The following is a 288358-nucleotide window of genomic DNA, read 5'->3' on the forward strand; positions in this document are numbered from 1 at the left end:
GTCTGTGTGTAAAAGAATGATGAATTTAGCGCTACAACTCAGAGCCGTAAAGCTATTTGAAAAAAAAATATACACCTGATTAGTTTCTTTATTTAGCAACATGGCAAGGGTTTTCTTTGTCTGTTCAGACGATGCATACTTTTATATAAAAAAAACTTTATCAGTAGTCGGTTTTACAAAAACAATGCAAATTTTAAATCGTTGCTTTTATTATTTATGATTATTGTGCTTGAAACTGTTTATTTATACTTATTTGTTTAGAGTTTTTTTCAACAGTATGGATACAAATGTATTTAATTTTTATTAGTGTCAGTAAGTTATTTCTGTATTTCTGAATGTAATGTTACAATGGATTTAGGAGTTAAGTATAAAACTCTGTACTTAATAGTTTATGTATGAATTTGGATTATTCAATTTATAGCTGTTATGAATTTACAATAATGAAGTCTTGTTATTCGTATACTTACACAAGATAATTATATTATTTATACTTTACAACATTTCCTTGATATTCTGCAGGTAGAATGATCGTGTGAATTATTCATATTATTCAGGTAAGATAGTATTTTCTTAGCTATGTCGATCTCTTTATTACCACTTTTATCGCATTCAATTATTTCAATGAGTAGTTTTTTTTATACTGATAAGCCTGTATTGTATAAATGTGGCAGTTAGGTATGAAGGTCAATTGAGGATACATCATTTACGACACAAGACAATTTCAAGTAAGTTGTAGATTGTTAGATCACTTACAAAATAAAAAAAAAAAATAGTTTTACACCTTCTTGACTTTTCTTCATTATGCTGCAAAGTATATATCTGTAACCATTAATGAGTACTCGACTTTAGAGGAATTAGGATGTAAACCTCAAATTTGTAAAGTGAACTTTAAACTGTAGTGATTAGGGTCCACTTTACTTTGAAGAAAATTGAGGTTTAAATCTTAATCCATGAGTATGAGAATTCATATTTAAAATTTTAATATTGAATAAAATACAGGCTTTTATATATTTTAATGCTCTGAACATGTACATTGTACATCCAGAGTATCTGACAAACAAAATGAAACCAAAGTTAATGGTTTATATTGTTTAGTTTTCACATTCCCATATTTTCCTCTAAATGTGTACGTAAACGATGGTCCTCTAGGAAGGTGTGATAGTTGTATAAATAGAGTAACTGGTGCTGTTGTATTAGTATTATAGTGGTTGTTTAGGCAAGGTGTTAGAAGAATAACTTCTATTGATGTACCATGGTCTAATTCGGCTTAGTTTTCGAAGAAAAATCTGCTTTAAGCACGTGTGAACGGGCGTTGCGTGCTGCCATCTACAGGCGTAGTGAAACAATGTTTGTTATTTTAAACCACCAGTAGATGGCGTTCTTAGAGAACTTTGAAACAATCCTTTTAACGCTTTAACCTGTTGCGATGCATTTATGTCTGAGGCTCATAGATGGCGCTTTGTTTTTTATTTTTGAAAGAAGTTTTACTTCCTTCTTGTGGTCTACAGCATACTGGGCTTTTTCAAAAGTCCCAAATAAGAGAATGTGAGCTTATTGATTTTAAATTGTATTGTAAGTAGCGAGCTTATAATTATGGATTTCTTAATTGTGATAGATACTGTTACACTACCAATGCATTGATTCATAATAAGAGAGAATTTGTGAAGTATTAGATGAGGCCAAAGCTAAAGTGTCCTTTCACCGAGTTGAAATATTCAAAATCAAAAATAATATAAATATGAAATATTGTTCATTTGCCTCATAATGTATGTATTCTGTAGTCTCCCTTGAACTAAAAAATCGACTGGACATAAACATTTTTTTTCAATTTGTTGGTACTACAAATAGGTGGTTTAGGGAAAACCGAAAAATATCGAACAAATCCAAGTTATATTTTTTTATATTGTATGAGACTTGTCAAATCGACGAGTTCAGATGATTCGGAATCCATCAGGCTGACTAAATATAAGTTAATAGTGAAATTAGTTTGTATAACTCAACATATACCACTATATATGGCACAACGCGCTTTTTGTAATAAATTAAGCTCAGTTAGTGCCTACAAGTTCTGAACATCCCTACGCTGGACTATTGGCCTAACACCTCTCATTCTGAGGGGACTGTAGCTCAGCTGTGAGCCGAATGTGGGTTGATAATGATGAAAATTGTTTACTAAATGTTTTTCCTTTAACAATTGAAAATCATGTTGTTTTGGACTCTTGGTAATTTTTCTTGTCCCTTCAAGTATGTCAATTCAGACAGTAGATGAAAACGACCATACTATAATGAGGAGGTGGCATTGAAGGTGGAATAACTTCAATAGTCGAGACCCCAAGAAGGAGTCAGATCAATTAGTGTAACAAAAGTTTAAATCATTGACAATGTATATAGTACATGCTTTCCATATACATTTTAAGACTGCTGTAAATAAAGTTAAGCGGTATAAAAAATATTGTTAGAATTTCAGAGACTTGAACAATAATTACTTTTTATTTGATGAAATGCGTAAGTTAAGTTTTGACAATTAGGTAATTTTATTAAGATAAACTCAAAAGTTAAGTACTTAACCACGATAATATCTGATGCTAGATTTCATTTAATTATTTAAAACATTGACCTAAATAAGTGTTTAATATATTAATGATAGAATTTATATTATTTATGTGCAATATACATTACATATGGACCCAGTTTTACTCGGTTTATCAATTTGATCATGGCGGTAAACAATGTTCGGATAACCTCATTAATGAAAGAACAACATGTCAATTCAGGTTATCAATAATTGAAAGCAGAATTCCACAACATTTTGTGGAAAAGTAATTTTTTTTTTGCATTTATATTTTAGCTGACTCAATTTAGGAAAGTTGCTCTTTATCTATGAAAGTTATATCTCTTCTATATTAAAAAAAATATGTGTGCTTTATTATGAGAATTTTATTTACCGTCCTTAGAAATATTTACTTTACCTTATTAACACTGTGTATTCTATTTAACTGCTTAAATAAAATGATGAATGGTGAAAAATGCCATTTTCATACATAACTGAATCGGCGGTATTCGCACACCTGTTAATGAATGAAGAGTACGCCTGCCGCCCGTCTCCCTCGCTCCCCTCTGACGTCACACCCCGCTTCCCTGTACCGAAGGGTCGAGGACTTTGTGTAATTTTATTATGTCTATTGATCAATAAAAACTTCATTTCTTTCCTTCTTTTCTTAGACGGTAAGATTATTAAATCTTTTAATTTTTAATATAGGTACCTATTTTAATCCTTTTTTTGCCTGCGCTCAGGCTTAAGTTATGGACATGTGAGGCCTTAATTACAAGAATTTTAGCTAATAATATATAGGAAAAATTATAGATGAATATGCATTCCTTACATCTCTGATAATGAAGGCGTCTAGAGCATCGAAAGTGCTGTGAGAGACATCCTTATTACTGAATCCTTAAGTCATACTACATTAGAAACGAGAGATGAAGATATTATTGAGATAAAGTGTTTTTCAGGTAGCATGGATAAGGTGACAGTTGCCTTATGACGTTCTTAATACGTACTATTATTGAGAATCGCGGCAAACTTTGTCGCCGTACCAATGCTTTCTGAAAAACACTAAGTTTAGTAAATAAATTATTTTCTGTTCGCGACCTAATCTCTCTCCATAAAATTGACAAGCAGAATTTAATTTTAGATTCGTATGATGAATTAATAAGTACTAACTGTGTAATTAATTATTTATTCATTTTAACTGTTGGTTTTTGCTTACTATATTTATAATATTTATATACATTCCACATATATGAGTACATTTTATAATAGCATATTTTCAGTACATAAATATTTACTTTTTAAGTTACTATGAGGCAAATGTTAAATTTTATTCATACAATAAAATATAATGGGTAACGTTTAATGTTAATATTATAGATTATATGAATTTATAGCAATGCCTAGTCAATGATTGTTACAAATTATTTTATTTTATAGGTAATAAGTTATATAATAAAATCTAGGTTAGTTTTGATATACTTACGTAGTTATAACAATTGTTTTTTTTTTTTAAATAAATAAGTTAAGGATAAATGTATTTCATTGTATTATTATTTATATAGTGGGTTGTAAAATTACAGATGTATCAGTATGTAGGTACGTTAGTAGTTTTTGTGTGGGTTAAGTAAGTGGAGATGAAATGAAAGAGATATGTCCACCGGCCCATATAACGTCGGCCCAGGTAACCCAGGTATACCCCCTTTATAAAAGTATATGAAGATGATAATGTATAAATAAGGATCTGATTAAATAATTGATGACAGAATGCTAATTTTTTTTTTACTCTTTTACTAGTTAGCCCTTGATTACAATCTAACCTGATGGTAAGTGATGATGCAATCTAAAATGGAAGCTAACTTGTTAGGAGGAGGATAAAGAAGTAACTAGCCACGGTCGAAACCTACCACTAAACCAGACCTGAGCCAATTTTGAAAATATAAAATCCTAAACTAGCCCGTGCGGGAAATCGAACCCAGGACCACTCTGTGAAAGTGAAAAAATGAAAATATCTTTATAAGGGAATTAATGCGAGGGTTATAAAGTTGCAAAATTATACCAGAAATAACAATAAATATTATCTGACGATTTCCGTAATAAAAATTGTGTAAAGTTGTTATATAAAATCTGTAAATTTTTTCCCCTATTGCTGAAAGTGAAAATACTAGGTACTTAAGCATTTATTCTTCGTATCATCTAATTTATCAAATGTAATAGTTCCCTGCGTTGCTGGAGTAAATACATGTTTAGCATCATGGGCTCCCCAGCTAGAATAAAGTTAGTAGTGATAACTGCATTACCTATGACCAATTCTCAGAAGTAATGATGAAAAAATGGTTAATTACAACCCACTGTGCTCCCGATTTTAAAATACTTAAGAAATTTTTTTAATTTAAGTATCTACCTACTTGATAATTTCTATTTTATAATTTTGTAACATTGGGACGATGAGACTCTAGTGTGTATAAAATATTTGTGATTTTAGTAATAAAGAATGAGAAATAAAAACAAATTGGTTTTTCATATTTCAATCCTAAAAAAATCATAAATAAATAAAATAAATAAATATACTTAAACAATACACATCTAGCCCCAAAGTAAGCATACAGAGCAGCTTTTATTATGGGTACTAAGATAGTTGATATTATAATATTCATATACATTTATATACTACATATAAATACTTATATACTGTATAAATACATACAGACACTGGAAAAAACCCATGTTCATCACATAAATATTCTCCAGTTGTGGGAATCGAACCCACGGCCGTGGATGCAGAAAGCAGGGTCACTACCCACTGCGCCACATGGCCGTCAAATGTCATATATCTGTTTAAAAATATATGTATCTAAATGTTATTTTACATTTATGACTATGAACACATGAGACTCGGTCGCCTATGGGCTAACTATGGGCCTCATAAGAAGGCTCAGAGTCACACAGCGGGCGATGGAACGAGCTATGTTAGGAGTATCTCTGCGTGATCGAATCAGAAATTAGGAGATCCGCAGAAGAACCAAAGTCACCGACGTAGCTCAACAAGTCGCGAAGCTGAAGTGGCAATGGGCGGGGCACATAGTTCGAAGATCCGATGTACGTTAGGGTCTCAAAGTGTTGGAATGGCGACCCCGCACTAGAAAGCGCAGTGTTGGTCGACCCCCCACCAGGTGGACTGACGACATCAAGTCGCAGGGATTCGCTGGATGGATGGTGGTTTAGTATTGTGTTGGAAGTCCCTACCCTACTAAAGGCCTATGTCCTGCAGTGGACGTCCATCGGCTGATATTATGATGATGATGATGAACACTTTTTTTTAAAGAATATTTGCCACATATTTTAAATATAACCAATATTCCCATTCCCCAACTAGTCGGGAAATACTGTATTACGAGTGGGTACAACAATAGAAAAACGGGGCGGGGATCAAACCACCACCCCTCGGTGATGAGTCCAATCGCTCTTACCGTTGAGCTAAAGAGCGGTATTTATCTGACAGGAACACTGTTTTCCATCTGCACGTTCACCTACTCCTAATTTGGAGCTCAAACCCACCAGGCTATGTGGTTTGGTTTACTTCGGTAATGTTTGACTACTATCAGTATCATAATAGTGGCTGGGGACTATATAAAATGTGATCTTTGGAATACAGCAGTGTAACCAATAGTCAATTTGGTTTACTATAACTAGTTTTTATCTAAATAGCTATGAAATAGAAATAAAATATCAATATAATTTTGTAAAATATTTATTTAAAAAAAATTGAGGCAACATTCACATTCAATTAAATTGTATAATCACAGCATGTAATGTTAACCTGTTAAGGACTTTTCTCAATCAAATCGAAAAGTAATAAAAATCGAACTTTTTGGACGTCCTGTCTAGATAAACATATTATAATTGTTTAAAATCACTTAGTATAGTATAAGGCTAGAGTAACAACAATGAATTTTATTCTTAACAACAAATATTTCAAAAACAATTAAGGCAGGTAACGAATTGGTGGGTTTGTAGACTAAATAATTAGTAACTTAACGTTTGTAATAATCAGCATAATTTTATACTTTGTTTTTTCATTTAATAATCTCGTCTTGGCACTATGGCACGTTCATTTTCAGCTTATAAAGGAGTACTGAAAAACTTGCCTGCTTAAAAAAATCTTATAGGTTTAACTAATTACTACTTAATTATACACTAATTTTAATCGTCAAACAAATTATAAAAAAAATGCGATAGTATGATAAAAGGTGAGCAAAAACAATCAATTTATAACTTTGCTTGTCTATCAACTTCCGACTCGTATCATGAGATTTTTATAGGTAAATTTTAAATTTTAAGCATATATTAGAAAATATACCCTCAATTGTGAAAATGAACCAAAGATTTTTTACTTCTAATGCAATGTGGGTCATGACGCAGGTTCGCGTTTACAGATTACGCAAAATAGAATCCTTCTATATTGAGATATCTTTAAGCATATTTAACATCAGATCTCCTCGCAGGTAGTAGTACTTTCTTTGTACTAATTCTTTACCAATAAAGGGTTACAATATTAAACAAAGTCTCATTTAAAAGCTCTCCAGAACCCACCTCGAAACAGTGCTCAGAAGTGGGATCTGGAAGGCTTGTAAATCAGATTTTGTTGCCAGATTTGTTAAAGTTCCGGGACACTTGGTGAGCGCGCTGTGATCTCCCGGAAAAAACCCCGCCAGTCCGGTCACTTATACCGTACGACACGGTTAAATATTTTTTACCTGGCAACACACATTATTGCGCTTATACAATGTCTATGAACGCAATACCATTTTCTCTTCAGTGACGTCATGTCTTTCGCTACATTAAAGACTGTTTACGTGACACGAGCTAATAACCTCAAATACTCAAAGCGGACAACATTTTGCGTAATTCCACAGCACTGTTCATCCTGAGTATGTCTCTAAAGGCGCGCACACACGTCGCCTCCTTCTCCAAGTTCCGGGACACTTGGTGAGCCCTCGCGGTGATCTCCCGGGGGATCCCCGCCAGTCTGGCCGCGTTGAAGCCGTACGACTTGGGACAAGCCCCAGGGGACAGTTTGTAGAGGAACGTGATTGTCTCCTCGGGTATGTTTTCTTCGTCGTCCGGCGTTGTTTCGTCCGTTTCCACCATGCACGCCTGTTGTGGACGAAACTATTGTAAGTATCACCGAAAATATTCGCGTCCAAAGACAAAGTTCATTTATTTTATTTAGGCTTAGTTTACAAGCACTTTCGAAACGTCAGGTATTATCGAAGTTAAAGTTATGAGGGTTCCAAACGTTCAGAAAAGAAAAGAGCCCACAAAAAAATCCAGTATCAGTGATTTCACCCGCGTAACTCTCGTTCCCGTAGGAATTCGGGGATAAAACACTTGGGGGGGGGGTAAGGGTAGCAGCTTCCCTCATTGAAAGAATTTTTCAAATCGGTTCAGTATTATGGCGCGATCCTGGAAATAAAGGGATCATGGAAGGACAGGAACCGAAGCCATATAGGCTAACTAACTGGCTAAAGGCTGGTCAACGACCAGGTAGTGTACCAGCGAGTGGTAGCCTCTCTCCGCCAGCTCGACGCGACCGCCATCTTACCATATGCCCCAACTGCACGCCAGGATGCGCGGCCAGGTGGTGCACCAGCGAGTGGTAGTGGGTAGAGAACACCACCCGGCAGCCTCTCTCCGCCAGCTCGACGCACACGCCCGACGCGATCGCCGTGCCGTCGTACGTCGATGTGCCTCGACCTGCAAATCATAAACATGTCCAAATTATTTCTACATAATATGAAACATGAGATAGAAGCGGTCCTGGGTCTACCAGACCGAGGCGGTGCACTCACCCAACTCATCGAGCAACACCAGCGAGTGCACGGAGGCGTGTCTGACGATGGCGGCGGTCTCGTTCATCTCTACGAGGAAGGTCGACTGCCCGGAGAGGATGTCGTCCGACGCGCCCAGGCGGGTGAAGATGCGGTCCACCAGACTGAGGCGGCACTCTTGAGCTGGCACGTAGCTGCCCTGGGGATTCCCAACATTCCCAACAAGCTTAAAAATAACTTCATGATGAACGGATCAGGTCAAACAGATGTGTCAAAATCAAAATGTGGATGTCACTCCTAAGAAACGACTTTTCTAACCTTAGGACTTTGCATGCTTGTTCAGTTCTCTGAACTTTTAACTTTCACCAGAAAGTCACAGTACATAAAAACGATAGATGTCATCTGAGTCAGAACTGTCTCCTCATGAGGGTTAGCCGGCAGACAGAAAGCGTTCAAGCATTCAGAGTTTTGAATTCTGCGCAACATTTTGTAACTTTACTATACACTATCGTGAAGATTGCAACTTTGAAAACGCCCATTATTTGACGAAAACTATACTTAGTCGTTTATGCAATAAAAGATTATGGCACACGGTGTAACTATTTCTGGTGGGTAGTAGGTACATTAAGTGTTGCCTGACAGTATCGACTTGCATTTTTGGCTTCAGTATTAGAAACCCAAGAACCTACAATCCTTAAAACAGTTTTGGACCTGGCATGAGTTACTGCCTTGTTGGTCCATTTATGTCCTGGGAACCTTTGCAACTTCAGATGACGAAAGTTCAACTACTGGGTCGGGCTATGAAATGCTGCACTTTCCTTTATACCTTAAATATTCTCCGCCTAGAGTTGGGAAGTTGGGAGTGTTTCTCAGGTTTCTTAAAAATCTAAGCTGAAAGATGATCCTCAAAACAGTTTTACACCTGGATTGACTTTTGCGGAACTTTGACTTGGTGGAATGGTCTTATTCTAAGAAATTGCTAAATATCATTATCATCATATCAATTTATCAGCCGATGGTCATCCACTGCAGGTGGATAGTGTAGAGATAGTGACTTCCAAACACCACCATCCTGAGCAGGCCTGCATAAATCATATTGCTATATATATATATATATATATATATATATATAAATGAATGCTGTTCGTTAGTCTTGCTAAAACTCGAGAACGGCTTAACGGATTTATTTTATCTTGGTCTTGAAATGTTCGTGGAGGTATAGGGAAGGTTTAAAAGGTGGGAAAAATAAGAATAATTGCCGGGAAAACCATAAAAGCTTTTCTATTTCCTATAGAAACGTTTAAGAGTCAAGGGGTAGGGTAAACATAGAGTAGAGTATATAGGGGGACTTGACCGTGTCAGCCAGTATTTAATAAATTAAAAAGATCTTACCAAATGCGCCAGTACAGTGAGGAGTGCCACTTGTCGCATCAGAGTGGACTTGCCGCCCATGTTGGGGCCAGTGAGCAGCAGCAGGCGAGCGTTGCCCATTCCCAGCTGGGTGTCGTTCGGTATGAAGTCGTTGGCAATGGGAATGCACGGGTGTCTGCCTTCAACTATATCGATATAAGGCTGAAAAATTATGGGAATTTTGAACTACCGACAAAACGAGGGCCTTTTTTTTTGGGATAGGATAGGATTGACAAAATCATGACAAGAAAGCAGTGATGCCGTCTTCGATTAGTGACGCGATTTTCTAGAAAATGCATATTCACTCTTTTCGACGTGTTTAAATTGTAGGTCGCAAGAAACAGATGCCAGGAGAGCATTTTATACTACAGTTGCTCACTACCACCGGTCTGTATTATTACCAACTGTACTGATCGATAAAGCGCCTATTATAAATATATAGTAGGGATGATGAGTAGGTTTGATTTTTATGATACATTCGGGTAAATAGGGTCATTGTTAACTAATTTATATATAAAAAGCAAAGATTGTCTGGATATTTGCAAATAAATGAGATTATAAAATTTCAAATTCTATTAAAAATCTTTTATCGTAATTAGATGAAAATTCATACAGTTTTAGCTTCCTTACATTAAATGTGACATTTTTTAATATTTGAACTATAAACATAAACGCACAAATAACAAAGATATTAGTTATTTTGTTTGGACGCACATACAAATCTAACGATCATTACATTGCCTACGACGTCATTAGTTCGTGCCATTTTGTATGGGGCGTTTTTCAGGGATCCGCGGCAGCGCCGCAAATTTGACCGTTTAAATCCCAGTAGCTCCGAAAGTAATGATCGCAGATACCCTGTTACTTTTACAAAATTGCTTTTCTATTAGCATACTCCTAATTTATATACAATTTAAAAAACTGTCATCATCCATGTTGATCAACATGGACGTTCCCTTTAATACGAAAGTACAAAATGTGTCAACTGTAACATCTACACCTTTTTAGGGTTTCATACCTTAAAACGAAAAGACTGACTGTCTGTCAGGACCCTTTATCTCGAGAACGCGTGAAGGTATCAACTTACCTTTTGCCCTTTTTCATACGTGACATCTGGCAAACAAACGTCACCGCTTTGTTGTCGCGCGAACTCCGCAAACGAGAGCAAAATGTCCAGCATCGCTATACATTTTATAGCGCTCTCCCACTGGTTGTGATCCGCCGAGAACTTCTCGAATATTCGACGACTCAAGTCCTTCAACACGTTGGTTTTTTGCTCCTCTGCAGCGATCATTCTAGCGAGGAGATCCTGGTGAAAATAATCATAATTACATCTAAAACGATACAACGATATCTATACTTAAACTGTCAAAGGTTCAATACTGTACATTCAAGATATATTAAACATTTTTGTTGAAGGGCATCATATAATCGATACTGAAGCCATAAATATATATGTATTTTAATTTTTTGTCTGTCTGTGTTTTTTTTTATATCGATGAAATCATAAAGGTTACCTTTGTCTCGGAGGTGGAGAACTTCTTAAACCCTTTCCGTGCGCCTTCCAAGTGATACTCTGATCCAGCTTTGGGCGCCGCGCTCTGGGGAACTTCAATCTGATACCGCTTCTTATCAGTACCCACGTAATGAAGCTGAATACATGAAAGTGAATAAAATAGTAGATTGTTATACAACGGGCTAAATAGACCCCATTATATACGAGGTATTTTTAGGGCCCGAGACGTAAGGCGAAAGACTATTGGACTGGATGATTCTCTGGTAAAAAAAAAGTTTTGTACTTCAAGATTTATCATTATTATTTAGATATTATCGTTATCAAAATAGATTAAGTAAAAATCAATATTTACTTATGAAAAGTGACTCCATCTGCTTTCTTTTTATTTTGTAAACTGTTTTTACAATTTTTAAAAACACAAGACGGCATTTTAAGTATTCAATCGCCGAAATTACCGTGACGTTATCGCTTCGGGCTTTCGAGTGGTACTGATTTGCGTCCGTATCCTTTTTTGAATTTCGTATCCTTAAAGGGTACGACACCGTCATGTTCCGTACGCTACATCTGTATATTATTGATTAATCTCATATTACCTATTCACACCCGCGTAATTTGTATAATGAAAATTGTAAAAAAAAAAATTGTATTATCAAATATTATGTGATGAGAAGCCAGGTAATTATCTATTATATAATAATTATCTTTACATACCCTACATCTGAAGTATTTCTCTTGTTCCTCGAGGTACTCTTTCAAGTCGTCTTCGATTTCCTTGATAGTTCGAAGCGTGCTGTCATACTCATGGTCGACGCCTTCACCAGGCAGTATACGACCTTCTTTTTCGGCTTCTTTCTGATTGAAGGCTTCCTATTAAAGTAACAGCCTCTTATAAAACTTCAGACATATTAGATAAGGACCTGCCTCACTAACCTTTAATTTTCTGTCAAAGTATATGATCAACGATCTAATGCGATTATAAACATTGTCTCTTTAGAATCAATGATTTATAGCTGTAATCATGTTCGTTAGTCGGTTAAAGAGCAAAATACATTTTTGTGTAGTTGAATAGTGTAAAGACGGGCAAAAACTTCCAGTTCACTTAATATATACCAAATCAAAGTTCTTTTCCTCAGAAAATGACAGACAATTTCGTTCGTGAATTTTGGTGCTATTCCTTATGTAAATTAGTCTGAGTATAAAATACCATAGGTTCAATGTTCAATAGGGGTCTCGAGAGGTATTGAGCCAAGAATTGTTGTTGTGGCGCCGTAACGCGTTACTTTACGAAACGGTTTACCCTTTTTTATGCAATATAGGCTTGCACTTGACTACAATTAAGCCTGATGGAAAGCATTAATGCGGTCTAAGTTGGAACGCGCTTACCTAGAATATGCCTATTCACTCTTGCTTTGAAAGTGTATAAATTACCCTCCCATAAGGTGTTAGCATTAAAAAAAAATACAATTTGACCATCTTTCTGGGTCCATCAAATTATATGCCACGTGTCTCAAATTGTATAGTTACGCAACTGATTTAAATACAATGCAATAAGTTTAATTTTAGAAAGTACTTGTCCATGATGTATCAAGACTCCCAAAAATGTTGTCCCCCATAAATAATGTCTGTGTGTGCATTTGGGTGATTCTCTAGTTATAGCAGACTCAGAAGTGGATTACCAAAATAAAGAAAACCAATGTCGAACAAAGGTTATGATTCACAATACTTGTCAGGACAACTTAATTAACAAATCAAACTGTAACCAAAATAAGACCCTAGAATGGAAGAGTGTCCTTGAGTGGAGTCACGAACTTGTGATCGTTGTATGTAGGGTTAAGGGATCCCATGACAGTTAACTAACACTCCCCTTTTCCGTTTAAGCCACTATCCCTGCCTATCCCAAGTAACCCATAAAGAATCACACAACAACAAATGTGGACGGCTCGAACGCCACAAGCATACTGAAGCCGACCGTACGACGAGCGCCTTATATCGCAAATAGTTCCCGCCAACCGGTTGCTACCCCTCTCTAACTCCCTACTCTTTACGGAAACTTTCCTCACCTTAAAGAATTTCAAGGTGCTTCTATAGTCAGGAAATCTTCCATCGGGGCTGCACTGGGTTATTGTCTTCAACATATCAGATTCCGTACAACTAAACAACTCCGCAAGTTTCAGCGCCGCACCGAAACCGTTGAGTACTGATATAAAGTCGAGGACTTTCCGTTTGGAGTAGATTTTCTCCTCGTAGAATATAGCTCGCGAATCCGGATGGTTTCTGGATTTTTTGAAATTTCCTAGGGCGTGTATTCTGAAAACATGTTTTTTCTATATAACAAGACAGTCGCTGGACAATAAATGGTTCATCATTCATCATCATCATTAACAAATTATATTCGGCACACTGTGGAGCACACAAGTCTCCTCTCAGATTAAGAGGGTTTAGGCTAATAGTCCAGCACGCTGGTATAAAGAGAATTAAGAAGACTCTCTGACGTATACACTATACAGGGTCTTTTTAAGACTTGTGATTAAATTTCTTAAAATAAAATCTGGAAAGTTATAGAAGCATGCCCTGGACCAGATTCGAATCTAAAGAATCCGAATCGAAGACAGAGGTCATATCCACTGGGCTAACTTTCTAGAAAGTTTTTTATAGCAGGGTCAGGGTAATAGTAGAGTCGTTACAAATAGACAATACCCTTCAAAATAAAGTATAACAATATAAAACAACTAACTTGGCCAATAGTCTGTCCAAGTCCGGCAAAGTGGTCAGTATATTCTTAGCATCCTGGCAAAGCTCTTGGTTCTCGAGCAGCTCTTTGATGGCATCCTGCCTCTCTTTGATCACTGACAGGTTACAACTTGGAGAACACACCCACTGGTAAAGCATTCTGTGGACAAAAAGCTTTTTTTAACAATTTTCTGTTTTCCTGCCAATTAAGCGAAATACCTGTGCTAAGAGCTGTGACAGGTATCTTGAGTCCCTTCTACTGTCGAGGTTTTAATGAAAATTACTCAATTTTTTGCTTATAACTTTAACGTACCCCAGGCGTTGTATAAGTAACATTATTTTTTTCATTACGGCTTTGCATGAGTCATCAAGTCATTCATTCAAATGAAATTTTTTGATAGAGTTGTGGGAGAAATTAATCACTTTAAACATTCTTGATTAACCTCCACTTCATATATGCTCATTTGCAGAACTATCAATACTAATATTATAAAGAGGTAAAGTTTGTGGTAATTTAGGGTTCTGGATCTACTAAACCGATTTTAAAAATTATTTTACCGATTTTGAAAATTCTTTCACCAGAAAGCTACGTATTTTGTAAGTGTTTACTCACAAAATACGTAGCTATGTTGAATTACGCGGGTGAAACTACGAGACGTCGGCTAGTATTGAATAAAATGGATTCTACATTATGCAATAAAACTCTGAAATGCAGCAAATCAATGAAAACTAAATAGAGAGCTGAAGAACATGTAATAGATTTCCTACGAATTAATTAATATAATTCCAAAAATACTAAAAAGGTAGTTAAAGGCAAAATTCAGACTACTTTTTAAAAATGTCAAACTAAAAAATTACCAACTACCACTACTAGATATTACCAACTGATTTTCCTACGAAATTCCAAAAATACTAAAAAGATTGTCAAAGGCAAAATTTAGACTACTTTTTAAAAATGTCAAACTAAAAGATTATTAACTACCGCTACTAGATATTACCAACCTTTTCCCCATAGGCGTTGAACAAAAATTCAACCTCTCATACAAGCACCCTTCGTCTTGAACGATTCTCAAATTCCTCAAGGTTATAGCATCAAGTACCATAGTATTACCACCGGTCCACTGATTTTCGTCCTTGTCTTCTGGTGTTAAGGTTGTATTTAGAACGTCTGGGGGTGAATACTCTTCGAATTGTGCCATGCCTAGTATTTGTATGTCTAGAAGACAGTCATTGAGGTATGATACACATCCTCCGAGAGCTTTGACTGCTAGGTAACAATTAGCGGCAGGTGTCAGACCTAATGCATCCGCTGTAATATAAGGTTAGTTTAGGTAAACAAGTTAGCGACAATCCATATATTTATAATTAATATTGACATATTTCTGACCCTTTTTCACGTATATACGAAATCAATATTGTTTATATTCAATTTGATATGAGTCAACTACCCTATTGTGTTTCTCTCGTCTTGAGACATTATGTCGTGGTGGGTATTTTAGGCGTACTACGTCTGAATTCATATGCTCATACTATTGCTTATTTACTTATGTTCATATGAATCATATTTGCTGTTTTAGGCATTGTACTAATAATTTAGAAATTAAAAAGATGTTATTTTACCCGGAATCTTAATCAAGACAGACAGTAGACAGGTCCTGAGAATAGGCTAGATGACACTCTTTTAAATGGTCTTAAATTGTTCATTATCGTTCTACTTGATTGAAAAAAAAATATCATATTTTTTTGGAACGTGATTGCATGAAAATTTTGATTGTTAAATATGTTTTTGAGAATACGAGCCAAAACGCCTGTCAGTAATGATGGTCTTTATTTCAACTGTTTCATGACGTCACGTTATTGTTAGCGTGACATCATAAAATCCCTTTCAAACGGAGCGTTCGACAAAAATATTAGTTAACAATTAGTTCGACGTTTATAGGGCGACGGGGGGAGGACTGCGCGGGCAATCGGGAGTGTTACGAACGAATTTGCCAAGCTATAGTACATCTAGTAACATTGTGACGTCACAAAATGAACGACAACGTTTTTGACGTTTGGAAAATACAATACATGATTTTTAAATTGAGTTTTATAAGAAATCCTTAAATTTTATTAATTATTATCGATATATTTCGGACCCTTATTCTATGTATTCATGTTTATATTAAATTAGATAATTCAAACTACCCTATTACCCTATTACCAAGTCAATGAGGTTTTTTAGAAATTACCATCATGTAGAAAGTGTCGCAATCCTTCAGGCCACTCCCCATCAGCGTCGGTGCAGTAATATTTCTCTGCTAACAATTTGAGGGTCTTCTCCGGTGGCCACATGTTGGTAGGCTCTCTCCTAGCGTTGTGGCAATGCGTGCTTAACAGTTTACTTGTGCGAGGACTCGTGTGTTTGCGGTCAAAGATTATCTGGATTAGAAATAAAACGTGTAGCATTCCTTGGATTCACCGTGCGGGTGCCAGGTCCATAGCGTGGTAAAGAGAAAAACTCCGAGCAGAGTCCCGGACTTGTGACTACAGGATGTAGGGTTAAAGAATTCTCGATTTCTATCGGAATTACTTTCTTCGTCCTTTTTAGATTCTTTTTTATGTCGGTCGGTTATAGATTTTAATGTCTATATTTTATATAAGGTGTTTTTAATGAGCCACTAAAGGTATTAAAAAAACACGCTAGGGGTAGCACCGAGGGGGGGACAAATGTGTTGAATTTTCTATTGAAATCACCATCAATGCCAATGTTTGCAATTTATTTTGCAATTTCTTGAGCTTCGCGACTCGCTGAGCTATGTCAATCACCTTGATTCTTCTGCGGATATGCGGGTCTAACAGTGGAACTCATAGACGTTGCAGGAACACCCCCTAGGGGATCATTCACCCGCTGAGGGTTAAATTCGACACTCATACTTGTGGCTGAATGATCCCCTGGGACTGCCCCTATAACGTCTATGAATTTCATTGTGTGTGATTGAAAAAAAGGATAACAACCAGTCATACCAGTGCAGGCGGATAGTGAGCGAGTGTAGTCAGTAGCCTGGACGAGTGTTTGTCGTCTGTGAACTGGCCCATGTGGAACTGCCCTATCGTGGTGTCTATGAAGCAAACGCCGTATGTGCTGCGACCATTACTTTCCTGGAAAATGTACAAATGTACAAAGATATGCCAAGTATATACTACTAAAAGGTACCTCCCTACCATATCAGCTGATAGACGTCCTCTGCTGGACATAGGCCTCTTGCATGGACCTCCAAGCACAACGATCCCAAACCGCCAGCATCCAGCGGCTCCCTGCAACTCGCTTGATATCCTCGGTCCACCTAGTGGGGGGTCGACCAACACTGCGTTTTCCGGTGCGGGGTCGCCATTCCAGCACCTTGGAACCCAACGTCCATCGGCTCTTCGAACTATGTGGCCTGCCCATTGCCATTTCAGCTTCGCGACTCGCTGAGCTATGTCAGTGAATTTGGTTCGTCTGCGGATCTCCTCATTCCTGATTTGATGACGCAGAGAAACTCCAAGCATAGCTCGCTCCATCGCGCACGGAGTGACTTTGAACCTTCTAATGAGGCCCATAGTCAGCGACCAAGGTAACTCATCATCATCATCATCTCCTTACCCTTATCCCACTTAAGTGGGGTCGGAAAAATATGTCAATCTTTTCCATTCGTCTCTATTACTCGTCAACTCATCATCCACTCCTTTTACACACATGTCCTCTTTCACACAATCCAACCATCTCTTCTTTGGCCTTCCTCTCCTCTTATGACCACTTGCACATTCAACATTTTTCTAGTAATATGACTTTCCTCTCTACACATTACATGTCCATACCAAGCTAACCTTCTACTCCTCAGCGACCAAGGTAACTATGTTCAAAATTAAATAGCATTCAATAAAAGATAACTCCATTATAGTCATTCTCACTACTTAATGAATAATAGGTACCTATTAAGGCTATTGCCGTATCTTGATCATCTTTACTCTGTGACTAGAGGTAATAACTAGAGATGCACCGACTATGACTTTTGCCGATTAGCCGACTAGCCGATTAGTCGGTTGCAAAGATGCCGACTAGTCGGCCGATTAGTCGGCAAGGCCGATCACGGGTCGGAGATTTCCGTAAAGCAATGTTTAGATACAGCTGATTTAAGCGCAATTCGCTTGCGAGTGTGACGATGTGTTTTTCTTAATTGCTTGCTGATATAGCTGAGCAAAAGTAATTTTTCCAAGCAAGTGACATGATAAATATTTTTTTTTGTACAAATAATATTATTTTTGTTAATGAAATTTAAAGAGTTTTTTTAAAATAATAATAATAATAATTTATTTATTCATCAGAAAGCAGGTTTACAAAGATTACTTAAATATAATAAAACCCTGATACTTTCTACCATAATAATTTGGTGTATGAAAAATTTAAATAGACTATGTATAATCCTAATTTAAAAGCAAACAAATAAAAAAGACAAATATAATCATGACAAAAAGAAAATCTTTAGTAAAGATGTTTTTTTCTTCCTCAATACATAATATTATTAAGAAATACATACAAAATAATAAGCCGATTAGTCGGCGCTTTTTGCCGACTAATCGGCTTTACCGACTAGTCGGCGACTTTGCCCATTAGTCGGCTTTACCGACTAGGCGGCAACTAGTCGGCGCATCACTAGTAATAACCTCAGCAGACGAGGCTGAGCCTACGTATACTTACCTCTTCTGCGATCGCCAGCATGTGTTCCGAGGCGGCCTGCGCAGGCCCGCTGTCCTGCAGCCCTAGGGCTTGCGCGCCGCGGAGGCTCACTTGGCAGATCTCACGCCGCACTACCTTGTCGTATTTACTCGTCAAGCCGTCTAAATTAACATAAATTAATTAGATATTACCACTATTTGACTGACTGACATTGGTTTAACAGTTAGGTTATTCCATATTACAAAGAGTAAGGATCTAGAGTTGAGTCATGCTAAAATAAATTTGGGTCTTCTGAGATATTATCAGAAACCTAGTGTTAGGATATTTCAGGACAAGACCATGGTGGGGCATGGTCAATAGGGATGATGACAGATTTTAAATTGTATATAAATTGTCAAGTTTAATGTAAGGAAGCTAAAACTGTATGAATTTTCATCGAATTACGATAAAAGATTTAACTTTATAATGTTATTTATTTTGCAAACATCCAGATAGATCCAGATTTTGCTTTATACGTATAAATTACTTAACATCCTTCTTTACTCGAATTTTTCATAAAAATCAATTTATTCACACCTAGTCATCATCCCCATTATTTTCGGTAATATACATAATTATGTTTTTTGTAATTCAATGAAAAGTTAGCCTTTGACTGCAATTTCCCCAGAAATTTTAACATTGGGCCAGTGCAAAGAAATATAGACAAAATTTCGTCCAATGACGTCAGAGTTGTCCCAGTCTCATCTCCAGTGGCGTGCGTGGTTTTTAACTAGGGTATGCACTATGATTAAAAATTGGAAAGTCCAACTATGTAATCTGTGTTACATCGGTTTGTATTGAGTCCTTAGGATAGGCAAGAGCTTTTTTGCATCTATGAAGTGAGTGAGTGAGAAATGGCGGTAATTTCGTCCTTATCCATGAGATAACTTACTCTTTCTGCACCTCTCCTGCATCATATCGGGTGTCTCCGTCTGTTCCACTCTCGCCACTTTGTATCCCTTGGACACCAAAGTGGACACCATACGCGCGTACGCGCTCTCGGGGAAACCAGAGTGAGCGAATTCACCCTAAAAACCAAGTCAAGATCAAAATTCATTCATTACAAGTGAAAGAAAGAAGGAAAGAAAATATGTTTACTCATTTTTAGTGTGTAAAAAAACTTAATATTATTAGCGTATTCAAATAAAATGCTAATTACATAAAGATAAATGCCAACACACAATAATGCTGTTGATATCGACGACATATTGCAACTGGCACTTCGCAATTCACTAGTAAGCTACTTAATGATATTTATCAATGAATAAGTTTGGCTAGGTCATAATATAAGGATGCGATATAAGGGTCACAATTTAAGATCTATTTATAAAAAAAAATTTTTTACTCCGAAAATATTCATTTTAGAACACATGTTGCTTAGACATTTTCAATAAATTTTCCTTAAAGAATTACCCTAGAGTTATGGGAATTAATTGAAATTTGGCAGGGAGGTAGTTTATAATTGGTAGGTGTCCACTAAGAACAGATTTTCCGACACGGCCGGATTAAAAAGATGTATAAGGGAGAACCCACAAGCCAAGGGAGGAGCGGTGCATATAAATATGAATGATATGCCACACGGTGCGATTTTCTTACCTTCATGTAAGAAAAGCCGAGTTCATTGACCCCAACCGCAGCATCCATATGGTAGAGCTCGTAAAACTTGCCGACTTTGAAGAACAGCACACAGTCGTAATGCGACGTTTTCATCTCCCACCATTGTTTATGTGCCTACAACAAATGGAATAAAAGAATCAGTGGCGTGGACAACGTCTTTGACGAGGGTATGCATTTAAAATGGTACAACTTCCTTTTCCAATACAATATCATAACTTATGATAAACTTGTTCATTATTGACAGAAAATCAATGCTAATATTGTAAATGCGAAAGTAAGTCTGTCTGTTTTGACCTCTTAAACGCTAAACCAATTTTGATGAATTTTGGTTTAGATATAAATAGGAAGTTGAAGCAGAACATAGGCTTTTTTATCCTACATCCATGATTTCTGACAAATTGAGAACCCTCTTGTTTTATGAAATCAGTTTAAAAAATAGAATTTCACAAGTCACAGGCATACACTAGTTTGATCCCAGACTGGGCCGATTGAGGTTTTCTTAATTAGTTCAGTTCTGGCTTTGGCAGTGGCGAGTTACCACCCTACCGGCAAAGACATACCACCAAACGATTTAGCGTACCGCTACGATGTCATATAGAAACCGAGAGAGGTGTGGATTTTCATCCTCCTCCTAACAAGTAACTCCTCTTCCATTTTAGATTACATCATCACAACCATCAGGTGAGATTGTAGACAAGGGCTAACTTGTAAAGATTAAAAAAAAATTACATACTGGAGTCTGTGACTTGAGAAACTCAGGAGGCACATATAATGTAGAGGGGTCATAGTCTGGGTGGTCTGCCTTGCGTTTGTGTGCATCTCGTATCTTGTCAGGCTTCAGCCAATCCAGTTTGCAGTGCACCCAGTTGCCTTCGTCTGCTGACACTGGGGTGTCTTGAGGTTCAGTTTTTATTTGAGTACTGTAAAACAACAATAACATAAAATAAAATTAAAATCATCATGTTTTTTAAGAACAAGCTTTTAGAGTGATAATATTCTACTATTTGATTTCGTCTTAGCTAATCCTTGTGATTTCATACCCCTGGAAGTTAGGTGCGAAGGGGCAACAAACTTTTTTTTGAATTAATAAATATTAATAACAAATATTTTAAGTTTAATAAAAGATTGAATAAACAAAACACACAAGTTAAAAATAAAAGTTTGAAATAACAAATCAAAGGTAAAAAAAAAAACAGAAATATAAATAAGTCAAATAAAAGCTGGAAGAAGTGAAAATAAAATAGTTACAAAATGTCATAACATATATTATATTTCTGGTTCTACTGTACTGATTTTAAAAATGTACCATTAGAAAAACAAAACCTTTTACAAAGATGTACCATCAAGCAATTTAGAGTTCCAGTATGAAGTTACCACCCTACCTGCAAAGATTTACTGCCAAGCGATACGAATAAGCGTTCTGGTATGATGTTGTGCGTAGAAACAGAAAGGGGTGTGGATTTTTACCCTTCTCCTAACAAGTAGCCCGCTTCTATCTTAGATTGCATCATTACTAACCATCAGATGAGATGGTAGTCAAGGGCTAACTTGTAAAGAATAAAAAAAAAGTTTCTGCTAGTTCTGTCCCAATGAGTCTAAGATGTCCCTCACATAGCAAGAGGTTTGCCGCTCTAGTAGGCCTTAATAAATAGATAACTCACTCATTAGGTATAACTCTGTTGGTTTTATTCCCCTTTGGTGAATCTCCTGGTTCATATTTGAAACTTTCTTGTAATTTCTTCTCAAGGGACACTTTCTCTTTGGGTGCCTCAATTTTGTTATCTACTGAAATATGAATGCATAATATGTATTATGTTAAAAAAGATGTCTCTAATAATAATACAGCTAATGAAATGAAAATTTATTATTTTATCAAGTTTATACTGATTGGGCCGGGGCTTTGTATTAAGTAGAAGACCTGTATTAGAAGAGACCTGTGTTAGAAGCTATCTAATACACAAAAGATTATAGATGCTGCATATTACCACATATGACATACTGGAGAATTCCTGGGTTTTTAGAACTACTCATAAGTACCAGAATTGAGAACATCATCTCACCTTTATTTTCAACATCTGAATCGTCAGAGTCCACAGGATTAAGTCTAATTCGTTTCCTCTTCTTGACAGATATGGGTGCTTCATCCTCACTGTCGTTCTTTGTCAAATCTGGAGATTTGGTAGGCTGCCTTTCGCGTTTTTTACCTATAAATGTATTTATATCACAAAAGACCTAACCAGCAATGTTTAGCACCATCATATAGAGTTTTGAAAGTAAAATTCCTGTAATAATATTGAAGGGCATATTTGTTTTATATACATCATCATAATCAGCCCATGGAAGTCTACAGCTGGCCCTGACTTCATGTAAGAACTTCAAAAATAAGTCCATTACAAAGACATCATAATTCTGATTCTCAAGTTATAGTTAACAATATCTTAGATGATGTTTATCTAATGTTAGCTATAAGTTTTACAAGACTCACTTTCATTTCTCTTCTCCTTAATGCTCACGGGGGAGTTAGTCTTGGCGGAAGTTTCTGCATCACCATTCAGTTTTACTTTTTTGTTACTGGGTGGTGTTTTGGTGAAATAATTAAACAACGTATTCGAAGCTGGGTTACTATTACGCTTAGACATATTTATTGAATTTAATAATCACATAAAATTGTACAATTTGATTCACAAAATACTGCTAAAAAGTAAACAATTGAAAAATTTAATTTTGATTTGTTGACCGCCCGGCTTTTGCTTTTGGCGCAAATCAAAACGTCATGTGATTGTGAATGTGAATTTTACTGTCAGTGTCAAAATGACAAAATCATAACCATAGATCATTTTTTTTTTATTTTGTCTATATGTGATCGTCTTAAAATATTCATAACTAGTGGATGCCCGTGACTTCGTTCGCGCGAAATTACCTACCTTCAGTGCAATTTAGTCCTACCATGAGCTAAAAAGTTACCTAAATTAATTGATTGTTTTATTGATTGATTTAAACTTTGTAATTATTTTTGAATTGTTGTTTTATGAAACTAGTTTTATACAAATACAAAGTGCGTTTTTACTTTGTTTGTATAACGATTATTTTTTGTAATTTGTTGTTTTAAGTCATGTATGTAATTACTGTCCAGCTTCTCACGGGTGCTATGTAGACAGTACTACTAGATACTAATATTATGATTAGTCTTACTACAGAATATCGTATAGCACACCCCACGCCCTCAGACTGCTGCCGACATGGACAAAACGTACGGTTCGGCAGCCGCTGCGCCTTCGCTTTTAAATCTCTGTATATATTTTTTATACTATAATATTTATGTACTTTATATATAAACCTTCCTCTTGAACCACTCTATCTATTGTTGGAAACGGCATTAAAATCCGTTGAATAGTTTATAAGATCTAAGCGAATATATGAAAACTGACCTTGCTTATTTTACCTGTGAAAACAGCATTATAATCTGTTGAGCCAATTAGCGCGAAAAGACAGACAGAAAGCAATCTTAAAAATAATTTTCTGTACTTTTTCTGTGTGATTAATCAAATGTACTGTTACTAGATTTCTACTTCTAAAATGGTATAAATAAAAAATAAAATGTACTTAACTTTTTTATTACTATTACAGTTTGTTTATATAGCTTAAGTACTATAAAATTATAAGATTATTGTAAAATGGCAGCAAGAATGTTATACCATGTTAAGTTTCACTTATTTATTCATCATATAAACATGTATGGAATCTTTCACAACTTGTTAAACATAAAAATCAGCATCAAAACAGGAATTTTTGAAAGAATTTCACAGGAATATAAATAAAACTATGTCAAAAGAAATTAAGTATTACATAAATAATTACCTTAGTGTGTATACAATAAATCTCCTATAATATAATTAATGTGATATTAGATAATAAATCAAAGTAATATTACACAAAAAAAATATTTTCTAATTTAATAGTAATATTTCAGTAGTCAAAATTAAAAATCTATAAAACAAAAATAAATTATATTCTCACCTGGGAGTAAATTGAAAACGATAATATAAATACGAGTATTAACTCTATTAAAAAAAATTAAAACAAAATTGTGCAGAGTTTTAAACTCAATTTTTGAAATTATGTGTTTTATTAAGACCAATTAAAATTTATTAAATTTAATCAAACTACCATAACTTTTGGTGTGTGTGTTTGTATCTTTATGCCACCAAAGCATATTAAATAAATATAAAAGACAAAAATGTTACTGTCTATCTGTTTGTTCCCTTTTTTAAATAAAGATTTATTCATTGCAATTTTAACTGTTTGTAATTTTAAAACATGAAAGTATTAATTAAAAAAACATTTTTAATAAACGAAATATATTCTATATAAAATAGTTAAAGCTCTTTGCAAAGTCAACAAGGATAGCAAGTATGTGGAGAATATAGGTTTACTTCATTTATTAGTAGCAAACTATATTTTTTTTAATCTCATGTATGAATACGATCAATCTCCTATTAAAAAGTGGATGCACAATCAGCAAGCAAAAAACGTCCCCACTCACTAAGTGCCAAACACAACATCTTGGCACTCGATTCAAGTAGTCACATTTGCAAATTCAACCTTAAACTCAATACTTAAGGTTGAATTTGCTCTGAATTTGGGATTTTATTGAATATTGGACTATATTTAAAGGCCTTTAGGTATAATTTTCTTTACCAATAATTATAAAACTGTCAAAGCAAAATTGGCCAGTTTTTTTATTTAAATTTTCTACACGATTGTGGGTACCTTTTATTATAAGAGGTCAATGATGGATACACATAAAATTAAATGAAAATAATTAAGAAACTTAAGTATTAATGTACAGAATATGTAATACCATCCCAACCACGTCTTAAATCTTGTAAAAATGCAAAGATCTTAGTACAAAATTTTAAAAAAGGAACGCAAATCTGTATAAACTATTTTCACTACCTATTATAGTTTGACTATTGAAAGCAGAGGCTGAAATCGCCCAGGAAATAAAAAAAAATCTACATTTTTTTACAAATACGGGTTGTATTTGTAAAAACATTGCTACTTGAATAAAAAAAAATTAAATTGCAAGTATCAAACTAATTTATTCCAATATCTGCACTATAATTTTAATGCTTTTTACTTTTTTTTTAATTTACCAGGAATTTCAGTCTGTACTTTCATTAGCCAAAGTCTACACATTTAAATAATTATTAGTCTGTGACTTTACATTATGATCTGTGGTTCGGGCACAGACAAGGCAATGGACTTATGCGGGAGGACTTGCCCCCCGTTGATATAGAGTTCGTCCTTCACTATGACATCTTCACCTAGCACTGTACAGTTCTCCATTCTCACCCAGCGGCCTACAACGGACCGCCAGCCGACGATGCAACTGTCAAGCCACGCGTGTTGCCTTACGCACGCACCTCGCAGAATTGTACTTCGTTTAATACACGCACCTGAAAATGACATGACAACAATCATCACACTATCACCACAGATTAATCAATAATAGGCAGATGGAGCGCACGGAACACAGGTGTCACAAATACAAAATTCAAAAACTAATACATTCTCGAGTCAGTACGACACGAAGCGTCGCATCAGTAACTTTCAATATTATTCAAGAAAAAATATTTAAACATTTTAAAACTGTTAACAAAAACTAAAAAAAATAAGATTTTTTATTGGTAATTATTGATTAACAGAGGGCGTAGGTTCAAATCCGGTCCGGGGACACTCCAACTTTTCAGTTTATGTGCATTTTAAGAAATTAAATATCACGCGTCACAAACGATGAAGGAAAAACATTGTGAGGAAACCTGCATACCTGAGAAATTTCTTAATTTTATATGTGTGTGAAGTTTACCAATCCACATTGGGCCAACGTTGTGGAGTAAGGCCTAACCCCTCTCATTCTGAGAGGAGACTCGTGCTCAACAATGAGCCGAATATGAGTTGTTGATGATGAGTAATGATGATATAATATAAAACATGGCAAATGTAGAACAGATATAGCAAATTTGGTTAATCTATACCAGCCTGGTTTTCCATAGCCATAAAAAATAAATGGTTACAAATTCTCTAAACTTCTTCAATTTTCTTTAAGTCTGATCTTAATCTATCTCAGAAAACTGTATGAAAATCTGTTTAGTAGAATAACAAAATAATGCAAACAAATACACAGACAGAGTAGCTCAGCGAATCGCGAAATTGAAGTGGCAATGGGCAGGCCACATAGTTCGAAGAGCCGATAGACGTTGGGGTCACAATGTGCTGTAATAGCGACCTCGCACCCGAAGACTTCCAAACATCACGATCCAGAGCCTCCAGTGAAACCCTGCGACTCTCTTGAAGTCATCAGTCCACCTGGTGGCAGGTCGACCAACACTGCACTTTCTCGTGCGGGGTCGCCATTCCAGCACCTTGGGACCCCGACACATTAACAAAAAATATTTCAAGTAATTAATACACGTTTCTCTTACCATCTTCTACAACTACATTGGGTCCTATGGTGACATTGGGGCCTATCCGGCAACCCTTGCCGATGGTGGCAGTGGGGTCAATCACGACGTTGCCAACCACTCCATCTCCTTCATGCAACATGTCTGAGTTCTTCTGACGTAGACTGGTTAGATAAAGACACATTCCTGAAAAGTAACGGCTATTACTAGCGTACGGTCGCGACTTCGTTCATGTGAAAGTCGATGTAAATACTTAAGGCTAACTCTCAGTCAAGGTTAGGCTAGGCTAACTCCAAAGCTAACTTGTAAAGAATAAAAAAAACCTTTGAAGCCCTACTTCCCCCTCTTCTATTAATATTTTCGCATGTTTAATATATAATAAATAACAAATTCAAAACATGAATGATTTATATTAAAAAAAACTTCGACCCCTTTTTAACGCTTTAGGAGTAGAATTAAAAATAATCTGAATAACAAAATGTCAGATTTTCAATTTCAGAAATATTTAACCCTTAGGGTTGAAATTTATGCCTAGTGCATTTCACATTCTATCGATATATGAAATGCACTAGGGATAAAATCTAGATCTGTCAAAGTATCCATCAACGTGAACATAATTTAAACAATGACAGACTTTCATAAAAAATCGGTTGTCTGTAAAGGTTTACTGACAATAGTTGAACAACGTCATAAGAAAATACTGATATCGTTGCTATAAACAATTGACACCATATTCACTTTTCACTACACTTTATACTTGACGAAAACATGTAAATGTATGTATAGCAGCTGTCCACGCGGACGCATCGCTCACTCAAGAAGGAGAGAGACATAATATGTCGAACGCTGCCGAACGCAGTTGTGCCTCTTTGTCGCTCGTTCCGCGCTCTCGCTTGCACTTCAAGCTTGAAATGGAACGCCTCAGAGCGAGGTAACGCCGCATGAGTCATGTTTAGGCGGCTTCACCGAATTTTATGACGTTGTCATGTCAAAAAACGGGGTAGGGGTGAAATTTTAGAAATTCCTTTTTACATGTTATTAGCTGCACTGCACTTGTAACTATGTATGTAAGAAAGACTTGAAATGTTAATTTAACCCACTTCCCGGTCTTCGATTAGGATGAAATTTTGCACACGCTCTGAGTTCTGATGACAATCATGACTAGCTAAGAAACGAAAAACAATTGTCACGTGACTTAAACAATATTTGTAATTTTTAGTGTGTGCTAAAAGCGTGTTTTTTAGTTTTTAAACTATTTAAAGTTATTTATGTTAAGTTTATAAACCATTTTTTACAAACATCACTTGAAAATGGTAATATAAGATTCATAGCAACACATTTTGGTTTAGTTTTAGTACCATAAACACTAAAAATAATGTAAAAATTAAAAGATTACCTGTTAAGAAATCTTTAGGTTGGCCAACATCCATCCAGAACCCTTGCAACTCCATGGCATACAGCTGTTCATCTTTGGCCATAAATGGAAACACCTCTTTTTCTATTGATGTTGGTTGCAATTTTATTCTATCTAGGACTGAAGGATTCAATATGTACATTCCTGAAATTAAGTTTTTTATTGAATTAGTTAGATGACCAGGCAAACTTTATTCTGCCATTTTTTCTTTCACACTAAAATACTGAAATTGGGATTAAAATATGGGGTTGTGGATAATAGTTGTTGTAACCATCAAATTCACTCTACCATATGTACAAAAAAAACATTACAATAGGTTAAGTAGTTTCAAAGGATTTTTTTAGGAATATCAGAATAAAAAGTAGATTAGTGATAAGGAGTACATATAACATCTGCTGTATGTCAGTGAAAGTGTGTTAAAATCTGTCCAGCAAATTTTAAAAATAGCTTTTTAAATACTTTTTTATAGGTAACAAGGACTACTTCTGTAAATATTTATTAAAAGCTGTTAATTTAAAATTAAAAAAAGACACTCTAATATTTAACAATACCGCTTGCAGTTCGCATTGCAAGAACCAGCTCATGACTAAGGGCCCGGTATGGGTTCGTAAATAGTCGGGCATACTCTGACGTTGTATTTAATATTATTTATTTGTATTTTACTTGCCTGCATTGATTTTGTTAGAAATAAACTCCTGTGGTTTTTCAACAAATTGTTCTATTTCACCATTTTCCTTGTATACCACTACTCCATATTTGGATGGTTCCTCCACCTTTGTTACTACTATAGTCCCTTCCTAGAAAATAAAGTGATCCCGTAAAGTAAAGTATTAATAAGAAAAATTTATTCATGTATGAAATTAAATTTCGTTTATATCAATAAAAATGAATAATATAAAAGAACAATATAATTTTTCTGTATGCATGAAATCTGTAATTTTAGTTTATTAGGAACACTTCTGTCTAGCATAATTTTGTAATTCAACCTGGATTTTTAATTAGCATATCATCATAATTTCCCTGGATTGGAACTATTCATTAAAAATATCAACACTATGTCTTGGTATGTTGTGATCAGTTTGTTTCACTCTTGAAAGTTTGCTGTGATTCACGAGAATATTATAGATGTCATATAGTTGACTGTCACCATACCCATGCTAACTGAAACACTTTAGTTTCAGCCTGTGGGCCAATATTCAACAAACGCTTATGACATGCTGATGCCAAAGAGTTGTTAACACCAGGTAAGATCAGTCTAGAATCATAATTTGTTGTTAAAGTAAACAAATTAAGAAAATATTATAATATGTTTTACCTTTCCATGGCTTCTATGGAATTTAGCAAGATCTTTGAATGGAAATTCACAAATAACATCAGAGTTTAGTACAAAAAATGGTTCAGGGCTTGCACTGAGCAATTCTCGGGCTAGAGCCAAAGGTCCAGCTGTGCCAAGAGGTTCGGTTTCATGTGAGAATGTAAGCGTCACACCAAGTTTTGACACCTGCTCTGTTAGCTCCTTTTCCATATCCTCCGCTCTGTAAGACACTGCTAGGATAACCTGAAGAAATATTGTACATTGTGAGTATTTCATTTTACACAGACTAGTACACAGTACACATTGAAGCCCCAATAGAACAACTGTTAAAGGACCATACTCATCACAGAGAAGTAGTGGTTCGATCTTCCTCCACTGTACAATTATTGTCATCATAATCAACATCATATCAGCCAATACAATTCAGTCAGGAGCATATTATAAGTACGGATGACACAAGGCATGAAGAGAAATTCATATAATAAGTTCTTTTAGCTGTAATTTGTAAATATCACTGAATGGTGACACATCAGTTGTATTAACTAATTAGAAAATTGGGTTACAATATTGTACATTTACCTAGTTGTAATATAGATGTACATAATGTACTATGTCTGATAAAATATCAAGATATAGTATTCATGTTGCACTTAAACTTACATAAATGAAACAAGATAAGAATAGGAACTGTATTAAGCCTCATAGTAAACTACAATTTAAGGTTTAAACTCCATCACTCATGAGTAACATATATATATATATATATGTATGTAGCTAGAATAATGTAATTATCTTGATGCATAAATGAAAAAGGTTATTCATCACAAAATCTTAAAAACCGCTTGACATACAAAGATGAAATTTGGTAGGAAGGTAGTCTATAGTTAGTAGGTATCCGTAAAGAACGGATTTTACGATATTTTTACATGTAAGCACATGTTTGCCTATGCAATAACATTTTTACTATTTCACTGATTTTTATGAAACTTATCTTATATCTGATACCTTAAGTATACTTGAAAGTATTAGATTCTTGTTCCTCACTTGCACCCCTTATGGTATGGTAAAAAGCCTTAACCCCATATATTATAGGGCAAGTGTTATCTATATTCCTCAAGCTGCAGCTTGGTTTAGAACCAATAGAAACCACAGTACCTCTCATAATGTGCAAAACTGAGGGAGTGCTGCAGCTTGCATGTGTTCTGAAGCATCATTTTGCTTAGTATGGGATTAAACTGCTTTATTGCTCCAGTGGTTGGCCTATATAACTTCAAATCGTGAGAGCTTGTGTTACTCTATTTTTTTTTACAAGTTAGCCCTTGAATACAATCTCACCTAATAGTAAGTTATGATACAATCTAAGATGGAAGAGGGCCAACTTGTTAGGAAGAGGATAAAAATCCACACCCCTATTGGTTACTACACAACATTGTAACAAAACACTAAATCGCTTGGTGGTACGCCTTGGCCAGTAGGGTGGTAACTAGTCACAGCATCATGTTTGCCGTGCTTACCTTTTATCATACACAAGCCGAGCTTTCCCGCTCCCGTACGTATACAGGGATAAAATATAGCCTATCATATTTACAAATTACGTGGCTTTCTAGTGTCAAAACAATTTTAAAAAATCAGTTTAGTAGATCCAGAGATTACTTACTTTAATACAACAAACTTTACCTGTTTATAATATTAGTATAGAAATGTACAGCTTTACAGTTTTCACCGCAAAACAGAACCGGCAAAATGAATTGATAAGAGAAACTATGATTCACTTACTTGCGTTACACCAGCTTCCACTAGAGCCTCAATTTGATGCATCAAAATGGGTTTATTCGCAAATTCCACAAGTGGCTTCGGTCTACTTAGCGTCAAGGGCCTAAGGCGGGTGCCGTAGCCCCCAACTAGAATGAGGGCTCGAATATCACCCAATTTCTTATCAGAACCGCACATATTTAAGTTTTAGTGTTAAAAATTAAATAAATCACTTTAAAATTTACACTGACGATGTAATGTCTTTCATCAGCTCTTACGTGGCGTTACTTTATTAATTATTATCGTAACAATAAAACAAATTACAATGAACAGTTTACGAATTCATGGAATAAACAATTTATCAGTGTATGTATTACGAAATTTATGATTATATTTTGCGATAATCGCTATCGACCTTATTGGTTCAAATTAGCTTTACTCTCGTATTTACTGAATTTCAACCAATAAAAATTAAATATTAGCCAATAGGTGCATTACAACAATCACGAAAAAAAGTAAAAGTTTGTATTTGTAATACATGAAACGTCATTTCATCATATACATTCAAACGTCAAAGTCACGTCAAAGTCACTATTTTTTTTTAAATTCAAAGCTTGTAACTGCATTACGAACTATCAACTGCAACTGGTTTTTAGCATCACACTCTCAGACCAAATATATATGGACTTGTAACGCCCCAAAATTTGCCAACAAAATTGTCCATCAGTTTTTCAGGAGGACAAGGTAAACATAATTTCAACTTCACAAACCGGCATTTATAAGAAGCTCTTTACACGAAGAAAACAATTACAACAATGAAATGTCGATTCCATAAAAACAGTTTCGTTAAACGTCTTAGATTGTTGATTCATGATTTTTGAGAGAGGGGTACCGTCTAGCAAGGAAGGTCGCTATACTACACGTCTGAGATTGCAACACTCACAACTCACGAGCAAGTGAAACTGTAAAAACTGTGGTCGTGAGCGGGATGGTTGTGATCGCTGTGTGGCAAGTACCATTTTATACCATATTTTACTTAGACTTGTTAGTAGACAAATTTTATGGGGACTTATCTCGCTCTGACATAGCTTATGATCAACGACCTAACGGCTGTATAAAAACTGTTTCTATAGAATTTATGTTTCATTGTTGTAATAAAAATAAATAAAATGATCAACATTTACTAAAAAATCAAGATACGTTTCATTTGTAAGTATTTTTAACTTAATTAAATAAAATGTGCAATAAAAACTAAATCGTAAAAGAATAGAGCGGGATTAAATCAGCGGGAATAGCAAAACATCAATCAAGTAAAAGAATGTGTAACGAGTTTAAGTGATGTGTTTGTTAGCCTGTGTAAAAATTACACGTGTGTGTATCAACATAGTTAGTTATAATCAAAATAGTTGCATAAAGACACAATAGTTAATTTAGTGTCCCTGTTATATATATTAATTTATTGTTGTATTACCCCGTCCCCCTCAAAATTGATGATTTAAGTGATGTAATTCCATAGGTATTTGGTCTGAGACCATTTTACGTAGTTGCCAGCTATACTATTAATTAATTGCTAATTAAATTTGCAATGGAAATACCGTTGTCATTTCAAATGTCATTATTTGACAGTTGTCAATTCCCATTTGTCAATTGTCATTGTGACAACTGACATTACGTAATGGCTGATGGCTGAATCCTGGTAGTTTATCTGCCTCAATAATCTTTAAATTTTCCTTAACCTGTTAAACAATGGCTTTGCCGGTTCGGATTTTATCTCGTTGCAAAGGTAAAAGTTTGTTTTTATTTAACCAATCTCAAGTTTCTCACATGTGGTTCAAAATTTACTACAATTTTTATTTACTTTTCTGCGAACAGTATTGGCTACGTTTCGATATTTTTTTCGTAGCCGTGACACTGCGGTAGCAACCTTGTAATGTGATTGATTAATTTTATACAGTACCAGTTTATATAGAACAATTTAATTCATTCATATAGTTAGAATATTTTACATAGCAATATTGTTGCTAAATTTTGTATGTCACCAATGTCATTCTTATTAGGTTTAACCTTCGTCTAAAAATACAATCTAATGATGTATTCGCTTAGATAACTTTTGGTAATATATATGAAGGGAAAATCTAAACATAATCCAATTTCCTGTTACAATGGGATAGGTCTTACAATGCTATGTATTGATTAGTAGATCAATATGTTGACCTTTGGACAAAAACATATGACAGCTTATCTTGCAAGTTTTGTTATATTTTGTGTTATTACTTCTTGATAAACTTTGTTTTCATTGTATTTCTCAAAAGTTTGACCAGTAGTTGTATTTATCTCAATACAAGAAAATGGGTGTGGTTGCAAAATTACAGCTAATTTGTTGAACACAATATGGTGATTTTATAACTTGTGTTTGTACTTGACTATTTTTAATTATATCAAGTAGTTATGTAATGGAAGTCCCATTTTTAATTTATTAGATACAAGAAGAATTGATTAATTCTATTTCTGATAATTGTCTGAGTACAAAAAATGTTAATGTTCTTTAATCACTGTTTAATACTGAGAGGTGCTAAATCTTTGATATTATTCTATTTTGTATTATACTTATGTTATGAATAATTTATACATATCCTCTACTTATGAAAATACAATAATCCTCATGAGAAAATTTGATCAATACCATAGACTTAAGAAAATAATTTTCGACTATAATGTTTTCAATAAATGTTTTTTTAAAAAAAGAACATTTGCTGTATTTTTTAAATATGACCAATATTCCCATTCTGCTCCAAATAGTTGTAAAATACTGTATTAGAACTGAGCAATTGAGGCTTATGATTTAGAGTTTAAACTTTAATGATTATGTCATTCCTAAAATTACCATTATAAATTATCCCTGAATCAATAACTTTTTACAGATGGCTTAAAGCTTGGCAACATTAGATATTCTAGTAACACACCATACACACAGACTCGGAAAAACTTGGCACTAACAAGTGAGACCAAAGTCATTGTGCAGGGTTTCACCGGCAAACAGGGTACTTTCCACAGTCAACAAGCTCTTGACTATGGAACCAAGATTGTGGGAGGTGTTTCACCAAAAAAAGCTGGAACAGAACATCTGGGAAAGCCAGTATTTGGGACTGTAAGGGATGCCAAGGAAAAGACAGGCGCAGAAGCGAGTGTTATCTATGTCCCTCCGCCTGGAGCTGCTGCAGCCATTTTGGAAGCAATCGAAGCTGAAGTACCACTGATAGTGTGCATCACTGAGGGAGTGCCGCAGCATGTGAGTGTTTTGAACTATAATTTTTCCTTAGGATTATCATTAACATATTGGGTTCAATGTTGAGCGCAAGTTTCCTCTCAAAATGAGAGGGGTTAGAATATTAGTCCACCATGCTGCCCCAATGCGAATTGGCAATCTTCACTTACATAGAAAATTAAGAAAATTTCCAAGTATGCAGGTTTCCTGATGATGTTTTTCCCTCTGTTCGTGACATGTGATATTTAATTTCTTAAAATGCACATAACTGAAAAGTTGGAGGTGCATGCCCTAAATCGAATTGATGGGAGAGGTCATATCCACTGGGCTACAACTCTGTAGTTAGCCTAAATGGCTTCAGATCACAAGGTGGACTGCTCTAGTCCTGGGTTGTGCTAGGAATTTTTAGTAGCGTAAGTTGCGAAGTTTGTGTTTTACTAGATAAAGCATCTTAAGCCATCAGTCCCAATCAATATTTTTAACAGAAGGTAGTGAAGGTAGTGTTGTTGATCTGACATTGTATTTGAAAGAGGTAGAGAACGACACCTTAAAATATAAACTAGTAAACCTGTCTGCAACGAAAAGCAATGAATACTCACTCTATAGAGCTGTTAAAACAAGCAAAGCTGCACCCATAACCACAAAACACCCACTAAAACTGGAGAATGATACCTGGGCTAGAAAAGATGGTGAACGTGCAGAAGCCTTTGCCAAATTTCTAGGTGAAGTTTTTACTCCAAATAACGGTAACCCAGACACTGATAGAGAAGTCGACGAGTTTTTGGATTGTGATCTTCAACTAAGCTTACCAATAAAAAGCTGCACTCCTAGAGAAGTCGGTAGAGTAATAAAAGAACTTGAACTTCACAAAGCACCGGGATACTGTTTAATAACGGCTGAAGTACTACTACAACTTCCAAGGAAAGCGATTGTGTTTTTTACTCAACTTTTTAATGGAATCTTGAGAACATCCCACTACCCGTCTATTTGGAAAATTTCCGAAATCATTATGATTCCAAAACCGGGGAAGCCACCGCATCTAGTTACATCCTATAGACCCATAAGCCTACTACCAACATTATCCAAATTATTTGAAAAAATAACTCTGTCCAGGCTTAAAACTATTATGCATGAAAGGGAAATTATTCCTCAGCATCAATTCGGATTCAGAAGCCAACATTCCACTGTGGAACAAGTACACAGAGTAGCAAAAAAAATTCGAGAAGCTTTGGAAAATAAACAATACTGCTCTGCAGTGTTTTTGGATGTGCAACAGGCTTTTGACAAAGTCTGGCATGATGGATTGCTATTTAAAGCCAAGCATTGTCTCCCACACAACTTTTTTACATTATTGGAATCATATGTAAAACAAAGAATATTCAGAGTAAAAATTAATGACGCGTACTCGAACTTTCATGATATCAAAGCAGGTGTTCCTCAGGGTTCCGTTTTGGGACCCACACTCTATCTATTATACACTGCTGATATTCCCGTCTCAAAAAATGTACTTACCGCTACATTCGCTGATGATACAGCGGTATTGTGTAACAACAAAGACGCACACATGGCTTCAAATATCTTGCAAGAACACCTGAATAAGATAAACTCATGGATGATTAAATGGCGTATCAAAGCTAGTTCTACCAAGTCAACACATGTGACCTTTACTTTGCGAGCAGACGAGTGTACTCCCGTAAAATTGGGACTAGATATCATCCCCCATAGCGACACTGCAAAATATCTTGGGATACACTTGGACAAAAAACAAACGTGGAGAACACACATAGTAAAAAAACGCGATGAATTAAATCAAAGCTTTAGAAAACTCAACTGGCTTATGGGAAGACATTCGCATGTCTCGCTCAGTAATAAATTGCTCATTTACAAAACAGTAATAAAACCAGTATGGACCTATGGCATTGAGCTATGGGGCACAGCAAAAAACTCAAACCTGGAAATATTACAAATATTCCAAAATAAAGTTCTAAAAACCATCACAAATGCTCCATGGTTCACCAAGATATCGGAATTGCATGAGTATCTAGACATAAAAACAATCAAGGAAGAGGTTGAACTCAGATCAATGAGCTATAAAAATCGCATCATTATCCATGAAAACAAACTTGCTACCGCCCTCAGTGTCCCAATGGATGTTCGAAGGCTAAAGCGCGCATACATATGGGATTTCCTAAAAAAATAAATATCAAAAAAAATCAATAACAAAGTAAATTAGCCAGCATGACCCTCAATGGAAGGTCAGCTGCACATGCCATAAAGTACTCTCAAGCAATTTGCTTATAGCTGATGCAGCTGATTGCACAATAGAAATTAAATTTTAAAAAAAAAAAAAAAAAAAAAAAAGGTAGTGATTGTTAAATAAACATACATCATGATCAATTGTATTTTAATTTCAATTGCATTCTAATATTCTTATATTTGCATCATAATTCTATACTCTGCTCAGAAGTTAACAAATAGAAATTGTAAGCCAATTGGATCTAGTTGCTAGCCTTAATTGCTTGATTATTGATTTGTGCTATGTTGATTGTTTGTAATCTATTGAGCAGGAATGCTATGTATGGAACTATTGACTACATTTTGTGTTGTATTCAATATAACATGTATTATAAACTTCTCAGTCTTTATTTTCCTACATAACAATTGAAGGGAATTTCATAAACAGGCTCACTGGTGTCTCCCTCAGTTTCAGATTCAGTGTTCCCCTCTCAAACCTTCCTGAAGCCTTCGTGAACCTAACAATATCCCCTATGCATAATATTGGGCATATAGATTTGTCAGGTTTGCTTCATTCAATGTATCCTTAGTAAATCATATCATACCAGCGCGAACATGGGACACTCAGTTATAAAGTGACAGCTCCTGGACATGATGGATCTTCTATGATTTTCATTATCTTCAGTGTCTATTGAGTAGACAATGTCTAGTTGTCATGCCTGCTGCCAGTTCTATATTGGACCTGCTATGTAACAGGAGTTGTTTTGTTTTCTTGTGTGAAAAAAGTTGATACACAATCAGCAACCAAAAAACGTCCCCACTCAATGAGCGCCAAACACAACTTCTTGGCACTCAATTCAAGTAGTCGCATTTGCAAATTCAACCTTAAGCCTTAAGGTTGAATTTGCTCTGAATTTGGGATTTTATTGAATATTGTACTATATGTATTTAAAGGCCTTTAGGTATAATTTTCTTTACCAATAATTCTAAAACTGTCAAAGCCAAATTGGCCAGTTCTTAAGTGCATGACAAAATTGCTTGGAAATGAAATGTATTACATGACAGACTTATATACCTATTGTAAAATAGTGATAAACTAAAAAAGGATAAACCTGACTGAGTTTGTTGTGGACTCTTCTCGGACCAAGGCGCGTTTAGAACCCTCGTAACTTTAATTATAAGTTTTCGAATAATTATTATCACCTTTATCTTAAGTTTAATATTGTTACCTGACGTTTCGAAAGAGCTTGTAAACTAAGCCTATTTGAAATTAATGAATTTTGACTTTGACATGATTGTGCGTCCTTTTATTATGAGAGGTCAATGGTTAGTATAGATATTAATGAGATCGGTTGCAATTCCAGGACATGGTGCGTGTAAAACATGCACTGCTCCGTCAGAACAAGTCCCGGCTGGTGGGGCCCAACTGTCCCGGCATCATCGCGCCGGAGAAGTGCAAGATCGGCATCATGCCGGCGGCGGTGCACAAGAAGGGTTGCATCGGCGTGGTCTCCCGATCTGGAACGCTGACGTACGAAGCTTGCCATCAGACTACTGTTGTAAGTTCAGTAATAATAATACTAATGCCCGTTTTCACCAACGTTTCCTAAATTTTAGGGACTACTTACGCAACTTTCAGTAACACTTACTGACTATTTCGTTTTCACCCACCTTTAGGAAACACCTAACCGCTTAAGACACTCCTTAAGATTAGGAGCCCGAATATTCACTACCTAACGGGATCCTAACAAAGAAATGATTGACAACGAGACGCCATTTCATTTCTTTTGCTAAAATGGAAGGCCACATAAGTGATTTTTTGGACGATATTGATGCTTTTGAAACATTGGCGCTAATTTCTAATCCTAAAATTTTAGCTTTAGAAGAACTTTATTTAGAGTTTGTCTGATTGTCCTTTAGGAGAAAGGCCTCCTCCAAGCTTTTCCACAATGGGGTAGTTGACAATTTTTTTTAAATGGTTTTAAATATTTCATTATCGTTCTACTAGATTAAAATTTTTTTTAATATTTTTTTGAGAGAATTTTAGTTTTTAAATATGTTTTTGCCAATACAAGCCAAAACGCCTGTCGGCCATGATGGTCTATATTTTAACTGTTTCATGACATCACTTTATTAAATCCCTTACAAACAAAGTGTTCAACCAAAATATTAGTTAACGATTAGTTTGATGTTTGGTACATCAATGTTACTTGATATGATGTCACAAAACGGTAATGGACGTCAGCGTTTTTGTACGTTTGTAAAATTAGATAAAAATACATGATATTTAAATCAAGCCTTATAAGAAATCCTTAACTTTTTAACCGACTTCAAAAAGGAGGAGGTTCTCAATTCGGTCGGTATTTTTTTTTTTTTTTTATGTATGTACACCGATTACTCAAAGACGCCTGGACCGATTTCAAAAATTCTTTTTTTGTTTGAAACGGTATAGTCCCCATTTGGTCCCATTGCCATCATGTCAAGATCTGGTGATGGAATCTTGGAGAAATTGAGGGGAACTTTCGAAAATTATATGGTTGTCTAGCGTGTTCGTAAACTTTTCCATTTAGTACTTTTAAGCACTACAATTTCATGAAGGTTTAAACCTTCGATCTGATGATGGAGCCATAAAACATACGAGGGAACTCCTCGGCGATTTACAGCAGTTACCTTGTGTTTGGGCTTGATTAATTTGTATTAATGAGAACTTTCCACATAGATAGGTTGTGACTGTCATTTAGGGGTTTGGTGATGAAGACCAAGGACAATTAAGGGAACTCCTTAACAGTTTACAGTAACTACCTTGTGTTTGGCCTTGATTAATTCATATTGCTGAGAACTTTGTGCCAAGATGGGTTGTGACTGTCATTAGGGGTCTGATGATGTAGACCAAGGTCAATTAAGGGAACCCCTTAACGGTTTACGGTAGCTACCCTGTGCTTGGGCTTGATTATTTTGTATTGCTGAGAATTTTGTACCAAGATGGGTTGTGACTGTCATTAGGGGTCTGATGTGTTCGTTTGAGATGAAATTTTACACTAAAAATGGAAAAATAATAAAAATTTTAATAAAAAAAATACAATCGACTTCAAAACCTAAAAACGTACCCAGTAAACTAAAAAGCGAATAATAACATCATAATATGTTCTACCTGCTGATCAGTATGAAGGCGGTGCTTAGCCGGTGTTGTCTTGATTTAAGCCATTTCTGACAGGACCACATGAAACAACACTGTCTGCAAAATGTAAATGGCTTGAATTAATACATCACCGACTTAGCACCGCCTTCATACTGATCAGCAGGTAGAACATATTATGATGTTATTTTTCGCTTTTTAGTTTACTGGGTACGTTTTTAGGTTTTGAAGTCGGTTGTATTTTTTTTATTAAAATTTTTATTATATTAATTGATATCAATATGTCACAGTTACATTGTAAAATACGTTAGTTTATAAACTTTATAATTTTTATAATAATTTCTTTCATAAGTACTCCAAGAAAGTACTCTATACTACAGCGTTTCTTGCTAAGTACAGTTTATCAACAAACAAGTTAAAAATTAGGGTATAAATCACTAGTCATTTCACACCTAATAATAATTATAATTAACTTGTTCTTAAATTAATGAAAATAAATTTGATTATTAAGCTTAGAACAATTAGATATGGTTAATATATTTTATATAACATTTTATAAACAAATCATACATAGTTTAAAATAAATAAGTTATGAAATTACATGCGTTTTCTAACTTAATTTCTGATTTCTTTGTTGGTAAACAGTACTCATCAAGAAAGACTGTAGTATAGTTAAAAATGAACTGTTGATGATGATACATATGCTTTATTTTTACAGACTGGACTAGGTCAGACCCTCTGTGTGGGTATTGGAGGTGATCCTTTCAACGGCACAGACTTCATCGACTGCCTGGAAGTGTTCCTGAATGACCCGGAGACAAAGGGGATAATACTCATTGGTGAAATTGGAGGCAACGCTGAAGAGCTCGCGTCTGACTACTTGATTCAGAATAATACTGTAAGTTTATCTTGTGTTTTTAAAACTGTAAACACGTTATAGCTTCAATAGCTCAATGGTAAGGTGGTCGGACTCATCACCGAGGGGTGGTGATTCGATCCCCGCCCTGTGGTCTATTGTCGTGCCTACTCCTAATACAGTCTTTACCGACTAGTTAGAGGGGAATGGGAATATTGGTCATACTAAAAAAAAGATATGGCAAATATTCATTTTCAAAAAAAAAATAAAAAAAAAGGAATTAAATGAATCAGAAAACTCGACTGCAAAAAATAACCCTGTACAAATTATAAAACAAATGTCTGTCTATTTTTGATAAACCCAAAGTACTGAACAGATTTTCATGCGAGTTCCATCAACTGATAGTGATTTATGAGGTTTAGGTATATTATTTGTCAAAATTTGTCAATTGGTTGAAAGATTTCATGGAAATCGCTACTTAATTAATCCTTTTGAGATGTAAAAAAAAATCCTAGTAAGATATCTCTTATAGAGTACTACATGGACGAAGTCATGACTCAAGAGCATGTCTGCTAGTTGTAATTATAAAATATATTTATTGTAGAAACCCCTACTTCTAATTTAGCATTGAAACTTAAGTATACACTTAATTAGTTCAAGCAGTTTTTTATTATCTGCTTAAATTAAATTCTGTGGTAAATTAATTAATCTGTATAATTAAAAATTAATCATGAATATATTATCTCTGTGTGCATTCTGTGCATTGCTAAATGATCCCAATAAAAAAAAAAATATTTGTATTACATTGTTTATTAAAATAATTTATTTGATAGTATAAGAATAATGTCATTTAAATGAAAATCATTTTTCATTTTCTCATGCTAATGTTTTCTTTTAACAGAGCAAGGTAATAGAGAGAATAGCTCGGCGCCAAAGGTTTTATCTCACACTTTTTGATTTGGCAAAATCATTCTTATTACGATTGCAATAGAGTAGTCTCATATTATAAGTAGTTTCACACAAGTTTGTTAGGTGTGAATTTGAATATCATGTAACATTTAGTGTGTAAATATTATTATCACTTGGATGTTGTCAGATTGAGTTGTATCAATAATCATATTATATGTACTCTAATATGAGTACATAATATCAGGATCATTCATTTGGTGTATGACATAGTTATTGTTTTTTCTCATTTAATTTTTATATATTCGTAATAGTTACGCCATTGAAAACTAAAATTTTAACTAGAAGATGATGTAAAATTTAAGTAGAAGTAAGAAATTAAAGTAAAGGTCTCATAGCTCTTTAGTTATGAGGACTCAAAATCAAGAAGTCTACAGTTTGATTTCTAACTGTTCTAAACGCAGTGTCTACTTGTCTAAATTGAGTAAAATTATTAAATAATTGCGATGGGGCTGTAACAGAAGAACACAAAAATCGTTTTTTGTTGAAGTTTGTTCACAATAATCTTCTAAAATACAGAGAAATCCAAGCGAAAACGTCAGATATCATTACGTGATGTTATATTAGAAAGATAAAAAAGTTATCGTTTTGGAAACTTGTTTTAACTTAAGAGGTATTCATGTCATGTCGTTCGTAATGACTCTTGTATTAATTTTTAGTGTAATATCAGACACTATTTTTGTTGTATAAAGTCAAAACATCTTCCGAAAATAGTAAACCATAATTTGTCACGATGTACTCATACCTACATGTCATGTTTATGGTTTGATGTGTTGTGTTTTTGACTCGAAAAACTCATGATACTCAATCACATCATAATATGTATAAAAACATTTCGTAAATGTGTTGAAAGTATACTCAGAGACACAATTATGATCTTCTTTAATATCACGCGAGTATATTAAAGTGGGCACTTTAATATACTCGCGTCATATTAAAGAGGACGGATAATTGTGCCTCTGAGTATATTAATATGACATTTTCAAAATACATCAAGGCATGAGTTTTTTTTTTCACGTCTGTATTAGATGACCTACCGTCAAAAACCCGGAGTTGTAGTCTGTAGGTAATGTCTCTCTCGGTTTGTTTGATCAATAAACAGTCATATAGGAAACAAATAACCCTTAACTAAAAATGGCTATATGGTTATGAATTCTAACATATTGCGCATTGTTTTATAACAGGGACAGAAAGCCAAGCCCGTGGTGTCGTTCATCGCCGGGCTCACAGCGCCGCCCGGCCGGCGGATGGGCCACGCGGGCGCCATCATCTCGGGCGGCAAGGGAGGCGCCATGGACAAGATCAAGGCCCTAGAGAAAGCCAACGTCATCGTGACCCGCTCGCCCGCCAAAATGGGCGTCGAACTGTTCAAGGAAATGAAACGATTAGAGATCGTCTAAACAAACTATATACCTACACTCTCTGTCCATTATACTTTGTATAGACTTTTAGTAATTATACACAAATTATTATTTATTGTCTACATGCCGTTGTTTTTCGATGTTTCTCGAATTGTTGTACGATGGGCGATGCAATTAAACTGATTGGTGCGTAATGGGTGTAGCCAATGTTGACTGGGCAAATTCATAAACTTTGTGACCAACAGCCAAAACGCCCTTTATTTCGTGTGCTAAATATCCTAGTCTTTTTACACAAACAGAGAGGCCTGGTAGCGAAATTTTTTGTATAGTCTGACCAGAAATAGTAAAAACTTTGATTGGTGGCGCCACTAGTGTTTTTGAGCAGTCTGTGCTTAGTATGCTAATTAGTTCCTGTTTTTGCCGCAACATGGCGAGGTTTTTTTTTGTTTTTTGGTTGGGCTATATATAATTAACTATACACACAAATATGTTTGTGTAATTTTGTAATGATGCACCTAATAGGGCTGAGCGTTTGAATTAGTGCTCTTTTCAAACATGTTGAAGCCAAGACATTGAGAATTTCCAGTAGCTTGCTTTATTAGAAGCACCATTGAAAACAGTCCTTTACTGATTCCACTTATTCTTATATTATTTTCTCTCATTTATTTAATTGTCCTTTTTTTTTGATTTTAACCAATGTTAATAAATCTTATACTTCCAAAATTAACATCTGTCAATGTAGGAATCAGTGGCAATCGGTGTTTATTGGCAGATGGTAAAATGTTCAACACTTTCATTGGTCAGTTTTCAAGAAAAAACGCACTTGTTAGGGCATTTGCTACGTGGTTACGCCCGTGAACAATATTTTGATAAATTTTGTGATTCATTGTGTTCAAAATCTCTTTTTATAACGCACGGTATAGCTAAAAAGCACTCAATTGTATGATGTTAAATGTAAGTTATAATCTGATAAAATATCCACTCCTAAAGTTAAGTTGCCATACAATGGTGATTGTAGGGGACGCTTGAATTGTTGTATTTTGAAATGTAATGTGTATATTATTAATCAAGCATAAAACTTGTAAAGACCTGTTCCAACTTTATTGATGTGAAATAAATTACAATTATTAGATGTTGTTGTTTTATTGAAGTGAAAGATACAAATATGATGATTGGCAAACATCAATTAATCATATTTTACTTAGTCATTTTTCGTGAATAATGATTTCATGCTAAAGTTACATACTTACATAGTTGAGCTATTACCTAATTTTGTTACTTTACAATATCCCGCTAGATCCCAGAGTTATATTAAAAGATACCAAAATTCATCTGAATCGATACAGCAGTTAAGCTGTCAAGCAGACTTTTGAATTAATCTAATGGTATAAATGGTTTCTTGTTATGTTTATAGATGATCGCGATGCGATACTGAATATATATATTTAGAGAATCATATGCAGTAATAACTACAGCAGCTGTAGCGTTTCCGTATGTGTGTAATGTTGTTCAAAAACTTGCAAAAACAAACCTTAAAAGACTAGTATCCAGAGCAAGAAGAATAAATAAAACAAATCAAAAAGGCTACAACCGAAACCAGAGAAGCCAATTAGAAAAATAATGATTGTCGATGTCTCTTTCCTGTCAAATCCAAGCATGTGTCAAAGAGAATATAAACAGATTTTTGTATGTACTGTTGGTTGGTGGTAGGGTAGGTATTTCTTTCAAAGTACATTGTTCTTTTGATCGAGCGAGTAGATTTTTGAATCGAAAGTGTACTTTAATTAACAAAAATGGAGGTGGATTTGAAACATTAAATAACTTTGATTGTAAGTTAGTGTGTATGTGAAATTGCATTAGTGTATTGTTTGTGATGTCAAGAATTCAGAAAGTGCTTGTAATCAAGTCGACACTAAACGCATACGATCGTTCCAGCACGAAAGATAAATACTTCTTCGGGCTAAGATGAGCAACTGGGCGAGGCGTATGCACCGTCGAGCAGCCACATTAAGCAATGTGGTCACATCGTGTGGTCATCCGAATTCTTTGCCATATCCGCGGAGAATTGAAAAAGTAAAGTTTGGTGTACCTCTTCAGGAAGTTTGTAAGGACGACATACCGGGACCCCTGCTTGTTAGTATATTCAACAACCTTCGCTTAAAACAAAAATAAAATTATTAATGTAATTTTTTATTGACAATTCAAGAGGTTATTTTGCTGACAAATACTATAAAATTATTTTAAATCATAATTAAATAGTTAATAAAAAAATACATAGTAGTTCTGAGGTATATTAATTAAAAATAAAATAAATTCTAGCTAGTACTTAAATTAATTTTCATAAATTGATTATAATTTTATGTGACTTAATGAGCCAATTATAAGAGGGTTATATGGTCTAGGTGCTGATTCTTAAGCTAAATAAAGAGGCACCGCTCCGTCGTGATGTGTTCCGAGCGCCTGGTCATCAAGGTGCTATGAAGAAGTTGATACATTTCTTACAAACTGGACGACTGGTTAATGTTGACAATTATTCTGTTTACACTATTGCTAGTGTTCTCAAAAAGTTCCTGAGGTGAGTTTTATCTATCTTTTCATATTAGCTTATCAAAGCAATGTAATTTATAATAACTGTTAAAGAACATTACAATTTTAGGATTTTATATTATGAAATATTTAATTTATCTACATAATATTACCATCAACATCAGTCAATGGATGTCCACTACAGGATTTGGGTTTTTTATAAGGATTTTTAAACAGTTAAGTCAGACAGACAGATTTTGAATCAAGACCATGACTTACCTCTATCCACAGACTTCCCATGACCTGCCTAATTAAAAGCCATAATTGTACAATATAACAAACAACATCTGTTATTTACAATAGGGTAGTTGGCTCATATCAATTTTAATATAAACAATATTAATCTAGTGTAGTACATAGGTCTGAAATATAAAATTAAATTTTTTATGTATGTCTCAAAAAATATGGTATTATTTTAGATCTAGTACAATAATGAATAATTTAAAAAACTGAAGTAGATACCATTAAAAAAAGTGTCAACTAGCCTATTTACCATATCTCCTATATTTATTAAAACAGTAATCAATCTTCAATAGAATGAATTAGTAATTCATACTTAATCTAATTCTACAAGTACTGTTTTAGTAAAGTCAATAAATTAAGGATTAGGTGTAATTAAAGATTAGATTTGTCGTATGTAATGCGCTTAGCCCTGACAACATAATGACAGATTAGTCAGGACAATTGTAATCTTTGACATTGTAATTATTAGAAACTGAACCTTTTCATCTAATTAGCTTTTTGGCTGGTGGGAGGCTTCGGCCATGGCTAGTTACCACCCTATCAGCAAAGACATACTGCCAAGCAATTTAACTTACCGGTATGATGTTGTGTAGAAACCGAAAGGGGTGTGCATTTTCATCCTCCTAACAAGTTAGCCCACTTCCAGCTTAGATCACTTACCATCAAGTGAGATTGTAGTCAAGGGCTTGTAAAGAATAAAATTAATAAAATAAAAGAAGAAGTTTGGTATAATGATTAATTAAACTTATTTAATTATATATATTTTTATGTTATGTGTATCTGCAACCAGTATACAGACTATAAGCTGATTCTTATATGTGATTTGGCTTTACTGGACAGGAAGATCATTGTTCTCAAGTATGCTACTTGTATCAAGTGATAGGACTTTTTTTAAATGTGTTTTTTAACACCAAGATTTTTCTGTAGGAAAATACCTGGAGGAGTGTTCGGCAGAGATGGTGAGATGGAGTTGTTTGCTGTGGTGGAGCTGCCTGCAGAACAGCAAGTGGATGCTATCAGAAGGTGAGTGTTGAAATTTTATCAGTTGCTACAATGAGAAATGAGAACAAAGTGGATATAGTAATACTAGTGGACGCCCACTACTTCATCCGCGTGAAAATCAATGTAAACTTTAAACCCCTCTTTCACCACTTTAGGGGTTGTATTTTAAAAATTCTTAAATCACATTACATTTAGTTTTTTTTGTTATGATTTATGGCCAAATTTTTAAAACAGTGACTCATAAAATGGATGACTTTCCATACAAACTTTCAATCCCTATTTCAACCTCTTCTATTTTTGATGAAAAGAAGCCTATGTTTAACACATAGGCTTCTTAGGCCAGAGTAAAATTTATTTCCATTCCAAATTTCAGCCAAATTGCTTCAGTAGCTGCTACACAAAGGAGGAACAAACATACACAAAACCCAACATCTCTTGACCAACTCTTGGCTCACCATCAAACACAAAACAATCATTCATATTTCGTTATTTCACAAGTTCAACCGTATGACCACGATAATTAGCGCGACGTCATATGAATTAATTATCATATAATTATCGTTTTATTTCCCTCTAATTACATTGTGTTGATGACTTCAAGTTTATAATCGATGATTATTGTAATTTTAATTTCTTTCCTGAGTTTGAACATGGCCATGGGAAATTTATCGAAACATAAATTTCACTTCATTTATACTAATATTTTAAAGAGGAATTACGTATAGGTGAAACCGCTAGGTCTGCTAGTTGCTAATATTCTTTATTTTGAATAACTTTTAATTTTTGCTAATACACATAATCATCATCATCATTATCAGCCGATGGACGTCCACTGCTGGACATAGGCCTCTTGCATGGACCTCCAAGTACAACGGTCTCGAGCCGCCAGCAATCAGCGGCTCCCTGCAACCCACTTGATGTCTTTGGTCCACCTAATAAGGCCTATAGTTAGTGACCAAGTATCGGATCCGTAGGTCATCATTGGCAACACGCACGCTAATACTCATAATGGGAACTTAATATGCATTCATCAATGGATCTCGGTTCATTGTGCACCACAATGGGAGACGCCGGTGCACGTCATAACCACAGTGTCAAGGCAGAACAATGCGTTCCTTGAATGCGGCACTAACTTGAATTTTGATGTCTCCGCACTTATAGGGCTGTGCCATTCTTCCTAACGTGTAATATGATCGGCTAGTTGACTCATGTCAAAGCCAATATTAATTTCGTATCGTCATTATCAACCCATATTCGGCTCGCTGCTGAGCTCGAGTCCCTCTCAATGTGAGGGGTTAGCCCACCACGCTGGCCCAATGCGGTTTGGCATACTTCACACATGCAGAGAATTGAGAAAATTCTCTGTTATGCAGGTTTCCTCACGATGTTTTTCCTTCACCGTTTGAGACACGTGATATTTAATTTCTTAAAATGCACACAACTGAAAAGTTGGAGGTGCATGCCTCGGACCGGATTTGATTTTCGATTCTAAGCTATCACGGCTCTACTCAAAAAAAATATGCACGTCGAATAGTTAAACTCTGACTTTCGTCGGTTAAAAAATAAATCCTCAAAAGCTCTATGGTAGTGTTTGATGCCTTTGGACTGTTTTCTTTCAAGAATTTGTTATGTTTAAAAGTTACTTATCCAATAACAAATAAACCGTGATTCCAGGTAAAAATTACAATTAGAAAAAAAATTATACGCATCGACTTTTTGGAAATCTAATAAATTGCATCTAAAATCAATTAATCATTTTCCGTTATTATTTGTAAATGTATAGTTTTCAAGACAGATTTATGTAGTTCTAATTTTACATTTTTACTGTGAATTTATTTAATTTGTTGAATGGGCGTTATTCGGACCCGCATCTCTCTGGCCGACGCCCAAATCATTTGTCAAGTTAGTCGCAGCTAGCCGTGGTCATTTAATATTATTTATTAATTTTATTTATCTATTAATTTAAAAATATGACGTATGCGGACTCCCTTTATTAAATTAATCAACGTCGTACGTGAAAATGTATGTTGGATACTAAAAAAGACAAATTAGATAATTGTAAAAAATCCAATTCTCACGATTTCTATTCAAATACAAAGGCAGGTTTTTGCAATTAGTATATACTTCTATACTAATTTTGTTACGGAGAACCTTATTACTAGAGACATAAGAGTATATAATTGCTCGCCCATATCTAGTTGTTTACAATTTGAGTTATTTACGATCTTTTATTATTGTTATTTGTCGAATTTCGTGGAATAAACAACAAGCGTGTGGGTCATATTATAAAGAGGTAGGTGGGGGTAATTTCTGGATCTAGTGAAACGATTTTGAAAATTCTTTTACCACTAGAAAGCAACGTTATTTGAGAGTTTCATAGGTTATATGTTAAGCCCGCTTTCCTACAGGAACGGGAACTACGCTACGTCTGCTAGTTAAAAATATTTGAGTGTGCCAACCCTATTTACGATGCACTAAAGTTACCGATTTGATAAGATCGGCCATTGTTTTCGCTGATATTGTTATGTGTACGTCGATAACGATAGCAATTACGAATCCCCGAGTTGTTCCCCTGTTTACAGATAGTGCTTGTTTCGGTATCAAAATGGATTTAGACTTATAAAGCACCTTTAGAGACTAATTTTATAAACGCGAAACTAATTCAGTCAGTCTGTCTGTTATCTTTACTTTTCACGGCTAACAGCCAGTTTCTTCATGTAAAGCTAAAGTAACAGTAAAAGTAATAAGTAGTAAAGTAGACTTTATTTTTCAGTCAATAAGACGGTCACTTTTGATTTATGACGTTACTTTGACTGTTACTTGCGATGAAGAAACTGTCCGTAAGCCTCTGAACCAATTTTGATGAATTTTAGTACCAACCACTTCATCACTAAACTGAACGTTTCTTATAGATGGGATGAAATAGGGGTTGAAAAACATTCCTACGAACGTATTAGTACAAGAACTATCGGATAAATATGTGATTCAAGAATTTATGAAATTCTACCCCTAAAGGGATCGAAAATTAGTATAAAAATTGTAGTTAAAAAAGATAAATGCAAGAAATTCTCGTGGGTAGGTACACTGCATTTTACGTTATTTATTTTGCTTACAATATCACAGTTTTGCAAAATGCCAAAACACCTTTAACCTTCAAAGATTTATAAAACAAAACTTCAATACAATATTTATAAAAATCCTTAATTACTTTTATCATAATTTTCTTGTGAGAACAATTTTTACTGTTTGTCTTTTGTGTATTTATATTACGAATTCGTGGTATTATGTAGATTTGAGATTATAACTCGTATTATACAATTATGTTTGTCTCCGTCTCCTATAATTTTGTGTGGGACTGATGGCGTCCGGTCAATGCCCTCTTGTTTATGTTTTCTATTATTTTTCCTTATAAAATAGGTCGTAATTTGTAATCGTACTGGCGTCTACTTGGCAAAGATATACTAAAAACGTTTATAGTCAGCGCGTTATCAATTGAGTAGTGAGTCCAAATCTAAATTTTTATTTACTGAAAATCTGTTCAGTCAGTTCAGTATCACGTACAGACAGATACGGCGGAGAAGATTGTTTTTAATATGTATCATCAGCATATCAGCTGATGGACGTCCACTGCAGGACATAGGCCTTTTGTAGGGACTTCCAAACACCAAGATCCTGAGCCGCCTCAATCTAGCGAACCCCTGCGACTCGCTTGATGTCGTCAGTCCACCTGATAAGGGTCGCTCTTTCTAGTGCGGGATCGCTATTCCATTACTTTGGGACCCCAACGTCCATCGGCTTTTCGAATTATGTGCCATTGCCACTTCAGCTTCGTGACTAGTTGTGCTATGTCGGTGACTTTGGTTCTTCTGCGGATATCCTGATTTCTGATTCGATCACGTATAATAGGTACAGAGATACGTTTTTATACATGAAAAAAATATACGGCGAAATATCATATACTTAGTAGAAATAACACCGGCTAAACTTACTTTGCTAGCTAGCCCTGTCATCAGACGACGAGGAAAACCGTGGGGTTTTAGTTGGTTCAAATCCGACATAACCTTCATAACCTCCCCGTGGAGAGAAGGTATCCATGAGGCTTTCCCCGCGTAAAAAAGGCTACTTTGGGGCTATATAGTGATGTGTGTATTGTCATTTTTTTTTAATTATTTGTTTTTGTACGCAGGCTCCTACTGGCGTTGCCAGTGTGTACACAGAAGCTGCTGGTGCTCCTCTTCGGCACATTTCGTGTGATGGCTTCCAACGCTGACAAGGCTGGTGAGTTGCTTTGATCATCTTAGTTGTAGATTTGCATTGTGGCGAAAGTTGGATTGTGTGTTTAGTACGATGCTAACTTTATGACGTTTTGGACCATGGTGCGTCAGTGCGTACAAAATTTTAGGTATCACCGGTATGTATGGGACGCGGCGGAACCCACAGCATACAAGTTCTTCTTAATCGTACACTCTTAGCAGAGTGTTTGCAGCGATGAGCGACGAGCTCCTCAAATTTTGGCGATTAGCTGCATTATGAGTGCACTTCACCATGGAGGATTGTGTAACAGCCTTTTACCTTCGTCTTGGCCCAAAACCGGCAGTACCAAGTCAAAGGCATACAAACTACACGCGGCCATTTTTAGTTAGTTCATTGAATATTCGTTCACTTCCACTTCAATGCTACGAACTACTATATCAATAGTTCTTGCCAATAACCATATCCCTCTTTTGTCAGTCAGGTAAAAAAAAAGAAAATAGATAAGTACATGTCGATAATAATTTTAGTCGCGCTCAATTTCGTTAGCGTGTTACACTTCGGTGACAAAAAACGGTGCATTCCGTTGGTTCATTGAACATGAACATAATGAGACCAAATTGGCCAATTATCCGCGTAGGTGTACACTAGAACGATTTAATGATGCTACCGTACTACAGATTAGTATGTTCACGTCTCACGTTTCAGATATACTACATTAATTTAATACTAGCTGACGTCACGCGGTTTCACCCGCGTGGTTTCCGTTACCGTAGGAGTATGGGGATAATATATAGCATATAGCCTTCCTCGATAAATGGGCTATCTAACACTGAAATAATTTTTCAAATCGGACTAGTAGTTCCTGAGATTAGTGCGTTCAATCAAACAAACAACAAACAAACTCTTCAGCTTTATATATTAGTATATAGATATTGATATAGATTGATTTATTCTTATAAACTAAAATAACAAACATTTAAAAAAAAACATTCGCGTCTAATTGAGAAACTCCTCCTTTTTTTGGTCGGTTAAAAACAGGGTCGAACGTTAAATTATATTACTACATATAAACATATCTGTTGGCTTAGATACATACGAGTAGGTACAGACCTTCCTTTTTAAACGCTTTATATTAGCTTCACTTGTAACTATGTATGTAAGAAAATCTTGGAATCTTAATTTGACCCACTTCCCGGTCTTCGTGTAGGATGAAATTTTGCACACGCTCTGAGTTCTGATGACAATACATGACTAGCTAAGAAACAAATCCAATATGGCGGCCTCCCCAAGATGGCGGACTGGCTGTTTGAAATCCACCCCCATGATATGGATGTCAAATGAAAGGGTTTGCTGTCAGGAATACGAAAAAATAGTCACGTGACCTAAATCCAATATTTGTAATTTTTTGTGTGTGCTAAAAGCGTGTGTATTAGTTTTTTTTAACTATTTAAAGTTTTCATTAAATACTCTGTATTGTGTGTGTGTGTAGTGAATTTGTCGGAAAAATTTGGAAGTGATGTTCTCTAAAGTAGTGTTACAAACAAGCAAACTCACTAGTATAAATAAATAAGCCATTTATTCCATATTTACATTTAAAATGTTGTTAGTAGTTTGTTAGTAAGTTTTCTTAAATTATGTTAGTAATATTAGTTAGTATGTTCTTTTTCAATATGGACTCCTGAAATGAAATGAAAAATTTATTGTTTTATCAAGTTTACATAGCTGATTGGGCTGGGACCTTCTATTAAGTACTAGACCTGTATCAGAAAGCCCCGCTCTTCCTTCCTTCCTTAACTATAGTATTATTATGATTATAAAACAATAACAATAATTTTAACACAAATCAAATAATACATAATTTTCTTACAATTCTAACATGCAAAATAAGTGAGAACAAAGAATAAATAATGAAAGGGTAAAAACCTCCTTCATCTTCTTCCACAACTGTCTTTTCCAGAATTCATCCATTCGCTTCCCGCTATCTGATATCATCCGCCCACAGTTTCGTTGGTTTTCTAACTTAGCAATAAACAGAAACTGCGAAGCGTTTTTGTTTTTTTTTGTTGAACTATTAAGTTATTTTCAAAATTCTTTCTACTTCAAGATTTGTAATAAAAAAATTAGTCATTAATGTTTATACAATACTTATCTACGACTTTATCGAACATTATCGGATAATGACATAATAGTACGAGTAAAATGGTGCAACGTTTTTGTTTCATAAGGGTACCCATATGACGGCCTCCGTGGCGCAGTGGTATGCGCGGTGGATTTACAAGATGGTGGTTCTGGGTTCGATCCGGCGGGGCTAATTGAGGTTTTCTTAATTGGTCCAGGTGTGGCTGGTGGGAGGCTTCGGCCGTTGCTAGTTACCATCCTACCGGCAAAGACGTACCGCCAAGCGATTTAGCGTTCCGCTACTATGTCGTGTACAAACCAAAGTGGATTTTCATCCTACGCCTAACAAGTTAGCTCGTTTTCATCTTAGATTGCATGATCACTTACCATAAGGTGAGATTTTAGTCAAGGGCCAACTTGTAAAGAAAATAGTTAAATGCCTAAAGTAGAAATTGTCAGACATGACATGACATATCAGACAAGGGAGAGAAAGATGCATTAAAAATTTCCAAAAATGCTTTGACCAAACTAATGAGAATTTGGCAAAGCAAAAGGGTTTCCAATAACATTAAGAAGAGACTCGTTAGAACTTTAGTCTTCTCAATTTTCCTCTAAGAATTCTTCGTATACAGTGGAATTATAAACAACGTATCGAAGGAACTGCGGACACGACTATCAGCAATGAAGAATGCGACCAAGAAGAAGGTAGAAAGAAAGTAAAAGTCACTGAGGCATAGGATATATGATCTTTGCCTAGGTTAATCGAAATAGGATTGCTTATTATTGGGTGTGGCACTTGCTTGTTGTTTTTTTTTTTCTTTTTTTTTATTGTCTATAAGTTAAATCTTGACTACAATCTCACCTGATGATGCAGTCTAAGATGGAAACGGGTTAACTTGTTACGAGGAGGATGAAAATCCACACCCCTTTCGGTATCTACACGGCATCGTGCCGGAACGCTAAATCGCTTGGCGGTACGTCTTTGCCGGTAGGGTGGTAACTAGCCACGGCCGAAGCCTCCCACCAGCCAGACCTGGTTGCTCTGTTATACGTGGCCGTTGTCCACTTAACATTAGGTGGGTAATTTACTTAATTTAGGTGAACTGTAAAAAGTAATTTATATTGTTACTCAATGAAAATTTTCAGTGGCGTCACCGGGCTTTGGGCGAGCGCAAAAGCATCGCCTGATGGGGTAATTAAAGGCAAAAGCCGAAGAGATGAGAAGAGTGACTCTCTAAGGACGTCTTTCTAAAAAAGTTTACCGAAAGGTCATCAGAAGTTAAACGAATTGGAAAGTTCAAAAATCAAATCGAATCAAAGATGAAACCGACAAACAAAAACCGGATGTTATTAGGTACATTCGTTATGGGTCAAGTCACTTGCCAATCGAAATATTTTAATTAGCTCATCTATTACGTGGGTAGAACTCAATTGTTTTTACATACCGCTCGTTGCTTGTTTGGTGCACATTTCCATATTAATTAGGTGTTGAGTTTGATGTGCCTGTTTAGTTTCTATTGTCTTTTTGAGTCATTGGTCTGTGCCTAGTTAAGTTATCTAGTCCACATTAATGTAATAAATGCGAAAGTTATGACTAACTGTTTATTTTTGTACTAGCGGACGGCCGCGACTTCGTCCGCCCTTAGACCTCATAAATCCAGTATCGCTGTAAAAACAGAGTAAATTCTCCCTTTTTCCCAATATTACCCTTCACTGCTCTGCTCCTATTGATCGTAACATGATGAAAAGTATACTATAACCTTCCCAGAAGTATAAAGAATAATTGTACCAAGTTTCGTTAAAATCCGTCGAGTAGTTTTTGTTTCTATAACAAACAAACATAGATTTTACTGATTTGTATTTTTGGCATCAGTATCGATCACTAATCACCCCTAATAGTCATTTTGGAAATGTATTTCATGTACAGAATTGACCTCTACAAATTTATTATGAGTATTGATGAGACGGTATGTTACCGCGTGAGATAGTTACCTCAAGAAGCAGATAATCCGATGTAGATCTATAATAGGATTGAAGAAACGACGTCACCGAGTTGTATTCATGTACGTTATGGTTTAGTTGTGGTTAGGTTAGGCTTAATCGAGTATGGTTAACGATGCCCAGAGTTCTATACTACAGCCATACTCGATGTATAGATACTGTTTACCAACAAACAAATATATACTAATACTAGCGGACGCCCGCGACTTCGTCCGCGTAAATTTCGATGTCAACTTTACTACCCCTACCCTACCCTGCCCCTACCCCTACCCTACCCCTATCCTATCCCAAACCTACCCCTACCCTACCCCTACCTTACCTACACCCTACCCCCATCCTACCCCTACCCTCCCCGTACCTTATCCCTTTCCTACCCCTATTTCACCCGTACCCCTATCTCACGCCTATCCTACCCCTACCCTACCACTTCCCTATCCTACCCGTACCTCTACCCTACCACTACCCTACCTCTACCCCTACCCTACCACTACCCTAAACCCGGCCCTAAACCTACCCTACCCCTACACTACCCCTACGCTTCCCTACCCGTACCCTACCCTTCCCTGTGACTTCTCTATCTTACTCCTACCCTTAGCAAAATCGGTCCAGTCCTTCGAGAGTGGTGGTATGACCAAGAGAAATAGAGACTTCTATGCTAATAATATAAGTTCGTGTGGTTGTAGGAGGTAATCTCTGTATCTACTGGACCGATTTGGAAAATTCTTTTACCAATAGAAAGCTACGTTATTTGCGAGTATCATAGGCTATGTTTGATCCCCATATTCACACGGGAACGGGAACTACGTAAATGAAAGCGCCGGGCGTCATATAGCGGAATTTCTGCGTCTTTTAGAAATTTTGTATTATCTCCGAAACTATTTAAGTAATTAACATACTGTAAAAGGCAAATCTTATCTCCATAATATCTTTGTGATTATTAAATAATTTATTTTAATAAGGATTAAAGTTTAATTGTATAAATAATGACGTAAACCTAAGTATATAAAATTAATAATTTTTAAAACACAAAAGGTATTATATCTGTTAATATATAGAAGATAGATATATGGTGTCGCGGACTTTTTTGTAGAACTTTTAAAGATACATAATGTCTCCATACATTAATTTCAGTTTTACACAATAGTTAAGGCAGCGGATGCGAATAAGTCTGTTTAAGAGGAGTTCAGTCCGACCTGTATGACAAAAACTGTGATAACTCGGCTAATATATATAATACCAATATAAAATATAGCCTATAGCACTCCCCGATAATGTAGCATTCTACTGGTGAAAGAATTTTTAAAATCGGACCAGTAGTTCCGAAGATTACCCCATTTAAAAAATGTGACAAACTTACAAACTTACAAACTTTACCTCTTTATAATATTAGTATAGATTATAAAGCTGAAGAAATTGTTTGTTTGCTTGAACGCGCTAATCTCAAGAACTGCAGGTCCGATTTGGAAAATTATTTCAGTGTTAGATAGCCCATTTTTTGAGGAATGGTATAGTATAGATAAATAAGTTATGAAATGGCATGCCAGTACGTTTCTACCTTCATTTCTAACTAGCTGAGGCCGCGCGGTTTCGCCCGCGTGGTTCCCGTTCCTATAAGAGTACGGGGATAATATATTTTGACAGCCTCCGTGGTGCAGTGGTATGCGCGGTGGATTTGCAAAACGGAGGTCCTGGGTTCGATCCCCGGCTGGGCAGATTGAGATTTTCTTAATTGGTCCAGGTCTGGCTGGTGGGAGGCTTTGGCCGTGGCTAGTAACCGCCCTACCGGCAAAGACGTACTGCCAAGCGATTTAGTGTTCCGGTACGATGCCGTGTAGAAACCGAAAGGGGTGTTAGCCCGCTTCCATCTAAGACTAGGTCTAAGTCAAGGGCTAACTTGTAAACAATAAAAAAATATATATATAGCCTACGTCACTCACAAATAACATGGCTTTCTATTGATGAGAGAATTCTCAAAATCGGTTTAGTAGATCCAGAGATTTCAAACTACCACTTTATATAATATTATAAAGTGGTAGTTTGAAATCTCTGGATCTACTATAGGTGTTGTAGTCGTTCATAGTAATAAGCAGTTGTATAGCGGGGTGACCGCAACATCTGGAAATAAACTACATAATTTTTATATCTGTATCCATTCAATGTACAGGATGTTGTTATAGCTAATAGGCGGTTATTATCAATCGACGGTATCACTGGGCGGCTCACTCTCATAGTCTAAGATCCGGCAGTAGAATATATACACTCATCTGTTTTTTATTAGTGATCACACTCATATTAGGCGAATGTTTGTGTATCTTTGTTCCTCCTTTGCGCTGCGGCTATTGAATAAATTTGGCTGATATTTGGAATGGAAATAGATTGTACTCGGGTTAACACATAGGTTTATCTTCATCCCGGAAATCCAGCGGGATATGTGAAAAACTGAATTCTACGCGGACAAAGTCGCGGGCGTCCGCTAGTAAGAATTAAATGATAGACAATATTCACACATTGCAAATAGGTTGCCTATTAAATTGCGGCCAGACATATTTTTTATACAAAATATAGGAAACCATCAACTACGAGTCGATAAAAACTACTACTTAAAACAAATTAAGCATAAAATAAACTTGAATTTGAGATATAAGACGACTAAATAACTGATAAGAGTATAAATAATACTCAATTGTTTATATCTGGCAACCCCACAGCTGCAGACCTTGAAGTTCTTGATTTGGTTGGGTATTTTGTTTTAACTAATGTGCTATTTTTTTTTAACAAACCAATGAGGGAAGTAGATTAATTAAGTTTAATACTATTTGGCTGCAATTTCACAAGGTAAACCATTAGCAATGTGTCAATGTGAATATTGAATATTCTCTATAATTTATTTGTTATCCCAAATAAATAACAGATGAGAGTATATATTTCTTATGCCGGATCTCGTACTATTAGGAAAAACTATTTTCGTTGCGCGTCAAATTTATTATGTCACGGTCAGATGATGATACGAATGATATGAAACAAAATAACAAATCTCTGCGGATACGAATATACGGCCGAAACTCGAAAGTAATGTAGGTGTGCTCCGACATAATGTGTTTGGTTGTTTTATTTTAGCCTCGTTTGTTTAGTGGTTAGCAAATATGCCTTCCGATCACGAGGTACTAGATTCGAGTTTTAGGACTGGCAATGATGTTCTTTCTTCTAAGAAATCCTTAGTTAAAGTAAGTTAGGAAGTTTGAGGAGTTGGAGGTGATACATCTCCGTGCCTCGGTGAACACGTCGAGCTGTCGGTCCCGGTCATAATCATAATCATGATGATTGTGATAGTGATTAAGCAGAATAAATAATAATTGATTAATTTGGCTATTTTCCTGAAAGAAAAACTGACGGATCAAGATGACAACTAAATCCGATAGAAAATCCTCTATGCACGTTTCACTCCGAAAGCTAAGCTGAGATTACTAGAGCGAACATCTCCTAATCATAATAAACTTCCGCAAAGTACTGCTTCTATTCAATATTATCAAAAATCGCTCACCAACTCGCATTGAAGCATCTGAGCTCCATATCCTGAACCTGTAGCCGTTAAAATGGACTTGTAATAATGAAGAAGAAGAAATACTTTATTACACACAAAAATACAATTATAAATTAAAACATTAAAAAGATAAATTAAATGCAAAGGCGGCCTTATTACTATAAGTAATCTCTACCAGGCAACCCCTGACGAGAGAACTTGCGAAGAAAGAGCGATTATGATTTAGAGGCTTTCGCTTAACTGCTGGATCAAGGGTCGGATACAGAATCGCGTATTGTGAGGAGGTTCCTCTCTCTGGAGCCCTGACCACCGGTTGCTTGGGCACTTGGTCCCGCAGCGGGAGAAACTTTTTTTATAAATTTTTAATAGTGTTTTGTATTATATTAAAACATCATCATCCATCATCATCATGTCAGCCGATGGACGTCCACTGCAGGACATAGGGCCTTTTGTGACTTGCAAACATCACGATACTGAGCGGCCTGCTCCAGCGAATACCTGCGATTCGCTTGATGTTGTCATTATATTAACATAAACAAGTACAAATAAATTAATGAGAGAAAAAATAAAGGTGTAAAAATGATACATGTGCAACAATTTTAAATTGCGCACATTGATCGTTTAAACTCAGTTAAGTTCTTATTGAATTAAGCGCGCAGTTTACGTAACCGTAAGTGACATTTCGAACAAAATACCGACCGAGCGAGTTAATAAAAGGGGGATAGAATGACACGGTTAATGGAGCGTGCTACATACACCGCGCGGGTAGCCACTGTGAAAATGCTGTGGGCTTTTATACTATTACATAACTGACTTGATGGTTGGATTGATATGTAGGTAAACGGATAGTAGGTAGGTACGAGTATGGTTTGTTTGGTTTGTTCATTACAATTTTAGTAGTCGTTGCGGACGGCTTTTGACAATTGGTCTTTCCTCTTTGGTAGTTCGTTCTCAACAGAGAGTTGGGTTCGATTCAATTACACAAAGCGCCAGAGGTAATAGAGGGTAGAATAAACTTATACTTCTTTCAAGTATTAGATTCCTTCTTAGACTGCATCGTCACTTAACATCAGGTAGTCGCAGACAAAGGCTAACTTGTCATGAAATAAAAAAGCGGTACGTTTAATTCTGCAGCATTGTGTTCGGTTTAGATGGGTATGACAGCTTTAGGATAGCGCATTGTAAGACGCGTCGCTTGCATGCACTATAAAATGTTGCTCTTGTATGGTTTCCGCTTAACATCGACAGGTCTAAGATGTTCTTCTCGAGATATCTCGTGAAGAAATGAAGATATTATAAACCAATAGCGATTCCGGTTACTCTTTCTTTGCGATGAGACGAAAGAGAGAGTGATAAGAGGGAGTGATGTAATGATTCTGTTCTTTATACTAAACAGCATATCTCTCTTATTTGATAAAGCAAAGCATCAATCCTGTATGCCCAACACGAAAACAACGACATATCTGGTAAAGACAAATAGACAAAATGTCAATGTGCTGAGTGCTCCCAGTCACATCTCTTTCGTCCCAACGCAACGAAATATAAGTAAAGATATAGTATAAGTTAGATGTCGGTAGGATTGCTTTCATATCCATAAACGGATCTAATAAAGTAGGTAGGTACATAGTGAAGTACATAGTGAAAAATGCATTAAAAACTTGCTCCTAGGTACTTGCAACTTTAACAGGAACTATAAAAAAATATTATCAACAATCCGTTGGTCACACGCGAGCCGCGCTCACGCGACAATGTTTATGGATTTCCCTCATACGAAGAATAATAAATCCATTCTTAGTACATGTGGTTGACATATTGGGTAACATGCACTTGCAATTTCACTTGTGTTTTGCGTTATTCGTCAAAACATATGCCATACAATGTCATTTAACATTCGGTCTGTACTAGACAAAAATGTATAATATCATTAACTTGATAGTTTCACTTCTTTTCCTCAAAAAGTCCGTCACAGTAGTGAACCAAAGGGAATCGGATGAATGTTAAGTACCCTAGCAACGTGTGTAAGAAATGAAGATGCAAAATGCTTAGTACGAGATTTAGAAATGTCAATGTCCAATGACATGGGGGTGAAAACCCACCCTGTGTATACCAAATTTCATCCAAAGTGATGGTAAAATGGTAACGGTGGTACGAGCTCAAATAGCTCATGCGCACATTATCTGAATGCTCCTTGGTATTGGAATGAAAACTTTCCCTTGTTGTCAATTTTGACTAATCATTTATATCACATCTAATTCTTAAACTCTATTCACATCTAAATCTTAATTAAATGTACTCAGAGAGCAATGGAAAGAAGCATGTTGAAGATTAGGAAAATTCATAAAGTGAAGAATGTGACCATCAGACAAAAAACTAAAGTGGCCGATGCTCTTAGCCATGCACTCACACTTAAATGGAAATGGGCCGGCCACATCTCAAGATATGTAGACAAAAGATGGACTATTGAAGCAACACGATGGAAAGGTCCATTAGGAAAAAGAAATGTAGGAAGACCAATCCGACGGTGGGCTGATGATATCATTCAGATAGCCGGAAACGAATGGATGAAATCTGGCAAAGACAGGGAGTTGTGGAAGAAGATGGAGGAGGCCTTTACCCTTTCAGGGGTCCATATTTAATAAGAACTTAATAACTAATATTACTAACATAATTTAAGAAAACTTGCTAACAGACTACTAACAACTTTTGAAATGTAATTTAGATATGTAAATTTAGATATGGAATAAACGGCTTATTTATTTATTATTATATCACATCTAAACCAATATTATAATGATTTAAGATTTGATTTTTTGTTTGTAAAAAGAAAACCTCTTTAGTATTATTTCTTATTGGTATTTTACTTTTTTTCATTGTCAAATTTAAAATATTCGACATGTTATTGACTTAACAGCAAAACATTGAAATTTTTATTAAAATATAAAGTATTAAGAATTAATGTAAATAATGGCTTTGAAGGTTTTTTAATATTTTATTTATAGGTAAGATGTAATTAAATTTAATTATTTAATATAAATAATACTGTAAATAAAAATTATATTTTATTTATAGAAACGCAATCAAGCCTTTTACTTCAATCACATTCGTGTGATATTATTATTATCATTATATGTATAATAAACTCCGAAACTACTGGACCGATTTTAAAACTATTCTTTCGCCAATAGAAAGCTGCATTATCAAAGAGTAACATATGCTATATTTTATTCCCGTAATCCCACGGGAATGGGAACCACGTGTGTGAAACCGCGGCACACAATAGTTGGCCCTAGGACCAGAAATATATTCTTTAAGATTCTTTCTTGCGCAATTCAACATTAACTCTCTTTAAACAATTTCTAGGGACCGGCATGACATCAGAGGCCCTAGGCGTGTCGGTAGCGCCGTCGTTCTTCCACTCGTGCGTGTCGGACGGCAAGACCGCTACAATGGAGGACGTGCAGAGATTCAAGGTCAGTTGATTGTTCCGATCCGATCCGTCCTCGCATCTCGCCCGCTGCAACTATTGACTCGCTAAGTGGATAATGCAACGTTCCCGTGCGACTCGACGTATTGCTATTTATGGGCAAGCTGTAAAAGTTACTTAATAATCTTTAATAGCCCACTCAGATAAAGAGTTCATGCTTTACTGAGTTGTGCGCAATTTGTAATCGTATAAGTACTGTCAGATATAGGAGGTGGTCAAACCGCTACTGCTTTAGAACCCTGAACGCACAACGCAAAACTCATACTGGAGTTTCAAGGTCAGTTGATTGTTCCGATCCGATCCGTCCTCAAAACTCGCTCGCTGCAGCTATTGACACTTAGACACAAAGAGTTCATGTGTGCTGAGTTGTGCGTTTTGAGTTTTGCGTTCTACGCAATTTATAACTGTTTAATATCAGAGAAAGAAAGTGGTCAAACCGTGCTACTGCTAAAAAATCCGATCAGTTACGAGATCCGATCGGTCTTCAAATCTCGCACGCTGCAACTATTACAACTAAGTAGATAATGCAACGTTCCCATTAGACTTACTGTATTGCTATTTATGGACAATCCGTCAAAGTTGCTTAGTAATGATCTTTAAGAGTCCACACAGACAGAAATATTTTAGGTGTTCTGAGTTCTGCGTTTTGAGTTTTGCGTTCTACTCAACGTTTGTAAGTTTATACTGTCAAAGAACCCTGAACGCAGGATGCAAAATTCTTTTAGGAGGTTCAAGGTCAGTTGACTGTTATAAGAACCGATCCTTCCTCACATTTCATTATTGACTCTTAAAAGTTACCCTATTTATTATACCTAAATATTTCCTCAAGATCCAACTCAACCGGTCTTTCTAGTGGTTTAATCCACATTTTTCCTGGAACCTCGTAAAATGCGATGATGCTATTTACTATATTTGTGTTGTAAATATTGAAATCATGAACAATTTAAGATCTTTTGAGTGTCAACTAACCTATTGTTTATCCAAAATGCGTCATTGCGCACAGTCGTAGATTCTCATTCGTCTTTATCAGTACAGTAAAGATCTAACGAGTGTGTTATCACTTATCAGACTGAACAATTCAATACAAAATGCGGAGTTAATGGCTAATGCTTGAGGTGATCTGATAACTACAATCTGGTACCGGTTCTATACAACGTTATCGTTTACTGATGTTTTTTTTTAAACAATCGGGGAAGCTACGCATTTGGTTTTGATTCAAATGTCTTTTTAAATTTTTATAGGTGACTACGAATTTTTTAGTATATTCGACGTATTGTTATTAGATTTATAGATATTTTATTCTCTAAAGACGGGTTTGATTTAGTTTTATGTATAAGGTGACAGTACTTATGGTTTGTTAACACTATTTTCGACACTAGGCGATAATTTTTAAATTTTAGAAAGAATATCCTAAATTTTGGAATCGGCGAGGATCAAATCCGTGTCTTTACCTATTCCGGCAAAATTTACAACGACGATACAAGAGAAAATAACAAAATATACCTAAGTATTATGTAAAAATATGTCTATATTGTATTATATGAGTGAGTGTTAAATTCAGATATTACAAATTGTGTGGTTATTTAGATTTTCGTTGTTGCATTTAATTTTGGTAAACCATAAATATCCATAAATATTATTAGAAATAATATATTTACTTATTCTAGTTAAATTCTAGAAAATTACTATCCGACATTAAATGCAATACTAATACATACATTTATATTTTATACCTATGTGTTGGTGTTCCTATATACTACGTTTATATGTAAATAGCTTTACATAGTTATGCTTACTAATCTATTTAAATTACGCTGCCAAAGGCCGAAGTATCTGTAAGTATCACAATACGCACTAAGTAGTACATACGCTTTATTAGGTTAAGTTTTTTAACGAAGGCCACGCCAATGCGTTTGCATGGAATTTGCGTTCGGTGGGTATTTAAAGTTTATTGGTTTAAATGTGGACGGAAAAGTCCTAGTTTCGATACTTATCTGCACTATTGCTGTATTTACACTTAATGCAAAAGTTAAATATGTATAAGTTAAGTAAAAAATCTCTTACATTTTTACTTTATTCATGATGGCAAGATCAATATCATAATAATTCATGTCAATGAAATTTAATTAAAGTAAAAATAACGCATGTTTATTTTAAAAATATTACATTGAAACAAGAGGCCTATCTTTGCCTCATTCCCCGAGGTCCCAAAAGACCCTACGGCAATAAGAAAATGCCTTTATCTTTACGTAGAAAACAAACGAATTGGTGTGGCTTTGATGTAATTATTCTTAAACGTTATTGAACACAACCATTAAGATAGCGTCAATGTCGTTATACTAAAGAAATTCCTTATTAGCGTATCAAATTTCATCACCGTCATGCATATTCGTACTTATATTTATCCATACAGGTGCGTTCAATTATTTTGGATATATAAATGGCGTAACTAACACGACTTTGTTTTTTAAAAATACAAAAGTAAAACTGTCTTTCCTATCTGTCAAGGGTCCCATTTTGAACGAACAGAGATAGATTGACCTTTGGAGAATTATTTTGGCTGTCTTTTGCCTTTGTGTCTATTCACATTAATCTCCGAAACTATATTAGACAGATTTTAATGCTAGTTTCGTAGAAACAAGAAGTAAAACTTATATGTGGATTTAACAACATATAAGTTATATTTCATTAAAAACGTATAAATAGCAAAGCTTAACCAAAAAAAGGAACATAATCTCGTTATAAGTATAAATAGAAAAAATATTTTTAGATTTAGTCACGATTCGGCGTATCTTTTGAAGCATGATTTTTGTCTTGTAACATCTTGTAGAGTGTTGATAAGCGTTTGACTCACAAATTGAATTAGTTACTCATATCCCATCTCATCCTGACTCATCTAGCTTGGCGAATTTAATTTGAGCCACTAGACGGGAGTTTATTTTTAACGAACCATATATTTTTATGGCCAAAAACCAGTCTTTCTGCACTCATATATTTTTATGGTCGAAAAGTAGCCTTTTTGTACCGTAACATTACAAAGTTATGTAAGACGTTTACGATTATGCTTAAGAAAGGAGGTTGCATTTGATAGCCAGGTTTTGCTAATCAATAAACCTACCCACAGAATTTCATTTCATCATCTCCTGTACCTTATCCCACTTATGAGGGCTTGGTAAAATAAGTCAATTCGCTTTTATTATTCGTCAAATTATCATCTACTGTTACACACATGTCTTCTTTCACATACTCCAACTAATCGCCATTACATTATCGCTTAACCCCCAAAATATCATTTGGCAGGATTAAAATTCTTAGTCATTGTGTAAAGTTAAGACAATAGTGTAAACTGTTGGGACAAAAAGCAACCTTGAGAGTTGTCAATTTGCAATTCGTTTGAGAACACCGAATGTCTTCCGCTAAGTGAAATTTCCGCTTCTTTTTTTGTTCTTGCCATTGACCTTGGATGGTTGAGAAAAAGTATTTTAGACTTTGACTATTTAGATAAGATTTGTATATGTTGGCTTAATTATTATTAGTTATTATCTAACTTTTAGCACGTTTTGTTATACTACATACAAATATGCTATATTTCTTTTTATTTTTGGATAAATTAAAAAAAAATATATCCGCGATTTTTCAAATTTCCTTTATCTATCTTTGTGATTAATGTACGAAATTTGATCCAAACTATGTCACCCGGTATTGAGATCACGAAACATCTAAGTAATAGCTGACTCGGAAAACATTATTCTGTCATGTGAATTTATTTCATACAACACTACTAAAATCGCGTTAAAAAAGGAGGGGCTATTGTCATAGCTACCAAATATACAAAATAAATTTGATTAAAACCGGCAGAGCCGTTTCGGAGGGGTGCGACCAAGCGTATTAGAATGTATGACTGTATGTTTATGTTAAGATTCCGCGCGCATGCATAACTGCTACATTATAAGTTAATGAATATTTATTTTGTATGCTTAATACACACATCACTTAGCTGTTACATAAAACGCACTATACCCAAGATGCACTCGTATGTAATCGTAAAATAAACGCATTAAATCATTTGCGCACTTTTAACGTGACGCAACTTCCTTATGGCTCCCCTACACGAGCGTGATAGACTACCACGTAATAAATAATTATTTTTTAATTACTATTTACACTGAAAAACATTCACGTTCATCACATGAATATTTTCTAGTGTTCCAGAAACTTCTGTTAAGTATGACACAATGTCTATGTCGAATTAGCTTATTGGACGCCTAGTTCATTCATTAAACACAAACATTCAACGAAACGTTTAAGGAAGAGAAAGGGGAATATTGGTCACTGTTAAAAGAAAACTCAGAAGCATGTCACTTAAAAAAAATCTTAATACATGGTCACTTTTTCCTTATCCCAAAAGTGCTCAATATGACAAAAGAAGTTCTCACTTCAAATGTAGTCGTTCCTTTAAGGAAACATCTGTAATAGAAATCTGAAAGGTTCCAACTGATATCAGGTGGCGACACGTATAATGCGGCAACTCATCGAGCAGTTCAGCGCGGGCGATCTGTTCGGGAGGAACAACTACGAGTACTACGCGCGCGTCACCGGCCGCATACTGCGGGTGCGCGACGAGTGGATCTGCTCCTTCAGAGACCCGCCTCCCCCGCGACACCACCGCGACCAGGAGGCCTACGCTAGTGAGTCTATAGTTGTTGTGACACTATACCATCGAGCAGGCAGTACGGGAGATCTGTTCGGAGAAACAACTACGAGTACTACGCGCGAGTCACCGGCCGCATACTGCGAGTGCGCGACGAGTGGATCTGCTCCTTCAGAGACCCGCCTCCCCCGCGACACCACCGCGACCAGGAGGCCTACGCTAATGAGTTTATAGTTGTGACACTATACCATCGAGCAGGTAGTACGGGCGATCTGTTCGGGAGGAACAACTACGAGTACTACGCGCGAGTCACCGGCCGCATACTGCGGGTGCGCGACTTGGACGCGATTGGATTTGTAAAGACGTTTCTTAGCTAGTCATGTATTGTCATCAGAACTTAGAGCGTGTGCAAAATTTCAGCCTAATCGAAAACCGGGAAGTGGGTCAAATTGAGATTGAAAGATTTTCTTACATACACAAGCGAAGCTAATATAAAGCGTTTAAAAAAACAGTTTTTTTTTAAATATTAATGAATTTTTAACATTGTGAATACTTACTCAACTTTCACATCAAAACCGTAAAGCGTAAAAGCAAAGTAATTAAGTGCTTATGAAACTCATTTCAATTAGGTACACTGCAAAGCTAAGGAAATCTTTGCGGAAATAAGACCTCTGCTACATTTATGCTATGCATAACCGCTAGAATAATATCCTGTTCTAACTTCCAGCTATTTTACAGCACATGTTTTGCTAGGAAATGAAAACATGTAAGTTCAAATATTCAATATTTTATTATAGAACTTGATTTAGACACTTCGGGTATTCAGGATTTTTTGTCACCTATCCGAGACGTCTCAGATAGGTGGGTTGTTTACTTGGAAAGAATATAGTTTATTCAACTAATTGGGTGCTTTGCGACGTCGTACCGGAACGCTAAATCGCTTGGTTGTGTTATCCGGTTCGGTAGTACATAAAATTTAAAGTTACATAAACATTATATTTCAAATTGAAATGCTCAAATTTATGTAATATGCTGAGTTGGTTACAACTGAGAGATACCTAAATAACTCTGTATAAACTTATAATTGAGTCTTAAGTACTGGCATTTGCTCCGACGCATAAACTTAAATTTAACAAGTTTAACTTAAATGTCACGAAAATTACGAATTTTACACACAATTCCGAAACATATCGCCTTATTATCTTATTAAAACATTCTAGGTCATCAAATTAAATAGTTAATAACCACGACGATTAAATCCTACCGTTGAAATTGCAATGGATCCTCTCCTTAACAACCGCATATACAAACTTTTTTGTTCCTTCACCGTTTAAAACACGTGATATTTAATTTCTTAATTAAAGCAATTTTTAAGGCCCTAGCTGCGTTAAGATTTTTATCTACTAATCTATTTCTTTCGTCCCATTGTAGCCATATTTATGCTATCTCTATAAAATAGCTAATGTAGTCAAAATTTCCCATCCAGCGTATCCCTGCGACTCGCTAGATGTGAAAATCCCCTAATTCCATCTAAATATAGTTTTTGAGATGGTTTATTTTCAAAGAAATTTAAAAACACATGTACTATGTAAGAACAATAATAATAAATAATTAACCCGATTCCTACGGTACCAGTTACAAAGGATTATTTGTGACGGTCGTAAAAGCATTCCCGACCATCACAATTAACGAGTTATTAACTCGTTAATTCTTCGCCTCAAAGATCAAATCTTGTTGTCGCAATTGCTTTGGACTAATTGATACGGACATCTTGTTGCAATTTTCATGTGAAATTGTTAATGCTTCTTGGAGAGTCGGTATACAGTATCTTTACTATATCTGTACTAATATTTGGAGTTTGTTTGTTAGTTTGAACACTAACTAATCTCAGGAATTACTGGTCCGAGATGATTTGATTTTTGTGGTGTTGTAGGGGATATCTCAGGATCTACTGAATCATTCCCCGTATTTTCACAGAAACGGGAACTATGCGGGTGAAACCGCGGGTCGTCGGCTAGTATACTATACATCTAAGTGATCATTTTAACCCATGAATCCAAATCAAGACCTCAAGATCTGTAGCTATATCGACACTAAAAGTATTTTTCATAAGATTTTAATAATTTGGAATATTTTTTTCTATTCTTCGCGAAAAACCGACGATTCGCGCCAATGTCACTCAGTTTTAACAGAAAAACCTCTCCACACCGAAATCGAAGCGTTCTCGCGTAAGAGAAGAAGAAGAAAAACTTTATTGAACACAAAACAAATTATTACAAACAGAAGATAGAAAACAAGAAAAATTGCACACAAAACAAAGGAGTTTCTTTTGGGTCTGAGTGATGTTGACACTTTGATTCGTCGATTTTTAGTCATCGAGAATTCGAGAATGTAATCAATTATTCACTGTTAAAATAATGAAGTTCCCCAAAGTAATGTCTCCTTCCATTCAAGAGCTTATTAATCAATTTCAATGCATTTCACGTTCATTCATTTTCCTCAATTTGCACTATTGGTTTTTAGTAGATTTTCGTCTTATCTAATCATGTCTCGCGCCTTGAGAGTCATAAAGATTTCATTGCGACCTTGATCTTTTTGTTTCCAGATAATTATTCGAGCGTTACAGTTTTTTATTTCACTCATTTTTATTTCGCTTTCGGTCAAGGTTGTCACTCTTTACCAGTATAAGTAATTTGTTTTTTGTGAAACTTATGCATGAAAGCATCCATCCATTAATTCCTGGATTAGGTTCATCTATCTAGTCGAGTAAGTACTAGGTAGTTATATTTTATATTTAAGGTTGTTTTTTCGAGGGAATACTTTGCGTCATAATAGAGGCGTTTTGGGTAAATTTCTCAGCTAGATAAATATTTTTAGCTTTTATATTGCCTGGCTCCGGTCTCGTAGATAGGTCTTAATGACCTATTTGTACCGCCAAGTTCCCAGTTCCGGTATGATGCCGAGAAGAATAAAATTACACTTCGTTATCAACATATGCCGAATATGGTTATATTCGGCTCAATGCTGAGCTTAAGTCTCCTCTCACAATGAGAGGGGTTTGGACAATAGTCCACCACGCTGGCCCATTGCGTTTTGGCAGACTTCACACGTGCAGATAATTAAGAAAATTCTCTGGTATGCAGGTTTACTCACGATGTTTTCAGAATACACTTAGCTCTTTCAAACCATTCACCATCATAAACTATGCTAAGATATAGTTAAAAAAAAATACACGCTTTGATTTTCTGCTTCAACTGCGTTCTTAGATAGTTTAGGCGTGAATTGTCTGTAAAAGTGAAGGATTAAACAAAGCCTTTAAAGCTGATAGACTTGAAAATAGCAGCTGTTGAGTTTCTATTTGGTTTTTTTACTGGACTATAGGGAGTAGAGCTTTTTTTATTTGAAAAAGAGTATTTGGCATATTTTAAACATGACCAATATCCCCTCAAACTAGTCGGAAAAGACTGTTGCAGTTCGTTCCATGTACGATGGTTGATGGATAATAGTACGTAATATGAACGTCATACAGGCGACTGTCACTGTACCCATGCTATCTGAAAAATACTTAAGAAGTGGGTACGAAAATAGTCCAGCGAGCGAGGATCCAAACCACGACCTCTCAGTGATGAGTCCGGCTTTTACCGCTGACCTATTGAGGCTTTAAATAGGCTTGACTTTTAAAAGTGCTTGTAAACCGATGCCGTCAAAAATTGACAAATAACTGTCTTGTTACAGGGCAATTGTCATTAGAAGCGGAGAAAACATGGTTGCAATGCGAATGCGACCGTTGGGGTAACAAGTTCAATTTAGAAGGTAAGGAAACCATACGATACTATATAATAACATAATAGTTGAGTGGGTGCAGTAAGCCGATGTTGTGACACCGTTGGCTTTATAGTACAGGATCCGGGGAGCAGTTTTACAATTGACTATCAAGTTATTTTTCCGTGAGTAGCTTCATCTTGATGAGACTCTCAACTTTTATATTCACGAGAATTCTTGATTCTGGTAGCTAACAGGGTTACTGGGTAATAAAATATTGTGAGCTTAGGAACGAGACGTACCACACAATTTGTAGGACATTGTGGCTGTTATATAACTATTAATTAAGCAACAGTAAAAAACAGCTGGTTAGTAATAACTTTTGATGACCTCGTTACTGATACAAGTTGAGAGTAAGGTAGTTACCTATCTTAGGAAACAGAAGGGAAAATGAATAAAAATAATAAACTAGAATGATTTATTTACGGCAGAGTTTCACTTTACACTGTTGTCACTATACAAAAATCGGTTCGAATGATGTTCGCAGTGACTTTAATTAGACTTGTTGGCCTGTACCGCCATTTTCTTATCCCTTCCATGATGACGTCGTATCGCTACTCTTCTAACACCTGCTTTACCTGAATCTGAACAATTTTCTATATTAATATTATAAAGAGGAAAACTTTGTTTGTCGTACATATAAAAGTTGAGCGTCTCATCAAGATGAAGCTACTCACGGAATATTAACTTGATAGTAATTAATTGTAAAAATGCTCACCGGATCCTGGACTATTACTGATTGTTTATGCTATAGATATACTATAGGATGATTATTGGTATTTTTGAAGTGATAACTTCTTGTGGGAGAGAAAACCCTCTTCGTAACGTAATGCGTTACGGCGTCACTTGGTGTAGCTTCTCTTTCTCACACGCATACGGCAGCAGGTTAAAGTTATCACTTATATCAAGCGTCCTGAGACGTACGCGTTTTTTTATATCTATGGAACTACAGCGTTAGAAGGATTTTCTGAAAACTCGGTGTTAAAATTGCATATTTCCGCAGGTCGTGACAAACCAAACGCACACTAAGTCCAAGTTTAAGTTGTATAAATGCAAGTTTTATTAAGTTTTCGTTTAGTAAGATATTGTTTGGTGAGTCAAGTTTTACGATAATCATACTTAATGTCACATTTTCGATACTTGCATTGGCATTGCATATTATGTAATAGTAATTTGTCACATAGTTTCATTATTAACTGGGCGTGGAATATGGTAGCACTGTTCATCAGATAGTAAACAACGAATAACACCAGTACCTATAATTGTATCTGTATTAAAATAATTTACTAATAATATTCACAAATTAAGCACTATTTTGGAATAATTACACTGTTTAAAATGTAGACATATTTTATATGTATTTTACTATCGCATTTCAAATGTGCAGTTTTCTATATTTGCTTTTTAATGTATTTAAGAATAAAAAATATTGTGTGCGTCGAATTCATGTACAAAACTTAATGAATATACATTACAGACAATCCGAAATGTGGTTCAGTCCTCAATTTAAAAAACAATTTTAGATTCAGCCTAGAGATAACTATCTGATACAATCCTATTACTATTTCGAATTTATGAGACTAAAATGGAGTATTAATAATATTAGAAAAGGTAAAATCTTTCTAATATACATTATTAAATCAAGTACATTCTCGGTACTCAGAATTTGTCTCATAAAAAGCAAAATCAAAAAGGTATTTTATACAGGTTAAATCCCTTGAATTTTTCTCACGACTGACCAAACTCGGAAAGTATTTAATTCATGATGAACTTCCGCAAAGTAGCGCCTGCTTATATCCAAATTCGGGAAGTATCAGTGACATATCAATCCCAATGTTAATTCATATTTAAAAAGTTTTATTGCAATAAAAGGTGCAACTTTTTCAGTAGGTTATCTGCTCATTCGTTCTCATACCAAAGTCATAATTAGGGCTATTTTAAATGGTAAATGTTATTAATCTTTGTCAGGGTTGTCAAAATCAGAGGAGAGTCAGTCAGTGCCAACAACAGTAGTTTCTTTATTTACTTTTCTTTATTACCAAAGAAACAATTATGACAATTTGAAAGCGTAAATGCCATAAATCTTTGACAGGGTTGTCGAAATCGGAAGAGTGTCAGTCAATGCTAACTTGTTCTCATACCAAAGGCAAAATTAGGACTATTTTGAAGGGTAAATGTCATTAATCTTTGTCAGGGTTGTCAAAATCGGAGGAGAGTCAGTCAAGGCCAACAACAGTAGTTTCTCTACTTACTTTTTCTTTATTACCAAAGTAATAATTATGACTATTTTAAAGCGTAAATGCCATGAATCTTTATCAGGGTTGTCAAAATCGGAAGAGTGTCAGTCAATGCCAACGTTGATGGGTGCGGTGGGCGGCACGGGCGCTGGCGCAGGGCTCGGCATCATCCCTGAGCACAGTCTGCTGGACTCCTGCACGCGTCTGTCTATTTCTCTTGAGGAGAGCATTTTCAAGGTAAACTTTATTACTACTACAAGTAGCGGCGTATAAGGCTAACGCTGAACGAAACGCGGAGGAGATAGGATATACGGGTAGAATTGGCTGCTCCTAGACTATTTTGTTCCTGCTCCTCATTCTTGCGTCGTATTCCTCATTACTGAGGGTCGTGACCCCTAACACAAGTTTGCTTCTTGACGATGTTGCACCTTTTGTGACTTGCTGAGCCTCGTCACGCCATCAGTAGCGTTTCCGTTTAGAGAGACCTGATGTCAAATCTCTTCAACAATATTTGACACCCCACTAAATATATATATAAATCCCAAAGCCGATCAAGTGTATAACTGACTCAATTATGCTTTGCCGCACGATACAGGGGTGTGACCATAATATGACTTTTTTAGTATAATTTAGGCTTTATAAACGGCTTTCCAGGTGTCCGTGAGCTCATCATCACAATCGTCTCGCAGCAACTCCAGCCCGCACATGACTCTGGAGGAGCTGCGCGCCATCAACAAGTACGCGGAGAGCACCAAGAGCCTCTCCTACCTGCCGCAGGTAAACGCCGCTGCGAAAATGCTTCTGTGAACTTATGTTGTTCAGTAGAACTTCATCTAATTTGAAACGATCATCGGATGCTACTTATTTTTTTTTTTTGCCAAAATTTAATGGAAGTAAACGCATTTAAACATAAAAATAACTTACAAAATGTGTTAACAATTGATGAAGTTACGAAATAATAAACAACAAAAATCAAGAAGAAATATGTACGCGTCGAATTGAGAACCTTCCAGTTTTTAAAGTGAGCCTCAATAGCTCAACGGTAAGCGCAGTCGGACTCATCACCGAGGGGTGGTGGTTCGATCCTCGCCCCGTTGGTCTATTGTCGTACCCACTCCTAATACAGTCTTTTCCGACTAATGGATGGGAATGGGAATATTGGTCATATTAAAAAAAAAGATGTGGCAAATATTCTTTTTTTTTTTAAAGTCAGAAGATCTTTTAAAGTTTAATTAAGGTGTAAGTTTTTACTTTATCCAAAAAAAAAATCTGAAACCTCAAAACTCTCGAATCTCGTGACTTTGGATCTTCTAAAACTATTTGCAATAAACCACGCGGTGATTTTAATGTGTTGCTATATTTTTTTTCTCATTTTTTGGAAGGTTTTGATTTAATCTGTGGCATCCGATGATTTCGGTAGATAAAACTAAGTGTACTACGTTTTAGAATATTTCCCTTTATTTAGACTACTCTCAGCTCCTGTTGCTAATCTTTTTAAATCGATTCTATGAAATGTGTTTGTATATTTGAAAAATCCCTCTCATCATTAGAAAAATAACTTTTTATTATTGAAGGTTTTGTGTAATTTTATAGTATTCGAGTACTTTAGCAAAAAAGAGATTTTGCAGGAAAAGAAAATATTTTCAAGGGGTTTATTTTATATATAATATGTTTGAATTCTAGCGCACACTAAAGGATTGGTTGTTCTTAAAGAAATGGTGATGAGATTTAACCCTAAAACGCCTGTAGCAAATGAAAAAATGCGATTCCCTGTTTATTTACTTGTTTTCTGTTTCTGGGTATGAACCATTAGTTAAAATTTAGCGGATTACGTTTTTCTAAGCAAGCAATGTGGTTGCCAAGATGTAGTTGGTTAATTTTTAAAAAGAAAAAATTTATATTTTTTTAGATATAAAATGTTTTCTCTCTTGAATCTATAGCGTTCTTCGACAGCGAAAAACGATGTTTTAATTAATCAATGTGAGTCTGGAATTCATATCTATCTCTCTTTGTCTAACACCATACTATAGATAGAGAGAGATAGAGACGCATTGGATATTCATACTGACGAGTTTAAAACACATCGGTACTAAATAGCGCTACTGAAAACATACATTTTGTTAATTTGGTACCTACACCTTTCAACATTCATGTTTTGTTAATTTGATACAATGGTTCATACTCCAGGATGCATGTAAAATATCTGTTTTCTCTTGACATAACTACATAGGGTGATTTTCTGTCTTTTAGTTAGATTCTTGTGTGGATTGGATTAAAAGCAACGCTTGTTAGTTGATATGCAAATTTGATGTGTATATTATTTTCTAAACAAAAATGAAAAAAAAAACAATAACTTAAAAACATATATATATGATTTGTAAATTTTAAAATGTAGCAGAATCCGTGTGATAGTAAACAACTGCCGATGGAAAATCTTATTTACTTTTTCGTTCGACCAGACATATTTCTAGTAATAGAGTACTGACCTTTTGCGTGGCAAATGGTATTAAAACTTGTTAAAACAATAATATTAGTCATGTGTTTTAAGCATGACCCTTTCCCCTCCAACCTGACATTCTCGTAGGAGTGGGTACAACAATAGTCAAAAGGTTTTAGTATAAATATAATCCAAGATTTCTTGATTTCGAGTCAAACCCTTTAGCCTAGAGCTTTTTAACTTTAGGCTTATCAAATTATCACCAGTATCTCTTCGTTTCTGTGATCTTGATCATGTATTTATCAACAAATCTATAAATATCCTAGAAGTAAATTATTGTGGTTTAGTAAAATGATAAATAAAAAAAAGGAATTTATCTAAATCGGCGTTAACAAATTATTCAAAAAAATTTTTGTCAATTTGTGGTTGTGTTTTCATAATATTATATATAAGAATATCAAATAATATTAATCATATAAATATTACTTTTTAACAGTAGTTATTAATACTTATATTGTTGTTGGTAACAGTTACTAACGATTTTGTAGTTGTCTAATATTAATCTATTAACTTTCTAATGTTTCTAACATTTATTTAATTTTAACATATTATGCTATCGATAATATCGTAATAGGTCGGTAGTTTAAAAAATAATTGATCTTACTAAATCTGTATTCTTATCTAGGAAGGAAAATCTTACCTTTTTGATGTTATACAGTATATTAATTACAATGTGTAGCATTAAAATTTAATTATAGGAAGGTTATGAAATTAATAATGATCCTTTAAAACGATATGACGTCACTTTTATTGATACAATGTTTTGTATATAACCACAAGTAAATAAGCACTCAGGTTAACAGTATAATAGCTCGCCCGTATATATAAACAACCTTCAGTATGGTTATAGTAGATACAGCATGCCTGATACACATAATATGTCCGAAACAAAAGCGAATTGGCTATTTGAATAAGAATTTTACTGTCAAAATTTATTCTGCAACGCAGTATAGAAAATTATAATTATAGAACCACACATGTAAGTGTGGTTCTGTAATTACAGGACAATAACACATGCAAGATAGCTTTCACAACCATGCTACGCCACATAAATCCATGCAAATACATTGTATTTGTGTCAATATTCTCAAAAGCTATAGAATCCCTGAAATTTGATGTGCGAACTGTGTAGATTTGTTGTTCTTTGTGCATTCAAAAATGCCTGTTTCTGCGATATATATAACCAGTACGCCTATGCGGCAACTATATATCTTGTAAAGACAAAAAGACATATTGTCGACCAACGCAACGGATAATAGATAATATTATAAAGCTGAAGAGTTTGTTTGTTTGAACGCCCTAATTTCAGGAACTACTGATCTGATTTGAAAAATTCTTTCAGTGTTAGATAGCCCATTTATCGAGGAAGGCTATAGGCTACATATTATCCCCGTATCTACGGGAACGGGAACCCGCAGGTGAAACCACGCGACGTCTGCTAGTAGCTAGATATTTTCGAGTCTACCGCTTTTGGTCGGCATTTGTCTTTCTTTTGTCTCGATAGATGTCGTGGTACGCATGTTAGGTCTACTAATGTTTCAAAGCCTACTATTATAAGAAAAGTTGATATGATAAAGCCAATAGCCATACTGAGGTTGTTTACATATGCGTCGCGAGCGGGTGTCGGTGTAGCGGTAACGGTAGGGCGGTCCCGGGCGCCCGGTGCGTAGGTGCACGAGCGGCAGCGGGCGCGGATGCGGACGCGCTCCGAGTGGTTCCTGCAGCCCGCCGCCTCGCTGGACGCGGCCCGCTCGCGCGCAAGTACGCCACCGCCCCCGCCGCCCTCGCCCCTGGCCCTCCCGCCTCCGCCTCCGCCACCGCCCCCGCGCCCGCCCGCAGCGTGCGCGCAACGCGACGAGAGCACCGCTCTATACGTGCTCGTCGCCTGCCTTGAGTTTTTGTTTTGAAATCGGATGCCTCGTGCCACCGGTACTGAGATCTTGTGTTTTGAGGACTAACGGTGGGGACGCTTCTCTTTCGGACGCTTTATGTTGTTTTGTTTGGATTGGTTTATGTCAGATGCACATTTGTAACACCTCACGCGGCGTGTACATACGATCAGGTTGATCATTGTGTCGATTGAGGTAGTACAAATGTGTTAGTTTATTAATTTGTTACTGGGTTGACAAAAGCTGACAAGACAGTTATATATTTTTTTGATTATTATTTAATCGTAATTAAGTCGTGTTTATTGTAGAAAAAAATACATTTTATGTAAATAAATAGGTATGTATTTATGTATGGGTTAAGTTTTTATTGTTGGTGGTTATGGGCTGAATCGATGAATAAGACACGAGTATATTTATGTACATGTTATTGTAGTATTTTTTATACCTATTTTTTATATTTTTTCAAGTTCTATATTATGATTTCTGTTTATTAGTAGTAGTAGTCTCTTTGACGGAATCTATGCCCTTTGTTCTAGGTTGAGGTAGTTTGTATATATTTATTTTAATATGAATATAACGTTATTATGTATATTTTTATTATTATTTTTGAGCCGAAAGGGAGACGTTTCCTACGCTTCATTAACTCAATAAATGGGCAAAGGTGGTTGCTTTTCCTTTTTCCAGCTTTATGCATGCAGTGTTACAGCTTTCTGTTATGCACGTTTTCTACACGTTTGGTGTTTTTGTTTTGATTGGCATACATTTAATTATAATCTTTGGGTTTTCATAAATCATGCGCGTATCTTTTATTCTCTAATCAACAGTGAAATATTAATGTTTAGATATATTTAAAGATTCTCAGTGATGACGTAAAATTGAAACAAGAATCGCTACAACTCGAACCATAGCCATATTTGTCGACTGTATGTTTAATGCGGTTCGCAGTTACTCAGGACGCATACAAGTTATAACCTTATTCACACTAATAATATAAAAGCTAAAGTCTGTGTTTAGCCGTTAGCTAAAACAGCTGAACCGATTAAGAGGAATTTTAATGCAGTCATAAATAGAACGTAGGAGCTGAACATAGGCTACTTTTTATCACGGAAAATCCAGGTTCCTGTGGGAAACAGTTCCGCTGGTATTTAGTAAAGTTTTATCGCTTTACTAACATTACATAGATTTTGTTGAAATGCAGATATTTACACGTAAAGGAAAAACACATACATTTACATTTAAATATGATTAACACGATAAATTTATTTTGAATCTTCACAAATTAATGTTCATATTGCACTCCTACATGCCTGTTACTGTATGTATAGGTAGGTATTATTTAATTATTTCCAATACAAAAAAAAACTAAATTTTACTATGGCAATATTTTTGAAAAAGTTGACATAAATAAATAATTCCAATTCTTATTGGATCACATATTTTTTACCTAAAAATCTACAATATTGATAGCACCGATTTCTGTGTTCTATCTGCCTTAGTTTTCGTGTTCATTCAAACATTACAATTCAAGTGCTTTTTTTAGAATTTAAACTATCTAATTAGTTTTACCTATATTTCAGTGAATTATAAAACACGGCTAAAATCAATGTGATTATTGTTGGAGTATGCCTGATTAGTTTCAAAACCATACAGCATACATTTTGGCTACTTTGTTGCATTACAAGCTCATGACTAAAGTCCCTGAATAGATTCAAAACTAGTCAGAAAAAGTCTGACAAAAACACGTGAGTTTTAGCAGTGTTTATTTAATTATTAATGAAATTGCTATATATGGCCTTTAGGATCACACCCGGCTATGTTCAGTTGAGCTACTTCATTCATTTACTTATGCATTGTGCTTCGATTGATCGCTCAAAGAGAACTTGCTCGATGTTGTGTTATTTAGGACCGCTTTCACTACCCTCTGATAAGTGATGGATAGTCTAACTGTAAGTTTTGCCATTATCTTACTTTATGTCAAATGCCAAAGACGAAACTTGTGAATAAGCTAGTCCATAGATTCCCGAAGTGCTTCAGGTGGACCCCAGGGGTCTACGAAAGACTCGGCAGGGATCTACGTTGACCTGTCAGAAATGGGGGTTCACGATTCGTAAGCAGAGGTACACGAAAATTTGACTTGTTTCATACCGAATGGGGAGTTTTGTAAATAAAATTATTTATGAATTGATTGTTTCCTTGTCCTGTGAGTAGATATAAAAAATTAAATTTAGCTGATTCAGTAGTTTGAAATAACTTATTCCCTGGACTATTTTACTTTTTGTCATTTAATCTCAAAACAGTCAATTGATTAATAAAGTAATTAATCAATTCTCACTTTTTTTTACTGTTATTTCGTGGTGGCTGTTGATTCAGCTGTGACGAAAATTTCCATAGGTGAATCTAATATTTTTAGAAAAAAAATTTTGGGAACCTCTGAGCTAGTGTAATCGTTAGTTTTGTCACTTTCTTACTTTATGTCAAATGACAAAGACAAAACTTGTAAATAGACTAGACACAGACACTTATCAAAAGGTGGTAAAACGAGCCCTTTAGAGTTGGTATAGCTCTATATATGTTGTGTGTATTGAGTTAAATGTTTGTTACACACACATTAAATTATTGTATGTAGAATCAGAGCAGTTTGTTGTAGCAAAAATATAAAGAGTTTTTTTTAATTAGATCGTCGCGAAAGTTGAATGTATGTACCTATAAGCTATGAACGATTTGTTTTAATATCATTAAAAAATATTGAAAAGTTAACAGCGTGGGGACAACTGCTACTTAAAACCACTATAAAAGCAATTTTGTTGCTCCCTTCAAAATATAAGGATATTCTTGCCAATTTTCAGCATTAAACTACTTCGTTTAGGCAAAGCTTAATACTTTTTGTATTTCGGTACGCTCACTGCTCGAGACTCTATGTACACTACATGCGTGTAAGATCACAAACACAAAAATATAATTTATTCAAGTTACATCATTACATAATTTATTTAAGTTACATGATGAATTTCAGGGTTAACGTACAGAAATACAAATAACTGATTTGTTATATTGTGATCTTACGCTCACTGTTAAGTGTGTAATTGAGCAGTTTCGCCAGAAGTACAGTTTGAGGTGTAAGATATTTATTTGTGTGTAAACTACTTAGAATACGCATTTTATCACTGTGGCAATATTTCGCTTACTGTAGCAGATAACTAGTAAATTAAAACATGCGTTTACGTTGGCTCGTAGACCAGTAATGGTACACGCAAGCGGGCTTAAGAAATAATTTAATAATAATAATAATTTTAATATAGCTATTTCTGCCCCATCACAACGAAATGTATGCTATCTCTTTCATTGCGATGGAACGAAAGAGAGATAGGCATGTAGTCATAATTAACTTATGGTATATTTTGGCCTCAAAGAGAGTAAATTGGCCTTTAAATTTAAGGTAAATAAACCAATCAGTTTACTAAGCAATGACGTATCACGTGACCTTGCGACATTCTAATTGGTTTTTTGCGTTTCTCTGTTTCAGTTAGCCTGTAGCTTGAAACCAATCGTTATAGAATGACTTTGTAAGCCCAAACTGTACATCTGTAGAGACTGGCTGTTGAGGTTGACATTCGAAAAGCGTTGAATTTGGTCCTACTTGGTTATTTTTGGAGATTAATATGATGATGCACTAACATTAGTCTTTTCAAACTATTTATGCAACTTTATGACCAAAAAAGTTTTCAGAGAAAAGGTTTTGAAATTTGGGTGATATATCTAATGGGTTAAGATGTGGAGTTTGTGACGTTGGAAGTTTTCTCAATTAGTTTCCAACCGAAAATAATAACAAGTTTTAGATTTTCCTCTACAAAAATTCAAATAAATTGTTAAAAGCTGTTTCTGTATTTTGGGGGAAAAATAAAAACGCTTTCTTAATGACAAAATTCATGGAAGCAATAGGCTCTGTAAAATTTCAATTACAAATTGTAACTTTAACTGTATGCTATCACCTCTCGGGAGAATCTTTTCGAAGTCACTACTAATAGAGATAATAGACCGTAAATGATTGAACCGTTGATTTAATTTGATAGGAAGTTGCATGAATAAGATTAATATACATTTAGCACAACACTTGAAAATATATCAAAGATCAAAAACTGCAAAGAGTGGACAAATTCGGTGTACATTGAATGTACGGCCTCACATATTGGATTGCATCGTGTTCACCCATCAGAAATCTTAACCACAAAGCAATAGAAATCCAATGTTCACTCCAAACTATCGGACGGTGTTACATGTCACTTGAGTTTTGTAGCTGTAGTTCAGGAATTTACAAAACTTCTATTGCCTAGTTATTCAGATTTCTATGGCTAAAGCTTCATTCACATTGGCGCAGATTTGGCGTATGTTTTACACTATAGTAAGTTGAACTCTATCTCGAATTATCAAGGTATAAACTTGTGCTGAGAAAATTAAAGACACGTCTGCAAACATTGATTTGAATAGGAAAGACACTGCACGTACTTTGAGCGTTAACACATTGGAATAGAGTTCAAAATAATCTAATATTACATAGTCATGACGCTTCGCTGCGAGTATGCGCCAATGTGAATGTTACCATACATTGGATCGCATCGTGTTGACCGCACATGTGTGTGTACAGGCGGGTCGCGTCGTCGCTCTAGGCGCGCGCGCGTGTGCCGCGCCCTCACGCACTCCGACACTGAGGTCCCGCTCGCTCTCCAGCCTCGTCAAGTGACCGCCTGACCCTGACGCCGACCCTGACCCACGCACTGTCGCGTCACAAACACGCCACAGCACTGTGTTTGTACTAACTTGTCTGTTTGTAAGTATTCGCGCGTCTGCAACGAATACGTTCACTCTATGAAATCAAGCGTTTACAGCGATAATGTGAACAAGGCGGAGTATATCGCGTGTCTAATGTTACAGGCAAATTACACCACTGTGTTTGTATTAACTTTCATGTATGTAACGAGTCTCAAGCAAACTTGTACTAACCTGCCTGTTCGCAAGTATTCGCGCGTCTGTAACGAATACGTTCGCGGTATATTGAGCGCAATGCGTTAATGTAAGCAGGCAATCACAGCTATATTGTGAACTAAGCGTAATATGTATATCGCGTGTCTTATGTCACAAGCACGCCACACCACTGTGTTTGTACTAACTCGCCTGCGAGTAGGTTTTCGCGCGTCTGTAACGCATCTGTTCGTGTAAAATTGTGTGTCATCAACGAATACGTTTGCGCTTGTTGAAAACGCAAATTAAAAGGAAGCTAATGCAGACACCAAGTAGGTAAAATAAAGCGAAGAAAGCAAGCTGCAATATTGTGTACAAAGCGTAGTTTATCGCATCGTTAATGTCACAAGTATCATTTAACGCAACTGTTTTTGTGCTAACTTACCTGTTTGTAAGTATTCGGGTTTGGGTCAACCACAGATGTTTGATACATCTGGTCAGTTAGATGTTTCGTTCTATCAAGAAATAAGAGGCTCCATTTTTGTACTTCAGAACCGTAAAATGTTCACAAAACAACCCTTTTCGATATAAAATCTATGCTAGCATTAATATAAGTGCTAAGTATCTAGGCTATATATGTAATAAGCAATAAAATGAGTACTTTTTACTGTATATCTGCAATAAATGCTAGTGAGCGACTTTATGTGTCAACAATGTTGTAAAGGATCGTTTTCTAAACCCCTTTTTCAAAACTAATTTGAAAATACATGACTTATATGCAATACATGCAGGTTCATACATGTGTTATATACATGTTATGTATTTTATATAGTGATGCAGATATCTTTTATGAAATGATCCATTTATTTTCTACCAAATTTACATTCAGAAATTTAAAATTGTAATATTAATATAAGACGTACTGCGATAATCGAGTAATTACATTTCTTAAACGACATATTATAAACAATTCAGCTTTACCTACTTATAAATAATGTGTGTGCCATGTAACATAATGTTATACAGTACGATCAATTTTATAAGTTATATTAATACGAGGACACTTACAAGCAATAAACATAGCGAGTAAAAATGTATGGAGCATTATAGAACGCAGAAATTGGATATAGCGTCTTCCTAACTAATTAGTCCAGTCAAATTAATCCTTAAAATAGAAGTAAGTACAATAATTCCCATAGAGCTAAAAATTGGTATGAATGTTTAAAATACTATTATAAATAAATTGTAAAAAGTTCCCATCAATCCCCCTTGTGCAAAAAAAGTTTGCAAAAATGTGTTTTTCGCGTTTTTCAGCTCAACGGTGAGTTTTGCTATAAAGCAAAGATAGTTTAGACAAAAATTGTAGATCATCCGATTCTCTACAAAAAATGTATCTAAATTTTTTTTCATAAGTATTGCCATATAAAGAAAAGTTTTTGCAAACTTTCACCATTAATAAATTTTTGCACAAGGGGGATTGATGGGGAGTTTTCAGAATTAATTTATAGTAGTATTCTGAATATTCATACCAATTTTAGCTCTATGGGAATTATTGTAACCTTCAAAGTCATAAATGACTGGATTATAATAGTTGTAATTTATCAAGTTGGAAGTAATGTATTAAATGTGAAAAAAGCATTATGTTCCTGAATATATAAGTTAATTTTATAAGAATTTAACTCTGACTATTGATATATAACATTCCTGTATATATTTATCTAGTTAGTTTTTTTATTACTCTATTTGAAAGTATTTTTAGACGATGACGAACGATAAACATACATAAAGTGTGCTAAATTTTAACGAATCGTTTCGTAAATCGTATATGTATACAACGCTGCATTTTAGACTACCTCATGTATTACAATCTAGATATTTCTTATTTTTTCATCTCGACATTCATATATTATAAAATCGAAAGACATGCACATTTAAAAATCTATGGGGGCCCGCACATAAGTAATTGTTCAGATTATTGATATGTAAAGTTGCCCCTAAGGAAATATGACCGTCATATGGCAACTTTAGGCAACCTTGCCCAACATATTATCATAATGGTAATGTTCTCGTCGAAAGTCAAAATAAGATTGTCAATATTGACTGGGTGCCGGCACCCTTTAGACCAGAAACGGATGACAGCTGTCACATGTTAATGATCTATGAAAATCATATAAGACTTTAGTTGAATCAACATTCGAAATGTCGCCTTCAGTGTCGGATTTACCAGTAGGCTAAATAGGCTGGACCCTGGACATGTTTGACCCAAAAATATTTATCTCACATAAATAAAGAACATGGAGTCATGACAATGGAACAATGTTTTTTTTATTATATTGTGTAAATTATAATAGAAGGCTAATATACGTCTATACTATCTAGACTAATATTATATCTAAAATAAATATTTTGTTCCTACTTTACAGTCCTAGTAAAATATTAAATGTTGCAAATTTATTGACACAATTTAAGGTAATTGAATTCCAGAGATCAGTAGGGGCTACAAAAATTTAACAGCCTACTGGCGGCAAATTAGTAAATCCGCCATTGTGATAAAGCTATGAACACATTGCATTGTCTATACTAATGTATGACTCGTGTGATGTATGCGAAAATCACTGACAATCAGTTCATGAACAAAGTTTTGTTGACTTATTCTAGATGCATTTTAATAAAACCCATACTTTGGCTGAATGATCTACGAGGCGCAACTAATTATTAGCCTTAGGAGAGATGATTATAATCCGCGAAAATTGCTACCACTCTGGAAGCTTGTCAAATTGACATTTTTGACGTGACGTTAATTGCAACTAAAAAAGCACAGCTAACAAAAGATTTTAATTCATTATTTTTTCATTTTTAATAAAATAAAATCTTTATAGGTATGTTTTTTTAAATAAAGCCAAATGTTTGAATAATTTTAAAAAGGTATTGTTTTATGTCGCGAGATAGCGTCACAAAAATAGCGACCCCGTATGGCTGACATGCGACCAACGAAATCTTCAAAGAGAAATAGACAAATTTCAACCAATAGCGGCGCAACCGAAAAATACCGCTGCCTTTCATTGCGTTGGGACGAAAAAGACGGGACAGGGACAACTCCGCCGCCATTTTTTGTCTATTTCTCTTGACGAAATACTACATTAGTCGCATGATCAACCTACAGGCACATTAGCAATTTGTCGGCATATCACACTCTTTGTTCTCTCTTGGTATAATTACAAACCTAATAAGGCCTCATTCGCACGAGAGTTAAAAAAGCGATACGTTCAAACCCAGTTTTGGCGCTTTTATAACGTTCTTAATTTAATTCATGGTATATTTACAATGCCCAAAATTGAAAATGCAACACTGCTCGATAAAAAGCGTCGTGTTTTATAAACGCTTTCGCGTGAACAAAGAATACTTGAATGCATTGGTTGTATTTGAACGCTTCATTAACGTCCGTTAAAAAAACTCTCGTGCGAATGAGGCCTAAGGCTAACGAGTTACTTGTCGTATGCATATTTCCATTTCATACATCATTCAAACGTAGTGAACCCTTATAATTAGGCCACATACAAGACTGAAAATATTATATGAAAAAAAAGGTATTCTTTGAATATGTACGGACTTAATTATTTTAAATTAAATGTAATTTGTGATGCCTATTTAAATCCAATTGATAATCGTTTTTATTGTCTATTGAATAGAGTACAAATTTCATTGGTCGTCTCTTAAATCTAAGTAGCTAAATAATTTAAAAAATTAATGCGAGTCTGTGAAATAATTATAGCCATTTACTAGTACAGTAGGTCTAGCATGCGTCAACTATACTCAGAGGTACAATCCGTCCACTTTAATATGACGCGAGTATATTAAAGTGGGCGGATAATTGTGCCTCTGAGTATATATATCTCGGGAAGTCGACCAATAGCGGCGGAGTTAAAATATCGCTCTCTCTTTCGTCCCAAGGCAATAAAAAAGAGAGCTATATTTTCGATTGCGTCGCTATTGGTTACATTTAACTTTCTCACTTCTCGAGATGTATGTCGCGGTACCGACCTACTGGTGACATTTAAAATTCTTTACTTATGAATAAAAATCTTAACTCTTTCTGATATAATTTATAGGTGCTAGGTTGATTGTGAAATCTATTGTAAATAAATAAATAAATAACATGCATAGTTATCACATTAAACATCACTTTAATTTATCTGATGTAAACTATTACTAATGTAATGTTTTATTAATACTGTCTATTGATATGCAATTTAGATTATAAAGTTTTAGAGATAAATTCCTTTTACATAAGTATTTTGACAGAGTTTCGATATATGGGATATTTTGACAGCAATAATGTGATTGTAATGCTTCCGCAGGTCTAGCGTATGTCAAAGATCTCGTGAAGAGAAAAAGACATTGTCGACCACTAGCGGCGGAGTTGAATTATTGTTGCATTGGGGCGAAAGAGACAGATGTTTCAGCTGCGGTCGCTATTGGTCAAAATGTCTTTTTCTCGTCTCTAGAGACGTCGTGGTGCGCATTGACCTACAGATTGGTTGTTTTAGTCAATTATTATCTACAATATAAAACTTTAGCAACAATATAGTAATTCGAACCAATAATAACAGGTCGGTGCTTAAAACACTGTTCATTCGCATTGTATAACAGTGGAATTCATAGCCGTCTCAGGGGCACCCCCAGGGGATCGTTCACCCGCTGAGTATCGAAATCTCAAACGCATACAGTTTAAATTCGAAATTCAGCTAGTGAACGTGCCCCTGGGGGTGCCCCTATAACGTATATGAATCCTTTTGGAAGCAGTGGTAACATAATAACAAGTGTGTTTGTGTGTACAAATTCATTATAGTATGTACGTTCCTTAAGGCCGGCCGCAAACACTCGTTTTCCGTATTCGTTTTTCGTCATTCTGAATGAATATTTTCGCAAAGGCTCGCAATAATTGCTACGTACGCGAATTTGTTCCGTTCAGAAAAAATTTACGTACGCCTCATTTATTGTATTTTATATTGATTTAATGCATTCGGTTTTCAAAACATGAAAAATCGAAATCAATATAAAATACATTAAATGACGCACATGTATGTTTTTTTCCGAACGGAACAAATTCCGTGCGTACGTAACGAATGCGAGCCCTTGCTATAATATACATTCCGAATGAAGAAAACCGTAAAATCTGCGGTAGTTTCGCGGAATTTCATATCGAAATTTAACGCATTAGGAAAACGAATACGGAAAACGAGTGTGTGCGGCCGGCACTATATTATAGTTTGGTAAGTTCGTTGATAACACTCCCATGATATGCGGGTGACGGGCGGTGAGATGCATCAGTCGTGGGTTTTTCATGCATCGCTATATGCCCCCCGCCCCGCGCGTAACATCAGGAGTGTTACGAACGAAGTTGCCATGCTATACATCAATACGTCAATATTATGTCAAATGTCACATTACAACTACATCAAGAAAGACAGATTACTAACCAACTTCTTCCAAAAGTTGACGAACATACATATGCGTAGATTTTTTTATATATAAGGGAATATTTTAATGAAATAAGTGCTATAGCAGGCTAGATATATTTTCTGTAAATACTAATAGCATTTTTCGCAAGCCTCGTTGCACATTTTAATTTTGCATAGTTTAGTTTAGTCATGCGAAAGCTCAATGTATTTATGAATTCCTCGTGGTTGTGGTGTAGCTACGCGTTAGGCTTATGCTAGCCACACACGGTCAAGTATATCGTAATCTGTAGTGCGTTTAAGGATGTGAATGCACCGAGATGCTATTAAAAATGGACACATCATATAGAAAATTACACTTGAAAACTGTCCACATTTGTGGTTCTGGCAGTTGTAGGATAATTAAAGAAAATTAAATCTAAATTAGAAGCTTAAAGTTCAATATAAAAGATTTTTCTAATAATAAGGTTGAATTAGCAATACGACTATTTGAAAAGTCCACGCATGTATTGAAGACGTTTTTGATTGTGAGTCATTTTTTTATAAGAGTATGTCAATGTATGGATGTAAAAATAATATAATGAATCTAAAATGTGAAAATGCATTTTCACATATCTAAGCGAGCTGCAGATTTGACATGACTTGACCGTGTGTGGCTGGCGTTACATTGGCCATTTCTTAGGGTATCTTATCATTCTTGTTAGCGTTTTTTTTGTATTCTAAAGTCGTCGTCGTCATCAACCCATATTCGGCTCACTGCTGAGCTCGAGTCTCCTCTCAGAATTAGAGAGGGAGGGAGGGATTCTAAAGTATTACTACTTAATGGCTACTTAAAGGCAAACCACATACGTCGCAATCCAATGCTAGAAGCGGTGTTTTGTGCCGTATTGTAGTAAATAGTAGTCTGAGACAGATATGACGTCAGGCGGCGGGTTTGTTTTCGTAAAGAGTAGGGAGTTAGAGAGAAGTAGCCATCAGGCGGGAACGACTGGCGATATAAGGCGCTTGCCGTACGGTCTAGCGCATTCTTATCGTGGAGTTCGATCCGTCCACACCTTTTGTTGGATAATCCGTCATGGGTGATTTTGGGATAGGCGGGGAGAGTGACTTGAGTGGAAAAGGGGAGTGTTTGTTAACTGTCAAAGGGGCCTTTTAATCCTACACACAACGCTCACAACTCCACTCAAGGTCATTCTCTGCCATTCTAGGGTCTTATTTTGGTTGAAGTTTGATTTGTTAATTAAGTTGTCCTGACAAATGTGAATAACTTTAACCTTTGTTCGACATTGGTTTTCTTATTTTTGTTATTCACTTCTGAGTCCTCTAAAAGTATGAAAACTACAGAAAATAGGCCTAGGCCTATAATAAAAAGTGCGCCTGCCGCCCGCTCCTCTCGTCATCACTGCTCCACGCAGACGAGGATTCACTTATGCGGTTTGCCTCTAGGTGCATTTTCACAATTGGACATATAATGAGTAATGACGTCATTCATATTTCCTAGTCGAATTCACTATGTGGCTAGGCTCATATTAAATTTTAATGAGCGTAAAGCATTTTATTTAGCTAGCGAATGTTCTCTTGGATTATTGGCATTCAAGATCCTGTGTTCAATTTAACTATAGGATTTGGATAGTTTAATTGTTTAATGTATAGAATAATAGTTAATTTTTACTACAAGTATATAGAAATATTGCTTTATGTATGAATAATTCAATCGATAGGATATATTCGTACTATGCTTACAATGAAAATTTGTTATAAATATTATTAATTTTTCGTTTATATTTAAATGTAACTGAACTAGTAAATTGACAGGTCTAGAAGACTTTTTTTAATGAATTAAATGTCCACTATTATTTTTATGTAAAAACTACATTTTCGTTAGTGATTTTTTTTGTTAGTAAAGAGACATTTTGTACAATGATTTAACAATTTTTGTTTCTCATAAGACTGTTTTCAATTATTATATCTATTATTAACACTCGAATAAGTTAAAGAGCTGTATATTTAGTCATAAATGATTGCGTGATATATATAGACAGCTCTTAAAATCATTCCACCGACTTGAGTATTGAACTAAATCCGGCTGGGTTATTCGCTAACTCGGTGTTTATAGACAATAAAGTCAACTGAGCCTGTTTGACTTTACTATATTTTACATTGAAACTCCATTAACACGTTCGCTGCGGTGCGAGGTCAATTGACCTCGTACGTCTAGGACTATTAGGAGTTACGAGGTCGATGGACCTCGCGCCGCGTCGCATAAAGTTTTGGTACAAGGTCAAAAAACCTCGTACAGTACTACTACAGTACAGAAAAATCAGTGCCGCAGCGAACGTGATAAAATATTTCGCTTGGAAAATTAGTGAACTTTGGACTTATTGGCATAGCGAATAGCCCGGCAAATGCTTTATGTATTTATGTTGTAACATTTGTTCCGATACCAGTTTAACTTGCTTTACGTTTTGACACACTAATAAGAATAGAGTCACGTATAAAGACCATTGCTAGTTTTTGTTTTTTTTTTTTTATTTAAATAGTGTAATCCAACATTGTTTAGTAAAATCAAACTATGGTCATGTTTTATTGTATAGAAACACACTTTAAACAACGAATGCTGGATCCTACTAATATTATAAACGCGAAAGTTTGTACGGATGTTTGTTACTCTTGAACGCCGCAACTACTGAAGCGATTTGGCGAAATTTAAAACGGAAGATATACATATAGTATCCGATATTAACACATAGGACATAGGCTACCTTTTATTCGGAAAAAATCCATGGTTTTTGCGAAAAACTGAATTCCGTGTGAAGGAAAAAAGTCCGCTAGTGATGTTATAAGTGTGATTCGACTTGCTTTACCTCGACGTTTTGTGTCGGGATGTTTATAAATTGTTAAAATTGGTATCGGAACAAATTTTTATTAATCTTGAAGCTTTAACAGTATCAAGACCAACTTTGTAGTTTTTAGTTATTAGAAAACAATTGATTTTGTTGATTACATAAACTGAATTAGAATGGTAGTGTAATTGATTGTATCGTGAATAATAGAAATTATTTTGTTATACTAATTGGTAAGGTATTATGTTGCAGTTTCTGGGAGGATTTTCAAAGAAAGTTGTCAGATAAAATAGTATTAGATGTATGGCACGGGTGCATATTGCATTACGCGTTTTTACCTTAGGGAAGTCACACATGTTATATTAAATAAAATTTTATTATCGCCCTGATATACCTACTGTAACCGTTTTATTGATGGAATATCGATTTATATATGTCAGACTTCGTGGTCTTATATTTTAATTTGATGAAATATTTTTTACTTTTTATAGAACGATGCTTGAAACATGCTATCTTTCGAAGCCACTACGAGCCAAAACTACATTGTTGTCTACCATACTTACCTATAGCAGGTCTGGCACTCAGCAATTACGATTTTTTTAATTGTAGACAACCCTGACGTTGTCAGAAAGTTGTAGTTGAACATTTTATTCGGTAGGCTATTAATTTTGTTCGACCTGATTTGCGCCGTATTGTGTAGTACCGAGAGTCGCTATTTATTTAAATGACAGTGCGGAGTGAATCTTCTGTACTTGTACTTAAGTATTCTCTGTTGGTAGAACTATGAACCGACATGATTGATTTAAGATATTATAATCTGATTTTATGTTTTTACCACATGTGAATCATTTGACATTGCTTGTTTTATAAAGGACGGTGTATTGCCAATGTTGCCCGTGCCATTAATTTATTTTTAAAGTATTGATCTATGGTATTCGCTTTTGTGTATTATGTTTTTTATAGATTGTCACATTATAATTGCACATTTTCTATACAAATTATAAAGAATTACACAAAAATAAAAGATTATGAAAGTATTTCTGGAATTTCATTTTTATTCATATATTATATACTTATTACTTAGTGTCATATAAATCACTCTTGATATAAACTAGCATAGCCTTTTGCACTAATTATTTTGGAATGTTCTGCATAAAAAAGCTGTATAAAATATTTACAAAAACCATATGACATTGACAACCATATACAGGTGTATAAAACAACAATTTTAAAAATAGATTTACAATTATTATCACAATTTAACCTGCAAATTAAAAAAAAAAAAATGTGATTACAAACGTGTAAATTATAAAAAATCGTGTATATTTAAAATTAATATTGTCTTGGTCAAGATATAAAAGATATCACAAAAATGATTATACAATTAGTAAATGACAAAAATCGTCATGGAATGATGATATTCATACATTGGAATGATAATATCAATAATTGTAATAAATTCATGATAAAAAAATGTTTTTTCAACTGGCTTTAAGAGTTCTAGCCCTTTTGAGCCTGGTAAAAAAAAATAATGAACTCTGTAGTGACAGAACCCAAAACTATTTAAGAAAATTAATGTCAAATTTATAATGATAAAAAATAAATCATTTTGTCCAAGACTGTTGTATATTTTTAACTTGCTTTCCATTGACGTAAGCCTGAACGATGTTTCTGTCGTCGCCGCAATAGACAAACTTCTGTACTTTGTCCACGATAGCGTCCGTTCCTGCCGAGGAGGTGGTATAATTGTCTATGGGTCCGTGCGGAACAGCCATGTCTATCAGCAGCGCGTCGAACGATTTGCCGACTTCGAACGTGCCGATTCTGTCTTGGAGGCCCAAAGCTGAAAGTAATTAAACAAAAAGAATTAATTATTTAAACAGATTCCGAGGATTGATAACGTCCTTTTTTTGAAGACGGTCAGATGGAGGAGCATTGTATACCAAAAGATGACTCGCCATGGTGGTCACGATCCTCAGTCATGAGGGACCGACTGGAGAGAGAGAGAAATATAAATGGAACCGACTTCAAAGAAGTATTTCAGTTATTTTGATTTTAACACAAAATTACTGAACCGATTTTCATGAAAATGAAATTAAACCAATCTGGAAGTATAACACTCTCAAACAAAAAAGAATTTTCAAAATTGGTTAATAAATGACGGAATTTATGAGGTAACAAACTGATAGCTAATTGAACCGTTTAGCTATCAACTCTGCATTTTGAAAATATAACGATTTGAGCGTAACATAATGGCATGAGAAGATGCCTTAGTTACAAAATAAAACCCTTATATTTCTGTTCACGAGCGCGGTTAATTTTTATTTGGAAGGAAAATACATAATCTAAAGTAAGTTAGTGATAAAATTTGTCTTTTAAGTCAGTAGTCTTTCTCCACCGCTGAAAGCGAAAAAACGATTTGCCGACAACCATTTATTGTTCCTATAATCTAATCTACCAAATCTAATAGGTCCTCCATGACGTTTTAGTAACTGCAAATATAGCATCCCGGGCTCTACTAATACGTTAAAAAAAGATAATAATCGCACCTTTAGCACCGCCTGCAGTGGCTAGATATAGCGCCTCCTTCCAGCCGATAGCCGGTCCGACCCCCTGCGTCATGCTCAAATGTTCGGACACGTCCATGGCGCGTCTCATCGCGTCCAGTATACTGGCGCTGTCGCCTCCAGACACGTCTACAACGAAGGGTAACATAGTCATTATTAATACCACTATCATTAACAACCCATATTCGTCTCACTGTTGAGCACGGGTCTTCTTTCAGAATGAGAGCAAAGCTAATAGTCCACCACGCTGGCCCACTGCGGACTGCAGATTGGCAGACTTCACACACGTAAATAATAAAGGACATTCTCAGGTATACAGGTTTCCTCACGATCCTTCACCGTTTGACTTGTGATATTATTTTCTTAAAATGTACATTGTACATAACGAAACATGTACAAATAAATAATGATTTGAAAAGCTGGAGATTCAACACCCTGGACCGAATCCGATTCAACCCAATCCGAATCTAAGGCAAAGAGCATATCAAAGCTTTATAATTTTTGGCTGGTGGGAGGCTTTGGTCGTGGCTAGTTACCGACAAAGACGTACCGCTAAGCGATTTAGCGTTCCGGTACGACGCCCTGTAGAAACCGAAAGGGGTGTGGATTTTCATCCTCCTCCTAACAAGCTAGCCCGCTTCCATCTTTAACTGCAACATCACTTACCATCAGGTGAGATTGTAGAAGGGCTAACTTGTAAAGAATAAAAAAATATATTTGTAATCATTACCAACCCATATTCGGCTCACTATTGAACACAAGTCTCCTCTCAAAATCATGTTTAGGCTAATAAGTATAGTCCACAATGTTAGCCCAATGTGGAATGGCAGACTTCACACATGTAAAGAATAATGAAAATTCTCAGCATTTTCCACTGAGCGCATAATTTTGTGTTGAATTCCATAATATATTTATGTATTTACAGTATTTAAAGTTCCTAAACAATAACTCAATATTGTTTAAGTATATTTAGGTATTACTTGTTTAAATAACTTTCGTTGTTTACATAAAGCGATCTAATGAAATGCGGTCAATTAGCCGCTTTTGTTCGCCTCAGTTTTAATGCGCTAGTGACATATTTCTATTATAAAATATTTTTTTCGAAATGCATAAATTAAGGGTGGCGCCACTGTAGCAACAAATAGTTAAATACTTAATGTTGTAAATACTATATTACCGGTCTTTTATAGGAAACAACAAAAAATGTAGGACATCATGATTCAGACATGGCGGATGATTTTTAAACCATATAATCTGCTAATTAAACCACGTAAATTTAACGTTCTACGAGTATATTATGGTGTAATAACACTCTTTTTTAGCAAACAACAAAAAATGTATGACGTCATGACAATTCAAACATGGCGGATGATTTAAATCAGTAGATACAAAATCTTACCTGTCCCGAGCCCGACACTCACGTTGTAGTCTAAGAGTCTCCGGACAGGACACATGCCGGACCTCAGCCTCGTGTTGGAAGCAGGACAATGTGCCACGGATACACCAAGCCGAGCAAACGTCGACATCTCTGTATCACTGAGATATACCGCGTGCGCCATTATACACTGTTCATAAAAATATATCTTGATCTTTGAGTTTCTTTGAGTTGACGGCCTCCGTGGCGCAGTCATTGGCGTATCTAGGATTTTTTCCTAGCCTAGATGTATAAGTCAAGTCGATGTCAAGTATATTATCTACTAGTATCATATTAGAATTCCATATCGATAACCCAGAATCACAATGTGCGCAAAGGTTTATTCTAGGGTTGGCACGGCCCATCCGCTGTATACGCCTATGGGCGCAGTGGTATGCGCAGTGGATTTACAAGACTGAGGTCCTGGGTTCAATCCTCGGCTGGACCGATTGAGGTTTTCTTAATTGGTCCAGGTCTGGCTGGTGGGAGGCTTCGGTGGTTAGTTACCACTCTACCGACAAAGAAGCGTAGCGTTCCGGTACGATGTCGTGTAGAAACCGAAAAGGGGTGTGGATTTTTATCCTCATACCAAGTTAGCCCGCTTTCATCTTATATAGCATCATCACTTACCATCAGGTGAGATTGTAGTCAAATTGTAAAAATAAAAAAAAATACTATCTATGCATTGCATACTAAAGATAGTCCAGCTTATAGATATGTGCTAAAGATAAAGCTGTAACAATGAATATGACTTCTGCCTTAGATTCGCGAATAGAGGAGGCTTTAGTGCAATTTAAACATTACAGTTACGTGCATTTTCAGAAACTCCAATGGTGAAAAAAAACATCATGAGAAAACCTGTAAACACCTGAGAATTTTCGTTCGTTTGTGAAGTCTGCTAACCCGCACATAGCGAGAATGGTGGATTGTTAGCCTAACCCTTCTCATTCTGAGAAAAGACTCGTGCTCAACAGTGAGACGAATATGGATTGTTAATGTTGATGATGATGTTGACAGGGTAAAGAAGATGACACCATTCATTTTGAAACTGTTCTTATCCTTACCCTGTTGTTCAAAATGCCACATCGGTTGTAAATGTCTGTATAATCTGAACAGCTTGAATGTATTTGTAACACATACTCTATTTCCTTTTTATTTTCTGATATATGACTCTGAAATAAAAAAAACGTAGTGTAGGAAATAGTAGTCTGATATGACGGATATGACGTCGCTTGATCTCGTGTTGGCTCCTGCCGACGCTAGGTGGCGTGACTTGTTTCCGTGAAGAGTAGGAAGTTAGAGAGGGTTAGCGATTGGTTGGCGGGAATAAGTTGCGATATAAGGCGCTCGTCGTACGGTCGGCTTCAGTATGCTCGTGGTGTTAGAGCCGTCCACATTTCTTGTTGTGTAATTCTTTATGGGTTACTTAGGATAGGCAAGGAGAGTGACTTGAGTGGAAAAGGGGAGTATTAGTTAACTGTCAAAGACGTCTTTAACCCTACATACAACGTTCACAAGTGTGTCAAGGTCAGTTTGATTTGTTAATTAAGTTGACAAATATTGTGACCTAACATATTATTTAATATTTTTGTAATCCACTTCTGAGTCTGCTAAAAGTAGGTTAATCTCACAACGATATTTAAAAATAAAAACAAATATTGACAGTGGAAGAAGAACAAAACTTATAAGCTTGTGACTTAGGTCTGTTAGTAGACGACCTATTGGTAAAGTGGTTAGTTTATATAGTTTGGTATTAATTATTAAATTATTTATATGCTCCTGGGTTTGAGTGTTTAATAATAATAAATTCTCAGCCCGGAGTAGGCAAGTTGGTGCAGTTACAATCATATCTCAGAGAGTCGTAAGTTGTTGGTCCCGATCATTTTATTATCATCTGTTCATTGTCAATGTTACTAGAGAAAATTATTATCACGCAATGTGACAAATTATCACCATATGTAAGAAAACTAAGATTATTAACGTGATGTATATTGCATCCTCTACAGAGTTGAAATATAGTTTAAGTAAAAAGTAATTTTTTAAAATTAATATCGAGGTAGACATACCTGTATGGCACACTGGTATTTATTAGCTAAGTTGGACAACCCTCTCATAAGCTCACCGTCACAACTCACTGCAAACCTTGGAGTAATTATGGGTTCAACCAGCGAATTCTGTAACCAATAAATAACATTCAATGTGAATGATACAATTTTCTACTTTAAGTAATTACTTGAAACACAAATGCCAAGAAACTAAATTTTGTTCAATTCTATAGAATTTCATTAGTACAATGCATGTTACATGAAAATTAAATGTAGCATTCGGTTCTTAGCGACCGCGACCGGGTCGTACGACCAACTGCTTAGTATGGATTTATATGGAGCACTAAAAAAGGCTGTCGCACGACACGGTCTCGGGATTTGTTTATCGCTCCATATAAATTCATACTAAGCAGTGGGTCATACCAACCCGGTCGCGATCGTGGGTCTTGGTCCCAAGAACCGACTCCTACCCTAAGTAATTTGCAAGATGTACCTTATGTATAATCAATATTTACATTACATTATATAAAGCTAATAGGTAGATAATAATAATACATTATTTTACTACTTCAAAGTATTTCAAAGGTTTACCATATGGGACAAACAGATTATTTTTACTGGCATTCATAACTTTTTACTGAAACAACGTTACACTGATATAATATAATTTTTCATTGGTGAAACTATTTTAAAATATTATCTTAATATATAAATGAGAAAGGTCATTTGTCACGAAATTTAGAAAACCGCCAGATGTACAAAGATGAAATTTAGCAGGGAGGTAGTTTGTAGATGGTAGGTGTATGCTAAGATTGGGTTTTGCGATTGGGCCAGATTAAGGAGGTCTAAGGAGTAGTTAGCTATCACAAAAAGTTTTACTGCTTGTGAATTATCCAATTACAATATATACAGACCTGGTATCCATTCACACTGTTTATAAATAATTCAACATCTCTCAACTCATCAGCAGTATTGTTGTAGTAGCCTGCATTATTCTGTATATTCATGCTCACTTTCCCCACTAGAGCTCTCTGGTTGTGTTGTATCGCACTCTTCACTAGTTCCAAAGTGCCATTCAAATGCAATGATCCAAAATAGCAAGCTGTTGTTGTTCCATTATTTAATAGCCTTTTCTGAAATAATATAACCACAATATAAACAGGTACCGTAGTTTCAGAACTTATACAACAAACAAATAATCAAGTATTTCCTTTTCATAAACAGGCACTTTTGTTGTACAAAGACTCAATTAAATTTTATCTTGTAATGCTAACGCCACACTAACGGGAAAAGCTGTGAATTAAGGAGTTAAACCTTAGTGTTTAACGCGTTAATTTTCACTGGCATTCAGAAGGGCGTTAGTAGAGCAAACAATAGCTTGATTGTCCGTACATCATTAAATAACACACAATATGAGTTAAGTCATTCAAGTGTGGCCACTGCAACATGCCAGTTAGGTATTAAAAATTAATGCACTAATTAACACCTAACGGTCATTAACGTTTTCCCTTAGTGTGGCCCAGCATTAGTCTAAATTAAGGGTTAATTAAAAAACAGTTGATAAGACAATTGTTATAAAACAGTTAAGTCAACTGTTATAATTTTGCAATTTGGGGGCAATTTAAGTATTATGTAAGCACTATAAGAAGGTGGGGGGTCTTTTCTTTCCCTATTTCTGAAGACATGGGGTTTGGTGAGGGGGTTAAATAATTGTAATAATTGTTATGTAATACTTGAACTGGCTCCTTTATTTCAGTCAATGGTCTTATAGTTAAAAACTTTATTGAAGCTCTTGATCCAACGTTAAGAGTCAGATACATAAAGTAGTCAATAACTATCTGAACAGAATGAAAAAAAAAATGGAAATACAATACAAACCACAACTTTTTCGTAAACATTGGCAGCAAACTGTTCATCGCTGTACTTATTTTCTAAAGGAAAAGTGTATTTATCGAGCCACTCCAGCAGGGGGCGGTCTAGACCCAGACCGAGGTTAGGGAACTGGGGTGCATGTGTGTGACAGTCCACAAAGCCAGGCATTACAAACTGTTCAGGTTTGATAACATCTATATGAAGTCCTACATTCTGTTTTATGTCAAAAGCTTCTCTGGTGCCCACTTCTGTTATCTGTAAAAAATTAAATATTTTTTTAAAATACCAGAATGTAACACAGAGAAAAAAATTATCTACTTAACATAATCATTAGCGACCCATATTCAGCTCACTGTTAAGTATGAGTCTCCTCTCAGAATAAGAGGGGTTATGCCTTAGTCCACTATGCTGGCCCAATGTGGATTGGCAGACATCACACACACAGAGAATTAAGAAAATTCTGACTTAAAATGGAGGAGGTTCTATGTTTGGCTGTATGTATGTTTTTTTTTTATTTCTTATATAACACTTATCTGAAAAGTTGGAGGTGTCCCAGACCAGATTTAAATCTACACCCTCTGAATTGAAGGCAGAAGTGATATCCATTGGCTATCAAGTCTCTACGTAATATAAGGATGTTACATATTTTTTTAAACTCACTATCAGATAATAATGATATTAATGATAGTGCCTGACTGGGACTAATGAAGTATCATGCTATTAAAGATACAATATTGTAACACCACAAACAAAAATTGATGGTGTAATAATTTTTTTAACTCTTGACACTAAAAATTTTTTTGTAAAAAGGAAAATCCAAATATTTTATAACTCAAGCCTAGACTCAAACTTATACTCGAGCCATAGTCTATGAGCAACTTAAACAGTGCACATCAGCTATGGCTTTAGTCTTTAGTTATTAAAAGAGTATAGGCACTGTGCAATTGAGGTACCTAATTAGATTAGTTAGCTACACATGTGTCTTCAAATACACTGATTAACCTAAAACAGTATCTGGTGATAGACTAAATTTTAATTACCTTTCCATTCTCAACTTGTATGTATCCACTGTAGCATTGTAACTCATTCAAAGAAGTTGGCGAGACTATGTCGCCTACTATAATAAATTTACTCATTATACAAATAACAAGACTAAAGTATTAAAAGTTTAAGTTTAACTATGTTAACTTTTGCAGCTTGATCGCAAATTACAAATGAAGTTGAATTGAGGTTACAAGTAAACTGGCTCAAATATGAGATAACGAAGAAACAGCGTCACAGTTTACAATTGACGTATTCTATTCTTCACAATTAACATTATCACAATAGCTTTTTTTTATTATTATCACAAAATTCTACTTGTTTGATAACAAACGAACCAAAATACAAGTACCATCAATCAATCAAAATGAAAATTTGACGTTTGTCATCAATTTTATTTTCTTTATTCTTTCCCGTAGGGAAAAGGCAAAGGTATTATACCGTACAGCCATATCTTAGGTGTTTACATTCTTGTCCGATTTAGCAGGAAGGTTGATCAAAATAGTGTAAACAATCACAGACACAATCGCAATTAGTACACACACATACACACAGTAACAAACTCTTTAGCTTTATAATATTAGTATAGATAGCATCAGAGCTATAGCCGAGTGAGTACGTAATTGACTCTTCTAAGTAATATTATTCAAATTTATAGTCGATTAGTAGATATCTTGTATAATAATTCGTGCCAAGATGTTCGTGCTTGTGAGGCGCCAAGGCTCCAATGTGTGAAATTTCCATTTCGTGCGTTTTGTATCCAAGTCCGGAAGTTGGAAGTACTCGTAGCAGCTAAGGTTGATGCTTCTTCTAAGCGGTTGTGGATTCGACGAGATTCTTCTAAGGCCTAGAAAAATCTTAATTTTTTAGGGTATATTCGGTATATATTTTTTAAAAAGTCCAAACTATTGAGGAAGAATACAAATTACAATTAGAAACTTTTATGTCCATGAATTTATTTGGAGAAATTTAATAGTATTGCAACTCCATGGTTCAAGGGTCTCCACGGCAAGGAAGCAATTAATATGTAGTATGTCGGAAAATCATATATATGCGACTTATAGTTTCAGCTTTTTCTGAATTCATTTTATGTACTTACCTATACACGTACATATACATAAATATAAACTACCAATGACGTAAGTATAGGTGTTCCACATGTATGAACATGTAGGTACCTACCTGATTGAAAAGCGACTTTGCTGCGGTTTGACGACCAGAAAGCTTAAATGAATTAGCCTTAAGTAGAATCCATCTGGGGTACACAGCACGTAAATCGCGGGCATCTTTCTCCAATCTTGAAAGTTCACGATCGGCCAAAGAACGCAGCTCCATTAGATCAACTACCTTCGAAAAAATAATAATTTAAACCTATGCTTGTACTTCTAAATTATAATATTTAAGAAGTACTAAGTGTAAGTTACTTTTCGTAAATCATCCATTTTCCTAGCTAAACTCTCTAACATCCCTTCAGCGAGTCTCGTCGCACTTATCATAGTTTTAAGAGTACAGTCTTCCTCGATACGGTTTGACCAAATTAATGCTTCAGTTTCAAATCGCTTCGCTCTACGTTCAGAGTCTGCTCGTAACCAATAAGTCCATAATCCAACAATTAGTCTTCGTCGGCTTTCTCCGGCTGATACTCCTTGGTGAATAGAAAACTCTGCGTACTGGCTAATTTCATTTGGAGATTCTAATTGCATTCCTGCGTCCAGTATCATGTCAATACTAAGCGCGTAGTACCAGGTTTCATTTTCAATAGTAACGCGACCATCAGCCAATTGCTTTAGTAGTTTCACAACATGTACTGCTTCTTCAATACGACATCGCGACAGTAACAAATAAAATAAATCAGGTATTATATCCAATGAAACATTATGCGCATACAGGAAACTACTAACAACCAGCGCACGAAAACCTGATCGAATAGAAGCTGCCAGTTGACCTCGTGCTAGCCGCGTATGGAAAACAGTCATAAACAATTTTCCAAGAGCGAATAATTCATCTGCTTGTATAGGCCGTTGCATGTTCCGGAAAGCATTATACGTAATTTTTTCCAAGTATAAAGTTGATTCGATCGAGCCTCGATCAAGCTCCATCTGAATGCCATTACTAAATGCGTCACATAAATCTATAACATTACATTCAACTTGTTGTACTAGCCGTATAGAACGAAGTGCTGCAACTCTAGAGGTTTGTTCATCTTCTAATGTGGAATATAAAAGTACTGCAACATTTAAGAAAAACACAGAATCTGCCTTCATTTGTAACATATGTATTCGATGTTTTGTACGTTTTAGATTCATGACAGTTAACAAACCACTTATTTGTATGAGGTCTGATATTTTATTTAAATTTATGTGATATATTTTAGCAGCTTTGGCTATATTCGTTTTAGCACAAAATAGTCTACCGTTCATTAAAAAAGCAGCAGCTTTCAATGAATAGATTTTTCCTAAAAATCTCTGTTTATCAAACCAGGAGATTAATACTTGGCAAGCACTTTCAGCTTTTTCAAGTTTGGGTATTGCAGCGTCAAAATTGTTCGCCAAGATATTCAAGTAGCTATATTGTATTAGAAATTCTACCATTTTCGTTTTAAGATCAGCTTCTTTGGAGTGATAAATAAGCTGTTCATTTATAACGACATTAAGTTCTGCGCACGTACATCTGTTAAAGTTTGTTTGGGATACACCTTTCTCAATATGTAAGCAAAATGATTTTGTCTCTTTTTCGATTGACTTGCCACTTAAATTATCTTCGCTGTCAATCACACCCAAATCATGCCATTCACTTATTTTGCTAGCTTCTGTAACAGCTCTTATCATATTGAATATGTTTAAGGTTTTTATTGCCACTGAGCTCTTATTTTTAACTATCACGCTTGACATTGTAACTCTTTTTGAGTTCACTTCTCGTGAATAAATATCTTCGACATCATTTGACTTTATTTTCAAAATTGGTGTAGTTTTGTTAAATATTTCACTTCTTACAGAAGTTGTTTGAGATATATTTGTATTATGCGTCTCAAAAAATTTGTCGGATCTTGATCTTCGTACATCAATTGAGTCTTCTTTTACTGCTGAAGATGTCTGATATTGGATATCACTATTTTTTATTTCAGTCTCACTATCTCTATCTTCTTCTATAAGTTTTTCAATCAAAGTATACTTATTATCATAAGGAAATTGTGAAAGTAAATTTATCGTTGATTGGACTACCATGATTGTACCTCCGCATTCTGGGCATTTTTGCTTATTATTTTCAAAATAATTAACGACACGAGAATGAAATTCTTTTTTCTGATTTAAGGGCAATAATTCATATATAGCTTTTCTAGAATTTTTATTGCGAAATTTCATAACTTTGCAAAATGCATACTTTGGTAGATAATCAGCAGTTTCAGGTTCATATTCAAACGAACATTCACATATTAAATTTGACCTTATAGAGTAATTAGACGTTATAGTTCCTCCCGACGTGGTCCTTTTTATATTTGCACAAGACAATATACGCATTGCAAATAACCTCTTTACTGCTTTTGCTGTAGTTAAAGGATTGTTATCATACATTATATTTTCCAAAAGCTCTCTTGAAAGTACGGTTCCAATAACTGAAGCTATTTTTAAAAGTAACTGCTGATACGGAGTCAGTGAATCTATTTGAATCATGATTAAAGCATCAACATTTTGTACGTTTAAATTAGTTTTAAGTTCATCCTTATTTATTACTAAGCATATTGAAATTTCTTCTGATGATTTTTCTTGTATTAATTTGTTCAAAGTAACTTGGTCGCATTCATTCAATGCTATTGGGCGTAAAAGATCAGGGTCTGGAAACTGTAAATCTTCTTCTATAAAATTATTCACTTCATTTTTACAGATATTTTTTAATTCTAAAGCACCGCTGGAAAATAATTGAACAATGAATCTTTCAACTAGTCCAGGCATCCCATGGCATTTTGTTATAAGGGCTTTACATAAATCATTTGGCACACCTTGTACGTCTAGTATTTGACAAGCCAATGGTGCAATCCATTTAGACTCTAATGAGCCTAAGTTGATTTTGCGGATATTATGTGCCATAAATACAGCGTAAAGCCAACTGTGTACTGCGCTGAACGTACCACGAGTGACCGTTATTACAGTAAACATTTTCACTATATCAAATATTATTTCGAGAAATTCCCACGAATCGGGATCTAAATTCTGTAAATCGTCTAAAAGTATCACATGGGTGTCTGGTATAGATAAGAGTAGTTTTTTAAATATCTGTTTGGCTTTTACTTTGCGAACATTTTCATGTTGGGAATATACATCGTCGTGATAAGCAAAACGAACTTTAATTATGTTATTTAAGTAGCACAAATCTTCACTATAGCGTTTTAAAAGGTGAACAATTTTCTCCTCCTTTTCAAATTCAAGTATGGGCTCCCTAATCTCCATTATTTGTTCCAAAATTTGACTTATTGCTAAATATGGCGTTGCTAAATGTATAGATGTTAAACTCAGGTAGCATACTTTCAAATCTTTATTTCTGGCATATCGTGCCATCCATTCTAATAATCTGGTTTTGCCAATCCGACTTTCACCAATAAGTAGTAATGCATCAAAGTCCCTATATGATAAATTACCATCACTAAGCCAATTATCAAAGTATTCAATTTCATCATAGCGATTTAACAATGGCGGTATAAGGGGGATACTAAACAATTCTTTTATTCTAATTTCTTCAGTATATTCATAAATATTTCCTGGCTGGATGATTCCTTTGAGTTCAGTAGGTGGTTGTAATGTAAACCCGTTGCTGGACAATTTACTTTTAATATAAGTGGCTTCATCGCAAGTAATTTTATTGCGAAAATTGCACATGAATCGTGCGGCCTTATTTACAATAGCACCGATTACTGTAAACTCTCTTCGTAGAGGATGGCCTACTACACCACAATATACTTGGCCGGTCGTAATGCCTATAGATACTTCCAAGACGCCATCTAAAGCTGATACTCTTTTTTTAATACTGTAAGCACATTTCAAAGCAGCTTGGGCTTCTGATTCATGTTTGAAACCACGCAGCCCAAAAATAACCAAAATCATCACATCTTTATCAAATAGAATGATTTTGTTAACACAACCCATAGATTTATATACAATATCGCTTGTTATTTGGTATGAATTATTCACTATCGTTATTAGTTGTGGGAACGAACATTCTTTTGGTTTAAGTGTAATGAATAATATAGAAACTTGTCGCATCTCTGTGAGATATTCTAAAGGCTGATGAGCATCAATTTGCGTTAGAACAGGCCTGATCATGAATTTTCTTATTTCTGAACCAATATCCCTCTCTCCTGCCTTTAATATTGTTTTACGTAAACTTAGAAGTTCAGTTTTCTTTGAAATATCAGTAATATTTATATCTGTAGAATCAAGAAGATCTGGTAGGGCTTCTAAGGATACAAATGGTTTATTTATTTGACGAATCATAGTTCCAAAGCCAAGAAAAGGTTTACTAACATCTTTTTCGCGTGGGTCGTATAGAATTGATTTGATTGTAACATGACCATCTCCACTGACTACGTGATCATAATTTCTTGAATAACAGTGTGCCCATGCTGTAGGAGTCAACTTAACTTCTCCCGAGCCACACAAGCTCTCAGCTAATTTAGCTTCAATCACAGGTAAACCAAAAATTATATAATTCCAGTCTATTCCTGTTCCAATGGGAGAAAATATGAGGTTGCCTGCTGAAATAGCCAATTTCACTTTAAGGTTTACTTTAACATCAGTTTCATATGAACCAAATGTATGCTGTATTATAAGCGCGCACGCGATCGCGGTATGAATGGTGTGGCATAGGAAAGTCCTTTTGTCTGTTTTCCAAAGAGCTAAAAATGCATCCCCAGCAAATTTTATTATGTCTCCACCGTGACTGTATATAACTTCTATGAGGGACCCAAGGTAAGTGTTCAGGGTGGCTGTCAATCGGTATGTGCCGCCTTTTCCTGTGTTATTGTATTTTTCTGACAAAGCCGTATATCCTGATACGTCTGCCATCATCAGTACGCCTACAAAACGTTTTGTCTCAACTGTTTGGAAACTGTAATTAAAAAACAAGTTCATTTAGTTTACCTTAATAAGGCGACAATAATAGTGTAGCACTATGTATATATTACTTATCCATGAGAAGTATTTCATCTGGTACTAATGTCGCTAAAACTAAGGTTTGTTTATTTGTGAGTTTAACTTCAACATCTTGGTCAGATTCTTCGGACATCGTGCTTTTTTGTACAAAAAATTCATCAATCCAATCCTTAAGTTTGCTCTCTCTAGGTGTATCGTCATCGGAGTCTTCAGCTAAGAAATCGGTAGCTCGGTGGGACAATTTTCTTCCATAGTTACGCCACTTCTCTGCCGAAACCATTATATTCATTGAATTTCGGCGCGAGCGAGTCCGGGATCTTCGGAAATTCATTATTTTTTTAATTTCACTATTAATTTTTCTTACAAAACCAAACTGAACAAAACCTAACCTATCGCATGTTAACAAATCTACTTGGTCGCGGTACATTAAAAATATATACAAATATATAAACTTTAAAGTTTGTGTATACTTACTTCACTTTCATCATATTTTTTCTAAATTAGAACGGGTATCTAAAGCTGGTTTATCATAGGATCATATCAAATTGGAATGCCCACAGGCCGACCGACAAAGACGTACCGCCAAGCGATTTAGCGTTCTGGTACGATGTCGTGTAGAAACCGAAAGGGGTATGGATTTTCATACTCCTCCTAACAAGTTAGCCCGCTTCCATCTTAGATTGCATCTTTATCTTAGATTGCATCAGGTAAGATTGTATCTTATGGTAAGTGATGATGATAAGTGGTCAAGGGCTAACTTGTAAAGAATAAAAAAAAAACGGCAATTCTTTTAGGCGGAGGAAAAAGTCAGACCATAAAATTGTAACGTACTAATTGAAGCAAATACCAAACACAACAACGAAGTCAATTAATTCATTCCATTCATGGAGCTTTCCTACTTCAAAACTATTTAATACTGCAGTCACGACCGGTTCTCGGTCCGAACCACACGTTCGAATTTCAAAAGTTTCTTGTTTACTTTACTAACATATTTTACTGTTAAGTTTACTTACTATCACTAAGTTTTAAAGTAAATATTGGACGATGGAGTTGAATGGGCACACGTTTTTGGACAAAGTGTTAGGTATTGTGAAGGAGGAGACGGATCAAGAGACTGCTCTTATCCAGTTTAAGCATCCAAAGGAGTTAGAGGTAAGAAGTTGGGATCAGAATACCATAATACTTCTACGATGACCCGTGGTTTTGCCCGCGTAGTGTCCGTTCCCGTGGGGTTACGTGAATGAAGAATAGCTTATGCTACTGCGCTGTTAACTGAATTTACTGTTGGTGAATTTATTTTTAAAATCGGTCAAGTAGTTTTTGATTTAAAACAACACACGAAAAATCTAATTTTACCTCTCCATAATAAATATTAGTTTACGAGTAGATTAGAATGGGGATGATGACTAGGTTTGAATATATTGATTTTTATGATACATTCGGGTAAATAGGGTCAATGTTAACTAATTTATACATAAAAAGCAAAGATTGACTGGATATTTGCAAAATAAATGAGATTATAAATTTTTAAAATCTATTAAAAATATTTTATCGTAATTAGATGAAAATTCATACAGTTTTAGCTTCCTTACATTAAATGTGACATTTTTTAATATTTGAACTATAAACATAAACGCACAAATAACAATGATATTAGTAATTTTGTTTGAACGCACATAGAAATCTAACGATCATTACATTGCCTACGACGTCATTAGTTCGTGCCATTTTGTATGGGGCGTTTTTCAGGGATAGGCGGCAGCGCCGCAAATCTGACTCTTTAAATCCCTGTACTCCGAAAGTAATGATCGCAGATATTTTGTTCCTTTTACAAAATTGCTTTACTATTAGTATACTCTTAATTTATATACAATTTAAAAAACTGTCATCCCTATTAGCCTCGTAATAAATCTAATCACTCAAATAGACATTAGTATGTAAGTTATTTTAATTTACGGCACTGTACATAATTTACCAACGAGATAATATGGTGTAAAGAAATAGTCAAATGTCTACCAACAGCGGCGAAGTTGTCCCAGTTCCATCTCTTTCCTCGCAAGGCAATGAAAGAGATAGCGGTATTTTGGTTGCACCACTATTGGTAAAAATTGTATGACTGCTTTTTGATTTATATGAGTTTTCTGAGCTGTCTCATGAAAGAAAGAAGAAGGCTCACACAGCCGGCGATGGAACAAGCTACGTGATCGAATTAGAAATGAGGAGATCCGCAGAAGAACCAAAGTCATCGACATACAATACAATGACTCGCGAAGCTTTAGTGGCGATGTGTAGGGCACATAGTTCAGAGAGTCGATGGACGTTGGGGTCCCAAGGTGCTGGAATGGCGACCCCGCACTAGAAAGCGCAGTGTTGGTCGATCCCTCACCAGGTGGACTGACGACATTAAGCGAGTCGCAGGGATTCGCTGGATGCAGGCGGCTCAGGATCGTGATGTTTGGAAGTCCCAACAAAAGGCCTATGTCCTACCGTGAACGTCCATCTGCTGATGATCTGAGTTTTGTATGAGATGGTATCTCGGCAGACCATTCTAGTTGCAGCATCAGGTCGAAATTATCAATTAATTGTCATATTTGATGATTATACTCGCAGGCGTGAGCACAAATTCATACGCCAAAATTACTTACATAATTTTGGAAAAGAGCTGATTCACTAATACTACTGAACCGATAATATCCAACTTAGCTAAAACCACCGCAAGGAAACTGAAAACTTTTAAATGAAAGAAACCGCATCGACATCGCTCCATCCGTTTTCGAGCTACGATGGCACACACAGACATCGAAGACAAACTTATCACCCCTCGGGGATAAGGAGCTCTACTTGGCGGTTTACGTAAACATATATCTAATTAATAATCGGAGGGTGTGGGTTCGAATCCAGTCCGGGGCATGCACCTCCAACTTTTCAGTTGTGTGCATTTTAAGAAATTAAAAATCACGTCTCAAACGGTGAAGGAAACCATCGTGAGGAGACCTTCATACCAGAGAATTTTCTTAATTGTCTGCGTTGTGAAGTCTGCCAATCCGCATTGGGCCAGCGTGGTGGACTATTGGCCTAACCCCTCTCATTCTGAGAGGAGACTTGAGCTCAGCAGTGAGCCGTATATGGGTTGATAATGATGATGATGATAATCTAATTACATTTAATTACTAATATAGGCAACGATCATTTTATACTGATTATATGTAAGTATGTTTAATTACAATCAAATGATTTATATGGTTTTAACTGTGCACTGCCGGGTTGATAAAGGCAATGCAATTATAATATTGTTTACATATTGCAATACAATTATTTACATGTTTACATACTACTTAGGAGTTAATTACAGCTAATAAATCTTTATTTACTACTTTTACAGTTCCTGTTTGTTTTATCGATTAGCTAATTATTATCTATGATTTTTTAATTGAATAATAAAGTAACTTAAGCTAACTTAACCCAATTATCATAATAAGTATATAAATCATGACCACATAAAATATATCTTTATATCTTCCTAAAGAGCCTCAATACGGTAAAACGGTCGGACTGATCACCGAGGGGTGGTGGTTCGATCCCCGCCCCGGTGGTCTATTGTCGTACCCACTCCTAATATAGTCTTTGCCGACTAGTTGGAGGGGCATGGGAATATTGGTAACATTAAAAAAAACAAATATTGTTTAAATAACAATAATAAACCAAAATTCTTTAATACGAGTACAATATTCTTAGAAATCATCTCCGACTACCCCTACGTCGAGGATAGCCGTTCGCCATAGCGTATGCACTTTGACCTTTTTGGATCTTTCGCACTCCCTCCTCTGTCGTCCTCCTTCTATATAATTTCAAATCTTCTTCTTCTTAATCGTTCTCTCTTGGCAGAGCTATCGTGGTTGCGATGAGCGACGCTTTCTGTGCAATGCTCCTTCACTTTTGGCGACTGCATTATGGGAAAACTCCACCATGGATGATTGTGTGGCAGCCTTGACTCAATCTGTCCAGCAGGTTGGAGATCGGCTTCTGGATCTTTTGCATTCGACAAAATTTCAAATACCAAGACACTCATCATCTCCTTTCAACTATCCCACTTAAATGGGGTCGAAAAAAATATGGCAATCTTTTGTTTTGACATATTTTTAATGGTAAGACCATTAAAAATAATAGTGATTTTATGACCGGCCGCCTGCCTGACGTCAACCCCTCTTGGGAATTTTCAGTTAGGTAGGTTTTTCTAACCGCCACCTTTCGGTTCATTGGGCATCTCATCGGTAGTGGGCCCTTGTCGGAACGTGGGTAACACTATTACTATTTAGTCTGTTATATTGTTACCCATCACTTGCGACGTTTTCCCTTAGTCACCTTTTTAAGACATCCACGGGATCCAAATACCAAGACACTATTCATCATAATTATTACAATGACATCTATAATTTATCTTGGAATTTCGATAAAATGCAATTCCCAATTAAAATATGTATCATTTTACTATTAGTATGAAAGAAAGAAAGAAAAATGCGTTTATTTCGAAATTATGCCACACATCACAATATCTCCAGTACACCATGACATCCAGGAAAATATCCTGCGATGTGTGGCATAACCCAGAAACCTCAGCATAATGCTACGTGACCATTTGAATTTGGTATGTAAGTATGTAAGTTATTTTAAGGCACTGTACATAATTTACCTTTCTAATAATTACTTTCATAGAGGATATTTTAAATTTCCCAGGAGATATTACGCGAAGATCTGGACATATCGAAGAAGCTAAATGATCAAGATCTAGAGAAGGCTGTTCGTAAAGTGTTGCAATATAGCGTGAAGACAAACAAACCTACGTTCAGAAATCAACTGTATGGAGGAACTGATCCTTACGGGCTCGCTGGAGCCTGGATTGCAGAAGCTTTTAATACTAGTCAGTAAGTATTGCAGTTTCTGTTTCAGTTACATCATTTCATTTGTTTGTTTGCATTGAATAGGCTCTGAAACTACTGAGCCTATTTGCAAAATTCTTTCACTGTAGGGAAGCTACATTATCCCCGAGTGCTAAAGGCTATATATATATTTTATCCCCGTGTAAAAGGAAACGGGAACCATGCGGGTGAAACCACGCGGCGTCCTATTATAATCAAAAGAAGGCTCAGAGTCACTCAGCGGGTGATATTCGAGTAAATGCGTGATGGAATCGGGATGTGGGATGGAATAAAAAGATTCGTAGAAGACCCAAAGTTTGCCGACATAGATCAACAAATTGCAAAGCTGAAAGGAAGGTGGGGGACGTAGCTGGAAAGAATTGGGAAGTTTGTGATACTACACTGTGTTTTGGAAAGCACCTTAAGCCTTCGTTCCTGGTAATTTTCATTAACATCTAGCAGTGCCTGGGATAAGGTTTTAATTAAATTAAAATTGCCCTAAAAGAGCAGCGTGGAGGGTCCTTAAATCATCCTATCGTATAAGGAGAAGAGATCGTGCACCATTAAAAATAACCCTATGATGACTTAGGTACCTACTTTAGAAGTCGTATTTGATGCACCTTAGATTACTAAAAATGAAGGGTTAAGAATTTGATTTATTTTTATTCCCAGATACACTTTTGAAGTAGCACCAGTTTTTACTCTCATCGAATTGAAAGTTCTTGATCACATCCTGAAGCTGTTTGGTATTCCTGATGGAGACGGCATCTTCAGTCCGGGAGGAAGTATATCGATGCTATACGCGCTGGTCGCGGCGCGGTTTAAGGCATTTCCTGAGGTCAAGAGAAAAGGGATGCGCGGTCTACCTGAGATGGTGATATTCACTTCTGAAGATGTAAGAACAAATAAAACTGACGATGCTGATTTAATTGAAGGGTTTTGTAGTAAATTAGATGTAGATAGAATCCTCTTAAAATTCTTTACATTCACAAGAAAAAAGTTCATATTGAAAACTTGGAGTACCATTGGCTTGCTTCAATTTCACTCATCTACTTGTGGTTAAGCATCCATCTATCTTGTAAGTTACCTCACAAGTACCTACAAGATCGTTGATTTAATTTTGCAGACACATTTACGATTAGTTTGGGTGAAAAAAATGCATTCTTAGCCAATAGAAGTTAGTAGTTCATAGATTTCATGAATTCAAATTTGATGAACAGAATTCAGAAAGTAGACATCAATGGAAATCAGTCTACTGGGTGTGTTGTAAAAATGGGGGTTCCTCAAGTATCTATATTAGGACTTCTTCTTTTTCTCATTTATATTAATGACCTTCCTATGTTGACAAGGATAATCATGAGATAGTTTTGTTTGCAGACACATCACTTATGTTTAAAATAAATAGAGGAGAAACAAATTATGACGTTTTAAACAATTCTCTCATGAAAATGGTACATTGGTTTGAAGCTAATAACTTAGTGCTCAATAAGAAGGCGTAGGTACCTACTATAGAAATATTCCACGGACGGAAAGATAAGGGACTAGTTATTACTATGCCCTGGAAAGCAATTGGCTTGTTTCTTTTTAAAAGTTAAATAAATGTTTTTATTAATCTTGTCATAATTCATTTCAGAGCCATTACTCAATATTGAAAGCCGCACATTGGCTTGGATTTGGTATAGAGAACGTTAAGGTTATAAAAACAAATGATCATGGTCAGATGTCGGCCACAGACCTTGAGAATACTCTTCAGCAAGAATTGGCACTTGGTAGGACACCTCTAATGGTCAACGCAACCGCTGGTACTACTGTGCTCGGAGCTATAGATGACCTGGAAAATGTGGCAGCTATTTGTGAGAAATATGGCGTTTGGATGCATGTCGATGTAAGTAAAGAAAGAAAAGGTTTTTCTTAGTTACAGTATACAAACAAAACGCTCCTCTAGATATTGGGATCTGAAAAATCAATTTTGTGACTGGCCTAATTTGTTCGTTTACTCTATTTGATAAGCCTTATAAGGAGATATCGGACAAGATACCTATGTTCTGTTTGTACCTCTATAAGACAGAAATAAACTGAAGGTTATATATTATAATATGTTTGTGTAGTGGTTTTATGCTTTCTTTGAGAGCAGTGATACAGTACCCAGTGGATATGACCTTTGCCTTCAATTAAGAAGAAGTAGGTTCGATTCCGATCTGGGGCATGCAACTGCTACTTTTCAGTTATGAGCATTTTAAGAAATTAAATATCATGTCATGTCTCAAACGGTGAAGGAAAAACATCGTGGGGAAACTTGCTTAGTTTCTTAATTTCTTAATTTTCTAACTGTGTGATGTCTGCCAATCCACATTGCGCCAGCGTGGTGGACTATTAGCCTAACCCCTCTCATCTGAGAGGAGACTCGTGCTTAACAGCGGGCAGAATATGGGTCGTTAATGATACGCTTTCTTTTAAGGCTTGTTGGGGTGGAAGCTTAATGCTGTCAAAGAAATATCGCAGCAAGCTAAAAGGGATAAACCGGTGAGTAAAATGTTTCCAAATAATTTTCGATATTGCTGAAACGAATTACCTTAACAATAACAACTTTAGCCTAGTAAGCCTACTTAATGATTCCACCGTGAACGGACTGAAGTCAAATTCCTGAGATTTTCAGATAGTGGTAGAGGAAATACTGGCCTGGAATATTTTGTTATACTGGTACATGTTTAAAACACACACCTAATATTCCATATTTTGTCAAATATTGAAACGAGGACGTAGTCTTATTTTATTGAAATTTAAATATTTCAGTGCAAGCTCCATATCATGGAATCCACACAAGATGATGGGAGTGCCTTTGCAGTGTTCAGTAATTCTTCTTCGAGAAAAGGGTTTACTGCATGAGGCGAATGCGGCCGCAGCGCAGTATTTGTTTCAACAGGATAAGTTTTATGACGTCAGTTATGACACTGGTGACAAGAGTATCCAGTGTGGAAGAAAGGTATAATAGAGATACACATATTTTATTTATTTAAAATGAATCCGGTACTAAATAATGATCACTGTGGGGGAGATTCCCCCGGGGAGTGATTTTAGTGGACTGTATTTTACGTAACGAATGTAGGGTGTTGGTGGAAGGAGTTTATTCGAATGTTTCCTTCATTCTAATGGGCAGGCTCCTATCACCGATACGAAGGGTAATTCAAACAAACCACCTACCTTTCGATGATCTGCTGCTGCCCAGCTGCTGGAGTCCAGCTCCCACGCCGACACGTGGGTGATGACGCGCACACGCACTGGGCCACGGCCTTTTACACCGTGTCTTTTTATTACAAGATCGAACGATGTCAAATATTAAATAATACCGAAGATTATATTGTCACCCGAATTGAACGCCCGTTCCGAATAAACGGGCAGCGAATAACGAAGCGAAAAGAATGTCCGACGAATAGGCGAAAGGTCGACAATACAATTGGCGAGCGACTGACGGCAGGGCGCTCACAGCTCCGAGCGCGGTGAGGCAGTCTGTCGAATACCCTCAAAATCGGCGACAAAAGTACCCACCCAAATTGAGGAATTTTCGAACTCCGAATTAATCGAATATTTACGAACACCGCCCACCGTTAAAATGGAATTTTAACCCAGCTTAATAATGAATGAAATTGGAGAAAGAGAAAAAAAATGAAAATGACTATATAAAAATAGAAACTGAGTTATATAAGAAAACGAAATAAGAATGAATAAGAACCTAAAACTATGAAGCTAAATAAAGTAAACTAATGGAATTAATCTGAATCTGATATAGGTAACGGAGACAACCTATGAACTGGTCGTTTCAAGAAACCGTATTCAGTTTTAACAGTGACGGAACGAATGACACCATCTTTAGGATTCACTTTATGAACCCGGCCTAACTTCCATTGAAATGGAGGTACGTTTGGATAGTTTATATGAACTAGTGTACTGATTTGAAGATTTTCGAAGTTCTTAGTCCATTTATTTCGCTGCCGAAACGTATGCAAGTATTGGATGTGCCATTGCTTCCAGTGAATTTGGATTAAATTTTGAATTAACTGCCAACGCGAAAACCTCTGTGGTCCGAACCACCACAGTTTGTAAATTTTAATTTCCGACGCGAAATCCGCTGGGTTCTCAAATAAACGAACGTGTCTCCATTTATCTGGAGAGACTATATTAAGAATCGAAACGACGCGATTTGCTACATATGTAGACCAGTTATGGGGAGCAGCCCGTAACGAACATAAAACAAAACTTGAATCGGTCCAAGCTACCTCCGGAGCGATTGGCACCTTGGACTTTATCGACTTACGAATAAATTTAAACAACGAAGGTAAGAAATTTGCAGCGCATACTTCTAATCTAGGCAAAGATAATCTTTTCAAAGGAGCCACTCGAGATTTACCTGCTAAAATATGAACAGATACATTTTGATCTGGATGTACAACTCTAATATATATAACTGCTGCGTAAGCAGCTTCTGAGCTATCACAAAATCCATGAAGCTCAACACAACAATTAGTCGAGGATGGAACGAGACGAAGAATGTGGATGGTGGATAGTTTTGAAAATTCTGAAACTATACGAAGCCACTTACGTTGAATGTGAATTGGAACCTCTGCATCCCAGTCAACGCCTGCTAACCAAAGTTCTTGTATAAGAATCTTGGCAGCAACTATGACTGGACTTAGAAACCCGACAGGATCAAAAATGCGAGCAATTTCGGACAAAATTACACGTTTTGTTACTTTGTCGTGCAGAGGCTCTACGTGATATACAAACACATCCTTCAGGGGCTGCCACGCTAGGCCTAAAACTTTAATCGAACTGTCTTCATCAAGGGAGACGGTTGAAGACTCCACCTCCTTTACTTCATCAGAAAGACGTTGTAAAAACAAGGGGCTGTTCGAGCACCACTTACGAAGTTCAAATCCACCTCTTTTTAGAAGTTCAAAAAGTTGATTTTGGAGATGAATAGCGGATTCCACCGAATCAGAACCACTTAGAACATCATCCATATAAGTAGAGTGACGAATAACTTCAGCAGCTTCCGGAAGTTCGGATTGATGATCGATAGCTAGTTGCTGAAGAACACGAATCGCTAAAAACGGTGACGACGAGAGCCCGTAAGTCACTGTTTTCAGTCTAAAAACTTGAGGCTCAACGGAAGGGTCTGTACGCCATAATATTAGCTGATAATTTTGATGTTTTTCATCTACGAGAATTTGTCTATACATTTGACGTATATCAGCAGTAAAGGCGACTTTATGAAAACGAAAACCACAAAGCAGTTCTCCAACATCGTTCTGCAACTTCGGACCTATCAGTTGAGTATCATTTAACGATCCTTGGTGAGTCGCAGCCGATGCATCGAAAACAACCCTCAGTTTAGTGGTTGAGCTAGAAGGCCTCACAACTCCATGGTGAGATATGAAGTAGTGGGGCTGTCGAATATCACTTTGAACAAGTTCCATATGACCAGATTTAAGATAATCTGCCATAAAATCGAAATATAAATTACGAAACTGATCATCTCGAGCAAAACGACGCTCCATCGAAAGTAAGCGTTTCATTGCTATCGAACGCGAATCACCAAGTGATGGTTCCCCTTCCCGAAATGGAAGTGATACGATGAACCTACCACATGTCAAGCGCTTGTGAGACTGAACGAATATTTCTTCACATCGCTGATCATCAGGCGATAGGACTACTTGTTCTGGAACAGACTCTATTTCCCAGAATTTACGAATTAAATTATCAAGACTGTTTTCTTGATCTGAGACGACGAAAGACGAAATCATTTTATGCGAATCATGATTACGAACGAATTTAAGGTCAACTTTTCCGATAAGAAGCCAACCAAGCGAACTAGAAATGGCTATTGGTGTACCAATAGGCCCACGAATAATTTCTCCGACGAAAATATCATCATAGACATCTCCTCCGAGCAAGATGTCTACAGATGAAGGCGAATTGAAATTTGGATCCGCTAAATGTAAATGTTTTATATGAGACCACGATTTTGTATCAATAAAGTTTGACGGTTTAGCGGATGTTATATTTTTTAGAATTAATGCGCGAAGAGTAAATTCTAATCCTGAAGCGATGTGTGATTTAACTACGGTCGTTACGAACCCCTTTGAACAAGTAGTCAAATCACCGATTCCTTGAATAGGTGTACCTAACTTACGACGAGTTAAACCAAGACGAGTGACCAGATCTTCAGTAATAAAAGAAGCTTCAGAACCTGGATCAATAAGAGCTCGAGCACGAATAAATTTGCCTGAAGAATCGCGAATTAAAATTAGAGCAGTTGAAATTAAGACCATACTGCGATTCGAAGTAACATCTGTCGAATACAAAGAGACGACATTAGTTGACTCATTTGAGGGTAGTTCTGATTTCGATAGATCTTCAGATGTAGTTTTTGAATTATTTGCGAAATGTAACATGGAACAATGATGAGAAGCATCACACACTGAACAACGAATTTTTGCGCATGTGTCTGTAAGATCATGCATGGGCTTAAGACATTTCAAACAGAGACCATTTTCTTTTGCGAATCTGAAACGGTCGTAGGGTTTTTTTTGCTTGAACGAATTACACGAAAATAAAGAATGCGAACCACGTTTACACAGCACGCATGTCGAATTCGACTGGACCGAATTACCAGATTTTGATTTGAAACTACTTGCAGTACTAGATTCAGGAGAAGTGACAAATGAGGACTTAGCACGAGTCGTATCTTGATTTTTTGAAAAACGCGTTGAATCAAAACGTGATGTTGAACGTAATGTTGACCTTGAACTTTCCCAAGCGATTATTTCGCGATTTAAAAATTCTTGGAGTTCACTAAAGCGAGGCACTTGATTTGTTGCAATAGATTTATCAAAATTAAGTCGCGTATCTTGATCCAACTTTCTATACAACATGTGAAATAACACGAAGTCCCATTCCTCAATAGGGAAACCCATAGAATCTAAGGCACCGATGTTTTCTAAGAACCCACTAAGAATAGTGCGTAGTCCGGAGGCGGACGGTGAATTTAAATTTGGCAGTTTATATAAAGCGTCCATATGCTGCATTGCTATTAATCGTTCATTTTTATAATTATATTCTAAAATGCCCCATGCTTTTCTATAATTACTACTGGTAATCGACATTCCTTTTAACAATTTACTAGCATCGCCACGAACGTACGATAATAAATATTGAAATTTAGCTACATCTGAAAGATCTTTATTGCGATCGATTAATGATAAGAACAAATCACTAAAAGAATTCCACTCTTTGTATTCACCGGAAAAAGGTGGTACCGATAAAGGCGGTAATTTTACTGCAGTATAATTTGAATTTAAATTTTGATTTACTTCCGGTTTTGGTTCGGAAGTAGATTCCTCTAAACCGAATTTAATACTCATAATTTCTCTAATTAAGTCATTAAAAGTCGAACGAATATTGCTATGTTCAGGTTTCAAAACTTTTGTGCTTTCCAGTTCCAAAGTTTCAATAGACGATTGAATTTGTTCAAATTGGTCCTGTATACGGGCGAGTCCCATACAAGAAACCATAAATTTTCGATAAGAATTCACGTCTGAGTTTACCTCCATACCTAACTCAATTATAGTATTCAATTCGCGCTCGATGCAACCTCTGCGATGCATTAAAGCAGCGTGCTCTGTTGATTCCGTCATATTGTAAAATAATTAATAAACTATAAATAAAAATAAAAAAAAAATAATAAAAAAAGTTCAAGAATAAAAATATTTTTTATTTTACCGAACTTGGCGTATTCACTGCCGTGCCCACTACGGAACGGCTTACTACACGAAAACATAAAAACTCAAATATAAAAAAAAAAACAAAATAAAAAAATTAACATAAATTTCTTAACAATGTCGTGAGTCGTAATCGTATCGTATGGTATAAATGCTACATGAATCCGATCGAACTTACTTCACTCAACGTAATCTCAAAATTAAAACGAACTAAAATGGACTAATTCAATACACCTCGAGTAGGTATATAGAACAATTACAAGCAATTACGATATATTTAAGATAAAATAATACGAACGAAACGAATAATAACTGGCGAAACTAACGAAAATTAGTAAGGTAGGTAGGTACCTCACTTCGTAATAAAAATTATCACTTTTACGAAAACTTAGATAATTACTTACGAATGAATTATTATTTATGATTTATGGGTTACGAAACTTACGCGGCACTAATTATTATTATTATATTATGCAGTTTTTAACGAAATAAATGGATCATCTAGAACTTGACCTATATAATTTAACTTTGAATGCGAAGAACGAACAAAGAATGAAACAATAGGTATGGCGTCATTCGAATTCCGATTGCAATGATTTTAGGTTATAAAATATAAGAAAATACGTGTATGGCGGGGTGATTCGAATAAATAGAATAAAGAAAACTTAATATCTGGCTACGAAGGCCAATAAATGTGGGGGAGATTCCCCCGGGGAGTGATTTTAGTGGACTGTATTTTACGTAACGAATGTAGGGTGTTGGTGGAAGGAGTTTATTCGAATGTTTCCTTCATTCTAATGGGCAGGCTCCTATCACCGATACGAAGGGTAATTCAAACAAACCACCTACCTTTCGATGATCTGCTGCTGCCCAGCTGCTGGAGTCCAGCTCCCACGCCGACACGTGGGTGATGACGCGCACACGCACTGGGCCACGGCCTTTTACACCGTGTCTTTTTATTACAAGATCGAACGATGTCAAATATTAAATAATACCGAAGATTATATTGTCACCCGAATTGAACGCCCGTTCCGAATAAACGGGCAGCGAATAACGAAGCGAAAAGAATGTCCGACGAATAGGCGAAAGGTCGACAATACAATTGGCGAGCGACTGACGGCAGGGCGCTCACAGCTCCGAGCGCGGTGAGGCAGTCTGTCGAATACCCTCAAAATCGGCGACAAAAGTACCCACCCAAATTGAGGAATTTTCGAACTCCGAATTAATCGAATATTTACGAACAATCACATAGGTACCTACATCACGCGCACTTATAATGGAGTTGATGATTGAGACAAAGAGACTTTTTTTTTGATTCGCAAAGTAAAGAGTAGGTATATCATTATATCTGCATGACATACCATACGAGAATTGTGGACCGGTAATCCTAAATAGTATTATAATTAGCACATTTAAAAGGTTTTTGTTATATTATTTACAGATTGACGCGTTCAAACTGTGGATGATTTGGAAAGCTCGTGGGGACATTGGCCTCAATCACCTCACAGACCACGTAATGGAAATAGCAGAGTTTTGTATACAGACTGTTGCTCAGAGAAGTAACTTTAGACTGGTGACAATGCATATGCAATGCCCTAATGTATGTTTCTGGTACATTCCAACGTTTATGAAGAACAAAATGGAGAATGAGGAATGGTGGAACACTATGCATAAGGTAATTTGTTTTTAAAGCTTGAGTAGCTACAGAAACAGCCTTGACAAACACTATGAGTGATGATTGTTTAACATGAAAGCTGTGAGTAGGAGTAAAGAATATGAGAGCTAGAAGTAAACATTAGAGTTAATGACTATTATCATGTTATCACTGTGCATTAGGTTATTCATAAAGCATTTGTTTTCAAAACGTTGAAAATTTTTGTTATTCCCATTTACGGCAACGATTGACAAACTTTAAGATATAACCACGATAACTAGGAGTACTTAGGAGTAGGTTTTGCTTTTAGTGAAAACATAAGTTTGTGCAGGAAAGAATGGTAATTACAGTGGTTATTGGTTTCTCGTATTTAGAATAGTGACTGATTTGGTACTAACTACACTTTTATTTACTTAAGAGTTTTTGTTTGTGAAATCATTATTTAATTGGGAAAATTTAATAAGTAGAATTCGCAGATAACTTAAGTTTTAATTAGATTACAAATTCAATGAGTGTTTTCTATAATATTACCCAAGCGTAGTTTTCTATATCATATTGTGATGACTTCTGTTGTTCATTTCTTGGTAGTAGTTGATATAACAAATTTAGCCATTTTCCTTCTCACCAGGTTTATTTTTTACAGATTACCCCAAAAATCAAGGAACAGTTGACACTGCGATCTCAAGCAATGGTAGCGTATTCTCCGCTTCGAGAACGCAAGAACTTCTTTCGTTTAGCGTTCACTTTCCATCCTGTTCTTGAAAAGAGCCATGTGCTGGACATACTGCAAGCTATAGAAGAGTGTGGAGAAGGAATTACCATGCCTGTGTTGTGATTTATATAAAGAATAATTAGGGAAATTCCAGGTCTTGTAAAAATTATTAACATAAATTTTAGAAATGTAATTAATAACCAAAAACAAGCTTTAGATATTTTATTATTCTTTTGATAGATATTCTTTTTTAGTAGCAACTAGAAGAGAATAGGCTAGTCTAGAGAGTAGGTAATACTGTAGGCTTGCATCTTTGCTTACCATCAGGTTCAGGCCTGATTGCAGTCAAGCAATATAAAGCTCAATGAATAAGAATAGAAACATATGTCATTGTGAAAATTGTACTGGTAACTAAATGCAAGAACACAAATGTTTTAAATTTTAAACAGGATAGTCTAATTGAGTGTTTGGCGTGTAACTAATTATGTGCATATGTAACCCGATCATTATTACCTAACATTAAAACTATGCAGTTTTATAAGGTTATACTAATTTGTACGAGACAAATTCATTACTAAAACTCATGCTTCATTTCTTGTCATCGTCATTTTAGTTAAAACAATGCTGGACTCATGACTCTCGCATCAATGAACACAACTGCAACGTTGAAGGTGCATGCCCCGGACCGGATTTGAACCCACACCCTCCGGAATCGGAGGCAGAGGTCATATCCACTGAGCCATCATGGCTCTCTCATGTTACGTCCTTATATGTAATTTATACAATTTTATTTCCATTACGTAATGAAGTTTTTTTACATTTTTTTTTTTTTTTTTTTTATTCTTTACAAGTTAGCCCTTGACTACAATCTCACCTGATGGTAAGTGACGATGCAGTCTAAGATGGAAGCGGGCTAACTTGTTAGGAGGAGGATGAAAATCCACACCCCTTTCGGTTTCTACACGGCATCGTACCGGAACGCTAAAAATGGTAACTACGGCCACGGGCGAAGCCTCCCACCTCTCAAAATCTCAATTTGCCCAGCCGGGGATCGAACCCAGGACCTCCGTTTTGTAAATCCACCGCGCATACCACTGCGCCACGGAGGCCGCCAATTGAGAAAGAATTCAATAAGGAACTTATGCTAACTTATCCTAATGGTGGCTATGGCACAGAAAACATATGTACAAGGCTATGGAATGTAGAAATAAATAAATAAATAAATTGATTGATTGATTGATTGAGAATATGGCTGCATTTCCTCGCTGGACAGCCAGGCTGATCCTTTGCGCACAAAATGAGCCAGCCCTTCTGGCACCAGTTAAGGCAACTATAGCCGCGGTGAAATGATTCGGTGCAATTTTTTTTCACTGCGACTCCAGGGTCCAAGGGTATCCACGGCAAAAGGAACAAATATGTAACTCTCAGTCAGAGAGGCATATCTTTACACCTTTTTCTACTGCGACTGCCGGTCTTGATTCTGTCTCCCTGATATGATACGCTTAATCAATGAATATAATTACATGCACTTATTAATAATAATTATTACATAAAGTTCAATATTAGGACGGTGGGTAAGTGGGTTCACATCCAGTCCTATGTTTTTTTTTAAAACATAGGACTGGATGTATAGTCACAATCAAATAAATTGAAATAATTTCGTTTCATATCATTGTATTTATTGAAATTAAATCTTAAAACAAGACACTTTTTTTTAAAGAGTTATAGAGTCCACCTAACGTGACCATTTTTTTAATAAAGCAAGGACACTCCGCCAAATATCATGTAAAAAAACTGTTTTTGGTATTTTACAAATATTTTTAACGAAGATAGGAAGTGCAAAAATTACATAATTATTTTAACTAAATAAAATAACCAAAAATGCTTCTTAAATTGTCTTTTGCGAAAGCGGAACATTTAGCTCTAGGATTGTCCGCCTATAGCGAGACGTATGGTCACATAGTCAGAAATCTGATGATGTTAGAATATAGCGTTCTTCAGAATCCACTCAAGGTATCTGTCCACGCGTGCATACAGGCCAGGGTGGTTGGGTTCACCGCAGCGAATGCCCCAGGACACGACCCCTACCACCGCCCAGCGACCACTCGACATCTGGTACATCAGTGGACCACCACTGTCACCCTGGAACAAAAAGGTGACCCAATAGCCTTAATACACGTACATCCATCCAAAAAAAAAAAAATAACGAGTATCCAAATCTGCTTTAATAGGATCTTACCAAAATTGGCTAGGCAGGGAGAACAACGAGCAGAGAACGGGGAGTGTTGATCGATCGTCAAGAAATTCCTTAACCCTACATCCTGTAGTCACAAGTTCAGGACTCTGCTCGGAGTTTTTCTCTCTACCACCCGGCACCCGCACGGTGAATCCATGGAATGCTAAGATATTCGTCTTTCGTCTTTCCCTCCTAAACTACGAAGTCGATTCGAAAAATTCTTTCACTAAAAGAAAGCTAGATTATCAGAGAGTACCTAAATTGGCTGTATTTTGTCCTTTGTATTCCTACGGGAATGGGAACTACGTGGGTGAAACCGCAGGATGTAGGCTAGTATAAAATAAAGTAGGTTTAACTTCACACTATTAGACTATAGATTTGAAAGGAAATTGACATAGATGTAGCAAGCAAATTTTTATCTTGATTTTCCAAAGGAAAGGTAGATATAAATTATAAGGAAGCAGTAATTAGAATAATTTTAACTCTAGCCATATGTTTTCTGTGCTCTAGCCAGCATTTTCACCCACCATGGTCGACGATCTACTGTAGAATGATGTTGATTTAAGGCGGGTAAAGATTTTCATTTTAGACATTGCTAGAATTTCATATTGTGCCACATGAAATTCAACTAGCAATTCCACAAAGATATCATCTTGCTGTAATTTTTGTTTTGACGCGAAGGTACGAGTATATTCATGCGGATGGCATCTCGTTTTTTAAATAAATTTTGCAATTCTGGAAATTAGTAATTCCCTCCCTTGAAAAATTGGTAGGTATGTTGTAGTTTCCGCAGTCAGTAACCGAATAGAGTAACCTCAGATTTTAGATTTCTTGACGAGTGTTTACAATTTGCTGAAAGGAGATTGACCATTTTGGGGCCAACGACTTTTCAGAAAAAAAAATCTATTATTTTACATCAAATATAAGTCACCAAAAAATATTTTTTGTTGAAATTGTGTATTTTAGCAGATTCAGAAGTGGATTACAAAAATAAGGAAACCAATGTCGAACAAAGGTTCACAACATTTGTCAGGGCAACTTAATTAACAAATAACAAATCAAACTGTAACCAAAATAAGACCCTTGAATAGCAGAGAATGACCTTGAGTGGAGTCACGCACTTGTGAATGTTGTGTGTTGGGTTAAAGACGCCTTTGACAGTTAACTAACACTCCCCTTTTCCACCCAAGTCACTCTCCCCAGTCTCCACCTATCCCAAGTAACCCATAAAGAATTACACAACAAGAAATGTGGACGGCTCGAACGCCACGAGCATAGCATACTAAAGCCGAAACTACGACGAGCGCGTTATATCGCAAACGATCGATATCCCTCTCTAACTCCCCACCTTTTACGAAAACATCCGTCATATCCGTCTCAGACTACTATTTCCCACAGTATTTTATAATGTAGGTAAGTAACTACTTTCCCATATATCAATAATTCAATAATTATCTATCAAACTGAAATTATATCAGTCTAAAACTGGTATTGTTATTCAATAAATGACAATAATTTGAACATTGTAACGTTTCATGCAACAAATATGGTCTCAGCAATGTATAAAAAATGGAAGCTCTATTTTATAAACATATCTTTTATAATCGTACCTACCTGACAAGCATCTTTTCCTCCTTCTTTTCCACCGGCGCATATAGTTTCATTAAAAACTGAATCAGTGAAGGACTTGATACAGGTATCTCTATTCCATATCGGCACAGCTACCTCCATTAACACTTGGCTGTGTGGACCACCGTACCATTGTGTACCCCAACCTTAAAACGAAATATTGGCAAAGTTTGAATATTGCTCGCTGCTTTTTATAATCATCATCATTATATCGATGGTCGTCCACTGCAGGACATAGACCTTTTGTAGGGACTTCCAAACAAAACGATCTCGAGCCGCCTGCATCCAGCGAATCTCTTAGCGTTTAGCGTTCGCTAGAATTATAAAGATGTTCGTAGCAATATTTGGCTCTATGCTTGGTTCAGCTCGTTGTTCAGTTCGACAAATATAAAAACAGCGAATGCTCGTTGTTCTGTTACAAAAGAATGCTCAAGTCTATCGGCACCTTTATGAAATTTATTTCTCTGACATGCCAAAAATAAAATGTTGCCATGGACATGAGCTATGTAGTAGTGTGCCGTTAGAACTGGCTGATAATGATTAGGTATATATATAAAAGGTATAAAGATAATTTTATCCGTAAGTTTGTTTTAATAATAGTTTAAATCTGTTTACCAATAACGGTAGCCACTTCTTCATCCATGGGCAGTCCACGTGGTGGCAAGCATATTGGCCACACGTATGTATTGAACACGACTGGTCTGTGGAGTTTCAATATGGCGATGTCGTGGTGGTAGGTGGATTTGTCAAACATCTCGTGGCGGCGAATTTCAACGACCCTGAAGTTGTAGGAGCGGGAGTCGTTGCTGCGTCTGAAGTCGTATTCTCCGAGGCGTACGAATAGTTCGTCTGCCTTCCATCTGGTAAAATTTAAAGAGATTAATGAAGAATGGTTTCATCATCGATCCTGAGGTCTATGCGATTCGTCACATAGACCTCATGATCGGCTCTTCAGGGTTAAAATCCTCTAAATAGTGAATGACCTGAGCCCTCATCAAATGTTATTTAGCGATCTTATCAGATAATGTGGTAGTAGAAGTATAGGTCTTCCTAACGGAGGTCGTCTGGGATTTATCGCAAAATTTTTGTTTATTTTATTTCTGCCGCCAAGCAAAAGCTGTCTATCTTAGTGTTATAATTTTAGGCATCTACTTTTACTTGAGAAGTCGAATAATGTAAGGTCAAAATTTTGTTATCATTTTCTTATAGGTATAGTGTCTAGTCATCTTAAGTTTGCTTTATACGATTCAGAAGATAATATTCACCTAATAAGACAGTGAGCAGCGGTGAGCACATGTCTATCTGTGATGAGAGCCCCTCCGCAGTACTGCTCGAAGCCCTCAGGGGTGATGGACGCCATCCAGGGCCACTCTCGAGGATTGGCTGGCTGCGCGCCGGTTATCCTGCCTTGAGCCCGAGTGCTTAAACCACAACCTGCAATTCAAGAGATCTTTTTACGTGAATACGTCGAAACAGAAATCAGGAGATCCGCAGAAGAATATAAGTCACTGACATTGTTCAGTGAGTCGCGAAGCTGAAGCAATGGGCACGGCACATAATTCGACGAGCCGATGGATGTTGGGGTCCCAAGGTCTTGAAATGGCGACACCGCACCGAAAAGCGCAGTGTTTGACCGAGGATATCAAGCTGGTTGCAAGGAGCCGCTGGATTCTGGCCGCAGGCAGGAGGCCTATGTCAAGCAGTAGACGTCCATCGGCTGTTAATGATGGTGATGATGATGTCTTATGAATTGCTTCTATAGTGGAAGGCATTTTGAAAAGACCGTAAGTTAGCCTGGATAACTAAAAGATGAAAGAATTCCTTATTTTTCATCTATACTAATATTATACAGGTAAAGTTTGTGGTGTTGTTGGCGTAATCTCTTGATCTATTAAACCGATTTTGAAATTTCTTCTAGTCATAGACAGCCATGTAATTCAAGAGTGTCTTACGCTAAATTATATCTCCGTATTCGGGAACTGGAACTACTTGGGTGAAACTGCGATGCATCGGCTAGCTAATCTATAAGTAACGCTGAACTGCGAATATACCTGATGTTAAGAATTAGATAAAACAAAGCTGAAGTTTTACCGCCTTATTTTTATAGCGATTCAGAGGATTGCCACGTAGGATTAGTGACTTTAGAAAACTTGTTAAAGATAGAAACTCTTGCATGTCACCGCGGTTCCATGTTTACCCAACTTCGTCAAAATGAGGTTCTTTATTATTAGCATCAGGGAGAGTTCTAGAATGTTGAATTAATTTTCTCAAATATCTACTAAGTCTTTCTGTTTAAACACTTTTTATTGAATCTACCATAAGCAAGTAAGATTAAGGAATTATGGTTTTTGGTCTATCGATATTTTTAATAGGTGTCCTAAAGTTCTTCTGGCGATAGATTTCTGTTAATATTACCTACTAGTAATATTTTACTTTTAAGGTTAACTGAGTGTGTGTAATTGTAAAATTTGAAAGCAAAAAGCATTACAGACATTTTGCTTACTGAACAGCTGACTTCTATTTTTTAATTTTGTAGTACCGTCATTCTTTGGGTTTTTACAAGGTGTTGAAATAAAACAACTGTTCAAAATGAAAAGGATTTAATGGAAATATTTACAGACCTCTGTTCTCAGCGCGATCTATCTTTAGCGAAAGGTCGTTCTCTTCTCTGGGTGCGGTGGCAGGCAGGTCCCCGGCCACAGCGTCAGGGTTTCCTCCACCCATGCCGTCCGGACAGCACACTCCAATAGCTCTATTATTTATTATTTTTATTTATTTATTATTCAACAAAAAACACATTTTAATTAACCATAACCATAGTGCAACACAAACCACAGTTGGTTTTACCGTGCACAGGTATTATTATATAATACAATATTTAGGAACAAAAGTAATTAACAAACAGAAGAGGATAAATACCAAAAATAATCATTATAGGGTAGTTAAATAAAAGTGTGAGTGAACCGGTGCTGCGACGCTACACAGGCTGTCCCAAAAAATAATTCTTAAGTTTCCGCTTATGTACGTTCGTGAGTATATTAGAATCTTTTAGAAGATTCTTTACCGTATCCGGTAAATCGTTAAAGATTGTTGGAACAATATATTCCAGCCTTCTCTTACCATACCCATTTATGAAGTTCGGTACATACAATTTAGATTTTTTTGAACTTCTTAGTTGTTTATTGTATGTTATTTCCTTCAGTTTAGTTTATTAAATAAATTTATTTCATTAATTTCTGCTCTATTATATACATTTATTTCATTAACTGTAGCATCATTATCAGCCTATTTATAGCTCGCTTCCTCCTCTAGGAGCAGGGATATAGCGGGTTAGTTGGCAGCGGATTTGTTTGGGGTAATGTTCAATTTTGTAACAATTGCTGACCTTACGTGGCTAGTTACCACCCTACCGGCAAATAGGTACCGCCAAGCGATTTAGCGCTCCGTTACGATGTCATGTAGATACCAAAGGGGGTGTGGATTTTCATCTTACTCCTATCAAGGTAGCATGCTTTTATCTTATATTGCATCATCACTTACCATCAGGTGAGATTTTAGTCAAGGGCTAACTTGTAATGAATAAAAAAAACTTAAGATTGATTAATCTATAATATAAAAATTAATCCCAAAATGCGTTGGTAAGCGTATAACTCAACAACGCCTGGACCAATTTGGCCAATTCTTTTTTTAAAATGTTCGTTGAAGTTCTAGGATGGTTTTTACGGCGAGAAAAATTAAAAAGACTAAAAAAAAATTATACTCCCATACAAACGATTCGTAATAATTTGAATTTTAATATGTATAGGGTTAGGGGTAGGGTAGGTGTAGGGTAGGAGTAAGGTAGGAGTAGGGTAGGGGTATGGTGGGGATAGGGTAGATAAGGGTATGGAAGAAGTGCACAAAAGTCAAAGTGAAGCTTGACAGGGTCCGCCAGTTGGCAATAATAATGACCGGAACTGACAGTCTGTTATCCCAATCAAAGGTAAAAGTAACACTACCGATTTCCGTTTTGACAATTTTTGAAACTTAAGCTATTGCAAGAAAGCATTGGACTGACGAATCAGCAGCAAATATGCTATAGAGCGAAGATTGCATATTATGTACGTTAAAAGACGTATGCAGAGATGAAAGTTAATATGTGGATAAACGTTAGTGTTACCTTCGTATTCTACGATCTAAGTTATTATATTCAATGGCGTGCATAAGGTTGTTAACGAGGGTAAACACTACACGTAAATACAAAATGAACCAAAATTTCGAAATGAACAATAATGAAAATTCCAAACTTCCTGCTCTAATACAGCTTTGTAATATGTCCTCAAGGTAAACATTGGTTATATTTATATGTATTGTATGGCAGAATTAGGGCAGTTCTTTTCACTGAATTGTGGGTACACTTACGAATGATTGATGATACAGAGATAATCCATGAACTTCATGAAGTCCTTCTTGAAGTCTTCCTGGATGCAGTAGTGGAGATGACGGCAGTGACCACTCGCGCCATTGGGAAGGAGACAAGCCTGGTAAGGAATATTTGGCTGAAAAGAAACAATCATATAAAACACATTGTCAGTTGTACAATTACTAATGTAGGTAGGTACCTACGCGTAACAGTATTGTATTTACAATTTTGAAATAATGGGGATGATGACTAGGTTTGAATATATTGATTTTTATGATGCATTTGGATAAATAAGGTCAATATTAACTAATTTATACATAAAAAGCAAAGATTATCTGGATATTTGCAAAATAAATGAGATTATAAAATTTCAAAATCTATAAAAATCTTTTATCGCAATTAGATGAAAATTCACACAGTTTTGGCTCCTTTACATTAAATGTAACATTTTTTAATATATGAACTATAAACATAAACGCATAAATAACAAAGATATTAGTAATTTTGTTTGAACGCACATACAAATCTAACGATCATTACATTGCCTACGACGTCATTAGTTCGTGCCATTTTGTATGGGGCGTTTTTCGGGGGTCCGCAGCGCCGCAAATCGGACTCTTTAAATCCCTGTAGCTCCGAAAGTAATGATCGCAGATACCCTGTTCATTTTACAAAATTGCTTTACTATTAGCACACTCTTAATTTTATATACAGTTTAAAAAACTGTCATCATACCTATTTAAAGTCAAATGAATGCAATTTCTAAAAACTGTAATCGTTATTTAACTGTAATACTTTGAACTATTAATAAACAACTAATTTCACTGCTTATGTTATTTTGTATACCTACTTTTAAAAAATAAGAAACGGGCCAAATTCGAAACATTGAGGGAAGCAGAAATACTTACATAATAGTCGAATCTAAACATAGGAATATAATATAAGTGACGATATTTTAGCAAACAAAAGTTGTCGTATTTTTTAGGGTTCCGTGCTTAAAAGATGCAATCCAGCAGATGCAAATTAAAAATTTAAATGAATATTAAATATCTACTGACGCCTCTAATTTTTTGATGTTGTGATAAGTCAAAGCATTCCGAAGATACAAATAAGCTTAAGTGGTTTTTCACATTCGCAAGAGAATTAAAGCAATCTTAGCATCTTAAAACTCAAGAAGCAGTGTCAAATGAAACAAGTAAAAGAACTTGTAGCTCAAATCAAGAACAGAACACAACTTCAAACCGTATTCCGTTATGAAGAATTCTAAAAAAAAACTTGTTAGCTATTTATTAGGTGTAAGTGATTTAAACTATAAACTTTTACTCATTTCAAACTATACGGAGCCCTCGGTATACAAATCTGACTCACTTTTTAAGCCTGGCTTTGTTCTTTGTTTTTAAAACTGCGAGATAGATATAATCAATGTAGTTAATTAATAATAAAAACTACGGTTACTATTATGTCTATTCTTGTATTATTATCATAGAACAAAGAAAACGTTAAAGCTGTCGCTTTAGTATATTAATTCCTTAAATCTTATCGTCCGTATAAGTTATTAATTCCGTAAAGTTGGAGGTAGTTACGTTTAATATACTATATTAAAAGTGAAATATTAATTTATAAAACGTTTGATGCTTAAGTCCGACTCACACTTCACCGGTTTTATAGATCTGTCCTTGTTCTATATTATAGTCGTAAAGGGAAGTAGGTATCAAGTAGGTATCGAGTATAAACGTGGGCGCGACTCGGAGGCGCCGCTCTGCGCTCGTCGCTAAATTCGAATGGCCACATAATTGAATTTGTAAACTCTCTCCCATTTGTATGCGACAATCATTCAAATTTCAAAAGTGTTTCGCACAACGATTTAAGTGTGATGAAGCTACAGGCAACACATAACCAACGTTTACGAGCAATAGAGCTTTTACTGCTGTATTTATAAAATCAAAATCAAAATCAAAAATCATTTATTTCAAGTAGGCTCAGTTTACAAGCACTTTTGACACGTCAGTTGACTATTTGTAAAGATTCTACCACCGGTTCGGAAGGCAGGTTCTGCTGAGAAGATACCGGCAAGAAACTCAACAGTTGCTCTTTTGAAAAAGTCATAGTTATATAGTTATTATAGCCCAAGAGCCCATGACAGCCAGACCTTCGTTATTTTATAAAAGTTGAAAGTTTCTCTGTAGATGTCTCCTATACAGGTAAGAACGACCAACGACTATAAAGTTTGGGTTGTGGTTACCTGGGCAGGTAACAGGTAGTAAAGGTGTATAAAATAGTACTTGAAATTCGTTAAAGTATAAAGCTCAATTTTTTAATATGTCCTTCGGGATAACTTTAAAAATCTCGTCATCCATTGCCGGACACTTATGACAGTTGCTACTCCCTGCCAGACACCCCTAAACTTTAATAAATTATAATTATACTTTCGTTATAGTATAAAAGCTAAATTTTATATATGTTACTTGGGGACTTATAAAAAGATGTTACCCCAATAGCCGGACAGTTTTCGTGGTTTTTACATCTTGCCAGACACATCGAAAGTCCACTATAGGTGCGAGTGCGGGGTAACAACTGTTCAAGTAGGTGCGAGTGAGATAGAGCGCATAATACATTGTAATCTTTGGCGCTTAGTCGAGTGCGTTCTTTTACTGTGCACCATCCATAGATGATACATTATATATTGAGATAGATACGCAACTCTCATTTCAGTTAAAAAAGTTATATACCGTGATCACTAGATGGCGCATTCTAATTAGATTTATTGGCTACCCATAGATGGCGTTCTCTCTACGGGTACAATCTATATTTTAGTTGTATGACTATTGCTGTTTGTTTTCCTTAATTCTTATATATTATCAATGAAAAAAATTTAACATAAACATAATATTTACAAAATCACCTATTTCACTAAAAATAGTAATCGACTAAGCATTCGCGCTCGCACCTATAGTGGATTTTCGATGTGTCTGGCAAGATGTAAAAACCACGAAAACTGTCCGGCTATTGAGGTAACATCTTTTTATAAGTCCCCAAGTAACATATATAAAATTTAGCTTTTATACTATAACGAAAGTATAATTATAATTTATTAAAGTTTAGGGGTGTCTGGCAGGGAGTAGCAACTGTCATAAGTGTCCGGCAATGGATGACGAGATTTTTAAAGTTATCCCGAAGGACATATTAAAAAATTGAGCTTTATACTTTAACGAATTTCAAGTACTATTTTATACACCTTTACTACCTGTTACCTGCCCAGGTAACCACAACCCAAACTTTATAGTCGCTGGTCGTTCTTACCTGTATAGGAGACATCTACAGAGAAACTTTCAACTTTTATAAAATAACGAAGGTCTGGCTGTCGTAGGCTCTTGCTCTATTATATAGTTTAGTCATAGTTATATATATAGTTTGGGAAACGTTTCTGTCTTCGGTGTTAATGGCTGTGAAGATTCCTTTATGTTTTTGTAATAAACTGTTTGTTCCCTTCGACGCTATAATTGCCACTCAAAATAAATTAGACTTCAGGTGCCCATATTTTATGTTGCCGTTCTTGTAACTCGTCATCAACCCATATTCGGCTCACTGCTGAGCTCGAGTCTCCTCTCAGAATGAGAGGGGTTAGGCCAATAGTCCACCACGCTGGCCCAATGCGGATTGGCAGACTTCACACACGCAGAGAATTAAGATAATTCTCTGGTATGCAGGTTTCCTCACGATGTTTTCCTTCACCGATAATCTTGTAACTTATTGCTTAATACTTTTACAAGGTGCGCCTGAGTTTACTATTAATCAAATAATTAACTTATGCAATCTCATTAGGCGTGGGATTTTACCAAATGCAAACCGTTTTGTTATCATTATGTATACCTATAATGTTTGTTATGATATCGTCCATTGACAAAAGAAAGTAAGTATTCTTCTTTATCAACCCATATTCGGCTCACTGCTGAGCTCAAGTCTCCTCTCAGAATGAGAGGCGTTAGGCCAACAGTCCACCACGCTGGCCCAATGCGAATTGGCAGACTTTACACACGCAGAGAATTAAGAAAATTCTCTGGTATGCAAGTTTTCTCACGATGTTTCTCCTTCGCCGTTTGAGACACGTGATATTTAATTTCTTAAAATGCACACAACTGAAAAGTTGAAGGTGCATGACCCGGACCGGATTCGAACCCACACCCTCCGGATTCGGTGGCAGAGGTCCAATCCACTGGGCTATCACGGCTCTCATGTAAGTGATTAGTATATAATAATAGCTGTACTTTTTTGCGATTAATAGTCAAGATATACCTAATGAGGAGATCCGCAGAAGAATCAAAGTCACCGACATAGCTCAGCGAGTCACGAAGCTGAAGTAGCAATGGGCGGTACACCTAATTTGAAGAAATGGTGGACGTTGAGACACCAAGGTATTGGAATTGTAACAACCCGTCGGAAGCCGCAGTGTTGGTCGACCCCCCAATTGGACTGACGACATCAAGCGCTAAGTCACACGGAGACGATGGATCCTAGCGGCTCAGGACCGTGGTGTTTGGAAGTCCCTACTAAAAGCCTATGTCGTGCAGTAGACGTCCATCGGCTGATATGATGATGATGATGATTATATTCAAGACTATGTGACGACACTGATTGATTGAAAAAGCAGACAAACAGAAATATACGATGAGATAGAAGACATTCATGTTACTGACCTGGTTTTCATTAAGCTCAACGAATCTTTTAGTCCGCCCGTGACCGATGTGCATTCCTCCAGCTGACACCACTTCTCTCCATTCTGGATCGGTTAATTCCGCTGCGAACAATAATATTTTACTTATTACAACGATGCATACAAGTATACATGTTTAAGTTGATGAATAAACCGATTTCTATTGATTTATTCATCAACTATTGACTAATTTTTTTGCACTTTATTATTATTTTACTTATCTTTGACATACCCTATTTAAACTGACTTTTTATTGACGTAAAGGCATCATTAGAATTTTTGTTTTGCATGGTTTATTCTTTAAAATATTCAATGTACTAATTAATTAATCACTGTACAAATAATTAATATGTGTGAATTGATTATTGTAAAATATAATGTTTTTATTTTTATTTTTATAATGATAATGCAAGCTGTAAGGCGGAATTTAGTGTTTATTTCAATAAGATCTGACTGTAATTTCTGAATTCGCAATAAATAAATTTTGATTTGATTTGATTTGATTTGAAGTTTTAGTCGCATATCGATAAACTCGAGAGAAAGATGTGCATAAATATTTTTATTCTCGAGATGTTTGATTAGTTTTAAATAATGCTTAATTTCACAGAACAGTTTAAACTGAATTGATAGTAGATATAATATTAAAACAAAAAAAATCTAATGTATCTACTTCAAACCATAAATTATTATTATCAACCATTTAAGATTAGTGAGAGAAGAGCATTGGCTTGCACAAGGTTTTAACTATCGAAGGCACTGCATTAGTGCCTTCCTTAAAACAGAAACAGACACAGAATCAAAAATAGAAAAGCAGAAGAAGAAATACTTTATTGCACACAAAAATACAATTATAAATTAAAACAATAAAAAGATAAATTAAACTTAGCATGCAAAGACGGCCTTATTACTAAAAGTAATCTCTACCAGGCAACCCCTGACGAGAGAACTTGCGAAGAAAGAGCTGGAAGGTGCAATTTCTTTTCTGACGCAGTTTTATTTAATGAGATGTCAAGATGTAGGCAGAGTATTTTTGTATTATATAAAGTGGACGCAACAACCAACAAGGCGCGTTTGGAACCCTCGAACTTTAATTCGATTTTTAATTGACGCCACATATATTATTTCACGAGCAAATTCAAATATTAAAATCAAGATTTAATGGAAATGGAAAAAAATGGACTTACTTTTCAAATTCTTTCCTTCACAAATATAAATTGCAAAAATCAAAACAAGTAGACGCCACATGGCTGGTGGTTTTCCTGCTACTAAACGAGTCGCGGGCTTTTAGGACATAGGATGTTGATAACACCGTGATAGTGATGTGGCATAATCCGGAGGATGTCCATTTGATAGGCAAAGCGCAACATTACCTACAGCGAATAAAAAAATAAACCGCTACTTTATAACATACTAGCGTACGCCCGTGACTTCGTTGCGTGGAATTTAGTTTTTCACAATTCCTTTGGGAACCATGGATTTTCCGCGAAAGAAGTAGCCTATGTGTTAATCCATGCTCATCTATGCTATATCTCAATACCATATTTCAGCTAATTCGGTTAAGTAGACGAGGCGTGAAAGTGTAACAAACATTCATATCATTAAAATCATCAGTTTTCGCAAATCTCGGGAAACCATGGATTTTTTCGGGATAAAAAGTAGCCTATGTGTTCATGCAGAGTAAAATCCATTTCCATTCCAAATTTTAGCTAAATTGCTTCAGTAGTAGCGGCGTTAAAGAGTAACAAATATCCATACAAACTTTCGTGTTTATAATATTAGTAGGATAACTATGTATGTAAGAAAATCTTGGAATCCTAATTTGACCCACTTCCCGGTCTTCGATTTGGATGAAATTTTGCACACGCTCTGAGTTCTGATGACAATATATGACTAGCTAAGAAACGTCATTACAAATCTAATATGGCGGCCTCACCAAGATGGCGCGCTGGCTGTTTGAAATCCTCCCGCATGATATGGAAATCAAATGAAAGGGTTTGCTGTCAGGAACGCGAAAAAAATAGTCACGTGACTTAAATCCAATATGGCGGACGTCCAAGATGGCGGACTGGCTAGTTGAAAACCATCCCCATGATATGGATATCAAATGAAAGGGTTTGCTGACAGGAATACGAAAAAAATAGTCACGTGACTTAAATCCAATATGACGGACGTCCAAGATGGCGGACAGGTTATTTAAAATGCAGGCAGGCATTCAAATCTTATGAGTATCAAGCCTGGTTTTTAGTTTTTTAAACTATTCATATTATCATGTGTAAATATTGCTATAGGTAGGTACGATTATACATATTTATCACTAGCATATACCCCGCAGTTTCACCCGCGTAGTTCTCGTTCCCGTGAAAATACGGAGATAAAATATAGCCATCATTCACAAATAACGTGGCTTTCTAATGGTAAAAGATTTTCAAAATCGGTTTAGTAGATCCAGAAATTATCCCCTACAATGCCACAAAAACTCCTTATAATATTAGTATAGATATAGATTTAGTCGTACCAATCAATATTTAATTGAATTCAATCGATAATAAGTTAAATGAAATTGAAAAACCTGTAATTTTCGTATTTAATGGATTTTATGCAGGCGTCAACAAGGTGAACCACTAGGTCCCATACTTTTCAGTCTAGTTTTGTTATTTGCTTAGGTGAGTACAGTCATATTTTTACTTATGTTAACTTATTAAGAGACTGTACCTACCAAAAACAAAGTTTATGAATGATCCATGGTTAACATTTTTGCTGTTTTATAGTATGCTTGTATATGAGCTATAGGGTGGTTAATTAGTTAGTCTCTACCTACGTTATTTAACATTCTACACCGGCGCCTGGTCTGAGAATAAACTAATTCAAAAGCTATGTGCTCAATGGAAATAGTGATAACTTATTTATAAACCAGTCTTTGATTTAAAATGATTGCAGTTGTTCCGAGAATATAACCAACCTGTTTCCAACAAATTCTGACTTGCCTTTACATTAAGGGGCGACCATGAGAAAAGATTATAAAATTCTCATCACGAAAGAGATGGCGACATTTCTAGTGGACCTAGCAAGGAACACATTTTATAAGATCTATCTTCCATAGCTATTTAGGTAGGCACATATTGAGTTAAATAATAAAAATCATTTATTATTGAAATATTACGAATTACGATTGTCCTAGTTATTATGGTAAAAACTGAAAACTTTTTTAGGTTAGGAAAAGGTTAGGTAGGTAGGTACTAGATTAAACGTCGAGGTGCTTGAAATTTAGAATCTTAATTGCTTTTTTGCGAGTTTCTTTAATTATTAGGAAATTCTAATAAGAATAGGTTGATAATAATTGTTTGTTACTTTGGATTTTTCAAGCGATAACTTAAATGAAATAAAAAATTATAATAAAAATATATCTGAATAGGTATATCGTGAAATACAATTAGGCAGGCCCTTAAATGCTGTAATTTATATATAGCTGTATATTCAGTTATTATCTCTATTTACTTGCGTAAGTAGATTTTGACAGACGAAACTGTTCATGTATCCACGATGCATGTAATTATGCATGCGTGTATTTTAATTATGCATACGTGTTCCTATCGTGGGCGATCATCAAAATCCTTGGAATTTAATTACTTACTAAGATAGTTTGTGGTTGATGTCTTCGATATATCTACCTACATATCTACTAGATGTACTTTGTATACAATAGTAGATTTTTATACAAGGGGCTAAAGAGACCCATTATAAACTAGATATTTTTAGGGCAAGAGCCGTAATGCGAGGGCTGCTAAATAGAAACCGAGTTTATATTGGGTTTGGACCCGCGTGTTACACTGTAGGTACCTACTTTTCACTACGATTGCGAGAAAATAAAATAATTCAGTACAGTATACAATGTTAAAATACTATTTGCAGATGCAGCTTGCAACTCAATATAGATTAAATGAAAAAAAATATTATTATTATTATTTTCTATTATTATGTACTCGTTCCCACCTATGATGATTCTATCCCACCTATGAACCCTTATTCGTTTTATAGTAGGCTAGTACTCGTAACACACAAAAAATAAAAAAAAAAAACAAAATTACTTTAGCCCATCTTAAGTCCCCTGAAATGCTTGTTTAGCCCCGCTGTAGAGTAATATGACAGTGTTTTTGAGCAAGAATAGTGCAAAATTGTTTTGTTTCGTACCTAAGATTTCATTGAGAATCTTTTTAGGGGTGCGTTGTTGACTTTGTACAGAAACTTGGGTCATTGTATTTAAATGATAATTAAAGGAGAAGTCCGAAATTGGGCCCACTTTTGAAAAAGTTTGAGAACAATACAGAAAGGAAAAATGCACTAAAAACATTGTATTTTTTACTAGGCCGAAAATAAGCCGATTTCATTATTTTCATACTAGATTATATTAATAGACGGCTATATGTAAACGTCAATGATTTAAGATATGTTTGATATATTTATTATATACGTGTTGTATATTATATACGTTTGACAGTATCTAAAATTATTCTATTTTATTAGTTTAATATCATTGTCAAACTGCTACTAATTGACATTTCTATAAGAAAACAGCTGTTTTCTTATAGAAATGTCAATAAGTGTCAAATTAATATAGCTAGCTTTTCCCCTTTTTATTAATTTTGTTTTCTAATCTGAGCTTTATCTACTAAACTGCTATATCATGTTCTGTTTTTACACGCTTTATATTAGCTGCTCTTGTAACTATGTATATAGGAAAATCTTGAAATCTTAATATGACCCACTTTTCAGACTATGATTAGGATGAAATTTTGCACACGCTCTGAGTTTTGATAACAATACATGACTAGCTTAGAAACGTCATTACAAATCCAATATGGCGGCCTTCCCATTCACTTTAACTATGTAGAAAAGAAAAATCTTGGAATTCTAATTTGAACCACTTCCAGGTCTTCGTGTAAGATGAAATTTTGCACACGCTCTGAGTTTTGATGACAAAACATGACAGACAGACATGACAGATGACAGCTAAGAAACGTCATTACAAATCCAATTTAGCGGCTACCCCAAGATGGCGGACTGGTTGTTTGAAATCCACCCCTACGATATGGATATCAAATGAAAGGTTTTGCTGTCAGGAATACGAAAAAAATAGTCACGTGACTCAAATTCAATATTTGTTTATTTTAAGTGTGTGCTAAAAACGTGTTTTTTAGTTTTTTAAACTATATAAAGTTATTTATTCAATAAGTGTAAAATGTCTCTATAACTACCTACCTTCATAATTTTGGGCAATGTGCGTGTCGAAATATTACATTGCCTTACCTAAGGGCAATTGTTTACGGCTTGGGTACTGCATTATTTGAATATCTTAAACGCCCATTCAAATACTTGCATGTTTTGGTCGTCACCTGCCACTCAAATATGACTTCTAACTACAATATATTATAGCTTAAATTACTATGTAATGTTTTGTCAACGGATCTTTAATTGTACTCTGTAGTGTTCACTTAATAACAGACTGAGAATAAACTCGGTCGACATACTTATTAAGGACGCCAAATTCTATAAATAGACCATAAGGTGCCTCAGTGCTCAGTTTCATTACAATTACAAGGCTATTTTATTTACATTCTATTCGGTTCCGTAGGTCATCTGGAAACACGCACTGTTTGAAGACTATCTTCATGCACTGAGGGATTTTTTTTCCATGTAGATAAAAAACTCTTGTTTACAAATATTTATTCGTAGATGTCTCAAATTAAATTAAAAGAAAAATATTACCTACCTCGTCATAAAAACCCATTTATGCCACGAATTTTCTTTCAGAATTCACCACGCTGGCCCAATGCGGATTGGCAGACTTCACACACGTAAAAAATTAAGTAAATTCTCAAGTAAGCAGGTTTTTCCTTCACCGTTTGAGACACGTGATATTTAATTTCGTTAAAACACTGAAAAGTTGGATGTGCATGCCCCGATTTCGGATTCGAGCCTCCCAATCGAAGGCAGAGGTCATAGGGCTCTTGCATTTACCTACCTACCAGGGGTGATGTTTCCTAACAACCCAATTCCTATCAGGTTACCTTTTAAAAATCCACGAGTTATAATTACGTAATGCTAAATTTAACGTGCTCAGTCAAAAACACCTTAGTCTAAAAAACCACATGAACGGGTTACCCGCGAGAAAGTTTCAGTCTTCGCTACTGCTACCTACCTAGGGTTTCTCTCCATCTATGCGAAGAGTAACTGTCTAAAAAAACAGTCAATCCAATACAAACGCAATGAATCATATGTTATGTAAGAAGCTTTGCAGCTATTATCTTCTTATAATATTTCAATAGTAATAAGATTTTATTATGATAGCCCACAGCAGCAGTTGGCACGAGTGGGAGTTATTTGTACAAATGTTAAAGATAATGGGAAATATTCTCATAACAAGCAGCCATTAGATACTCGCTACAGCTTGCAAGAGTCGTTGTTATTAAATTCCTTCATTGCGTAACTTGTACGCTCTCATCGCCAATAATGTAACAAAAAACATTGAAATAGAAAACATGTTACTATCATTATTATCATCGTCATCATCATCATCATTATCAGCATTTTTATGACACAAAGCTGGCCTATTCACTAATTTGGTCTTTATTAACAAACTATTGAAATAGACATCAAATCAACTGAGTAATTTCTACCTACTGTATGATATCCACGAAGGGTCGTTGCCCAATTTCGTATATGTCAACTAACATACGTTAAAGTTAGTGAATTAGCTGGCATGGCCAGACCTCTCTAATAGGATTTGGAGTTTAGACTACGCTGCTCCAATGTGGAATGGCGGACATGTAATCTATACTAATATTATAAAGCGGAAATATTTGATTGTTTGTTTGTTGGTTTGCATTGAATGGACTCTGAAACTACTAGAACTATTTAAAATAAAATTCGCTGTTTGGAAGCTACACTATCCCCGAGTACTTTAGGCTATATTTTATCAACTTTTTCCTACGGGAACGGGAACTACGCGGGAGAAACCGCGTGGCATCTGCTAGTGAAACATAATCAGAATTCGGATCTTAATGGAGCGAAATTTTGATGGTATCTGAGGTACCTGTTAAAATTGCTTATGTATTAATACTAATTTAATTTTGTATTCTGTTACTCATCCTTAATCACCGCAACTAGATTTTTGAAAATTTTATTTAAAGTACAGACTCAATTTCTAGTCTCTTACTATATATAGTAGATCTATGTATATGATACCTAGGCTAGATGTAGAGCATATTGGATTTTAGTAAAATCGAAATTCGTTCAAACGCAATCTCTATGCAAATATCAAGTGGATTGTGTACACTGTACAGAATGCAGGTAGATTGTGTAGCAATTAAAATACTGGTCACATTATAATGCCAGTTAGGGCGCCGGCGCGGGCGGAGCCTAGGGCTTGCCTAATGACTGATTTGTGCTGCCTTTGAACTAGTGGACGTTTGAGCAAGCAAGTTGCTAGGCAAATTATCTCCAGCTTCAGCAGTTTTTCTTTGTATAAAGTATCTCATTACTTATACGCTAGCATGGAAAAGTCTACTTTAAAAAAAAATGATTTGTTTTTAAAAAGAACTTTCAAAAAATGCCGATTTGTGTTAAGAAACGGTGTAAAAAGTTGAAAAGATGTAAAAACGTAAACGATGGAGTTTCATTTGCAAGTATTTCTGAACTTCTTAGATCAAATTGTTTATAACAATATCAAGGATTTAATCTTTAGTCTATTACATTGATCAAGTAATCGTATATTCTGTCTATGTGTTTGCGATTTAAATGTTTGTTGTTTATTCTACATACAATGTACTTTTTGTTGTTAAATATTTTTGTTGACGAATTTAGGTGCGATACAAATCCGTAGCTATATTAATCTATGTTGTGAACACATCAAGTAACTTACCTAAGTATACTATACAAGTAATTATATTGTGTTGTAGCTTTAGTTTGAAGGCAATCATATTTGCCTGTCCAAACGAAGCTAGAACTTTATAAAATGGTAATTGCTGTCACATGTTTATTAGCGTCTATCTATCTATTAATTAAATAAACCGTGTGTTAAATGATCCCTTATCAATCATTACTACAAGCAATTAATGACCTTTTCTTAATTAATGTGTAGACTTCTTGTAATCTAGAAGCTAATACGTAGTGTCAAGTCATAAATGTGTGTTTAATTAAATAATAAATAATACTCAGTTGGTCCAGCAGTTAGCGAGCTTCAGATGACGAGGTTCTGGGTTTGAGTCGGGCTTTGAGATTTTCTTTTTTCTAAGAAATTTTCAGTTAATATTCTCAGCCTAGTTTTACACCCTTTGCCTTCGAGAGCATGCTAAGCCGTCGGTCACGGTTATTATCGTTATCATATTGGTGCATGAATAAGGAAGCAATGCTGTTAAAATAGGGTTGTAATGATGATGATTATGATGATGATGGAATGTGCACTAATCTTCTTACAATTTCTGGTAAAGGGTTTTATTTTGCAACTTTGGAAACCCCGCAAACCCCGTTAGGTTTTCGAAACGCACATTTTTTTGCTATTGACTGATGCACCTTACACATTATCTGTCATGTTGGTTGAGTAACTGATATATATTTGTTTAATTTTTTATAAACGTTGGAACGAGGAAGATATAAAGGTAACAGCGTTAGCTTTTAGCGATCTATGTTCTGTGGAACGAGCTATGTTCGAAGTGTCTCTGCGTGATCGAATCGAAATGAGGAGATTCGCTCAAGAACCGATGTCACCGATATAGCTCAACGAGTCGCGAAGCTGAAGTGGCAGTGGGCGGGGCATACAGTTCGAAGAGCTGATGGACGTTGGGGTCCCAAGGTCCATCAACAATGGCAATCGTGCACAAGAGAGCACAGTGTTGGTCGACCCCTCATCAGGTGGACTGACGACATCAAGAAAGTCGCTGGGATTCGCTAGATGCAAGTGGCTCAGGATCCGTGATGTTTGGAAGTCCCTATACCGTCCAAACGTCACCTTAATGGTTCCACGGAAGATCAGCGCGGTGTCCTCACGGACACTGCAATATGCTGAGTGGAGACCCTTTTAGGATCACATCATGCAATTGCAATGTACTTTAATTATTGTTTTTTTTCTCCCTTTCCTTTGTTTGATGTGTATTCTGAATAAACTTTTTTTTCTTTCTTTCTTGCCTATACGAAAAGCCCTTTTTTTCCTTATACAAAAGGCCTGCAGTGGATGTCCATCGGCGGATATGATGATATCATGACGAGGCACATCCACCAATATTGAGTGTCCAAAGTCATCTCTTCGGTTCCCTATCTATATGGGAGAATTAAAAACCCAAGCGTTTTGTAGTAGTCCATCGTCCTAAAATCAAGTCGCTCTAGATCGGTAAAGATCTTAGAGTCACGTAACACTCAACTTATTAATAAATTCCAATAGATTAGCGATAATGATGGAATAAAATAGTTTTCGTGAGCAACAAGTGCCCGTCCTTCGGAACAGTAGGTTACAAGTTGTACGCAGTGAAGGGAGCGCGTAGGCCGCTGCGATTGCATTCAGCAGTTCAATTGCAATAGCTAAACATCGAGCTTCACGGATACGATAAGACATTACTATGAAGTACTTCTCCCGAAAAGGGAGACGTCGTAAAGGGTGGCATTGGCATCCCTACGTGGTTGATCCTGCCACCTACAATGGTTCAGTATTTTCACGCACTAAACACCTTCAAGGGTATAAATAGGCACTTGCTTGAAAGTCAGCGACTAATGTATAAAGATGTAAATTGATACATATTTACTTCAGTGGTCATGTAGTTTTGTGGAGCAGTCGGTTGACAGATAGCTTGCATAGTTCTAGATGACGCAAACTGACATATTCTCACTTCACTGGTGATGTAGTTTATGGAGCCAATAGTTTATAAAAATAGTTCTAAAAGTCGTAAAATTGAAATTGCTACAGCGTATAGTGAAATTCGAACGAACACCAGCCAGTATTAATTTTTTACTTTATCATGTAGTTTTGCGGAGGAAACGGTTGGTCCCTTACACTGCTATAGTGTACACAGTTAAAGACGTGAATTGATATATTTTTACTTCAGTGGTCGTTGCTTGACAGAAGACTTGTATAAAGACGTTTGTTATATTTTAGCACAGTGGTCAGGTAGTTTTACAAAGTGATTGACAAACGGTTTGTATATCTTCTGCCCTGTACAGCGACGGGTCATGCTCATTGGCTAACTGATGGCTGCTGATATATTAAAGTTATACCAGGAACATTCGTCAATCGTAATTGAATATTGGTGTGCAATAACTTTAGGGATAATAAGTATTTAATAAATTGCAATTAGTTTGAAAGCCGTACCGTGTACGGAATACCAATGTATTAGAACTGAAGTCTTTTAGACATTTCTTGCCAAGACAGCAAATCGATCTGTTGAGGTAATTAAGGTAAGTAATTATTAGGTCGTAAGTACGAGTATTAGGACGTGCATGTATATTTATATTTAATCAACGACGATTAATTATAACTGATACCTGTAAAGTAAAATATTGCGTTGCCAGCAGTGGCGTGCACAAGGTGTTTGACTAGGATATGCACTATGTAAATATGTACAATTTGTAAAAAATGGAAAATTCCTTTTCTAATGCAGGTTCGTAATGAATACTCAGGGTAGGAACAGCATTTTTGCATTTTTGCATGTGTGAAGTGCACGCTACTGGTTGCCAGGTTCTAAATATAGGTGTAAATCCTCATGGGCCTGTTTAGTATATTACAACTGAACAGTGCGAACCATAGCAATATCTTTGGGTCAGCTCTAATACAAGATCATTAGAGATGGACGCAGATTTAGCAATCTGACTTATATCTACAAGATTGTTGTAGGACATAAATTATTTCAGTGTTGGAGAGAAAGAATCTAAATAAATATTACTCGTAGGATCTGGGTTCTTAATAGATTTACTTTACTTTTTTCCACAACATTTATTTAAGTATACGAATGTCTGTACATATGCTTGTATTGAATATTTTTTTTACCTAGAACATGCCATTCTTGACTTGAGGATACAATTATAGTCCCTGACCCTTGGATTATTTTAGGGAATATGTAACAAATAGTAGAAAATAAAGAGAAATTGTGTGCTTCCAAAACTGTAATGACAAAACTTTAAAAGCTTATCAAAAATCATTTAATAACATTTTCAAACAATGGAATGGATGGCTCATAAGGAAATGTAGTTCATCACGTTTGCAAAATACGAACACGAGGTCCAATCACGGTCTGACCACGCCCGTGACCTTACTTGATCCCTAAACCTTAGACCTTAGTATCCACACAATCTAGATTTACTCAGGCAATGCATTGGATTTCATACTAACATACGAGTATGAAGGGAAAATAATGATTCTCTGGAGCATTTCAATCAATTGCATCTATGGGTTAGGACTACTACGACCTACTAGCGTTTGCTTGAGGTTTATACAATTTTGACGGCCTCCGTGGCGCAGTGGTATGCGCGGTGGATTTACAAGACGGAGGTCCTGGGTTCAATCCGCGGCTAGGCAGATTGAGATTTTCTTAATTTGTCCAGGTCTGGCTGGTGGGAGGCTTCGGCCGTGGCTAGTTACCACCCTACCGGCAAAGACGTACCGCCAAGCGATTTAGCGTTCCGGTACGATGCCGTGTAGAAACCGAAAGGGGTGGGGATTTTCATCCTCCTCCTAACAAGTTAGCCCGCTTCCATCTTAGACTGCATCATCACTTACCATGAGGTGAGATTGTAGTCAAGGGTTAACTTGTAAAGAATAAAAAAAAAAAATCTCTTATATTCCAATCCATACTATTATAATCTCTACAAAATTATTCGTCTTTCCGATAGTCTAAGTTTGTTTAAAATAAAGGTTGTAATTACAGTTTAAAAAAAACAACCCTGTAAATCAGTTCAAAGTTGAGAAACAGTAAACAGTAAGCTGTGCGTGTAAATGCTACACGTAATAGGCATAGTTCGAAGAGCTGATGGATGTTGGGGTCCCAAGGTGCTGGAATGACCTCGCTCCGGAAAGCGCAGTGTTGGTCGACCCCCCACTAGGTGGACCGAGGATATCAAGCGGGTTGCAGAGAGCCACTGGATGCTGGCGGCTCGAGACCGTTGTGCTTGGAAGTCCATGCAAGAGGACGTCCAGCAGAGGACGTCTATCGGCTGACAATGATAATAATGATGAAATTGATGAATTTACCTATGTATAGATTATTAATGTTTCTTGTTGTCATTGTTGGTATATCAATAAATAAATAAATAAAAATAAAAATGAAGTTAGCTAAATTCAATATAGATACATCTATACTATAGATTTTCATCAAATTTAATCGGATCAAACTGGATAAAGATATGGACGGAGAAAATGAAGTTTAGAAAAATAAATTAAAAAATGAAACAAAGGTTTATCCTTTGTTTCATTTTTTAATTTAAAAATGCAAATTATTTGAAAAGTTAACTTATTTCTAAGTAGGTATACTAACAGGAAAATTGGTTCATAGGTTTATCTGCGAAAATGTACCAGATACTACTTTCACATTTGTAACATTGAAGTCCGGATAGATAAATCTATATGTATTTACAAGAACTATATTTTACGGTGAACACGAAAAGACATATTTTCTATAGAAAGCCGAACATACACGCCTATTCTATAGTACCGTACCAAGTATGGCGCTAGTTCGTAGCGGTAAGCGATGTTTTGCTTCACCATTAGTGTCGTTAGCGTCCCATCATTATCACTCATCATTCAGTTCATAGCCTTGATTATAACACTATCTTTTTTCCACTTATAAGGAAATACGTTTGCGTGAGAAGAGCAAAAAATTATGTACAGTTTTTTTTTATTTATAGACCAGGTTTCACGTGTTTTGTGTGTTGACTTGCTAGTAAGATGTTTGGAATCGTATTTAGCTTTTAACCCGACTATCACCATGACTATTCACCTGTTAAAAACATTACCCTCCTTCTGAGGCAGTCGAGTAAAATAGAAGTATGAAAGGAGGCTTCATTCTAGAGGACATAATTTAAAACTGAGTTTTATTAATGAAATACGAACAACGGTTGATTCATTGAACGGCTACATATAACGTGGTTTTTTAAAAAAATAACTAAATTATCTATACTAATATTTTAAAGAGGTAAAGTTTGTGGTATTGTAGGGGATAATGTAATCTCTACTCGGGTCTACTAAACCGATTTTCAAATTCTTTACCACTAAAAAGTCACATTATTTGTCAGTGTAGGTTATATCGTTATAGCGTAGGGGATAGTATAAAATGAAAATGAGTTTTTTATAATGAAATAGGAAAAATGGTTTTAAAAAAACTACCACACTAATATTATTTAAACGGGTACATACCACGATAAAACGACGAGATTTTTAATGTCAATATTCGTAATGAACAACCACCAAATAAGTTTAAAATCATTACCCCACTAATATTATAAAGGCCAAAGTGTGTGTCTGTGTTTGTTCCTCCTTTGCGCTGCGGCTACTGGAGCGATTTGGCTGAAATTTGGAATTGTAATAGATTTTACTTTGGATTAACACTACTACTACTACTACTACTACTTACTACTACTTTTAATACCGGAAAAATCCATGGTTCTCGCGGGATATGTGAAAAACTGTATTCCATGCGGACGGAGTTGCGAGCGTCCGGTAGTATTTTATAAACGTAATCCCATACCAAAATTAATGTTGTAGTTTGTACCTACGTATCCCTCCAGAGTCCAGAGTCATCGTTCAAATTCAAAGAATTTTATCGGGAATTACCAATGTATGGGGATGTAAAAAAGGGGCATCCTGTATCTTTCATTCAATGTTAAGATGGCCGTATTTATACGTTTCTCGTCTCAACAATTTAAATTCCCGAATTACAATCGCTCGGTTGGCTCATTGATTCTTTGTAACCGCTACTGGTTTGGTCGTGCTAATAGGACATTGCTGTGCGAATCACGATTTAAAAAAAAGTTGGATGTGCACACTCGGGATGGAGTTTTTGTTTATTAGTAGGTATAGCCGCTTTATGTGGTTTATGTGGAATGGTTTGTGGCTTTCTCATTTATAATTCAGCAGGATTCAGTAAAGCTACAGAATATATAAATAACAGACTTGAGCATTAAGCAGCAATAAATTTAATTTCATTAAAAAAAAAAAAATAACAGATAAATTATTATGTATCAATGCAACGTGCTGATTTTTTTTGTTTAAATATTATTTAGTGCAGAGTATGTAGTTGTTACCTTTACTACTAAAGTATTGTTTATTCTTTCTTTATATTACTTATTACCTTTATATATTTATACTTAATTACCTTTAAAAATAAAATGTGACTGTAATAAATAAAATAGTACCTATATATTATTTCAGTTCATTAGACATTCATCTTTATTTTGAGTTTATGAACATCTCAACTTACCTAATTCGTCGGAATACGATCAGCCCCTGCATTCTGTAAAGTTAACAGCGCTGTGACATCGTCCGTTTCCATGGCAACTTCGTTGTTACTTACGTTTTAGATTGCCAAGTTCAAATTCGAATAAGAAGTGTTATAGGTGAAAAGTTCATCGATGAGTTTAGAATAGCGGAATCGCAACATAGTTTTTGTAGAAATGTTTTGTATTGATAAACCACGTTTTATTTCCAAAACTTTTTCTCTGTACAACAATTAACATAGATCACAGACGCAGACGGCTATCATAGATTACAGAAAGTTAGTTCAACTACAGACTCTAACTACACTGTACACAAATACAAGTGTTTTAGGTTGCCATTATTTTTTTTTTACAATTTGTATCATGACCTTGTTCGTCGCATGTACCTAATAATGAAAATATCAGATCAGAGAGTGTTGCCTAGTTTAGTCAAGCTGCTAATATCTTAACTTGAACCTGCACAGTTACTACTATACGGTATGTAGGTATGCCGTTCGCATATGCTCAATTAAATAGATAAGAAAGTGACGTAAGTATGAGTGAGTATTAAGAAGTACGCGATAAGCTTTGGGAACGGTTGTAACACGATCGATCAGTCGTGAGAGCTGTCGGTGTTATTTATTCTAATGCGTGTTAACTAATAGCGTTGGAGCTTGCTGACGCTTTCATTTACAGACCTTTCACACTAGCGTAGTCGTCCGCGCGGTACACATGGTGCGGTTATATGACGACAGAGGGGAGTGACAGAGGAGCGGGTGGCAGGCACATTCTTCATTCATTGAGGCGTGCGTGAGTCTCTGTCGCTTATTTACTTGCATACCGTCGCATTCGCATCATTCACTTCATAGAGGAGTTCTTATGTAAGCGAAGTATAGGCAGGGCTCTTACTGACAGAACTGGTCCAATGAAGCTGGAGCTTGTTGAAGCTTTCATTTACAGATACTTCACACTAGCGTACTCGCTCGCGCGGTACACAGGTGCGGGGTTATGACGACAGAGTGGAGCGGCAGAGGAGCGGGTGGTAGGCACATTCTTCATTCATTGAGGCGTGCTTCATTCTCTTAGCTCCTTTATTTGCATAGCGTCGGATCCGCATTATATACTTCATAGGCGAGTTTTCAGTTAAGCGAAGTAGAGTCAGGGCTCTGACTGACAGAACTGGTCCAAGGAAGTAGGTACATATTAACAGTATCAGCATATTTTAAGTAGATATCTTTTTGTGACCGCTCGTCCACCATGATTCTTTCTGCCGCCAATTGCTGAGTCCCAGTCTGAAGTTGTTCATTGTTGTAATTACATGCACATAATATGAGGTGTGACGTAACATCCATGCCCCTGGTTGATGTACACATAGGATGCAGCAGCTCTTTGTAGGATGTGTTGCTTGCATTCTTTTCATATATTGCTCTGTTTACAGTTTTCCATTTGAGTACCATAAGATGGATCATCTGTTTGGTTGTCAACAAAGACTACTTAAATAAAAAAAATAACGCCCACACACTAATGACCCACTCTCTTTATAAGCTTTGGCCTACCGCGCAGATTCAATGCACATGTTTTTGAGCACACTTTCGAAAAAAACGCCAAGAGATGTGAGTCTGAAAGCGCTATTAGAATATGACCGAAGGAAATGCAACTTAGTTACTTTAGTACGAATTGATAATTTGGTGTTATTTTTTATTTAATACCCAATAGTTTTATTTCTAGTCATCCCTGTTTATAAGGAGAACTGTTGAACTAAGGTAATTGGTCCAGTAGTTTCGGAGCAAAATTGTAAGAAACAGAAAATCGAAACTTACCTCAGTATAATATTAGTTACGACTAGCTAGTAGCTGCCATAGAGATCGCCATTGAGCAGGTAAAATCGCAGTCAATCACAAACCTGCCATCATACAAAAACCTTATAAGTAGCCGGAATAAGCGTGTAGCGGTAGAGTTCAGGATTGTTAGCAATTAGACGTCTTTTTACAAAGCTGGTTTACAGTTAGTGAGTCCAGGGCGCCTTCCTTACAAGGAGAGTCGTCCCGTTCGCAGGAATGCGTCAATATTGTGTCGGTGACGGTCCGTACGACTCGACCACACCAACGACTTTAATAAGACAAAATGTCGTACCCAATCAATCAACAGCCTGTTTTCGTCCACTGCTGGACATAGGTCTTTCAGAGAGCACGCCACCACACGATCCTCCACCTTCCTCATCCAACCATTTCCTTCTTCAAACCGCCGCACAGCCGTTTTGGCAGGCTTCGGCCGTGACTAGTTATCACCCTACCGGCAAAGACTTATCGCCAAGCGATTTAGCGTTCCGATACAATGCCGTGTACAAACCGAAAGGGGTGTGGATTTTCATCCTCCTCCTAACAAGTTACCCCGCTTCCATTTTAGACTGCATCATCACTTACCATCAGGTGAGATTGTAGTCAAGAGCTAACTTGTAAAGAATAAAAAAAATCCTTCTTGATGTCGTCGGATCATCTAGAACCCGATCGAACCCATTTTCACCTAATTGCTGACATGATTTTTCATGTCCCCCTCGGTTTAAAATATATGATACTAGCCGACGCCCCGCGGTTTCACACGCGTAGTTCCTGTTCCTGTGAGAATACGGGGATTAAATATAGCCCATGACACTCATAAATCCGCGGCTTTCTAGTAGTAAAAGAATTTTCAGTTGATCCAGAGATTACCAGGGGGTAATAAAGAAGTAAGTTTGTGGTATTGTTCCTACAATATCACAAACTTTACCTCTCATAACAGTCGTATATATATTAGGTGGTATGAGGCATACATTAGGAAGGTTGGTTTAGAGTGATAATGTTAGATTTTCACTATCAGATGTTTATGATAATGATGGGTATAAACTTCATATCTCCTCTAAGGAGGGAGTTTTAAATCTACAGTGAGCTGATAAAATGATGAAAATTATTAAAATGAAGTATTTGGTAAACACGCTTATGATCTCGAAACTATAAAGACTCGTCTTAAGAGTCTTGAAACAAAAAGTCCCTAGTGTGAAAAGTGTGTAGTTTTACGTTTAGACCGCGGTCAATTGCCTGCTTTCTAGTTAGTTCTTGCTAAAAGACACGCCTTTGTGTTCGCCGGTTGCGTTGATAAGGTCAAAGTTAATCTGCAATCTTTAATTCCATTGTACAATGTAAACCCAACAAATTCAATACTTTATCGCATTTTATTTCAACAAAATGCTTAGTTACAAGTAGGTACCTATCTAGACCTACTTACTAACAAGGAAATCCGGGTTTTAAAATGTTGTTGCTTTTTTGCTAACCATTGACATGACATGAAAGAGAGTCTAAAAAACTGTTTGCAATTTTTTGCTTTTGTCTTTTATGGGAACCGGAAGAAGTATTGTTTTTGCACTTTCAAAATCATATTTCAGATATACATATTACTTATATTTAGTTATTCAAACACACTTTCTCATTTTGATTATTATTTATGTTATCGTGGACACAATGAGTAAGGGACGCCCTGCGGTTTCACCCGCGTTGATATATCCCTAGATATGCTATATTATCAGCGAGTAACAGGCTACATTCAATATCCAACTTCAGTGATTTTTTTTAAATATCATCGTTCCGTTTTCGTAATGCGAAATGATTTTTTTTGTTACGCTTTCACGCTTAAACACTTAACCGATTTGAAAAATTATTTCACCAATGGAAAGCTCTATTATCAGCGAGTGACAAAGGCTATATTTTATCCTTGTCTTCCAACGGGAACGATAACTACGCGATCGAAAAGCGTCAGCTTTTAGCGATCTCTGTTCTGTGGGCGAAACTGTAGGGCGTTTTCTAGTAATACACACTAATCTTTAGATGTCAAGTTTCTCCATATAAGCAAAAATAAATTCTATCCTTTCTCCTAATCATTTAATATTTCTAATTTCGTATCTACTTTTGGTTACAAGTCTATATAAGTATGTGTTGTAGAACACGTTCAATGGACTGTTATGGTCGTTATCATGATAGCTGAGTAATAAAAATTACCAAGCCCATATCTGTCAGCCTGACTGATAAGCGTGGTCTTTTCGGTCCGTGATAATTAATATCAAATTAATTAATTATGTGTTAATAAATAGAAAGTATTGTAATTTATAAATAAGAAACAGATATTTGTCGAAATGACACATGGCAGTTGCTAGCCGTATACGCATATTGGTATAAGTAATTATTAGGTTATATGTACTTATAGCAGTGGCTTAGCGTGCCTTAGAGAGGCCCTGTATCAAAATTAGTTGGGGGCCCTAAAAACAAGCGACAAATCCCGAAAAAACTCTTCAGTTTTTGATTTACTACCATAAAGCTTTTTTACTTTTGTCATTTCTGCAGATTTTTTGTATGTTTTTTTTCCGGATTTCCACCACTCAGATTAAGTAGATTACTTCTTCTACCTGCTGATCAGTATGAAGGCGGTGCTTAGCCGGTGTCTTAATTTAAGCCATTTCTGACAGGACCACATGAAACAACACTGTCTGCAAAATCTAAATCTATAAGATATTCTCACATGACTTGAATAAATACATCACCGGCTTAGCACCGCCTTCATACTGATCAGCAGGTAGAACATATTATGATGTTATTTTTCGCTTTTTAGTTTAGTGGGTACGTTTTTAGGTTTTGAAGTCGGTTGTATTTTTTTTATTAAAATTTTTATTATTTTTCCATTTTTAGTGTAAAATTTCATCTCAAACGAAAACATCAGACCCTTAATGGCAGTCACAACCCATCTTGGTACAAAATTCTCAGCAATACAAATTAATCAAGCCCAAGCACAAGGTAGCTACCGTAAACCGTTAAGGAGTTCCCTTAATTGACCTTGGTCTTCATCATTAGACTCCTAATAACAGACACAACTGATATAGGTAGAAAGTTCTCAGCAATACGAATAATTCAAGGCCAAACACAAGGTAGTTACTGTAAACTGTTAAGGAGTTCCCTTAATTGTCCTTGGTCTTCATCACCAAGCCCCTAAATGACAGTTACAACCTACCTATGTGGAAAGTTCTCATTGATACAAATTAATCAAGCCCAAACACAAGGTAACTGCTGTAAATCGCCGAGGAGTTCCCTCGTCTGTTTTATGGCTCCATCATCAGATCGACTTTAAACCTTCATGAAATTGTAGTGCTTAAAAGTACCAAATGGAAAAGTTTACGAACACACTAGACACCCATATAATTTTTGAAAGTTCCCCTCAATTTCTCTAGGATTCCATCATCAGATCTTCACATGATGGCAATGGGACCAAATGGGGGCTATACCGTTTCAAACAAAAAAAGAATTTTTGAAATCGGTCCAGGCGTCTTTGAGTAATCGGTGTACATACTTAAAAAAAAAAAAAAAAATACCAACCGAATTGAGAACCTCCTCCTTTTTGAAGTCAGTTAAAAAGTCATTAAATTATTCAACCCATAAAATAGGAGGAACCTAAAACCTATATATAGAGGCGCATTGATAGACAAAATTGCGGTAAATCCGTAAGATGTTTACAATCCGGCATTTAGTACGGCCACACGCATCGTTATACCGTCGTACTGTAAACTTCACCTTATCAATCGGATGTATACTAGAAAATTCAGTGCGTGTTTAGAGTTCCCGCACCGGTATGTCCTTTTTCAGCGATAACGATGTGCAACTCAGCTCATTGAGAGTTCCTGCGCGTATTGGCGTAGTAATGGTGGCTATACACGCACCGGAGTGGAAATCTGTTAGGTGCATCCGGTGGAACCTCGGGAATATTCCGTCATGTCTAAGCTCCGGTGCTTGGTGGCGTAGTGTTAGGGAGACACCGGCACGAGTCACTGACAAAGATAAAAAAAGAAAAGAGCTACAAAATCCGAATTCCCTCTTACGAAATCTGGTATTAAAATTAAATCCTGATACCAATTAAATAAGATCTCCTGCCTGATACCGAAAAAAAGTTGGAACCGATTGGACATCAGACATAAAGCCGAGTTCTAAATATACACATAAAGACGAAAGGTCGCGAGGTATCGAAAATGCTGGACTTACAAAGATGACATTTGTCAGGGTGGTGGTTTATAAATAGAACGGATTTTTCGATGGAGCAGTATTAAAGAGGTCTAAGGGCGGGTGCAGTCGCGGGCGTCCGCTAGTCACACTAATATTATTATAAAGGCGAAAGTTCGTGTGTGTGTATGTTTGTTCCTCCTTTACGCTGCGGCTACAGAAGGGATTTAGTTCAAATTTGGACTGGAAATAGATTTCACTCTGAATTAACACATATGCTACTTTTCATCCCGGAAAAATCCATGGTTTTGGGGATTTGTGAAAAACCGAATTCCACAGGGATGAAGTCGCGGGCCTCCGCTTGTATCAAATAAATGTTTTAGATTTGTGCCACCGAAACAGAAGCAATGAGTAGTCTTTACATTGTAGATACATTGTACACCTCGAACATTTTAGAGTCAACATCAGTCTCTTTTAGAGATACTTAGCGTACTCAAGATAGAAAAGGTGGTTAATTACACTCCACTGCCATTCGAAATTCAAAAGTCGTTTATTTCAAATAGGCTTAGATTATGTAGCTCCTGAGAATAAATTAATACTTTCTCCACTGCCATTCGAAATTCAAAAGTCGCTTATTTCAAATAGGCTTAGATTGTGTAGCTCCTGAGAATAAATTAATACTTTGTGGCTACCGTCACAGAAACCGGAGCGTGTGTGGCAAGTTGAAGCAACGGCGCGCATTCTCCCGCGAGATGCGGACGCAGCCCATTATGGAGTTCAAGAAACCCTCATTACATCAATTGTCCAAGTTCCACACTCCAGCGGATAATAAGCCATTGGTTCCACCGTGTACTTCTTGTGAACGAATGTTAGCCGTGGATTTTTAACTGACTCTCAAAGGAAGTTGTTAGTTCAATGCGTACCTCGCGTTTCAGGGTTTGTTAGGGTTCCGAACATTTGTAAGCACAATAACGGAACCCTTTAATCACTTGCGTGTCCAAAGTCAAAGTGTCACTGTCAATTTTCTCCGACTTTACTGTTTTGGGACACAGATCAATTTTCGTGACCATAACGCAACACATGGAAAGTTAAAAAAAAACATTTGACATTGAAATTCAATGGCCTCCGTAACCTAGACATAACTAAACAAAGCTTGGCAGGATACGAGTATTGTACGTCAATATCGGATGTTCCTGTTTCATCATCATTAACAGCCCATATTCAGCTCACTGTTGAGCACGAGTCTCCTCTCAGAATGAGAAGGGGGTCAGGCCTTAGTCCACCACGCTGGCCAAATGCGGATTAGCAGACTTCACACACGTAGAAAATTAAGAAAATTCTCAGGTATGTACATGCATTGTACCGGAACGCTAAATCACTAGACCGTACCTAGGTAACTAGCCACGACCGAAGCCTCCCACCAGACCTGAATCAATTAAGACAAACTCAATCAGCCCAGCCGGGGATCGAATCTAGAACCTGTCTTGTAAGTCCACCGCGCATACCACTGCGCCACGGAGGTCGTCAAACCGGTATTAGTCAAAAAAGATAAACACGAATTAAGAAGAAATGTCATTATTCATTACTCACTCCACATCGACAGGTCACCCGCATGTCAATTAACAGATTTATTTTTTAACAGTCGAAAGCAATTACGATTTTACAATTCCACGGTCAGGTTATTGCTTAGAATGATTTACAGTGATAGAAAGACTGCGACTCGCGGTTTGGGTACACTGAGAGCTGGTCACTGATTTTATCAACCTTTTAAGAGTCTTTTTTTAATCTTGACTACAATCATGCCTGATGGTAAGCAATGATGAGGCCTAAGATGAAGTGCGCTTGCCTAGAAGATGCCTATTTACTCTTGCCTTGAAGATGCACAAATTGTAGGTGTCAGAAAACACAGACGCCGGAAGGGCATTCCACATCTTAGCAGTTCTAATAAGAAACGTTGACTCAAAACGTTTCATGCGGGCTGAAGGCTGAACGTCGACAACAAAGGGATGCCATTTAAAAGTTCGTTTTCGTGATTTTTCCTAGTTGTAGTATATTGCAATGATTTTACAAAACTGGAATCATTTTAGGCAGAAAATGTAATAGCGTAATGGGAATAAATTATGTAAACATGCTAAATGCTACCAATACCAAGGCTATATAAAATCAGAAACCTGTACAAAATATTTTTTAAACAATGATAAATATTTGTAGTTCTTTGTTCTGTTCTTCTGTCCTTTGATATTCGTGCTCGTTAAACACTCTATAATTAATCAAATGTACTATGTATTTTTAAATCATTATTATTATAACCTGTCTGCCGTACCTTCCTCTCACTAAAGTTTGGATGTGAGACCGCCTTTGTACAATACAATGAACTCGAAAATAGATTAAGCTTCTTTTAATCTATGCTAATACATAACTCTCCTATCTTACTAAAGTTTGTATGGATGTTTGTTACTCTTTGACGCCGCAACCACAGAACTGAAATTTGGAACGGAAAAAGATTTTACTCTTGATTAACACATAGGCCACTTTGCATCCCGGAAAAATACACGGTTCCCGAGCGATTTGTGACTAAATTCCACGCGGACGAAGTCGCGGGCGTCCTCTAGTATTATATTATTAATGCGAAAGTAAGTCTATCTGTTATCTTTTCATGGCCAATCCGCTAAACCGATTTAGATGAACTTCGGTACAGTGATAAATGAGCTCCTGAAGCTGAAGATCGGCAATTTTTTTACGCAAACGGACTCGCGCGGGTGTCCGTTAGTTTCAAATAAATAAATTCCCAATAAATTACCAATTAAATACGACACTGTTTGTTACATTAATTTAACGTGGTCACCAGCTCTTGTAGTTAGTTTTGCCTCGTTAATGCGACTGGATCGTTAATGAACGAGTTACGACTCGCTATACGTTTTTTTTCTACTTGCACACATTCACGAGACTCATGTATGTCTAATTTAAGATTGGAAAGTATGTATAATGACTAACACAGATAATATAGGGAACTGGAGCAATGAATTGCTCGTTCCGGCAGTACATACATTCAAGTGGACTCTTCCCTTTTTAGTTCCAGCTCTACATGTCTATGAAACTTATATTATCGTTGGAAATTATTAGGTTTCGTACTAGAACTCGTTTTTTTAGCAAAGAATAAAAACATATCCATAAGCAAAACTCGGTCTCCAACTAGTCATTAAAGACTGTATTAGGAGTGGGTACGACAATAGACCAACGGAGCGGGGATCGAACCACCACCCCTCGGTGATGAGTCTGACCGCTTTACTGTTGAGCTTTTGAGGTTCATAAACAATGATATTATAAACTAGTGATATGGCATCATAACTGAGGCGGACAAATGTAGAAAATTGATTGTTTCATTTAGTCGCTTATTAAACAACGAACGTTATTTAAACAAATAATACCTAAATATCGTCTACAATGTCGAGATGTAGGTATGTTCAGGAAGTGTAAAAACTATGTATACATAAATATATAATGGAATTAAAGATAAAATTGTGCATATGCGTGCTCAGTGGTATAGTTCGGATCACTTTTTGCGGTGATTTTATAGGGACGTAACCTATCTATGTAGGTATAGTATAGAATTATCATTGTTCTTAAAGACCACTCTGGCGCAGTTGATACTACAGTAAGTCAACCCTTCTGCTACTAGAAGATAAACCTGTCCCTCAGTGCGCCATTATGAAAGAAAGAAAGAAAGGAAGAAAAAAGCTTTATTAGAGAATTTTGCAATGATTATGAAAAAAGCTTGATTAAAAATAAGCCGATGATGTAAGTCTTATCCAAAAAACACAGCTGTTTAAAAAAATCATGATTTATGATCTAAACGTAAGATAAAACAGGTCGATTAATTCGTCCCTCGACGTCAAAACTAAATATAGGTACCGATTGTGATTTCCGATTATCTCTCAAGTTTTATTGTTTTACTGAACACGAATGTAATTTTGAGTCTGTTGAATTTTAAGCACGTCTCCCATAATTATGGACTAATAGCCCGCAATAGCCACATATACCTCATCTACGAGTATATTAAGATTATCGAAGTAAAATAATATGACAGTAATATTATAAAGGCTAAAAAGTTTGTGTGTAAGTGTGTATGTTTGTTCTTTCTTTACACTGCGGCTATTAAAGCGATGTGGATGAAATTTTAAATGGAAATAGATTTTACTCTGGATTTACACATAGGCTACTTATCATCCCGGAAAAATCCATGGTTCCCGCGGGATATATGAAAAACTGAATTCCTCGCGCTCGAAGTAGCGGGCGTCCGTTTGTAATAAATAATGTAAAAGCTGAAGAGATTGTTTGCTTGTTTTCTTGAACGAGCTAATCTCAGGATCTATTAAGTAGTCCGATTTGAAATATTCTTTCAGTGTTAGATAGCCCATTTATCGAGGAAGCTATATATTATCCGTATTCCTACTACCTTCCTATTATGAACCTGTATTGGAGAATGGAATTTTCTTTTTTGTACAACATGTACCTACGTATAGCGCATACCCTAGTTAACAACTTTGTGCACGCCACTGGGTAGAAGCATGGGCTAACAAACTTTATGCCTTCTTATAAAGAAGTATATCTAACTACTGCAAGCTCTTCTTCGATGATATACCTATATAAATGTAGCTATGAACTTGGTTACTGTGTTGAATGTTAAATATCCCAATTGAATAAGTTTACATTTACAAATGGCGAAGGACAAGGACGAAAAGACGTGAGAGCTCAGTGGACATGACATCTGCCTTCGATTCGGAGGGCGTAGGTTCGAATCTCCGGTCCGGACATACACCTCCAACTACACAGCTATGTGCATTTTAAGAAATTAAATATCTCAAACGGTACAGGAAAAAAGGAAACCTGCATATGCAATTATGCGGCGTGGTGGATTAGCCCAACCCCTGTTATTCGGAGAGGAGATTGGTTCTCAACAGTGAGCCGAATATGGGTTGCTAATGATGATGAAGGACAAGGCACATCATATAATATTAACTGCTTCGTTGGTTCAGTGGTTATCCTATGTGGTTTCGAATCACGAGATACGGGGTTCGAATCCTGGGTCGGGCTATAAAATACTTACTGAGCTTTTTCTTTTTTCTAAGAATTTTCATAAAAATAATATAAGTCCAATTTGGTTGTAGGTGGTGCTTCAGTACGTTTAAAGCCTTAGGTTCTGGTCATTATTAATATCTGATAGTGGTCGTTACAGAATTTAACATTATCATCCTGGTCATGGCTTTTGGGGTAGCAAGCTTCAAAGGTCAAGTCAAGACCCAGAATCGTGATCTTCAATAATATGAGGAATAGGAGGAACTCTCAAAACATATGCCAAGTTTTAGCTAGGGTATCAACTACACTTGGATCACCATTATCGACCCACATTTGGCTCTCAGTTGAGCTCGAATCTCCTCTAAGAATGAGAGGGGTTAGGCCAATTGTCCACCACGCTGGCCCAATGCGGATTGGCAGACTTCACACACCCAGAGAATTAAGAAAATTCTCTGGTATGCAGATTTCCTCACGATGTTTTTCCTTCGCCGTTTTGAGACACGTGATATTTAATTTCTTAAAATGGGGTAATCTTTTGGCGGTAGCAAGATTCAAAGGTCCCAGCCCACAATCGTAATTTTTTCATGTGATCTTGAATAATACGAGGAATAGGAGGAATCATTAAAATTTATGCCAAGTAGGGTTTGAACTAAACTTGGATAGACCTTCTAATTGGTCTCTAGGACCACCCAATTCCACAGTTTCGTAACATACAAAGGTATTTCCGCAATCGATTTTAGACTCGCAAATTTTCGCAAACCTATCGGATTACAAGTTTCTAAGAACATGTGTGGTCATCTATAAGAGAGTTGACAAATTTATAGCTTTACGTGTTGCATAGTGAGTAATATTAGCCATTAATTACTGTATTCCAGTTAAATGTAACGATGCCCAACGTAGGCGCCGCGAGTTAATCTTGAGATTTATTGCCTGCCAGCTAAAAGGTACGCAATATTTCCCTTCATTAGAGAGAAGCAGTATACAGCGTCCCCCATTTTAAATGTATCGGACCACGGGACCAAAATAGTCAACACATAAAAAAAACGCCACGCTAAGCGCTTTAATTTATGTTCTGTGTATAGATTATTCTCCTAGAACTCGTACTGAGTGTTTTGCATCTTCATTTCTTGTATGGTCAATCCATTCTGGTAAGTCTTGTAACCTGCTGGACTATTCACTATTTTGGTCTTTATTATAAACCTAAATAAACATCAAATCAATTGACAAAATGACGCACTGTGTGATATCCACCAGTAAGCACCGGAATACATTTTTACATAGAATCTCAATTTCGTATAATATGTCAACTAGCATAAGGCAAAGATAGGTAATTATGATACTTACTAGGCAAGCGCAAACTTTAGCTTTAGCCACATATATCGTCTATCAGCGCGTGCCCATTTCTTTTTCAAATAATTAATGGAACCAGCAGATGATCTCAGGCCTAGTGATGTTAAGTGGAAATCGGAAAACTATTGATGTAGGTACAACGTGATCCTAGCATGTCCTGCATACTCAAGTAAAGCCTCATTCTTATACAATTCATACTAGAAATCATGACCTGAAAACCGAAACACAGCAAAATTTTTGATTTTTTTAAGGAATTTGTATATTACAAGAATATATTATGTAAGTATTTAAAGCAACTTATTAAACCGAAGATCTTCAATTAAATTAAACTGTAATCTAAATGAAGTTTATCAAAAGAAAGCTTCTTTTTATAAAGCATCTTGTCTTCTCATGTACGAGTTACTTGATGACTTCTCAGACCAGATTCTGTGTCGACGGTAATATTGGAGGCTTTTATAAGATTTTGAAATTTAGCATAATCGCATTTGGCGTGGATAGATTATTGCTCAGGTACGACATGGTAGAAGGTTTACGATTTTTTTTTACAACTTCATTCATTTTTTATTTTGTATTCATAAAGCATTGTGCATGTTCGGCTTGCAAGCAAGAAGTCACGAGTTCTGTTTCCGGTTTTGTGAATTTAGAAATCTAAATGTGTAGGTGTGAACTTTTATTTAATCCCACTTAAGACATGATTTCAAACTGTGAGTTTTTTTTCGAGGCACACGCCTCGAGGAAATCCTCAACGCATCTGTGTTACCGAGGCTTAAGAAATTCAATGACAGTAATATGACAATCATTATCAGTGTATTTGAACGTCACTGCACCGCAAAACCTTCCTTCTGATAAGAGCCTAGTTAGAGCGTAGACCCACCGCGTTGCTCCGATGCGGCTTAGCGGGCTTAGGGTGATAATTTCTTGATATAATTATGATTATGACACAAAATATCCGTGCAATTTGGAATAGCAACACCAAATTCCTTACCAAAATTTTGGACTATTTTTTTTTGACGGCCGCGTGTCGCAGTGGGTAGTGACCCTGCTTTCTGCATACACGGCCGTGGGTTCTATTCCCACAACTGGAAAATATTTGTGTGATGAGCATAGGTGTTTTCCAGTGTCTGTGTGTATTTATACATTATATAAGTATTTATATGTAGTATATAATTGTATATCAATATTATAATATCAACTATCTTAGTACCCATAACACAAGCTACTCTGTATGCTTACTTTGGGGCTACTAGATATTTATTATTATTAATTATTTATTTTTATTTTTTTATTAATTTATTATTATTTATTTATTTGTCTGAAGTTTTTTTTGGGAATTTCTTGCAAGAATGTTCCTTGAATGAAAAGATCCAAGACCTGTACTCCAACCCAGGATCTCGTAATCCGAGGCCACCTAAGCCTAACCACTTTGCGTTCAAATTGCTTTTTTAGAGTTCCGTTTAAATTAAACAAACTACCTATCTATACAACTGACGCTAACTCCTCCATTCTGTTTTACAAATGTTTAATTAGAGATTTTTTTTACACTCTTTCAAAGAATACACTTTGTAACTTTGAAAGCGTAATTATACCTACTCTTATAAAATTGTGAAAATTGAAATACAATCATAAAAATCATTTTTGGGAAACTTTTGTTGCACTTAAAAATGTCATTTTAAATTGTGTCTATTGTATACATCCAACTGTAATCTATTTAAGCTCTTGTAAAATTATTTATGGTAGGTATTTTTCGATTTACAAAACCGTTAGCTACTATTTGATCTCTAAATATTTTATAATTATTTTTATTAATGTTACTGTTAGCTTTCCATAGCTACGTATAAGACGAGTATGAGTACGTACAGATATTTTAATATTCAAAACAATCGAGCCACCCTACTTGTTTATACTACAGAACCCAACATTTCATAGCCGGACTCGTTCTTTATATGTTTGAATTTTTTTTACTCATTATAATAATGAGCTAGACATCCGTTTCCCGCCGTGTGGCGAATCTTTACTTATTTACATTATGTTGATTTTTAGCGATAATGGACTAACCGCTTGTGATAGTCAGACATACCTCATGAAGACTAATAGTTCGTCTGCCTACACATATATATTACTTAAATACGGTAGTCAATTAGAGAGTTTGGACTGCGGTGGCATTAGAAGATAGCAGGTTTGAAGGGCCCAGACTCCAGACCCTCAATCATCTTAACATATAAAAACGAAAGGTAATCTCGTAGTATCAAGAAACCGCTTGACGTACAAAAATTCAAGTTGGCAGGGTTGGACCTCCCTGCCAACTTGAATTTTAATAAAATCCAAATACTATACTTATATAATACATAAAGACCACATAATATTAGATTGCATCATCACTCACCATCAGATGCGATCGCAGTCAAGGGCTAACTTGTCATTAAAAGCGCTTGGTGGCCATTGGATCAGCTTCCACCTTCAGACAAAAAGTAAGACTATAGGAAATTGTAATATAATGTTATCATCAATTGTAAATTATAAATACTGTATGATTTTTTAAAAAATCTCAGCAGAACCTGCCTTCCGAACCGGTGGTAGAATCTTTACAAATAGTCAACTGACGTGTCAAAAGTGCTTGTAAATTGAGCCTACTTGAAATAAATGATTTTTAATTTGATTTGAAAAACAAAATAAGGATGTCTGACTATCACAAGCTCGTTCTATAAAATGTATGTTGATTTTGTCTGAGCGCCGACATTTACGACATAATCACTCGATTTCCAATCCAAATTAAACTGCATGTTAACACTGTCTATAAAAATAAAAGAAAATTAGTCGTTTTACACGTTTCGTATACTTTTTATTTCTTTACAGTTTCATTTCAAGTAATAAAAATTTTCGAAATTAAGTAGCTTTATTTAATTTTAATGGTTCCGTATATTAGAATGACACATAGGTAATTATTATAAAGAGGTAAAAGGAGATGGTCCAAAATTGCATGGAGCCCAGGATCAATCATTGTACCCTGGCAGAAATGAAAGAAAATATTTTTTTAAACTATTTTGACTATACAAATCTACGAATTAACTTAAATTCTTTCGAAATAATATTAATTCTCTCCCAAGAAATGCAACATTAACATGGATATTAATGGCGGATTGATGATGTTTACATTGCAGTAGTCGATTTGACGTTTGCTGTCAATTGTCATACCATAGTTGCTTTAAGGGCGCCATCTTGATATAACTCAAAAGCTTGGGTTTTAATTTTATTTATTTCTTTTTATTTAGTTAGATTTATTCACTTATTTAGATTTTAATAACATCCTTGTATTTTTTAAATTTTAATGATACGGGGTACAAGAGTGGACCTGAAATGGACCATATCCTTTGTGGTAATGTAGGGATCTACTGAATACATTGGTAATTATTGATTATTATATTAATTTACGTAAATTTTGCTAGTCTTAAATTTTGAAATTCAAATTATGAAAAAAGTTTCTGTATGCGGATGTCAAGTAGACGCGTGAATTATGTTTTTTTTACTGTTCTTCACCGGTTTCACCACGCTGCTTGTCACTCATTCTGGACATTCTCTATTCTGTGATTACATAATGAAAAGTACATTTTGACCGAATTGTTTTACTAAATCTATACGACTAATTAAAATGAACATTTTCAGCTCAACATCGCCCTTCACCGTTTCCGACCATCTCCTAGTTCTGCCTGCTTAGTACTTAAAATATCAGCTCTACGGTGTAAGATCACAGATCGCAACCTCAGGGTCACAGGTTTGCTTCCCGACCTCGGCTATTGTCGTGCCCACTTGTAAAACCTCCGCGGTTAATATGAGGTTAAAGAGAAATATTAGTTATGCTTTACAAGCTTGTTCGTTTAGGGCCAACTTCTTGTATGGCGTTTTGATTAGTGAAATGTTCTATAGGGTTGCTAGCTTAGAAATAATTAAGACTGAATGCAGCTTCCAAAAATCAAGTTTCCACTTTTAAGGTTACTTATACGGTTAGGATAAAGGAATTTAACTGCGTGAAAACTATAAAATTAAGTGCGAATTTTAGTTTTATAGTTGTGCATACCGATTCAGAATAATTAAACAATTTATGGTTAACGAATTTTTCTTTTGTCCTATTTCCAATCTTCCTATGTAGGTACAATCTGTTTTCTGATCCAGTATTCAACTCATATTAATAAAATAATAATTGATTTTCTTCTTCTTTCATAAATGTCTCTTAACACTTGGTGCATCATCACCATCAATAATTAATAACCGATGGACGTCCATTGCTGGATATATATCTCTTGCATGGACTTCCAAACATCATGGTCTCCAGCCGCCAACATCCAGCGGCTTCCTGCAATCCGCTCGATGTCCTCGGTCCACCTAGTGGGGGGGTCCTTGGGACCCCAACGGCTCTTCAAATTATGTATATATGGCCTGCCCATTGCCACTTCAGCTTTGCGAATCGCTGAGCTATTTTTGCGGATCTCCTCGTTTTTGTTTCGATTACGTAGAGAATCTCCAACCATAATTCGCTCCATCGCCCGTTGTGTAACTTTGAGCCTAGTAATGAGGCTCATAGTCAGCGACCAAGTCTCGGATCCAGACCTGATGCATAGGGCTGACATTTTTTATTCAAAGCAATTTTATCCCGGCCTGTATACATTAGGGTGATTCACGAGCCTAGGACAGACTGACAGACTTCATTTTCGCTTCAATGTGCCACATCCGTGTTTAGTACAAACAGTAAATTCATTCATGCTAAATTCATGCATTCAGTGTTATCAGGCTAAATTTATGTTCCAAAAATAATCTTTTAAGTGTTGAAAGTTAAAGTCTTTAATTACTTGTCCATCATCATCATAAACAACCCATATTTGGCTCACTGTTGAGTCTCCTCTCAGAATAAGATGGTTAACCTAATACTTACACTTCAGATAGGTACACACAAGAAAAATCTGACACACGTAATATTTAATTTCTTAAGATGCACACAACTGAAATGTTGGAGGTGCATACCCCGGACAGAATCGAACTTATGCCGTCTGAATCAATGGCAGTCGTTATAACAGGGCTATCACGGGTCATTACATATTTTGGCCTATTACATTTTCGTACGTAACTCTAAAAAGATGTAGTAATTAACACATCAGCCACGGATATGCGCGGAGATCATGGCCATACGGCATACGCGTTACCTCTGGCTTCCTTATACAGGCAACGAGTTTAATAAGTTTCGCTTATACGTGCGTGTGCTTATGTAAGCTGCAGCAATTAAACGTACCAGGAAAACATCAATTTTGGACTATTTGCTTAATACCTCAATAATTGTTCGTTGCATTTCTTGGTCAATAATAACGTAGGTAGGCTGTATTTGTTTTTAATTCTTTATTGCACTCACAAATAGCAAAATCTTTTAATATATAAAATTCCTAGGGGTAGAATAAGGATAGCAGTAGGGTTAGGTAGGGGTAGGGTAGGTTTAGGTAGGGGTAGGGTAAGGATAGGGTGGAATTGCACATATGTCAAAGGGAAGCTTGACTGGGTCCACTAGTGTACGTATTATTATTTATTTAATTCATCATTATTAGTTAAAAATAGGCGTCTTGTCTACCAATCACAACGGTTTCGAGCCACAAGCAATTACCGTGCAACCCGCTAGATGTCGCGAAAAAAAGAATTAGGATAGGGTAGTAAACCATAAGAAATGTCCAACAAAATAAACGTGTGTGTCTCGGGACGCTCGAAAGAATCGATAACTGCTGCCGTATGCGTGAGAGATACGGAAACCAGATAGAACGCCGTAACGCGTTACGTTACCGGTTTATCCTCCTATAAGAAGTTTACTTAAAAAAGGTACTTATCAAATTGACCTTATTGGAAGTCAGTGCCTTTGTTCCGAGCTCTTAGCAGTCTTAGCTCAGCTGTAATATTGGATTACCGCTACATGCTAATGACGAGCTGTTCAAACTACAAAGCTTACGGTCACGCGGACCGTGTTTACCTATTAACATATTAACTTCTACCATTTTGCTTAATGCATCTGCGTAGTTACACCCGCAATAAAATATATAGCAGCCTCTATAGAGTTCCTTGTTGGTTATTTCCGGTCTTATATTGGTTTGGTCAAGTGTAGTATATATTTTGAGATAGATTGAGATTTAATTATAGTAGTACATTAACCCATTTTATTTGTAGAATACATACTTTTTAGGGTTCCGTAGTTCATAAAGAACCCTCACAGTGCGTTGGTTTTAGCGTTTTAAATGTTCTGTCTATTTTATTTTATTTTAATAGGAGCTAAGATTTGCTTTTTGTTTGTTTGTTTACTGGTTTGTAATAAGTCCTAATAGTGCATGCACCTATGAAGGTCAGGTAACTGACTATTTTACCATAAAATTGGTAGGCAAGGTATATACCTTACTATAACTTACTAAAAAAATAAAACATACATACAGCCGAACATAGAACCTCCTCCTTTTTGGAAGTCGGTTAAAAACTATTCTATCCTACTAATATTATAAACTACTAATATTATAAACGCGAAAGTTTGTATGGATGTTTGGATGTTTGTTACTCTATAACGCCGCTACTACTGTAGCGATTTAGCTGAAATTTGGAATGGCAATAGATTTCTCTCTGGATTAACACATAGGCTACTTTTTATCCCAAAAAATTCATGATTTCCGAGATTTGCGAAAACTGATAATTTTGATGATATAAATGTTTGTTACTCTTTCACGCCTCAACTACTGAACCGAAATAGCTGTATAGCTGAAATATGGTATTAAGATATATTATAGTCTGGATTATCACATAGATTACTTTTATTCCGGAAAAATCCATGGTTCCCGAGGGATTTGTGAAAAACTAAATTCCACGCGGACGAAGTCGCGGGCGTCCGCTAGTATAATATAGTTTAAATTTTACACTCAAAAAGTATAATTGCTGTTAGTCGTCTTATTAAAATATGATATTTAAAATCATTGCAGTCTTGTCGGCCCACTCGATATGGTAAGCTTGCGACTTTCTATATGTCGCCAGTTTGTAACGAGCTACGTTCACAGCCGGAACTACAAAACAACATAAGGTTCAAGACATTTGTCTCAACAAGCAGCGACACCTACAGGGGTCTACTTAGTCTGGTGGCTTGTTATTTTCTCCTCGCTTCTGTTAGCCTTAGGCGCAAGTTTTATTGGTCTGTAGGTGCTTATAGAATCGCTCTCTTTGTATAGAATCTAATACCGCTAACGTCTTTAGTGACGTCTAAGTAATTTATTATATTAGCAATGAGATTTTTATCGGAGTTTGTGGGCTTAATTGTTTGATGTGCATCATGCTAAAACGCGCTAAAATGTCAAGTGCACTAAATGTTCGGATCCTTAGATACTATCAGTTACTGCAATCTATTGTAGTAACTGGTTTACAAAAATTAAAAGATTTTAAAAAACTTGTAAAATAAACTATGCGGTTTCACCCCTGTAAGTGTAAATTCTAAATAAAGTTGAAATCTTTGATTAATAATAATATTAAAGTTTTAACTTTAATCTTTGATTAAATTAATGAAGTTGAGTTTTTAGGTGGGTATGTCAAACTAATGTGACGGACTAAACTACAATCGGGCCGTAAAATTATTAATTAGGTTGATTAATGTTCTATATCTTTCTTAATTTCCTAATAAATTAGCTCTTGAATGCTCTCACCTCGTGTTAAGTGACGATGCAGTCTAAGATGGAAGCGAGCTTTACTTGGAAGAGGTACTTACAAGTTTAATCTACCTATATCTCTACATCATCATCATCATATCACGTGGACGTCCACTATCCATACATAGGACTTCCAAACATCATGATCCTGAGCCGCCTGCATCCAGCGAATCCCTGTGCAGCGACTTTCTTGATTTGAAGTCGTCAGTCCACCTGGGGTCGACCAATCTCGACCAACACTATGGTTTCTACAAATAACATTAAAAAAGTGTGACAGATTTGTCGGTTCGGAAAGATAAATCTTTGGTTGTAGCGTCAATACTGACAGACTTGAGTTTTCAAAAGAGCTTGTATCTTTGACATAAATTAAATAGAATTTTCTAAAAACTCGTTCATAGCACTTATATCAAGTCTTGTCGTGTAAGTAGATAAAACAATAAGTTCTAACATTACATTCTAACATTTTGACGGCCTCCGTGGCGCAGTGGTATGCGCGGTGGATTTACAAGACAGAGGTCCTGGGTTCGATCCCCGGCTGGGCAGATTGAGATTTTCTTAATTTGTCCAGGTCTGGCTGGTGGGAGGCTTCGGCCGTGGCTAGTTACCACCCTACCGGCAAAGACGTACCGCCAAGTGATTTAGCGTTCCGGTACGATGCCGTGTAGAAACCGAAAGGGGTGTGGATTTTCATCCTCCTCCTAACAAGTTAGCCCGCTTCCATCTTAGACTGCATCATCACTTACCATCAGGTGAGATTGTAGTCAAGGGCTAGCTTGTAAAGAATAAAAAAAAAGCTTTATCTCCATTCTATTAAAGCTCATACAGTTACATGGTGATCAATGAAGGTCATGACTAAATTTATACTTAGTTAGCGATAAGACAATCTTGACGGGATTCATTATAAACGCAGGCTAGCGTCATCACTATTAATTCCGGGTGATCCAAGTCTGAGAAACGTGATAGCACGATACGTTGAGATGAGGCATTTTATTTTATTTTTTAACCGATTGACCGAAGGAAGGTTATGTTTTTCGAGCGTATGTATGTAAGTGTCATAAATTAACATGTATCTACAATCTTTATAGTCTAAGAGCTTTATCACTCGGTTTACTTGTAGGTGATCAAAAGAGTTTTATATGTATGAGTAAGTATGTTAAAAACTACTACTATTCGTACTACGAGAAGTACTGTTCAAATCAAATCAAATCAAAAATCATTTAATTCAAGTAGGCTCAGTTTACAAGCACTTTTGACACGTCAGTTGACTATTTGTAAAGATTTTACCACCGGTTCGGATGGCAGGTTCTGCTGAGAAGATACCGGCAAGAAACTCAACAGTTGCTCTTTTGAAATGAAAAAGTCACACAGTATTATAATTTACAATTGATAACAATTACAATTTCTTATAGTTTTACTTTCTGTGTAAAAATGGAAGCTGATCCAACGGCCTCCAAGCATCTTTATCATAAGTTCCCTGACTCTTATAACTTGGGTATCATTAAAATAAATAATCGAAGACCGGGAAGTGGGTCAAATTAAGATTCCAAGATTTTCTTAGATACATAGTTACAAGAGAAGCTAATATAAAGTGTGTAAAATGAATAGGCAGCTTCTAGGTAAAAGCTACCCATCTAAGACTATAGAACACAAACTGACCACCCTTCGTGAATAACGTAGAGAAGGTAGATAAAATTGCCTGTTGACATTCTGACTGATTTTTATTACGCTTTAAGGCATCGTTTCCCAACCTGTGGTCCGCGGACCCCTGGGGGTTCGCGAGTATGTGTATGGGGGTCCGCGGTGTCATCTCTGGACCATACGTGCCTAAATGCTAATGTCTCGTAATTGCTACGCTTATTTAGTACTGATTTGAGATTACAACTTAATAGAAACATCAACCCGAATATCACTGATTTTGTTTTAAAAAAGCAACACCAACCTTGACATAAATTTTTTTCATATTTTTCATAAAAAACTGTTAGGTATAGGTAACTATTTTGTATCTGTAATAAACGAAACGCTGCTTTAAGGAATACGAAAAATACGGTTGTTATTGATTTGATGTTCACTTTAATACGTTGTTAATAAAGACAAAATTAAACTATTATTAAGCATTACTAACTATTACTTTTAATAATAGTTTGTTCAGGAGATTTTTTGGCCACCTGCTCCTACATCACCAATAATTATGAGTACCTACTTATAGCTAAGCAGTGGGGTTTACCTACTAGAAAAAATGTAGACTAATAAGGATGTTTCGATTGCTCTAAAGATAACAAACAAAACCTTAATGATTACAGCCTTATTTATAGATCAGCAAAAAAGATAGCCTAATTGATAGAGCCTAAAATTGTTCCAATGCCAGCAGTGCTACTGCATTTAGGTCTTGTTATAATTCTAGACTGTGACACTTGCCAAATACGGTAGGCAGTTTATCTGATATCACGACTGATATGCTCTTATGTTGGATCACTGATTTGGTTGATAAGCGACGTTACTTTGATAAGAGGCATGGTTAATGAGATAAGAGCATTATTTTGTGCAAAGGTACCTATGTACCAGTGGCGAAGGATGGAATTTTGACGAAGTTAAGCCGTCCGTGGTTAGTGTCCGTTTTATTTGCCCCGAAATGGGAGCCCTTGTCGCATCGCTACGCTATGATAAGTACGTTTGTGTGCGTGCAGGGCAATTAGGGTTCATTTACACGAGCGGCAACTGCTACCGACGACCGCCGTCGACTGCCGCCGAGACGTCGCCGACTGCAGTCGACTGCGGTCGTCAGTAGTACTTGCCGCTCGTATCATCGCTCGCTCGCCTCACATAGTCACAGTAGCGTACGTTTGGAGTGAAAAATTGTTAGGTGTAGCAGGTCTATAGGCTGTTAGTCTAAGATTGGAAGGAATATTAAAATCCATATAGTAGGTAATCGAGTCAATGATGATTATTTTATTGCTGGGTCTTCTTGATAGTACCCGGCTTCGGATTTCGCTTTTTAAAATGCTTGTAATTTGTAAAATATTTAAGCGTGAGAACATAGTATACTTTGCAATTCTGACCTGTTAGAATTGCAAATTCATAAATTGGATTCAACGTAAAACTAGGTAAGGTTTTACATTCATTCAATATGTATGCATTCAATTAAATGGTCGGGTCAATATGAAGAGTTGAAATGCAGCTATGTATATTCAACCTTGACCGAAATATGCGTTAAGCGGCTGCAAATAAGCGAGGTTGGTATATTTATTTAGATGAGTTCTATTATTGCTAACTATGGGTCTTTTACGGCCAGTTTTTTCATCGCAACTAACAGTCAAAGCAACGTCATAAATCAAAAGTGACGGTCTTATTCACTGAAAAATAAAGTCTTCTTTACTACTTACTACTTTTGCTGTTACTTTAGTTTTACATGAAGAAACTGGCTATTAGAATGCTTAGATTCACTCAGCGGGTGCTGGAACGAACTGTGTTCGGAGTGTCTCTGCGCGATCGAAACAGAAATGAGGAGATCCGCAGAAGAACCAAACCAATCCACTGGCATAACTCAAACGAGTCTCGAAGCTGAAGTGGCAGTTGGTGGGGCAAATAGTTCGAAGAGCCGATGGACGATGGGGTCCCAAGGTATTGGAATGGCGACTCCGCAGCAAGCGCAATGTTGGTAGACCCCCCATAAGGTGAACCGGTGACATCAAGTGTGTAACAGGGTGTTTAAAGATATTGTTGCTTTGAAGTCCGGATGATATAAGAATAATGGATGATGATATTAATTGTGAGAGAATATAAGTATTTTAGTTACAGTACCTGTAATAATGATCTCATATTGTTAAGGTGCTCGTAATATCTTGTTGTTTTAGTCAATTTGATAGGCGTGATAAGATAAGAGCACTGCAATGACGTTTTATTTGCTTGGCTTCACCATAAATTTTACCGACTTTACGTGAAGTTTAGTTTTTCATAAATCCCGCGGAAACCATGGATTTTTCCGGGTTATAAAGTAGCCTATAAGTTAATAACCTCCTCTATCTCTCTATCAAGTGAAAGTTCCATAAAAATCGGTTTAAACGTCCCAAAGCTTATCCCAGACATTCGTATGACTAATTTGTATTGATGAGAACTTTACACCTAGATGGGCTGTGGCTGAATTAGGGGTCAGGTGATGAAGATGAAGGACAGTTAAGGGAACTCATCGCCCGCTGTGTGACTCTGAACCTGTTTATGAGGTTCATAGTTAGCAACCAAGCCTTGGAACCATAGCCTCACTGTACGGATGTTTAGGCAATGGCTAGATCGTAATCAAAATTCTTTTTTTTTTTTTAAGAATGTGAAAATGTTTATGGGCACGTACTATAAATAAAAACAAACTAACGAGCGTTAAAAACTCCATTCAAGATACTTTGTAGCCACCTAATAAAAACAAGTGCTTTAGTTGAAATAACACTAATTAGTTGCAACAAAATCGCGGCTAACGATGAGAATCATTCAGGCATCTTGTGTAAGTATCCAGGTGTGTTCTCAGTTAACATACCTACCGCTGTGATCTAACATGCTTCGATATAAATACACACTAACTATCACATAAATAAAACTTAACGTAGGTACTATTCAATATAGGTATTATGTATACTTATTTAGATACAAAATTGCACTGCCATTACAAATAGGTAGGTACTTCAATTTAGAAATGGTTTTTTTTATTTTGTTACCAGGAAAATGTTTTGCATCCCCCAATCCTATTTATAGAAAACTAGCAGATCCGGGAATTCGTCCGCCCTTAGACCACCTTAATGCAACCCTTTTGCAAAATCCGTTCTTATTGGATGTCTATTATCTCTAACCTACCTTTCTGGCAAATTTCATCTTTGTACGTAAAGCGGTTTCCAAGATTTTTATGAAGAGTGACTTTTGTGACGACTGTGACTTTTCGCTTCTATTTAGAAGTACAGTAACAGTACAGTAAGGCACATTACAAATTGATACCGTCCGGCTGAAACTAGTTAAACGGCTGAAACCGAAACTGAATTTCTGTTTCAGCCTCAGTTTCGTCCGGAACTGAAACATCTACTTAAGGTCAATTTTTCATATCGAAGAAACTGAGTTAAATCTTTAAATATCTTATTATTTGGACAATGGGAAAATAGTTCGAAGAACAAATGACGTTGGGGTCCCAAGGTGCTGGAATGGCGGCCCCGCACCGGAAAGCGATGTATTGGTCGACCCCCCACCAGCGGGACCAGTGACATACGTGTTCTGTATGTATTCTGTGGTAATACTAACGGGGAACCGCTCAGGACCTTTGTGTTCTGAATTCTCTACAAAAGGCAGCAGTCGTTTAGTCCTGAAGCCATTAAAACTACACTTTTTATAAATAACTACACTAAAAGCGATCAGTCACTCTGTGTATGCCGTGCTGGGTGACGTGCTATACAGGTGACAAATTAAATTAATTAAATTATTTGATGTGATAATGACATTATCACATCATTATCACATCAGTCGTAAATAATTGAATTAATTCATCATGATCACATCCAACCGATGGACGTCCATTGTAGAACCTTTTTTTTTTCTTAGCGGGGAGGGAAAAAATCCCTACGGACTTCTGCCGTCAGGCAGGGCATGTCCGACTCGCACGGACTAAAAATAACCCCCACAACTCCTGGGTCAGCACGGAACCGCATAGCATTACTTCGTGCTTGCAGAACCTATCCGCTTGCATCTAGCGACTTGCTAGATGTCGTGAACTTTGTAATTGACCCGAACTCAAAAGTGTGATAAGTTTACCGCACGTACTAATTACTACTATATATTGAGAAAATACGCCAAGACTGAAATTCGGTCAGAATAGTTATGCGTCATATCTTTAAGTAGCTAATTAGAACTTCGTTTTGATAGCCTATACAGTCATACATTTATCGCTGACATTTCATTATTATCAGACTTAACCTACTTATTTTGTTGTTTTGTTTTGTCTATGAAGTTTCAATTTCAAATTTCGTTTATAGTGGTCATTTTGAATTTTTAAATGGAATAGTTTTTTTTTCATTCTTTCCAAGTTAGCCCTTGACTGCAATCTCACCACATGTAAGTGATGATGCAATTTAAAATGGAAGCGGGCTAACTTGTTAGGCGTAGGGTGAAAATCCACACCCGTTTCAGTTTTTATACGACATCGTACCGGAACGCTAAATCGTCGGTAGAATGGTAACTAGCCTATGCTAACTATGGTAACGGTCGAAGCCTCCCACCAGCCAGACCTGGACCAATTAAGAAAACCTCAATCGGCCCAGCCGAGGATCGAACCCAGGACCTCCATCTTGTAAATCCACCGCGCCATGAGGGTCGTCAAATGTAGGTACCTATAAGTTTTTTAACGTATAGGTACGTCTAGAGTTAGTTATTATATGAATATAGCATATGCTATGCTACTTTATATCCTGATGTTCTCACTAGGGTTGTCAACTGTACTATTGTACTATATTTTGGGCCTGCGTTCTATATACTGTTGAAAAAATATATAGTACGCAAACAAAATTTCATTTTAAAACTTTATGAACATTAGTTTAGAACAAATTACAAAAAAAATGTTTTAGGTTTCAAAAATAAAATAAAAAAACAATTGATGTAAAAACCATAAATAACACTCTTATTTCAGACAAATAAATCTTGAAAATGTAACAAATATGAATAAATATTGTATTTTTTTTTAATAAATGTCGATTTATTGCTTATTCCATACTTACAATATTATATTTTATTTAAGCGCACTATATTTTTTTCATAGCTAAATCTGAAAATATTATATTTTTCTGAAAAAATGTTGGCAACCCTGGTTCTCACAGTATTGGGATATTTGCGGGTGAAACCGCGGGGCACAGCTAAAGCGTATTTCAAAGGTATCTATCTATCTACCCTTAACAAGTTGTTACTACCTATAACATAAAATACCTGTGTATGCTACCTACTCTGCTGCATTGACTATTAAGGCAAGACAAGATTTCACGACTGACCCCATTTTGTATGAACAAGGAATACAGGTCCCATACACTGTCGACAGTTATAATATAAATAAATAATATTACGCAATGCTTTATAATATTGAAACTACAATCTTATGCCGAATTCATTATTATTAAACAAGATTTATAACTATGAAAGGCGCTTGACTATACAGGCTGTTCTGAGTTCACAAAAATATTTTCATTAATAAACTTATTCTATTTCATAACTTTTTTTTTATTCTATACAAGTTAGCCCTTGACTACAATCTCACCTGATGGTAAGTGATGATGAAATCTAAGATGGAAGCGGGCTAACTTGTTAGGAGGAGGATGAAAATCCACACTCCTTTCGGTTTCTACACGTCATCGTACCGGAACGCTAAATCGCTTGGCGGCACGGCTTTGCCGGTAGGGTGGTAACTAGCCACGGCCAAAGCCTCCCACCAGCCAAAAACTTGGGAGTTAGGATCCCACAAACATACTTTTACGTTTACAGTATTCGGAGAAAAAGTTTTTCTGACAGATTACATTTACATTAGTCAGTAGACTTCTCAATGTTTGGCCTGTGCAGATTTGGCAAAGTCAAGCCAGTGGGCTGTAAAAACGTAGGGTACTGGGTAACTGCACCACTCTTTAAATGAAACCCGTGTGAGACGCGGATCCCTGAATTAAAGTAGTGTCACGTTACTATCATCACGAGGCAATCTGCAATCTGGGCAGCCTACAAAGCTAGTAAAGCTCGGTTGGTTGGAATAATCCAGTGGGGACTTGATACGGCTGATACGGCGGTAGCTATGCCCCTGTGGGGACCTACACTATACCAAAGATTAAGCTACGCACAACGGCCAATTACGAATAGATATTTAAGGTAATGTGCGAAAACGGTCTGATATTATCTGTATTTATTGAGTTGCAACTGAGTCGTTTTTTGGTATAAACAAAATCATTTTGGAATCTGCTTATTTAAACTGCAATTGGTTTATTTTTCTTAGCTTTTTTATTGACACTTGATGTAAACGCATTTTGGTGCAATTGGACTCTTTAGTTTGTAAAACGGACTGTGCATTTTAGTGATCGTAGAACATTATAAAAAATCTTACTAACTCAGAACCTTCTTTTTGTAGTCTGTTAAAAGGGGCTATTTTCAGTTCTCAATAAATCATATTGTATCTACTTTAAGCCATAGCCATTAGTAAAAAAAAAATCACTCTGTATAACTGGTACAATAAGTTCGCATAAAATTAAGCTGTTTAACATCGTTCCGAACATAAATATCATTATTTACGGTTTGCTTTTGTTTTTTGTGGGTAATGAAATTAATAAGATAAGTAAGTAGTAGTACCTATATCTTTTATTTTAGTCAACTACAGTTGGAGGTCGTCGTCAAGGTTACCACTTATATTTGAGTAGGTACCTACAACAGAGAGGTGTTGGGTTTAATTCCCAGTGTGGGTCAGTTTGGGATTTTATATTGTCTGACTTGAAAGTAGTAAGTACCTAGGTAGTTATAAGTTTGTTCTACTCACACATCTGACGGTTTTACGCGGCATCTTACCGGAACGCTAAATTTGAATAAACCTAACAGGGGCGATGGGTCCTAAAAATACGATTCCTATCGGGTTACCTTTTAAAAATCCATATATACATATTCATTACTATAATGTATTTCATACGATCGAAACAGGTGTATAATATTATAAGAGCATTTCTACAATCTGTACAACAAACGCAGCTAAAAAGAAGAACATATTAATAATTTCTATAAGAACTTACTCGTACCTACGTAGGTATATGAAACTCGCTTGGTCTTTCAGACTAAAAAACACATGAACGGGTTACCTACTAGAAAATGTCAGCCTTCGCTACTGCTACCTAGGTACTTTTTTTAAGTGAGCCCGCTTCCTTCTTAAACTGCACCTTAACATTAGGTGAGATAACTAATTAGGTAGGTTCATATTAATACAACATATTTTATAAATGTCATAGGTACCTACCTACCTATGGAATAAAGATGTTTCAAATGGTTAGCATGTTTGGTATCGTATCCTGAGTACTTAGTAGTAATCACAAGTATTCGGATTACTTAGCATTACAGAATTCTAAATGATCAGGTATGTCTTATTTTTGCCGCCCTTGGAGGTAATTGAAAAATGAATTTAATTTAAAAACATAGGTACATTCAGTAGATAGGTATCTACCTATATCTACACCCCGAAACTAACGATCACAGCATCATATTAATATTCCCCTGCATAGACTTGCACATCGAAGACCGCCATACAAATTACATATTTCGTAAGATAACATCCGAAGGCAGAAAGAAGCCTTCTGTTTTTAAATATTAATTATGCAATAAGATACTAATACAATTAGTAAGTGTGATATTTACAAAAATGTTTTATGTTATCCATTGCTTACTGTGTGTGGAAATATTTAATGAAAAGTTCTAGTTACAACGCAATGTAATTTATGCATCTGCTAAGTTACTTTTACTGGGTCGTATAATGGGTGTTGACGGAGGTAAACTAAGTCCGGTCGGTGGCCGCAAGGACGTTGAGCGCGGGCGGTGTACGTTCAAACTTCATTTTGTTTGTGTGCATGTACTCGTAAAGCTTTCGTAGCTGGCGGGGATTGACTCGGGATTTAATGTTGCCAGTTTAGAAATTTCGCTCATTTCTTTGTTTAATTTCAAGATTATAAGTCGTAGAATGAAGTGATAGGCATAATACTTATAGACATTGTATAGACATTTTGATTCTCTGTTTTTACTGAACAAAAAAGGAAATTTTAATGGAAATGATATTTTGTCGTTAAAAAATGTTTAAAAGTTGTGTGAATTTTTGATATATATTATAATTATCAGCGTACTTTAAATGGTCCATTACAGGTCCAGGCTTCCCACCTAATTTAAAAGAGAGGGGATATGGTGCTTAGCCCCACCACGTTGCTCTTCTGAGGAATAGCAGACAGGGTGATAATTTTAAATTTCGTAACAAGCTCTATCAGATGTCAATGACATGGATCAACGGCTTAACGTGCTTACAAATGCACGGAGATGCACGAGTAGGTACTAATCATCTCGTAACGTCTCAACTCCGAGATAAAAAATCTGAAAAAATCTTAGCTTAACAAGTTCAGTATTTCATTGCCCGACTCAGTTCTCGAACCGAGGACTTCTTTAACTAAATATAAACATTATAAGCCTATTAGATAATTATTAATTTAAATTAATTGGCTAAGAGATTTTACACAAATACGGAAGTTCTAGGCTTCGATTTCCGCAAGTTAGACTATTGATATACTAACTTTAAGTGTAAACTTTTAGCATATCGATCGAGCAGGTCGATGGGAAGGAAGGATCTTTTGAAATTTACATATCCATGTTAACCTTAATATTTTGATGTTATAATAAAAGGAATGAGTATAAAACTGTAAGTTTTATTAACTATCGCGTTATCACATTTTATCAATGGAATCTATTCACAATACGCTAGCAACACTATCGTACGCCGTTGCGAGGCTGGCTGCGCATTTTCATTCACGCACACTGCTGCGTTATTCGTTGTCGTGTTTCTGAGTTGCTCGTTGTGGCGCGCTCTGTAACTTTTATTGTTGTTTTTTTTCAACTTCTCAGCGAGCTAACCACTTGCACGGTCGTTTTCTACCTGCGTGTGCTTCAAATATTATAAACTGTCTCATGTTTTGTATTTTTGATAAGTGTTAACAAAGTTGTTCGTAGTTTAAATCGCGAAGTGAAACCACCGAAAGTCCAGATGTTCTAACGAGCGGCAATAACCTCGTTTAGTGTCAACAAAATAAATAAACAGTAGTAACGAAGTTGCTGTTTGTACAAAAAGTATTGTGATGAATTAAACAATGATCTAAACTGGTAATCCAGGACGAGAATGGGCCTCGTTCGATGCAAGAACGTGATTATTATCTGCCCCTCAGTTTCTACTGCTTCACCCACATAACATTTATGGTAAGCAAAAAGTTTCGTGTTTTGTTTCGTAACGTTCAACTTTTTCGCGAGGATATTTTTTTGTTTTACGTATCGATGCACTCCGCTTTTTATTTATTACGTATCGGTGTTTCTGGTTTGTAATAAATGATTTTGCGTGCTTATATTGCTGTAAGTTGTGGTTTGTTGAACTTAACCATACCATACGGTAACCAGTAACCCACGCATGCAATCTGCATTATTTTGATTATATTTATGGCCCTTTATGTTATATTTTCTTATGGTGTGTATGCTTGTAGGTAGGGTAGGTACGTTTTTAGTAATTCTGTCACAACGTTGCAAAGTTTACTTAAGTTTGTGGCGTGCATAGTCTTTAACCCGTCCGTCCGTCCGTCAACCCGCATTGCAGCTGCCTGGTGGGTTTAAGCTGCAAAACATCTATTACGAGAGACACCCGGTTGTTCAATGGGTCTCTAAAGGCTCATTGATAATTATCTATATGACAATATTGATTGCAACTAATTGCTTTATGGGTACTTAATTAATAAAAAAAATTAGGGTAGGTTCTTAAGCAGCACATATTTTTCACCCCTGTAGTTACTGTACATAAGTAAATAAAATCTTCTTTAAAAATCATACAAGAGTTGAAGGTAGTTGACCTTCAACTTTTCTATGACACAGAAGTGTAACATATCTATTTGAAAAAAAACCTAATAACAGAGATAAATTCGAGAATTCAGAATTGCAATAGGAAGAAAAAAAAATGTTTTATAATTTGTTTTATTATTGACTAGGTACTTACCATAAAAAAGTCTAAAGAAAACTTTTTGGTTTTAATAGTAGATTGTTATACAAGGGGCTAAAAAGACCCATTATATACGAGGTATTTTTAGGGCCCGAGACGTAAGGCGAGGGCCGCCTAAATAGAAACCGAGTTTATAATGGGTTTAGCCCCACGTGTTACACTCTGCTTTTCACTACGATTGCGACAAAATAAAATAGTTTAGTACAATATTCAATGATTTATTTTAATTGAAAATTAAATGTACAAAGTCTACAATTTTGGATATTAAGGGAGATGCTTTTACCCGGTGACATAATTTCCGACTACTGTGAAGATGAATAATGAGTACGTGAGGTAAACGTGGGAGATAATAGTTTAAAAAACTCCTTTCGTAAGTGAATCGATTCGTTGTTGTTTTCTTCACTTATTAAATTTTTCGTAGGTATTCGTAGGTATCGTAGGTAAGTATTTAAGTAAATGCGTCTCGACTTTGATGGTAACAGATTGAAAATTTCATCCATCTCCAAATTAGAATCACCATTCTCACTAGATGAAGACAACAATAACAATTATTATTGAAAAATATGTAAGTTACGGTCACAAATTTACAATGAATTTCTGAAAAAAATCAAGTGTGTATTATTCACGCCAATTGTTTTTTAAATTCTCGCTTTTTAATTTTATTTTTTTCACATGAGAAAGAGGCAAAGGTATTACACCGTAAAGGATGTCCCGTGTCTTCAAATCTCGCTCTATTCGCAACTCAATAAAAATTAAATAAAAAAATAAACATATTCCACAGACAAGGACGCTGCATTACGTTCCAATTTAAAGTTTTTTATTTATTTTTCAAAACAATCAGGGCCTTACCTATAATGATTCTATTTTCGAATAAAACCTCCTCCGTTTTATAGTAGGCTAGTACTTGGCTAGTACTCGTAACAGACAAGAATTAAAAAAACAAAATTACTTTAGCCCCTGGAGGCTAATATGCTTGTTTAGCCCTGCTGTGGAGTGGTAATATGACAGTGTTTTTGAGCAAGAGTAGTGAAAAAGTACTTTTTATTTATACATAATATGTACTTTTACCTGCGTACCTTCTGATTTCAAATCAGAGATCTGAAGACAACCAACTAAATTGGTGGGTAGTACATTTTGTTTTAACATATAACATAAAGCAGTAGTCCAGAAATTGCCATGGCCATTTTTCATATTGATATTCAAACCTGTTTGTTTGTTAATAATTAAATTCCTTTTCTCACCTATGACTAAGTAACTCACCTAACATTATTCCACACTTTCCCATCAAAATGAGTTACACAAGGCAATCCATTGACAGTTAGCGGAGCCCTAATCATTAATTTGGCCTCATCTAGATAGCAGCTTGGCTATAAATATTATTTCTATTTAATTGTAAAACCCCCTATTTACCTATCTATTTAAATATTACATTTTCAAGGAGGTAAATAGTAAATACCTAATTAATAATGGTTAATAATAATTTTAAATGAGTGCCCTTACTCACCATTAATAAGTAATTCACCTATGACTAAGTAACTCACCTAACAATATTCCACACTTTCCCATCAACATGACTTACACAAGGCAATCCATTGACAGTCAGCAGAGTCCCAATCATTAGTTTGGCCTTATCTAAATTGCAGCATGGCTATAAATATTATTTCTATTTAATTGTAAAACCCCTTATTTACCTATTTATTTAAATATTACATTTTCAAGGAGGTAAATAGTAAATACCTAATTAATAATGGTTAATAATAATTTTAATTGAATGCCCTTACTCACCATTAATAAGTAATTCACCTATAACTAAGTAACTCACCTAACATTATTCCACACTTTCCCATCAACATGACTTACACAAGGCAATCCATTGACAGTCAGCGGAGTCCCAATCATTAGTTTGGCCTCATCTAAATTGCAGCATGGCCTGTGGTAATGACTCTGCATTGTATTCATTGCCGGCAATTTGCATGTATTTGTACCATCTTTGAGATGCTACGAACAATCCTAACATGCTATTGTGTTGTTAAATGAAGACATTATTGTACCTTATTGTACTGTTCTGCTTGCTTTTGTCGTGTCTTTGTTTTTAACTGATTTAGAAAAGATAAACTTTCTAATGTCCTTAATGGGGATTGAAATATTGCTCATATTAAAACAAAAATAAGTTACTTAATATTTTTTTTAAATCTTTGTACATGTCATAAACTTATTAATGAGTATAAGAATAAATAAGATCAGTAAGTCAATGTAAGCACACTAACTTTACATAACTATTCATGAGTATAAGAATAAATAAGACCAGTAAGTCACCCTGCAATACTCATAAATTGACCTCTGGTAAATATACTTTTTAACCAGCTAGGTACCTCTATGGTTCAATGGTTAACTTGGTTCAGGCTTTTTTTCAACACGTGAATGTGAATGTGAATAAAGTATAAAAGTTATCAGTGCTTTACCTCAGTGAGCCTTGGTCTAGGTCCATTAAGTTATTGCTTTAGTTCTTTGGTTTTTGTTGGAACAATACAATGGGGTATTTGGATCATCTAATAGTTATTGAAAAGGCAGTGAATTGCCACTCTTAACCCAAGTTAATAATAATGGGAATTTACAAGGAATTCATGTCCAATAGTATTCTATCTTTTAGTAATAGGTACTATAATATAATTTATTATTGTTTTATAGTACCCACTTATTCAACTTTAACAGTCATATGTTCCTATAATATTGCACTATAATATGCTATAAATATAAAATTATCAGTTCCTGTTGATATCTTAGAAATAACCGCACAATTATTGATAGTGCAATTAGAGCACCTAGAGCCCTACAATGGACAGTTTCATTCTGTTGTTGAAAGTCTACCTTCTACCTTCTACCTTCCTGACTACATATATGAGTTAGTACTTATATTATACATTAAACTTTTACACTATTGCAGAGCCTATATTTCTCTATAGGGCTGAGATGTGGATCCTAAAGTCTGCAGACCGCAAAAGGATTGACGCTTTCAAGATGTGGTGTTGGAGGAAAATGCTCCAGATTCCATGGACTGCATTTCGTTTTTTTAGATAGATTATTTTCTATGTAAGACGGGAGATTTTGTAATCACCTCTTACAGCCAGTTTCTTCATGTAAAGCTAAAGTAACAGTAAAAGTAGTAAGTAGTAAAGAAGACTTTATTTTTCCGTGATTAAGACCGTCACTTTTGCTTTATGACGTTACTTTGACTGTTACTTACGATGAAGAAACTGGCCGTTAAAGATAAATTTTCGCAAAAAAGTAGTCTGTTTTCTCAAAGATAACATTTATCACTGTAACAGAATTATATCAAAATTGGTTCAGCCAATTCGACAAGGTAATACAGACAAGTGAGAATATTTTAAGTAAGAAAAAGCGGGGCGCGGGCGTCAGCTAGTGAAAAAATAATAAAAATTAATTGGAAAAATATTATAATTTATTATTTAAGTACCTTCATAGATAAAACTTTTCTTTTTAATGCAGATAAATGTATCCATTTTCCTAAGTAGTTCTACATTTTGAACCTTACCTTGAACCTCACGAATACCGGTTTTACGGAGTTCTTGACCTTTGCATTTATGGTTCACAGTCTTTATGCGACAATGGTACGATAGTACTTTACCTTAAATCATCATTAACGACCCATATTCGGCTCACTATTGAGCACGAGTCTTCTCTCAGAATGAGAGACCACGCTGGCCCAATGCGGATTGGCGGACTTCACACATTGATAATTAAGAAAATTCTTAGATATGCGCGTTTTCTGACGATGTTCTTCAATCACCGTTTGAGACAAGTGATAATTACTTAAAATGCACATAACTGAAAAGTTGGAGGTGCATGCCCCGGACCAGATTTGAACCCACGCCCTCCGGAGTCGGAGGCAGAGGTCATATCCACTGGGCTATCACGGCTTTTTTTTCAAGGTCAAGTCTTTTCTCTGTCAAGGGATATAGGCTTAGGTTTAAATCTAACTGTTGCATTATTGTCCAGTTTACAAAACTCAAGCTCGTTGCTTAGTTCTTAGAAGAAAGTGCACTCGCTAATCATGCATCATAGTCACGGGTAATATTCATTAAAAAAAATCAGAAACGCGAACAAAGTTATCAGCATCCGCTATAATGATCCTTCCTCCATTAAAAAACCTGCTAAGCACGTTCGGGCCACGCGAAGAGTAAGGTTCCGCAGTTGCATGCTAAAAATGCCGACTTTAGAAGAATGGTTTTTGATTGGTCGACTACAATTCTTTAAATTTTAATTCCTACTTAGCTGTGATAGTTTTCTTTTAATTTCATTATAAAATATGTATTACTACTTATTTGAACTTGTTCTCTAAATTCAAAATTAATATCAAGTAACACTTAAGATTAAGCCTTAATATTTCACAAACAGATCCCTAAAATAAGAAATGGTGTTAATTTACTGACAATATTTTTCAAGAACCCACTCTATCCTACTTCCTACTAATATTATAAACGCGAAAGTTTGTATGGATGTTTGTTACTCTTTAACGGCGCAACTACTGGACCGATTTCGCTGAAATTTGGAATGGAAATAGATTTTACTCTGGATTAACACATAGGTTAACTTTAGCACACTTTTCATCCCGGGAAAATCCATGGTTTCCGAGGGATTTGTGAAAAACTAAATTTTACGCGGATGAAGTCGCGGGCGTCCGCTAGTAGAACATAAACATCAAACAAGTAAAAAAATATATAATATTGAATGATAGCTTCCTAATATTAAGTCTCTGCCAAACCGCCGACAAACTTAGACTGACATTGTAAAGTTATAAGGGTCCTTTTTTGACTACGGGCCCCTAAAAAGGCCTATATCCGACACTTTTATAACAGGTTGAATTGAAGTCTTATAGGGACTTTTTATAGCGAGACAGGCGTGGACTGTAATGTATAATAGTATCCCTTTTTATTGCTTGCGTTTTAAACTTTGATTGCGCCCATGATCTTATCCAGACCAGCTTGGATCGTTGGGTTCAACGTATCCTGCATATTCCGGGAACAGTAGCGGCTTATTGATTTACTTATCGGTCCTTTGTTGTGTTTGCTATTGGTTGTTGTCTGCTACCATAGACTACGGATATTTTTTTTTCATTGGTTCCAAGGAGGCGTTACTTTGCGTAAGTACGTAAGTAGTTGGACAATGGAATAGTAGATTTACTTGTTTAATTGAACATTGTAGAGTTATTTTTCTTTTGAACAGGAAGGTTACGTACTTTTGTCGTTGGTTGGTCGTTTGGTTTTTTGTCGGGTTTGAGTGGCTTTGCCGCTTAAATTCGTCGTGTTTTTCAGTGAAGAAAAAATTATGTGACGATAGATTGAAGTCAATAGATTAAAGGTGACTGCTAGCTTAGAAGAGGTACAAGGATTACCGATACCTACCCTTGATTTGCACCCTATACTTAAATCGGTTGGCGGTTCTTTTACAACAGATAGAACTATGTAACTATAGATTGAAGTCAATAGATTAACTGCTAACTTAGAAGAAATACAAGGATTATCGATACCTTCTCTTGGTTTGCACCCTATAAATCGGTTTTCGGTTTTTACGATATGTACGTGAATGTGTGATTCTACCAGAGACCTTTAATATGTATATTCTGTAATGATGTTTTGTATAACTCGCAAGTGAGCTCGAATTCAGCTCTTTGTTTAACATGATATTATAGACAGAGAGCGATAGATGCGAGTTCGAAGCTCACTCTGTCGAAGTGATAAAAAAATCATTACAGAACATCATCTTAGTGATACAGGTGCACTATACAAAATATATCATTTTATTGTTCGGGTTTTGAATGATAAATGCCCATGATCTTATCCAGCCCAGCTTAGATCGCTGGGTTCGATCGTACCTATTCTAGGAACAGTAGCTCCCTGTTAGTTTACTTCTGTGAGTCCATTGTTCGGCTCGCTATAGGTAATGTTGTTTTCATACGATATTATAAGCTCTCAATGCGAATGACATGCTGGCAGGCACGTAGTGTTTGTTGTGTACAGTTGTGTGGAAAAATGTTTTAGCTTTAACCACATTGTTGATAAGTTATCGGTATTAAAAAACTTCGATAGTGTGTAAAAACTATCGGATTTTCAGGCCGTTATTTATTATGACGCCAAAGCACCCTGTTGACTGTCAAACATGCTTGTCAAACTTGACGTTTTCATTAAACAATATTTGATAAAAGCTTCAAACAAAGCCGCATCAGATTAAATTGTTTGACAAGCAAATTTGCTTTGACGGAAAATTTGATCAGTTACAATGTTCTTTCGTTAACGATCAAATATGTTTGACAAACTTGCTTGTTAATCATGAAGTTTTATTACGCAATGGTTGACAAACGGTTCAAACAAAGTTGCTAACAATCAAATTGCTTGACAAATTTTGTTTGACGAACAGTTAGATCGCTTCTGGGATCCTTAAAGTTTTTGAGTTTTTAACTAGACTAACTGTGATTAATGTTAATTATATCACGCAGTAGAAGTACCTTCCTTCGAGTATTATTATTAGACTTTATAAATAACAGTTGTAAAGTAACAAGTTACCAGGCTTTCATGACTCGAGTGAGCTGTGAAACGTATTGTATCGTCACGTTCGCGTCTATTTGTTGAGTTTTCTTACACTAAAGTAATTATTTTCGCAAATACGCACACACTTCTAGTAGCTACACATAAATGTATATGTTAGGTACCTACGTCAGTTCGTAAATATTTAGTAATTTATATATTTAGGTGTTACAACACAACTCACGGAATTTGTAACCAAAGTCTGAAACAACTTGACCGACTTTTAAGATTTTTTTTGGGTAGGTATATTTTCGGAAGGTCTAAGAATAGGTCGAAAACTTACCCCTACCCGCACCTCCCATTTTTATTTGTTTTTTTTTAATTTTTTGTGATTTTTTATTTTTTAAGATTTTTATCCCAGATTATTTTTTATTAAATTTATTAAAGAATTTTATTTGGCAGTAAAACGTTTGCTGAATTATCTACTGTTTATGATTTCCTAGTATTTGTCGGATTGAGTAAACTGCTAAAGAACATTCAATGTTGATTGAATGATCCTCAAAAGCCACAAAGTTAGATTGAAGCTTTTGTGTTGTGGGGCTTTGTGAAGCAGTGAAGTATAGGTGCCCATTTATCTGTGTAGTTCTATTTATATATACTGTATTCTGTGTAGTTTAACTATCTGTGTAGTTCTGTATATTACATTAGTATTGCCTTTTGGGAATTTATATATTTCTAGGTTCATAGCATTTTCAGTAATGTTTCGCTCCCACGAGTTAGCCAATTTTATTGTTTGGCTGTAGGGTGCTAAGGTAACTTAACCTTTGCTTTGCTAAGGGTACTTAACCTTTAGTGTTCAAGAGGGTGGTAAACACATAGCCTTCAAAGGCCTTGGCAAGGGCTCCCTTCTTCCTCCCTCCTGCAAATGGTCATGGGTAATGGAAATCTATACTAATATTATAAAGCTGAAGAGTTTGTTTGTTTGGTCCGATTTGAAAAATACTTTCTGTGTTAGATACTCCATTTATCGAGGAAGGCTATAGGCTATATACTATCTCTGTATTCCTACGAGAACGGGAATCACGCGGGTAAAACCGCGCGGCGTCACCTAGTCGTTCTATAAAACAATGATTTCCGGAGAAGTTTGACTACTTAGCTGGATAAGAAAATATCTTTATTTTAATACTTAACTTCAAAATAAACCGATTTTTAAATGTGATATCGGTATAAAATATCGGTATTTCGATAAAAAATACAACAGCAATGTTGGTACGAACGATATAAATATCGGTAGATATCGCTAGAATTTACAATCGCAACATTATTTTATCTTTCTGTGCGTCGGCGTAGTCCACAGATACAGAAACGTATGTGGGCATATTTTATTGAAAAATGCTTCTACGCCAATTTCTTCATTATCTGCCTTGGTCTATAAATTATCTATTATTTGGTAAGTAGATATTTCATAAATATATATAAAGTCGCTCAGCGAGCTATGGAAAGGGCTATGTTATGTAGTGGGAAGTGGCTGGATGAGGAAGGCGGAGGATCGTGTGTGGTGGCGCGCTCTCGGAAAGGCCTATGTCCAGCAGTGGACGAATACAGGCTGTTGATTGATTGAGATATTTCATAAACCTCGAGCCATATATGAGGTAAAACACCAGCAAAGGCGTTATTTAAGTAGGTAAACAGAATGACTGCTATAAATGGAATTGGATTTCATATGCATATGAATATATGTTTTATAGGGTTTATGTTGCTTGGCACTTGGAACGGGGTACTAGCTGAAAATCAGCGCTGTATGCTCTTTGCTTATGCGGAGCATATAGCAATATGCTGAACTGGGACTTTCTTCTAGGTTACACCACATATCGCAGGTTATTATTCTGAAATAATTGTGATGTATATGTGTGGCATAGTGTAGTAGTAATAAAGATGTTTTCTTTTTATTAAGCCTTCGATTGGGCTTGAAAACCACAATGCACGGCATTGACGATCAATTATTCTCACGTTTCTGCAGCACCCACGACTATAACTGATTGGTCATTGCGTGCATGACGGCTTATGAAACGTCTTCGCTACCGTTTGCGCTGCAGAAAGGTGAGAATAATTGACCATCAATTTCTGACTTAACGATTAAAAGTCGATTTTAAAACCTAAGTTTCGAAAATAAAGTTATATAATATTATATGTATAAGTAAGTATTTTTATATGTGTAAATTAAGTTTATTAAGTTTAAGTTAAACTAACATTTTTTTTTATTTGGAATACTTAAGTAAGTGCTTACTTACTTTAAAAACTAATTTTTGTATTTTTATAGTTTAAGTAAATGAAGTTTTTTTTACTTATACGAGTAGGTGACAATGTATGTACTTAATTGTATAAAAATTGTGAAGTTTATTAATAAAAGTGCTTTTCCTTGAAAGGGATACTTGATGGTCGTTGTCCTTATAAAAAGCGTTCACATAATGTTTCGTAACATACAAAGTACGGCACAAAGCCAGTGTCTTATATGGTCTGAAACAATGCCGTCTTCGGCAATAAAATCAAAATTGATATACGGGCGTATTGTGTCAACAGCTTATAGTGATATCACCGCCGCAAGTGGGCCCGTAGTGTGTTAATTAACTTTTTGAAAGCACTGCGGGCGGACTCCGCTGCGATTGATTTTAATTGCTTGTTTTTAGGGTTCAGTACATCCGAATGGTGATCATTATATTTTTCAAGGTGGTTTTTGTTTGACTGTAATATTATCATCCGCGTGGAATTTAGTTTTTCACGAATGCCGCGGGGACCATGGATTTTTCCGGGATGAAAAGTAATCTATGTGCTATGTATATGTATTATCCAGGCTATGATCTATCTCAATACCAAATTTCAGCTAATTCGGTTCAGTAGTCGAGGCGTGAAAGAGTTATATCATCAACATTCTTAGTTTTTCGCAGATCTCGGGAAACCATGGATTCTTTCGGGATAAAATGTGGCCTATGTGTTGAACTGTATTCGTTTTAATTGTCGAGGCACGCATCGTAGGCCTACAGCGTCGCTTTCACTGCGTTGGGACGAAAAAGCTGCTATTGGGAAAACTTTGTCGCTATTGGTCTACATGTCTTTTCAAGAGACATATTTCGTTGTCGTTGACGTATTTATTTATTTATTAAGGAAAATTAACCGCTAATACATTAAATTCATGCTTACATTTAATTACATTGATAAATTAGGTTAATGCTTAGCTATTAAAAGATTTTCACAACTTTCACAATTTTTAGATATTATGTACACTTCTTAGTTATAGATATCCATTAATTCATAGGTACTACAAACTCTAAGATATCAAGTATATACTATACATAGAGAAAACAATTATAATCTAGTTCACAAAAGTAATAAGTAATAAAGTAGTAATAACGTATGTTTGGCCTACAATGGGAAGTGATGGTGGAGTTCTATTTAAGTGGCTGCGTTTAATTAGTATCTCTGTTAAGTAAAAATAACAATAATTTTTGCTCAATACAGAACTGTTGTAATTGTACTTTTATTCTCGACTGTATCATGTAATTACGTATGAGCGGCATATCAGCTTATCTGTTAAGGAGTTATACTACTATTTATGAGTAAACATAGGTGCCTTATCGATGCAGGTCAATCGGCGTGATGGTACTTATCAGCTGTGAGTGCTATGGTAATATTTGTATTAACGTATAATTATGTTGTACCACTTTAAGGCAACGTTATGCCTTGATCACACGTACCGAGCAAACGGGCGAGGCAGTGCCCTCGGCCGAGTACTCAGTACGTATAAACATATCGACGAGTGCTCGGCCGAGCACTCGTCGATGCTTATGTCGACTGAACAAAGCGCCGAGACAGTAGCTCGGCTCCCGTTCTATATACTAGGCCGAGTGTCCACCCTCCCGCGTCTCCGCACTGTCTCGCTCGCTCACTCGCCAGTTCTGAACATGCATTGTCTCGCCACTCGGCCGACGGCCACATGATTATCGTCACGTCGCCGCATGCGCCTTTGCATATAATAATTTTCGTTTATAACAATTCCAAATAAAATAAAATACACCATGTCTGTTAGTAATAAATGGGTTGTCGAGACAACTAGTAAATATATACAGTTATATAAAAAAACTGCTATATAAACTAAATCCTACGTTCTACTAATAGTGGAATAAGTAACTTCGTATATTTTCTAATATTCGTTTGGGGTCCATCATAATCGAATTGTAGTCTCAATTTATCTGAACTGTTTGTGCTCATTTCAAAACACGTGTGAACAATTACTCGCTTACATCACTGTCTCGGCCGAGGAACATTTTACTCTCTCGTCCGTTTGCTCGGTACGTGTGATCAAGGCATTACTCGTAAATGAGTTAGATTGTGATACTACAAGAGAGTCTTCAGACGAGTGACACGCTTACTAGGCCTCTAGCCATGTTACATACGAGTATATTATCTTTCTACAATCGCAAAAATTTTAATAAAAAAAAATACAACCGACTTCAAAACCTAAAAACGTACCCACTAAACTAAAAAGTGAAAAATAACATAAATATGTTCTACCTGGTGATCAGTATGAAGGCGGTGCTAAGCCGGTGATGTATCAATTCAAGCCACGTGAGAATATCTTTCAAATTTAGATTTTGAGTGTTGTTTCATGTGGTCCTGTCAGAAACGGCTTAAATTATTAGACATATACAACGGCTATACCGTTTGAAAAAAAAAAAAGACTTTGAAATCGGTCCAGGCGTCTTTTAGTAATCGGTGTGCATACATAAAAAAAAAAATACCGACCGAATTGAGAACCTCCTCCTTTTTGAAGACGGTTAAAAATAGCGACGCCGCGCGGTACCCGCGTAGGTTCTGTTCCCGTAAGAAAGCGTGGATAAAATAGAGTCTAAGACATTCACAAATAACGTGGCTTTCTAGTGGTAAAAGAATTTTCAAAATCGGTTCAGTAGATCCTAAGATTATCCCTAGAATGCCCTATAGATAAACTACCATCATTGCTTTTATGCCCCCCTGAAGATTCTCTCTCTTTCGACTCGGTCGCTCATGACTGAGGATCGAGACCACTTTGGCTAGTCATCTTTCGATAGACAATACTCCATTGAGACGGTCGGTGGCCATTTGTAAATGGTGCGGGCTCCTGTTTCCTTGAAAAGATTAGACCATCTGGAGATCTACCTCGTTTGCCTTCTACATTTCTCATAAGATTAACGTGCCCGATTAAACAGTGTTTAGTTAAGAACCCACAGTACACAGTTAATTCGATTAATCTCCGATTAACGCGTTAGATTACAAAACGCACTTTACGACAGGATAAGCATTAATTAATAACTTCCCTCCATCCTAAATACCAATAGATCCCGTAAAGTTGAAAGTTGTCGGTAGATACGAGCAAGCAACTGGGTTTGGAAACTTCAAAGACATTATTCTAATGAGGAGACATTGTTTACTTCACAGAACAGATAAAGCGCTAAGCTAAGCGCTTTTACTTAATAGATAATTTAATTTTTCTGATATTTAAGATTTCTTAGTAGGGACTCCTAGCGATTAAGTATAGGGTTGTCAGCAATAAGTAGTTTAGTAGAAAAAATAAAACATTTAATACAATACAAAATTAATAATACTCGTAATTTTAATTTTTTTTGACGAGGCGAATGCTGATCTATGACTCCGAAAGTAAAATATAAAAAGTAAATAATTACACAAAATATTTTATAATATATATATATTGACTATAATTTGATTAATAAAATTGTGTATTCTCGTAATTATTCGTCTGTAAAATATAATAATATCATGATTAATTCATTAAATAAGACTGTCACCGTTCCTTAAAGGCGTAAGTAGCCAAAAATATAACCAGATTGGCTTATATTTCTCGATTCGACGTTAAGCTAGACTGTCACCGAAAATAAATTTTTTAATTGGATTTAAAATACTGTTAAAAGACAGTCTGAATTATAAACATACCGTACATTTTTAGCCTACGTAAATACTTTTAAACACTAATTAGTAAACTTGCTTATTGTTTATTTAAGAACTTGAGCAAATCTTACTTGTTATGACTTCACTTCTACTTTATTTTATTTTATTTTGATTTATGAATTTAGACCGTTTATCAATACTTCGATATCTTTAAAACAAAAAATACGCTATGGCGTTCAAAATCATTTTGTCTATTGACTGACGAAGCTTTGTCATGCTTCATTTGCACGTAGGTCCGTGGCAACCCTAACGCAATGGTTCCTTAGGTTTCAAACGCAATTAGGTTAAAAAGCACTTTATCTCTGTAAACACTCTGCGATCGTAACATGGGTAAATAATCTTGGGCAATCGACCCGCAGTATCGAAATAGATCACGCTATCGGCAATATCAATAAATTTGCTTCTGAACCCGGCGCACCTGTAACTACTTGACTGAACTGGATTTGCAGAAGCGTTGTTAATATAACAGCGCTTATGAAACTTTGTTATTAAAGAACTAGCGGACGCCCGCGACATCGTCCGCGTGGAATTCAGTTTTTCACAACCATGGATTTTTCCGGGATCAAAAAAGCCTATGTGTTAATCCAGAGTAAAATCTATTTCTATTCCAAATTTCAGCCAATCGCTTCAGTAGCCGCAGCGTAAAAGAGGACAAACATACTTACACACACACAAACTTTCGTCTTTATAATATTAGTGTGATAAATATGAACCAATATATTAAAAGTACTCTAAATAAGCGACAACCCTGTATTATGAGTGGATACGACACTATAGACTCGGAGGCTGTCATTGTCAGAACTTTGTCATTATAAAAAAACATTTTTAATTAATTTTCGGTAAAGAATATAATCCCAGAGTTATGGGAAATACTTCCGAGCATCCTGTATATAACTAATATATATTTTTTTTCTTGTACGGCCAATCTGCGATCAGTCCTAAGACTATAAATCGAATTTTATCGCACACTCTATGGACTTGTTCTACTGTTGAACGATGCTGTCTAAAGCCAAATTGATGAGGAGGAATCAGGTTATTTTCATTTAGAATCGGAGTTAATCTTTCCAGAAGGGCTTTTGAGAATAATTTTGACAAGGTTGGTTATAAGCTTATGGGCCTATAAGATTTGATGCCATGTGGTGGTTTCCCCGTTTTGTGAATCATCAGTAACTAATATAATATAACGGTTTTACATAACAATAAAACCGATATTAACAATATATACCGGCTTCCGTTGTCTCCATGCTCCGTGCGCCATTTTTCGTGCACGTGGTTTACATTAAGAAACTCAATTGATCGAACCACAATAATAAAATATGCACTACTACCGCTGTATTATTGTATTTGTAAATCGTATAAAATTATATTTTTTAGAAAAATAAGATATTATTCCAAATTTTTTTGTGTATGCGGTGACAGTACACAATGCTATGAGCTAAAATGTCAGTGCTTACACACTGGCTAGCACGATGAAACAACTACACCTCCTTTAGTAGATTGAAGGAACTAGGTATGTATCGATGTTCTGACCATAGAAAGGTAAGGTACACAAATGCGATCTTCAAGACAATGCTGTATGGTTTTCCTCTCGGCACATCAATATGTATTTTTAATAATGAAGCTATTTCAGAACAAGTGGGAGCAAAATTATTGTGCCCATCTTAACAGTAATCACATCTGATAACGGATGTTTTATGCAAATCGTTATTAAATGTAGTGCTTGCGGTTTGTAATACATCTATAACAGGTTACAGTGGAGTGTTAAAGCCTTAGAATAACTAATGTTTTATTATTATTTACAGATGTATGTATAATATAAATTGGATGCAATAAATTACATGTAGTTAACACCTTTAATTGGCTTCTACGTGACATCGTTTCCGTATACATTTCAATACGTAATTCGATAAAGTCAGCCATTGACGGTCAATTATTTTCACGTTTCTGCAGCGCAAACGGCAGCGAAGACGTTTCGTAAGTGTAGCCGTTATGCACGCAGCGACCAATACACGATCAGTTAGAGTCGTGCTCGTGGGTGCTGCAGAAACGTGAGAATAATTGATCGTCAATGGCGAATAATGCTTACGAAACTATTCGAACTTTTTTAACTATTTTTTTTAAATAGACATCTTCAAGGGTGATTAAATATTGTTTCGTTTATTTATTTATATATTATTTTTATTTACAATTTATTTTAACAATGTTGACTTGAAAAACAGTTTAGAAATTTTCAATTAAGTATATTCGTTATCAACCCATATTCGGCTCACTGCTGAGTTCGAGTCTCCTCTCAGAATTAGTAGGCTTAGGCCAATAGTCCACCACGCTGGCCCAATGCACACACTCTTTCACGCTGCACTCAACCATACCAGAGAATTTTCTTAAATCTCTGCACGCAGAGAATTAAGAAAATTCTCTGGTATGGTTCTGGGAGGTTTCCTCACGATGTTTTTCTTCACCGTTTGAGACATTTCTTAAAATGCACACAACTAATTATTAATTTTATTATCTCTCCGCATGATTTATTTTTTCATTACTACAGTCCCCCCTATAAACCTTACCTTGATTAATGGTTATTTTTCGTTGAAGATCAAACACACGTAACCATCTTCTTTGCAGAGTGGGTACAACTACAATGTAAATGGTAAAACCATGGAATCCGGTTACGTTATTGCATTGAATAAAAAATCTATTTTTATCAGCTGAGCGTATAATCAAGATTTATTTATCATATTAAAATGGCTGCCTCGATGCGTATCTAAATCAGTAAGTGCTCTATATGTAGGGCGAACCAATTAAGAGTACTTGTGTTATAATATATGCGCAGAGTTAATAAACATACTTATTCATAGTGTTTGTTTACGAACGATAGTATATCTTGAAATAAACAACCTGTAGCAATCTGTAGATCTAACTATGGGCCTTATTAGAAGACTCAAAGTCAGTCAGCGGGCGATGGAGTGAGCTATGCTTGGAGTTTCTCTGCGTGATCGAATCGGAAATGACGAGATCCGCAAAAGAACCAAAGTCACCCACATAGCTCAACGAGTTGCGAAGCTGAAGTGGCAATGGACGGGGCACATAGTTCGAAGAGCCGATGGACGTTGGGGTCCCAAAGTGCTGGAACACGCCATGTGGATGTTTTACTGTGACCACAATGCCTTATGAGATTTTTTCCGCTCACTGAGCGTTTTCGATCTTTGAGCGTAACATCATCATCATCATCATCATATCAGCCGATGGACGTCCACTGCAGGACATAGGCCTTTTGTAAAGACTTCCAAACATCACGATACTGAGCCACCTGCATCCATCGAATCCCTGGTACATCTGGTACCTAAGTCACTGACACAGCTCAGCGAGTCGCGAAGCTGAAGTGGAAGCACGAAGCCGCTGGATGCTGGCGGTTTGAGACCGTTGTGTTTGGAGGTCATTGCGAGAGGCTATTTCGGGTCAAAAGAAGAACGATATATTCAAAATTGCTGCTGTTGGTAGACTATATGTCGTTTTTTTGTCACGGTGTATGTCCTTGTTCATATAGATAATAACAAAAACCGTAAAGACTAATATCTTAACACCCGACCCAGGACCTAAATCTAGGGTCTCGTGTTCCGAAGCCACATAATCTAACTACTGGAACAACGAGGCAGACCACGATAAGATACTCGTAATTTGTAGGTACGTTTCGTAAAACAAATCAACGTACAACAATATCTATGTATCGATCGCACTAAGGATGAGATGTCATGTAACATGGTGACTACAGTAAATAACTTAACTAGGAAATAAATAGGAATAGTAAACTTGACTAGGTAATAAATAGGAATAGCTTGATCATGTGACTAATCGATAACAAATGTCATTACTACTTAATGATTTTTCATTTTTGAAGCGTTAGCGTTTGTAGACAAAGAATCTATATGTACGAGTAACATGGCTTGGGCGGCTGATGTGATAATAGTAGCGGGCTTAATTGGGAGAGGTGCATTTATTCTACACTTTCTTCTTGCGATTCTGCATCATAGCAGAACGATAGGCACTTGGCGGTAACTCTCTGCCGGTAGGGTGATACCACCAGATCAGCCGTGAACCAAAGGGGAATGCCAGGGAACCCAGGTATACCCCGTATAAAAATAAATGTAGATGATAATATGATGTATAAATAAGAATCTGGTTAAATAATTGGCTTAATAAAAGTAAGTTTCCTGAAGAAAAATATTTTTTTTTTATCACTCTTCTAGGGCAAGATGATCGCCGGTGTAGCTAAGCAGCCAAGTAAGTAAGTAGTAAGTAGTAGTAAGTAAGCCATTTGAAGCTGTATTTTTATGAATTAAAAATGTCGTAAAACGTTTTAGCAACCTTTTTTTGATAAAGTAATGATTTCATTATTAAAGTAGAATTATCGAGATTTTTTACATATATAAGTAAATTGCCGGGTGGTTAGTGTAGACCTGGGCCGGAAATGGGCATTCCCTTTGTGGGTATATAATTATTATCTAAAATCTTAAATTGACCCGCGCTGGAAATCGAACCCAGGACCTTTAATTAAACGCACTGCATTAAAAACTGCGCCAGTGAGTACGCGTAGATATTCTTTTAAAATTGATTACTTGCTGTTTCCCTACCTGACTGCTACTTAACAATGAACATAATGCATGGTCGTGAGAAACATCATTTTATTGCCAACTCGGGCGGGTCCATATCCGTTACATTGGATCGTAACAATCAATCGTATCACAAGTTCACAAGTCACCATACTGATAGGTTTTAGCTGAAACTCGTGTCTGTTACATCGAGTATGAAATATGTTTGAAGATTATTTTTCCGGTGCCGTGGTAACTATACTAAAGCCTTACTTTGCCTTATATTGAGGGAGAAAACACATATCATTTCACAACTTATTTATTTTAATTATGTATTGTTTTTTAAACTACTTCAAAAAAAAGGAGGTTCTCAATGTTTGTTACCTGTTAAATTCGTCATTTCTTAACCAATTTTGAAAATTCTTTATTTGTTTGAAAGAGTATACTTCCAGATTGGTCCCATTTAATTTTCATGGAAAGCGGTTCAATAATTTTGTGTAAAATGAAAGTAACTAAATTGCCCGTACTGTGACGCTTTCGTTCACTGTACTAGGACACACTAAAAACAGAAAAATTAAATCTTTTTAACAAAAAATCTGAACCGACTTCAAAATCACAAAAATAAACTAAAAAGCAAAAAATAACATCAGTAATGTCGGTTAAATTTTATTGTTAAAAAGATTTATTGACTAACTAACTAACTTGAAAATTTCATGTAAACTTCCTAGTAAATTGTAAAGGCTCCTTGATTTAAAGTAGCAGTTCTTATATCTCCAGCTACTAGAAAGTTAAGAACCTCACTGATACATGCGACTGATAAACGTTATAAATTATGAAGAAAACATTTCTCCACTTCATTAAAGGGAGCGATTAAGTTGTATTAATTTGTCTCGGCAATAACATTCAATCACTCAGCCGGCATTTGTCGATTCTATTGATTGCTCTGTTTAATTTTATAGTGATGTGAAAAGTGTGATTCGACTACAGATTAGATTAATTGTTTTAAAAGTCATTAATTTTCGAGACTTTGGCAATAAATGTTTCTTTTTATGACCTCGTATATTTAGTGTAATTAAAAATTATACAGCCGCTGAATGTTTTAAACTAGAAAGGCGATGAGTCTATAAAGTTCGTGTTTATAATTTTCTAGAGCTACTGTGTAAGACTGTGTTAAGTGTGTACTAATATTCAAAGTAACGTCTTTGCAATGTAATCCTTAGCTTGGTAAAAGGTATTAGTTACTTAGAACATTTATTATAATAGGGTAGAACAGTTAAAATATGTACAAATCGTTTTCAGATAATTTATAAAATGAGTTACGTAGTAATAAAATGTAACTATACTTGTTTTTGTATTAGGTATTTAAACCACAGATACTATGTTAAATAAAACAGGCCTCAATCTAATTTTATGAAAATCTGATCCGATGAATATGTTATGGAAGAAACAGTAACACATTAATTAAATAACTCGTAGTAAAAATATCGCAAATTCCTACTGATTTTAAATCATGGATTATGTATGTACGAGTATGTATTTATTATATATTTATTTAGGGTTTCGAAACACGTCAACAGGCGCTGGTTTTAGATTATTGTTTGACGTGTCACAGTTGCGTGCATAGTTTACTATCAGAGTAGGCGTATGGTTGACAAAAAATCTATACTAATATTATAAAGCTGAAGAGTTTGTGTGTTTGTTTGAACGCGTTTAGTGTAAGATAGCCCATTTATCGAGGAAGGCTATAGGCTATATATTACCTCCGTATTCCTATGGAAACGGGAACCACGCGGGTAAAACCGCGCGGCGTCAGCTAGTAGTAGATACGTCTACATAATTACACATTATGCTTCTATACCTCCATATTCATTAACATGGATTGAGATTTCAACCTCAATTTTCTTCAAAGTGACAAGAAGTGGACATAATCTCTACTGTTTAAAGTTCACTATAGATTGAAGAAATTTGAGATTTAAACCATGTTTATAAATAAGTGCGTTAGTGTCTATGCAATTGTTTCTTGTATAGACATACATAGTCGAACCAACGTTACTTGGTCAAGTTTTCACATCACTAGCATGTTAACAGTTACCAGGTGATTGGATTTTTTTTTGCGCAACGTAAAACACGATTCCGGTCGTAATATCGCGCGAACATAATATTAGACCACACTGACCGATAAACGACATAAATTACAATCTACTTTTTCTAGATGCGGTTTCAAATTTGATGAGTTTTTTTTTTATTTTTTTTTTTTTTGTGTAAGGCCACTGACTTCTGATACATTTCAAGTTTACTTGTAGGGTAGGTTTAGTAAAAAGTAACCTTCATATTCTAAGTGAGGACTAAGTTAAAGTTATTTTGAAAGACAGCAGAAGGACTGTACAATTTAAAAACTAAAATTGTACACTGATCGAATATACGAGTAGGATGAATACAGAAGAAGGACTAATTTAACAAGTAAAATATCATCATCATCATCATCATATCAGCCGATGGACGTCCACTGCAGGACATAGGCCTTTTGTAGGGACTTCCAAACATCACGATACTGAGCCAACTGCATCCAGCGAATCCCTGCGACTCGCTTGATGTCGTCAGTCCACCTGGTGGGGGGTCGGCCAACACTGCGCTTACTAGTGCGGGGTCGCCATTCCAGCACTTTGGGACCCCAACGTCCATCGGCTCTTCGCACTATGTGCCCCGCCCATTGCCACTTCAGTTTCGCAACTCGTTGAGCTATGTCGGTGACTTTGGTTCTTCTGCGGATCTCCTTATTTCTGATTCGATCACGCAGAGATACTCCTAACATAGCTCGTTCCATCGCCCGCTGTGTGACTCTGAGCCTTCTTATGAGGCCCATAGTTAGCGACCAAGTCTCGGAACCATAGGTCATCACTGGCAACACGCACTGTTCGAAGACTTTTGTCTTCAGGCACTGAGGAATATCGGACGAAAAGATGTCGCGAAGTTTCCCGAATGCAGCCCAGCCGAGTTGGATTCGACGGTTCACCTCTTTCTCGAAATTGGACCTACCTAACTGGATCATATGTCCTAGGTATATGTATTCGTCTACAATTTCGAGTGCAGCGTTCTCAACTATAACTGGGTGGAGCGATACATGAGCATTACACATTATTTTTGTTTTGCCCATGTTCATTTTCAGGCCCACCTGTTGAGAAACGCTGCTGAGGTCATTGAGCATTGTACTAAGGTCATCCAGAGTCTGTGCCATGATGACTACATCATCCGCGAACCGCAGTTGAGTGATGTACTCGCCATTGATGTTGATGCCAAGTCCGCCCCAGTCCAGAAGCTTAAAGACGTCTTCCAATGCGGCGGTAAATAGCAAAATATAGTAAAATATAGATTGGTCTAATAAAGGAGATATGAAAGTTATCTGACCCCTGGATGAATACAGATTAACAAACTAATCACAAAATGATTGCGAGAAAATTCCATGACACCTAATAGTAATTACTAATTAGTCTACATAGGAGTAGTAGGTATTGTCAATCAATACATATAATAAATAAAATTGTAGTGTCTCTCTGTGATTTCATGATAACTGTGTTAACTTAAGTACCTCGTAACCTGAATTTAAAGTGAAAGAAGTCACAGGACGCGCTAGTCTTAACATAAAGTCGTATGTACGCTTAGAACTTTTAAACTAAGGAATTGATTTGAATACAGTGTTTATCATAAGATAGATTGATTCATGAGAAATCGAATTCGTAATACGTACTAGTTAAAATTGTTTTGCTATGCAGACAAAGTTGCAAATAAGGAATGAGTATATAAGAGGAAGTCTGAAGGTGGCGCTAGTGACAGAAAAATTGAGGAGTAGAAGGTTAGTTTGGTATGGACATGTAATATCGAAGGGAGGAAAGTCATATAACTAGAAAAATGTTGAATGTGCAAGTGGAAGGACATAAGAGGAGAGGAAGGCTAAAGAAGAGATGGTTGGATTGTGTGAAAGAGGACATGTGTGTAAAAGGAGTGGATGATGAGTTAACGAGCAATAGAGACGAATGGAAAAGATTGACATATTTTTCTGACCCTACTTAAGTGGGATAAGGGTAAGGAGATGATGATGCAGACAAAGTTGCGAGCGATGACTATTTAATCTATATCTTGAAAATTCGCAAAAAAGCATACGACTAAAGTATCTTTTGCATTTATAGATAGGGTAGGCCAAGTGGGTCATTAGCTAGCTGTCAACAGGACCTCCACAAAACATTTTGTAAAAACTAGAATCTTTTTTTGTAAAGAACAGCCGCGCGTAATGTTGTCGGCGTTAAAACCGTTAAAATAAAACATCATTCCAACGTTAAGTACAGATAAAGCCTCGGCAGATAGGCAAATGGAGGCGAAGATTGTCGGTACTGTGATAACGTGGGAACAAAAAAGCCCTCTACTCGTTATTTTTACCCGACTGCGTCGGGAGGGTAATGTTTGTAATGTGAAATTATCTATACTGTACTATTATAAAGAGGAAAGATTTAATTGTATGTTTGCATTTAATAGGCTCAGAAAATACTGGACTTATTTGCAAAATTATCAGCTTGTAAAATGGGCTATGTTTTTCTCCGTATTCCCAGAAGAATGGGAGCTACACGGGTGAAACCACTGTCTCGTAAGTCCGGAGGTTGACTTATGTAATATGGGTCCAGACGAAGATGAAGAGGGCTATGAATTATTAAGTTTTTCTTTATTTCTAGAAATCAGTGTAAATTAACAATCCAGAGTTAAGCTGTGGGACCCATTAATTATTGTAATTAACACCTGATCTCATCACCCGAGTCTCAGCTGAAAATCAGCGCTGGGCATTGCTTTTTTGTAATGAACGGCTAATGCTGAGCTGTAAACCTTTCTGTTTGGTGTACAGACAGTCGTATAATATCTAAAATAGTCAATGTACTAACACTAAAAACGTATGAACGTATTTTTTATCGTTCTTTAACACTATCAAAAAGCCGTCCTATAATAAAGCCTGGCCCTGTAGTAGGCTGTTATAATAGGTTGTTTAATGATGATGATGTGACACTTCCTAGAAGTTAGATCTTTTATTCGTGACCATAGGTAGCCAAAAAACAATAAATTGGAATTTTAATTAACACGAAAACTAATCCCCGAGACAGAATCCAGAGGCGTCAAGAGTATAGGAGCTTAAACTCGTCAATAGATAAAATCTACACGACAGACATGTGTCACTTTTAGGTATGGCAAAAAAGTGCAAGATCGGCTTTAAACTTAGAAGTAGAATTTAATAATTTTATGCATGAAACTAGTTAATGCCGGCGACTTCATCCATTCAGTCACATATCTCAAATTCATAATTCAAATTTCTTTATTTACAAATTGTAATTTCTCGTGGGATCCGTGATTTTTTCTGAATAAAAGTAACCTTTGTAGTATCATTTTTTATTATAGTAGGAACTAACTAAAAATGGCTATGTAGTCTGTACGCTGTAGAAGTAGGTGCGAGAGGATTACATGCAAACTCTCTCTAATGCGTGAAAGAGTAACAAACATCCATACATCAATATGTCCATATTACGCTTTCGTATTTTTTATTATAGTAGGAACTGACTAAAATGGCTATGTAGTTAGGCTGTACGCCGTAGAAGTAGGTGCGAGAGGATTACCAGCAAAATCTCTCTATAACTTGCTTAGAGACCTTGGCCTCTAAAGAAGTATTTCTTATATTAGATTATTCTCGTTCTAATATAGAGAATAGATCTTCGTATTTTCTATATTAGAACGAGTATCCAAAGCAGCTCTAGTAGGATCTTACCAAATTTGGATAAGCAGGGAGAACAACACGAGCAGAGAAGGGGATTGTTGATCGATCGTTAAGGAATTCCTTAACTCTAGATCCAGTAGTCACAAGTCCTAGACTTTGCTTGGTGTTTTCTCTCTACCACGCGATGGGCCGGGCACCTGCACGGTGAATCCATGGAATGTTAAGATATTCGTCTCATTAAAATTGTAAAGAAAGATTGCTTATTTTAAAAGAGCAACAGTTGAGTTTCTTACAAAATTAATGAATTTGAATACATTTTTGTCTGTATTCAAATTCATTAATTATTACTCAATTCAAATTCTTACTCCTGTCTAAGAAACAGGGACAGGGCGGTCCTTGTGAGGCTTTTATTAGATCTATCCGATACCGATGTGGGTAACTTGAACTAATTTCTCTGTGGTTGTTAATAATAAACCTTAGAATAATAATAAAGAATCTTAGATAGTAACGATAGTAATGACAAACGTTATCTTTAGAAACATTGGTGGTATTAAATTTACATAAAATTTTGTTATTTGTTGCAGAGCAAATAGCCGTCTAGCAGGATGATCGGGGTATACAAAGTTGCGGCGATCATATTCCTCGGCGCTCTCAGCAAAGGTGAACTACCCGAAGATGACTTCAGGATAATCAATAGACAAGGTATTGAACGTTTAAACTACATCACTGGTGTAACCGTAGACAGAGAAGTATAAAGACAGATAGAAAGGAACCATTGCGGTCCCTCAAAAAAGAGGATATTTTTTGAAATTGTAAAAATCGAGACAAGGCTTTACGATTGTTGGTTTTTGGTTGGCGTTTTGTGCTTAACGATGATCCAAACAAGAATAATCATATTATGAGTATGAAATTAGAGCCACATTATAATATTACATTACAAAATTATAATCAACATGTGAGCTTAAAATGTATTGGTGAAAATATGGTTTAGTGTAATGTTTTAGGATGTAAAAATCGCTTCATCTTTATTTTGGCGGCAGTGGCATGCCGAAAATAATTTGTCTATTGTGTTATCTGTCTACGGCTGTAACCTTTTAGTGTTAGTGTTAAGGCTTATACATATGTATTCTGTGGTTAAGTGGCTTATGGAGACTTGGTGTATTTTTAAGAAATTTTTAATTATTATTTGCCCATAATTATGATCATCTCTATATTACTTATTGAATGTGACATGACTACAGAACATAAAGCGCTCAAGCAACTATCATTGAGTAACATTTTGGATAAGCATGACGACTAATTGACAATGGTTAACTTAACAATACCATTGTTTTGTTTAACTAAGTCGGTTTATAACACTTCTTTGAATCACCACGTCGTTAGTTTGGTATTCATTTTAATTTGCGCTTTATCTTTGCGTAAACCTAGTCCTTTTTTTTCTTCGGGGTCCTTAATACCCATTTGAAACTTATCAATAGACGTTGACTTAAATCCCTTTAACTAATTTTATGGAAGTGGGTACATCATACTTAGTTAAAAACAGTGCAGTAGTTACTCGGCATTCTATGTGCATTTATGTTTTCTACTTTGAGGTGGTTTACTTTTTTTTTAACTGGTTACAATTATTAACCATTATTAGAAAGATTAAGCATGATTAGAAAATGTAGAAATTGGCGTAATAAGAATTATTATTTTCAGTGTTAAGATTAGAACTTACCTAAGTACCTATGCTCAATTTTGTTTGTTATAATCTGTTTCGTATGTTATAGTTTTAATTCTTCTTATTTTTTATCCGACTTCACAAAAAGGAGGATGTTCTCAATTCGAAGCGTATGTTTTTTTTGTTTTTTTTTAATTCTATTCTTTTAATAAATAACTTCGTCATTAATTAAGCAATTTTAAAAATTCTTGTTTTGTTCGAAATTTAGTCTCGAAAATCAAAATAAACGAAATAGGTACGTCTTTGAAGTCGGTTCCATTTTTATGTTAAAAAGATTATCATATTAAAGCTTAAATCAAGTAGGTACTTCGCGCTTTATTCTATGCAAAAACCGAATCGGCTTAGCAACAGCGACTACCGATTCCTAAAAGTTCTTGAACTGGTTATTTTTTGTGTGTTAGTCAGCTTCTAGGTATACCAACTTTTTGTTCAGTGATTGAAGTCATTAAATCTCAATATAACATAGCCGGAACTGAGAATAGATTACACTTAAAAATGTAATAGAACTAGAGCCTGCGTTAGCCAGACATTCTTTATTTTATGTCAGCCCTATCATAGGTGTAGCCAATAGACTAGTTGACATTTTTTAAATAATAAGATTTTATAAATAATTAGATTGAAAAACAATTATCACATTTTTTTGAAACGTGAGTTTTCCATTACTGAGCCTACGGCACTTAGACAATCAGATAGAAGACCCAGATAAAAACACTACTTGGCCAGTTTCAAGGCTCCAACCTACTACTTTTCAAACACTGCAGTCAACATTTTGACAGCCTCCGTAGCGCAGTCCTGGGTTCAATAATGGGCTGATTGAGGTTTTCTTAATTGGTCCAGGCCTGGCTGGTGGGAGGCTTAGGCCGTGGTTAGTTACCACCATACCGACAAAGACGTACCACCAAGCGATTAAGCGTCACGGTACGGTTACGTTTAGAAACCGAAAGTGGTGTGGATTTCATCCTCCTCTTAACAAGTTAGCCCGCTAGGTGAGATAAATACAACTCCTTACGGATAATATAAATAAAAAAATTAAATACATTACTTATTACTTATAAGAGCATGACAAACTTATCGATAAAATAAGGTATGTCTGTCGCAAGTTCGTAGTCCATAATGTTTAGTTCTTCTTCTTAGGGTGCCTCTCCGACTAGCGAAGGTTGGCAGTCAGTTTCTTGAACTCGTCTCTATTCTTCGCGAGGCGATATAATTGTGCGGCGCTCGCGATCCCGGTCCACTCTCTGATGTTTCTCAGCCAAGACTTCCTGCGACCAACGCCTCTTCTACCAGCAACCTTTCCCATCAAGACGAGCTGTAGAAGCTCGTATCTCTCGTGTCGTAGCACGTGCTCTAGATACGCGACTTTTCTCGTCTTGACGGTCTGCAAAAGTTCACGCTTCTGATTGACGCGTCGCAGAACTTCGGCATTCGTCACTTTAACAATGTATAGTTACAGAAAAGATAAATAGCCTCAATAGCTCAACGGTAAGAGCGGTCGGATTCATCACCGAGGGGTAGTGGTTCGATCCCCGCCCCGTTGGACTATTGTCGTACCCACTCCTAATTACAGTCTGTCTCGACTAGTTGGAGGGGAATGGGAATATTGGTCATATTTAAAAAAATAAGGCAAATATTCTTTTATAAAAAAAAAAATGGGTTTGTCGCATTATCATTGTACAAGTATAATTATTCTGTTCATCTATTTAAAATAGCACATGTTGCGTGTAGTTTTAAAATGGCTGTTTCTAACAAACCATGCCCCGGGATACGGGGACCACGCGGTGCTATTGTGTCCTTGACATATGTTTTACTCAGTCATGAGCAAAAAAAACTAGTCGACTTGAAGGTTCGCTTCGCCCGTTCTATTTTTAGATGACTGAGACTTTTGTGCTTTTAGTATAACTTCAATTATGTTTTGTGGGCCATTATTTTAGGTAGTTTGTCGGATATTTGAAACCTCCCGCGCAAACCGCCGCCGCCAAAAGCCGACCGTGGCGCTAACGTCATGAAAAAAGAAGATGGCCGCGACACGCAAAAATTAGCCGCGCCGCGCATTGAAAAAGTCGAAGTTTTGAGTGATTACTGGTGAAATTTAAATTGACTTTAGCGAAACTAATTGAACAATCATCCCGGTGTTTTGCACGACGTGGATGTCCGCTGCATCCAGATTCCGGATTGAAAACGAGCCGGAGCGCACGACGCCGGGGGCGTTTGAGGTTTGAGGTACAATTCTCTTAATTAATAATTCAAAACCATACATTTTGGTCATTCGGCCGGATTGTACCCGTTGTGATATCAATATATACAGTACATAAACATCACATTAAATTTCACAGTTCAAATCACATATTATATACCTATTTTTTCAATTTGTGTGAACGAACCGACGCCATTGACGATACGCGTGTACGCATTTCAAAATGGCGAAAAATCCTAAATCTGAACAAGATCTTTATAAGTTGCTGCAGCCTCACGTAATAACTAAAGAAATGTGTTTCATGCGACTGCAGTCGTTATTTGACTTAACAAAAAACCTTGATAACGAAGATAATCGTTTTCTGTTCCGCGCAAGGTTCAATGACCTTAAAATAGTTAAGTCAAATTACGATGCAGCCGTGCATGAGATATGTGCCTTGAATAAAAAGTTCGATCCAGACTACTTACCTACATATTCGGATATAACGAATTTTGACAGTATTTACTACGCAATACAGGCCGCAGCCGCGACAATAATTGATACTTCGAATAGTAATGATAGTAAAAAAGAGTGTAATAAATCTAGTGTTAGCACAAAGCCTAGGCTACCTAAGTTAGAAATATATCATTTTGATGGTTCATTGGAGTGTTGGCCTACGTTTCGTGACACTTTCGATTCTTTGATAAATAATAATCCAGAATTGTGTGATATTGAAAAGTTTTATTATTTGCTTTCATCGGTGAGTGGTCCAGCGTTAACCACAGTCAAATCTTTACCGGTATGCGCTGAGAATTATTCTCTAGTGTGGAATGCATTGTACAAGCGGTATGATAATAAACGGGCGCTAGCAACTAATTATTTGGATAAATTATTTACCTTCAAGCAGTTGCAAAGTGAATCGTCTACCGGTTTGAATAATTTCTTACAAACTTTTCAAGAAAATATCAAGGCACTTAAATTATTAAAAATTGCAGATTTATCGGAGTTCATACTATTTTTCATAGCAATAAGGACCCTGGACGCAACTACTAGGCGGGGATATGAACAGTCAATACAACCAAATTTCATTCCCACAGTTAGTGACTTACTTGCATTCGTTGAAAATCAAGTACGTATACTTGAAATGTCAGAGATGAAAGTGTCATCAAAATCGGCTTATCCGACTAAACAGGTTCAAGTCAAGAACAGTCAAGTACCTACTTCTTCGAAGCAAAATTATTTGAATAAATCAAAAACTACTTTATCGTCAGTTGTGTCACCTGGTGATCCTAAAGCCGAGTTCACACAGTCAAAAAATATTAATAGGTCATTTCATTCAAATATTAAAAATCCTAAGGGTGCGTTCACACAGTATAATCCTAAGGAATGTTTATATTGCAAAAAATCGCATTCTATTTATCGGTGTCCTGAATATATCGCACTATCATCGGTTCAACGATTAGATGCAATTAGAAAACTAAGCTTATGCGAAAATTGTTTACGTTCGCATGATTCTGCTGACTGTACCAGTCAAGTCCGGTGCAGCTGCAGTAAAAACCATCATTTTTCTTTACATGGGGCATTTGATTCAAATATTGACATATCAAATAATGCGGTTGCGCTTACGTGTTCGGCTTCTTTAACTGTAATTCTCGGGACTGCCATAGTACATGTTGCGGATCGGTGGGGAAAGTTCCACTCCGTGCGTTGTATTATTGACAGCGGGGCGATGACGGGCTACATCACGCAAGACTTAGCATTGCGATTAGGCTTGGCCCGCCGTAAGTGTCATTTTCAATCGTTAGGGTTAGGTGGCAATACGGTGCAAGATTTCGGGCTAACCACATGCAAAGTCAAACCCATAAATCGAGATAGTCCTCTGATGTCGACTGATGCAGTGATAGTTTCAAAAATTATAGGTGCTTTGCCCACCATACCGTTGCCTGATAAGGTGATAAATAAATTTAAAAACTTATGTCTAGCCGATCCTTGGTTTTATAAACCGGGACCTATCGACATGTTAATAGCCGGTGATTTATTCCCGTATATTTACGATGGCAGGCGGATATTACCAGAAACGAGTGGTATGCCTGTAGCTTTGAATTCGATCTTCGGGTACGTTATAGCGGGTCCAACTGAGTTATCTCAGGATTCAAACCAGTTAGTACCAACTTGCGTTCAACCTGATAGTCAGCAAAGCACCATCAACTTTTGTGGTATTTCAACACATATAGATCACATAATGAGCTCCTTTTGGAACTTGGAAAATATTCCATCTGAGGTTCCTCGAAACCCAGATGATATTTTGGCGGAACAGTTGTTCGCTCAAGAACATAGCCGTGACAGCAGCGGCAGGTATATTGTTAAGTATCCCATGAGACCGGGTTCTGAGCTTGGTGATTCGCGTAAAATTGCTATTCGACGTCTTACTAATTTAGAATCGAAGCTTGAACGTGAAAATAAACTCAAAGTAGAATATCACAAGTTCATGAATGAGTATGAGTCACTCGGGCATATGACTTGTTTAGGGTCTATAGAAAGTGTGGATTCGAAATATATCATCCCACATTTCTGTATAGTGAAGCCTTCGAGCACTACTACATCTCACCGCGTGGTCTTCGATGCTTCCATGCGTACGTCGAATGGACACTCACTCAATTCGATCGTACTACCTGGGCCCAAACTTCAAGCTGATCTTAACCAGCTAATAATTAATTTTAGACTTAAAAGAGTTTCTCTGTCTGCTGATATCTGTAAAATGTACAGACAAATAGATATCGAGCGGAGTCAACGTCCATATCAACATATAGTATGGCGTTATTCTCAAGATCAACCAGTTCAAGTTTATGAGCTCAACACTGTCACTTATGGTGTTGCCAGTAGCCCTTATCTCGCTATAAAAGTATTGCACACTTTAGCTGATGATGAAGCTGAGACTTACCCACAAGCAGCCAATGTACTCAAAACAGCATTCTTCATGGACGACTTTCTGTGGTCGGTAGATTCCGATGAAGAAGCGATTAATTTGCTTGATGAGCTCATTGCTCTGTTAAGACGTGGTGGCTTTCTATTACGAAAGTGGTCTAGCAACTCGTTGCCAGTTCTCAAGCACCTGCCAGATGACCATCGAGAAACACCGCTAGAGTTTGATGACGAAACCAGTTTTTCCATCAAAGTATTAGGTCTGCAGTGGTCACCAGCTTCTGATTCATTTTCCTTTTCGACTGCACCATCCAACCCAGTGGTGACTAAGAGGACAATATTGTCACAGATTGGACGTCAATTCGACCCGCTCGGGTTCGTAGCTCCCTGTGTATTTTATGCCAAGTGCTTGATGCAGCAACTTTGGTCCCAAAACTTGACATGGGATGAAAAGTTGCCGACTGCGCTCGAAGCTCAATGGCGAGCCTATGTCAACGAGCTCCATTTACTATCGAATATTAAGCACGATCGGCATGCGGTTGGCAAAAACTACACGACGTGTCAAATAGTCGGTTTCTGTGACGCATCTACAAAAGGCTATGCTGCCGTAGTATATTTGCGTACTGAAGGCGCTACTAATAAGGTCAGCCTACTTATGGCAAAATCCAAGGTCGCACCATTAAAGACAGTTTCTATTCCACGTCTAGAGCTCATGGCTGCTCACTTATTGTCAAAGTTGGTCAAATATATAAATGATATTGTCTCAAACAGACTTCAAGTTTCAGAATTACTTTTATTTACGGACTCGTCCGTGGTTTTAAATTGGCTCAACACGCCTAGTCACATACTCAAAATGTTCGTGGCGACTCGTGTTGCTAAAATCACAGATGTAGTCCCTAGTTCCTGTTGGAACCATGTGTCAGGCGCTTGTAATCCAGCTGACGTTTGTTCTCGTGGTGCTTTGCCTTCAGCACTACTCGAGATGACAGAATGGCTAAACGGACCTCATTGGCTTTATGATGACAGGTCGACCTGGCCTATAAAGTCAATTGAAGAGTTTCGCGATGACAATCCGCCTGAACTAAAACCGGTAGTCTCTTTGCTAGTTTCAAATACTACAGAGTCACCAGAGTTTAATTTAATATATCAATTAACAGAAAGAATTTCAAGTTTTGCCAAATTAATTAATATTGTGGCGCGGTGTTATTTGTTCATAAATAACCTTAAGTATCGGAAACAACCTGATAAGAGGAAGAGTCTTTCAATTATAGAAACGCGAAAGGCTCATGAGATTCTAATCAGGAGTGTCCAAGCTCAACATTTTGCAGCTGACATAGGTGCTGTGTCCAAGGCTGAGAAATGCAGTGTCTTCCTGCAAAAACTGAATCCTTTTATAGATTCAGACAAACTCCTCAGGGTGGGGGGTAGGTTATCCCAGTCAACCTTACCCTTCAATAAAAAACATCCCTTGCTTCTTCCTAAGAAGTGTAATTTTACAAATTCATTAATTGATTATTATCATAAATTGCATTTGCATGTCGGTCCACGTACACTTCAAAGTATTCTTTGTCAAAAGTACTGGATCATATCAGCTCGCAGAGTTATAAGATCACGTACGACTAAATGCATAGCATGCTTTCGAGTCACACCAACTATTAGGCAACCTATGATGGGTGAATTACCTAAATTTCGCACAGAGAACATTCATGCCTTTCATACAGTAGGCACTGATGTAGGGGGTCCGTTTTACATTAAAGAGTCGACACGAAAGAACGCGCGTATTTCTAAGGCATATCTGTGTCTGTTTGTTTGTTGTGCCACTCGAGCGGTGCATTTAGAAGTAATATCATCTTTAACTACCGAATGTTTCCTGGCGTGCCTAGATCGTTTCACGGGAAAAAGAGGAATTTGTAGGACTTTGATCTCAGACAATGCTACCAATTTTTCATCAGCTAATAGACATCTAACTGAAGTATCAACATTCTTAAAATCCAATCATAAAGAATTGTCAAATGAATTCATTTCACGTAGCATTGAATGGAAAAATAACCCTCCTACAGGGAGTCATTTCGGTGGCATATATGAATCTGCTATTAAAATGGCTAAACTACATTTAAAACGTACAGTTGGAACTCGAGGTTTGACGTTTGAAGAGCTTACTACTGTATTTTCTCGTGTTGAAGCAGTTCTAAATTCTAGACCCTTATGCGCCTTGTCTACCGATCCAAACGAATTTCAAGTTTTAACGCCTGCACATTTTTTGATCGGTCGTGAGTTACTTTCTGTACCGGAATATGATATTACAGAAGTTTCAAATAATCACTTAAACCGGTGGCAGATAGTTCAACAAATATCACAACAGTTCTGGAAAAAATGGAGGCAGGATTATTTACATATGCTTCAACAGCGTCAAAAATGGTTTACAAAATCTCCAAATATTAAAGTCGGTGATCTTGTTTTGTTAAATTCTGATAATGTGGCACCGCTGCAATGGAGTTTGGCTCGAGTCACAAAACTACATACTGGACCTGACGACATAGTCCGCGTTGTCAGTGTTCGAACAAAAAAATTCTGAGTTTACTCGACCCGTAGTTAAGCTTAGTCCTCTACCTTTAGAGCAGGACTCTGCTTAGTATCAAGCATCAACTATTATAATTTAAATTTCATTTCAAATAAAAACAATTTACTTTTAAGCATTATTCAACTTAGTTTATTCAATGTATTTATCTATTTTATCACATATATTATATAATACAGTCCACTACTCTACAATTAATTCAAGTCAAATCTGTTACACAGTTCATACTAATACATAACTTACATATTGGTATCGCAACTGGTGAAATCCTGTCGGATTTCGGTGGGGGGAATGTCGGATATTTGAAACCTCCCGCGCAAACCGCCGCCGCCAAAAGCCGACCGTGGCGCTAACGTCATGAAAAAAGAAGATGGCCGCGACACGCAAAAATTAGCCGCGCCGCGCATTGAAAAAGTCGAAGTTTTGAGTGATTACTGGTGAAATTTAAATTGACTTTAGCGAAACTAATTGAACAATCATCCCGGTGTTTTGCACGACGTGGATGTCCGCTGCATCCAGATTCCGGATTGAAAACGAGCGAAGCCGGAGCGCACGACGCCGGGGGCGTTTGAGGTTTGAGGTACAATTCTCTTAATTAATAATTCAAAACCATACATAGTTCATTGGTTGGATTTCGATGTTAAATACAGTTTAGTCTACTACGTTGTGGAAAGCAGTAGTGTGGTCTTCATACATGCAAAAAATCAATTGCCTGCGTCCTGCCCTGAGGGCTTATTAGGTTTGAACTTGGAAGGAGTTTTCCATTGAATAAGTACAATTTGCATATGCAAATTGCATGTGCGTTATCAACCCATATTTGGCCCACTGTTGAGCTCGAGTCTCTTCTCAGAATGTGAGGGGTTAGGAAAATTCTCTGGTATTCAGGTTTCCTCACGATGTTTTTCTTCACCGTTTGAGACACGTGATATTTAATTTCTTAAAAATACACACGACTGAAAAGTTGGAGGCGCATGCCCCGGACCGAATGAACCCACACCCTCCGGAATCGGAAGCGGAAGTCATATCCACTGGGCTATCACGGCTCATGTGCGTGTGCAAATTCAATAGAAAACTCCTTTAAATAGATAAACTGGTACTTATCAGATTTATTAGATTCAATAAATAAATTTTCGTTTTATTAACTTTTGGAAATGCTTTAAATTCCTTTGATGGAATTAAGTAAAATTAGTATCTACTTATAACAGTTTTTAAAACTTTTCATTTGATGGCCAAGTAAGCTATATTTAAAACTCTTGTGTACATCACTGGTTCAAAGCCTTTGCTCTTAGAATTTTTTTTTTTTAATCATTGATGGAAAGTTATCACTGCATTGCTCAGACCAATTATAGAAGGACCTGTATCGCACTCATAGTCACGAACAAAATTGTCTGTCATTTTCTGAAGAAAACGAGCTTAGATTTGGTGTATATCTTATACTAAACTAGAAGTTTTTGCCCGTTTTTTAAACAATTCAATTACACAAAAAGGTATTTTTACGGAGCTCTATAACCGACGAACACAATTAAAACTATTAACATTGATTATTAACATTGATTCTATAGAGTCAGTTTTTATAATCGCATTAGATCGTTGATCATATACTTTGACAGAAAAGTAACGTCTAGCGAGACAGGTCCTATACAATAATTGGTCTGAGCTGCATTGCTATATTACATTTTTTTTTTTTTTTTGTTTTCATTTTTTTTAGATTTAGTTTTTGTTTCTTTTTTTAATGGTAAATTAAGAATTGTATTAAAATAAACGCATGTTGAGTTAGCCTGTAAGTGGGGTGTACAATGTAGCATATCACTTTTTAATGCATGTTATGTTTAATTAGTCATAAGTTTTTTGTATACAACGTTGGCTTCCGAATAAATAAATAAATAAACAAATGTCACAAGCAGTGTCGCATATATAAGCTAGTATATATAAAAATCTGTGTAAAAGAAGCACGTCTACAGCCTTTTTTTGTTGACAGACGATCGTATTCGATGTTTCCTCAAGCGTTACACAAAATATTTTAGCATGTCATTTGTAACGAAATTAAAAAGTGACTAGGGACTCCAAGTCGCCACTAATGTTTTATTTATGACTAGAAATCATCATCATCATTATCAGCCAATATTAAGGGCCCACTACACGGTCAGACCTCCCTCTTCGTAGGAGAGGGGATATGGAGCTTAGACCCACCAATCTGGTCCACTGGTGGGATTAGGGTAATGTTAAATTCATTAACGACCACGACCAGTTAATGATAATGACCAGGATCGTCTTCTCGACTGCCGATGACTAGAAATAAAGAGTTGGTAAGATATATTCGATGAAGTACTTAGCCTTAGTGAATGCTATGGTATTCGGGCTAGAATAATTTCTATGTTAATATAAAAAAATCATTTTTTTTGTTTGTAGTTCATAGGCTCCGAAACTACTGAATTGATTTTAATCATTTTTCCAACAATAGTAAGCAACTTTATCAGCGAGTGACATAGGCTACATTTTATCCCATAACGGGAACTAGTATGTTATATTCAACTAGCTGTGATAAACAAGTAGCGCCCGCGTACTTTCCTCCGCGGTCCTGTAAGAATACGGGCATGAAATAAAGCCCATTAATACTCGTTGATAAAATAGCTTTCTAATTTTAAAAATCGTTTTAAAATTTAGTGCGTTAGGCGTGAAAGCGTGACAAACAAACTCGCATTTATTAATATTAGTTAAATGTAATGTATGGTGCACTTTACTAATGTAAAATGTTAGTATTTAATTTTATATTATAAGAGAAACTGGGTTTACGACTGTTTAATAGCTTTAAACCATTAACTCCGTAAATGTTTAATTTGAGAAGCTTAATAATTTTCATCTTACTAGATCATAATATCTTAGCTAGATTAATTACTTACGTACTGGCCAATCTAGTTGTTATAAAAGAGAACGTAAATAAATTTCATATCTATTTTTTATACATACACAACACATACTTTCACATTGTGCATATGAAAATGCCTCAATGGCCCCGTGGTTAGCCTACGTGCCTTCGGATCATGAGGTCCTGGATTCCAGTCCTATGGAGTTGGAATGTCGGTGGTATTATCTTTGGTCCTGGTCATTGTCATTGATGATAATGGTCGTTAGTTATTATCACCCTAAGCCCGCCAACCCGCATTGGAGCGGTGTGGTGGGTCTAAGCTCCATATCCCCTCTCCTCTCAGTAAGAAGAACAGACCCTGTAGTGGGCCCTTAAAATTGGCTGATACTTAATGATGATGATGATTTCTAGACATAAATAAAATATCAGAGCAGTGACTTGGACAAGTAGGTCTCCAACCTCCTTTTAATTAATAACAAATCATCATCTCCTTACCCTTATCCCACTTAAGTGGGGTCGGAAAAATATGTCAATCTTTTCCATTCGTGTCTATTACTCGTCAACTCATCATCCACTCCTTTTACACACATGTCCTCTTTCACACAATCCAACCATCTCTTCTTTGGCCTTCCTCTCCTCTTATGACCTTCGTCGTCGTCATCAACCCATATTCGGCTCACTGCTGAGCTCGAGTCTCCTCTCAGAGTAAGAGGGGTAAGGCCAATAGTCCACCACGCTGGCCCAATGCGGATTGGCAGACTTCACACACGCAGAGAACCAAGAAAATTCTCTGGTATGCAGGTTTTCTCACGATGTTTTCCTTCACCGATTGAGACACGTGATATTTAATTTCTTAAAATGCACACAACTGAAAAGTTGGAGGTGCATGCCCCGGACCGGATTCGAACCCACACTCACCGGAATCGGAGGCAGAGGTCATATCCACTGGGCTATAACGGCACTGGGCTATGACCTTCCACTTGCACATTTTAATTAATAACAAATGGTATGCTAAATAAAATATTTTGTTTCAAGAGGAAACATTGATAACCTTTTTGGAGAGTGGTGGGTCATCATAACCCCTTTCTTACAAGGAGGGAGGGCTGACCCTTTAAATATGATATGATTATATGAAAAATTCTTGTTAAGCCAAATTCTATGTGACATAATATTTTAAGAACATTACGTAACTTGGCTATTGTAACCATAAAGATGTCCGCCTTTTGAAAGATTTGATCACTTTGAAATAAGCTTTGGAGAGTGGTAGGTCATCATAACCCCTCTCTTACAAGGAGGGAGGCCTGACCCTTTAAATATGATATGATTATATGAAAAATTCTTGTTAAGCCAAATTCTATGTAACATAATATTTTAAGAACATTACGTAACTTGGCTATTGTAACCATAAAGATGTCCGCCTTTTGAAAGATTTGATCACTTTGAAATAAGCTTAAGGTTTTTTTAAGCGCTTTCGTGGGACAGAATGGGAAATGTAATGCAGCGTATCTAAACGATTCTTGACGGTCGAGCTATTAAATGAAGCTTTTGATATTGGACCGAGAGCCTGTGTCGGTTAGACATACCTTTACTTTGCAACAGACGAAAAACGGAGAGAATGTTTTCAATTCAACGTGTATATTTTTTTATATGAACACGTACTTTTTACTAAATGGCTTGGTTTTGATTTTTTTTTTTTATTGGAAAGGAATTACTTCGAATTTCGTTCCATAAAAATATGGAAAAAAATCCAATACTAAGGAAAACAGGGGATGATTGATTGTATACCCATTAAATGTACACTAAAACTACACATAACTTTTTATAGAGTAGTCCGATTTTGATATTTATTTTTTTCCTCAAAATTAGTCCCATATTCATTTTTCTATCCCAAGGGTGGATTAACATGGGTGAAATATTAAAAATCTTCATGATTGGTACGCCTTGAATGAAAAGATCATCGGCTTGGCCTTCAAAGTGAGTTGATAGAAAATATTATAATGTTATTTTTCGCTTTTTAGTTTTGAAGTCGGTTGTAATTTTCTTTTAATATGTAAAACATTTTATGAAGGCTGAAAAAAGATGGCGTACTCACCATACATTGTTTGCCCCAGACAAAAAAAGTCAATGCATCAGGAGGAAACTTTTTTCTTTGGGTTTAGTTTCCTGTCTACATTATTAGGTAATAAATTTTATTTTAAGGACTTAGATACCTAGGGGTTGTTGCGTATTGAGTAGGTACCATAACATCTCACATATATACCCAGAAAGTAAAAATTGAATTTATTTTAAAAACTTTCAAATTCAAATCGTTTCTAAGATTTCGATTTAGATGTGTTATTTTAAAATTGTAAGGTAATTTCATTTCATTTATTCAATTAGGTCTCGATATTTTTCATTTCACCTGGGTAATATTTTTTATATTTTTTAAATATTTCCTTTCCTACAATGAGGTATATCTAGCTATAGCATGTTGAAAGTCCATTAGAACATCTTGTATTTTAACTGTACTATCGAGATTTGGTCATGAAATGATAAAGGAAGTTGGAACTTAGTAATGAAGAATTTTTTAGCTCGAATTACTTGATTACAAACTATTGTTTAATTTTATTAACTGCTTGGCCAACTATTATTGATCATAAATATTAATAACTAGCAGACGCTCGCGACTTCGTCCACGTGAAATTTAGTTTTTCCAAAAACATGGATTTTCCGGTATATAAAGTAGCCTAGATGTTGCTCAATAACCTCCTCTATCTTCCGGTGAAAGTCTTATTAAAATCCGTTCAGCCATCCCAGAGTTTAGCTCGGACAAACAGAAATACAGACAGACGGACAAAAATTTCAAAAAAAGCTTGATTATGTTTTAGTATCGTGTAAATAGCACTAAGCACTTGAAAAACACTTATAGAAAGAAAGAAAAAGAAATTGTTTATTGGATACACATACTTACACACAGTATACAGAAAACAAAAATATAAATAAATGAAATAAAATTAAAAGTTCATTTTTTTAATTTTAGTTTTGTGAATAACACTAAAAGATTAATGTTATTCACAAATCACAGACATGCAATTAAGATGAAATATAATATTTGTAATCCCAAATTACCAAAACCTGTTTTATAATAATTAAAAAACTATTACGTCGTTAATACAATTGACTTAGTATATTGATTGTATGACGATCCAAATAAATATTTAAGTCCAAAAAAACACCAGACACTTAAACATACAGGGAAATGTTGTTAAACGCAAATATATATTCCAAATACAACTAAATGAAAGGCAAATAATGTAAGTCAATTTGATTGGCAAATATTGAATGGTTGGCGGCACTTATTTATAATCTTCTAAATGCTGGAACGACCTCGATAAAACTAGTAAAGCGCGGTTAGTGATTATGACAAGAATCTTAAGAGCGTTTGAGAAATCTCTCTGGTCGTGAACATTATTGAAAATTACGTCTCCATCCCGGCGGTCTTGCTAAATATTCATTGTGCCATTTTATGGAACTATTGAGAAATTTATCGTTTATTCAAATACTAGCGACCCGTCCTGGCTTTGCATGCTATAAAGATACTAATATTATGATGAGTCTATACTATCGTCGTCGTTATCAACCCATATTCGGCTCACTGCTGAGCTCGAGTCTCCTCTCAGATTGAGAGGGCTTAGGCCAATAGTCCACCACGCTGGCCCAATGCGATTGGCAGACTTCACACACGCAGAGAATTAAGAAAATTATCTGGTATGCAGGTTTCCTCACGATGTTTTCCTTCACCGTTTGAGACACGTGATATTTAATTTCTTAAAATGCACACAACTGAAAAGTTGGAGGTGCATGCCCCGGACCGGATTCGAACCCACACCTTCCGGAATCGGAGGCAGAGGTCATATCCACTGGGCTATCACGGCCTTTTGAGTCTATACTATAGGATATCTTTATGGCACTACCCGCGCCAGTGGCGGATTTAGAAATTTACCGCCAGTAGGATGTTAAGTTTTTGTAGCCTCTACTGATCTCTGGAATTCGATAGGTATCGTAGTCCGCAATCAATGCCTTACGAGTAAATTGTGTCAATAAAATTGCAACTTTTAATATTTTACTAGGACTATACACTACCTCATTATCTAGCTGTATAGGTTATATTTGGGATGGACTGTGTAGATTCCCAACTATGAAAGAATTTTTCAAATTGGTTCATTAGTTTCAGACCCTATTAAATGCACACAAATAAAGAATCAAATTTTTCCTCTTTATAATATTAGTATGATGTTCGTATACAACTTCGTTTGGATGCAAATTAAGTATGAGCCCTGTAAAATCTGCACCTTCTTTTAATTAGAACCAGGATCTAGCTTCTGCTTCGATACATAATATTTAATCTTTAACAAGACTTTCTAGGATTTCTTTAATTATATTCATTCTCAAATCTGATGAACTATCGATCAACGTCAAAATAACTCAATAATCGTGATTGCAATACTATCTTGTGTGTCAGAGAAACAAGCATAGATCCTTTGCAACTTTCGTTTCGTTTTCGTTTGAACATAATATTATGATAGACTATCACTAGCGGACCCGGTCAAGCTTCGTTTGACTGCTCCATACAACTACCACCCATTTTAGGGAAGTCGGGGGTTAGAAAGAGACAAAAAGTAGCCTTATGTCACTCTTCGTCCTTTCAACTATCTCCAATTAAAAATTCGTCGCTCCGTTTTGCCGTGAAAGACGGACAAACAAACAGTCACACACACTTTCACATTTATAATAGTAAGTATGGATATTCTCGAGATTTTAATTAAGCACTAAACTAAAAATAATTACTAGAACTTTGTTTATGCAAGTATAATTTATTTATACTCAGTTATCACTGTTGAAATGAATATACTTTTAATGAAATTTTAGTTACCACTATAATCTACGAGTACACTTATCTATACTAATATTATAAAGATGTCAAGTTTGTAGGGGACAATCTCTGGATCTATTGAACCGAATTTGAAAATTCTTTTACAACTAGAAAGCCACGTTATTTGTGAGGATCACTGACTATATATTATCCTCGTATTCTCACGGGAACGGGAACTACGTGGGTGAAACCGCGAGGCGTCGGCTAGTTAGGTACGAGTATATTATGCGAGGAAGTTGAGGGACCTCGCAAATGTACCGCAGGATGTCGTTTGTAGAACTTGCACAACACCTACATACTGGACCAGCCATATCTACAACGGTTATAAATACAGTTCAGTAGAGCTTGTTTCCATCATGCAAGACCTCATAAACTTAATCAGAAGTTGTACTATCTTGTTCCTTTTGCACATTTTCATCATCATACTCGTAAAGATGAGATTTAATTTGTTGATATTATCAATGTATAATTTTCGATCGATATCGATGTATAATTTTGTTCAATATAAAGTTAGGTTAGGTTCGGTCAGAACATACAAATTCCGGTGCTTAGCCTGCTTTAGGGTGTAACCTAAAGCTAGTTCAGGAGCACCTATCGCTGAAAATAAAAAATAAAAAAAAATCATAAACAAATTGAACCGACTTCAAAATTAGAAAATAAACTAAAAAGCGAAAAATAACATCGAACTTTTCTGATCACTTTTAAGGGGTGTCAAGGCAGTGTATTAATTAAAGCCGTTTCTGAAAAAAAACACGGTAAAGAACTGTCTGAATTAGTGGCGTGCACAGGGTGTTTAACTAGGGTGTGCACTATAAGTACAATTTAGTTACAAAATGGAAAATTCCTTCTCTAAAGCAGGTTCTTATTGGCTCCTCAGGGTAGGCAGTGCATTTTTGCATTTATGGAGTGCACGGCACTGGTCTGAATATCGTACAACTTATGATTTAAACGGCTTGAGTTAATGCATCACTGTATTGGCACTACCTTCATAGTGATTAGAAGGTAGCAAGTTTGATTTTAATTTTCGCTTCTTAGTTTATTTTCTGATTTTGAAGTCGGTTCAATATTTTTATGATTTTTTTTTATTATGCAATCAGCTAGCTGTGCCATTTATGATTAGCGAACCTATTGCATGTACTTAATAAAATGATTATAATTGGTAGAAATTCTAACTAGATGTTTAGATAAATAAGTTTCCATTCTTGGTAATATTCCATGCCGACATGCTTTATATACCTAGTAGTAATTAGCTTCAGTTATTACATGTAATTAGATAAATTTTTCTAACTCTATATTTTATACTGCGGACCGGTGATGCTCACTAAATGGATTATCGTATCGGTGTCCGTTATATCTAGCATTCCTTATCAAAGGTACCTTCAAGGCAAGAGGTGATAAACATTAATCCTGAGTGCAGAATTAGTTCTTGAAGTAGTGCATATGTCAGATGGTAATCATAATTCCTTATTAGCAGATCCTGCTTATTAGTTTTATATCGAAACTTCATCTACTATGGTGTAGTGAAGATATACTCAAAGGCACAATTATCCGCCTACTTTATTATGACACGAGTATTTTGAAGTAGGCGGATAGTTGTGCCTTTGAGTATACTTGTTAGCCCTAACGATATTTTATACTAGAGCGCGCATATCCCAAGCATTCGTGATTATTACCGTAAAGGAGTTGGTCCAAAATTGTATGAAGCCCAGGATCAGTTATTGTACCCTAGCGGATATAAAAGAAGATATTTTTTTTAACTATTTTTGATTATACAAATCTACGAATTTACTTTAATGCTTTCGAAATCATTTTAATTATCTCCTAAGAAATGTAACACGGGTATGGGTAATAATGGTGGATAGATGACGTTTTCAACGCAGTAATCGATTTGACGTTTGCTGTCAACTGTCGTCTCATATTTGCTTTTTGGGCGCCATCTTGATATATCTCAAAATATTGGGCTTTTATTTTATTTAGTTAGATTTATTCACTTTAAAAAAATTTAATAATCTCCTAGTTTTTTCTAACTTTAATAATACGGGGTACAAAAGTGGTCCTGAAATGGACCATCTCCTTTGTTCCTACACACACTCGTCGTTCGCTCGTTTTCGAAATGTTAATCCTAACAAAAGCCGGACACCGTTTATTTCGGCTAGATGCGAAATAGAAAATCCTATCTATGTCCGGTCTAATCCGGACACCTGACAACTCTACTCCTAACCACACTAGATTATAAACAAAATAGTAATTCTTTTAAGGGCAATTGCATACGTTTTTATAATAAACTACCATATGAAGCCACTGGAATGTCTCTTAAAAAGTTCAAAGTGTTTATTAAACACAAGCTTTTTGGAAAATCTTATTATAGTGTTAATGAGTATACAAGTGATAAAAAAGCTTGGTGTTAAACTTTATTGTACTATTGTGTGCTTAGTTTTAAATAAGTTTGTAAAATGGTGGTAAACAAAAAAAAAATAAACCTTGGCTGAGTTTGTTGTGGGCTCTTCTCGGACAAAGCGCGTTTGGAACCCTCGTAACTTTAATTTTAAGTTTTCGACTATTATTACCACCATTAGATTAAATTATGACATAATCTTTAGACTTTAGGGTTACGAATTTAAAAGTGCTTGTAAACTAAGCCTAATTTTATGTATTTATAAATGTATTTTTTATTATAATACGTTATCTCTTACCTTCCAGACCTGTTGGCGTCAGATAGCGATATCTTTGAAGATAAGGACGGCAACTCATTTTCGCAACTGCTGTTTGACGTGGCGAGGGACCAGGTGATAGTGGGCGCGAGGTGAGTCGAGATTAAATATTTTAACCATAGCTCTTATTCGCACGAGACTTTTTTTGATGGACGTTAAAAAAGCGTTCAAATACAACAAATGCATTCCCAAGTATATGTTCACACGACAGCGTTTTTTAAACACAACGCTTTTTTTTCGAGCATTGTTGCAGTTTCAATTTTGGGCGTTGGAAATAGACCTTCATTTCAACTTTATAGTACATTTAGACGCTTTTTAACGTCCGTTAAAAAAACTCTCGTGCGATTGAGGGCTTAATGTGATTCCTTGTCAAATGACAGTTCTCTTGTTGAGTGTCTTGTTTTATTTGATTATGTGGTGTCAATGTTAGAAGAGTCATGGTCATCAGTGGTAAGACTGTTTAGCGCAAAAGAGACATATTTACTTTCTTAAAAAGAATCTCTCTTTTTTAACCGACTTCAAAAAGGAGGAGGTTCTCAATTCGGTCGGTATTTTTTTTTTTTTTTTTTCGTTGGTCATTCCGTAATGTGAATGTTTACGCTAAAGTTCTACTAAGTGCATCCATTACTGTACTGACACTGTCTCGATCTCATGTCACCTTGATATCCAAAATGTCTTTTGTCTCTCTTTAAATGTATCGTTTGCGATCTTTACTTCCTTTTCCATATTATAAGCGCCTTATCGGAACTAGCTTTGTTCTTTTTTCGTTTAATATTGGACTTAAATCTCCCAATCCGTTCTGTTTCGTTAAAGTTTTAAGTGTCTATTACTACACTGATAATGTCTGATTCATGGATAGTGCAGCCTAAGCGCTTTATGTTCTGTGGTCTGGACATAATATTTACTGTAAACGTTGATTTATCTCCCAAGTAAAAAAATTGTATTCTCTATAACTATGTCGTCGTCATCAACCCATATTCGGCTCACTGCTGAGCTCGAGTCTCCTCTCAGAATGAGAGGGGTTAGGCCAATAGTCCACCACGCTGGCCCAATGCGGATTGGCAGACTTCACACACGCAGAGAATTAAGATAATTCTCTGGTATGCAGGTTTCCTCACGATGTTTTCCTTCACCGATTGAGACACGTGATATTTAGTTTCTTAAAATGCACACAACTGAAAAGTTGGAGGTGCATGCCCCGGACAGGATTCGAACCCACACCCTCCGGAATCGGAGGCAGAGGTCATATCCACTGGGCTATCACTGCTCTCTATAACTATGTACTAAAAGTTTATGCAAAAATGCGATGTTTTCTTTATCTTTAAATGTATTATGCTTCCCTTTAAATTTCATTATCTCTTGATCATTCAGATTCATTCAACGCGTTGTTCTCAAAAAAAATCGCATTTTGTATTATAAAAATGTTCTCGCGAATTACTTTGGTTATTACTGCGAATCCAAAGTTGACAGTACCAGAGTCTTTGTCAGTGAGAGAGACTTTAGGGTCACGAATTTAAAATTAATTCGAAGATCTCAAAGCAATTTGATTGCGGCAATTACTTGCGTATAATATAATGTTTATTTCGTCGTCACTGATTGTGTCTTCAAAGTTTTATACTTTCTCTTGTTGAGGAAACGAATGTCCAGAAACAAAGAATGCTTTTAATAAAGTCGTTTTTATATGATGGAACTTGATGATTTTATTACGGATAATGCACGAAATGTCTTGCTGTGATGTCGCTTGTAATTTATTACACGAATTCTCTCCGTATACATTTCTTTGAATATAAATTACAGAAATGTTATTATAATAAACTTAATGTAAAGAGGTAAAGTTTAATAATGTAAAGTTCCTAAGCCTAAGGTTGCCTGGAAGAGATCGCTACTAAGCGATAAGGCCGCCTTTTGTATTCTACTTTTTCTTGTGTTTCTGTTTTGCTTGTTTTCTTTTATTTTTGTGGTGTACAAATAAAGTGTATTAAATAAATAAATAAAGTTTGTGGTATTGTTGGGGGTAATCTCTGGATCTACTGAATCGATTTTGAATATTCTTTTACTAATATAAAGCCACGTTATTTACAAGTGTCAATCCCAGTATTCCCAGTGGAACGTGAACCTTTAGGATGAAACCCCGGTGCATCTGTTAGTACTGAACATAGTTAATTTTTGTTTAAGAGCCGTGATAGCCCAGTGGATATGACCCGTCTGACTCCGGAGGGTGTAGGTTCGAATCCGGTCCGTGGCATGCATTTAAGTTGTGTGCATTTTAAGACATTAAAAATCACATGTCTCAAACGGTGAAGGAAAAACATCGCGAGGAAACCGGCATAACTGAGAATTCTTAATTATCTACGTGTGTAAATCCGCATTGGGCCAGCGTGGTGGACTATTGCCCTAACCCCTCTTATTCTGAACAGTGAGCCGAAAATGGTTGCTAATGAATGAATGACCGTGTTTATAATATTTTATCTTTTGGGAGAGATAATTCATCATCATCATCATGTCAGCCGATGGATTGACTGCAGGACATAGGTTTTTTGTAGGGACTTCCAAACATCACGATACTGAGCCACCTGGTGATAATTGGTTTCGTATATTTTTAACTTTATTAAAAAAAAAAAACTTAATTCAGTAGTTTGTCTGTATGCCTCTCATCGTTTCCTTATACCAAACCGACATAATCGCTTTCGAATTTACAATATTAGTGGGAGTTTTATCAGTATGGATTTAAGTTCAAGTGACATTTACAACCGATGATAAATTCTTCTTTATACAGTCTTTATACTTTTATTCAAATACGTTTTTACTTCTATATTAAGATGTTCGATCGTTTATGGGACATCTCAGTCTCGTTATTGTATTACTGTGTTACTTCTCATGACATCGTTATGGTGGTTTATATGGAAGCACAGAATGAGGATTGAAAAAAATGGTTTCCATAACGGCTTGAAATGATTTCTGTTGCTTTGTGTAATTAGCATCAGCCCCATGAGACTTTGTCTTTAACTATGGCACAGTAAATACAGTAGTTCAACTTCATACTAGAGGATCCTACCCTACGCACCTCAAACTCGCGGCGCGCTTGCGGTGCAGACAGTCGCGACTGTGCCATGACGATTGACAAACGCACGGTGTATTGGTTTTTTTAATTATGACGTGTAGGAAATACTGTGCTGTTTTTGGTTGCATAGATATATATCTTTACTCTGCTATGGGTTTCATAAGAAATCTAAGGCTGCCAGTCCACCAAAGCGGAGCGAGCCAGCGGAGAGAAATGGAGAAATATTAACTAATAGGATTGCACAAAATCTCCGGACCTCTTAAGTAGACAGGGACTAAAAACCGGTAAGCGGAGCGGTTAACTAAATTAAATAAATTAAATTTAACATATTTTATTTATTTAACATAGTCTACAACTCCGCTCCGCAACTTCGCACCGCTCCGGTGGACACACACAGTACCTACTCAATTCCGCTCCGCATTAATCCGTTTCTCCGCTTCGCTCCCTCGCTGCGCTTTGGTGGACAGGCAGCCTAAAACTTGGGCGATGGAGTTTCTCTGTGTGATCGAATCAGAAATGAGAAGATCCACAGAACCTAAGTTAACCCACATATCATGAGTCGCGAAGCTTAAGTGGCAATGTTTGGGTATCAAGGTGTTGGAATGGCGACCAGCAAATGCTGTATTGGTCGCCATCCCATCAGGTGGGCGACATCAACCAAGTCGCAGGGAATCGCTGGACGCAGGCGGCTTAGAACCGTGGTGATGGAAGTCCATCAAAGTCCAAAGTCAAAATTCATTTATTTTAATTACGTCAGGTACTGTTATTAGATAATGGTGATAGTTAAAGTCGAAAACTTAAAATCGACTAATGTGATGAAATGATGAAATGAGCCGTTTCTCGTTGAAGAGCGGAAGGCTCATTGTAGGATGTGTTTCTAGCAATATAGTTTGCAAGGTGATGTTCTTTTGTAGGTGATAGTTTTTCAATTAACTTTTATACGTCATCGTTCCTTCTATTATTAAAAAAAAAATTGTCTTATGTGTTTTTATAACTGTCTGATGTCCTACTGTTAAAGTAATTTAATTATGATAATGATAATAAAGCTACCAGGTTACATTTTAAAGATAAATGTTTGTTATCATCTGATAGCTAAATGATTGGTAATTTAAATTACTTTTTTATCAAGAAATCCTATTTTCTTGCTTCCTTTGATCTAGAGCAGATATGTCATATGTAATAAATAGATGCTTAAATATGTGGCCCCAATGTTTTTATTAACATCCGGAGGCATTGACGGCCTCCGTGGCGCAGTGGTATGCGCGGTGGATTTACAAAACGGAGGTCCTGGGTTCAATCCCCGGCTGGGTAGATTGAGATTTTCTTAATTTGTTCAGGTCTGGCTGGTGGGAGGCTTCGGCCGCGGTTAGTTACCACCCTACCGGCAAAGACGTACCGCCAAGCGATTTAGCGTTCCGGTACGATGCCCTGTAGAAACCGAAAGGGGTGTGGATTTTCTTCCTCCTCCTAACAAGTTAGTCCGCTTCCATCTTAGACTGCATCATCACTTACCATCAGGTGAGATTGTAGTCAAGGGCTAACTTGTAAAGAATAAAAAAAAAAAAAAACATCGGTGCTACTAGAGCATCTATACTCGTATTTTATACAAATGATAACGAACACTATAAGATATTAATGATGATGATAAGAGACGGCTTAACGTACTGTCTGAGGCATCATCATTTCATCACCAATCTTCCACAGGGCTGATACTCAGAATATCCCGAAACTCAATATTTTAAGACCCAGGGGACTAACCCAGGACTTCCCAATCCGAAGCCACTAACAAACCACTGAATCAAAGACACTGTTAAGTAATCTTAGTACAAATACATTAAACTGGTCGAAAGTGTGCGCCAGATAAAGTTGATAATTCTGTTTGTCCCTCACCCTAACAGATTATACAGAAAACGAAACGATTTAGTCCGAGAGCTGGTGAACGTTTTTGGTTAGGTATTTGGGTTAAAGCTGAAAACTTTTCCTGTACCTCTTATCCACCCTAGCGCAGAAAAAAGGCCTGCTGGCCCATTCACTAACTTTGTTATTTTAGCTACCAATATAATTTTTATTTTTTTGTATTCCCATTGTTAACGAAAATCTTCATGGCAAAAAAACTCGTTACTTTGCCAGATGCTTGCAAAACTATTTTGCAAAAAAGATTTAAAAACCTGACTGCCTCATTAAATTTTTATATTAAAGGTATATTTATTTTAAAGGTTAATACAATTTCAGATTGCTTCTAGGATATTTCTTGATAAAAATCCCTAATACTCACCAGGCAGATCTCTAGTTATGCGTTAGGTTAGGTTAGGTTTATATATAAGAGAATCACAGAACATATTTTCAGCTTGCTTGCTTGCTCAAGTTCCTACCTAAAAATGTTGACCAGCTCTTGGTATTTTTTGAGTCGTTCACCTGTTTGACAAGTTGATATAAGATAGGGTTTGTTATCAGTGGAACAGGTTCATAACGGATTCATTCCGTTCAGTACTTAAGAATGTATCCTTATTTATTACCTACATTATTTTATTTGTATACGTATGTAGTTTAGCTTCAGTTGCAAAAGCTTTTTTATTATACTTGGAACTTTCAAGTGAAGGTTTTTGGAGAAAGCAAAATGACTTTGATAATGGATCCCAGACTCTGTCGCTATGGGTCTCATAAGGCTCAAATTCATTCAGCGGATGATGAAGTGAGCTTTGCTTAGAGTTTCCGCGTGATCGAATCAGAAATGTATATCCGTGGTGTCACCTGGATGAGGGTATCTGCTGAAAATCAGTGATGCATGCTCCAGCAATTGCTTGGATCATGCAGCAAAATACTGAGCTGGTACCTGTTCCTGGTCCGTCGTGATATGGTTAAAACAATGGATGCTCAGAACGAGTGAAGGCTTTTTTGCATTGCCACAACGCGTTGAGATCGAATAGATGTCAGCTACGACACGAATTTCGCTATTTGGTCTTTCTGTAATTGCCACCATGCGTCGTGCGTGTATCCATTAGAGCCATAACACGCCATGTGGATGTTTTACTGTGACCACAATGCCTTATGAGATTTTTTTCCGCTCACTGAGCGTTTTCGATCTTTGAGCGTAACATATATATAAATATTTAATTCAATTAACATAAACCTTAATTATTATTGCGTTGAACACGCACGTAAAACGCACAACGCAAAAACATCTTCCCGGTAAGAGGCCATAATATACGGAGACGATTCCAATAAATAACTTCTCGCTCATTAAAATCTGGATGTGGCATAAATCTTACGCTCATAACACTAAAACTTATAAAAGATTTTTAATTAATAAATTACTGTACTTTTTTATTAACATAAGTGCACGTAAAATCACTCTTACGATACATCGTTTTTGAGCAAATTTTGATCTTCTCTTTAAGTGTCACTTTGAAAATTTTATGATTTTTATGAAGTTTATGATTTTATGGTTTAATTTTCTGCTAAATGATACTCGGGTAAAATCCAAGAGATAGTATAGAACAAAAAGCATTAGATAAGATTTTTTAAAAAATGAAGATCTATTAGATTTATTTGTCTATTTTGGTAAAACACTATAAAATAGGCAAGCAGTGCAGAGGTCTTTAGGTCAAGTCTAGACCTACTGAATTAATAATTCCGTAAGTATTTCGTTTGAGTAAGAAATTAAGTAAAATGGGATCAGAAGTACTCTAATGAATACTAACTGAGTAACCTCGTTTAGATTTGTGTTAATTGGTTTTGGTCGATTAGGTAGAGTACAGTCACACAAAAGCAAAGGTTAACGCACTAAATGTATATATAGATAAAGCATAACAATTAAATAAAAGTTAAAAAAATACAATTCGTTCTAATGTGATGGAGCATGTGAAGTCAGTGGCTGACATAATAAAAAAAATATATTTAATAAAAATCACAATGTTTATTATTATATTTTTGTAGTGTACAAAATACCTAAATAATGGTGTTAAATAACCATAAGGTATTATGACGTACTCTCTCAGAAAGAGAGGGGTTAGGCCAATGGGCTACCACGCTGGCCCAATGCAGATTGGCAGACTTCACACACAAGAAAATTCTCTGGTATGCAGGTTTCCTCACGATGTTTTCCTTCACCGTTTGAGACACGGAAAAGTTAGAGGTGCATGTCCCGGACTGGATTCGAACCTACGCCCTCCGGAATCGGAGGCATAGATCATATCAATTGAGCTATCACGGCTCTCCGAACATAGAATCCTGGAATTAAGGCTTTTTACCGGGAATGGAAACAATCGTCGGAGCTAATCGGAACGCTGGCCGGTATAACGGGACCCGCGGCCACTATTGCATACTAACCACTTGCTAGAATTGAACCAACGATGCTATCTCGGTTCGTATGGTGTGAATGTTGGTTAATTAGTGCACTCTGTACACTTTGTGCTAATGCAGTAATGTAAGCTGCACTTACTAGTTGCTGTAGAGAATTTCGAAACTGCCTCTTGACTGTGTTAGATGTTGATTCGAGATGTCCTTATCAGATTGTTGCATATGTCACCGTAAAATTGTAAATACTGTTAGTTTATAATCTATCTCGCGAGATTGTAAACTGTCGATATATTGTGAGCCGAAATAATTTAACGTGTTATTCAGTAGATTGTACCTAAAAAAATACCTAATCTAACTTAATTATTGGTTTCTGAGCCTTTTAGGACTATGTATGGAGTTCACTATCTATCACAATTCACAATCTCGCGAGATTTTTTTTGAGTATTTACAATTTTACGGTGACAAATATAATAAAAATAATCTATAAGTTTTTCATCAATTACAACCCATATTCGGCTCACTGCTGAACACGAGTCCGCCATTAGTCGGTTTGTCTTCACTTGTCGCATGTTAGCTGTGATAGCCCAGTGGATATGATCTCTGCCTCCAATTCCGGAGAGTGTGGGTTCGAATACGTCGGTCCGGGGCATGCACCTCCAACTTTTCAGTTGTGTGCATTTTAAGAAATGAAATATCACGTGTCGGTGAATTAAAAACATAGTCAGGAAACCTGCATATCAGAGAATTGTCTTAATTCTCTGCGTGTGTGAATTCTGCCAATCTGCATTGGGCCAGCGTGGTGGTCTATTGGCCTAACCCCTCTCATTCTGAGAGGAGACTTGAGCTCAGCAGTGAGCCGAATATGGGTTGATAATATTGAGTCGCATGCGAGGTTGAAGGTTTACGGAGCCTGTTGACAGTGTGTGTCAACACTCATTTTTACCGCTCATGTGACCACTGCCACGAGCGTTTGCTTTCACTATAGTTAGTTCTTCCTTATCCCGTGTAACAAGAAGTAGATAACTAAATAGGTGCTAAATATTCTAATAGCACCGGTGGTTAGGTAACCTAACGAGAGTCGTTCAAAACGCCTGCTTTGAATTCAATCATGAGCTAACTTTCACGAGATTAGCTCGCTAATTATATCATTATAACTGTAATCATATTGCCGAGACAGGGTTCTTGTTAAATTAGAATTTCGTGCATTTAATAAAAGTTTTCTGTTATAAGCCTTTTAAAGAGACTTTAAGATAGTTTTTACGGTGTTTTTCGATGCTACGAGTAAGTAGACACTTAGTGGCGAGGGATATGACTGATCAAAGGTGGTGCCAAGCCAGTGGTATGCACATTTAAGCCGTTTCTGAAAGAACCACCGGATTTTTTTTCTGAAAATCTATACTAATATATTATAAAGCTAAAGAGTTTGTTTGTTTGTTGATTAAACGCGGTAATCTCAGGAATTACTGTTCCAATTTGATAATAAATTCTGTCAGTGTTAGATAACTCATTTATCGAGGAAGGCTATTGGCTATATATTATCACGCTAAACCAATCGGCGCGGAGCACCAATGAAGAATGTTTCAAAATCGGGGGATTTTTCCTATTGAGAGCTTACGCTACGTAAACGGTTAAAGTTTCGCGAAAATCATGTATGACGGAATTGTTCCCCTTTAAAAGTTCTAAAAAGTTCGCGACAGTTCCTGCGAGATTTGTGAAAAACAGAAAACGCCGGACGAAGTCGCGGGCGCCCGCTAGTCTCCAAATATAAATGGCTGCAGTTGTAAATGAAATAAGCTACTTTTGGGAGACTTCTCAGTCTTTAAGACCCTCAAGTTAGATTAACCGGTATGATATATTGAAGGTTTACATTATTATTAATATAATCACGTCGTCTTAATCTAATGTTCTATTTTCCGTATTATCTCAATGATGATGATTGATTATATCAGAAAAACCTGTTGCAATGTCGATCCGTGGGCGCAAATGTATCTTTGTGTAATGCGTTATGAAACCTGATTTAATATGCAATGTACAAATACACAACTCTACGGTGTTAGTCAATTACGAGGCGTTTATTTATTAAATTAACTATACAATCACTGGCGCGGGGTTTTAGCCCCCCCCCCCCCCCCCCTAATTATTAACAGGATTTTAAGGTATATCGTTATAGATAGTCCAATCATGGAAAAGTATTTTAAAATAATGGTATTTTTACAAACAAAATAAAAGAAAAATGTTTGATAATATGGTTTGAATCATCACAACTTTAAAATTTTAAAAATTAGCTTTTTTGATAAAAGTAAAACAAAAATAAATCAGTAGAATTATAAACCAAACCTTTAGTAAATAAAATAATAAGAACGCCTTAGTACATAAACACAAAAAAAAACACATTTTTCAAAATCGACGGGTGTGGGAGTGCCCAATAAATCATCTTGTATTTATTATCTTTCTCCAGGTGAATTTGGCGTAGGTATTTACGTACTAAATAGAGATAAGACCGTACAAAAATACAGACAAACGAAAAAAAAAACAAATTTATGTCTCATGTAAATAATAGAAAATAATTAAATTAAATAATTTTTACAATCCAATTGATAGTTTGGCAGATTAAAGCGTTTATACAAATAAACTTTTCTGCTTTAGATAATTTAATACGTAGGATGTTGGATGTCGAAATCGATTTGATAACAATAAAAAAATAGAATTAAATCGACACTCATTTAAGGAATAGAATTGTACTAATAGCTGGCCAATTCACTAACTTAGTTTTTATTAACAACCTATTTAAATAAACATCAAATTAATTGAGAAATTACATCTACCTACTCGTACTGTATGATATCCACGAAGGGTTGTCAGTAGGCACCGGATGATATTTGTTACATTAAATCTCAATTTCGTATACTAACATTATGTCAACTAACATTTGTCAAATTTTGTGAATTATCCTTCTGCAATTCATACCCACATAGTACCTATTCCCATACAGATACCGGCCTCTGTTACACGCTTATAATGTAGGTTAGCATAAGTATTTTTTTTTTAATCCGGTCCTTGTAGTAGAGGAACGATTTTTTTTTGTAGCGAATAAGCTACGATTATTCGCTACAAAAAAAAATCGTTCCTCTTTTAATATTAATGTAGACGTACAGAATTTGATAAGTAAGATGTCGAAATCCATAAAAAACAGAATTAAGTAAATCAATACTTATTTCAGAAATATAATTGTATATGTGAACATATCTCGCCCATATATAATTAAGAATTATGTAGCTTGTCGACCTTTCCTACGTATTGTTGACCATATAACCATATGCTAATAAAATACACATAACGTAGCCATATTGAGGTTAAGTTGGTTTGCTTACCGATAAATTATAATAATCTATACAAATCCACATTTGGTATTTTGCGGATTCTTGAGATTTCGATTGCCAAGTTGTTATTGGTTTTTATCTGTACATCTTTCACCTATCGACATCCGTCGAAATAGAGCGTAAGTAGGTACTTTGAGAGTACTAAATTTTATCTTTAATTTCAAGTTTCCGACTTTAATTACCACCATTAAATAAACCACCCTTAAAGTATTAATTAAAGTAACCTGTGATTTACCACTATTAAATCATGACATACCTTGAGGTTTCAAAAGTGCTAAGCCTAATTGAAATGAAAGATTTTTGAATTTTATCGTTATGACGGCCTCCGTGGCGCAGTGGTATGCTTGGTGGATTTACATGACGGAGATCCTGGGTTCGATCCCCGGCTGGGTCAATTAAGGTTTTCTTAATTGGTCCAGGTCTGGCTGGTGGGAGGCTTCGACCATGGCTAGTTACCACCCTACCGACAAAGACGTACCGCCAAGCGATTTAGCGTTCCGGTACGATTTCGTGTGGAAACCGAAAGGTGTGTGGATTTTCATCCTCCTCCTAACAAGTACGCCCGCTTCCATCTTAGACTGCATCATCACTTACCATCAGGTGAGATTGTAGTCAAGGGCTAACTTGTAGAAAAAAAAATATCTTCTTATTCCCACGTCCTAATAAACTAAAAGCAATAAAATTAAAAAACAAGTCACATAAAATTAAATATAAAAAACAAAAAATGATATCTAAAAAATTACAAAAAAAAAATTGCATTATTAAAGATTACAATACAATAACAATTAAAATATTATGTTATTTATATTATTACATAATAAGTCAATTATTAATTAATTAATTATGATGATGATGATTCGTTTTAGATAACATAAGAAGAATATTATATTGTTGCATGTATGGCAGTTGGATGAACATGCTATATCTCAGAATAGTCGTTCCAACCTCCAACATAATGAGTACCTACCTACAAAGCCTCAAATCGTTCGAAATTCTGTGTAAATAGGCGGCGATCATCAAAGAGACGCAATGTCAGTATCATGTACAATTTACTGTGTAACCAGTATGGAACACTCAAGCGGCCATTACGCAGGTACTTGGTACCTCAACTCACTCCGAGTAAACTACCATTAAAATGAGTTTTATTTTATTATGTAACTAGCAGAAAGACGCCCGCAAACCTATAGCTTGGTATAATAGGGATGATGACAGTTTATAAATTGTATATAAATTAAGAGTATGCTAATAGTAAAGACTTGAACAAAGACTTCCAGCTACTCGACGTTACGAATACAGTGAGAAGACTTAAACGGACCAAACCATTTGAGTTAGTGTTTAGTGACTAGTGATAGTGTAGTGTTAAGTACTACATGGAAGATCACGTGAACAAAGTGACCTAAATAGCAAATTCGTACTTTACAACAGAGAAAAAAAAAGTAGGTAAAGCAATTTTGTAGAAGTAACAGGGTAATCTGCGATCATTACTTTCGGAGCTACAGGGATTTAAAGGGTCATACTTGCGGCACTGCCATGGATCGCTGACAAATGCCACATACAAAATGGTACGAATGAATGACGTCGTCGATCTTATTGACCCGAGAGTTTCATAAAAATCAATATAATCAAATCATGTCACGTCCCCATTAGGCTTCCTAATCTGTTTGTAAAAACCTCATGGAAAATCTTATACTTTGATTCTCGTTGGTCCAGTGACCTCAGTTTGTTAGCCTATGACCGCTCTGGCGTAGTTGGTAGTGCTGTAGTTCTCAACTAAGGAGTCCTGAGTTTGAGTCCCAGCTCGGGTCTGTTTAGGATTTTATAATTTCTAAATTACTTAGGTCTAGTAGGCCTACTGGAAAAGACGTACCGCCAAACGATTTAGCGTTTCGGTACGATGCCAAAACCGTCAGAGGTATGGGTTATACTTGTATCTCTTCCAAGTGAGCCTGTTTCCATCTTAGACTGCATCGTCACTTACCATCAGGTGAGATCGCCAGACAAGGGCTAACTTGTTATTGAATAAGGTATGTGTGTGTAAACTATTGTTTAAATACCATTCATTGAACTGTCGTTTAGTTTTTTTTATAAATAACGTTATTCTAAGCTAACAAAGAACTATTATGAGCTATGTGATAAATGCTATAATTATATAAAGCAAGTATAAGTACAACATAACCGGTTTTATTTTATTCTCAGTTCAGCGCATTTGGACATCCGTCAAAGCTTTTTGTTTGTATACTTAGCGGTATGTTTAAATTAATGCGTAGACAATTTATTATGTCAAGGTCTGATATTTGAGGAGGTATATACTTCTACGAAATGCAATGGCATGCAGGGTTTAGCTAAGCAAATTACTGTGAGTTTTGATGCTATATTTTATGAAGACAGTTTTGCTTTGTATATGGTAGTGAACAGACGTTGGATATGCGTGTAGTTGTGTTAAACTAAAGCAGAAACATCATCATCATATCAGCAGATGGACGTCCACTGCAGGACATAGGCCTTTTGTAGGGACTTCCAAACATTACAATCCTGAGCAGCCTGCATTCAGCGAATCCCTGCGACTCGCTTGATGTCGTCAGACCACCAGAGGGTCGACCAACACTGGAATTTCATGTGCGGGGTTGCGATTCTAGCTTCGCGACTCGTTGAGCTATGAAACCCATAGTTAGCGACCAAGGCTCGGAAGCATAGGTCATCACTAGTAACACTATTCGAAGATTTTGTCTTCCGTCACTGAGGAATTTTGGACGAAAAGACATCGCGAAGTTTCCCGAATGCTGCCCAGCCGAGTTGGATTCGGCGGTTTACCTCTTTCTCGAAATTGGACCTACCTAACAGAACCATATGTCTAATAATAATAACTAACCACGGAATAACCGAATGACTGCAAATATACTCGAGTGGGGTCACAATGAAAGGGAGGGTTTTCAAAATTTTCAATTTTATGTTCAGTGGCGGATTTACAAATTTGCCGCCAGTAGCAGCCAGTATTGAATTTTTGCAGCCCCTACTGAACTTAGTATTCGATGGGTTCGCAATCAATACAATTAGCTTAAATTGTGTCAATAACATTGCGAGTTTTAATATTTTAGTCAGACTGTATAGCATGCATAGGACTAAAATACTAAATTTCGTTACATTTTCTTTATTTCTGTAGAAAATAAAGATTTTTGGGTTAAATTTGCCGCCCCCTAAAATCTACCGCCCTAGGATCCAGCCTACTTAGCTTACTGGTAAATCCACCACTGTTTATGTTATTATTTTCGTATTGACAAGTTACCGTTTGATTGCTATTGCAAAAATATATATAAAAATAAGAATATTATTGCAATAGCATAGATAAGTGATGATCCTGTCTATGATGTTATAGGTAGAAAAAAATCTTATATCTATATATTATATATATATATATATATATATCTATATATTATATTTCTAATCATTCTATTAGTATTCACTGAAGTCTATGTCCCTAGAGTCTAGAGTCTAGACATAAACACCTGAGATCGCAGTATTCTCTCGAGATGAGTCTGACATGTGCTCAAGGTGACATTCTCAAGGCGAGACGATTTCTAGCAAATAAATAATAGTAGGAAAGGCCGGGATGCTAAATTTGTAGTTATTAAAACATCATAAGGACCGATTACATTTGGTAGATTAAATGATAGGAAGAGTAAATGGTTATTTACTTTTTTCGCTTTTAGCGGTAAAAAAAAAACTACAGACTAAAAGCAATTTTTATTACTTTGGCTTACTGAAATTGACACAAAATTTTAGCGAATAAGGGATTATTTCCTTCAAAAGAAGTAAAAAATTAATCGCGCTCGTAATTTGAGAACTAAGGGTTTTATTTTGTAACTTTAGGAGCCCCTAATTCCATTACATTACGTTCAAACGATTTTCGATATGCACAACTTCTAGTAATTAATTAACCTACTATATCCATATCTGACGTGCTGGTTGAGTATTTCTGAACTTAGTATTTTTTCGTTTGCCCTAAACATACCCACCAATATTAAGGGCTCATACTTTGTGGAGGTACTCAACAACGTGCAAGGTATAGTCCCTTATGTTTATCTGCCGCGCTTGAGTAACTGCAAAAATCTCCTCTTCGGCTCCCATACTATAATGACTTAATTAAATTTAATCACTATTGCACGGTTTGTAATAATACAGTGACAGTGACTGCAACTCCCTTATGTTTATCTGTCGCGCTCGAGTAACTGCAAAAATCCCCTCTTCGGCTCCAATACTATAATGATTTAATTTAATTTAATCACTATTGCACGGTTTGTATTAACAGTAAGTTAAAAGACTGCACACAGTTACTCGTATTTGGCCAAGAACAACAGTTGATACTCGGTAACGGAATTGTCTAGTTTTTCTACTCGCCAAAAAAGGGTTAGATAGGAAAAAAGTAGGCAACAATTTCTATCGTTTCTTTTCGTGGTATCTTAAGAAAGCAAGTCAGAGCTATAATCAGAGTTTCCCTACAAGTTTTTGCGTTATTCCATTACCATTGATATAATGATTTCTCTGAAACGTCTTTTGTGGTTATTTAGAAAGTGTATCGAATTTTTGCCCATAAGAAGTAGTAGTACTCCAAACAAGGAGCCTTGTAGTAGTAGTAGAGTGATTACTCAGCTCTGGGGAAGTACTACTGCTGAGTTTTTTTGGTAGCCTAGCAACATTGATGTGTTCTGCAGGCTATATTCACTAATTTTGATGTACTCATATGTTAGTTGACATATACGAAATTGAGATTCTATGTAACAAATGTCATCCGGCGTCTACTGAAAACCATTCGTGGATATCATACAGTAGATAATTTCAGTTGATTTGATGTTTATTTTAATAGGTTGATAATAAATACCAAAATAGTGAATAGGCTAGCCGGTTTGAAGAGCATTGTTGTCACTTATCAGTTTAATAACAGATACATAAGACTTAAGACTTACGAGTATGCCTCAGATTGAGGCAGGGTTGTAGATTACACGGAGTGTTCCTTGGAAAGTGTTTTTTATACAATAATAAGTCAGCCCTTGACTGCGATATCGCCATTGACGATCAATTATTCTCACGTTTCTGCAGCGCAAACGGCAGCGAAGACGCTTCATAAGTCGAGCCGTCATGCTCGCAGTGACCAATACACGGTCAGTTATAGTCGTGGGTGCTGCAGAAACGGTAGGTCGTGCCCACCCTAGGATTCTAATAAGATACTAATAATAAACTTGATGTGGGGGGCCAGGCCCACCCTATGAGATGATCTTAGATTCGCCAATAGCCAATAAATACAGACAGACATCATCATATCTTAATGGTTTACTTAGGTTGTCTTAAATTTGGTGCTAGCCAATATATTCGCAAAAGTTTCACCAAGCTATCTTAACACGGAAGATGTATGAGCCAGTTGTCGATTCCGGTTTCGCGATGCCAGCTAACGTATGACCGGCCCTTACTTGATATAAAGTTGTCGTTTATCATTCCACTCCTTAGTCTTAATCCGCGTTATCCATATTAATATTACAAATGCGAAATAATTATTTTTATTTGTTAATTTATGTTTATAATCGTCAAGAAGAAAAGAAAGAAAATATAAGTATTGCGACATATCACAATTATTTCAGAATAATACCCTGCGATATGTGGCGTAACCTAGATAAAGGTCCCAGCTCAGCATATTGCTATATGCTCCACATGAGCAAAGAGTAAACGGCGCTGATTTTCAGTTGGGACCCTGTTCCAAGTGAAAAGTCGGAGGTGCTTGCCCCGGGCCGCATTCGAACGTACGCCTTCCGAATCGAAGGTAGAGGTCATATCCACTGGGCTATCACGGCTCAATTTATAATCATAGTTGACAGAATTAGCAGATGGCCATGGAAAACCATAAAGAGGATCCCTTAGATATAACTTCGCAAGAAATGAAGAAGAAAATCGAATTCGATGTTATTATTCATACAGAAACCGTACGAATAAATTTATTGTATTCATACGGTTACGATGAAATTGTATGTCGTTAGGCAAAATAAAATTGATTTATTTATCCGTTATTAGGTTACCGGATAACTAGCTTCAGCCTAACGAATTCGTATGGATACGTGTAGTTTTTGGATAATACTGATTTTTAATACGTAGAAGTTTCAGCTCCTACTTGAAGTTTTTTTCTTTGCGACATGTTTCTTTTTCCAAAATCAAATTAATTTTTATACCAAAGTGTCTTAGGCGTAGAAAAGTATCAAATAAAATAAACAAAGTTATATATAATAATAACCATTTTAACCTATCCTATGTACCGTTGAACAAAACCAAAATACATGCAATTATAGGTATCTGCCAAGCCAATAAAATCGATCGATTTGTAGATTTCTGTACCTATTAATCGAAATCGATTATCTAGTCAATAAAGTTAAAATAGTTATTACGGCCGTGCGATTGTAATTCCGCTTGTATTATGAAACAAACTTGGTACAATACGATTTACACAAAGGTCTGACCTTCTTGCCCTTACAATTCCAATAGTGCAGGAGTTCTAAACCTTCGGTCCGAGAATTCAATTTATTTAAATTTAAAACCAAAAACTGCATAAGCATAATCTATGTATCAAAAGAAATGTAGTTTTCTAATACTGAGTCGATTATTACAAAATGTTGAGAATTAATAGAAAAATTCAAAATATAGAATAAAATTTTCACAATTTTTTGAGATAAATGAAGTTCATTACAATTTACATTTATCGTGTATTTTTTTTGTTTCATAGCTCACAGGTATTAGGCGTAGGAAACAAAAAACTAAAGCCAAGTGAATCATTTAATAAAATCTACGATTTATTTATTCTTTATTTCACCAAACAGAAAAATAATTTATAAGAATAGTTACAAAAAAGGAAGCTTTAAAGTGCAAAGGCGGCCTTTTGGCGTAAAGTAAACGGATTGGTGTAGCAATTTAGGCCCTAACCATTATAGTTACAGTATAACTACATGTACGATATGAGCCGTGATAGCCCAGTGGATATGACCTCTGCCTCTGATTCCGGAGGGTGTGGGTTCGAATCCGGTCCGGGGCATGCACCTCCAACTTTTCAGTTGTGTGCATTTTAAGAAATTAAATATCACGTTTCTCAATCGGTGAAGGAAAACATCGTGAGGAATCCTGCATTCCAGAGAATTATCTTAATTCTCTGCGTGTGTGAAGTCTGCCAATCGTGCCAAAAGGCCAGCGTGGTGGACTATTGGCCTTACCACTCTCATTTTGAGAGGAGACTCGAGCTCAGCAGTGAGGCGAATATGGGTTGATGACAACGACATGTACGATATTATAGAATAAAAATAATTTAACGTTAAAAAATTATGTAGGACGCAAAGCGTCTTATCTTTTTGATTTAGAATAAATGCGCAGGCCGCACTTTAAGAATCTCTGGTTGTTATAACGGATTGATAGTTTCCTAGGACTCTACAGTTACTCCGTATCGCACTGAAATGTGATATCACTTAGCGCGCGAGATGATATTACATACCGAGCTAGATTAGAGAAGGCTTGCGAACTCCTGATTTCGCAACACTTAGGGTTAGTGGTGAACCGCAGAATGTGAAATCGGCGGTAGGTGATAATAACTACCTATGCGAGTACCTAGTCAGATTTCCTTATTGTATTCTTTCTCAATATGTTACAAAAACAAATCACGAAACCAGATATTAATCCAAATATAGTGTTATAGTGCAAGCATTAAAAATGCAATGAATTATATTTAAATATATTTTATTAATTTTACATTCGAATCAAGTCGATACACCAATCGCAATAATATCATTTAGTGAGTAGCGTTGAGTTGCTGACATTTTTGACGCCCTTGGTTTCTGAGTGCGTTTCTGTGTACTTTTATTTTTATTTTGGATTACAGCCGTTTCACACTAGCGTTCTGTAACTGCTACATTATACACCTAAAAAAACGCGCCACGAGATGTCGTGTCGAGAACTCGAGAGGCATATTGTCGATGTTGGTCGATAATAATATGAGGGTATGTCTTTCTCTCGGCTTGATATACGTCTTTGACGTCCTAGGCTAGGTGTCTGTGTGCAATCGGATTATGATATATGGAATAGAGTGCACCTATGTTTACACACATTGTACACTTTAATTACTGCGAAGATGACTAGTCGCAAGATGAGATTGGTTGCTGTGGCCGAAACTAACGTCTACAAAACACTGTAAATAATGATGATATTTTACTATATTAGGTGATATTATATTAGCAGACGCCCTGTGGTTCATCAGACATCTCTGATGAAGGTACACTATAAATTATATTAAAAATCTCGAAAATCCATAAAATGTCTTTATGGTAAGCAACAGGTATAAGCTTATACGGTGTCCTGAGTGCTCGCCAACGCACCTTAAACGCTAGTATAAAAGTAAACAGAGTGGATAACGTCCTTTAATAAAAGCAATGCAAAATATTATTGTTCGACATGAAAATGTGTACAACAATCTCCTTTATAACAAAAATAACGAGATCAATACCTGCAAAATAAATATAGAGATTCGCAAATAAAATCTTTAAAAGACTTGAATAGTAGATGTAGGTATTTTTTATACCAATTAATTTTGCGCTAAATCATTCAAACTAATGATATAATAAATTAAAGTAAAAGAAGAAAAATATTTTTATTTAAACATTCTAAAAAGAAAAAAAAAAAAATTATCTTTAACAATTTTAACTATCAACTCATAACAGTAAGTACTTAATTAAATTGAAATTGAAAATATAATAAAGTTACCAGATCAATTTACATAATTAAATTGATACTAGTTTATTTTAAAATTGCGAGTCTGTTCATATTTTTAAGTTACTCTTAATAAGCCCTTTCATTTGATACCCATATTGTAGAAATGCATTAAAAATAATTATTCCTTCATCTTGGTTGGTCCGCCATATTAAATTTTGCAAGTTAAATAAAATCTTTTAAAATGCACATGACTGAAAAGTTACAGGTGCATGCCCTGGACCTGATTCGAATCTACGCCCTTCGAATCGAAGGAAGAGATCATACCCAATGGGCTATCACGATTAGCAAATTTGTTTATTACACGAAATTTAATATACAGTAGGTACAGGTTTCAAGTTCCTTCCCCAAGTGGGGAAGAAACACGAGTAATCACGCCTGAGAACACAAGCGAGCAGCCATATTGTTTCGGTATAAGTTGATTGCATTCAGGTTGCCCATTCATTTCGTTTACGACGGACAATATCCATTTAATTTTCATCCAAGATGGTTCAACGTATTGCAAATACATCCGGATTGTAATGCAAGAGTGATTCCGTATAAGGACTATTAAACGTCTTCGTATGGGTTGTCTGTAGTGGGTTGGTACGAGAGGGTATTGAATCATGAATTTTACGTTCGTGTTCCCGTTTTTAATATTATGCAAATCGTAGTGTGGGTGCAATAAACTGTAGCGTTGCATCGGATTATCTGGCAAAAAATAAATGTCGTTGGCAATCTTTGACTTAAGTATGCCTTCAGTAAAGTCTTGGATACACTTGTAACTTTAATTTTGAGTTTAAGACTAATGATTACCCTTATTTATTGACACTACCCTCAGACCAATTATAGAAGGACCTGTATCGCACTCATAGTCATGAACAAAATTGTCTGTCATTTTCTGAGGAAAACGAGCTTAGATTTGGTATATATCTTATACTAAACTAGAAATTTTAGCCCGTTTTTTTACACAATTCAATTACACAAAAAGGTATTTTTACGGAGCTCTTTAACCGACGAACACGATTACAACTATTTAACATCGATTCTATAGAAACAGTTTTTATAATCGCATTAGATCGTTGATCATATACTTTGACAGAAAAGTAACGTCCTATACAATAATTGGTCTGAGACACTACCTGATGATTCAAAAGTGCTTGTAAACTAACGTAGTGTTAGCTCTTTGTTTGAATATATATCAATAGCTCTTTGTGGCAGAATTCGTCCGAGATGGACTTGCCGCAATGCTTTTTTCTGCTATTTAAATAAAATAATCGTACGTTTCGTCACGAAAGGGGCTCCTGCTTGAATTCTATCAATCGGAACCCGCTCCAGAAGCTTAGCAGGTCACCAATAGCCTCATGGAGTGTCGCTGAGGAACCACTGAGGTGTCTCGTTTTCCTCCTTGCAGGATCGGGGAAGGAGGAATTGTTCCATCAACTATACATAAAAAGATTAACATAATCTTGATCGCATTGTACTCAAGCCCATGCATGGTGTTATGTAATATGATGTCATAATATTATATTGAAATGCATCGTAAAATACAACTGGTAGAGCTGTTTTTATCTTTATCTCTTATACAACTGTCTTCTTTACTGCTTTATTTATATGTCGGCTGTATTATTGAAAATCCATTCTTTATTTGTTTCTTATAACGAGGTGCTCTTGTTATTGCAACTGTTATTAGCTTACCTACTTAAAAAATATTTTACTACTGTGAACTTGCTAATTCTAATGTGCATTTGACAACGACTTTGTTTACCTGAATATACCTTCTTGTTTTTTGAGCCAATGAGGTAAAATGTGCATCGCAACTTCCTTTACATTTTTTGTTAGGAAAACTTTTATGTGAAAACAGAATTTACATTTCGAGAAAAATGCATTTCAAAATATTTTTGAAGTTTTTTGAGTTTTCCAAAATGAATGGTATCAGGTACAACTGGCACACTTACAGGGTAGTTTAGTAACATCATTTATAAGCGAAAAAAAGAAAAAAATATAGCGTTTTTTATGATGTGATTTATCATAACATCATAATATGTTCTACCTGCTGATCAGTATGAAGGCGGTGCTAAGCCGGTGATGTATTAATTTAAGCCATGTGTGAGCCATGTGATGTGGTCCTGTCAGAAATGGCTTAAATTAAGACAGCACCAACTAAGCACCGCCTTCATACTGATCAGCAGGTAGAACATATTATGATGTTATTTTTCGCTTTTTAGTTTAGTGGGTATGTTTTTAGGTTTTGAAGTCGGTTGTATTTTTTTATTAAAATTTTTATTATTTTTCCATTTTTAGTGTAAATTTTCATCTCAAACGAATACATCAGACCCGCTAATGACATTCACAACCCTTCTTGGTGTAAAATTCTCAGCAATACAAATTAATCAAGCCCAAGCACAAGGTAGTAACTGTAAACTGTTAAGGAGTTCCCTTAACTGTCCTTGGTCTTCATCACCAAACCCCTAAATGACAGTCGCAACCTATCTATGTGGAAAGTTCTCATTAATACAAATTAATCAAGCCCAAACACAAGGTAACTGCTGTAAATCGCCGAGGAGTTCCCTCGTCTGTTTTATGGCTCCATCATCAGATCGATTTTAAACCTTCATGAAATTGTAGTGCTAAAAAGTACTAAATGGAAAAGTTTACGAACACACTAGACACTCATATAATTTTCGAAAGTTCCCCTCAATTTCTCCAGGAATCCATCATCAGATCTTGACATGATGGCAATGGGACCAAATGGGGACTATACCGTTTCAAACAAAAAAAGAATTTTTGAAATCGGTCCAGGTGTCTTTGAGTAATCGGTGTACATACATAAAAAAAAAAAAAAAAATACCGACCGAATTGAGAACCTCCTCCTTTTTGAAGTCGGTTAAAAATGGTCGAAATTCAGATTGACTGGACCATTTCCAAGGAATTGAAAAAGAACATTTTAGTCAATAAGTCAAGCTGACATTATTTTAATTTATAGTAGAAAGTGTATGGAATCAAAAATCTAGTATTTAAAAGTTTGGTAGTGTTTGTCCTACTTTATGTTAATTTTATGGATATGCTAGTTAAATAATATTTCAGACAGTACATGTAAGGTGATCCGTGCTTGTTTGCGAATACACACGCAGCATATAATGTTGTTTGCACATTTTATACTATAGACATACGTGTCTACAAAATCACTGCAAAAAATGCACAACATGCACAATTTTTTTGTTTAATTCCATTATATGTATTATGTATATACAGTTTTTAAAGTTCCTAAACACACAACTCGACATTGTATAGATATGTAAATTTAGGTAATAATTGTACTTTCGACATTTAATGTACAATGACATGCGATCAATTAGCCGCTTTTGTTCGCCTAAGTTTAGACCCGCTAGTGACATATCTCTATTATAAAATCTTTGGTATGCACGCAGAATGCTGCAGCAATGTGCATTGGTTAAAGATTTCACGCATGTGTGCGATTCCACGTATGAATGTGTTACAGATGTGATTACTATTTACGCCATATAGATACAGGTGCATTGAATGGTGTCAGTATATTCTTTGTTTACTGACTGAGGTATTATGACGGCTTTTAAGTAAACAAGGTGATAGTTAACTAAGCTAATAAAAGATACGTTCCAATTGGTTCCCATATTAATATTACCAACCATTGTTTTGAGTTGCGTCTGTTTTTGGGAACATCACTATTTCTTTGGGTTGGTGAACAGTTTTATATCCGTGAGTCCAACGAACAATAATTTGCTGACGATGAGCATATTGTGTTTTGAAATAGTGCCTGATTTTAAGCTACGATGAAGTCTTTCGGCATAGGTGGCAGAAAACACAGTAGGGTAGTAGGAAGGGTAATTTAACTGTTCCACAAATTTTGGAGGTTAAAATATTTGGTGCCAGTTATATGGATGTCAAAGAAAGTCACAGCTCACGGTATTTCTGTTATGTGGTAGATTTATTTATAGGCCATTAAAATATTACATGAGCATTGCATTTAAAAAGTGCAAAATCTAACAACCGACAATGCTTCCCAGGCAACACAATCACAGGCTACACAGCGTCTTCGCCGGCGAAGCCGAGGTCCCCGATATCTAAAGTCACCCGGTCGTGGGTTTTCTAACTCACGATCTTGGGGGCGTCCGGACTGATTCACTCAGGTCACGGTTACCTCTCCAGAATGGCCCTCTAAGCCGAGGTCCGAGTCTCATAGGAGACGCCCTTAGAGAGCCGTTCCGTCCTCTATCTTTCTTTCAGCCTTCGGGTCACATCAGGCGATGCTTCTGCGCTCGCCCAACCCCCCCGGTGACGTCGTAGTGGTTCCGCAGGGAACTATCGGCACCTACTCAGACAGAAGAAATAAAAAAACTCAAAATCTATTTAACATTTTTACAAAACAGTTTACAAAATGTATCTTTAAATTCATGAGAATTAGTAAATTGTGATGTGATATGAAAGGAAGCGTAAAACTTGTTACGGTTGGAGGTCAGGTCGACCATTGGCTGTACATCGTTAGAAAGTGAGCAGAGACAATGCGTAGGATCTACGGCTTTATGAGCTCTCCAAGGTAAGGGGGCACCAATGAGTCAGTGTCGATGTAGGGCCTATAGGAAAGGCTGGTGATTGCGGTTATAAATATTTTAGTACAAATAAAGAAAGAAAGAAAGATCTTTATTTTTAGGTAATGCCACATAATACGTCATTAAATACTAAATTATTCTATAGTTGAACTGACCACACAAACAGGGGGGCAATAAAAGAAGAATGCAATATGTGGCATAATCTAGAAAAAGGTCCCAACTCAGCATTTTTCCACATACTTCCTATACAAAAAACACACATAGCGCAACCTAGTCCCAAAATAGGCGTAGCTTGTGTTATGAGCTGTTAATTGTGTTAATTAGGCAGCGCGCCACGAGATATCTTATCTAGTGACATAATATTGTCGAATGTTTGCGATGGGACGAACAAGAGAGCGATATTTTCGGGATATGCCGCTATTGGTCGACAATAATATGTCTTTATTCTTGTTATGTAGGTAGGTACAGCAGGCTTATTCAATATCTTTAACGTATGCTAGTTGACATATTATACGAAATTGAGATTCTTTGTAACAAATGTCATGCCAAAAAAATTAATCATTGAAATAAATGACGAATATAAATTAAGCGCTTTAAACTCTGTGAATTAAATAGACATTTTCCTTATAAACAATGTTAAGTATGTACTTTTAGCAGAAGCTCCTAAAGTGGATTTAAAATATAAGAAAACCAACGTTGAACAACAGTTATGATTCACAATATTTATCAGGACAACTTGATTAACAAATCAAACTCTAACCAAAATAAGACCCTAGAATGGCAGAGAATGACCTTGAGTGGAGTCACGCACTTGTGAATACTGTGTGTTAAAGATCCTTTGACAGTTAACAAACACTCCTCTTTTTCACTCAAGTCACTCTCCCCGTCTATCCCAAGTAACCCATAAAGAATTACACATCAAGTAATGTGGACGGCTCGAACGTCACGAGCATATACTGAAGCCGACCGTACGACGAGCGCCTTATATCGCAAGTCGTTCCCGCCAACCGCACGCTACCCCTCTCTAACTCCCTACTCTTTACGGAAACAAGTCGCGCCACCTAGCGTCGGCACGAGCCAACACGAGATCGAGCGACGTCATATCCATCTCAGACTTCAGATCCTTCCTACTTATATCATAAGTTATAAAGAGTCCTTTGTTTTCAGGGACACCCTCTATCGTCTCTCACTCCGAGGCCTCCGGCAGTTAGAACGCGCGGACTGGCCTGCTCCACCGGAAAAGGCCAAGCTATGCCAAGACAAAGGCCAGACTGAAGAGGACTGTCACAACTACATCAAAGTCCTGCTCGCTTACGGGCACAAGCTCTTCGCGTGCGGAACTAACGCGTTCAGTCCCATTTGCAGCTGGAGAGAGGTGTGATGGCAACTTTTTTATTAGCTTTTATTTCAGTTACAGTGTGATTAGGCTTAAGATACGCGCAACGAGATATCTCGTGAAGAGAAAGAGACTTACTGTCGCAGTGAAAGAGAGGGATTTTTTCGATGACATACCTACTTGATTTTGACATTTATAATTAATATTGTAAATTTTTTGATTATGACATTTTAATTATTTTCTTATTATTGTAAATTTTTGGTAAATTTTCTTGTATTTAAGTGTAGTTTAATCTTTTACTTTTTGTTTTAACCGGACTCAGTGCTGTAAATGCCTGGAAAGATGGCTGAAGTAGTCCAAGAATTTTGTAACTGATTTATATATAATGTTTTCTGCTGTCATTGTAGGCATTTCAAATTTTTGACAGCCTCCGTGGCGCAGTGGTATGCGCGGTGGATTTACGGAGGTCCTGGGTTCGATCCCCGGCTGGGCAGATTGAGATTTTCTTAATTTGTCCAGGTCTGGCTGGTGGGAGGCTTCGGCCGTGGCTAGTTACCACCTTACCGGCAAAGACGTACCGCCAAGCGATTTAGCGTTCCGGTACGATGCCGTGTAGAAACCGAAAGGGGTGTGGATTTTCATCCTCCTCCTAACAAGTTAGCCCGCTTCCATCTGAGACTGCATCATCACTTACCATCAGGTGAGATTGTAGTCAAGGGCTAACTTGTAAAGAATAAAAAAAAAAAATACATTTCGCCGCTATTTAGGCCTACAGACAAAAGAGGACTGTAACAACTACATGAAAGTCCTGCTTGCTTACGGCCACAATCTCTTTGCATGCGGGATTAATGCCTTCAGTTCTATTTGCAGTCAGAGAGAGGTGTGATGGGAACTTTTAACTCGCTTTTATTTGAATTACAATACATTTAATAATAAATTTATTGAAAAAAAAATACTCAAATCTTATGGCAACTATAATAATAACCACAAAAAATTCGTTTAACAAATCAATTATAATTATTAGTATTATTACTCTGTAGAATAGAAAATATCCTCTATTCAACTATATCTAGGACTATCTGTATCTAGCTATATCTAGTATATATAGTAATATATAGCCTACCTCGATAAATGGGCTATCTAACACTTAAAGAATTTTTCGGAATCAAATCGGACCAGTAGTTCCTGAGATTAGCGCGTTCAATCAAACAAACAAACAAACTCTTCAGCTTTATAATATTAGTATAGATTCAACTATAACTAGGATACTTAACTTGACCTGCTTTTGGAAAGGTCCGTTGGGTATTAGCTATTATCTGACATTAAACATTACCTTTTAACATAATTAATACAGAAGTTCGATCGGGAAAATTGGCTACGTTACGTACAGACAATTAGTGTGACCAGTTAATTAACCTTAATTAAACAACAAGTGTCTCAAAGAATTCAGGACACGGATAATTTATCGGCGAAGGAACTGCCGCCATTTCGACAAATAATTAAAAACGTTTAAAAGTGAAACATATTAATTAAAGTGCGCGTTTATACACACTTGTTCGTTTGTAGGTAGGTTTGACTCCTGAAGATACTCCAAGATACATAATGAAGATTATTAAATAGAAAAGAGTTTGTTTATAACGTTTTCACGGCAAAACCACTTTGCCGAATCTAAAAGTTATTACACCAGTGGAATGTTATATTGTCAACAATTAACATGGGCTATATTTTATCCCTTAAGGCAAAAGTGAATAGGCACCTTCTAGGCAAGCGCGCTTAATCTTAGACCTTACATTGCTTTCCATAAGGCATGATTGTAGTCAAGCGCAAGTCCCTGCAGGGCGTCCACTAATACAGTATGTTCGGGAGTATTTTCCATAACTTCAAGGTGTTGACAAGTTAACTTACAGGAGCCGAACTGCTTAACTAATATTTTTAATTTAAAATGTTTTCATACAAAGTAATTCAAATAATTCCGACTATCCATGTAACACACGCCTTTATTTATTTATTTATTTGATCCACCAGTGACTATTGCAGCATTTACACAACTACAATATAAAAAAAAAACACAAACACAAGCCTCTGCACAATCAAATGAAGGTAGACACGGCATGCACATTTCCGTAAATTTAATTTTTATCTATCTGCTTTTTAAAATACGTAAAGTTTGGCTACGTCTTAATTATAAGGATGTGACACATTTTAAAATCTATTTACAAAAGAAATATTATTTAGGTCGAAAATATTAATTTTGGAACACTGAACATTTTTAATTAATAGGTACGGAATATGAGAGTTATGGGAAATACTCTCCAGCACTCTGTATATTATAATTTTTTTTTTTTTTATAAACAGATCGAGACCCTAAGCCTGGTGTCGGAATGGGTGCCAGGGGTCCCCAATTGTCCACACAACCCGCACTCAAACGTGACGGCCATATTTGCGAGCAGCGGCGAATACTACGCTGGCACTCCGACGGATTTCACCAGCTTGGACACTGCTATTTGCAGGTTAGAAGCTACAATACATATTTACTGGACTGACATCAAGCGAGTCGCAGGGATTCGCTGGGTGCAGGCGGCTCAGGATCGTGATGTTTGGAAGTCCCTACAAAAGGCCTTAGTGGACGTCCATCGGCTGATATGATGATGATGTTGATACATACATACAAAACGTGTGTAATAAGTAGAAGGGACTGGCCACAAATGATAGTGCCGTGCCGTGCCGTGATGATTTCATCATCATTATCATCATTGTCAACCCATATTTGGCTCACTGCTGAACTCGAGTCTCCTCTCAGAATGGGAGGGGTTAGGCAAATAGTCTACTACTAGCAGACTTCACAGACGCAGAGAATTGAGAAAATTCTCTGGTATGCAGGTTTCCTCACGATGTTTTTCCTTCACCGTTTGAGACACGTGATATTTAAATTCTTAAAATGCACACAACTGAAAAGTTGGAGGTGCATGCTCCGGACCGGATTCGAACCCACACCCTCCGAAATCGAAGGCAGAGGTCATATCGACTGGTCTATCACGGCTCTATGTTTGAGGTACTGGGTGCATTCATTCATGAGCTTCCGTAAATCATCGCCTATTATATTCAGTAGTAGAAAGTATATTTCTGTATGTTTTCAGGAGTCGAGGAGCGTCGCCGCGAGACCTGGGAATGCTTCGCACGACGCAGTACGACTTCAACTGGTTGAATGAACCGCAATTTGTGGGCAGTTTTGAAGACGAACATTACATCTACTTCGTTTTCAGGGAGATCGCCGTAGAGTATATGAACTGTGGAAAGGTTAGTTAAATGTAGATTTTATTATTATCGATATAAAAGCGGGCAAATTAAGTGGGACTGTGGGTTATATAATTGGTGCTGATGCGAATCGTACGAGTATTTCCTCTATTCTCTTGGGCAGGTTTCCATCACCGAAATAAAGGAAATCCCAAATAAACCACCAAAATTGGCCGCGTTTCGCGATAATTTTGACGGCCTCCGTGGCGCAGTAGTGGACCGATTGAGGTTTTCTTAAGAGTGTGCAATATGTAATTTGGTGGTTACAAATGATTCTGGGTCTCAGATTCTGGAAAAGTTAGGAGCCTGATGTTTGGGTAAATAATATTTCAAAGTTTTAACTTCGTTATGATTATACAAAATACACAATTTGTAAAACTTTTCTCGATAGTTTATTTTTTGAAAAATACAAGTTTGCTCACATTTTGCTTTCAATCTCAGGAAAAGCAAACTTATTTTCTTAAATTTTTGTTTTGTATAGGAAATTAGGTGTATATCTTAAACATGGCCATTTTGTTTTTAACCGACTTCCAAAAAGGAGGAGGTTCTATGTTCGGTATGTTTTTTTTATGTATGTTTCGTTATGTTGTTTAATTTACTTGCAATTAGGTAAAAATGGTTTTGGCGCTCACGTCATGAAATTTGCGTCGCGCGTCAATCGCTCCGTGCTTTTCACTCACGTGAAAGTCATAATTCGCCGTCTCGTTTGCCTTTCGAATTTTATCCATATCGTACCGACGCGCTGCGCGCTCTTCAATGGTCCAGGTCTGGCTGGTGGGAAGCTTCAGCCGTGATTAGTTACCTACCGGCAAAAGACTAACCGCCAAGCGATTTAGCGTTGCGGTACGATGTCGTGTAGAAACCGAAAGGGGGTGTGGATTTTCATCCTACTCCTAACAAGTTAGCCCGCTTCCATCTTAGATTGCATCTAACTAATCTTGGGCTAACTTGTAGAGAATAAAAAAAATAGTATGTTTTAAGGACGTAATACGGCAACTGTCACCTTACCTACCCATGCTAACTAAAAAACACTTTAGCTTGAATCTCTAGTGAATCGATACAATAATTAAATATGTAGATGTGGGTAGGTTGAATAGTTTTCTTTTTCACACGCCGTACCGATACATGTGCTAATAAATCCGTGGGAAATAGAGAAAGGCATTTCTCCCTGACCTTCATATTACGCAATACGCAATATTATCGCTAATGTTTTCAAACTCTAATTCCAGTTTTTTTATGACCAGTTTTTTAGCAACTCATGTGAATTTGCGAGTGTTATGTAAGCAATATTGTGATTTGTTTGTGATCTTTTACAAATTATAATTATGTATATTGATTATTAGAAAGCTTTGTAGATAGCAAACAATTTACAAAATTTTGCATTTAAAAGAAAAAAAAATGAGAAAAGAGCCGATGGACGTTGGGGGGCCCCAATGGCGACCAGAAAGCGTAGTGTCGGTCGACCCCCCACTGAGTGGACTGTATCAAGCGGGTTGCAGGGAGCCGCTGGATGCTGGCGGCTCGAGACCGTGGTTTTTGCAAGTCAATGTAAGAGACCTATGTCCAGCAGTGGACGTCCATCGGCTGATGATGATGATACATCCCGATCCGTTTAGCCGTTCTGCCATGATTGAATAACAAACTCAGATTAATTACATAAGGTCCTAACACGCTAGACGTTACTTTTCTGTCAAAGTATATGATTAACGATCTAATGCGATTATAAAAACTATCGCTAAAGAATCGATGTTTCATAGTTGTAATCGTGTTCGTTGGTTAAAGAACTAAAAGCTGGTTTTCCTCACAAAATGACAGACAATTTTGTTCGTGTATTTGAATGCGATACTAAGGAATTCCTTAACCCTACATCCTGTAGTCACAAGTTCAGGACTCTGCTCGGAGTTCTTCTCTCTACCACGCGATGGACCCGGCATCCGCACAGTGAATCCATGGAATGCTAAGATATTCGTCCCCCCCTTATGTAATTAGTCCCGAGTACATTAATTCAATTTCTTTTCATTAATGAGAAAAGATTAGATCCTTTTAGCAGTTTAATGTTTTTTTTTTTTTTGTAGACAATATACTCGCGTATAGCACGCGTATGTAAGAACGACTCAGGCGGACATCTTGTGATGAAAGACAACTGGAGCACCTTCCTCAAGGCGCGCCTCAAGTGCGCCGTACCCGGCGAGTTTCCCTTCTACTACGACGAAGTGCAGAGCGTCGAGTATCTGGCGCAGGAGAAGATACTGGTCGCCGTCTTTACGACTCCCACGTGAGTGATACATTCATTGCAAAGTGAAAAACTTGAATGGCACATTCAGATAGTCAAGGACTATAGCTTGGCAAATTCGTTCGTAACACTTCCGATTGTCCGCGCGGGACGGGCGGGGGATAGCGATGCCCCGCGCTCGACTTCATACCCACGCAGTTCTTCCCTCTGCCTCGCGCGCCCGACTGATGAAGCCCGAAGGCAGAAGCAGAAAATATGTGCGGAACGACTTTCTCAAGATCTCTCCTCTGAGACTCCAGGAAGAGTATTTTGGACTGAGTGTATCAGTCCAGGCGCCCCCGAGATCGTGAGTCAAAAAAACGGGTGACGTCAAGTCTCGGGCACTTCGTCTTCGCCGGCGAAGGCACTGTTTAGTTTGAGTTTGTATTGCCTGGGAAGCGTTGTCGGTCGCTATGTCATCGATAGGATCGTAAAGGACCTTTTCGGGCGTCTACATCTACAATCGGTTAGGATGACAATTTTAATATATAATATTTTTTATAGTAACAGCATAGCCGGCAGCGCAGTGTGCATCTACAACATGTCCGACATCCACATGGCGTTCGAAGGTCCGTACAAAGTGCAGGAGTCGCGGCTGTCCACGTGGGAGCCCAGGTCTCCTTCACGGCAAGCGAGGGAGCACTTTAAATGCAGCAGTGATGCTAGGTTGGTACTCTTTCGCAGAATAATTAGATTTGGAATTTAAAAAAAAACATATGATTGAAGTGCAAACGAGCGAGTCTTTTAAGATGCATGATGCCATCTAAAGGCATATTGAAACAGTGTTTGTTATTTTAAACTACCAGTAGATGGCGTTTTTAAAGAACTTTGAAACAATCCCTTTTTGTACGCTTAAAGAAACTGATGCTTTGCAGTTATGTCACATAAATGGCGTTTTGTTTTTTTTTTATTTTTGAAAGACGTTTTACTTTAGTCAATGAGCTGTGGCGGTATTATTCCTTAGACTGAGCATTGCTATTTAAGTGCCTTGTAAATGCTTAAATTCATAGTCAAATTAAATGTTCGTCCATTTGATAATTTGCGGCTTTGTTTGAAGCGTTTATCAGACATTGTCTATTGAAAAGTCAAGTTTGACAAGCAAGTTTGTGAAACATGATTGATAGTTTCCAATACCCAATACTAAATATAGATTTTATTCCTTTCAGATCTCATCAAACCATAGAATACCACAATTACTATTTAATGTATGAATCAATACAACCCGTTTCGGGCGAACCAGTATACAAGGCCACGTTAAAACGCTTCACCCACGTTACCGTCGATGTTGCCAACACTAAAAACGTCGCCAACCAACTTGTGGTGTTTGTGGCAACACAGAACAATGAAATCATGAAGTTGGCAGTGCTGCCGAGGTACGAAGGCGCCTGTGTCGTTGAAACTTGGAAGCTAAATGATGGGAAGGAAATATTTAATATACATACGATGCAGTTTGTGAAAGATACCGTAAGTATTTATTGTAGCATTGTTAATGTAATTTTGCTGCGTTTCAAGACTGGTTTTTAAACACTTTTAATATATAAAAACATCAAAATGTTTTTGTTATCATTGTGTACCTCCTTCTAGAAGGCGTCTTTTGTGCCTTGTTTTTGTGCCTATGAGAGATTGGACTTTACAAAGTAAACGCACCATGCTGCTTCAATGTGGGTTGGCGGGCATAGAAATATTTGATTATGTAAGGAATCGGAACCGTGGCTTAATGTGCATGTGTTAATAAGTTTTGTATCGTTATCAACAGATGTCCATCTACATAGGCAGCGATAAGGGCGTCTTAAGACTGGGCAGTGAAAGGTGCTCCCGATACAAGAGTCGATCGAGCTGCGTGGGCGCGGTTGACCCCCACTGCGGGTGGGACGACGCGCGCGAGCTATGCGTGCGCGCGTCTGCGCATATACACGAGTCTTACTTCATTCAGTCTACAGCCAGCTGTCCTACTGTCAGCACGCTCGGTGAGTGTCTTAGACTGGGCAGTGGAAGATGCACCCGATACTAAAGTCTGCTTAAAGCTCAGGCGGTTACTTTGCCTATTGCTTTATTATAGTCATATTTTAACCGATTTACAAAAACATCTTCAAACGTCATACCGCGTTACGAGCGTTCTTTATGATATATGCAAAAATGCTTTATGGTCTATGTAAATTTTAACTGTGGCCTTCAACGACCGAGTGTAGCTACAGGCGACTTTACCAGTATGTCTGGTCGGTATTCGCTAAACTGACGTTAGTTTACCAGAGTTCTTGTATTCGGTTCTCACCACGGAGGAATTAAGCAGGAAAATTTTAGCATCCACACTGGTTAACTTTGAAGTATCCGTCGATGATGACAACACTAAAAACGTAGCCAACCAACTTGTGGTGTATGTGGCAACACAGTATTATGAAATTATGAAGTTGGCAGCTATAAAGTAGTTTTTGGTTTTTTGCAGTGGATGGCGGCTGGTCGTCCTGGTCGGAGTGGGAGCCATGCATGCAGCATGGCACGCCGCAGTTAGCATTCGGTGATGAGAAGCCTGATATGTGCATGTGCCGCTCGCGCCGCTGTGATAACCCAAAACCGGCCAATGGCGGACAGAATTGCCAAGGTAATCTTTTGAAGTAAAACTCTACGTTTGACTTGGGCAGTAAGTTGGTGAATACGTCATGAAATGTGTAATCGGTCGAGGCTTTTAAGATGCGTGCTGCCATCTACAGGCATACTGAAAAAGTGTTTGTTATTTTAAACTACCAGTAGATGGCGTTCTTAGAGAACTTTGAAACAATCCCTTTTGTACATTGTTGTGCCTGAGGCTCATAGATGGCGCTTTGTTTTTTATTTCTTAAAATAAGTTTGACTTCATAAGTGCTGGCCAGGGGCGTAGCTACCGCCGTATTCGCCGTGTCAATGATACGGGGCCCCGGACAACGGGAGCTTACGTGTAAAAGCAAAACTTAGTAAAATATTATCCACAATCTCACATAATATGATGCTTCCCGAAAAAAAAAACATCTAGAAAACTGCCTATATAAATTTTATTAAATTTTAAATTGAGCCATTTTCATTGTTGAAGTATTTCAATATTCCCACACTCAAACCCAAAAAAACCTACATCAAGTGTAGTATGTTACAATAAACATTTGGTATCAATTTTACTTTGTGATTGAATGGCAAATAAAAAAATCGGACCTCGGCTTAGAGGGCCGTTCGGGAAAGTCAGATATCGGGTACCTCGTCTTCGCCGGCGAAGACGCTGTGTAGCTTGTGTTTGTGTTGCCTGGGAAGCATTGTCGTTCGTTATGCCATCGTCAGGATCGTAAAGGACGTTTTTTGGGCGTCTAGATTTACAATCAGCGTTGATATCGGGGATGTAGCTGCAAGCCTCAACCACTTGTTGGTTGGGGTGGGTGGCGGCTCTCTCAAAATGTACATTTGTTGTGCCAGGAGCTCGCACTGCGGTGAGCAACTGCACGGTGCACGGCGGCTGGTCGGCGTGGTCGGGCTGGTCGGAGTGCTCGGCGTCGTGCGGCATCGCCGTCAAGTCGCGTCGGCGCTCGTGCTCCTCGCCCGAGCCGCGCTTCGGCGGCCGCGTGTGTGTCGGCCTCGACGTGCAGGACCTGTACTGCTCCAACCTGCCGCCTTGTCCCGGTGAGACCTTCATCATCATCAGCATCATCACCATCAATATCATCATCATCACTATCAGCCGATGGACGTACACTCCTTTGGTATGGACTTACAAACACAATGGTATCAAGCTGCCTGCATCCAGCGGCTCTGCAACCCACAGAGCTCGCACAGCGTGAGTAAATACGCTGAGGAGTTAAGCCACCTACATTCAACGGCTTCCTGCTATCGATCTAATGTCTACCATCAATCTTAAAGTGCGCTATTCGGCACGAGATTACAACACCTTGAAACGCCAAAATCAACCGACTCGACCGTTTTTTGAGGGGGACGAGGTAAACTCACAGATCGAAACTATTTAACACCATTAAAAATATTCTATGCCCATACACTACACACAACTATAAATTTGACTTGCAATACACACACGCGTATTTTTCAAACACATTGCTTAGACTATCCACAGATTAAATACAATAGAATATTCGATTACTGATCGATGTTGGCTGTATCGTCAAAAGAATCGATTCTTTTTATAAATTGTTTTTATTACAAGATTGATAAAATTAAGGTTAAACCGGCATTTTTAGGGAGCTCTTTACACGACGAAAACGATTACAACAATGAAACATCGATTCTATAGCAACAGTTTTTATAAACGTGTTAGATCATAGATTTTTGATCTTTGCCAGAGGGGTAACGGTTAGCGAGGGAGGTATTGTTATTTAAATGGTCTAAGATTGCCACTTTAGATTTTTTTAAAGGTTATCTTTGGTCTTTGGTTTGGTTTGTGGATTTCATTTTTGATTTCATCACATATACTCAGAGCATAAAGTACAAGTGAAAGTCAAAATTCATTTATTTCAATTAGGCTTAGTTTAAGACTTTTGAAAGGTCAAGATTATGTCATAATTTAATTTAATCTAATGGTGGTAATAATAGTCGAAAAATTAAAAGTAAAGTTACCAGGGTTCCAAACGCGCCTTTGTCCGAGAAGAGCCCACAACAAACTCAGCCAACTCAGCCATAGTTCTCCGACTGACTATTGAGACTTTTTACGAGTTAATGACTAAGTTATATATATTAATAAACAATTCTATATTGCAGATCCCGCATTAGCCCCAGTAGATGGTGGGTGGTCACCATGGGGGGCCTGGTCCCCCTGCGCCGGCACTGGCTGCGGGGCGGGCGCGGGGGTCCGGGAGCGGCGGCGGGTGTGTGGCAGCCCTGCGCCTAAACACGGCGGCGCTGACTGCGACGGCGCGCGCTCCGAGCGACAGCCCTGCGACTTGAGGCCCTGCGAAATGAGGAAGGCTACTGCGTGGACGCCCTGGGTACAGATACCAAGTGAGTGTCAATGTCATCTATACTAATATTATAAAGCTGAAGAGTTTGTTTGTTTGAACGCGCTAATCTCAAGAACTACTGGTCTGATTTGAAAAATTCTTTCAGTGTTAGATAGCCCATTTATCGAGGAAGGCTATAGGCTTTATATCATCCCTGTATTCCTACGGGAACGGGAACCACGCGGGTGAAATCGCGCGGCATCAGCTAGTTGATATATATTTCTCCCGTAGACAGTAGGAGTCCTCCCTTGCGTTAGTTAGAGGCGGGGTGGCGGGAGGGGCAAGACTCCTTTGATTTCAGTCTAACCCATTTAACTGTAAAACTATTGTGGTATCTATATATAAATATATCACACTAATATTATAAAGGCGGAAGTTTGTGTGTGTGTAAGTATGTTTGTTCCTCTTTTACGTTGCCGCTACTGAAGCGATTTGGCAGAAATTTGGAATGAAAATAGATTTTAATATATAAATCCCGGAAAAATCCACGGTTCCCGTGGGATTTTCGAAAAACTGTATTCTACGCGGACGAAGTCGCGGGCGTCCGCTAGTTTTTTATGAGCTATATTTTTAAATATGAGCACCTCTTTGCACTTAAATTAGTAGAAGTGGGTACAACAATTCTCCAAGGGGGGGGAGGGATTTGGGATTTGGAGGGACATGGTTGGACCATGTTGAATCCTGCACTCTAACTATAGCTATTAATATTATAAGATGATAATAATGTAAACCTTAATTTTATTTTTCTCTTTACAGGTAACACTTCAGATGGAAGTTACATGGAAAGGAGATTCAAATTTTTATGTAAAGCGCAAACACCAGAACAAATTAGGGTAAGTGGAATAGTAAAGACATTGACAAATTTTGTAGAATCGATCTAATTAACCCTTATTAAATAGGTAGGTAGTTTCTTGACAAGCGCACTTCAATTAGACCTATTCATTTTTCATTTAACTATCTGAAAAATGTCATCATTTGGAAAAAATTAACGCTTATTTACAGGCTATTGTTGAGTATAATTGTTATTTAAGAACATCATTCACAGATATCACTGGCTCGGGAGGAAGAAAGGTACTGCAATGCGCGCGGGACATGCAGCAGCACACCCCCCGAGGAGGACGCGGCGTGGGACCCCTGGGGGCCGTGGGGGGCGTGTTCAGCCGCATGTGGCGGGGGTCAACAAGCCCGCACGCGGCGATGTCGAAGGCCTCCGTGCGAGGGGCCTGCGGATATGTTGCGTGCGTGCAATACACACGCGTGTGTTGGTGAGTAAACAGTATGTATAATCCTAGAATATGTTGCATGCCCTGGGGGCCATAGAAGGCGTGTTTGGCTGCGTTTGGAGGGGTCAGCTAGCCCAAACGCGTCGTTGTCGAAGACCTCCGTGCGAGGAAACTGGCGATATTAAGTGGCGTGTCAAGGGGTTTCACATCAGAAGCGGTTATCTGCAAAACGCAATTATTGAATGAAAGTCTGCCAGGTGTAACAATTCCCACTAAGAATGTTACCAATAAACCCTCAGTGGCAGAGAATGACCTTGAGTGGAGTCACGCATTTGTGAACGATGTGTGTAGGGTTAAAGGCGTCTTTGACAGATATCTAACACATGCCTGCAATACGCACGTGTGTGTTGGTGAGTAAACATTTAGGAATATTATGCAGCATGGGACTTCTGGGGGCCATGGGGGGCGTGTTCCGCCGCGTGTGGAGGGGGTCAGCATAGCTCCCTAGGACGTGACTTGCTTTTGCTGACAGAAATGAGTATAACGATAATAAATATATTGTAACCGTGTTTGTTGATCAGGTGAATGGGCGTGTTGGAGCGAGTGGAGCGAATGCAGCGGCGGCTGCGACGATGCGTCCACCGGGCATCGAACCCGCACTCGTATGTGTCTCTCGCCGGAGGGCTGCGCCGACGCGGGTGCGGCGCTTGAGAGGCGGATCTGCGTCAACACTTGTGCAGGTAAATTATTTTTAGTTACTTAAACTTTATAATATACCTACTTGAAATAAATGAAGTTCGATTTTGATTTTTGATTTAATATAGTTATGTCATTGGCCCCAGCGATGCAATAGGGATGATGACAGTTTTTTAAATTGTATATATATTAAGAGTGTGCTAATAGTAAAGCAATTTTGTAAAAGTAACAGAGTATGTGGGATCATTACTTTCGGAGCTACAGGGATTTAAAGGCAGATTTGCGGCGCTGCCGCGGATCCCTGACAAAATGCCCCATACAAAATATTACGAATTAATGACGTCGTAGGAATTTATTGATCGTTAGGTTTGTATGGGCGTTTAAACTAAATTACTAATATCTTTGTTTGAGCGTTTATGTTTATAGTTCACTTATTAAAAAATGTCACATTTAATGTAAGGAAGCTAAAACTGTATGAATTTTCATCTAATTACGATAAAAGATTTTAATAGATTTGAAATTTTATAATCTTATTTATTTTGCATATATCCAGACAATCTTTGCTTTTTATGTATAAATTAATTAACATTGACCTTATTTAACATTGACCCGAATGTATCATAAAAATGAATGTATTCAAACCTAGTCTTTTTTTTTATTTTTTTACAAGTTAGCCCTTGACTACAATCTTACCTGATGGTAAGTGATGATGCAGTCTAAGATGGAAGCGGGCTAACTTGTTAGGAGGAGGATGAAAATCCACACCCCTTTCGGTTTCTACACGGCATCATACCGGAACGCTAAATCGCTTGGCGGTACGTCTTTGCCGGTAGGGTGGTAACTAGCCACGGCCGAAGCCTCCCACCAGCCAGACCTGGACAAATTAAGAAAATCTCAATCTGCCCAGCCGGGGATCGAACCCAGGACCTCCGTTTTGTAAATCCACCGCGCATACCACTGCGCCACGGAGGCCGTCAAAATATTAGTCATCCCCATTATGAGTTTTGTGTATAATAAATGCTTATTTACTCTCATTTATTTATTACTTCTTTTTTTAATTTTTAACAATATAAGTATAAAATACAAAACATTATTAAAAATTTATAAAAAAAATTCACCCTTCCGCTGCGGAACATTTGAGTGTCCAAGCAACTGGTGGTCAGGGCTCCAGAGTGAGGAACCTCTTCACAATACGCGCCGTCTCAAGAATCACTGCCTTTTGTATCCGACTCTTGATCCAACAGTTAAGCGAAAGCTTCTTAATGCTTATAATTGTTACAGAGACGGAAGCAGGGTGGGGTCCGTGGGGCGAGTGGGGTGAGTGCGAGGCGGGCGAGCGGCTGCGGCGCCGCAGTTGCGAGAGCGGCGCGTGCGTCGGCCCGCAGTTGCAAGTCGCCAAATGCGTCTCCGATGACGACATGGACAACGGTAAGCTATGCCACTAACAAAAAAACTTCATCATCATCAACATCCTCAACCTCAACCCATTGCTGAGCTCTAAGTCTCCTCTTAGAATTAAAGGGATTAGGCTAATAGTCCACCACGCTGGCCCAATGCCAATTGGCAGACTTCACACACGTAGAGAATTAAGAACATTCTCTGGTATGCAGGTTTCCTCGCGATGTTTTTCCTTCACCGTTTGAGACACGTGATTTTTTGTTTTTAGATGCACACGAACTGAAAAGTTAGAGGTGCCACAGACCGAAAACGTTGTCGTCCATTTTGTGACGTCACGATGTAAACTTCAAACTAATCGTTAACTAAATTCTTGGCAAATGCTCCGTTTGTAAGGGATTTGTTATAGTGACGTCATTAAAAGGAGATGGTCGGTTCGAAATAATTTATTCTCTCCCAAAAAATGCAACATGTATTAATGGCGAATTGATGACGTTTTCAATGCAGTGATCGATTTGACGTTTGCTGTCAATTGTCATGTTTAGTTGCTTTAAGAGCGCCATCTTGATATAACTCAAAAACTTGGGTTTTAATTTTATTTATTTCTTTTTATTTAGTTAGATTTATTCACTTTAGTAAATTTTAATAAAATCCTTCTTCTCCTTCTATTTTTAAAATTTTAATGATACAAGAGTGGACCTGAAATGGACCATCTCTTGTACTTGTAATCACGTCTCGAAAAAATGTGATTTTTTAAATCTAGTAGAACGATAATGAACTATTTAAGACCATTTAAAAAAAAGTTTCAACTAGCCTATTTACGTGTTAACTTTGTCGCAGAACTGAACGCGATGCCAGCGTACAGTCAGAGCGTGGAGATGGCGTCGTTCGTGACCATGTCCGGCCACGAGTCGCTGAGCATCGGCGCCATTGTCGGCTGTGTGGTCGCTGCCTTTGTTGTGGGTAAGAAATACCTCATTTATTTACTTGATCCTACTTCCTACTATCATATTCTACTAATATTATAAACGCAAAAGTTTGTATGGATGTTTGGATGTATGTTTGTTTGTTACTCTTTAACGCCGCTACTACTGAAGCGATTTGGCTTAAATTTGGAGTGGAAATGGATTTTACTCTGGATTAACACGTAGTATAATAGGACTAAAAAGTGATTACAAATAAAAGAAAACTAATGTCGAACAAAGGCTATGATTCACAACACTTGTCAGGACAACTTAATTAACCAATCAAACTGTAACCAAAATAAGACCCTAGAATGGCAGAGAATGACCTTGAGTGAAGTCACGTACTTGTGAACGATGTGAGTAGGGTTAAAGGATCCCTTGACAGTCGACTAACACTCCCCTTTTCCACTCAAGTCACTCTCCCCGCCAATCCCAAGTAACCCATAAAGAATTTAAAAGCGGCTAATGCGGCGATAACAATAGGCTACTTTTTATCCCGAAAAAATTCATGGTTTCCCGAGATTTGCGAAAACTGATGATTTTGATGAATGTTTGTTACTCTTTCACGCCTCAACTACTGAACCGAATTAGCTGAAATTTGGTACTAAGACATATTATAGCCTGGATTAACACATAGACTACTTTTTATCCCGGAAAAATCCATGGTTTCCGAGATTTGTGAAAAACTAAATTCCACGCGGACGAAGTCCGTCCGCTAGTAGCTAAGTAAAGTGATGCAATAGCTTTAACATTTTGTGGTCTAGGAGTCCTGGTATGCCTGGCGGCGGTGATCTTCTGCCAGCGGCGCGGCGCGCTGCCGTGGAGCCGCCAGCCGCGCGTGCCGTCCAGCCCGCACTACATCACAGCCAAGCAGAACAGCTATGTCACTGTGCCGCTGAAGGAAGTGGTGAGCTATAGTCATAAAAATTACTACATATTATAGAACAGAGTCCCGGACTTGTGACTACAGGATGTAGGATTAAGTAATTCCTTGACGATCGATCAAAACTGCCTTTTCTCTGCTCGTGTTGTTCTCCCTGCCTAGCCAAATTTGGTAAGATCCTATTAGAGCAGCTTTGGATACTCGTTCTAATATAGAACTAGCTGCACTTCTAGAGAGGTATTTAAGCAAGTTATAGAGAGATTTTGCTGGTAATCCTCTCGCACCTACTTCTACGGCGTACAGACTAACTACATAGCCATTTTTAGTTAGTTCATAATATTTATTCACTTTTATATTTATTAGGTAATTAGTAACAAATTTACGTCAAAGTTAATAAGTTGGCCGGCAGGTATCTGCAACTGGAAACACTTTACCTCCAAAAACAACTGTTGGTTAAAATAACTTTCGTCTCGACAATTAAATTGCATAAATACTGGATTTAAATTATAATGATACTAGCTGATGCCGCGCGCTTTTACCCGCGTGGTTCCCGTTCCCGTAGGAATACGGGGATAATATATAGCCTTCCTCAATAAATGGGCTATCTAACACTGAAAGAATTTTTCAAATCGGACCAGTAGTTCCTGAGATCTAACAAAAAAATAAACAAACAAACTCTTCAGCTTTATAATATTAGTATAGATTTACTTTGCCAGTGATAAAATATTTAATTCTAGAAAAATTAATGAATCACGTCTTTCCTTAGCCTCGGAAAGCAAAACGGCAGCCATCTTTCTCTGGCATCGGCAACACGAGTGGAATCCTCCTCTCGAAAAGCAACAACCTCTCCAACGCTAACCACAACAACACCATGACAACGCCCAAGTTGTATCCAAAAGCCATCGCCAACGAATACGACTCCATGGGAACGCTGAGAAGACATTCCAACCAACCAAACAACAAGGCAAACATCGACGTAGAAGAAGACAAGTTTTACTGAACAATACACTTGTATGTATGGATTCCAATTATTTACATGCCTTTTTTAAGGCAGAAATGTTAATATACATTGAGTATGTACTTCAGACTACAGAAATTATTTAAAGGAAAATCACTTGGCTGATTGAAATATTTGCCAGCGCCAAAATATTATATTTTTTTTATATTCGTACCAAGTTAGCCCTTGATTACAATCTCACCTGATGATAAGTAATGATGTAATCTAAGATGGAAGCGGACTGACTTGTTAGGAAGAGTATGAAAATCCACACCACTTTCGGTTTCGCTACATCGCTTGACGGTACATCTTTGCTGGTAAGGTGGCACTGCGAAGCTTCCACCAGCCAAGAAGTTAAATCTAACCATTCTATTAAAACATGCACTGCCAGTATGAAGTGCACTTTTAAGTGTGAAGAATGAAGTGTGGCGATATCGCCGCAGTTGAACGATAGTCAGCAGTGATGAGTTGTGTCTCCTCTAGGACGTAGTACATAGTAACTCAATGATAATATACTGAAATGTATGCTCAAGGTCACAATTGAATTGTGGTCTTTTGCTCCTCAAGGACGTTTGCATAAATCTGCAAAATAGCTTGTATTTGTGCTTGTTATGGCATAATTTTGTTACTAAAAATCCGCCTCCGATATTGGCTGTGCAATTTCTAAATCTAGCAAGGTTCCTTCCTTTTTCTTTGTAAAAATATCCTCTAAGAACTTCATTTAAGTACAGATCATTAAATATATTTTTCTATAATTTTAAGTATTCCGCAACCTTAACAATCAAGCAGTTGCTACGTTTTGACGTTGAACAGCCAATATTATTATTATAGAGGTATTCCAATGATGTGTTTTTGTGTAAAATAGTAATTGTTTATTAATATTCGGTTGATATATTAAATGTCCTAAATTAATTAAAATTTCTTAAATGATACCTATGTGTAGCCATTAGCTATCGTGAAATGTATGAAGGCAAACATTACTTTAGGATTTCCTTCTTTCAAGACAAGTTTTATGAAGACTTGATTCCGTAAAAACAAATTTTAGTTGAGACCTGTAGTTAAGACATGTTTTAATGAACACAAATGTTAGAAAACTTTTAGGAATTTTACATAATTTATTAATAACATTTCACGTCTTTGTGCTAAAAATTACATTCATACTAAAGATTAAGACAATCTACTTACTAAGTGAAATTCAAGTTTCGCTAAATAATGTCATTCCAATCAGTTTCACAATGTCCCTACATGATTTTTGACGGAATGTTAAGTTAAAACTTAACGTTGAAATATCGTAGCATTAGAAACAAGTGAATCTATTTTACAAGCTGTGAATTCTGAGTTTTTGTTAATAAATTTTACGTTTAAAAATAGGCAAATATATAAACATATTGTTTTTGGCCATTGGTACTTAATAGTGGATAGATCGATCGATTGAGTGCAAGTCCTCATTGGCGGCGTAGTCATTGGCCGCGTACTGACTGAGCGAGCAGCTTCGCGAGGCAGCCTCGGACGTTTGCCTCGCAACGTTTGCCGCGCGAGGCAGCCTCATTCTGTAATTTAATACACATGAGACTGCCGCGCGCGGCAAAGCCGAGCCAGACCGAGGCTGAGCAAAAGACTCGAACGCTCAGTAGTTACTCACAAGTCGAACAGAAGCCACGCGCGAGTAGCGCATATTCAGTTTAGATTAAGATTATCATGAGGCCGTGCGTTCGGAAGGCTATCGCCACCACTGCCTTTATACTGATTCATCAACTTGTACAAAAAAAGAAAAGAAAAAAATCTAAACATTTTTGGATAAAAACGTTATACAAAAACAGATTTCAAGCTGGAAACAGAATATTTGAAGAGCTGTGCTTTGATGACGCAGAAAGCAATTTCACTAGAATGAATAAAATTGAATTTGAACATCTGTACTCTCTTATAAACGCCAAAATAAGCAAGAAGGACACAAATTTTCGAGAAGCAATAACCGCAAGGGAAAGATTGTTGGTTACGTTAAGATTTTTGGCCACGGGAGATTCTTATACCAGTTTGCAGTATCTGTTTCGTATATCAAAACAAAGAATATCAGTAATCGTTCATGAAGTTTGTGATGCGTTAATCGATGTGCTAAGGGATTATGTTAAGGTAAAATAAAATAATTTTATTCCATTTTTCGTACATTTTTATTAATTATTACAACATGACAAATAGACAAAAAGACAATTAATATGAAACGCTTAATTAAACAAGTACTTATCTAACAATGAGGATGAGGAGGCGGAGGGGGCATCGGTGAGGTAGGAGGGATCGGTGGGGTAGGAGGCATCGGTGAGGTAGGAGGCATCGGTGAGGTAGGAGGCATCTGTGATTGAGGAGGCATCGGTGATTGAGGAGGCATCGGTGAGGAAGAAAGACAAGACGTATTATTGGAACTGTTTAGCCCACTGTATGATTGAGTATAATAACCAGTGTATGATGGGTATGCTCCCATGTCCGCTTCGAAAATAATTTTATTTATAGCATGCTTTACATGTGCTAAAGTAAAAGCGTCATATTTTCGCAACTCATTTGCGACATATTGCCCATAAACATCGTAGGAGTCATGTTTTTCCGAAGCAGCACTATCACTTGCACACTGTTGTAATAGTGTTAAGGCTTCTGATATAGCATTATCAGTTAAATCATTTGGCTCAGTTCTTTTAGTTCTCTTCTTTGCTCTCGTATATTCATTTCTGGTTTCTTTAACTGTATTTTCATTACCGACTTGATTTTGAGTTTCACTTTGACTGCCACTATTTTGAGTTTCATTTTCACTGCCATCATTTCGAGTTTTACTTTGACTTCCATCATTTTGAATTTCACTGTGACATGCATTCTGTAGGGTGAAAAATCATAATTTTAATTACAGATACCATCATCCGAAGAAGAGTGGCTTACTATAGCAAGAGAATTTGAGACAAAATGGAATTTTCCGCATGCTATTGCAGCAATGGATGGGAAACATGTTATATTACAATCGCCTATAAATAGTGGCAATGATTTCGATTGTTACAAATTGTTTCCCAGTATAGTCCTATTTGCTTTAGTTGACGCCAATTATAAATTCCTGTATGTAGATGTTGGTAGCAAAGGTCGTATATCAGATGGCGGTGTGTTTAAAAATACCAATTTATATAAAAAACTTGAAAGAAGGGAACTTAATATTCCTCCGCCAGAAATCTTACAAATACCTTATGAAACTGCAGTGCCGTATTTTATTTTGGCCGATAAAGCATTTGCATTGGATGAGTACACAATGAAACCTTATGAAGGTACTCCAAATCGAGGTTCAATGGAAAGGATCTTTAATTACCGACTGTCCAGAGCAAGGAGAGTTGTGGAAAATGCTTTTGGCATTTTAAGTTCTGTGTTCAGAGTATTGAGGAAGCCCATACTATTGGAACCAGAAAAAGCTACAAAAGTCGTGTTAACTACTATATACTTATATAACTACTTGCGAAGGGATCAAGAGGCCTCTCAAAGGTTTACTGCCCCGGGATCATTTGATGTCGAAGCTGAAGGAACAATAATACCCGGGCGATGGCGGCAGGATACAGAAATGTCATCAATGCTACCTATTCGAGCTATGCCACGGCGAGGGCCAACAGATTTAAAAGAAATACGTTCACATTTAGGGAGACATTTTATTACAAATGGAGCAATTGCTTGGCAGAATAATTATCAGTAAATACTCACGTCTTCAGGTAAAGTATCTTGAGTATTTCCTGGATGGTTTCTATCGCCCAGGAAGCTGAAAGCTTCATAGGCGTACCAATTTGATTTATATATGTCACCACGACCTGTAATAAATAATAAATTAATTAAATTTGTACGACTGACTATAAATATGTAATGACTGTACGAAAACATAATAATAAACATAAACATACCTGATCCTGTGATACGGCTTTTCTTTTCACGTGACCTTTCCCTCCTATAGGATCCTAGCAAAGACTCCATCTTTTTTTTAAATCCATTATTGGAATGTTCATTTCACGATTTATGTTATTCCACGCATCTTCTCTTAGTCCTCTGTTGGTATAATTAGGACATTGCGCATCCCAAAGTAGTTTATATTCTCCATATAAATGTATTAATTTGAGACACTGTTCTCTATTCATGATAATATAATTATACTTATGTTCTCTATTCCGTATTCGTCGAACAAGCGAGGCAAAACACGACCGTCTTGAGTGCGCGCGGCAAACGTACTGAGGCGCCTTTGAGCATGGACAAAAACCGACAACGTTTGGCTCGGGTCGCGGCACGCTCGGGCGAGGCAGCGCGTGCGTTTGCCTCGGCCGAGGCGCGTCTTGACCGACCGAGGATTTGCCTCGCGCGGCTGCCTCGCGAGGCTGCTCGCTCAGTCAGTACGCGGCTATTTAGTTTGAATTGGCTGAGTGCGATGCGGTGCGTTTCAATTATTTGTTGTTTAGACAAAGAAGTAAATGGACAGATAGAAAGTATTCATCGCCTTCCCTCAAATAGTAAACTACATAAGCACATACTCTGGGCCTGCAGACTACTGTATATTACTGTATAAAAAACAAGACAAGATGATTCGATATTTGGTGTCATGACACTTGCCTTTTTATTTAGTTATTGGTCAGACACAATGATGGGCTATTTGATGCTTTTATTAAAAGAAATATAACATAAACGTATTAATTTAAAACATACTCAAATTGTTGCTAAGTATAAAAAAAATATATTGTAGTGTTATACGATATCAAAATCGTATATCTTTTTTCGATGTATATTTACAAAGGCATGCCAATCACTTGTCTATTTACTTTTCTGTCTACGAATGGTTGATTGGTGGGCCACAGAGCTGCGTTTTGCCGTCACTCTTGCCTTCAATTACCACGGACTAAAGCTGCCAATACTTAACTTAGAAAAAGTTTTATAAGAAGCTTGCTTGAAGCTATAAACTATTCTAAAAAACATACCGAGAGATTTCAGAAAAATGGATTATAAGACCTGACAATATATAATCCTACCTAACCTTATTGTATGGATGTTTGTTTGGATGTTTGTTACTCCCTAACGCCGCAACTACTGAACCAATTCGGCTGAAATTTGGAATAGAAAATATATGTTATTCTGTATTAACACATAGGCTACTTTCATCTAGGAAAAAGCCATAGTTCCCGAGGGATTTGTCAAAAACTAAGTTTCACACGAACAAATTCATGGGCTTTCTATATATATTTGTATGTATATAATTCAATTACATATTCCCCGGAGTTCTTGAAAAGGTGTGTAATCATTTATAACACGGGCACTGGAGGTATTGGTGTATAAATCAAAATGTGTCAGATATTCGTACGAATCACTCCCAAGGGTTACATAGGCAGTATATTTGTATACTGCGGGTAGTATAAGTTATGAAGACTTAGGACTTCATACCAGATGCTATAAGAAATTATTACTGACAAAACTTTGTTATATACGATAGGACAGTGTTTAATACTCTAATGTATGCTAATATTGTAATGAGGTTCAGTTTCTGAGTTTGTGAGGTTGAAGGGGGTAATTTCGGAATTAACTAAACGGGTTTTGAAAATTCTTACTAGCTACGTTATTTGTAAGTGGCATAGGCTATATTTTATCCCAGTATAGTACGGTATATATCGCACGCTTACCCCAGGAGGTTAAAAGTGCTTCCAAAAGTTGGAAAAATCCTGCATAAGTTTAAGCAAGTTTGTTTAAGTTTTCAATTCAGAGAGAGAGAATTAAGTGAATATTCTTTACTTTTATTTGGGCTTCTCGACTAATTTTGATATAGGGCCCCTCCAAGGTATGCTACGCCACTGGTGAGATCACAGTCTAGCCCTTGGCTGTGATTTCACTTGTTATTAAATGGCAAAAAAAAAATACTTTGAGACCATCAATTTATTTATAAAACAAATCGTCTAAACATATTATATTATAGGTAAAAGAAATCAAGTTATAGTGAAAATAATATAAATTTTTAACCGACTTCAAAAAAAGGATGAGGTCAATTCGACGCGTGTATGTTTTAAATTAATTAAAGCCGTTTCTGAAAGTACCACGGGAAAGAACTGTCTTTGAATCCTAAAACTTTATGATTTAATCGGCCTAAGTTATTGCATCACTGTGTTGGCACCGCCTTCAAAGTGATCAGAAGGTAGCACATACGATGTTATTTATCGCTTTTTAGTTATGTGATTTTGTTAAAAAGAATGTTAATTTTTTTTGTTAAAAAGATTTTAGTGTAATTAAACAAAAAAAAATTCACTTACAATTTTGAATAATCAAATGAATCTGCGGTTTACCACAACAAACCAAGCGTCCTGTCATGTCCGATAATAGCAAACCAAAATGCGTTAATCCATTATTATTCATTAAAATGTATACAAAGTTCACGCTACATTATTTAACCAAACAAAAAGTTTACCTTGTTCTAAAGGTTACCCATTGTGTTAGCGGAATGTACATCATCAATAACCCTTAGGGGGTAAATCGGAACTTTGACCTAATAGTTAAGTCAGGAACGATTAATTGCTAAAGTTAGTACATTCCCCAATAAAATGTAATGAAATATTTTTCTTTGGCATACATTCAGTCCGAAACTTTAGGTTCTTTAAAAGATATGTTGCAGTATTTTGGCGTTCAAATCGTCACATAACGGTGGACTTTAGTAAACTCACATCGCGAGAACAAGTTGATGAATTAGTGCCCCGGACGAGTTTTGAAATAGTCGGGAATACAATGACAATGCTTATGTAAGTTTTACTCCTGTACCGTGAGATTTCTTGCTTTGATTACATATTAGGTTAATATTATTATTTATTACCCTTACTTTAAAAACTAAACTATACATATAGCGTATAAAAATTTTAATAAAAAAAATTCAACCGACTTCCAACTCAAAAATTAACCTAAACTAAAAAGCAAAAAATAACATCTTACCTATGTGCTACCTTCTGATCAGTTTGAAGGCGGTGCCAAGCCAGTGATGTTCTAATTCAAGCCGTTTAAATTACAGAATTACTGTGGTTCTTTCTGAAACGGCTTTAATTAAAACATGACACTGGATTGGCACCGCCTTCAAACTGATCAGAAGGTAGCACATAGGTAAGATGTTATTTTTTGCTTTTTAGTTTAGGTTAATTTTTGAGTTGGAAGTCGGTTGAATTTTTTTTATTAAAATTTTTATTTTTTAATTTTTAGTGTTAGCAGACCTACTGAGTGTGAACAAAAATTAATAGGCAATTAGTAATAATAATGATAATTATCTAAGTCCTACAATCCCAATTTTAAAAAATACTACCTTAACTCATATACAAAATTTCACTCCACCTTTATCCACACGTAATATGAATATTCAGAAAAACGTGAAAGGTGACTGTCCTCCGTCTTCGTCACCAGACCCCTAATACAGTCACAACCTATCCAGGTGGAAAGTTCTCATCAATACAAAATTATCAAGTCAAAACACAAGGTAGCTACTGTGAACCGTCGAGGAGTTCCCTTAACTATTCTTCGTCTTCATCACCAGACCCCTAATACAGTCACAAGCCATCTAGCTGGAAAGTTCTCATTAATACAAATTTATCAAGTCCAAACACAAGGTAGCTACTGTGAACCGTTGAGGAGTTCTCTTAACTGTCCTTCGTCTTAATCATCAGACCCTTAATACAGTCACAGTCCATCTAGGTGGAAAGTTCTCATCAATACAAATAAATCAAACCCAAACAAAAGGTCCCTGCTGTAAATCGTTGACGAGTTCCATCGTCTGTGTTTCGGCTCCATCATCAGACCAACTCCAGACCTTCATAAAATTATAGTGGTTTAAAATACCTTATGGAAACACTAACAAACGCACTAGCTGTCTCTACGATTTTCGAAAGTTCCTCTCGATTTCTCCAAGATGCCATCATCAGATCCTGACATGAAAAAAATGGGACCACCCTGGAATCAATCCCTTCAAAACAAAAAAAGAATTTTCAAAATCGGTCCACAAATGACGGAATTATCGCTGGACATACATAAAAAAAAAAAAAAAAAACATACATACAGCAGAACGTAGAACCTCCTCCTTTTTGGAAGTCGGTTAAAAATCTAAAAACATTTTCGTCATTTTTTGTCCACTCACCTGGTAGTTTTGCCTGAAAAGTTTTCCGGGCGTTTTGAAAACAAGTAAAATTTAAAGATTTTAGGTGCCCTTTTCGAATCTTCATTTTGCCTTCGCGAATTTTTGCCAGCATTTTGTGAAAATGGCGTCTTTAACCTGTTTATTGGCGATAATATCTCCTTACGGAGTAAGTTTGCGATAAATATATGTAAGTTTATGTCCTAAAATTTTCGTTTCCGTAAAATCAATAAATTCGGCATGCGAGCGCCACAAAGTGTTAGTTAGCACGTATTCTCAAAATCTATTTTCAAAACTTTCCAGGTAACTCCCATTTTTTGGACGAAATGACAGGAAGTTATTAGTAATATCTAATACGCACTTAGGCACGTGATAAAACACCTATGACATTGACACATAACGTGTTTTTCTACCCTTAAAAGAATTTTCTAAATTGATTCAGTTAATTCAGAAATTTACCTCTACAACCTCACAAACAAAAAAAAATTACTTTTTTATATTAGTAGGTTTATATTAGTAGGTATAGATAGAAAACTATGTATTCTCCTAAGAAGTCCAACCCTTTATTCAGTACTTTGTAACCCATTTCACGAAATCTATTTTCTTCAGGGAGTAATGACCTCGTCGGATTCAATTTCATTCCACTTTATTCGCTAATCTCCCTTCCATAAATATGCATGAGGTAATAAAGATCTTTTCTAGATGTACCCTCTGTTTGTATGGTAATTTGTTACTGTATAATAATGCACGCGAGAATCGTTAAAAATGTGTTTAGAAAAATTCTTGCATGTTTTACATGATTTGCATTATTTTAAAATATTGAAAATGATTTTAAAATGTGCAAGCTTTTTTCCTTTGAACAAAGAAAGTTGAATTTGATGAATTTATGAGTATGAATTTCATGTTGGTTTTTGCACGTAAATAATGTTTAAAAATGTCGTTGAAAGTAGGCGTCCACTTATCTGCATAATACGTATCGGACGCATCGCATCAAACAGATTTTTAATTTTACAGTAGACAAAATCCGTTCGATGCGATCCGCACGATGCGGATCAGTGGACGCACTTGCATGACTTTCTATACCAAGAATACTAAAATCTGTTTGAAGCGATGCGGTCAATGCCTATCATGCGAATCTGTAGACGCCTATTACTAAATTATGCCTAGGACAAATCCTAGAGAGATTTTAAAGTCCCTTGCGAATAGGATGAATGAATTGTGTTAAAATTGTGCATGTATTGTGTTCAGTACTGCCCCTGGGAATGACATTTGCGACATATCGACAGGTCACGTGATCAAGATCTGTCATTCCCATACATTTTTCTAGTTTTCGAAGCGTTTGCGATCGTAGAAAGAGAATCGATGTACTTGGCTACAGGGGCTGGTGTGCGTGCTACCATGTTTAGTATCCATTGATTGATCTTAAATTAAAACATAATGTACAAAAAGCAAAGATCTCTATTTAAAAGATAAGACTACCCAATCAACATCAAAGCATCCAGCAATTTCAATAAAAACGCGTATCAAATGAAATTTCCAAACCATTGCCAATTCAAAAAGAAAATGTTTTATACTTGTTTTTATTTAATCCAAAATGTAACCGAGAAATTTCCCGTGAATTCCTTTACGAGATCGTCCATTCCTAATTGCCTTTGTCTCGTTTCTTTTTGTTTCAATTTGAATTGGAACATCTAATGGTCATTGTCGGGAAAGAGCTTGTTAAGGTTTGATATCCAATCGACCTCTATTATTTGGAGTGGGCATTATTTTATAAAAGGAAATACGTTCAAAGTATTATTGTGATAGCGCCGTTCCCGGAGAATAAAATAGTAACTGCTATTACACGTGTTTTAGTGTTTTGGTATCAATACGTATTATTACAATTATTTTCTCGTAATTTTTATGCACTTATTAACGAAGTTAAAAAATATTACAATAGTATTCCAAAATATAGTCACTGGCTAAAGCTATTCCTACTTCTTAGTACGTTAAACAGCCATACAATTGTCTTCCGGTACTCAAAATTTAAGGCTTCATTATGATAAAATCAGTTACCATTTTGTTCTCGTTTCAAAATCTTCTGTGTGCCTAGTGGGAGTTTTCAATATTTCCATACTGTTACTATCACGTAGACGTTTACGCCAATTTATATGGAATTGAAACAGTTGTGCAGTAGTGCCACTAGATGGCGCTGTTTCAATTCCTTAGCAATTCGCGTTTACGTTACGTGACAGTAACAGTATCAAACTGCCACTAGGCCCTCTGATCGGTGCGCGTAATTCATCATCACTTGCACTTACCAAAAACGGTAAGTGCTGTTGTCAATTAAGGTTAAAAAAAAATCTATAAAAGTTAGCTTTCGTTCGAGCTTTCTCACTTTTATCTAACTCTATTACATTGTCAACAGTCGCCAAAATTTTTAAGGTTTTTTTATTTTTCCTGAAAAAATTAGCTTTTTGCAATTACAATTTTACTCTCCGGGAACGGCGATAGTATAATTGAAATATTTTTCTTGTTTAAATTTATATTGTGGCGTTGAGTAACTCGGGCTATTCTGGACTGTGACATTATTTATATAAATAACTTAATAAAATGGCAAACCGTAATACTATATAGCTATTAAGCCCTGTGCCTTTTTAAATGCCCTCTTAACTTTCAATATAATCCCGTTGCAACAAAAGTTATGAATACTTAAATCTCAAGTGCAATTTTTTTTTTGCGACAGGCGACACTGTTGTTTATAGATTGGAAAGTTCGTTGATGACACTCCCATGATATGCGGGCGACGGGGGAATGGACTGCGAGGGTGTGAAGTCGAGCGCGCGGAGGCAGTGGGAAAGTCGTGCGAACGGGGCATCGCTACTCCCTCCAGGAGTACTCTCTATGGCCCGCGCGGACCATAGGGATACACAAACTTGTGCGATAGGCAGCTGTGGCCGAAATTCGGCTGGTTAGACAGAATTTTGACTGTTTCTATGCCTTAATCTACTCAAAATCTTTTTAACATTGTCGGAATATAGAAACTGAATAAATAGAAAAATAGAAAATAGAAAAGCAGTAGGTACTATTATTTATTTACGTCTCTTTTAAGAGACATTATTTAAGTGAAACATAATAAGAATGTGTAAAATTTTAACTCATCGTTTTTCAAAAAATAGAACATCTAAATTCTAAAATTCTCTGCTCGCGCAAGAATTTACGATATGTCAAGAATGTTGTTGCATTTGCTGCTCTTTGTTAAAATATTATCATAGATTAAGGGCATTGTAGAACTATTATGTAAATATAAAAAACCTTTTCTTACCTAACGTTACAAGTATGTTTTTAAAATCTTCCCTTCTGATAAAATACTAAACTATTCGTAGATACTACTTAACGCCATTTTATTGTCAATTCAAGAATCCAGTGCCATTCTTAAGACATTGTAAAAATAGTATTTTTAGATTTTTATAATAATATTAGAAGTATCAATTTGAATGTATTTTATTGTAGATTATTCTTTTATGGGAATATATCAAAGTATGTGCCATGTAAATAAGAATAAACGATTTCTTTTACATTGTAAAAAATAGTGCTTTTCATATATATTTATGTATTTAATTGTACCAGTACAAATAGCGGTGCCTTTGCAACATAAATAATATTTTATATACATCTACCATTTATTTCTACAATGATTGAATTATAATGCGATTTATATATTTTTATATTATTGTTGAATCAACTTCAACTTATCGCTTGGCTCATGTTGAGTCGAAATTGTTGTTATAATATAGATAAATAGCATTTTGTATCTTTATATTGTTAATTATTAATTTTAAGAAAAGTATTAAGTGATAAGCGCAGATTGTTATAAGTAATATTTTAATACATATCTATCATTGCTTCCAATATTTTTTAAATAAATTTTAACTGTGTCTGTGACTATGTACAATTGTTAAATTTTTTGCGTTATTTTGAATGAAATGAATGTTGTCTACACGTCTACGCAAGATTATATTTTTAATTCCACCTCTTATTTAAAGTAGTCTATACATACATTTACACAATAGTATTTAAATTTCAGACATACAAGCACTTTGTTTGAGTGTGTCAGGTTGAAAAAAGACAATATGCGCCATAGAATAATCATGCAAATAAATTAAAATCACACTTTATACAAACATAGAAATTGTCGATGAATTTATTCCGGCATAACACTAGTTTCGTAGACAGCAAGAAAGATTTTATAAATTAAAATCACACTTTATACAAACATAGAAATTGTCGATGAATTTATTCCGGCATAACACTGGTTTCGTAGACAGCATTTTAAATTTTAATAGTGTAGCTGTACACTTTTCTATTTCCATATTATCCTATCCACTATCAGCGTTAGGTATTAATATGAAAGTATAAGTGGATATTTTGTTTGCTTGTCTATTCTATGACGGTAATGTTCAGTGAGTTTAGAATGTTCCACGCATTGCATGCAGTGTTGAGCGTAATATTAACACGAGGGGAAAATGCACTGCGTCGATTTGCAATGTTGAAAAATGTGTTGTTATGCCCCTTCAGACTCGAAGCGTTTTTTATAATCTTTAATAACTAAACATTTTAGGTTTCACCTTTAAAAATGGTGATATTAAACGCAAAATACGTTTTGTTGATGATAGTATACTCGTATGTTCTCTTTTCTGATATACTGTCTTAAATATCGCCATGGTTCGTGTTACTAACGGAAATAATCTGAAAATGACATTACGAAAATTTGTGTAAATCTCAATTTGTTATTATTGAATAAAAGATGCTTTGTAAAAAGATATGGGTATTAATTAATAAAAGTTAAGGATTTATTATAAAACTTAATTTAAAAATCATGTATTTTTTCAAATTTTCCAAATGTCAAAAACTCTGTCGTCCATTTTGTGACGTCACAATATAACTTATTGTATTAAACGTCAAACTAATAGTTAACTAATATTTTTGTCAAACGCTCCGTTTGTAAGGGATTTGTTAACGTGACGTCATGAAACAGTTGAAATATAGACAATCATGGCCGACAGCGTTTTGGTTGGTTTTTTATGTAATCACGTCTATCTAGTAGAACCATATTTTAAGACCATTTGAAAAAAAGTGTAAACTAGCCTATTTAGGTACGTACGTTAAATCACTGAGCTTTTAGCCATAACCTTATTTTACCATACGCTTCGTGTCTGACAGTGCCTTAACTATTTTGTATGCTAGATATTTCTGAATGAACCTGTTGTGTGTCTATGTATGAATTCACCTCTTGGAGGCTTTCTCACCTGAAACTCACCGATTCTAAGCGTAAGAGATTATTACACGTGATTGTTACTTGGCTAGATAAAAATTCTTTATTGTTTTTTTTTTTAATTTTCATTCCTTTCTATGCTATACATTGTTGATTTAGATGCTGTATATTGTTATTAAGATAACTACTTAACAATAAAGACTGTCGTAATGATTTGTCGTTTCATTTTATTTTCTATAGTTTTTAACTTAAAGCCCTTTTAGTTAAAGTTTATAAAACCAATTTTCATTTCAGTTTCATTTAATTTTTACAACCGATATACGATATCTCATCTGATGTTATGACGATGTACTTAAGTCTAAGATGGTATCGCTTTAGCTTGTAAGGAGTAGAAGTTCTTTTATAAAATACTAGCTGACGTCGCGCGGTTTCACCCGCGTGATTCCCGTTCCCGTAGGAATACGGAGATAATATATAGCCTTTAGCCTTTCTCGATAAATGGGCTATCTGACACTGAAAGAATTTTTCAAATCGGACCAGTAGTTCCAGAGATTAGAGCGTTAAACCAAACAAACAAACTCTTCAGCTTTATAATATTAGTATACTTTTATAAGAAATACCTACGCACCATCTACTCGTAATTTTTCACCCATGGACAAGGTATCGAATACGCTGGCGCTGTTAACCTTCTAGATGGCGAGGCTTAGCCTTTGGGCCAAATAAGCGCCAGCTTTTCTTAAAATTATATCATCTTTAAGTGCCTCACTAACTATCGAAATTTAGCAGCTTCGGATAGACCTTGTACACTTCATTACGTTTTACTCGAATGTTCCTAATAACGGAGGCTCGTAGAAAAAAAAGAAAACCTTACCGTTTTGCTGAAAATCGCGAAAAAACTCATTTTTTTTGACCTTGAATATTTTTTTTTCCTTACAGGGGAAAGATGGGGAACTTTCAGATTTTATTTTTAATGATATTTTAAACAATCTTACCGATATTCAGCTTGGTGGGAATTTATGTAACTTCAAATGTTTAAATTGATCGGATTATAAGCCAAGTCAAAGCTAGCTGTATCAAAGCAAGAATCGTAGGTAGTATGCGTAAAAATGATAAGAGTACTAGAGAACATTTTTAATTTTATTAAAAGTAGGTTTTCTTACTTACTTTCTGAAGTCATTATCTCGATAAGAGCCTTCTCCTATCCTCTCATAATGAGAGGGGTTAGACCAATAGTAGCCTGTCAATATATATATAACAGTATAGTATATGTAAGACAAAATATTAATTTGTACAAACGAAAAGGAGATTTAAACCCACGTCTTACTAGACACGGGCATAAGTTAGTTATTTCTGCATATCGTCTCCAAAGAGTAAAAAAATCTTTTGTAGGTTTGGGTGTTCTCTTCTATAATAAGATCCCCAAGACTGTGATGGACCTGCCAATGCATAGCTTTAAGCAATGTGTTAAAAAACATCTACTTAGTCGAGGGTACTACAACATTGATGAGTTCCTTAATGATAAAGATGCTTGGAGGTCGTTGGATCAGCTTCCACCTTCACACAGAAAGTAAAACTATAAAAAATGTAAACAGTAATTGTTATTAATTGTAAATTATAATACTGTATGACTTTTTCAAAAAAGCAACTGTTGAGTTTCTTGCCGGTATCTTCTCAGCAGAACCTGCCTTCCGAACCGGTGGTAGAATCTTTACAAATAGTCAACTGACGTGTCAAAAGTGCTTGTAAACTGAGCCTACTTGAAATAAATGATTTTTGATTTGATTTGATTTGATTTGATTTGATTTGATTAGTCCACCAGGCTGGCCCAATGCAGATTGGCAGACTTGATGCACGCAGAGAATTAAGAAAATTCTCTGGTATGCAGATTTCCTCACGATGTTTTCCTTCACCATTTGAGACACGTGATATTTAATTTCTTACTGAAAAGTTGGAGGTGCATGCCCCGGACCGGATTCGAACCCACACTCTCCGGAATCGGAGGCAGAGGTCACCGTTTGAGACACGTGATATTTAATTTCTTACTGAAAAGTTGGAGATGCATACCCCGGACCGGATTCGAGAGTGAGACCTCGGCAGAGGTCATATCCACTGGGCTATCACGGCTACTTTCTGAAGTACCTACCGAGAAAGGTACCTCTTTACATTTGGTCCCCAAATATCCTTAACCTATAGAATTATTTCCCAGAAGACAGTAAATGTAAATATGGATCTTGCATTGACAGAAATGGGCTGCTAAAGACATTTAAAGCTCTCAAGTTTCATCACATCGCGCGGAAGCATTAGCAAAGCGCCAACGGCCATTAATAAAACAAATACATTTATACTCCACTCAAAACGAACGAAGCTTTTGTAGCGAGAGGGAATTTTTCTACATTTAAGTGCTCAATTTTGAACACCGCCGAGTGCTTACGTTGAGACAGACATTAAAGTTTAAAATTTGCTGCCGATTTAGTCTTCTTTAAGTTTAGGTACTTAAGTACGAAAAAAAGATAATAATTGGTTATTTCTTTGGGCACATTTGGGTTAAAAAATAGCTGAATTTCTGGTGAATACCTACTAAAGACTTAGGTTGGTACCTACTACCTGCCTACAAAATCAACCTGAGACGGATCCCCTACCTTTTATAGTTTAGGCAGCGTACGCAAAATAAGTAACTTTTCTGGTTGATTTTTTACACTTTTGTCCGAAAAACCCAAATATCTTTCGGAACCCCATTTTTTCGAAAAAACATAGGTCCACAAGTAACATAGGCAAAAAATTTTGTTGCCTATGTTACTTGTGGATAATGTAGCTTTCGAATGGTGAAAGAATTTTTAAATCGGTCCAGTACTTTTGAGCCTATTCATTACAAACAAACAAACATACAAACAAAGTTTTCTTCTTTATAATATTAGTATAGATATACCTATTAACGCGGCCACCCGGTAGAGAAAAGAAATGTTAAATTTTGCTTTCTTCGTAAAAATATAAACTATCATCATCTAAAATTAGCAACGTTCGTGTAAACGGATCCTCTTTAAAAAGGAACACGAAACTCATTACCGTTAATATCGTACTTCACTGGCAATAACTAATTATATTTTGAGTTTAGCGGGTGAATGATCTCGGCATAACACCTGGGCCACGACCTTGTGTATTAAGCGACGAAGGAATGCGATACTGTATCCCTAGTGATCGCTTGTAACCATTTATCTGATGAATAACTTAGAGCCTTGATAGCCCAGTGGATATGACCTCTGCCTCCGATTCCGGAGGGTGTGGGTTAGAATCCGGTCCGGGGCATGCACCTCCAACTTTTTAGTTGTGTGAATTTTAAGGAATTAAATATCACGTGTCTCAAACGGTGAAGGAAAGCAATCGTGAGTAAAACCTGCATACCAGATAATTTTCTTAATTCTCTGCGTATGTGAAGCTTGGTGGACTATTTGGCCTAACCCCTCTCATTCAGACAGGAGACTCGAGCTCAGCAGTGGGCTGAATATGGGTTGATAAAGATGGTAATGATAACTTAAGCGCAGTTTAAGCGCTTTATGATCTATGGTCGTGACTATCAATATGCTACAGCTAACACTCGATAAATTGTACTTTTTTTATTCTATGACAAGTTAGCTTTTGACTGCGATCTCATCTGATGTTAAGTGACGATGAAAATGGGTGAGCGCTTACATAACGTTACTGCGTAGGTACGTCTTTGCCTGTATCGTAGTAACTAGCCACGGCTGACCCGTGCTGGGAATCGAACCCAGGACTCCTCTGTTGAGAACCACATAACTACCAGCTGCGCGAGAGAGGTCAAAACTGCGCAGATATTGTAGCGGTTTCGCATGAACGTCTGTGAGCACACAGGTGTATTAGTAGATATATTGCACCACCAAAACTTTCACAGCAAAGCTTACTCGGTAGGTCTAAGACATATCTCGAGACGAAAGAAAGAAAAACTTCGACAACTAGCAGTGGACGTAGTAAGTAACATAACTTACCGATACGACAGATTGAAGATTCTAAGAAACGCTTTTCATCAAAAGTTATAGCCCTATAGTAAAGCTAAAGGTCACAAACCTTGAAGGGAAGATTATAATTATAGACGCGCGACTTGAATGCTTTAAATTGCTAGATATTGCAATTTTTCTGCACTAACGTAACGGTACGATGTCGTGTAAAAAGCGAAAGGGGTGCGGACTTTCACCTCACCTCACCTCCTCCTTGTTAAAAGGAGTTAGCCCGCTTCCATCTTAGATTGCATCATCACTTACCATCAGGTGAGATTGTAGTCAAGAGCTAACTTGTAATAGGTAAAGTAAAGAAGGTACATCGTCCACATTTAGGTACACTAGGCAACATTCCTTCGTGAACGGGAATTACAGAGGTGAAAAACCGCAGGGGCATTCACTACTTTGTAGGTACTGTAAAACATTTTTAAGAGAAGATATTTTTAGTTGTTCGTCACATTGAATAGGCTCTTAAACTCCTAGACCAATTTACATTGTTAGGAAGTAACATTGGCAATGGAGTAGCTATGCGGTGCAATGCCCCGGGGCTCTCGAATCATTACCAGAAAATCACGACCGAACTGAACTTAGAAAATTTTCAAACCGCAAAAGAGCTAATGATAAAGTAGCTTAGCATTTTCATGTATTTCTGTATATTTAATATTAGGCTAAAATTGGGCCCCACTACTATCTAAACTGGTCAGATTTTTACTTCGAAAACTTGTTAAGATAGTAGTGGAGCCCAATTTTTTTATTTGCACCTTGGTCATCTAGCTATGCCACTGAACATAGGCTATATTTTATATCCATGTCCCCACGGAAATGGGAACTACGCAGGTGATAAACCACGGAGTGCTAAACATCTAGCCAATAGTAGAGTACTTGTAAATTGTTCCTAGCCCCTAGCTTTGTATTAATACAATAAACTTCAGTGCGGGATTCCCTGTGGGATACTTGTAACATTCTTGCTCTTCCTCCACTGTTAGCGCGAGTCAAAATACAACAGAAATTAATTATCGACGCAATTTAGGTTAACATCGCAAGTTCGCGTACCTACTACCTATAATTTATATACCCCTGAGGTCAATGAACCAGCGACATACTCATCATATTTTGAGTTTTATATCTTTTTGAAAAAATAATTTCTAACGTATAGGTTTAAGATGGGAATTTCCCAAGGACGAAGTAAGTTGTTAAATGTTGTATAATTTTTTTACTAACATTAAAATGGAACCGACTTTAAAGACCTATTTCAGTTATTACTAAACTGATTTTAATGAAAATGAAATGGGACCCATCTGGAAGTATTGTTTGATTTTTTTTAATTGGTTAATAAATGACAAAGTTGTGTGGTAACAATCATAAAAAAAAAAACTTATGCGTCGAATTGAGAATCTGATCCATTTTTGAGTTGGTTATAAATACCATACACCACAAGTGTGGAAATTTTCGCTTCAGCAGCAGAGCGATCTGTTTAATTAATTAAGACTGTATTAAATGGCTTTAATTAATTAAACCGCTTTAATTTATTACAACTGTTCAACAAAATACGTGTGTATTTCGCGATCTTGAGAACGGGTGAATTTATATAGATCTTATATGTATTTAAACCAAAAAAAGATAAAAACATTTCAATAATGTAGGTGGCGCTAGAAGTATATTAGTAATAAGATGAATGATGATTTTTATTAAGATAATTAAGAAAATCCGCTGGGTACGTCGCTTTACTTTTTTTGTTCCACATAATTAATCTACTAAATATATAGAATTCGAGATGTGAGCATTTAGACGCATGTTGGTCATAAGCTGGACTTATAAAGTCACCAATGTGGAAGTACCTACGCGTAAACCAGAAGCGTGAACTTTGCAAACCGTTAAAAATTAAGATATGAAAAGTCCCATATCTAGGGCACAGAGCAAGAACTTCGGCACGACAGATATTAGATCCTACAGCTGATGGTCTTTATGGGAAAAGTTGCAGGTAAAAGAAGCGTTGCTCGTCGCAATAAGTCTAGGGTTTTAACATCCGAGAGTGGACTGGCATCGCAAGGGGCGCAACTGTGCGCCCCTTTAGAATATTTCTTCTTCTTCTTCTTCTTGTAGTGTCTCTGCGACTATTGAAGGTTAACTAGTTAACTAAATAACTATTTATTTCGCCTCGCAAAAGATAAGCAAGTTTATACTAAACTGATTGCTAACCTTCAATAGTCTCAGACGCACTACAAGAAGAAGAAGAAGAAGAAATATTCTAAAGGGTCCAAGGTAGTAAACATATTTCTGTTTAGTTTGATACGCAGGCAAAATCTCTTACGTATCATTTCTGTTCGTTTCCTGTTTTTAAAAAGAAGAAATCTCCAGTTGTATGGTTTCGATGAGTCTTTCCAATCGATTACACATACGCAAATGGCATTATTTGCTTGTACGCGACGCGTTTTCAGTTTTTACCGAGCTAACCTAACACGGGGTCATAGTCACTTGGCACCCGGCCAGGACACGGTCGATGTGATATTCCAGGGTTCAAAGACCCCATGCTACATTTACAAATCTTGTGACTTGCTACCTATGAGGATGCTGTTTCGAAAGAGAGGACTTGTGAACGAATGATTAAATAGGTGGGTGGGTGTAACTTTTAGAATTTTAAAATATCGATAGGGGTCGTTAAAGCCTCAAATGCTATCACCCCGAACCAAAGGAGTGTGGTAACCCAAAGCTCTCAATTTCTAGCGTAGTTCTTCAGTGGATAGATAATAATATCTATACCAATATTATAAAGCTGTAAAGTTTGTTTGTTTGGTTGAACGCGCTAATCTCAGGAACTACTGGTCCGGTTTGAAAAATTCTTACAATGTTAGATAGCCCATTTATCAAGGAAGGTTATAGGTTATATTTTATCCCCGTACACCTACGGGAACGGGAACCACGCGGGTGGAACCGCGCGGCGTCTACTAGTTTTTAACATAAAAATGGAACCGACTTCAAACACTTTGATTTTAATACAAAGTTACTAAACCGAATTTCATGAAAATAAAACTTTTCATACCAGAAAAATCCATGGTTCTCGCGGGACTTGCGAAAAACTTAATTCAACGGGTCTAAAGTCGCGGGAATTCGCTAGTTTTGCATAACCAAGATTTGTCATAATAAATTCTGCGCCGTTCCTTTGATTTTATCAAGAAAACGGGAGAGAATGTAAAGGTCTTATATTAGCGGGGGTTGTTTGCTAATAGCCCATTACGAGCAGGTGGCTTTGCGGAATTCGGAATTTGAACCACTTACACCCTTAGCCCCTTGTTACTTCCGCGAGCCTATTATGCTAAATACTTGATTTATTTTATATTTCATTTTATTTTTCTATTAAGTACATAACGACTATTTTATTGAGCGATTTATCATTTTTTTACTCGACTGCGTCAGAAGGAGGATAATGTTTTTTATACAGATATTGTGATACCTACTTGTTTTTTTTCAGTTTATTAAGCAGTCGGGTTTTTTGTTTTTATAATAAATTCAATACCTTAATAATACTCGTAGTTCCTTCAACATTAGGTATATCACGTATATTAGGTACGTTTGTACTATAGGTTCTATAGATTAGTCCCATAGAATTAAAAAGAAGTATCGGTGCATATTGTAATAGTTTTATAATAAATACATCACGTTGTCTAATTTGTAAATAACAAACCCTTCAAAACAAAAAAAGAATTTTCAAAATCGGTCCACAAATGACGGAATTATCGCTGGACATACATAAAAAAAAAACATACATACAGCCGAACGTAGAACCTCCTCCTTTTTGGAAGTCGGTTAAAAAAGAATTAAATCTTTGCTTTGAGTAGATATTTCATATCTGTATGTAAGTACAGTAAATGGGAATAGTGAATGAATACTATCATTAATTAATGATGATGAAACCGTCATGACGGTAAGATATGAACTTTATAATATTTTTTTAATACACTAAAAAAGTAAAACACGTAAGTAGTAGATACCTACACAAGAAGCAGAGAAAATGGCAGTCTTCAGCTTGAAATAATAAGGAATAATCTTTGAATGATTATATAATCTTTGGTTTTGTTACTACTTATTTATGTATCACGACAATTTGAGGTTACAATTATAAAAATCAGTAACAGTGTTGTGCTAAACGGTTCATCGAAAATTGAATTTAAAAATAAGCTTCAAAAAATATTAAGGACTGACGACATCCACCAGTAAGTACAGATCAAGTTGCGCAAATAAATTAATTAAAAAGTTAGGTCCTTGAGTAAAAACTTTCTACGTTTCCCCTCAAGATCTGTTTTACATATAACAGAATCAGGGATGTCTGTTAATCTAGAAACGTAACGGAACTGTCACAACCAGTCAGTGGTATAAATTCAATTCAATCATTTGCTTTGCCGCCCTCACTGAGAGCACGATTCGACAAAAAGGATATTGCAATAATGTTCTTGACATAAAGTAAAAGGATTCTTTTATTTCACTTTTAATAAAATATTCTCTTGGATTTATAAATACCGATACCTCGTGGCTTTACCTGCGTAGTTCCAGTTTCCGTGAGATATACGGTAAAATATAGCATAATCTTGTCATCAGGGGTTGCCTGTTAGAGATTGCTTAAAGCAATAAGGCCACCTTTGCATACTATTTTTTAGTTTTAATTTCCCTTTTTGTTAATTGTTCATTTGTTTTATATTTTGGTTGCAATAAAGTATTTCTTCTTCTTCTTTTTCTTTTTATGACACTCACAAATAACGTAGCTTTCTAGTGGTAAAAAAATCAAATTGGGTTAGTAGATCCAAAACAAACTTTACCTAGAGAACAAAACCACAAACTTTACCTCTTTATAATATTAGATAGACTATCATACGTCCTTGACTGTACCCGCGTGGAGCTCTTTTAAGAAAGTCCAATAACCACCGTGCATTGTTATCTCTCAAAGGCATAGTTTTCGATGTAAAAGTTAAATCAGAAAAATAACTATAAAGTAATTCAATCACAAAAAAAATCAGAGTTATTGAGCCAGATATGGCGGTCCAAATTCTGAATTGAGTTTACCGTGTTACGTGGAGTATCGGTATGAAAGAGCTTCATTGGTACAAGGTCAAACGGATTTTTTATTATTTTTATTATGTTGTGGATCTTGCACTTGTCCGGTTTTTGTATATTATGAATTCTTACAATAGTTACTTAAAATTTAACAACATATTTGAATATAATGAAACTATTATGAATTTAATAAGTACTTTAATGTTCTGAGAAATTCATTCACGTGGTTTGACATAAGACATGTATGCTCACGTCCACGAGTCAAATACCAACTTTAACAAATTGATAATGAAAATGAGGTAATAGTTACCGTATTTTGGATGTAGAGTGATCATTTGTGACATTTATATCAAGGGTAACCTAGGTGCAGGTTAAATGGTAAACTGCAGTTAAATATTGGTATCTAATAAACATTTTTATAGTATATGTAAGGACCCTCGTCCTTATTATAAAATAAGCAAATCACTGGCTCCTTCCTACACTGGTATGACAAGCAGACCCCGCACACGACCACTCTAGTCAAGTGCCGGTGACAGACTGTCCATATATAATGTATCATCTATGGACTGTCCCATTGCCCCCACTACCAATGTACATGAAAGTGTATGTACTTATGTAGATATCTATTTAGTAGACACAAACACTACAGTATATAAGCATTTTCTAGGCAAGCTTATATTATATGAGATGGATCAACCATAGACTGTTGTGTAAATACGTGTAAATAGTATCTACATCACATTAACCATCCGGCGTGATTGCAACCAAGCGCCAGCTTTTAAAACAAGAAAAAAAGTTCATAGAACTAAATCATAATTATGATCATGGTCAT

The 288358-nt window shown here is 36.2% G+C and overlaps 10 protein-coding genes across 19 annotated transcripts; 4 read left to right on the plus strand and 6 right to left on the minus strand.

Moving 5' to 3' along the window:
• Positions 1-6283: 6283 nt before the first annotated feature.
• Positions 6284-23165, minus strand: LOC112050665 (probable DNA mismatch repair protein Msh6). 2 transcript variants are annotated; one of them, XM_024088975.2, is made up of 19 exons: positions 22876-23165; positions 22451-22594; positions 22052-22172; positions 21124-21310; positions 20370-20504; positions 19666-19801; positions 18756-18895; positions 17042-17176; positions 16267-16456; positions 15038-15344; positions 14040-14195; positions 13366-13612; positions 12017-12172; positions 11307-11441; positions 10877-11098; positions 9772-9951; positions 8401-8578; positions 8154-8305; positions 6284-7705 (listed from the first exon to the last, which is right to left on the minus strand). In XM_024088975.2, the coding sequence occupies exons 1-19, from the start codon at positions 23027-23029 to the stop codon at positions 7424-7426; spliced, it is 3357 nt and encodes a 1118-aa protein (XP_023944743.2). In that variant the 5' UTR covers positions 23030-23165; the 3' UTR covers positions 6284-7423. The 2 variants fall into 2 exon arrangements, with proteins under 2 accessions (XP_023944743.2, XP_023944741.2); XM_024088973.2 differs by having other exon boundaries at positions 22052-22175.
• Positions 23166-23988: 823 nt separating this feature from the next.
• Positions 23989-31861, minus strand: LOC112050672 (mannose-1-phosphate guanyltransferase beta). The gene is made up of 6 exons (XM_024088983.2): positions 31360-31861; positions 29584-29826; positions 28936-29065; positions 28251-28412; positions 26876-27040; positions 23989-25849 (listed from the first exon to the last, which is right to left on the minus strand). The coding sequence occupies exons 1-6, from the start codon at positions 31531-31533 to the stop codon at positions 25614-25616; spliced, it is 1110 nt and encodes a 369-aa protein (XP_023944751.1). The 5' UTR covers positions 31534-31861; the 3' UTR covers positions 23989-25613.
• A 1117-nt stretch (positions 31862-32978) lies between these two features.
• Positions 32979-44286, plus strand: LOC112050670 (succinate--CoA ligase [ADP/GDP-forming] subunit alpha, mitochondrial). The gene is made up of 5 exons (XM_024088982.2): positions 32979-33118; positions 34257-34624; positions 38200-38394; positions 40690-40869; positions 42978-44286. The coding sequence occupies exons 1-5, from the start codon at positions 33082-33084 to the stop codon at positions 43191-43193; spliced, it is 996 nt and encodes a 331-aa protein (XP_023944750.1). The 5' UTR covers positions 32979-33081; the 3' UTR covers positions 43194-44286.
• Positions 44287-44848: 562 nt separating this feature from the next.
• LOC112050669 (rho GTPase-activating protein 20) lies at positions 44849-91774 on the plus strand. Of its 6 annotated transcripts, XM_052888328.1 has the most exons (13): positions 44849-44983; positions 45090-45287; positions 45557-45729; positions 46911-47006; positions 51172-51263; positions 62260-62369; positions 66888-67071; positions 70770-70847; positions 73176-73330; positions 73748-73870; positions 77261-77519; positions 82122-88608; positions 88694-91774. In XM_052888328.1, the coding sequence occupies exons 2-11, from the start codon at positions 45120-45122 to the stop codon at positions 77495-77497; spliced, it is 1416 nt and encodes a 471-aa protein (XP_052744288.1). In that variant the 5' UTR covers positions 44849-44983; positions 45090-45119; the 3' UTR covers positions 77498-77519; positions 82122-88608; positions 88694-91774. The 6 variants fall into 6 exon arrangements, with proteins under 6 accessions (XP_052744288.1, XP_052744287.1, XP_052744289.1 ...); XM_052888327.1 differs by having other exon boundaries at positions 44849-45287; XM_052888329.1 differs by having other exon boundaries at positions 44849-45287; positions 77261-77351.
• LOC112050667 (guanine deaminase) lies at positions 91773-100049 on the minus strand. The gene is made up of 8 exons (XM_024088977.2): positions 99676-100049; positions 98642-98890; positions 97678-97896; positions 96785-96892; positions 95783-95890; positions 94704-94869; positions 93287-93433; positions 91773-92580 (listed from the first exon to the last, which is right to left on the minus strand). Exons 1-8 carry the CDS (start codon positions 99769-99771, stop codon positions 92342-92344), a joined length of 1332 nt encoding a protein of 443 aa, XP_023944745.2. The 5' UTR covers positions 99772-100049; the 3' UTR covers positions 91773-92341.
• A 94-nt stretch (positions 100050-100143) lies between these two features.
• LOC112050666 (adenylate cyclase type 10-like) lies at positions 100144-106154 on the minus strand. Its single transcript, XM_024088976.2, has 4 exons — positions 105852-106154; positions 101101-105775; positions 100859-101023; positions 100144-100523 (listed from the first exon to the last, which is right to left on the minus strand). The coding sequence occupies exons 1-4, from the start codon at positions 106148-106150 to the stop codon at positions 100329-100331; spliced, it is 5334 nt and encodes a 1777-aa protein (XP_023944744.2). The 5' UTR covers positions 106151-106154; the 3' UTR covers positions 100144-100328.
• A 572-nt stretch (positions 106155-106726) lies between these two features.
• On the plus strand, positions 106727-121343 carry LOC112050668 (glutamate decarboxylase 1). The gene is made up of 8 exons (XM_024088978.2): positions 106727-106971; positions 110554-110741; positions 111408-111630; positions 112369-112620; positions 113194-113258; positions 113529-113718; positions 119955-120188; positions 120811-121343. Exons 1-8 carry the CDS (start codon positions 106864-106866, stop codon positions 121000-121002), a joined length of 1452 nt encoding a protein of 483 aa, XP_023944746.2. The 5' UTR covers positions 106727-106863; the 3' UTR covers positions 121003-121343.
• A 1193-nt stretch (positions 121344-122536) lies between these two features.
• LOC112050673 (venom protease) lies at positions 122537-135177 on the minus strand. Its single transcript, XM_024088984.2, has 8 exons — positions 135042-135177; positions 133841-133941; positions 129146-129282; positions 127366-127496; positions 126010-126178; positions 125360-125604; positions 124730-124890; positions 122537-123021 (listed from the first exon to the last, which is right to left on the minus strand). Exons 1-8 carry the CDS (start codon positions 135100-135102, stop codon positions 122860-122862), a joined length of 1167 nt encoding a protein of 388 aa, XP_023944752.2. The 5' UTR covers positions 135103-135177; the 3' UTR covers positions 122537-122859.
• A 43791-nt stretch (positions 135178-178968) lies between these two features.
• LOC112050664 (semaphorin-5B) lies at positions 178969-278683 on the plus strand. Of its 3 annotated transcripts, none has more exons than XR_008251972.1 (21): positions 178969-179419; positions 203659-203776; positions 222946-223048; positions 248216-248423; positions 250740-250894; positions 251522-251681; positions 253754-253953; positions 254455-254616; positions 255117-255414; positions 255707-255917; positions 256394-256549; positions 257386-257589; positions 258676-258915; positions 259671-259747; positions 259960-260179; positions 260719-260877; positions 262115-262261; positions 263069-263191; positions 263958-264100; positions 264843-267203; positions 267967-278683. XR_008251972.1 is itself a non-coding variant. In XM_052888326.1 (21 exons), exons 2-20 carry the CDS (start codon positions 203680-203682, stop codon positions 265074-265076), a joined length of 3297 nt encoding a protein of 1098 aa, XP_052744286.1. In that variant the 5' UTR covers positions 178969-179419; positions 203659-203679; the 3' UTR covers positions 265077-265087; positions 275942-278683. The 3 variants fall into 3 exon arrangements, 2 of the variants coding, with proteins under 2 accessions (XP_052744286.1, XP_023944740.2); XM_052888326.1 differs by having other exon boundaries at positions 264843-265087; positions 275942-278683; XM_024088972.2 differs by having other exon boundaries at positions 264843-278683.
• On the minus strand, positions 267218-269111 carry LOC128199320 (leukocyte receptor cluster member 8 homolog). Of its 2 annotated transcripts, XM_052888336.1 has the most exons (3): positions 268988-269111; positions 268794-268897; positions 267218-267933 (listed from the first exon to the last, which is right to left on the minus strand). In XM_052888336.1, exons 1-3 carry the CDS (start codon positions 269055-269057, stop codon positions 267316-267318), a joined length of 792 nt encoding a protein of 263 aa, XP_052744296.1. In that variant the 5' UTR covers positions 269058-269111; the 3' UTR covers positions 267218-267315. The 2 variants fall into 2 exon arrangements, with proteins under 2 accessions (XP_052744296.1, XP_052744295.1); XM_052888335.1 differs by having other exon boundaries at positions 268794-269057.
• Positions 278684-288358: the final 9675 nt, after the last annotated feature.

The sequence above is a fragment of the Bicyclus anynana genome, chromosome 22, assembly GCF_947172395.1.
Source record: "Bicyclus anynana chromosome 22, ilBicAnyn1.1, whole genome shotgun sequence".
Taxonomy (NCBI): Eukaryota; Metazoa; Arthropoda; class Insecta; order Lepidoptera; family Nymphalidae; genus Bicyclus; species Bicyclus anynana.

What these genes read in the sequence shown, in the direction of transcription:
- LOC112050665 (XM_024088973.2), bottom strand. Translation starts at nt 23,029, where the DNA reads ATGTCTAAGCGTAATAGTAACCCAGCTTCGAATACGTTGTTTAATTAT. An exon ending in TGCTGGCGATCGCAGAAGAG is followed by an intron (nt 17,177 to 18,755) that starts GTAAGTATACGT and finishes TACATTTTCCAG; the next exon opens with GAAAGTAATGGTCGCAGCAC. An exon ending in GCGTGCAGTTGGGGCATATG is followed by an intron (nt 7,706 to 8,153) that starts GTAAGATGGCGG and finishes CGTCCACAACAG; the next exon opens with GCGTGCATGGTGGAAACGGA.
- LOC112050672 (XM_024088983.2), bottom strand. Translation starts at nt 31,533, where the DNA reads ATGTGCGGTTCTGATAAGAAATTGGGTGATATTCGAGCCCTCATTCTA. An exon ending in TCCATAGAAGCCATGGAAAG is followed by an intron (nt 29,066 to 29,583) that starts GTAAAACATATT and finishes TTTATTTTCTAG; the next exon opens with GAAGGGACTATAGTAGTAAC. An exon ending in TTCTAACAAAATCAATGCAG is followed by an intron (nt 28,413 to 28,935) that starts GCAAGTAAAATA and finishes ACTTAATTTCAG; the next exon opens with GAATGTACATATTGAATCCT.
- LOC112050670 (XM_024088982.2), top strand. Translation starts at nt 33,082, where the DNA reads ATGGCTTTGCCGGTTCGGATTTTATCTCGTTGCAAAG. An exon ending in GATTTTATCTCGTTGCAAAG is followed by an intron (nt 33,119 to 34,256) that starts GTAAAAGTTTGT and finishes AACTTTTTACAG; the next exon opens with ATGGCTTAAAGCTTGGCAAC. An exon ending in ACTTGATTCAGAATAATACT is followed by an intron (nt 40,870 to 42,977) that starts GTAAGTTTATCT and finishes GTTTTATAACAG; the next exon opens with GGACAGAAAGCCAAGCCCGT.
- LOC112050669 (XM_052888327.1), top strand. Translation starts at nt 45,120, where the DNA reads ATGAGCAACTGGGCGAGGCGTATGCACCGTCGAGCAGCCACATTAAGC. An exon ending in TTCCAACGCTGACAAGGCTG is followed by an intron (nt 51,264 to 62,259) that starts GTGAGTTGCTTT and finishes AACAATTTCTAG; the next exon opens with GGACCGGCATGACATCAGAG. An exon ending in CGACCAGGAGGCCTACGCTA is followed by an intron (nt 67,072 to 70,769) that starts GTGAGTCTATAG and finishes GTCTTGTTACAG; the next exon opens with GGCAATTGTCATTAGAAGCG.
- LOC112050667 (XM_024088977.2), bottom strand. Translation starts at nt 99,771, where the DNA reads ATGAGTAAATTTATTATAGTAGGCGACATAGTCTCGCCAACTTCTTTG. An exon ending in ATGTTTACGAAAAAGTTGTG is followed by an intron (nt 97,897 to 98,641) that starts GTTTGTATTGTA and finishes ATATTATTTCAG; the next exon opens with AAAAGGCTATTAAATAATGG. An exon ending in AATACCAGTGTGCCATACAG is followed by an intron (nt 95,891 to 96,784) that starts GTATGTCTACCT and finishes TTTTTATTTCAG; the next exon opens with AGTCATATATCAGAAAATAA.
- LOC112050666 (XM_024088976.2), bottom strand. Translation starts at nt 106,150, where the DNA reads ATGAATTTCCGAAGATCCCGGACTCGCTCGCGCCGAAATTCAATGAAT. An exon ending in GAAATACTTCTCATGGATAA is followed by an intron (nt 105,776 to 105,851) that starts GTAATATATACA and finishes TTTTAATTACAG; the next exon opens with TTTCCAAACAGTTGAGACAA. An exon ending in AAATGGATGATTTACGAAAA is followed by an intron (nt 101,024 to 101,100) that starts GTAACTTACACT and finishes ATTTTTTCGAAG; the next exon opens with GTAGTTGATCTAATGGAGCT.
- LOC112050668 (XM_024088978.2), top strand. Translation starts at nt 106,864, where the DNA reads ATGGAGTTGAATGGGCACACGTTTTTGGACAAAGTGTTAGGTATTGTG. An exon ending in GCGTTTGGATGCATGTCGAT is followed by an intron (nt 112,621 to 113,193) that starts GTAAGTAAAGAA and finishes CTTTCTTTTAAG; the next exon opens with GCTTGTTGGGGTGGAAGCTT. An exon ending in GTATCCAGTGTGGAAGAAAG is followed by an intron (nt 113,719 to 119,954) that starts GTATAATAGAGA and finishes TATTATTTACAG; the next exon opens with ATTGACGCGTTCAAACTGTG.
- LOC112050673 (XM_024088984.2), bottom strand. Translation starts at nt 135,102, where the DNA reads ATGTGGCGTCTACTTGTTTTGATTTTTGCAATTTATATTTGTGAAGGA. An exon ending in TGAAGGAAAGAATTTGAAAA is followed by an intron (nt 133,942 to 135,041) that starts GTAAGTCCATTT and finishes TATTGTTCGCAG; the next exon opens with CGGAATTAACCGATCCAGAA. An exon ending in TTGAGCTTAATGAAAACCAG is followed by an intron (nt 129,283 to 133,840) that starts GTCAGTAACATG and finishes GTTTCTTTTCAG; the next exon opens with CCAAATATTCCTTACCAGGC.
- LOC112050664 (XM_024088972.2), top strand. Translation starts at nt 203,680, where the DNA reads ATGATCGGGGTATACAAAGTTGCGGCGATCATATTCCTCGGCGCTCTC. An exon ending in TGGCGGACAGAATTGCCAAG is followed by an intron (nt 256,550 to 257,385) that starts GTAATCTTTTGA and finishes TTGTTGTGCCAG; the next exon opens with GAGCTCGCACTGCGGTGAGC. An exon ending in CTGCGTCAACACTTGTGCAG is followed by an intron (nt 260,878 to 262,114) that starts GTAAATTATTTT and finishes TAATTGTTACAG; the next exon opens with AGACGGAAGCAGGGTGGGGT.
- LOC128199320 (XM_052888335.1), bottom strand. Translation starts at nt 269,057, where the DNA reads ATGGAGTCTTTGCTAGGATCCTATAGGAGGGAAAGGTCACGTGAAAAG. An exon ending in AAGATACTTTACCTGAAGAC is followed by an intron (nt 267,934 to 268,793) that starts GTGAGTATTTAC and finishes TTCACCCTACAG; the next exon opens with AATGCATGTCACAGTGAAAT.